This window comes from Petromyzon marinus, unplaced genomic scaffold (genome assembly GCF_048934315.1).
Source record: "Petromyzon marinus isolate PM22_M1 ecotype Great Lakes invasive population unplaced genomic scaffold, UKy_Petmar_22M1.pri1.0 PM_Scaffold_17, whole genome shotgun sequence".
NCBI lineage: Eukaryota > Metazoa > Chordata > Hyperoartia > Petromyzontiformes > Petromyzontidae > Petromyzon > Petromyzon marinus.
Genome location: NW_027423135.1, coordinates 1,675,417 through 1,922,052, shown reverse-complemented (window position 1 = coordinate 1,922,052; position 246,636 = coordinate 1,675,417). Strand labels below are relative to the sequence as shown.

General features: G+C 50.8%; 2 protein-coding genes across 6 annotated transcripts; one reads left to right on the top strand and one right to left on the bottom strand.

The window, feature by feature from the left end:
- The first annotated feature begins 5,203 nt into the window (after positions 1-5,203).
- On the top strand, positions 5,204-105,362 carry LOC116956727 (phospholipase D1-like). 4 transcript variants are annotated; one of them, XM_076063660.1, is made up of 29 exons: positions 5,212-5,282; positions 12,544-12,622; positions 22,382-22,444; positions 24,204-24,361; positions 31,309-31,442; positions 32,370-32,515; positions 33,632-33,767; positions 34,774-34,839; positions 35,094-35,152; positions 37,695-37,778; positions 38,440-38,604; positions 51,929-52,078; positions 56,457-56,540; positions 60,063-60,144; positions 62,033-62,143; positions 63,254-63,436; positions 64,043-64,430; positions 67,493-67,558; positions 68,289-68,396; positions 73,257-73,375; positions 77,779-77,892; positions 78,346-78,456; positions 80,699-80,787; positions 82,971-83,084; positions 85,150-85,199; positions 88,853-88,987; positions 90,036-90,189; positions 103,195-103,312; positions 103,856-105,362. In XM_076063660.1, the coding sequence occupies exons 3-29, from the start codon at positions 22,422-22,424 to the stop codon at positions 104,078-104,080; spliced, it is 3,372 nt and encodes a 1,123-aa protein (XP_075919775.1). In that variant the 5' UTR covers positions 5,212-5,282; positions 12,544-12,622; positions 22,382-22,421; the 3' UTR covers positions 104,081-105,362. The 4 variants fall into 4 exon arrangements, with proteins under 4 accessions (XP_075919778.1, XP_075919775.1, XP_075919776.1 ...); XM_076063661.1 differs by lacking the exons at positions 5,212-5,282; positions 12,544-12,622 and adding an exon at positions 17,992-18,070; XM_076063662.1 differs by lacking the exons at positions 5,212-5,282; positions 12,544-12,622 and adding an exon at positions 18,045-18,081.
- Positions 105,363-112,096: 6,734 nt separating this feature from the next.
- LOC116956824 (myelin-associated neurite-outgrowth inhibitor-like) lies at positions 112,097-169,083 on the bottom strand. 2 transcript variants are annotated; one of them, XM_032978671.2, is made up of 7 exons: positions 168,754-169,083; positions 153,352-153,515; positions 152,035-152,118; positions 147,221-147,366; positions 124,133-124,204; positions 118,212-118,449; positions 112,097-117,033 (listed from the first exon to the last, which is right to left on the bottom strand). In XM_032978671.2, the coding sequence occupies exons 2-7, from the start codon at positions 153,425-153,427 to the stop codon at positions 116,921-116,923; spliced, it is 729 nt and encodes a 242-aa protein (XP_032834562.2). In that variant the 5' UTR covers positions 153,428-153,515; positions 168,754-169,083; the 3' UTR covers positions 112,097-116,920. The 2 variants fall into 2 exon arrangements, with proteins under 2 accessions (XP_032834562.2, XP_032834563.2); XM_032978672.2 differs by lacking the exon at positions 124,133-124,204 and having other exon boundaries at positions 168,754-169,082.
- Positions 169,084-246,636: the final 77,553 nt, after the last annotated feature.

Sequence of the window (246,636 nt, the reverse complement as noted above, 5' to 3'; positions counted from 1 at the left end):
GCGAGTGGGTGGGTGGGTGGGTGAGTGGCGAGTGGGTGGGTGGGTGAGTGGCGAGTGGGTGGGTGGGTGAGTGGCGAGTGGGTGGGTGGGTGAGTGGCGAGTGGGTGGGTGGGTGAGTGGCGAGTGGGTGGGTGGGTGGGTGAGTGGCGAGTGGGTGGGTGAGTGGCGAGTGGGTGGGTGAGTGTGTGAGTGAGTGAGTGGGCGAGTTTGGGAGTGAGTGAGTGAGTGTGTGAGTGAGTGTGTGTGAGTGTGTGAGTGAGTGTGTGTGTGAGTGTGCACGAAGCTTCAGGTCTTCTCGGCCACGGTCATTCCCTCCCTTCTTTACGCTTGCGAAACGTGGACCCCCCTAATGGAACATCTTCGCCGGTTAGAAATATTTAGGCTAGCCTGCCTACGATCCATCCTGGGTTTAACCAGACTGGATTGTGTGAGGAGCTCACAAATCCTTGAAAGATCTGGGCAAGGACCCATCGGTGAGCTCCTCCGGCGGGCAAGGCTGCGATGGCTGGGTCATGTAGCCCGCATGCCCAATCACCGCATGCCGAAACAGCTTTTGTTCGGTCGGATCGAGGGGGCTAAACGGGCGCGGCACGGGCTAGAGAAGAGATGGAGTGATGTGGTACAGGAGAACGTGGAGCTGAGTGGACTTGCCGATGACTGGTACCAGCGGTGTCAAGATCGGCCTCTGTGAAGGAGGCTCGTGAAGGACGCTACTGGGCAGTTGGAGGCAGTCGCCCTCCAACAACAACGGAGGGCGGAGGAGCGACGCTCACAACAACGAGCGGAGCGCCGGGTGGCTAAAGCACAGCAGGTTGGCACAGTAGGGGGCACAGGTGGTGCACCAGCCAGTCGTCTCAGTCAGTCGACCCGTGGCACCTGGGTCTGCCCTGTGACCTCCTGCCAGCGGGCGTTCGACACTTCACGTGGCCTCAGGGTGCACATAGCCTGGCACAAGCGTCGTGGTGACGTCACCGCCACTTAGTGGCGAATGGCGGTTGTTGTTGTTGTTGAGTGGGTGAGTGAGTGGGCGTGTGAGTGTGTGAGTGAGTGTGTGGGTGAGTGGGTGAGTGAGTGAGTGTGCGAGTGTGTGAGTGTGTGAGTGAGTGTGTGTGTTTGTGTGTGTGGGTGAGTGTGTGTGTGAGTGTGTGTGAGTGAGTGAGCGAGTGGGTGAGTGAGTGTGTGAGTGAGTGAGTGTGTGAGTGAGTGTGTGAGTGAGTGTGCGAGCGGGTGAGTGTGTGAGCGTGTAAGTGTGTGAGTGTGTGTGAGTGAGTGAGCGAGTGGGTGAGTGAGTGGGCGTGTGTGTGAGTGAGTGTGTGATCGATGCCTGGGTGCGGTCAAGGGATGGCTCCCTATTGCTCAACCACGTTATGTATGCTGATGATTTGGTAATAGCTGCTCACTCAGAGGAGGAGTTGGAGACGCTGCTGCTGAGACTGGAGCGTGCCACTAAGAGGTGGGGCCTTACCATCAGCCCCACCAAAACTAAGCACCTGCCTGGGTATTTTGTAACATCGGACACTCCACCCCCACAACTCCCGATCGGTGATGGGGCAGTTGTGGAGAGAGTGGAGAGTTTCCCATACCTGGGCAGTGTGCTTATGACTGGCTCCAGTTTAACAGCAAAGGTCTCACTCCGAATCAGTCGAGCGGCAATATCTTTTCATCGGTTGCGTAACGCTGTGTGGAAGCTACCTGGTCTGTCGCTCCGCACTAAGCTTCAGATCTTCTCGGCCACGGTCCTTCCCTCCCTTCTCTACGCTTGCGAAACGTAGAACCCCCTAATGGAACATCTTCGCCGGTTAGAAACATTTAGGCTGGCCTGCCTACGATCCATCTTGGGTTTAACCAGACTGGATTGTGTGAGGAGCTCACAAATCCTTGAAAGATCTGGGCAAGGTCCCATCGGTGAGCTCCTCCGGCGGGCAAGGCTGCGATGGCTGGGTCATGTAGCCCGCATGCCCAGCCACCGCATGCCGAAACAGCTTTTGTTCGGCCGGATCGAGGGGGCTAAACGGGCGCGGCACGGGCTAGAGAAGAGATGGAGTGATGTGGTACAGGAGGACGTGGAGCTGAGTGGACTTGCCGATGACTGGTACCAGCGGTGTCAAGATCGGCCTCTGTGGAGGAGGCTCGTGAAGGACGCTAATGGGCAGTTGGAGGCAGTCGCCCTCCAACAACAACGGAGGGCGGAGGAGCGACGCTCACAACAACGAGCAGAGCGCCGGGTGGCTAAAGCACAGCAGGTTGGCACAGTAGGGGGCACAGGTGGTGCATCAGCCAGTCATCTTAGTCAGTCGACCCGTGGCACCTGGGTCTGCCCCGTGACCTCCTGCCAGCGGGCGTTCGACACTTCACGTGGCCTCAAGGTGCACATAGCCTGGCACAAGCGTCGTGGTGACGTCACCGCCACTTAGTGGCGAATAGCGGTTGTTGTTGAGTGAGTGTGTGAGCGTGTAAGTGTGTGAGTGAGAGAGTGTGTGAGCGTGTGAGTGTGTAAGTGTGTGAGTGAGTGTGTGTGTGAATGAGCGAGTGGATGAGTGAGCGAGTGAGTGAGTGTATGAGTGTGTGAGTGAGAGAGTGTGTGAGTGAGAGAGTGTGTAAGTGTGTGAGTGTGTAAGTGTGTGAGTGAGTGAGCGTGTGAGTGTGTGTGTGAGTGTGTGAGTGAGTGTGTGAGTGAGCGAGTGAGTGTGTGAGTGAGTGTGTGAGCGTGTAAGTGTGTGAGTGAGTGTGTAAGTGTGTGTGTGAGTGTGTGAGCGAGTGAGTGAGTGTGTAAGTGTGTGAGTGAGAGAGTGTGTGAGCGTGTAAGTGTGTGTGAGTGAGTGAGCGAGTGTGTGAGTGTGTAAGTGAGTGTGTGTGTAAGTGAGTGTGTGTGTGAGTGTGTGTGTGAGTGAGTGTGTGAGTGAGCGTGTGAGTGAGTGAGCGAGTGAGAGAGTGTGTGAGCGTGTAAGTGTGTAAGTGTGTGAGTGAGTGTGTGTGTGAGTGTGTGAGTGAGCGAGTGTGAGTGAGTGTGTGTGTAAGTGTGTGTGTGAGATCATGCTGATGAACGCTTACTGCTCACTAATTGCCGTTTATCTCACGCAACGCCCCGTCGCCTCTCACAGCCGCTGGCACCGGGAGGGCGGGAGGGCGGGTGGGTGGGTGGGGGTCGCGATATGGCGACTCAACTGCGTCACACACGTAGCAGGCGCGACGTACAGGTGTGTAGGTGTAGGTGTGTGTGTGTAGGTGTGTGTAGGTGTGTGTGTAGGTGTGTGTAGGAGTGTGTGTGTGTAGGTGTGTGTGTGTAGGTGTGTGTAGGTGTGTGTAGGTGTGTGTGTGTAGGTGTGTGTGTGTAGGTGTGTGTAGGTGTGTGTGTAGGTGTGTGTGTGTAGGTGTATGTAGGTGTGTGTAGGTGTGTGTAGGTGTGTGTGTAGGTGTGTGTGTGTAGGTGTGTGTAGGTGTGTGTAGGTGTGTGTGTAGGTGTGTGTAGGTGTGTGTGTAGGTGTGTGTGTGTAGGTGTGTGTAGGTGTGTGTGTAGGTGTGTGTGTGTAGGTGTGTGTGTGTAGGTGTGTGTAGGTGTGTGTGTAGGTGTGTGTGTAGGTGTGTGTAGGTGTGTGTGTAGGTGTGTGTGTGTAGGTGTGTGTGTAGGTGTGTGTGTGTAGGTGTGTGTGTAGGTGTGTGTGTGTAGGTGTGTGTGTGTGTAGGTGTGTGTAGTTGTGTGTAGGTGTGTGTGTAGGTGTGTGTGCGTAGGTGTGTGTGTAGGTGTGTGTGTGTAGGTGTGTGTAGGTGTGTGTGTAGGTGTGTGTGTAGGTGTAGGTGTGTAGGTGTGTGTAGGTGTGTGTGTGTGTAGGTGTTTGTAGGTGTGTAGGTGTGTGTGTAGGTGTGTGTGTAGGTGTGTGTATGTGTGTGTGTAGGTGTGTGTATGTGTGTGTAGGTGTGTGTAGGTGTGTGTGTGTAGGTGTGTGTAGGTGTGTGTGTAGGTGTGTGTGTAGGTGTGTGTATGGTGTGTAGGTGTAGGTGTGTGTAGGTGTGTGTAGGTGTGTGTGTGTAGGTGTGTGTAGGTGTGTGTGTGTAGGTGTGTGTGTGTGTAGGTGTGTGTAGATGTGTGTGTGTGTAGGTGTGTGTAGGTGTGTGTGTGTAGGTGTGTGTGTGTATAGGTGTGTGTGTAGGTGTGTGTAGGTGTAGGTGTGTGTAGGTGTGTGTGTGTAGGTGTGTGTGTGTGTAGGTGTGTGTAGGTGTGTGTGTAGGTGTGTGTGTAGGTGTGTGTGTAGGTGTGTGTAGGTGTGTGTGTGTAGGTGTGTGTGTGTAGGTGTGTGTAGGTGTGTGTGTAGGTGTGTGTGTAGGTGTGTGTAGGTGTGTAGGTGTGTGTGTGTGTAGGTGTGTGTGTAGTTGTAGGTGTGTGTAGGTGTGTGTGTGTAGGTGTGTGTGTGTAGGTGTGTGTAGGTGTGTGTGTAGGTGTGTGTGTGCAGGTGTGTGTGTGTAGGTGTGTAGGTGTGTGTGTGTAGGTGTAGGTGTGTGTAGGTGTGTGTGTGTGTAGGTGTAGGTGTGTGTAGGTGTGTGTAGGTGTATGTGTGTGTAGGTGTGTGTGTGTAGGTGTGTGTGTGTAGGTGTGTGTGTGTAGGTGTGTAGGTGTGTGTGTGTAGGTGTTTAGGTGTGTGTAGGTGTGTGTGTAGGTGTAGGTGTGTGTAGGTGTGTAGGTGTATGTGTGTGTAGGTGTGTGTGTGTAGGTGTGTGTGTGTAGGTGTGTGTGTGTAGGTGTGTGTAGGTGTGTGTGTAGGTGTGTGTAGGAGTGTGTGTGTAGGTGTGTGTAAGTGTGTGTGTGTGTATGTGTGTGTGTAAGGTAGGTGTGTGTAGGTGTGTGTGTGTAGGTGTGTGTGTGTAGGTGTGTGTAGGTGTGTGTGTCTAGGTGTGTGTGTAGGTGTATGTGTGTGTAGGTGTATGTGTAGGTGTGTGTGTGTAGGTGTATAGGTGTGTATGTAGGTGTGTGTGTGTAGGTGTATGTGTGTGTAGGTGTATGTGTGTGTAGGTGTGTGTGTAGGTGTATGTGTGTGTAGGTGTGTGTGTGTAGGTGTGTGTGTGTAGGTGTGTGTGTGTAGGTGTATGTGTGTGTAAGTGTGTGTGTGTAGGTATGTGTGTGTAGGTGTGTGTGTGTATGTGTATGTGTGTGTAGGTGTATGTGTTTGTAGGTGTATGTGTGTAGGTGTGTGTGTGCGTGTTCACGTGGGTAAGTGTCCCCGCATTTGTGAGTAGGGTTAGAGTCCACGCCTGACCATAGCAGTCCAGGCGAGCGTACGGTTATACAGGTGAGTGTAGCAGGTGAGTGTATGTGTGTAGCAGGTGTGTGTAGCAGGTGTGTGTAGCAGGTGTGTGTATAGCAGGTGTGTGTGGCAGGTGTGTGTGTAGCAGGTGTGTGTAGCAGGTGAGTGTATGGTGCTACAGGTGTGTGTGTGTGTGTGTGTTTGTACGTGAGTGTATGGTTGTACAGGTGCGTGTGTGTTTGTAGGTGAGTGTATGGTTGTACAGGTGTGTGTGTGTGTGGGTAGGTGAGTGTATGGTTGTACAGGTGTGTGTGTGTAGGTGAGTGTATGGTTGTACAGGTGTGTGTGTAGGTGAGTGTATGGTTGTACAGGTGTGTGTGTGTAGGTGAGTGTATGGTTGTACAGGTGTGTGTGTGTGGGTAGGTGAGTGTAATGTTGTACAGGTGTGTGTGTGTGGGTAGGTGAGTGTATGGTTGTACAGGTGTGTGTGTGTGGGTTGGTGAGTGTATGGTTGTACAGGTGTGTGTGTAGGTGAGTATATGGTTGTACAGGTGTGTGTGTGTAGGCGAGTGTATGGTTGTACAGGTGTGTGTGTAGGTGAGTGTATGGTTGTACAGGTGTGTGTGTGTAGGTAAGTGTATGGTTGTACAGGTGTGTGTAGCAGGTCTGTGTGTGTGTAGCAGGTGAGTGTATGGTTGTACAGGTGTGTGTATGTAGCAGGTGAGTGTATGGTTGTACATGTGTGTGTGTGTAGGTGAGTGTATGGTTGTACAGGTGTGTGTGTGTAGGTGAGTGTATGGTTGTATAGGTCTGTGTAGCAGGTCTGTGTGTGTGTAGCAGGTGTGTGTAGCAGGTGAGTGTATTGTGCTACAGGTGTGTGTGTGTAGGTGAGTGTATGGTTGTACAGGTGTGTGTGTGTAGCAGGTGAGTGTATGGTTGTACAGGTGTGTGTGTGTGTAGGTGAGTGTATGGTTGTACAGGTGTGTGCGTGTGTGTGTGTAGGTGAGTGTATGGATCTACAGGTGTGTGTGTAGCAGGTGAGTGTATGGTTGTACAGGTGTGTGTGTACAGGTGAGTGTGTGTGTACAGGTGAGTGTGTGTGTGTACAGGTGAGTGTGTGTGTACACGTGAGTGTGTGTACAGGTGAGTGTGTGTGTGTGTGTACAGGTGAGTGTGTGAGTGTGTGTACAGGTGAATATGTGTGTGTACGGGTGAGTGTGTACAGGTGAGTGTGTGTGTGTACAGGTGAGTGTGGGTGTGTACAGGTGAGTGTGTGCGTGTGTACAGGTGAGTGTGTGTGTGTGTACAGGTGAGTGAGTGAGTATACAGGTGTGTATGTGTGTGTACAGGTGAGTGTGTGTGTACAGGTGAGTGTGTGTAGAGGTATGTGTGTACAGGTGAGTGTATATGTGTGTGTGTACAGGTGAGTGTGTGTGAGTGTGTGTACAGGTGTGTGTGTGTGTACAGGTGAGTGTGTGTACAGGTGAGTGTGTGTGTGTACAGGTGTGTGTATGTGTGTGTACAGGTGAGTGTGTGTGAGTGTGTGTACAGGTGTGTGTGTGTACAGGTGAGTGTGTGTGTGTACAGGTGAGTGTGTGTGTGTGTGTACAGGTGTGTGTGTCTGTACAGGTGAGTGTGTGTACAGGTGAGTGTGTACAGGTGAGTGTGTGTCTGTACAGGTGAGTGTGTGCGTGTGTACAGGTGAGTGTATGTGTGTGTACAGGTGAGTGTGTGTGTACAGGTGAGTGTGTGTACATGTGAGTGTGTGTGAGTGTGTGTACAGGTGGCTGGTAACCCCTCCACCTTTAATGAATTACCACTAAACCGCGAATTAAGTATATAATTAATAACCTTGTGCCGGAGGCCCCGGGGGGCCAGGCGTCTATGACGTCTCCTGGCCAAACCCCAATTGGCGGAGCCAGGAGATTGAATATCTACCCTCGGGGCTCCTCCAGAAACAACGAAAAACCACTACGGGTGGCCACGTGGAATGTTCGAACGCTCACTGCGGAGGAGAGGCTGCCACTCCTCTGTCGGGAGCTGGACCGGTGCCACCTGGATCTATGTGGCATTCACGAGGTCCGGTGGACCGGGTCTGGCTCCTGCCACCATGAGGGGTGGACAGTCCTCTACTCGGGGCAGCAGACTGCCAACCAACAGGGCGTGGCTCTTCTTTTGAACAAAAGAATGAAGGGGGCGTGGGAGCGTGGCGGTGAGGTGTGGGAAGCTGTAAGCCCCAGGCTACGTTGGGCTCGCCTTCCCATCAACCGGAGGCAAGGAATGGTGGTCGTGGTTACTTATGCCCCCACCGAAGATGAACATCCGTGGAGGGATGCAGGCAAAGCCGATGAGTCAGATGCCTTCTATGACCTCTTGTCACAGGTGCTGGCTAAAGTGGCCTCTCGGGATAGAGTCATCATGTTGGGTGACTTCAATGCCCGAGTTGGTCATGATACTGGCACCTGGTCTGGAGTGATTGGACGGCATGGGCCAGATAAGCTCAATAACAACGGTAGGAGGCTGCTAGATTTTTGTGCAGCCCATGGGCTTGTAATTACCAACACGCTGTTCCGGCCTCGGCGCGTCCACGCAACGTCATGGATGCATGCCGGGTCCAGGCGAAAACATCTGCTGGACTACATAGTGACGGACCAGCGGATGCGAGCCCATGTCCTTGACACCAGGACCTACCGTGGAGCTGATCTGCCCTCTGACCATCGACTAGTCATCTGTAAGATGCGCCTGCCATTCTTCCACTCCGGTGGTGGGTGTACACCCAGGACCCCATTCCAACATAAAGTGGCCTGGTCTCAGTTATCTGATGAAAGTTGCAAGCGAGAATTTCATCATCGCTTGCGGCTGGGATTGGCATCATCCCCGACTCATCCTGATGTCGAGGGTAAATGGGCGAGGTTTAGGACTGTGACTCATGCAGCTGCAATGGCTGCTTTGGCTACGGGGTCCAGACCTCCCCAGAGACCCTGGCTGATAGAGGAGGTGTTCAGGATGGTTGAGAAAAAGCGACAGGCCCACTGTCATGGGCTACAGAATCCCACGTCAGAGAATGAGGAGGCTTACCGCAGCCTTCGCTCGGAGGTTCGGAGAGCCGTGAGGCGCTGCAGGGATGGGTGGTGGTCGCGGGTTGCTGAAGAGATGGAGTCTGCCTCGGTGGCCCGTGATCACGGGTCTCTATTTAACTCCATCAAAAAAGTAACCTGCAGCGCCAGACCTATTACCATCATTAGGGGAAAAAACGGAGACCCAATCTCCGACCCCCAGGAACAGGTTTGCAGATTTGCTGAGCATTTCTATGAGGTCCTGGGGGAGGGAAAATCCCTCAGCCAGGAAAACATCGTGGCACAAAGTGAGGATGACCCTGCTGAGGATGCGGGGCCTCAAATATTGGAAGAAGTCACCCCCTGTGAGTGGCTGGCTGAGGTGCCATCTGTTGAGGAAGTACTGAAGGCGATCCGGAGTCTGAGACCAGGAAAGGCAGCGGGCAGAGATGATCTCCCAAGCGAAATGCTGAGGGAGGGTGGCGTTTGTGCACAGACTGCCCTATATGACATCATAACAACATTCTGGACCACTGGACGGGTTCCGCAGGATTGGAAGTATGCCTTGGTGGCCCCCCTTTTTAAGAAGGGCGACCGCACAGACTGTAACAACTACAGGGGCATCTCACTCCTCAGTGTGCCGGAAAGGTCCTGGCAAGGATTATTCAACATCGCCATGCCAGGCACGCTGAGGAGAGGCTTGCGGAGCCCTAATACGGGTTCAGGAAAGGGCGGTCCTGCACAGATGGCATATTTTCTGTCCGTCTGCTACAGCAGAGGTGTAGGGAATTCCAACAAGACCTACATCTCTGCTTTATTGACCTGGTCAAGGCCTATGATACCATCAGTAGGCCTGGGCTCTGGGTTGTTCTTCGTGCTTTTGGAGTACCTGACCCTCTGCTCAAGATCATTAAGGACCTTCATGACGGTGAGCGGGCCCGGGTAAAACTACGTGGCCGGGAGTCAGAGCCATTCCCTGTACACCTTGGGGTGCGACAGGGATGTCCTCTGGCTCTCACATTATTTAACATCTATTTGACCACGTAGTTCGTGAAGCCTTCAATAGCTCTACCGGGGGAATCTCCATATGGCAGAGATATAATGGGAGGCTGATCGATGCCCGGGTGCGGTCAAGGGATGGCTCCCTATTGCCCAACCACGTTATGTATGCTGATGATTTGGTAATAGCTGCTCATTCAGAGGAGGAGTTGGAGACGCTGCTGCTGAGACTGGAGCGTGCCACTAAGAGGTGGGGCCTTACCATCAGCCCCACCAAAACTAAGCACCTGCCTGGGTATTTTGTACCATCGGACACTCCACCTCCACAACTCCCAATCGGTGATGGGGCAGTTGTGGAGAGGGTGGAGAGTTTCCCATACCTGGGCATCGTGCTTATGACTGGCTCCAGTTTAACAGCAGAGGTCTCACTCCGAATCAGTCGAGCGGCAATATCTTTTCATTGGTTGCGTAACGCTGTGTGGAAGCTACCTGGTCTGTCGCTCCGCACTAAGCTTCAGGTCGTCTCGGCCACGGCCATTCCCTCCCTTCTCTACGCTTGCGAAACATGGACCCCCCTGGTGGAGCATCTTCGCCGGTTAGAAACATTTGGGCTGGCCTGCCTGCGATCCATCCTGGGTTTGACCAGACTGGATTGTGTGGGGGGCTCGCAGGTCCTTGGAAGATCTGGGCAAGGTCCCGTCGGTGGGCTCCTCCTGCAGGCAAGGCTGCGGTGGCTGGGTCATGTGGCCCGCATGCCCAGCCACCGCATGCCGGGGCAGCTTTTGTTCGACCGGGTTGAGGGGCTAAACGGGCGCGGCACGGGCTAGAGAAGAGATGGAGTGATGTGGTACAGGAGGACGTGGAGCTGAGTGGACTTGCCGATGACTGGTACCAGCGGTGTCAAGATCGGCCTCTGTGGAGGAGGCTCGTGAAGGACGCTACTGGGCAGTTGGAGGCAGTCGCCCTCCAACAACAACGGAGGGCGGAGGAGCGACGCTCACAACAACGAGCAGAGCGCCGGGTGGCTAAAGCACAGCAGGTTGGCACAGTAGGGGGCACAGGTGGTGCATCAGCCAGTCATCTCAGTCAGTCGACCCGTGGCACCTGGGTCTGCCCCGTGACCTCCTGCCAGCGGGCGTTCGACACTTCACGTGGCCTCAGGGTGCACATAGCCTGGCACAAGCGTCGTGGTGACGTCACCGCCACTTAGTGGCGAATGGCGGTTGTTGTTGTTGTATGGTTGTACAGGTGTGTGTAGGTGAGTGTATGGTTGTACAGGTGTGTGTGTAGCAGGTGAGTGTATCGGTGTACAGGTGTGTGTGTAGGTGAGTGTATGGTTGTACAGGTGTGTGTGTGTAGGTGAGTGTATGTGTGTACAGGTGAGTGTGTGAGTTTGTGTACAGGTGAGTGTGTGTGTGTGTACAGGTGAGTGTGTACAGGTGAGTGTATGTGTACAAGTGAGTGTGTGCGTGTGTACAGGTGAGTGTGTGTGTGTAGAGGTGAGTGAGTGTGTGTACAGGTGTGTGTATGTGTGTGTACAGGTGAGTGTGTGTATGTGTGTACAGGTGTGTGTGTGTGTACACGTGAGTGTGTGTGTGTGTGTGTACAGGCGAATGTGTGTGTGTACAGGTGAGTGTGTTTGTGTGTGTACAGGTGAGTGAGTGTGTGTGTACAGGTGAATGTGTGTGTGTACAGGTGAGTGTGTGTGTGTGTGTACAGGTGAGTGTGTGTGTACAGGTGAATGTGTGTGTGTGTGTACAGGTGAATGTGTGTGTGTACAGGTGAGTGTGTGTGTGTGTGTACAGGTGAGGGTGTGTGTGTGTGTACAGGTTAGTGTGTGTGTGTGTACAGGTGAGTGAGTGTGTGTGTACAGGTGAGTGTGTGTGTACAGGTGAATGTGTGTGTGTGTACAGGTGAGTGAGTGTGTGTGTACAGGTGAGTGAGTGTGTGTGTGTGTACAGGTGAGTGTGTGTGTGTACAGGTGAGTGTGTGTGTGTGTGTACAGGTGAGTGAGTGTGTGTGTACAGGTGAGTGAGTGTGTGTGTACAGGTGAGTGTGTGTGTGTGTACAGGTGAGTGAGTGTGTGTGTACAGGTGAGTGAGTGTGTGTGTGTACAGGTGAGTGTGTGTGTGTGTGTACAGGTGAGTGTGTGTGTGTGTACAGGTGAGTGTGTGTGTGTACAGGTGAGTGTGTGTGTACAGGTGAGTGTGTGTGTGTACAGGTGAGTGAGTGTGTGTGTACAGGTGAGTGTGTGTGTGTACAGGTGAGTGTGTGTGTGTACAGGTGAGTGTGTGTGTACAGGTGAGTGTGTGTGTACAGGTGAGTGAGTGTGTGTGTACAGGTGAGTGTGTGTGTGTGTGTGTACAGTTGAGTGTGTGTGTACAGGTGAGTGTGTGTGTGTACAGGTGAGTGTGTGTGTACAGGTGAGTGTGTGTGTGTACAGGTGAGTGTGTGTGTACAGGTGAGTGTGTGTGTGTGTGTACAGGTGAGGGTGTGTGTGCGTGTACAGATGAGTGAGTGTGTGTGTACAGGTGAGTGAGTGTGTGTGTGTACAGGTGAGTGTGTGTGTGTGTACAGGTGAGTGTGTGTGTGTGTGTACAGATGAGTGTGTTTGTGTGTGTACAGGTGAGTGAGTGTGTGTGTACAGGTGAGTGAGTGTGTGTGTACAGGTGAGTGTGTGTGTGTGTGTACAGGTGAGTGAGTGTGTGTGTACAGGTGAGTGTGTGTGTACAGGTGAGTGAGTGTGTGTGTACAGGTGAGTGTGTGTGTGTACAGGTGAGTGTGTGTGTGTACAGGTGAGTGTGTGTGTACAGGTGAGTGAGTGTGTGTGTACAGGTGAGTGTGTGTGTGTGTGTGTACAGGTGAGTGTGTGTGTACAGGTGAGTCTGTGTGTGTACAGGTGAGTGTGTGTGTACAGGTGAGTGTGTGTGTGTACAGGTGAGTGTGTGTGTACAGGTGAGTGTGTGTGTGTGTGTGTAAAGGTGAGGGTGTGTGTGTGTGTACAGGTGAGTGTGTGTGTGTACAGGTGAGTGTGTGTGTGTGTGTACAGGTGAGTGTGTGTGTGTACAGCTGAGTGAGTGTGTGTGTGTACAGGTGAGTGTGTGTGTGTGTACAGGTGAGTGTGTGTGTGTGTACAGGTGAATGTATGTGTGTGTGTGTACAGGTGAGTGTGTGTGTGTGTACAGGTGAATGTGTGTGTGTGTACAGGTGAGTGTGTGTGTGTACAGGTGAGTGTGTGTGTGTGTGTACAGGTGCGGGGTTGGCCCGGGCAGTGCTCGGCGTGGTTCACGATGAGCGGCGATCCCCGAGTGGAACCCAGCACTGACTGAGGTCTGTACACACACACACATACACACACACACATACACACATTCACCTGTAGACACATACATACACACACACGTACACATTCACCTGTACACACATACACACACACATTCACCTGTACACACACACATACACACACACATTCACCTGTACACACATACATACACACACACACGTACACACACAGACACACACATACACACACGTACACACACACACGTACACACACACACGTACACACACACACAGATACACACACGTTCACAGACACACACAGACACACACGTACACACACACGTACACACACACACGTACACACACACACGTACACACACACATACACACACACGTACACACACACACACGTACACACACACACACGTACACACACACGTACACACACACAGATACACACACGTTCACAGACACACACAGACACACACACACGTACACACACACACGTACACACACACGTACACACACACACGTACACACACACACGTACACACACACACGTACACACACACGTACACACACACGTACACACACACACACGTACACACACACACGTACACACACACACGTACACACACACACATACACACACACGTACACACACAGACACACACACACACAGACACACACGTACACACACACGTACACACACACACGTACAGACACACAGCGAGGGCCGGCAGGTAGGGGCTGTGGTGGCTCACAATAGCCGTGTCACCACAGACGCCACCTCCCCTGCGTGAGTCGCAGGGTGCAAGGTCCCACCGACATCGCGCTGGGTCGGGCCTCGCCCCGTGTCCACAGCAGCACGGGAGGAGGGGCGCTTAGCGGGGTCACTGCCAGCCCCGTGACGGGGTCACTGTTGACTCACGCTCACCACCCTCACGGCCTTTGAATTGATAACTTTTTTTTACACTTCACGAACTAACTAACTAACCAACGATGTTGCTGGAGTGGGGGAGGGGGGGGTTAACCAGGCTAAGGTCCCCCACGACTCAGTTGTTTTTCAGCCGCGGGTCAAAATTATAGCGAGGTCAACGGCGTGGACATTTATAGCGGGAGTCAAATCACCGTGGACACGTAGTGACCACCAAGGAGAGGTAGTCAACATCTCACAGACACACACAAATATATAATACAGCAGGCGTCAGGGTCGGGGTCGAACCCACGACTTCCTGTGTACCAGGCGAGGTAGTCAACATCTCACAGACACACACAAATATATAATACAGCAGGCGTCAGTGTCGGGGTCGAACCCACGACTTCCTGTGTACCAGGCGAGGTAGCCAACATCTCACAGACACACACAAATATATAATACAGCAGGCGTCAGGGTCGGGATCGAACCCACGGCTTCCTGTGTACCAGGCGAGGTAGCCAACATCTCACAGACACACACGAATATATAATACAGCAGGCGTCAGGGTCGGGATCGAACCCACGATTTCCTGTGTACCAGGCGAGGTAGTCAACGTCTCACAGACACACACAAATATATAATACTGCAGGCGTCAGGGTCGGGGTCGAACCCACGACTTCCTGTGTACCAGGCGAGGTAGCCAACATCTCACAGACACACACAAATATATAATACAGCAGGCGTCAGGGTCGGGATCGAACCCACGACTTCCTGTGTACCAGGCGAGGTAGTCAACATCTCACAGACACACACAAATATATAATATAGCAGGCGTCAGGGTCGGGGTCGAACCCACGACTTCCTGTGTACCAGGCGAGGTAGCCAACATCTCACAGACACACACAAATATATAATACAGCAGGCGTCAGGGTCGGGATCGAACCCACGATTTCCTGTGTACCAGGCGAGGTAGTCAACATCTCACAGACACACACAAATATATAATACAGCAGGCGTCAGGGTCGGGGTCGAACCCACGACTTCCTGTGTACCAGGCGAGGTAGTCAACATCTCACAGACACACACAAATATATAATATAGCAGGCGTCAGGGTCGGGATCGAACCCACGACTTCCTGTGCACCTGGCGAGGTAGTCAACATCTCACAGACACACACAAATATATACAGCAGGCGTCAGGGTCGGGATCAAACCCAAGACTTCCTGTGTACCAGGCGAGGTAGTCAACATCTCACAGACACACACACATATATACAGCAGGGAGACAAAGGCGGCCGGGCGTGGTGTTGGCCACCAACCCCCTCGTGTGCCGTGCCGGCCTTCATAGGTGCTCGCTAACAGCACTTGCCCCTACAGTCTGAGAGAGAGAGACACCCAGACCCAGTGCTCTAACCCAGACTCTCAGTGTCTCTGACACGGCCATTGTGAACCCCCTGAGAGAGACACCCAGACCAAGGGCTCGAACCCAGACTCTCAGTGTCTCTGACCCGGCCATTGTGAACCCCCAGAGAGAGAGAGAGAGACACCCAGACCCAGGGCTCGAACCCAGACTCTCAGTGTCTCTGACCCGGCCATTGTGAACCCCCAGAGAGAGAGAGAGACACCCAGACCCAGGGCTTAAACCCAGACTCTCAGTGTCTCTGACACGGCCATTGTGAACCCCCAGAGAGAGAGAGACACCTAGACCCAGGGCTCGAACCCAGACTCTCAGTGTCTCTGACTCGGCCATCGTGAACCCCCAGAGAGAGACACCCAGACCCAGGGCTCGAACCCAGACTCTCAGTGTCTCTGACACGGCCATCGTGAACCCCCTGAGAGGGAGACACCCAGACCCAGGGCTCGAACCCAGACTCTCAGTGTCCTCGACCCGGCCATTGTGAACACCCTCATCTCTTCTAGATTTAAAGCTTTCGTGACTGCTAGGATCCATACTCTTTGGTTCTATTGGGTAAAGTCACGTAGGTAAAAAATAAAATAATAAAAATCATGACGTTTCGGCCACAACACAAGAGACCCAGGGCTTGAACCCAGACTCTCAGTGTCTCTGACACGGCCATTGCGATCCACTCCACAACCGCCCGACCCATTCCGGGGTCACTGCGATTCTGGGCGACCGCCCTGGGCCCCTATGGACAGCCCCGGGGCCCTGGGCCCCAAATCGCCACCGAGACCAGAATGTTGTGCTGATGCCACAGGAGGAATCCGATGAGCCATGAAGCGCTTTTCTGTCTGTTTCACTCGCAGACGTCCACTCGTTTCACAACGTGAATTAGATCCTTGGGGGACCCCATCCCCCCCTCCCCCCATCCCCCAACACCCCTCCCCCCTCCCCCTACGCCGTCCAAGCCGCGCTGTGGGCACCAAGGGCTGGGGATTGAACTCTGAACTTGGCGGAAGGAGGGCAAAAGGCAAAGACAAAGACCACCCCTGTAGCCTCCATCAGGCTGCTGGGGCAAGTGCAGTGAGCGGCGAGTAGCAGCAGCGCCACGCGAGGTGCGCTGGCTGGGTGGGTGGCAGGCGCCACGCCCGGCCGCCTTTGTCTCCCCGGTGGCGATTATTAACTGCACGCGGCGCCGTCTTAGCGGGGACTCGTTTGAGGCTGAGTGGACCTAGGGGCCGCCCAGGGCTGTAGACAAACACGGGGATGGAGCCAGCCCGTACCAACTGGGCGAGCAGGTTAATCATTGACTCGTCCATTGTTAGCGAGCCGTGCCTTGTGCCAACCACCCCCACCCACCCACCTACACCCCCACCCACCCACCCACCTACACCCCCACCCACCCACCGAGACCCCCACCCACCCACCCAGACTCCCACCCACCCAGACTCCCACCCACCCAGACCCCCACTCACCCACCCAGACCCCCACTCACCCACCCAGACCCCCACTCACCCACCCAGACCCCCACTCACCCCACACCCACCCAGACCCCACTCACCCACCCAGACTCCCACCCACCCAGACCCCCACTCACCCACCCACCCAGACCCCCACCCACGCACCCAGACCCACACTCACCCACCCAGACCCCCACCCACCCACCCAGACCCCCACTCACCCACCCAGACCCCCACTCACCCACCCAGACCCCCACTCACCCACCTAGACCCCCACTCACCCCCACCCACCCAGACCCCACTCACCCACCCACCCAGACTCCCACCCACCCACCCAGACCCCCACTCACCCACCCCCCACCCACCCAGACCCCCACTCACCAACCCACCCACCCACCCAGACCCCCACCCACCCACCCAGACCCCCACTCACCCACCCAGACCCCCACTCACCCACCCACCCACCCAGACCCCCACTCACCCACCCACCCACCCAGACCCCCACTCACCCACCCACCCACCCAGACCCCCACTCACCCACCCACCCACCCAGACCCCCACTCACCCACCCACCCACCCACCCAGACCCCCACTCACCCACCCACCCACCCAGACCCCCACTCACCCACCCACCCACCCAGACCCCCACTCACCCACCCACCCACCCAGACCCCCACTCACCCACCCACCCACCCAGACCCCCACTCACCCACCCACCCACCCAGACCCCCACTCACCCACCCACCCACCCAGACCCCCACTCACCCACCCACCCACCCAGACCCCCACTCACCCACCCACCCACCCTGACCCCCACTCACCCACCCACCCAGACCCCCACTCACCCACCCACCCACCCAGACCCCCACTCACCCACCCACCCACCCAGACCCCCACTCACCCACCCACCCAGACCCCCACTCACCCACCCACCCAGACCCCCACTCACCCACCCACCCACCCAGACCCCCACTCACCCACCCAGACCCCCACTCACCCACCCACCCACCCAGACCCCCACTCACCCACCCACCCACCCAGACCCCCACTCACCCACCCACCCACCCAGACCCCCACTCACCCACCCACCCACCCAGACCCCCACTCACCCACCCAGACCCCCACTCACCCACCCACCCACCCAGACCCCCACTCACCCACCCACCCAGACCCCCACTCACCCACCCAGACCCCCACTCACCCACCCAGACCCCCACTCACCCACCCAGACCCCCACTCACCTACCCCCCACCCACCCAGACCCCCACTCACCCACCCACCCAGACCCACACTCACCCACCCACCCAGACCCCCACTCACCCACCCACCCAGACCCCCACTCACCCACCCACCCAGACCCACACTCACCCACCCACCCAGACCCCCACTCACCCACCCAGACCCCCACTCACCTACCCCCCACCCACCCAGACCCCCACTCACCCACCCACCCAGACCCCCACTCACCCACCCACCCAGACCCCCACTCACCCACCCACCCAGACCCCCACTCACCCACCCACCCAGACCCCCACTCACCCACCCACCCAGACCCACACTCACCCACCCACCCAGACCCAGTACCCTACCCACCCACCCACCCCCCACAGTCCCCCACCCACCCCTCACCCTCCCCCACCCGCCCAGTCCCCCAGAGCCCCTTCCCCACGTGACGCTGCGCGCCGTGCGGAAAAAACACGCGGGGACAGATCGCTGATGGTGACCGCGCCGTGAGACACAGGGAGAGACACGAGGGAGACACGGGGAGACACGGGGGAGACACGGGAGAGACACGGGGAGACACGAGGGAGACACGGGGAGACACGAGGGAGACACGGGGAGACACGGGGAGACACGGGGGAGAGACACGGGGAGACACGGGGGAGACACGAGGGAGACACGGGGAGACACGAGTGAGACACGGGGAGACACGAGGGAGACACGGGGAGACACGGGGGGAGACACGGGGAGAGACACGAGGGGACACGGGGGAGACACGGGGAGAGACACGGGGGAGACACGGGGGAGACACGAGGGAGACACGGGGAGAGACACGGGGGGAGACACGGGGAGACACGGGGAGACACGAGGGAGACACGAGGGAGACACGGGGAGACACGAGGGAGACACGGGGAGACACGGGGGGAGACACGGGGAGAGACACGAGGGGAAACACGGGGGAGACACGGGGAGAGACACGGGGAGACACGAGGGAGACACGGGGAGACACGGGGAGACACGGGGAGAGACACGGGGAGACACGAGGGAGACACGGGGGAGACACGGGGAGACACGGGGGAGACACGAGGGAGACACGAGGGAGACACGGGGAGACACGGGGAGACACGAGGGAGACACGGGGAGACACGGGGGGAGACACGGGGAGAGACACGAGGGGAAACACGGGGGAGACACGGGGAGAGACACGGGGAGACACGAGGGAGACACGGGGAGACACGGGGAGACACGAGGGAGACACGGGGAGAGACACGGGGAGACACGAGGGAGACACGGGGAGACACGGGGAGACACGGGGAGACACGAGGGAGACACGGGGAGACACGGGGGAGACACGGGGAGACACGGGGGAGACACGAGGGAGACACGGGGAGACACGAGGGAGACACGGGGAGACACGGGGAGACACGGGGGGAGACACGGGGGGAGACACGGGGAGAGACACGAGGGGAAACACGGGGGAGACACGGGGAGACACGGGGGAGACACGGGGAGACACGGGGGAGACACGGGGGAGAGACACGGGGGAGACACGGGGAGAGACACGGGGGGAGACACGGGGAGACACGGGGAGACACGGGGGGAGACACGGGGAGAGACACGGGGAGAGACACGGGGGAGACACGGGGAGACACGGGGGAGACACGGGGAGAGACACGAGGGAGACACGGGGGAGACACGGGGGAGACACGAGGGAGACACGGGGGAGACACGAGGGAGACACGGGGGAGACACGGGGAGACACGGGGGGAGACACGAGGGGAGACACGGGGGAGACACGGGAGAGACACGGGAGAGACACGAGGGGAGACACGGGGGAGACACGGGGAGACACGGGGGAGACACGGGGGGAGACACGGGGGGAGACACGGGGAGACACGGGGGAGACACGGGGGGAGACACGGGGGGAGACACGGGGGGAGACACGGGGGGAGACACGGGGGAGACACGGGGAGAGACACGGGGGGAGACACGGGGAGACACGGGGAGAGACACGAGGGAGACACGGGGGGAGACACGAGGGGAAACACGGGGGAGACACGGGAGAGACACGGGGGGAGACACGGGGAGAGACACGGGGAGACACGAGGGAGACACGGGGAGACACGGGGAGACACGAGGGAGACACGGGGAGACACGGGGGAGACACGAGGGAGACACGGGGAGACACGGGGGAGACACGAGGGAGACACGAGGGAGACACGGGGAGACACGAGGGAGACACGGGGAGACACGGGGAGACACGGGGGGAGACACGGGGGGAGACACGGGGAGAGACACGAGGGGAAACACGGGGGAGACACGGGGAGACACGGGGGAGACACGGGGAGACACGGGGGAGACACGGGGGAGAGACACGGGGGAGACACGGGGAGAGACACGGGGGGAGACACGGGGAGAGACACGGGGGAGACACGGGGAGACACGGGGAGACACGGGGAGACACGGGGGGAGACACGGGGAGAGACACGGGGAGAGACACGGGGGAGACACGGGGAGACACGGGGGAGACACGGGGAGAGACACGAGGGAGACACGGGGGAGACACGGGGGAGACACGAGGGAGACACGGGGGAGACACGAGGGAGACACGGGGGAGACACGGGGAGACACGGGGGGAGACACGAGGGGAGACACGGGGGAGACACGGGAGAGACACGGGAGAGACACAAGGGGAGACACGGGGGAGACACGGGGAGACACGGGGGAGACACGGGGGGAGACACGGGGGGAGACACGGGGAGACACGGGGGAGACACGGGGAGAGACACGGGGGGAGACACGGGGAGACACGGGGGGAGACACGGGGGGAGACACGGGGGGAGACACGGGGAGACACGGGGGAGACACGGGGAGAGACACGGGGGGAGACACGGGGAGACACGGGGAGAGACACGAGGGAGACACGGGGGGAGACACGAGGGGAAACACGGGGGAGACACGGGAGAGACACGGGGGGAGACACGGGGAGAGTCACGGGGAGAGACACGGGGGGAGACACGGGGGGAGACACGGGGAGACACGGGGGAGACACGGGGAGAGACACGAGGGAGACACGGGAGAGACACGGGGAGACACGGGGAGACACGGGGAAACACGGGGGAGACACGGGAGAGACACGGGAGAGACACGGGGAGACACGGGGGGAGGCACGAGGGAGACACGAGGAAGACACGGGGGAGACACGGGGAGAGACACGAGGGGAGACACGAGGGGAGACACACGGAGACACGAGGGAGACACGGGGAGACACAGGGGGAGACACGGGGAGAGACACGAGGGGAGACACGAGGGGAGACACACGGAGACACGAGGGGAGACACGAGGGGAGACACACGGAGACACGGGGAGACACGGGGGGAGACACGGGGAGACACGGGGGGAGACACGGGGGGAGACACGAGGGAGACGCGGGGGGAGACGCGGGGGGAGACACGTGGGGAGACACACGGAGACACGGGGAGACACGGGGGGAGACACGGGGAGACACGGGGGGAGACACGGGGGGAGACACGAGGGAGACGCGGGGGGAGACGCGGGGGGAGACACGTGGGGAGACACGGGGGAGACACGGGGGAGAGACGTGGGGGGAGACACGAGGGAGACACGAGGGAGACACGGGGAGACACGAGGGAGACAGCTGCTGTGTAGTAAGACTCTGGTGTGGTGTGTAGTGAGTGGTGTGTAGTGATACTGTGTGTAGTGAGACTCTGGTGTGTAGTGAGACTCTGGTGTGTAGTGAGTGGTGTGTAGTGAGACTCTGGTGTGTAGTGTCTCTGGTGTGTAGTGAGTGGTGTGTAGTGAGACTCTGGTGTGTAGTGAGACTCTGGTGTGTAGTGAGTCTCTGGTGTGTAGTGAGACTCTGGTGTGTAGTGAGACTCTGGTGTGTAGTGAGACTCTGGTGTGTAGTGAGACTCTGGTGTGTAGTGAGACTCTGGTGTGTAGTGAGACTCTGGTGTGTAGTGAGACTCTGGTGTGTAGTGAGACTCTGGTGTGTAGTGAGACTCTGGTGTGTAGTGAGACTCTGGTGTGTAGTGAGTGGTGTGTAGTGAGACTGTGTGTAGTGTGTAGTGAGACTCTGGTGTGTAGTGAGACTCTGGTGTGTAGTGAGTGGTGTGTAGTCAGACTGTGTGTAGTGTGTAGTGAGACTCTGGTCTGGTGTGTAGTGAGACTCTGGTGTGTAGTGAGACTCTGGTGTGTAGTGAGTGGTGTGTAGTCAGACTGTGTGTAGTGTGTAGTGAGACTCTGGTGTGTAGTGAGACTCTGGTCTGGTGTGTAGTGAGACTGTGTGTAGTGAGACTCTGGTGTGTAGTGATACTGTGTGTAGTGAGTGGTGTGTAGTGAGTGGTGTGTAGTGAGTGGTGTGTAGTGATACTGTGTGTAGTGAGTGGTGTGTAGTGAGTGGTGTGTAGTGAGTGGTGTGTAGTGAGTGGTGTGTAGTGATACTGTGTAGTGAGTGGTGTGTAGTGAGACTGTGTGTAGTGAGTGGTGTGTAGTGAGACTGTGTGTAGTGAGTGGTGTGTAGTGAGTCTGTAGTGAGTAGTGTGTAGTGTGACTGTGTGTAGTGAGACTGTGTGTAGTGAGTGGTGTGTAGTGAGACTGTGTGTAGTGAGACTGTGTGTAGTGAGTGGTGTGTAGTGTGACTGTGTGTAGTGAGACTGTGTGTAGTGTGTAGTGTGACTGTGTGTAGTGTGTAGTGTGACTGTGTGTAGTGTGTAGTGAGACTGTGTGACTGTGTGTAGTGTGACTGTGTATAGTGAGACTGTAGTGAGTCTCTCGTCTGCTTTGTAGGATTCTCTGCTGCCTGGAGGTGGTTCAGCACTGACTGAGGATGCCTTCAAATCGAGAGCACAGGTAAGCATTGATGACGAGGTGGATGAAGTGTGATCTAGTTAATGATGACGAGGTGGACGAGGTGTGGTCTAGTTAATGATGAGGTGGATGAGGTGTGATCTAGTCAATGATAACGAGGTGGATGAGGTGTGGTCTAGTTAATGATGACGAGGTGGATGAGGTGGATGAGGTGTGATCTAGTTAATAATGATGAGGTGGACGAGGTGTGATCTAGTTAATAATAACGAGGTGGATGAGGTGTGATCTAGTTAATAATGACGAGGTGGACGAGGTGTGATCTAGTTAATGATGAGGTGGATGAGGTGTGATCTAGTTAATAATGACGAGGTGGACGAGGTGTGATCTAGTTAATGATGAGGTGGATGAGGTGTGATCTAGGTAATAATGAGGTGGATGAGGTGTGATCTAGTTAATAAGGACGAGGTGGACGAGGTGTGATCTAGTTAATGATGAGGTGGATGAGGTGTGATCTAGTTAATGATGATGAGGTGGATGAGGTGTGGTCTAGTTAATGATGAGGTGGATGAGGTGTGACCTAGTTAATGATGAGGTGGATGAGGTGTGACCTAGTTAATGATGATGAGGTGGATGAGGTGTGGTCTAGTTAATGATGAGGTGGATGAGGTGTGACCTAGTTAATGATGATGAGGTGGATGAGGTGTGACTTAGTTAATGATGACGAGGTGGATGAGGTGGATGAGGTGTGATCTAGTTAATGATGAGGTGGATGAGGTGTGATCTAGTTAGTGATGACGAGGTGGATGAGGTGTGATCTAGTTAATGATGATGAGGTGGATGAGGTGGATGAGGTGTGATCTAGTTAATGATGAGGTGGATGAGGTGTGATCTAGTTAATAATAACGAGGTGGATGAGGTGTGATCTAGTCAATGATGATGAGGTGGATGAGGTGTGATCTAGTCAATGATGATGAGGTGGATGAGGTGTGATCTAGTCAATGATGAGGTGGATGAGGTGTGGTCTAGTTAATGACGAGGTGGATGAGGTGTGGTCTAGTTAATGATGAGGTGGATGAGGTGTGATCTAGTTAATAACGAGGTGGATGAGGTGTGATCTAGTTAATGACGAGGTGGATGAGGTGTGATCTAGTTAATAATGAGGTGGATGAGGTGTGATCTAGTTTATAATGACGAGGTGGATGAGATGTGATCTACTTAATAAGGACGAGGTGGACGAGGTGTGATCTAGTTAATGATGAGGTGGATGAGGTGTGGTCTAGGTAATGATGAGGTGGATGAGGTGTGATCTAGTTAGTGATGACGAGGTGGACGAGGTGTGATCTAGTTAATAATGAGGTGGATGAGGTGTGGTCTAGGTAATGATGAGGTGGATGAGGTGTGATCTAGTTAATAATGAGGTGGATGAGGTGTGATCTAGTTAGTGATGACGAGGTTGACGAGGTGTGATCTAGTTAATGATGACGAGGTGGATGAGGTGTGATCTAGTTAATGATGAGGTGGATGAGGTGTGATCTAGTTAATGATGAGGTGGATGAGATGTGATCTACTTAATAAGGACGAGGTGGACGAGGTGTGATCTTGTCAATGATGACGAGGTGGATGAGGTGGATGAGGTGTGATCTAGTTAATGATGAGGTGGATGAGGTGTGATCTAGTTAATGACGAGGTGGATGAGGTGTGGTCTAGTTAATGATGAGGTGGATGAGGTGTGGTCTAGTTAATGATGAGGTGGATGAGATGTGGTCTCGTTAATAATGACGAGGTGGATGTCCCGTGCCAGGTTGGCACAGGTCCGCGTGTCTCGGACTCGGCCTGCCGGAGGAGGTGGAGGAGGTGGAGGAGGTGGAGGAGGTGGGGACGACTCAAGTCTCACGCTCAGCTGTGAGCAACTAGTCTCGGATCACGTGGTCCGGACTGACGATGAGAGCAGCCAGATCGGTACCCAGACTCACCCACACACTCACTCACTTACACACTCACACTCTTACACACTCACTTACACACTCACTTACACACTCACCCACACACTCACTCACTTACACACTCACTTACACACTCACTTACACACTCACTTACACACTCACTTACACACTCACTCACACTCACACAAACTCACCCACACACTCACTCACTTACACACTCACTTACACACTCACACACTCACTTACACACTCACTTACACACTCACTCACACAAACTCACCCAGACACTCACTCACTTACACACTCACTCACCCACACTCACCCACACTCACTCACTCACTTACACACTCACCCACTCACTCACCCACACTCACCCACACACTCACACTCACCCACACTCACCCACACTCACCCACACTCACTCACACTCACCCAAACTCACCCACACTCACTCACACTCACCCAAACTCACCCACACACTCACCCACACTCAACCACTCACTCAAACTCACTCACACTCACCCACACTCACCCAAACTCACCCACTCACTCACTCACCCACTGACTCACTCACTCACTCACCCACTCACCCAAACTCACTCACACTCACCCACACTCACCCACTCACTCACCCAATCACTCACTCACCCACTCACTCACTCACACTCACCCACTCACTCACTCACTCACCCACTCACCCAAACTCACCCACACACTCACTCACTTACACACTCACACACTCACACACTCACCCACTCACCCAAACTCACCCACACACTCACTCACTCACCCACTCACCCAAACTCACACTCACCCACACTCACCCACTCACTCACCCACACTCACCCACTCACTCACTCACTCACATTCACCCACACTCACCCAAACTCACTCACACTCACTCACCCACACTCACCCAGACTCACCCACACACTCACTCACTTACATACTCACCCACACACTCACCCACACTAACCCACTCACTCACCCACACTCATCCACTCACTCACTCACTCACACTCACCCACACTCACTCAAACTCACTCACACTCACTCACCCACACTCACCCACACTCACCCACACTCACCCACTCACTCACTCACTCACCCACTCACTCACCCACACTCACTCACACTCACTCACTCACACTCACTCACACTCACTCACCCACTCACTCACTCACTCACCCACTCACCCAAACTCACCCACACACTCACCCACACTCACCCACTCACCCAAACTCACTCACACTCACCCACACTCACCCACTCACTCACCCACACTCACCCACTCACTGACTCACATTCACCCACACTCACCCAAACTCACTCACACTCACTCACCCACACTCACCCAGACTCACCCCAACATTCACTCACTTACACACTCACCCACACACTCACGCATACTCACCCACTCACTCACCCACACTCACCCACTCACTCACTCACACTCACCCACACTCACCCAAACTCACTCACACTCACTCACCCACACTCACCCACACTCACCCACACACTCACTCACACTCACCCACTCACTCACTCACCCACTCACTCACCCACACTCACTCACACTCACTCACACTCACTCACCCACTCACCCAAACTCACCCACACACTCACCCACACTCACCCACTCACCCAAACTCACTCACCCACACTCACCCACTCACTCACCCACACTCACCTACTCACGCACCCACACTCACCCACTCACTCACCCACTCACTCACACTCACTCACCCACTCACTCACTCACCCACTCACTCACCCACACACTCACCCACACTCACCCACTCACCCAAACTCACTCACACTCACCCACACTCACCCACTCACTCACCCACACTCACCTACTCACACTCACTCACTCACCCACTCACTCACTCACTCACCCACTCACTCACCCACACTCACTCACACTCACTCACTCTCACTCACACTCACTCACTCACTCACCCACTCACTCATTCACTCACCCACTCACCCAAACTCACTCACACTCACCCACACTCACCCACTCACCCACACTCACCCACTCACTCACTCACACTCACTCACACTCACTCACACTCACCCAAACTCACCCACACACTCACTCACCCACTCACTCACTCACCCACTCACCCAAACTCACTCACACTCACCCACACTCACCCACACTCATCCAAATTCACCCACACTCACCCACCCACTCACCCACACTCACCCACACTCAGCCACACTCACCCACTCACTCAACCACACACTCACCCACACTCACCCACACTCACCCACACTCACACTCACCCACACTCACCCACACTCACCCACACTCACACTCACCCACACTCACCCACACTCACTCACACTCACCCACTCATTCATCCACACTCACCCACTCACTCACCCACTCATCACCCACACTCACCCACACTCACACACACTCACTCACACTCACCCACACTGACACTCACACTCACCCACACTCACCCACTCACACTCACCCACAGTCACCCACTCACTCAGCCACTCACTCACCCACACTCACCCACACTCACCCACACTCACCCACACTCACCCACTCACTCACCCACACTCACTCACCCACACTCACTCACTCACTCACACTCACCCACACTCACCCACACTCACCCACCCACACTCACCCACACTCACCCACTCACTCACCCACACTCACCCACACTCACCCACACTCACTCACTCACCCACTCACCCACTCACTCACCCACTCACCCACACTCACTCACTCTCACTCTCACTCACCCACACTCACCCACACTCACCCACCCACACTCACCCACACTCACCCACACTCACCCACTCCCCCACACTCACCCACACTCACCCACACTCACTCACTCACCCACTCACCCACTCACCCACTCACTCACCCACACTCACTCACACTCACCCACACTCACCCACTCACTCACTCACTCACCCACACTCACTCAAACTCACTCACACTCACTCACACTCACTCACACTCACCCAAACTCACCCACACACTCACTCACTCACCCACTCACTCACTCACTCACCCACTCACCCCAAACTCACTCACACTCACCCACACTCACCCACTCACTCATCCACACTTACCCACTCACTCACTCACACTCACCCACACTCACCCACACTCACTCACTCACCCACACTCACCCACACTCACCCACACTCACACTCACCCACACTTACTCACACTCACCCACTCATTCATCCACACTCACCCACTCACTCACCCACTCATCACCCACACTCACCAACACTCACACACACTCACTCACACTCACCCACACTCACACTCACCCACACTCACCCACTCACACTCACCCACAGTCACCCACTCACTCAGCCACTCACTCACCCACACTCACCCACACTCACCCACACTCAACCACTCACTCACCCACACTCACTCACCCACACTCACTCACTCACTCACACTCACCCACACTCACCCACACTCACCCACCCACACTCACCCACACTCACCCACTCACTCACCCACACTCACCCACACTCAACCACACTCACTCACTCACTCACCCACTCACCCACTCACTCACCCACACTCACCCACACTCACTCACTCACCCACTCACCCACTCACTCACCCACACTCACTCACACTCACTCACACTCACCCACACTCACCCACACTCACCCACTCACTCACTCACTCACTCAAACTCACTCACACTCACTCACACTCACTCACACTCACCCAAACTCACCCACACACTCACTCACTCACTCACCCACTCACCCAAACTCACTCACACTCACCCACACTCACCCACTCACTCATCCACACTTACCCACTCACTCACTCACTCACACTCACCCACACTCACCCACACTCACTCACTCACTCACCCACACTCACCCACACTCACCCACACTCACACTCACCCACTCACTCACTCACTTACACTCACTCACACTCAACCATTCATTCACCCACTCACTCAGCCACTCACTCACCCACCCATTCACTCACCCACTCACTCACCCACTCACTCACCCACTCACCCACACTCACCCAAACTCACCCACCCACTCACCCACACTCACCCGCACTCACCCACTCACTCACCCACTCACTCACTCACACTCATCCACACTCACCCATTCAGTCACTCACCCACAATCACCCACACTCACACACACTCACTCACACTCACCCACCCACTCACTCACCCACTCACTCACACTCACCCACTTACTCACCCACTCACCCACCCACACTCACCTTCACACTCACTCACACTCACCCACACTCACTCACTCACCCACCCACACTCACCCTCAGTCACCCACTCACTCACTCACACACTCACTCACCCACACTCACCCACACTCATCCACTCACTCACCCACTCACTCACCCACTCACTCACCCACTCACTCACCCACTCAATCATTCACTCACCCACTCACTCACCCACACTCACCCATTCACTCACCCACTCACTCACCCACACTCACCCACTCACTCACCCACTCACCCACACTCACCCACTCACTCACCCACACTCACCCACTCACTCACCCACTCACTCACACTCACCCACCCACTCACTTACCCACACACTCACCCACACTCACTCACCCACTCACTCACCCACTCACTCACACTCACCTACCCACTCACCAACTCACCCACTCACTCACCCACCCACTCACTCACACTCACCCACTCACTCACCCACTCACTCACCCACACTCACTCACACTCACTCACCCACACTCACCCATTCACTCACCCACTCACTCACCCACACTCACCCACTCACACACCCAGTCACTCACCAAGACCTCTTGTCCTGCCACACTCACCAAGAGCTCTTGCCCTGCCACACTCACCAAGAGCCCTTGCCCTGCCACACTCACCAAGACCTCTTGCCCTGCCACACTCACCAAGACCTCTTGCCCTGCCACACTCACCAAGAGCCCTTGTCCTGCCACACTCACCAAGACCTCTTGCCCTGCCACACTCACCAAGAGCTCTTGCCCTGCCACACTCACCAAGAGCCCTTGCCCTGCCACACTCACCAAGAGCTCTTGCCCTGCCACACTCACCAAGACCTCTTGCCCTGCCACACTCACCAAGACCTCTTGCCCTGCCACACTCACCAAGAGCCCTTGCCCTGCCACACTCACCAAAAGCCCTTGCCCTGCCACACTCACCAAGAGCCCTTGCCCTGCCACACTCACCAAGAGCCCTTGCCCTGCCACACTCACCAAGAGCCCTTGCCCTGCCACACTCACCAAGAGCCCTTGCCCTGCCACACTCACCAAGACCTCTTGCCCTGCCACACTCACCAAGAGCCCTTGTCCTGCCACACTCACCAAGACCTCTTGCCCTGCCACACTCACCAAGAGCTCTTGCCCTGCCACACTCACCAAGACCTCTTGCCCTGCCATACTCACCAAGAGCTCTTGCCCTGTCACACTCACCAAGACCTCTTGCCCTGCCACACTCACCAAGACCTCTTGCCCTGCCACACTCACCAAGAGCTCTTGCCCTGCCACACTCACCAAGAGCCCTTGCCCTGCCACACTCACCAAGAGCTCTTGTCCTACCACACTCACCAAGAGCCCTTGCCCTGCCACACTCACCAAGAGCTCTTGCCCTGCCACACTCACCAAGAGCCCTTGTCCTGCCACACTCACCAAGAGCTCTTGTCCTGCCACACTCACCAAGAGCCCTTGTCCTGCCACACTCACCAAGACCTCTTGCCCTGCCACACTCACCAAGAGCTCTTGCCCTGCCACACTCACCAAGAGCCCTTGCCCTGCCACACGCACCAAGAGCTCTTGCCCTGCCACACTCACCAAGACCTCTTGCCCTGCCACACTCACCAAGACCTCTTGCCCTGCCACACTCACCAAGAGCCCTTGCCCTGCCACACTCACCAAGAGCCCTTGCCCTGCCACACTCACCAAGAGCCCTTGCCCTGCCACACTCACCAAGAGCCCTTGCCCTGCCACACTCACCAAGACCTCTTGCCCTGCCACACTCACCAAGACCTCTTGCCCTGCCACACTCACCAAGAGCTCTTGCCCTGCCACACTCACCAAGACCTCTTGCCCTGCCACACTCACCAAGAGCTCTTGCCCTGCCACACTCACCAAGACCTCTTGCCCTGCCACACTCACCAAGACCTCTTGCCCTGCCACACTCACCAAGAGCTCTTGCCCTGCCACACTCACCAAGAGCCCTTGCCCTGCCACACTCACCAAGAGCTCTTGCCCTGCCACACTCACCAAGAGCCCTTGCCCTGCCACACTCACCAAGATCTCTTGCCCTGCCACACTCACCAAGACCTCTTGCCCTGCCACACTCACCAAGAGCCCTTGCCCTGCCACACTCACCAAGAGCTCTTGCCCTGCCACACTCACCAAGACCTCTTGTCCTGCCACACTCACCAAGAGCTCTTGCCCTGCCACACTCACCAAGAGCCCTTGCTCTGCCACACTCACCAAGAGCTATTGCCCTGCCACACTCACCAAGACCTCTTGCCCTGCCACACTCACCAAGAGCCCTTGCCCTGCCACACTCACCAAGACCTCTTGCCCTGCCACACTCACCAAGAGCTCTTGCCCTGCCACACTCACCAAGAGCCCATGCCCTGCCACACTCACCAAGAGCTCTTGCCCTGCCACACTCACCAAGACCTCTTGTCCTGCCACACTCACCAAGAGCTCTTGCCCTGCCACACTCACCAAGAGCCCTTGCTCTGCCACACTCACCAAGAGCTATTGCCCTGCCACACTCACCAAGACCTCTTGCCCTGCCACACTCACCAAGAGCCCTTGCCCTGCCACACTCACCAAGACCTCTTGCCCTGCCACACTCACCAAGAGCTCTTGCCCTGCCACACTCACCAAGAGCCCTTGCCCCACCACGCGGGGGACCTTTGCCTCTGGCCGCGTGTTTCGCGTGAGCAGGGGAGGCGGCCACGGGGGCGGCCATCGCCTTCGCGAGCATCCAGCGGCCGAGCGCGGAGCGCTCCGTCTTCCTGCCGGGACGCGGCTTCAGGGTGCGCGTCACTCACGTGGAGCGCCTCGGATCGTCGCGCGCGGTGAGCGGCCTGTGACGTCACGCGCGGGGGGGCGGGGTCTGTGACGTCGCGCGCGGGGGGGGGAGGGCCCAGTGGCGTCACGCGCGGGGGGGCGGGACCTGGGGCGTCACGCGTGGGGGGGGTGGGGCCTGTGGCGTCACGCACGGGGGGGCGGGGTCTGTGACGTCACGCGCGGGGGGGGGCTGTGGCGTCACGCGGGGGGCGGAGTCTGTGACGTCACGTGCGGGGGGGGGGCGTGATGCACGTGGGGGGTGAACAAGTCTGGGGTGCGTGAATTTGATGTATTGGTAATCGAGTATTGATCGCCGAGTAATGATGATTGCGTATTGATATTCGAGAATTTGATCTCTGAGTAATGATCTCCGAGTATTTATACTCGAGCGAGCGTTGATCTCAGATCATTGATATCCGAGTATTGATCATTTGAAGCAATTGGCGGGACCCCGGGTTCCCACCACGGCCCCGTGGTGTGAACCCCCGCGTAGCGACAGGAGTCTCGTTGCCTTACCGACGACAAAACCAGCGTCGACCGATTGGCCTCGTCGGGAGCTACTCGGGGCACGAAGCCTCGTCAAAAGTAGAAACTTCACACGAACTCGGCAAATTCACCGCCTGGTGGGGGGCCGGGCGGCTCGCCTCGCCAAAGAAGCCGAGGATCGCCGGGGCTCGCGTTTGTCCGGCGGGGTGGCGCCCGTCGTGCCGATCGCCGCTGCCGGCGCTTGTTGGCGTGAGTCTGGGCGGGCGGCGCGTTGCTGGCGGGGTCGCGAGTGGGCGGACTGAACAACAACAACAACAATAATAATTATTATTATTATTGACCCCGGGGTCCCGCCAAATGATTAATTTCGCGAATAGACATCACCAAATGGCGATGTATTGATCCTCGTGTATTGATCACGGAGGATCTATCGGTCGCTGTGGGTGCAGGAGAAGAGTTCGTGCATGTTCACGGTGGAGCTGTCGCACGGAGAGTTCGCCTGGACCATCCGCCGGCGCTACAAACACTTCCAGGCGCTGCACCAGGAGCTGCAGCGCTACCGCACCCTCCTGCACATCCCAATCCCGACACGCGGGTAGCGCCACCCCGCCTGCACCACCTGCACCACCTGCACCACCTGTACCACCTGTACCACCTGCACCACCTGTACCACCTGTACCACCTGTACCACCTGCACCACATGTACCACCTATACCACCTGTACCACCTGCACCACGTACACCACCTATACCACCTGTACCACCTGTACCACCTGCACCACCTGTACCACCTGCACCACCTGTACCACCTGTACCACCTGCACCACCTGTACCACCTGTACCACCTGTACCACCTGCACCACGTACACCACTTGTACCACCTGTACCACCTGCACCACCTGTACCACCTGTACCACGTACACCACCTGTACCACCTGTACCACCTGCACCACCTACACCACCTGTACCACGTACACCACCTGTACCACCTACACCACCTGTACCACCTGCACCACCTGTACCACCTACACCACCTACACCACCTGCACCACCTGTACCACCTGTACCACGTACACCACCTGTAATTACCTACACCACCTGTACCACCTGTACCACCTACACAACCTACACCACCTACACCACCTGTACCACCTGTACCACCTGTACCACGTACACCACCTGTACCACGTACACCACCTGCACCACCTGTAGCACCTGTACCACCTGCACCACCTGTACCACCTACACCACCTGTACCACCTGTACCACCTGTACCACGTACACCACCTGTACCACCTGTACCACCTGCACCACCTACACCACCTGTACCATGTACACCACCTGTACCACCTACACCACCTGTACCACCTGCACCACCTGTACCACCTACACCACCTACACCACCTGCACCACCTGTACCACCTGTACCACGTACACCACCTGTAATTACCTACACCACCTGTACCACCTGTACCACCTACACAACCTACACCACCTACACCACCTGTACCACCTGTACCACCTGTACCACCTACACCACCTGCACCACCTGTACCACCTACACCACCTGTGCCGCCCCCCCATGCCCCCCCCCCCGTGCCCCCCCCGTGCCCCCCCCCGTGCCCCCCCGTGCCCCCCCCCCGTGCCCCCCCCGTGCCCTCCCCCCGTGCCCTCCCCCCGTGCCCCCCCCGTGCCCCCCCCCGTGCCCCCAGGCTGCGGTCTCGCCGTGGAGGCCGCGACGGCGACGACCGGAAGATTCCGGCGCTGCCGCACCGAATTGTCGATGGGAAGCGTCATGACGACCTCGATGGCGGTGGTCGTGACGAGCACACTACGTCCATCCGCAGGGTGACCACAACCACCACCACAACCACCACCACCACAACCACCACCACAACCACCACCACAACCACAACCACCACAACCACCACAACCACCACCACAACCACAACCACCACAACCACCACCACGGTCACCACCACCACAGTTACTACCACCACCACGTCCATCCGCAGGGTGACCACCACCACAACCACCACAACCACAACCACCACCACCACAACCACCACCACAACCACAACCACCACCACAACCACCACCACAACCACCACCACAACCACCACCACAATCACCACCACAACCACCACGGTCACCACGTCCATCCGCAGGGTGACCACAACAACCACAACAACCACAACCACCACCACGTCCATCCGCAGGGTGACTACCACCACAACCACCACAACCACAACTGGTGACGACCGCCTTCATCGGTGACGAACACCTTCACCGGTGACGAACACCTTCACCGGTGACGAGACGCCTTCACCGGTGACGAGATGCCTTCACCGGTGACGATCACCTTCACCGGTGACGAACACCTTCACCGGTGACGAACGCCTTCACCGGTGACGAACGCCTTCACCGGTGACGAGACGCCTTCACCGGTGACGATCGCCTTCACCGGTGACGAACACCTTCACCGGTGACGGACGCCTTCACCGGTAACGAGACGCCTTCACCGGTGACGAACGCCTTCACCGGTGACGAGACGCCTTCACCGGTGACGGACGCCTTCACCGGTAACGACCGCCTTCACCGGTGACGACCGCCTTCACCGGTGACGACCGCCTTCACCGGTGACGAACGCCTTCACCGGTGATGAGACGTCTTCACCGGTGACAAACACCTTCACCGGTGACGGACGCCTTCACCGGTGACGAACGCCTTCACCGGTGACGGACGCCTTCACCGGTGCTGGCCGTCCCCTAGGTTGACTCGGCCTCAAACAAGCGGCTCGCGAAGGCTGACGGCGTGGGGGAACTTTGCCTTTGTGTCTCGCTTTGCGGTGCAGAAGCAGATCGAGCAGTACCTGAGCACGCTGCTGGAGACGCCGATCTACAGGGACTACGCAGCCATGGTGGGTGGCACGCCTCTCGCGTGTCGTGCGTCACGCGTGTGACGTGTCGCACGTGTGTCGTGTGTCACGTGTGTCACGTGTCGCGTGTGTCACGTGTGTCACGTGTGTAGCGTGTGTCACGTGTCGCGTCCCGCTTGTGTGTTGAATGCGTCACGTGTTGTGTCCCGCGTGTGTCGCGCGTGTCACGTGTCACGTGTCACATGTCAGATGCCGTGCATGACGTGTCACGTGTTACCTGTCACGCGTGTGTACAGTGGGAGTTCCTGGAAGTGAGTTTCCTCTCATTCATCCGAGACCTGGGACCTAAGGGCATGTGAGTGACACACCCACACACTCACACACATACACACACACTCACACACATACACACACACTCACACACATACACACACACTCATACACACACACTCACACACACACACTCACACACATACACACATACACACACACTCATACACACACACTCACACACACACACTCACACACATACACACACACTCACACATACACACATTCACACACATACACACACACTCACACACATACACACACACTCACACCCACACACTCACACACTCACACACACTCACACATACACACACACTCACACATACACACACACTCACACACATACTCACACACATACACACACACTCACACACACACTCACACACATACACACACACTCACACATACACACACACTCACACACATACACACACACACACGCCTGCACACCCACAACACCAACAACAACAACCGCCATTCGCCACTAAGTGGCGGTGACGTCACCATGACGCTTGTGCCAGGCCATATGCACCTTGAGGCCACGTGGAGTGTCGAACGCCCGCTGGCAGGAGGTCACGGGGCAGACCCAGGTGCCACGGGTCGACTGACTGAGATGACTGGCTGATGCACCACCTGTGCCCCCTACTGTGCCAACCCGCTGTGCTTTAGCCATCCGGCGCTCCGCTCGTTGTTCTGAGCGTCGCTCCTCCGCCCTCCGTTGTTGTTGGAGGGCGACTGCCTCCAACTGCCCAGTAGCGTCCTTCACGAGCCTCCTCCACAGAGGCCGATCTTGACACCGCTACTACCAGTCAACGGCAAGTCCACTCAGCTCCACGTCCTCCTGTACCACATCACTCCATCTCTTCTCTAGCCCGTGCCGCACCCGTTTAGCCCCCTCTATCCGGCTGAACAAAAGCTGTTTAGGTATGCGGTGGCTGGGCATGCAGGCTACATGACCCAGCCATCGCAGCCTTGCCCGCCGGAGGAGCTCACCGATGGGACCTTGTCCAGATCTTTCAAGGATTTGTGAGCTCCTCACACAATCCAGTCTGGTTAAACCCAGGATGGATCGTAGGCAGGCCAGCCTAAATGTTTCTAACCGGCGGAGATGTTCCATTTGGGGGGGTCCATGTTTCGCAAGCGTAGAGAAGGGAGGGAATGACCGTGGCCGAGAAGACCTGAAGCTTAGTGCGGAGCAACAGACCAGGTAGCTTCCACACAGCGTTACGCAACCGATGAAAAGATATTGCCGCTCGACTGATTCGGAGTGAGACCTCTGCTGTTAAACTGGAGCCGGTCATAAGCACACTTCCCAGGTATGGGAAACTCTCCACTCTCTCCACAACTGCCCCATCACCGATTGTGAGTTGTGGGGGTGGAGTGTCCGATGGTACAAAATACCCAGGCAGGTGCTTAGTTTTGGTGGGGCTGATGGTAAGGCCCCATTTCTTAGTGGCACGCTCCAGTCTCAGCAGCAGCATCTCCAACTCCTCCTCTGAATGAGCAGCTATTACCAAATCATCAGCATACATAACGTGGTTGAGCAATAGGGAGCCATCCCTTGACCGCACCCGGGCATCGATCAGCCTCCCATTATATCTGTACCATATGGAGATTCCCGCGGTACAGCTATTGAAGGCTTCACGAACTACGTGGCCAAAGTAGATGTTAAATAACGTGGTGTACAGGGAATGGCTCTGACTCCCGGCCACGTAGTTTTACCCGGGCCTGCTCACCATCATGAAGGTCCTTAATGATCTTGAGCAGAGGGTCAGGGACTCCGAAAGCACGAAGAACAACCCAGAGCCCAGGCCTACTGATGATATCATAGGCCTTGACCAGGTGAATAAAGCAGAGATTTAGGTCTTGTTGGAATTCCCTACACCTCTGCTGTAGCAGACGGACAGAAAATATGGCATCTGTGCAGGACCGCCCTTTCCTGAAACCGCATTGGGGCTCCGCAAGCCTCTCCTCAGTGTGCCTAGCGAGGCGATGTTGAATAATCCTTGCCAAGACCTTTCCCGGCACACTGAGGATAGAGATACCCCTGTAGTTGTTACAGTCTGTGCGGTCCCTCTTCTTAAAGAGGGGGACCACCAGGGCATCCTTCCAATGCTGCGGAACCCGTCCAGTGGTCCAGACTGTTGTTATGATGTCACGTAGGGCAGTCTGTGCACAAACGCCACCCTCCCTCAGCATTTCGCTTGGGAGATCACGTCTGCCCGCTGCCTTTCCTGGTCTCAGACTCCGGATCGCCCTCAGAACTTCCTCAACAGATGGCACCTCAGCCAGCCACTCGTGCTACTCCACACACACACTCACACAGGCACACACTCATAGACGCACACACTCACACACACTCACACACACTCATACACACACACATCCACTGACACTCTTCTCTCTGTACTTTTTCCCCTGTGTCCCCCCCTCCCAATGACCACCCCCCGTCCCCCCCACCCCATATCCCCCCTCCAATGTCCCCCACCTCGTGGCCCCCACCCCCCGTCCCCCCCCCGTGTCCCCCCCCCTCCCCCCATGTCCACCTCCCCCATGCCCCGTGCCAGTGAGGGCTATCTGATGAAGCGCTCCGGTGGGTACAAGATGGGCCACTGTGGGGGTGGTGAGGCGTGCTCACGCTGGTCCAAGCGGTACGGGCACCCACACGCCAACACGTGCCACCCACGCACAACCTGCCTGTGCACACACACACACACCGATACGTGCCACTCTACGCACCCACACGTGCCACCCCACACGCTCACACGTGCCACCCCACACGCCCGCACGTGACGCCCCCGCACACCTACACGTGCCACTCCACACGCTCACACGTGTCACCCCACACGCTCACACGTGCCACCCCACACGCTCACACGTTTCACCCCACACGCTCCGCACGCGCCACCCGACACGCCCGTCACGTGCCACCCACACAACCGCACGTGCCGCCCCGCACAGCTGCACGTGCCACCCCACACGCTCACACGTGTCACCCCACACGCTCCGCACGCGCCACCCAACACGCTCACACGTGTCACCCCACACGCTCACACGTGCCACCCCACACGCTCACACGTGTCACCCCACACGCTCCGCACGCGCCACCCGACACGCCCGTCACGTGCCACCCACACAACCGCACGTGCCGCCCCGCACAGCTGCACGTGCCACTCCACACTAACGCACTCTCCCCAATACAATTGTACTGATGAGTTTCACGGACGACGACTCGTGTTGCCCCCTCCCCCCCACGCACCCCCCGTGCCCCCACCACCATGCCCCCCCCGCCCCCCCCCCCCGTGGACCCAGGTGGTTCGTGCTCAAGGACTCGTTCCTGCTGTACACGGACGCCGACGGTGGCCACGTCTCCGGCGTGCTGCTCTTCGACCGCGACTTTGACGCGCAGACCAACAACAGCAACGACAGCAGCCACGCAGACAAGACGGCGCGCGTCAACATCGAGAACATGAGCAGGTGGCGGGGGGGGGGGCGGGGGGGAGGGGGGCACGGGGGGACTCACCGTGTCCCTGTGTCTCTATAGGACTCACCGTTTCCCTGCGTCTCTATAGGAATCACTGTGTCCCTGCGTCTCTATAGGACTCACCATGTCCCTGCATCTCTATAGGACTCACCGTGTCCCTGCGTCTCTATAGGACTCACCATGTCCCTGCGTCTCTATAGGACTCACCGTGTCCCTGCGTCTCTATAGGACTCACCATGTCCCTGTGTCTCTATAGGACTCACCGTGTCCCTGCGTCTCTATAGGACTCGCCGTGTCCCTGCGTCTCTATAGGACTCACCGTGTCCCTGTGTCTCTATAGGACTCACCGTGTCTCTGCGTCTCTATAGGACTCACCGTGTCCCTGCGTCTCTATAGGACTCACTGTGTCCCTGCGTCTCTATAGGACTCACCGTGTCCCTGTGTCTCTATAGGACTCACCGTGTCCCTGCGTCTCTATAGGACTCACCGTGTCCCTGTGTCTCTATAGGACTCACCGTGTCTCTGCGTCTCTATAGGACTCACCGTGTCCATGCGTCTCTATAGGACTCACCGTGTCCCTGCGTCTCTATAGGACTCACCGTGTCCCTGCATCGCTATAGGACTCACCGTGTCCCTGCGTCTCTATAGGACTCACCATGTCCCTGCGTCTCTATAGGACTCACCGTGTCCCTGTGTCTCTATAGGACTCGCCGTGTCCCTGCGTCTCTATAGGACTCGCCGTGTCCCTGCGTCTCTATAGGACTCACCGTGTCCCTGTGTCGCTATAGGACTCACCGTTTCCCTGTGTCTCTATAGGACTTACCGTGTCCCTGTGTCTCTATAGGACTCACTGTGTTCCTGTGTCTCTATAGGACTCACCGCGTCTCTGTGTCTCTATAGGACTTGCCGTGTCCCTGCATCTCTATAGGACTCGCCGCGTCCCTGTGTCTCTATAGGACTCACCGTGTCCCTGCGTCTCTATAGGACTAGCCGTGTCCCTGCATCTCTAAAGGACTCACTGTGTCCCTGCGTCTCTATAGGACTCAGGACTCACCGTGTCCCTGTGTCGCTATAGGACTCACCGTTTCCCTGTGTCTCTATAGGACTCGCCGCGTCCCTGTGTCTCTATAGGACTCACCGTGTCCCTGCGTCTCTATAGGACTAGCCGTGTCCCTGCATCTCTATAGGACTCAGTGTGTCCCTGTGTCTCTATAGGACTAGCCGTGTCCCTGCATCTCTAAAGGACTCACTGTGTCCCTGCGTCTCTATAGGACTCACCGTGTCCCTGCGTCTCAATAGGACTCACCGTGTTCCTGTGTCTCCATAGGACTCACCGTGTCCCTGCGCCTCTATAGGACTCACCGTGTCCCTGTGTCTCTATAGGACTCACCGTGTTCCTGTGTCTCTATAGGACTCACCACGTCCTGCGTCTCTATAGGAATCACTGTGTCCCTGCGTCTCTATAGGACTCACCGTGTCCTGCGTCTCTATAGGACTCACCGTGTCCCTGTGTCTCTATAGGACTCAACGTGTCCCTGTGTCTCTATAGGACTCACCGTGTCCCTGCGTCTCTATAGGACTCACCGTGTCCCTGCGTCTCTATAGGACTCACCGTGTCCCTGCGTCTCTATAGGACTCACCGTGTCCCTGCGTCTCTATAGGACTCACCGTGTCCCTGCGTCTCTATAGGACTCACCGTGTCCCTGTGTCTCTATAGGAATCACCGTGTCCCTGCGTCTCTATAGGATTCACCGTGTCCCTGCGTCTCTATAGGACTCACCGTGTCTCTGCGTCTCTATAGGACTCACCGTGTCCCTGCGTCTCTATAGGACTCACCGTGTCCCTGCGTCTCTATAGGACTCACCGTGTCCCTGCGTCTCTATAGGATTCACCGTGTCCCTGCGTCTCTATAGGACTCACCGTGTATCTGCGTCTCTATAGAACTCACCGTATCTCTGCGTCTCTATAGGACTCACCGTGTCTCTGTGTCTCTATAGGACTCACCGTGTCTCTGCGTCTCTATAGGACTCACTGTGTTCTTGTGTCTCTATAGGACTCACCGCGTCTCTGTGTCTCTATAGGACTTGCCGCGTCCCTGTGTCTCTATAGGACTCACCGTGTCCCTGCATCTCTATAGGACTAGCCGTGTCCCTGCATCTCTATAGGACTCACTGTGTCCCTGTGTCTCTATAGGACTAGCCGTGTCCCTGCATCTCTAAAGGACTCACTGTGTCCCTGCGTCTCTATAGGACTCACCGTGTCCCTGCGTCTCAATAGGACTCACCGTGTTCCTGTGTCTCTATAGGACTCACCGTGTCCCTGCGCCTCTATAGGACTCACCGTGTCCCTGTGTCTCTATAGGACTCACCGTGTTCCTGTGTCTCTATAGGACTCACCACGTCCTGCGTCTCTATAGGAATCACTGTGTCCCTGCGTCTCTATAGGACTCACCATGTCCCTGCGTCTCTATAGGACTCACCGTGTCCCTGCGTCTCTATAGGACTCACCGTGTCCCTGTGTCTCTATAGGAATCACCGTGTCCCTGCGTCTCTATAGGATTCACCGTGTCCCTGCATCTCTATAGGACTCACCGTGTCTCTGCGTCTCTATAGGACTCACCGTGTCCCTGCGTCTCTATAGGACTCACCGTGTCCCTGCGTCTCTATAGGACTCACCGTGTCCTTGCGTCTCTATAGGACTCACTGTGTCCCTGCGTCTCTATAGGACTCACCGTGTCCCTGTGTCTCTATAGGAATCACCGTGTCCCTGCGTCTCTATAGGACTCACTGTGTCCCTGCGTCTCTATAGGATTCACCGTGTCCCTGCGTCTCTATAGGACTAGCCGTGTCCCTGCATCTCTATAGGACTCACTGTGTCCCTGTGTCTCTATAGGACTAGCCGTGTCCCTGTATCTCTAAAGGACTCACTGTGTCCCTGCGTCTCTATAGGACTCACCGTGTCCCTGTGTCTCAATGGGACTCACCGTGTTCCTGTGTCTCTATAGGACTCACCGTGTCCCTGCGCCTCTATAGGACTCACCGTGTCCCTGTGTCTTTATAGGACTCACCGTGTTCCTGTGTCTCTATAGGACTCACCACGTCCTGCGTCTCTATAGGAATCACTGTGTCCCTGCGTCTCTATAGGACTCACCGTGTCCTGCATCTCTATAGGACTCGCCGCGTCCCTGTGTCTCTATAGGACTCACCGTGTCCCTGTGTCTCTATAGGACTCACCATGTCCCTGCGTCTCTATAGGACTTACCGTGTCCCTGTGTCTCTATAGGAATCACCGTGTCCCTGCGTCCATATAGGATTCACCGTGTCCCTGCGTCTCTATAGGACTCACCGTGTCTCTGCGTCTCTATAGGACTCACCGTGTCCCTGCGTCTCTATAGGACTCACCGTGTCCCTGCGTCTCTATAGGACTCACCGTGTCCCTGCGTCTCTATAGGACTCACTGTGTCCCTGCGTCTCTATAGGACTCACCGTGTCCCTGTGTCTCTATAGGACTCACCGTGTCCCTGTGTCTCTATAGGACTCACCGTGTCCCTGCGTCTCTATAGGACTCACCGTGTCTCTGCGTCTCTCTAGGACTCACTGTGTCCCTGCGTCTCTATAGGATTCACCGTGTCCCTGCGTCTCTATAGGACTCACCGTGTCTCTGCGTCTCTATAGGACTCACCGTGTCCCTGCGTCTCTATAGGACTCACCGTGTCCCTGTGTCTCTATAGGACTCACCGTGTCCCTGCATCTCTATAGGACTCACCGTGTCCCTGCGTCTCTATAGGACTCACCGTGTCCCTGCGTCTCTATAGGATTCACCGTGTCCCTGCGTCTCTATAGGACTCACCATGTCTCTGCGTCTCTATAGGACTCACCGTGTCTCTGCGTCTCTATAGGACTCACCGTGTCTCTGTGTCTCTATAGGACTCACCGTGTCTCTGCGTCTCTATAGGACTCACCGTGTCTCTGCGTCTCTATAGGACTCACCGTGTCTCTGTGTCTCTATAGGACTCACCGTGTCTCTGCGTCTCTATAGGACTCACTGTGTTCCTGTGTCTCTATAGGACTCACCGCGTCTCTGTGTCTCTATAGGACTTGCCGTGTCCCTGCATCTCTATAGGACTCGCCGCGTCCCTGTGTCTCTATAGGACTCACCGTGTCCCTGCGTCTCTATGGGACTAGCCTTGTCCCTGCATCTCTATAGGACTCACTGTGTCCCTGTGTCTCTATAGGACTTGCCGTGTCCCTGCATCTCTAAAGGACTCACTGTGTCCCTGCGTCTCTATAGGACTCACCGTGTCCCTGCGTCTCAATAGGACTCACCGTGTTCCTGTGTCTCTATAGGACTCACCGTGTCCCTGTGTCTCTATAGGACTCACCGTGTTCCTGTGTCTCTATAGGACTCACCACGTCCTGCATCTCTATAGGAATCACTGTGTCCCTGCGTCTCTATAGGACTCACCGTGTCCTGCGTCTCTATAGGACTCACCGTGTCCCTGCGTCTCTATAGGACTCACCGTGTCCCTGCGTCTCTATAGGACTCACCGTGTCCCTGCGTCTCTATAGGACTCACCGTGTCCCTGCGTCTCTATAGGACTCACCGTGTCCCTGCGTCTCTATAGGACTCACCGTGTCCCTGTGTCTCTATAGGAATCACCGTGTCCCTGCGTCTCTATAGGATTCACCGTGTCCCTGCGTCTCTATAGGACTCACCGTGTCTCTGCGTCTCTATAGGACTCACCGTGTCCCTGCGTCTCTATAGGACTCACCGTGTCCCTGCGTCTCTATAGGACTCACCGTGTCCCTGCGTCTCTATAGGATTCACCGTGTCCCTGCGTCTCTATAGGACTCACCGTGTCTCTGCGTCTCTATAGAACTCACCGTGTCTCTGCGTCTCTATAGGACTCACCGTGTCTCTGTGTCTCTATAGGACTCACCGTGTCTCTGCGTCTCTATAGGACTCACTGTGTTCCTGTGTCTCTATAGGACTCACCGCGTCTCTGTGTCTCTATAGGACTTGCCGTGTCCCTGCATCTCTATAGGACTCGCCGCGTCCCTGTGTCTCTATAGGACTCACCGTGTCCCTGCATCTCTATAGGACTAGCCGTGTCCCTGCATCTCTATAGGACTCACTGTGTCCCTGTGTCTCTATAGGACTAGCCGTGTCCCTGCATCTCTAAAGGACTCACTGTGTCCCTGCGTCTCTATAGGACTCACCGTGTCCCTGCGTCTCAATAGGACTCACCGTGTTCCTGTGTCTCTATAGGACTCACCGTGTCCCTGCGCCTCTATAGGACTCACCGTGTCCCTGTGTCTCTATAGGACTCACCGTGTTCCTGTGTCTCTATAGGACTCACCACGTCCTGCGTCTCTATAGGAATCACTGTGTCCCTGCGTCTCTATAGGACTCACCGTGTCCCTGCGTCTCTATAGGACTCACCGTGTCCCTGCGTCTCTATAGGACTCACCGTGTCCCTGTGTCTCTATAGGAATCACCGTGTCCCTGCGTCTATATAGGATTCACCGTGTCCCTGCGTCTCTATAGGACTCACCGTGTCTCTGCGTCTCTATAGGACTCACCGTGTCCCTGCGTCTCTATAGGACTCACCGTGTCCCTGCGTCACTATAGGACTCACCGTGTCCCTGCGTCTCTATATGACTCACTGTGTCCCTGCGTCTCTATAGGACTCACCGTGTCCCTGTGTCTCTATAGGACTCACTGTGTCCCTGCGTCTCTATAGGACTCACCGTGTCTCTGCGTCTCTATAGGACTCACTGTGTCCCTGCGTCTCTATAGGATTCACCGTGTCCCTGCGTCTCTATAGGACTCACCGTGTCTCTGCGTCTCTATAGGACTCACCGTGTCCCTGCGTCTCTATAGGACTCACCGTGTCCCTGTGTCTCTATAGGACTCACCGTGTCCCTGCGTCTCTATAGGACTCACCGTGTCCCTGCGTCTCTATAGGACTCACCGTGTCCCTGCGCCTCTATAGGACTCACCGTGTCCCTGTGTCTCTATAGGACTCACCGTGTTCCTGTGTCTCTATAGGACTCACCACGTCCTGCGTCTCTATAGGAATCACTGTGTCCCTGCGTCTCTATAGGACTCACCGTGTCCCTGCGTCTCTATAGGACTCACCGTGTCCCTGCGTCTCTATAGGACTCACCGTGTCCCTGTGTCTCTATAGGAATCACCGTGTCCCTGCGTCTATATAGGATTCACCGTGTCCCTGCGTCTCTATAGGACTCACCGTGTCTCTGCGTCTCTATAGGACTCACCGTGTCCCTGCGTCTCTATAGGACTCACCGTGTCCCTGCGTCACTATAGGACTCACCGTGTCCCTGCGTCTCTATATGACTCACTGTGTCCCTGCGTCTCTATAGGACTCACCGTGTCCCTGTGTCTCTATAGGACTCACTGTGTCCCTGCGTCTCTATAGGACTCACCGTGTCTCTGCGTCTCTATAGGACTCACTGTGTCCCTGCGTCTCTATAGGATTCACCGTGTCCCTGCGTCTCTATAGGACTCACCGTGTCTCTGCGTCTCTATAGGACTCACCGTGTCCCTGCGTCTCTATAGGACTCACCGTGTCCCTGTGTCTCTATAGGACTCACCGTGTCCCTGCGTCTCTATAGGACTCACCGTGTCCCTGCGTCTCTATAGGACTCACCGTGTCCCTGCGTCTCTATAGGATTCACCGTGTCCCTGCGTCTCTATAGGACTCACCGTGTCTCTGCGTCTCTATAGGACTCACCGTGTCTCTGCGTCTCTATAGGACTCACCGTGTCTCTGTGTCTCTATAGGACTCACCGTGTCTCTGCGTCTCTATAGGACTCACTGTGTCCCTGCGTCTCTATAGGACTCACCGTGTCCCTGTGTCTCTATAGGACTCACTGTGTTCCTGTGTCTCATATGGACTCACCGCGTCTCTGTGTCTCTATAGGACTTGCCGTGTCCCTGCATCTCTATAGGACTTGCTGCATCCTTGTGTCTCTATAGGACTCACCGTGTCCCTGCGTCTCTATAGGACTAGCCGTGTCCCTGCATCTCTATAGGACTCACTGTGTCCCTGCGTCTCTATAGGACTAACCGTGTCCCTGCATCTCTAAAGGACTCACTGTGTCCCTGCGTCTCTATAGGACTCACCGTGTCCCTGCGTCTCAATAGGACTCACCGTGTTCCTGTGTCTCTATAGGACTCACCGTGTCCCTGCGCCTCTATAGGACTCACCGTGTCCCTGTGTCTCTATAGGACTCACCGTGTTCCTGTGTCTCTATAGGACTCACCACGTCCTGCGTCTCTATAGGAATCACTGTGTCCCTGCGTCTCTATAGGACTCACCGTGTCCTGCGTCTCTATAGGACTCACCGTGTCCCTGTGTCTCTATAGGACTCACCGTGTCCCTGTGTCTCTATAGGACTCACCGTGTCCCTGCGTCTCTATAGGACTCACCGTGTCCCTGCGTCTCTATAGGACTCACCGTTTCCCTGCGTCTCTATAGGACTCACCGTGTCCCTGCGTCTCTATAGGACTCACCGTGTCCCTGCGTTTCTATAGGACTCACCGTGTCCCTGCGTCTCTATAGGACTCACCGTGTCCCTGCGTCTCTATAGGACTCACCGTGTCCCTGTGTCTCTATAGGAATCACCGTGTCCCTGCGTCTCTATAGGATTCACCGTGTCCCTGCGTCTCTATAGGACTCACCGTGTCTCTGCGTCTCTATAGGACTCACCGTGTCCCTGCGTCTCTATAGGACTCACCGTGTCCCTGCGTCTCTATAGGACTCACCGTGTCCCTTCGTCTCTATAGGACTCACTGTGTCCCTGCGTCTCTATAGGACTCACCGTGTCCCTGTGTCTCTATAGGACTCACCGTGTCCCTGCGTCTCTATAGGACTCACTGTGTCCCTGCGTCTCTATAGGATTCACCGTGTCCCTGCGTCTCTATAGGACTCACCGTGTCTCTGCGTCTCTATAGGACTCACCGTGTCCCTGCGTCTCTATAGGACTCACCGTGTCCCTGTGTCTCTATAGGACTCACCGTGTCCCTGCGTCTCTATAGGACTCACCGTGTCCCTGCGTCTCTATAGGACTCACCGTGTCCCTGCGTCTCTATAGGATTCACCGTGTCCCTGCGTCTCTATAGGACTCACCGTGTCTCTGCGTCTCTATAGGACTCACCGTGTCCCTGCGTCTCTATAGGACTCACCGTGTCCCTGTGTCTCTATAGGACTCACCGTGTCCCTGCGTCTCTATAGGACTCACCGTGTCCCTGCGTCTCTATAGGACTCACCGTGTCCCTGCGTCTCTATAGGATTCACCGTGTCCCTGCGTCTCTATAGGACTCACCGTGTCTCTGCGTCTCTATAGGACTCACCGTGTCTCTGCGTCTCTATAGGACTCACCGTGTCTCTGTGTCTCTATAGGACTCACCGTGTCTCTGCGTCTCTATAGGACTCACTGTGTCCCTGCGTCTCTATAGGACTCACCGTGTCCCTGTGTCTCTATAGGACTCACCGTGTCCCTGTGTCTCTATAGGACTCACTGTGTTCCTGTGTCCCATATGGACTCACCGCGTCTCTGTGTCTCTATAGGACTTGCCGTGTCCCTGCATCTCTATAGGACTTGCTGCATCCTTGTGTCTCTATAGGACTCACCGTGTCCCTGCGTCTCTATAGGACTAGCCGTGTCCCTGCATCTCTATAGGACTCACTGTGTCCCTGCGTCTCTATAGGACTAACCGTGTCCCTGCATCTCTAAAGGACTCACTGTGTCCCTGCGTCTCTATAGGACTCACCGTGTCCCTGCGTCTCAATAGGACTCACCGTGTTCCTGTGTCTCTATAGGACTCACCGTGTCCCTGCGCCTCTATAGGACTCACCGTGTCCCTGTGTCTCTATAGGACTCACCGTGTTCCTGTGTCTCTATAGGACTCACCACGTCCTGCGTCTCTATAGGAATCACTGTGTCCCTGCGTCTCTATAGGACTCACCGTGTCCTGCGTCTCTATAGGACTCACCGTGTCCCTGTGTCTCTATAGGACTCACCGTGTCCCTGTGTCTCTATAGGACTCACCGTGTCCCTGCGTCTCTATAGGACTCACCGTGTCCCTGCGTCTCTATAGGACTCACCGTTTCCCTGCGTCTCTATAGGACTCACCGTGTCCCTGCGTCTCTATAGGACTCACCGTGTCCCTGCGTTTCTATAGGACTCACCGTGTCCCTGCGTCTCTATAGGACTCACCGTGTCCCTGCGTCTCTATAGGACTCACCGTGTCCCTGTGTCTCTATAGGAATCACCGTGTCCCTGCGTCTCTATAGGATTCACCGTGTCCCTGCGTCTCTATAGGACTCACCGTGTCTCTGCGTCTCTATAGGACTCACCGTGTCCCTGCGTCTCTATAGGACTCACCGTGTCCCTGCGTCTCTATAGGACTCACCGTGTCCCTGCGTCTCTATAGGACTCACTGTGTCCCTGCGTCTCTATAGGACTCACCGTGTCCCTGTGTCTCTATAGGACTCACCGTGTCCCTGCGTCTCTATAGGACTCACTGTGTCCCTGCGTCTCTATAGGATTCACCGTGTCCCTGCGTCTCTATAGGACTCACCGTGTCTCTGCGTCTCTATAGGACTCACCGTGTCCCTGCGTCTCTATAGGACTCACCGTGTCCCTGTGTCTCTATAGGACTCACCGTGTCCCTGCGTCTCTATAGGACTCACCGTGTCCCTGCGTCTCTATAGGACTCACCGTGTCCCTGCGTCTCTATAGGATTCACCGTGTCCCTGCGTCTCTATAGGACTCACCGTGTCTCTGCGTCTCTATAGGACTCACCGTGTCTCTGCGTCTCTATAGGACTCACCGTGTCTCTGTGTCTCTATAGGACTCACCGTGTCTCTGCATCTCTATAGGATTCACCGTGTCCCTGCGTCTCTATAGGACTCACCGTGTCTCTGCGTCTCTATAGGACTCACCGTGTCCCTGCGTCTCTATAGGACTCACCGTGTCCCTGTGTCTCTATAGGACTCACCGTGTCCCTGCGTCTCTATAGGACTCACCGTGTCCCTGCGTCTCTATAGGACTCACCGTGTCCCTGCGTCTCTATAGGATTCACCGTGTCCCTGCGTCTCTATAGGACTCACCGTGTCTCTGCGTCTCTATAGGACTCACCGTTTCTCTGCGTCTCTATAGGACTCACCGTGTCTCTGTGTCTCTATAGGACTCACCGTGTCTCTGCGTCTCTATAGGACTCACTGTGTCCCTGCGTCTCTATAGGACTCACCGTGTCCCTGCGTCTCTATAGGACTAGCCGTGTCCCTGCATCTCTATAGGACTCACTGTGTCCCTGTGTCTCTATAAGACTAGCCGTGTCCCTGCATCTCTAAAGGACTCACTGTGTCCCTGCATCTCTATAGGACTCACCGTGTCCCTGCGTCTCAATAGGACTCACCGTGTTCCTGTGTCTCTATAGGACTCACCGTGTCCCTGCGCCTCTATAGGACTCACCGTGTCCCTGTGTCTTTATAGGACTCACCGTGTTCCTGTGTCTCTATAGGACTCACCACGTCCTGCGTCTCTATAGGAATCACTGTGTCCCTGCGTCTCTATAGGACTCACCGTGTCCTGCGTCTCTATAGGACTCACCGTGTCCCTGTGTCTCTATAGGACTCACCGTGTCCCTGTGTCTCTATAGGACTCACCATGTCCCTGCGTCTCTATAGGACTCACCGTGTCCCTGTGTCTCTATAGGAATCACCGTGTCCCTGCGTCTATATAGGATTCACCGTGTCCCTGCGTCTCTATAGGACTCACCGTGTCTCTGCGTCTCTATAGGACTCACCGTGTCCCTGCGTCTCTATAGGACTCACCGTGTCCCTGCGTCTCTATAGGACTCACCGTGTCCCTGCGTCTCTATAGGACTCACTGTGTCCCTGCGTCTCTATAGGACTCACCGTGTCCCTGTGTCTCTATAGGACTCACCGTGTCCCTGCGTCTCTATAGGACTCACCGTGTCTCTGCGTCTCTATAGGACTCACTGTGTCCCTGCGTCTCTATAGGATTCACCGTGTCCCTGCGTCTCTATAGGACTCACCGTGTCTCTGCGTCTCTATAGGACTCACCGTGTCCCTGCGTCTCTATAGGACTCACCGTGTCCCTGTGTCTCTATAGGACTCACCGTGTCCCTGCGTCTCTATAGGACTCACCGTGTCCCTGCGTCTCTATAGGACTCACCGTGTCCCTGCGTCTCTATAGGATTCACCGTGTCCCTGCGTCTCTATAGGACTCACCGTGTCTCTGCGTCTCTATAGGACTCACCGTGTCTCTGCGTCTCTATAGGACTCACCGTGTCTCTGTGTCTCTATAGGACTCACCGTGTCTCTGCGTCTCTATAGGACTCACTGTGTCCCTGCGTCTCTATAGGACTCACCGTGTCCCTGTGTCTCTATAGGACTCACCGTGTCCCTGTGTCTCTATAGGACTCACTGTGTTCCTGTGTCTCTATAGGACTCACCGCGTCTCTGTGTCTCTATAGGACTTGCCGTGTCCCTGCATCTCTATAGGACTCGCCGCGTCCCTGTGTCTCTATAGGACTCACCGTGTCTCTGCGTCTCTATAGGACTCACTGTGTCCCTGCGTCTCTATAGGACTCACCGTGTCCCTGTATCTCTATAGGACTCACCGTATCCCTGTGTCTCTATAGGACTCACTGTGTTCCTGTGTCTCTATAGGACTCACCGCGTCTCTGTGTCTCTATAGGACTTGCCGTGTCCCTGCATCTCTATAGGACTCGCCGCGTCCCTGTGTCTCTATAGGACTCACCGTGTCCCTGCGTCTCTATAGGACTAGCCGTGTCCCTGCATCTCTATAGGACTCACTGTGTCCCTGTGTCTCTATAGGACTAGCCGTGTCCCTGCATCTCTAAAGGACTCACTGTGTCCCTGCGTCTCTATAGGACTCACCGTGTCCCTGCGTCTCAATAGGACTCACCGTGTTCCTGTGTCTCTATAGGACTCACCGTGTCCCTGCGCCTCTATAGGACTCACCGTGTCCCTGTGTCTCTATAGGACTCACCGTGTTCCTGTGTCTCTATAGGACTCACCACGTCCTGCGTCTCTATAGGAATCACTGTGTCCCTGCGTCTCTATAGGACTCACCGTGTCCTGCGTCTCTATAGGACTCACCGTGTCCCTGCGTCTCTATAGGACTCACCGTGTCCCTGTGTCTCTATAGGACTCACCGTGTCCCTGCGTCTCTATAGGACTCACCGTGTCCCTGCGTCTCTATAGGACTCACCGTGTCCCTGCGTCTCTATAGGACTCACTGTGTCCCTGCGTCTCTATAGGACTCACCGTGTCCCTGCGTCTCTATAGGACTCACCGTGTCCCTGCGTCTCTATAGGACTCACTGTGTCCCTGCGTCTCTATAGGACTCACCGTGTCCCTGTGTCTCTATAGGACTCACCGTGTCCCTGCGTCTCTATAGGACTCACTGTGTCCCTGCGTCTCTATAGGATTCACCGTGTCCCTGCGTCTCTATAGGACTCACCGTGTCTCTGCGTCTCTATAGGACTCACCGTGTCCCTGCGTCTCTATAGGACTCACCGTTTCCCTGTGTCTCTATAGGACTCACCGTGTCCCTGCGTCTCTATAGGACTCACCATGTCCCTGCGTCTCTATAGGACTCACCGTGTCCCTGCGTCTCTATAGGATTCACCGTGTCCCTGCGTCTCTATAGGACTCACCGTGTCTCTGCGTCTCTATAGGACTCACCGTGTCTCTGCGTCTCTATAGGACTCACCGTGTCTCTGCGTCTCTATAGGACTCACCGTGTCTCTGCTTCTCTATAGGATTCACCGTGTCCCTGCGTCTCTATAGGACTCACCGTGTCTCTGCGTCTCTATAGGACTCACCGTGTCCCTGCGTCTCTATAGGACTCACCGTGTCCCTGTGTCTCTATAGGACTCACCGTGTCCCTGCGTCTCTATAGGACTCACCGTGTCCCTGCGCCTCTATAGGACTCACCGTGTCCCTGCGTCTCTATAGGATTCACCGTGTCCCTGCGTCTCTATAGGACTCACCGTGTCTCTGCGTCTCTATAGGACTCACCGTGTCTCTGCGTCTCTATAGGACTCACCGTGTCTCTGTGTCTCTATAGGACTCACCGTGTCTCTGCGTCTCTATAGGACTCACTGTGTCCCTGCGTCTCTATAGGACTCACCGTGTCCCTGCGTCTCTATAGGACTCACCGTGTCCCTGCGTCTCTATAGGACTCACCGTGTTTCCCCTCCTGCACCCTCCCCCCTGCCTCTCGCGTGCAGGACACTGACGGTGCGCTGCCCATCGTTCCGCCACAGCCTGTGGTGGAGCAAATCGCTGCGGGAGTTCGCGGAGACCCACGGCAGTGACTACAAACACAGCAACCGCTTCGACGGCTTCGCCCCGCCACGGCCACTGACGCACGCACGCTGGTACACACACACACACACACGCTGGTACACACACACACACGCTGGTACACACACACACGCACGCTGGTACACACACACACACACGCTGGTACGCACGCACACACACGCACGCTGGTACGCACACACACACACGCTGGTACGCACGCAAACACACGCACGCTGGTGCGCACACACACACACGCTGGTACACACACACACACGCTGGTACGCACACACACACACACACACGCTGGTACACACACACACACACGCTGGTACGCACACACACACACACACGCTGGTACGCACACACACACACGCTGGTACGCACGCACACACACGCACGCTGGTACGCACACACACACGCTGGTACACACACACACACGCTGGTACACACACACACACACGCTGGTACGCACACACACACACGCTGGTACGCACACACACACACACACGCTGGTACGCACACACACACACACGCTGGTACACACACACACACGCTGGTACGCACACACACACACACGCTGGTACGCACACACACACACACACGCTGGTACGCACACACACACACACAAACGCTGGTACACACACACACGCTGGTACGCACACACACACACACGCTGGTACGCACGCACACACACACACGCTGGTATGCACACACACACACACACACGCTGGTACGCACACACACACACGCTGGTACGCACGCACACACACGCTGGTACGCACACACACACACGCTGGTACGCACACACACACACACGCTGGTACACACACACACACACACGCTGGTACGCACACACACACACACACTGGTACGCACACACACATGCACGCTGGTACGCACGCACACACACACACGCTGGTACGCACACACACACACGCTGGTACGCACACACACACACACACACACGCATGCAAAGATCCCCCGTATAGCCTTAACAGCCTGTTGGGGCAAGTGCTGTTAGCGAACACCTATGACTGTGGCACACGAGGGGGTGGGTCTCCAGCACCACGCCCGACCGACTTTGTCTCCCTACGGGAGGCCCAGCACCGGTACAGGTAATCGTGGCTAGTGTTGGCCGTGAGCTGGAATTGAACTCGGGTCGCAGGATTCGTGATGCAGCACACTAACCATGACACTGGAGCACACACACACACTGATACACACACAACAACAACAACCGCCATTCGCCACTAAGTGGCGGTGACGTCACCACGACGCTTGTGCCAGGCTATGTGCACCGTGAGGCCACGTGAAGTGTCGAACGCCCGCTGGCAGGAGGTCACTGGGCAGACCCAGGTGCCACGGGTCGACTGACTGAGATGACTGGCTGATGCACCACCTGTGCCCCCTACTGTGCCAACCTGCTGTGCTTTAGCCACCCGGCGCTCCGCTCGTTGTTGTGAGCGTCGCTCCTCCGCCCTCCGTTGTTGTTGGAGGGCGACTGCCTCCAACTGCCCAGTAGCGTCCTTCACGAGCCTCCTCCACAGAGGCCGATCTTGACACCGCTGATACCAGTCATCGGCAAGTCCACTCAGCTCCACGTCCTCCTGTACCACATCACTCCATCTCTTCTCTAGCCCGTGCCGCGCCCGCTTAGCCCCCTCAATCCGGCCAAACAAAAGCTGTTTCGGCATGCGGTGGCTGGGCATGCGGGCTACATGACCCAGCCATCGCAGCCTTGCCCGCCGGAGGAGCTCACCGATGGGACCCTGCCCAGATCTTTCAAGGATTTGTGAGCTCCTCACACAATCCAGTCTGGTCAAACCCAGGATGGATCGTAGGCAGGCCAGCCTAAATGATTCTAACCGGCGAAGATGTTCCATTAGGGGGGTCCACGTTTCGCAAGCGTAGAGAAGGGAGGGAATGACCGTGGCCGAGAAGACCTGAAGCTTAGTGCGGAGCGACAGACCAGGTAGCTGCCACACAGCGTTACGCAACCGATGAAAAGATATTGGCGCTCGACTGATTCGGAGTGAGACCTCTGCTGTTAAACTGGAGCCAGTCATAAGCACACTGCTCAGGTATGGGAAACTCTCCACTCTCTCCACAACTGCCCCATCACCGATTGGGAGTTGTGGGGGTGGAGTGTCCGATGGTACAAAATACCCAGGCAGGTGCTTAGTTTTGGTGGGGCTGATGGTAAGGCCCCACCTCTTAGTGGCACGCTCCAGTCTCAGCAGCAGCGTCTCCAACTCCTCCTCTGACTGAGCAGCTATTACCAAATCATCAGCATACATAACGTGGTTGAGCAATAGGGAGCCATCCCTTGACCGCACCCGGGCATCGATCAGCCTCCCATTATATCTGTACCATATGGAGATTCCCCCGGTACAGCTATTGAAGGCTTCACGAACTAGGTGGTCAAAATAGATGTTAAATAATGTGGGAGCCAGAGAACATCCCTGTCGCACCCCAAGGTGTACAGGGAATGGCTCTGACTCCCGGCCACGTAGTTTTACCCGGGCCCGCTCACCATCATGAAGGTCCTTAATGATCGTGAGCAGAGGGTCAGGTACTCCAAAAGCACGAAGAACGACCCTGAGACCAGGCTTACTGATGGTATCATAGGCCTTGACCAGGTCAATAAAGCAGAGATGTAGGTCTTGTTGGAATTCCCTACACCTCTGCTGTAGCAGATGGACAGAAAATATGGCATCTGTGCAGGACCGCCCTTTCCTGAAACCGCATTGGGGCTCCGCAAGCCTCTCCTCAGCGTGCCTGGCAAGGCAAGGCGATGCCTGGCAAGGCAAGGCGATGCTGAATAATCCTTGCCAGGACCTTTCCCGGCACACTGAGGAGTGAGATGCCCCTGTAGTTGTTACAGTCTGTGCGGTCCCCCTTCTTAAAGAGGGGGACCACCAGGGCATCCTTCCAATCCTGCGGAACCCGTCCAGTGGTCCAGACCGTTGTTATGATGTCACGTAGGGCAGTCTGTGCACAAACGCCACCCTCCCTTAGCATTTCGCTTGGGAGATCATCTCTGCCCGGTGCCTTTCCTGGTCTCAGACTCCGGATCGCCCTCAGTACTTCCTCAACAGATGGCACCTCAGCCAGCCACTCACAGGGGGTGACACACACACTGATACACACTGATAAACACACACACACACTGGTACACACACACTGATACACACACACTGATACACACACACACTGGTACACACACTGATAAACACACACACTGGTACACACACACACTGATACACACACACTGGTACACACACACACTGATACACACACACACTGGTACACACACACACTGGTACACACACTGATACACACACACACACACTGATACACACACACTGATACACACACTGATAAACACACACTGGTACACACACACACACTGGTATACACACACTGATACACACACACACTGGTACACACACACTGATACACACACTGATACACACACACACTGATACACACACACTGATAAACACACACTGATAAACACACTGATAAACACACACACACTGGTACACACACACTGGTACACACACACTGATACACACACTGATAAACACACACACACAGGTACACACACAATGATACATACACACACTGCTACACATACACACACTGGTACACAAAGATAAAGACAAAGATCCCCCGTATAGCCTTAACAGACTGTAGGGGCAAGTGCTGTTAGCGAGCACCTATGAAGGCCGGAACGGTACACGAGGGGGTGGGTGGCCAGCACCACGCCCGACCGCCTTTGTCTCCCTAGTGACGATGTTTACACACCGCACCAGGTACTCATTTGAGGCTGAGTCGACTTAGGGGAGGCCCGGGACCGGTTCAGATAATCGTCACTGGTGTTGGCCGTGAGCGGGAATCGAACCCGGGTCGCCAGGTTCATAGCGCAGCGCGCTAACCGCTACACTATCGCTCCCCACTGGTACACACACACTGGTACACACACACTGATACACACACTGATAAACACACACACTGATAAACACACACACACACTGCTACACATACACACACTGGTGCACACACACTGGTACACACACACTAGTACACACACACACACTGGTACACACACTGATAAACACACACACACACTAGTACACACACACTGATACACACACATACACACTGCTACACACACACTGGTACACACACACTGGTACACACACACACTGATACACACACACTAGTACACACACACTGGTACACACACACACTGATACACACACACTAGTACACACACTGGTAAACACACACTAGTACACACACACTAGTACACACACACTGATACACACACAATGCCGGCCGGGCGTGGCACCGCCCTTCATAGTCGCAGCTGTTCGCTACGAGCAGCACTTGCCCCTCCAGTCTGTGAAGGCTACACGGGGGATCTTTGTCTGTCGGTGGGGCCAGGTTCGTGAACGCCGCTGAGTACTTTGTGCAGGTGGCTGACGCCCTGCAGGAGGCCAAGGAGGAGATCTTCATCACGGACTGGTGGTGCGTAGCATCACTACCAGCACCACCATCACCACCACCAGCACCATCACCACCAGCACCATCACCAGCACCATCACCATCACCACCAGCACCATCACCAGCACCATCACCACCAGCACCATCACCAGCACCATCACCATCACCACCACCATCACCACCATCACCACCACCACCATAACCACCACCCCCGTTACCATCATCACCGAGACCATCACCACCATCATGACCACTACCGTCACGATCACCCCCTGTGAGCGTGTAGTTAAGTGACTGACTGAGTGAACAAGTAGCTGAGTGACTGACTGAGTGAGCGAGTAGTTAAGTGACTGACTGAGTGAGCGAGTAGCTGAGTGACTGACTGAGTGAGCGAGTAGCTGAGTGACTGACTGAGTGAGCGAGTAGCCGAGTGACTGAGTGAGTGAGCGAGTAGCTGAGTGACTGACTGAGTGAGCGAGTAGTTAAGTGACTGACTGAGTGAGCGAGTAGCTGAGTGACTGACTGAGTGAACGAGTAGTTAAGTGACTGACTGAGTGAGCGAGTAGCTGAGTGACTGACTGAGTGAACGAGTAGTTAAGTGACTGACTGAGTGAGCGAGTAGCCGAGTGACTGAGTGAGTGAGCGAGTAGCTGAGTGACTGACTGAGTGAGCGAGTAGTTAAGTGACTGACTGAGTGAGCGAGTAGCTGAGTGACTGACTGAGTGAGCGAGTAGCCGAGTGACTGAGTGAGTGAGCGAGTAGCTGAGTGACTGACTGAGTGAGCGAGTAGTTAAGTGACTGACTGAGTGAGCGAGTAGCTGAGTGACTGAGTGAGCGAGTAGCCGAGTGACTGAGTGAGTGAGCGAGTAGCTGAGTGACTGACTGAGTGAGCGAGTAGCTGAGTGACTGACTGAGTGAGCGAGTAGCTGAGTGACTGACTGAGTGAGCGAGTAGTTAAGTGACTGACTGAGTGAGCGAGTAGCTGAGTGACTGACTGAGTGAGCGAGTAGCTGAGTGACTGACTGAGTGAGCGAGTAGTTGAGTGACTGACTGAGTGAGCGAGTAGCTGAGTGACTGACTGAGTGAGCGAGTAGCCGAGTGACTGACTGAGTGAGCGAGTAGTTGAGTGACTGACTGAGTGAGCGAGTAGCTGAGTGACTGACTGAGTGAGCGAGTAGTTGGGTGACTGAGTGAGCGAGTAGCTGAGTGACTGACTGAGTGAGCGAGTAGTTAAGTGACTGACTGAGTGAGCGAGTAGCTGAGTGACTGACTGAGTGAGCGAGTAGCCGAGTGACTGACTGAGTGAGCGAGTAGCTGAGTGACTGACTGAGTGAGCGAGTAGTTGAGTGACTGACTGAGTGAGCGAGTAGCTGAGTGACTGACTGAGTGAGCGAGTAGCTGAGTGACTGACTGAGTGACTGAGTGAGCGAGTAGCTGAGTGACTGACTGAGTGAGCGAGTAGTTGAGTGACTGACTGAGTGAGCGAGTAGCTGAGTGACTGACTGAGTGAGCGAGTAGCTGAGTGACTGACTGAGTGAGCGAGTAGCCGAGTGACTGGCTGAGTGAGCGAGTAGCTGAGTGACTGACTGAGTGAGCGAGTAGTTGAGTGACTGACTGAGTGAGCGAGTAGCTGAGTGACTGACTGAGTGAGCGAGTAGCTGAGTGACTGACTGAGTGAGCGAGTAGCCGAGTGACTGAATGAGTGAGCGAGTAGCTGGGTGACTGACTGAGTGAGCGAGTAGCCGAGTGACTGACTGAGTGAGCGAGTAGCTGAGTGACTGACTGAGTGAGCGAGTAGTTGAGTGACTGACTGAGTGAGCGAGTAGCTGAGTGACTGACTGAGTGAGCGAGTAGTTGGGTGACTGAGTGAGCGAGTAGCTGAGTGACTGACTGAGTGAGCGAGTAGTTAAGTGACTGACTGAGTGAGCGTGTAGCTGAGTGACTGACTGAGTGAGCGAGTAGCCGAGTGACTGACTGAGTGACTGACTGAGCGAGTAGTTGAGTGACTGACTGAGTGAGCGAGTAGCTGAGTGACTGACTGAGTGAGCGAGTAGCTGAGTGACTGAGTGAGTGAGCGAGTAGCTGAGTGACTGACTGAGTGACTGAGTGAGCGAGTAGCTGAGTGACTGACTGAGTGACTGAGTGAGCGAGTAGCTGAGTGACTGACTGAGTGAGCGAGTAGTTGAGTGACTGATTGAGTGAGCGAGTAGCTGAGTGACTGACTGAGTGAGCGAGTAGCTGAGTGACTGACTGAGTGAGCGAGTAGCCGAGTGACTGACTGAGTGAGCGAGTAGCTGAGTGACTGACTGAGTGAGCGAGTAGTTGAGTGACTGACTGAGTGAGCGAGTAGCTGAGTGACTGACTGAGTGAGCGAGTAGTTGAGTGACTGACTGAGTGAGCGAGTAGCTGAGTGACTGACTGAGTGAGCGAGTAGCTGAGTGACTGAATGAGCGAGTAGCTGAGTGACTGACTGAGTGACTGACTGAGTGAGCGAGTAGCTGAGTGACTGACTGAGTGATCGAATAGCTGAGTGACTGACTGAGTGAACGAGTAGCTGAGTGACTGACTGAGTGAGCGAGTAGCTGAGTGAGTGAGCGAGTAGCTGGGTGACTGAGTGAGCGAGTAGCTGAGTGACTGACTGAACGAGTAGCTGAGTGACTGAGTGAACGACTAGCTGAGTGACTGCCTGAGTGACTGAGTGAACGAGTAGCTGAGTGACTGACTGAGTGAGCGAGTAGCTGGGTGACTGACTGAGTGAGCGAGTCACTGAGTGACTGACTGAGTGAACGACTAGCTGAGTGACTGAGTGAGCGACTAGCTGAGTGACTGACTGAGTGACTGACTGAGCGAGTTGCTGAGTGACTGACTAAGTGAGCGAGTAGCTGGGTGACTGACTGAGTGAGCGAGTCACTGAGTGACTGAATGAGTGAATGACTAGCTGAGTGACTGAGTGAGCGACTAGCTGAGTGACTGACTGAGTGACTGACTGAGCGAGTTGCTGAGTGACTGAGTGAGCCAGTAGTTGAGTGACTGACTGAGTGAGCGAGTAGCTGAGTGACTGAGTGAGCGAGTAGCTGAGTGACTGACTGAGCGAGTCCCTGAGTGACTCAGTGAGCGACTAGCTGAGTGACTGACTGAGTGACTGAACGAGTAGCTGACTGAGTGACTGACTGAGCAAGTAGCTGAGTGACTGACTGAGTGAACGAGTAGCTGAGTGACTGACTGAGTGAGCGAGTAGCTGAGTGACTGACTGAGTGACTGACTGAGTAGCTGAGTGACTGAGTGAGCGACTAGCTGAGTGACTGACTGAGTGACTGACTGAACGAGTAGCTGAGTGACTGACTGAGTGACTGAGTGAGCGAGTAGCTGAGTGACTGACTGACTGAGTGAACGAGTAGCTGAGTGACTGAGTGAGCGAGTAGCTGAGTGACTGACTGAGTGACTGACTGAGTGAACGAGTAGCTGAGTGACTGACTGAGTGAGCGAGTAGCTGAGTGACTGAGTGAGCGAGTAGCTGAGTGAGGCTCCCCCTGCTTTGCATCCCAGGCTGAGCCCAGAGATCTTCCTCAAGAGGCCTCCGATGGAGGGGAACTACTGGCGCCTCGACTGGGTGCTTAAACGCAAGGCCGTGAGTCACTCGCTGGCACCGCGTGTGTACGTGGGTGTGTGTACGTGTGTGTGTGTGTGTGCAGGAGAGTGGCGTGCGTGTGTACATGTGTAAAGACGATTTGACACACTTCTCTTGAGATGGCACTTTTATTGAAGAGGCGTTCACTTGACACAGGCGGAGGAGACCCCCACCACAATAGCCCCGAGTCTCCCGCGCATCTCCCCCTTATATACCAACAGGAGGCCACGCCCCCCTTCTCGATCGTTCTCGCCGACTCTGGACGCTCGCTCCACCGGCAGACTCCACCGTCCTCGTCCGTCGCCTGACCACGCTCCTTGCTCGAACATTCCCGTGGCCACCAGTCTCTTCACACTCACAGCTTCATCCCCCTGTCATTACCTCCCGTGGCCACCAGTCCATTCGCACTCACAGCTGACTCCCCTGTCACTACCTTCCGTGGCCACCAGTCCACTCACACTCACAGCTGACTCCCCTGGCATTACCGCCCATGGCCACCAGTCCCCTCACACTCACAGCTGACTCCCCTGTCATTACCTCCCGTGGCCACCAGTCCCTTCGCACTCACAGCTGACTCCCCTGTCATAACCTCCCGTGGCCACCAGTCCCTTCACAGTCACAGCTGACTCCCCTGTCATTACCTCCCGTGGCCACCAGTCCCTTCACACTCACAGCTGACTCCCCTGTCACTACCTCCCGTGGCCACCAGTCCCTTCACACTCACACCTGACTCCCCTGTCATTACCTCCCGTGGCCACCAGTCCCTTCGCACTCACAGCTGACTCCCCTGTCACTACCTCCCGTGGCCACCAGTCCCTTCACACTCACAGCTGACTCCCCTGTCATTACCTGCCGTGGCCACCAGTCCCTTCACACTCACAGCTGACTCCCCTGTCATTACCTCCCGTGGCCACCAGTCCCTTCACACTCACAGCTGACTCCCCTGTCATTACCTCCCGTGGCCACCAGTCCCTTCACACTCACAGCTGACTCCGCTGTCACTACCTCCCGTGGCCACCAGTCCCTTCACACTCACAGCTGACTCCGCTGTCACTACCTCCCGTGGCCACCAGTCCCTTCACACTCACAGCTGACTCCGCTGTCACTACCTCCCGTGGCCACTAGTCGCTTCACACCGCAGGTCTACTCTCCTGCCATTACACACGTGTGTGTGCGTGTGTGCAGGAGAGTGGTGTGTACGTGTGTACGTGTGTGTGTGTGTGCAGGAGAGTGGTGTGCGTGTGTACGTGTGTACGTGTGTGTGTGTGTGCAGGAGAGTGGTGTGCGTGTGTACGTGTGTGTGTGTGCAGGAGAGTGGTGTGCGTGTGTACGTGTGTGTGTGTGCAGGAGAGTGGTGTGCGTGTGTACGTGTGTATGTGTGTGTGTGTGCAGGAGAGTGGTGTGCGTGTGTACGTGTGTACGTGTGTGTGTGTGTGTGCAGAAGAGTGGTGTGCGTGTGTACGTGTGTACGTGTGTGTGTGCAGGAGAGTGGTGTGCGTGTGTACGTGTGTGTGTGTGTGTGCAGGAGAGTGGTGTGCGTGTGTACGTGTGTGTACGTGTGTGTGTGTGTACGTGTGTGTGTGTGTACGTGTGTGTGTGTGCAGGAGAGTGGTGTGTATGTGTACGTGTGTGTGTGTGTGTGTAGGAGAGTGGCGTACATGTGTACGTGTGTGTGTGTAGGAGAGTGGTGTACGTGCGTACGTGTGTGTGTGCGTGCAGGAGAGTGGTGTACGTGTGTATGTGTGTACGTGTGTGTGTAGGAGAGTGGTGTACGTGTGTGTGTGTGTGTACATGTATGTGTGTGTGTGTAGGAGAGTGGTGTACGTGTGTACGTGTGTACGTGTGTGTGTGTACGTGTGTGTGTGTGTGTACGTGTGTGTGTGTGTAGGAGAGTGGTGTACGTGTGTACGTGCTGCTGTACAAGGAGGTGGAGCTGGCGCTGGGGATCAACAGCGGCTACAGCAAGCGCAGCCTCATGGGCATGCACCCCAACATCCGGGTACCACCAGCAGCACTACCACCCTACAACACCCCACTCTACACCCCAACATCCGGGTACCACCAGCAGCACTACCACCCTACAACACCCCACTCTACACCCCAACATCCGGGTACCACCAGCAGCACTACCACCCTACAACACCCCACTCTACACCCCAACATCCGGGTACCACCAGCAGCACTACCACCCTACAACACCCCACTCTACACCCCAACATCCGGGTACCACCAGCAGCACTACCACCCTACACCACTCTACACCACATCACTCTACACCACCCTACACCACCCTACACCACCCTACACCACTCTACACCACCCTACACCACTCTACATCACCCTACACCACCCTACACCACTCTACATCACCCTACACCACTCTACACCACCCTACACCACCCTACACCACCCTACACCACATCACTCTACACCACCCTACACCACCCTACACCACTCTACACCACCCTACACCACTCTACACCACCCTACACCACCCTACACCACCCTACACCACCCTACACCACTCTACACCACTCTACACCACTCTACACCACCCTACACCACTCTACACCACCCTACACCACCCTACACCACCCTACATCACCCTACACCACTCTACACCACCCTACACCACCCTACACCACTCTACACCACCCTACATCACCCTACACCACCCTACACCACTCTACACCACTCTACACCACCCTACACGACTCTACACCACCCTACACGACTCTACACCACCCTACACCACTCTACACCACCCTACACCACTCTATACCACTCTACACCACCCTACACCACTCTTCACCACCCTACACCACTCTATACCACTCTACACCACCCTACACCACTCTACACCACTCTACACCACCCTACACCACTCTACACCACTCTACACCACCCTACACCACTCTACACCACCCTACACCACTCTACACCACCCTACACCACCCTACACCACTCTACACCACCCTACACCACTCTACACCACCCTACACCACCCTACACCACTCTACACCACACCACTCTACACCAGCCTACATCACCCTACACCACCCTACACCACCCTACACCACTCTACCCCCCCCCCCACACTGTGCCCCAGGTGCTGCGTCACCCAGACAAGGTGCCGTCCAGCGTGCTGCTGTGGGCTCACCACGAGAAGCTGGTGGTGGTGGACCAGGCCGTCGCCTTCCTGGGGGGCCTCGACCTCGCCTACGGACGCTGGGACGACCACCAACACCGGCTCACTGACATTGGCAGCGTGCAGCGAACCGTCGACACCTCGGTCAGGATCCCACCCACCCCCCGTGTCTCCCCCCACGTGTCTCCCCCCCGTATCTCCCCCCCGTGTCTCCCCCCCGTGTCTCCCCCCCCGTGTCTCCCCCCCCCGTGTCTCCCCCCCCCGTGTCTCCCCCCCGTGTCTCCCTCCACGTGTCTCCCTCCACGTGTCTCCCCCCCCGTGTCTCCCCCCCGTGTCTCCCCCCCCGTGTCTCCCCCCCGTGTCTCCGCCCACGTGTCTCCCCCCCCGTGTCTCCCCCCCGTGTCTCCCTCCACGTGTCTCCCCCCCCCCGTGTCTCCTCCACGTGTCTCCCTCCACGTGTCTCCCCCACGTGTCTCCCCCATATCTCTACCCTGTCTCCCCCATGTCTCCCCGTGTCTCCCCGTGTCTCCCTCCACGTGTCTCCCCCCACGTGTCTCCTCCACGTGTCTCCCTCCACGTGTCTCCCCCCCGTGTCTCCCCCCCCCGTGTCCCCCCCCCCCCGTGTCTCCCCCATATCTCTACCCTGTCTCCCCGTGTCTCCCCGTGTCTCCCCGTGTCTCCCCGTGTCCCCCCCATATCTCTACCCTGTCTCCCCCGTGTCTCCCCCCCGTGTCTCTCCGTGTCTCCCAGCTGACCCACACGAGTGAGCGCGCTCCGATGTCTCCCATCTCCACCGACTCCCTCACCGATCTCTCCGTCAAACGCGGCCGCGGCGGCGGCGAGGAGGTGGAGGAGGAGGTGGAGGAGGAGGAGGTGGAGGAGGCTTCCGATGGTGGCACCGGCTCCGTGTCCCCGCGCCAGCGAGTGGCCAGCTGGGGCACGGCCATCCGCGCCGTGCTGCGGCCCTCCGGGCCCGACGGAGCAGGGGGGGGGGGAGCCATCGCCGACGGGGCGGCGGCCAGGGGCGGCGCCAGGGGCGGCGCCGGCACCACCGCGGCGGGGGGGGTCGAGGGGTCGGAGGAGCCCGACGGCGCCGGAGCCTCCGGCAACCGCGACCTCATGGACAACATCGTGCAGCGTGCGTGGGGGCGGAGGTGGTGGTGGGGTTGGGGGTGGTGAGATGGGGGTGGTGGTGGGGTTGGTGGTGGTGGTGGGGTTGGTGGTGGTGGTGGGGTTGGTGGTGGTGGTGGGGTTGGTGGTCATGGGGTTGGGGATGGTGAGATGGTGGTGGTGGGGTTGGGGGTGGTGAGATGGTGGTGGTGAGGTTGGTGGTGGTGGTGGTGGGGTTCATGGGGTTGGTGGTGGCGGTGATTGCGATAGTTGTTTTGGTTGTGGGGGCTGGAGTGATCTGAAGGCATGGGCCAAATCAGCTCAATAACAACGGCAGGAGGCTGCCAGACTTCTGTGCAGCCCATGGGCTTGTCATTACCAATATGCTGTTCCAGCAATGGCGCATCCACACAATGTCGTGGATGAACGCCGGGTCCAAGCAAGAACATATGCTGGACTACGTAGTGGCGGAACAGCGGATACGGGCCCATGTCCTTGACACCCAGAACCTACCGTGGAGCTGATCTGCCCACTGACCATCGACTCGTTGTCTGTAAGATGCGCCTGCCATTCCTCCGCTCCGGTGGTGGGTGCACACCCAGGACCCCATTTAAACCCACAGTGCCCTGGTCTCAGCTAGCTGATAAAAGTTGCAAGCGAGAATTTCATCATCGCTTGCGGCCGGGGTTGGCATCGTTCCTCATTCTTCCTGATGCTGAGGGAAAATGGGCGAGGTTTAGGACTGTGGAGTATTCAGCTGCATTAGCTGCTTTGGGTACACGGTCCAGACCTCCCCAGAGACCCTGGCTGACAGAGGAGGTGTTCTGGCTGGCTGAGACAAAGCGACAGGCCCACTCTCATCGGCTACAGCATGCCACATCAGAGAATGAGGAGGCTTACTGCAGCCTGCGCTCGGAGGCTCGGAGAGCCATGAGGCGCTGCAAGGATGGGTGGTGGTCGCGGGTTGCTGATGAAATGGCATCTGCCTCAGTAGACCGTGATTACAAATAATTCTTCAACTCCAAAAAGGAACCTGCAGTGCCACACCTATCACCATCCTTGAAGGAAAGAACGGTGATCTGATTTCTGACCTCCAGGAACAGGTTTACTGAGAATATCTGTGAGATCCTGCGGGAGAGGAAATCCCTCAGCCTGGAAAACATCAGGGGACAAAGTGGGGATGACCCTGCTGAGGCTGCGGTGCCTCAAATATTGGAAGAAGTCACCCCCTGTGAGCGCCAGGCTGAGGTGCCATCTCTTGAGGAAGTACTGAAGGCGATCCAGAGTCTGAGACCAGGAAAGGCAGCGGGCAGAGATGATCTCCCAAGCAAAATGCTGAGGGAGGGTGGCGTTTGTGCACAGACTGCCCTACGTGACATCATAATAACAGTCTGGACCACTGGACGGGTTCCGCAGGATTGGAAGGATGCCCTGGTGATCCTCCTCTTTAAGAAGGGGGATCGCACAGACTGTAACAACTACAGGGGCATCTCACTCCTCAGTTTGCAGGGAAAGGTCCTGGCAAGGCTTAATCAACATCGCCTTGCCACGCACGCTGAGGAGAGGCTTGCAGACCCCCAACGTGGTTTCATCCTGCACAGATGCCATTTTTTCTGTCCGTCTGCTACAACAGAGGTGTAGGGAATTCCAACAAGACCTACATCTCTGCATTATTTACCTGGTCAAGGCCTATGATACCATCAGTAGGCCTGGGCTCTGGGTTGTTCTTCGTGCTTTTGGAGTCCCTGACCCTCTGCTCACGATCATTAAGAACCTTCATGATGGTGAGCGGGCCCGGGTAAAACTATGTCGCCAGGAGTCGGAGCCATTCCCTGTTCACCTTGGAGTGCGACAGGGATGTCCTCTGGCTCTCACATTATTTAACATCTATTTCGACCACGTAGTTCGTGAAACTGTACCGGAGGAATTTTCCTCTGGTGCAGATACAATGGGAGGCTGATCGATGCCCGGGTGCGGTCAAGGGATGGCTCTATTGGTCAACCACGTTATGTATGCCGATGATCTGATGATTGCTGCTCACTCCGAGGAGGAGTTGGAGGTGATGCTGCTGAACCTGGAGCATGCCACTAAGAGGTGAGGCCTTACCATCAGCCCCACCAAACTAAATCCCTGACTGGGTGTTTTGTGCCAACAGACACTCCAGCCCCACAAATCCCAATTGGTGATGGGGCAGTTGTGGAGAGAGTGGAGAGTTTCCCATACCTGGGCAGTGTGCTTAAGACCAGAATCCGTTGAGCGGCATTATATTTTCATCGGTTGCGTAACGCTGTGTGGAAGCTACCTGGTCTGCCGCTCCACACGAAGCTTCGCGTCTTCTCGGCCACGGTCATTCCCTCCCTTCTCTACACTTGCGAAACGTGGACCCCCCTAATGGAACATCTTCGCCGGTTAGAAACATTTAGGTTGGCCCGCCTACGATCCATCCAGGGTTTAACCAGGCTGGATTGTATGAGGAGCTCACAAATCCTTGAAAGATCTGGGCAAGGTCCCATCGGTGAGCTCCTTCGGCAGGCAAGGCTGCGTTGGCTGGGTCATGTCGCCCGCATGCCCAGCCACCGCATGCCTAAACAGTTTTTTTCGGCCTGATAGAGGGGGCTAAATTGGGACAGTGCCAGCTAGAGAAGAGATGGAGTGATGTGGTACAGGAGGATGTGGAGCTGAGTGGACTTTCCGATGACTGGTACCAGCGGTGTCAAGATCGGCCTCTGTGGAGGAGGCTCGTGAAGGATGCTACTGGGCAGTTGGAGGCTGTCGCCCTCCAAGGCACAGGTGGTGCATCAGCCACTCGTCTCAGTCATCTCAGTCAGTCGACCAGTGGCACCTGGGTCTGTTTCGTGACCTCATGCCAGCGGGCGTTCGACACTTCACGTGGCCTCGACGTGCACATAGCCTGGCACAAGCGTCGTGGTGACATCACCACCACTTAGTAGCGAATGGCGGTTGTGGTGATTGTGGTGGTGGTGATGGTGGTGGTTGTGGGTTGGTGGCGGTGGTGGTGGTGATGTCTCTGTGTGGCGATGGTGGTGGCGATGTTGCGGTATTGATGTTGATGTCCCGGTGGTGGTGTAGGTTGGAGAGGCGTCCTGAGGAATCGACTCACCAGGGAATCGAGGTCGACCTGGAAGAAACCTGACGGTGAGATTCGCTGCACCGTGAGGCCACGTGACAGACCCAGCACGTGCCGTGGGTTGACTGCTGTGCCAGGCTAGGTGCAGGAGGAGGTCACTGGACAGACCCAGCAGGTGCGATGGGTTGACTGCTGTGCCAGGCTAGGTGCAGGAGGAGCTCACGGGACAGACCCAGCAGGTGCCATGATGGTGGTGTTGGTGTTGATGATGATGGTGGTCATGGTGGTGGTGATGGTGGTGTTTGACAGAGGACACCACCAAACACCACACCACCACTGGCACCTGGGTCTGTCCCGACACCTCCTGCCAGCAGGGAGCCTTCGACACTTCACGTCTTCATAGTGCACCTAGCCTGGCACAGGCCCCGTGTTGACATCACCGTCACTTGGTGGTGAATGGCGGGTGTTGGTATTGGTGATGGCGGTGGTGTTGGTGATGGTGTTGGTAATGGTGTTGGTAATGGTGTTGGTAATGGTGTTGGTGATGGTGTTGGTGATGGTGTTGGTGATGGTGTTGGTAATGGTGTTGGTAATGGTGTTGGTAATGGTGTTGGTAATGGTGTTGGTAATGGTGTTGGCGGTGGTGTTGGCGGTGGTGTTGGTATTGGTGATGGCGGTGGTGTTGGTGATGGTGTTGATGATGGTGTTGGTGATGGTGTTGGTGATGTTGTTGGTGTTGGTAATGGTGATGGTGTTGGTGATGGTGTTGGTGATGGTGTTGGTGATGTTGCTGGGTAGACAAGGAGCGAACGGCCACGCTCCAGGGCCAGGCGAGGTTCTGGCACGGCAAGGACTACTGCAACTTCGTCCTCAAGGACTGGGTACGCCTGGACAAACCTTTTGACGGTAACTCCCCCGCTACCACCACCACCATCAACACCACCAGAACCACTACCACCATCAACACCACCATCACCGCCACCAGAACCACTACCACCATCAACACCACCATCACCGCCACCAGAACCACTACCACCATCAACACCACCATCACCGCCAGAACCACTACCACCATCAACACCACCATCACTGCCACCAGAACCACTACCACCATCAACACCACCATCACCACCACCAGAACCACTACCACCATCAACACCACCATCACCGCCAGAACCACTACCACCATCAACACCACCATCACCGCCACCAGAACCACCATCAACACCACCATCAACACCACCATCACCACTACCACCATCAACACCACCATCACCGCCACCAGAACCACTTCCACCATCAACACCACCATCACCGCCAGAACCACTACCACCATCAACACCACCATCACCACCAGAATCACTACCACCATCAACACCACCATCATCGCCACCAGAACCACTACCACCATCAACACCACCATCACCGCCACCAGAACCACTACCACCATCAACATCACCATCACCACCAGAATCACTACCACCATCAACACCACCATCACCACCACCACCAGAACCACTACCACCATCAACACCACCATCAACGCCACCAGAACCACTACCACCATCAACACCACCATCAACACCACCATCACTACCAGAACCACTACCACCATCAACACCACCATCACCGCCAGAACCACTACCACCATCAACACCACCATCAACACCACCATCATTACCAGAACCACTACCACCATCAACACCACCAGAACCACTACCACCATCAACACCACCATCACCGCCAGAACCACTACCACCATCAACACCACCATCACCACCAGAACCACTACCACCATCAACACCACCATCACCACCATCACCACCAGAACCACTACCACCATCAACACCACCATCACCGCCACCAGAACCACTACCACCATCAACACCACCATCACCACCAGAACCACTACCACCATCAAGTCCACCATCACCGCCACCAGAACCACTACCACCATCTACACCACCATTACCACCAAAACCACTACCACCATCAACACCACCATCACCACCAGAACCACTACCACCATCACCACCACCGCCACCAGAACCACTACCACCATCAACACCACCATCACCACCAGAACCACTACCACCATCAACACCACCATCACCACCAGAACCACTACCACCATCAACACCACCATCATCACCACCAGAACCACTACCACCATCAACACCACCATCATCACCACCAGAACCACTACCACCATCAATACCACCATCACCACCAGAACCACGACCACCATCAAAACCATCATCACCACCAGAACTACCGCCACCAGAACTACCACCACCAGAATTACCACCACCATAGTTTCATAGTTCATTTATTTGGTATAGCCCTGTGAGCCATTCGGCTCTTGAATCGGGTGCAACCGCAACAAACAAAAAACATGAACAAGAAAACATCTTAAAGTGATTATTATGTGACTGTGCAAACAGAAAATACAGGAACAAAAATATCAAAATATTCCTGAAATAGCACCGTACACCAACGCTGTGTGCAAAAATCCCAGTGGGATGCAAGTCAAATAACAACAACAACAACCACAAGACAACTAAGATTAAGGCCATCAGTCTAACTCCGTACTACAATAAACAAAAACATGGCCAAAACAAAAAAACTTTTCGAAATCACCAAAAATAAAAGCCATAAATCTAATGTAACAGTGATCATAGGGACTGTGACCGAATTTTTTACAATAAACTACATAAATAAATTATAACACCAAAATCTAGAGCCATATTTTAAGCCACTGAATAGCAGTGGCAGCTAGGGTTGTACAACTCCTCTAGAGCAGTTTTGAGTGAAGATCTCATAGGTAGTGATTCAAGTTGCAGTTTATTGGCAATAGCATTCCAGACCCGGGGGCATCAATAGCAAAGGCCCTTCCTCCAGTTTTTGTACGGCATTAGGGAATGTGAAGCTGTAAATGAGCGAAGACCTGAGGTCAAATTTGTTCTTTGAAACAGAGAGGAGATCCAGTAGGTAGTCTGCGGAATTTTTTGTAAGTACATCGTGAATAAATAAGATCTGGTGCACAAGCCGTCGAACATTAAGAGATGTTAAGTTTGACCCAATGTATAGATCACAGTGGTGAGTCCTATATGGGCAGTTCAATGCAAATCTTAAGGCCGAGTGATAGATGGAATCAAGCTTCTTCAGTACAGTACTTGGAGCTGATTTATACATGATGTCACAGTAGTCAAGTAGAGGCAGTAAGGTAGCTTTTATCAATTCCAAATGGAACATTGGGGGGAAGCAGTGCTTGTGTCGATACAGAAAACCAATTTTTATTTTTGTCTTTTTACCAATATAATCAATGTGATCTTCAAAACTAAGTTTTGAATCCAGGATGACCCCAAGATATTTATAGATCTTGACTTGCTCCATTTGATAATTATTCAAGGAATGTAATTGGGGAAAAATAACTTCCTGCTTTAGTCCCGGAGAGAAGCATAGCACCTTGGTTTTGGAGGTATTCAGGACTAGTTTAAGAGAAACAAGCTGATGTTGTAGTTTGTTGAAATCACCCTGGAGCTTAGCAATCACGTCATCCAGAGAGCGGCCAGCAGTAATCAGTATCGTGTCATCTGCAAAAAGATTTACCCTGGAATGATCCAGTTCAGTGCCCAAGTCATTGACATAAAGAGAGAACAAGAGGGGGCCGAGGATGGAACCCTGTGGAACCCCTTTTGTTATCTTAACACTGTTTGACCTCCAACCATCTGTGAATACAGTTTGGGTGCGAGAAACGAGGTAATTTTTTAACCATTGTACTGTGTTCTCGGAAAAACCGAGGCAACTTAGTTTACTAAGTAGGGTGTTGTGGTCAACTGTATCAAAAACTTTGGACAGGTCAAGAAAAAGACAGGCACAGTACTGCTTATTATCAAGGCTATTGTAAATTTGATTCAAAGAGTCTAATGCAGCAGATGTGGTGCTGTATTTTTTCCGGAACCCAGATTGTTTTAGATGTAGTAGATTGTTGGTGGACAGGAAACTGCTAATTTGGTAGTTCAATAATTTTTCAAAAATTTTCATCAATGGGGACAAAATTGAGATAGGTCGGTAGTTATTGGGATCATCTTTAGGGCCCCCTTTGTGAAGTGGACGGACATAGGAATGTTTCCATTCTAGAGGAACTGATGCTTCTTTGATGGACAAGTTTAAAATATGGGCTATAGGTTTGTATATTAGGTGACCAACAGTTAGTAGAGCAAAGACAGGAAAACTATCTGCTCCGGTAGAGGAGGACCCTTTGAGGTAGGACAGTTGTTTCAGAACATTACTTTCGTGGATTGGTTGAAACTAAATTCGTTTAATGTTTGGACAGGGGTGTAGGAATTTGCAGGAGCAGGGGTGACTCCCAATACATTATCAAAAAGTTTACCAGCTTCAGAAAAATGAAGGTTAAAATTGTCAACTATTTTTTTGGGATCTGAAAAATATTCCCCATTTCGGTGAAGCTCAACGGGCAGATTTTCTGTTTTGGATGCCTTTTCGATAGATTTGATTGTTTTCCAAAAAATCCTGGCATTTCCATGTGATTCCAGGAGAGTGGAGGAAAAATAGGCATTTTTTGCATGCCGTATTTTTTTACGCATCTATTCCTTAAAATCCTGTATTCTAGCCAGTCATTTACCAAATTACTTTTCTGAGCACATGCCCAAGTCTTGTCCCTAGTTTTAATGAGCTTTGTAATCAAAGGATCATACCATGGTGGTAGGTTGCCTTTAGTTTTAAATCTAACCAACGGAGCATGTTTGTTAAGAATTTGGCGAAACGTGTACCTTAAAGTCTCCCAAGCCGTAGTCAGGTTGGGGATATCACAGACCTTATCAATATCCGAGTGAAGCACATCATTTGTAAATGCCTGAGTGCTGAAGTGCCTCAAAGAGTGCTTCTCAACAATTTTAGGGGGGGCTTTGGGTCTGGCTGATGATCTCACACCAAAAATGAAGGAGTGATCACTAAGGTTATTACCCAGAACACCAGTCAGTGCGAAATTGTGAGGGGCATTTGTCAATAGGACGTCAAGCAGAGTTGACTGTCCCGGATTGTTTAGGTTGGGTCTTGTGGGGACATTTATTAATTGAAACAAGTTAAATTCATCTGTAAAATTTGTGGCCACGGCCGGCGGGTTTAGCCAGAATTACCACCACCAGAATTACCACCACCAGAATTACCACCACCAGAACTACCACCACCAGAATTACCACCACCAGAACTACCACCACCAGAATTACCACCACCAGAATTACCACCACCAGAACTACCACAACACCACCAGAACTACCACCACCAGAACTACCACAACACCACCAGAATTACCACCGTCAGAACTACCACCACCGCACCATCGCCACCACGATCAGAATTATCACCACCACCACAACCATCACCTGCACAACAACCACCACGACCACTATCACCACCACCTGTACCACAACCACCACGACCACCACGACCACCACGACCACCACCACGACCACCACGACCACCACCACGACCACCACGACCACCACCATCACCGTGACACGGTGCGCTGAGTCCCCGGCGTTCAGCCTCTCCACCGCAGACTTCATCGACCGGCACGAGACTCCGTGCATGCAAACATCAGAACCACCACGACCACCACCACCACCACCATCACCGCTACCATCACCAACACAACCAGAACCACCGGAACGATGACCACCACCGCCACCACCGCCGTGGCACCGCCACGTGACTCGCCGGCGTGCCGCGTCTGCGCCGCAGACTTCATCAACCGGCACGAGACGCCGCGGATGCCGTGGCACGACGTGGCGGCCGTGGTGCACGGAGCGGCGGCGCGAGACGTCGCTCGCCACTTCATCCAGCGGTGGAACTACACCCGGGTGAGACTCCTGCCGCACCCCGACACAAACACGCGGTGACAAGCAGAGAGGCGAGCGGATGGACGAACGTGTGCGCGTGTGTGTGTGTGTGTATGTGCAACTCTGTCGTGGACAGTGCTGTGGGGGGAGGGCCAATTCCGATTGGCCCCTCCCCTCATGGCGTCTGTGTCCACCACAGTGGCTAAACGGGGGCTCTGGACGGGTGCGAGGGGCTGGTAACCCCTCCACCTTCAATTAATTACCACTAAACCACGAGTTAAACTGAAATATGTAACCAATAAGCTTGTGCCGGAGGCCCCGGGGGGACAGGCGTCTATGACGTCTCCTGGCCAAACCCCAATTGGCGGAGCCAGGAGATTGAATCTCTAACCTTGGGGCTCCTCCAGAAACAACGAAAAGCCACTACGGATGGCCACGTGGAATGTTTGAACGCTCACTGCGTAGGAGAGGCTGCCACTCCTCTGTCGGGAGCTGGACCGGTACCGCCTGAATACTAGATTTAAAGCTTTCGTGACTGCAAGGATCAATACTCTTTGGTTCTGTTGGGTAAAGTTACGTAGGTAAAAAAAAACAAAATACCAAAAATCACGACGTTTTGGTATTTTGTTTTTTACCTACGTGACTTTACCCAATAGAACCAAAGAGTACCGCCTGAATCTCTGTGGCATTCAGGAGGTCCGGTGGACCGGTTCTGGCTCCTGCCACCATGAGGGGTGGACAGTCCTCTACTCGGGGCAGGAGACTGCCAAACAACAGGGTGTGGCTCTTCTTTTTAACAAAACAATGAAAGGGGTGTGGGAGCGTGGCGGTGAGGTGTGGGAAGCTGTAAGCCCCAGGCTACTTTGGGCTCGCCTTCCCATCAACCGGAGGTGAGGAGTGGTGGTCGTGGTTACTTATGCCCCCACCGAAGACGAACATCCGTGGAGGGATGCAGGCAAAGCCGATGAATCAGATGCCTTCTATGACCTCCTGTCACAGGTGCTAGCTAAAGTGGCACCTCGGGATAGAGTCATCTTGTTGGGTGACTTCGATGCCCGAGTTGGTCATGATGCTGGCACCTGGTCTGGAGTGATTGGAGGGCATGGGCCAGATCAGCTCAATAACAACGGTAGGAGGCTGCTAGATTTTTGTGCAGCCCATGGGCTTGTAATTACCAACACGCTGTTCCGGCATCGGCGCATCCACACAACATCATGGATGCATGCCGGGTCCAAGCAAGAACATCTGCTGGACTACATAGTGACGGACCAGCGGATGCGAGCCCATGTCCTTGACACCAGGACCTATCGTGGAGCTGATCTGCCCTCTGACCATCGACTAGTCATCTGTAAGATGCGCCTGCCATTCTTCCACTCCGGTGGTGGGTGTACACCCAGGACCCCATTCCAACCTAAAGTGGCCTGGTCTCAGTTATCTGATGAAAGTTGCAAGCGAGAATTTCATCATCGCTTGCGGCTGGGATTGGCATCGTCCCCGACTCCTCCCGATGTCGAGGGTAAATGGGCAAGGTTTAGGACTGTGACTCATACAGCTGCATTGTCTGCTTTGGGTACGCGGTCCAGACCTCCCCAGAGACCCTGGCTGACAGAGGTGTTCAGGATGGTTGAGAAAAAGCGACAGGCCCAATGTCATCGGCTACAGAATCCCACGTCAGAGAATGAGGAGGCTTACCGCAGCCTTCGCTCGGAGGTTCGGAGAGCCGTGAGGCGCTGCAAGGATGGGTGGTGGTCGCAGGTTGCTGAGGAGATGTAATCTGCCTCAGTGGCCCGTGATCACAAATCTCTATGTAACTCCATCAAAAAAGTAACCTGCAGCGCCACACCTATTACCCTCAGGGGAAAAAAACGGTGATCCAATCTCCGACCCCCAGGAAAAGGTTTGCAGATTTGCTGAGCATTTCTGTGAGGTCCTGGGGGAGGGGAAATCCCTCAGCCAAGAAAACATCGTGGCACAAAGTGAGGATGACCCTGCTGAGGCTGCGGTGCCTCAAATATTGGAAGAAGTCACCCCCTGTGAGTGGCTGGCTGAGGTGCCATCTGTTGAGGAAGTACTGAAGGCGATCCGGAGGAAAGGCACCAGGTAGAGACGATCTCCCAAGCGAAATGCTGAGGAAGGGTGGCGTTTGTGCACAGACTGCCCTATATGACATCATAACAACAATCTTGACCACTGGACGGGTTCCGCAGGATTGGAAGGATGCCCTGGTGGTCCCCCTCTTTAAGAAGGGGGACCGCACAGACTGTAACAACTACAGGGGCATCTCACTCATCAGTGTGCCGGGAAAGGTACTGGCAAGGATTATTCAACATCGCCTTGCCAGGCACGCTGAGGAGAGGCTTGCGGAGCCCCAATGCGGTTTCAGGAAAGGGCGGTCCTGCCATATTTTCTGTCCGTCTGCTACAGCAGAAGTGTAGGGAATTCCAACAAGACCTACATCTCTGCTTTATTGACCTGGTCAAGGCCTATGATACCATCAGTAGGCTTGGGCTCTGGGTTGTTCTTCGTGCTTTTGGAGTCCCTGACCCTCTGCTCACGATCATTAAGGACCTTCATGATGGTGAGCGGGCCCGGGTAAAACTACATGGCCGGGAGTCAGAGCCATTCCCTGTACATCTTGGGGTGCGACAGGGATGTCCTCTGGCTCCCACATTATTTAACATCTATTTCGACCACGTAGTTTGTGAAGCCTTCAATAGCTGTACCGGGGGAATCTCCATATGATACAGATATAATGGGAGGCTGATCGATGCACGGGTGCGGTCAAGGGATGGCTCCCTATTGCTCAACCACGTTATGTATGCTGATGATTTGGTAATAGCTGCTCAGTCAGAGGAGAAGTTGGAGACATTGCTGCTGAGACTGGAGCGTGCCACTAAGAGATGGGGCCTTACCATCAGCCCCACCAAAACTAAGCACCTGCCTGGGTATTTTGTACCATCGGACACTCCACCCCCACAACTCCCAATCGGTGATGGGGCAGTTGTGGAGAGAGTGGAGAGTTTCCCATACCTGGGCAGTGTGCTTATGACCGGCTCCAGTTTAACAGCAGAGGTCTCACTCCGAATCAGTCGAGCGGCAATATCTTTTCATCGGTTGCGTAACGCTGTGTGGAAGCTACCTGGTCTGTCGCTCCGCACTAAGCTTCAGGTCTTCTCGGCCACGGTCATTCCCTCCCTTCTCTACGCTTGCGAAACGTGACCCCCCTAATGGAACATCTTCGCCGGTTAGAAACATTTAGGCTGGCCTGCCTACGATCCATCCTGGGTTTAACCAGACTGGATTGTGAGGAGCTCACAAATCCTTGAAAGATCTGGGCAAGGTCCCATCGGTGAGCTCCTCCGGCAGGCAAGGCTGCGATGGCTGGGTCATGTAGCTCGCATGCCCAGCCACCGCATGCCGAAACAGCTTTTGTTTGGCCGGATTGAGGGGGCAAAGCGGGCGCGGCACGGGCTAGAGAAGAGATGGAGTGATGTGGTACAGGAGGACGTGGAGCTGAGTGGACTTGCCGATGACTGGTACCAGCGGTGTCAAGATCGGCCTCTGTGGAGGAGGCTCGTGAAGGATGCTACTGGGCAGTTGGAGGTAGTCGCCCTCCACAACAACGGAGGGCGGAGGAGCGACGCTCACAAAGCACAGCAGGTTGGCACAGTAGGGGGCACAGGTGGTGCATCAGCCAGTCATCTCAGTCAGTCGACCCGTGGCACCTGGGTCTGCCCCGTGACCTCCTGCCAGCGGGCGTTCGACACTTCACTTGGCCTCAGGGTGCACATGGCCTGGCACAAGCGTCGTGGTGACGTCACCGCCACTTAGTGGCGAATGGCGGTTGTTGTGTTGTATGTGTGTGTATATGTATGTGAATGTGTGTGTATGTGTGTATGTGTATGTATGTGTGTGTATGTATGTGTGTGTATGTATGTGTGTGTATGTGTGAATGTGTGTATGTGTATGTATGTGAATGTGTGTGTGTATGTGTGTATGTATGTATGTGTATGTATGTGAATGTGTGTGTATGTGTGTATGTATGTGAATGTGTGTGTGTATGTGTGTGTGTGTGTATGTGTTTGTATGTGTGTATGTGAATGTGTGTGTGTATGTGAATGTGTGTGTGTATGTGAATGTGTGTGTATGTGTGTATGTGAATGTGTATGTATGTGTGTGTATATGTATGTGAATGTGTATGTGTGTGTATGTGTGTGTGTGTATGTGAATGTATGTGTGTGTGTATGTATGTGTGTGTGTATATGTATGTGAATGTGTATGTATGTGTGTGTATGTGTGTGTGTATGTATGTGTGTGTATGTGTATGTGAATGTATGTATGTGTGTATGTGTGTGTGTGTATATATATGTGTGTGCCGTGTGCCGTGTCGTCGTGGTCTCCGCCTCCGCCGTCGCCGCCGCCAGACGATGAAGAAGAAGAAGTCAACGGCGACGTTCCCCATGTTGGTGCCCAAGTCTCTGAGCACGGCGGACGAAGCAGCCCGCCGCGTGCCGGGGTCACAGCCCCTCACCGTGCAGGTGGGGGTGGGGCAGCACCACGTGGGGGAGACACGGGGGGGGGGGACACGGGGGGGGCACGGGGGGGGTACACACGGGGGGAGACACGGGGGGGGAGAAACGGGGGGAGACACGGGGGGGAGACACGGGGGGGGGTACACGTGGGGGAGACACGGGGGGGGGACACGGGGGGGGAGACACGGGGGGGGCACGGGGGGGTACACGGGGGGGGAGACACGGGGGGGGCACGGGGGGGGTACACGGGGGGGGGAGACACGGGGGGGGGACACGGTGGAGACACGGGGGGGGGGGACACGGGGGGGGGGGGAGACACGGGGGAGACACGGGGGGGGGGAGACACGGGGGGGAGACACGGGGGGGAGACACGGGGGGACACTGTGGGGTGGGGACACGCGGTGGGTCACGGGGACACAAAGGCAGCTCACCCCCCCCCCCCCCCCCCCACGTGAGTAGATCCTCCGCTCAGCGTGCGACTGGTCGGTGGGGATCAGACGCGTGGAGGACTCCATCCTGCAGGCCTACGTGAGCGCCATCCAGCGCAGCCGCCACTACATCTACATCGAGGTAGCCCACCACAACCACCACCAACACCACCAACACCACCAACACCACCACCACTACCAGCACCACCACCACAACCACCCACAACCACCACCAACATCACCACCACTACCAACACCACCAGTACCAACACCACCACCACCACCACCACAACCACCCACAACCACCACCAACACCACAACCACCCACAACCACTACCACCACTACCAACACCATCACCACAACCACCCACAACCACCACCAAGACCACAACCACCCACATCCACCACCAACACCACCACCACTACCAACACCACCACTACCAACACTACCAACACCACCACCACAACCACCCACAACCACCACCAACACCACCACCAACACTACCAACACCACCACTACCACCACTACCAACACCACTACCAACACCACCACCACAACCACCCATAACCACCACCAACACCACCACCACTACCAACACCACCAACACAACCACCCACAACCGCCACCAACACCACCACCACCACCAACACTACCAACACCACCACCACTACCACCACCACAACCACCAACACTACCAACACCACCACCAACACTACCAACACCACCACTACCACCACTACCAACACCACTACCAATACCACTACCAACACCACCACCCATAACCACCACCACTACCAACACCACTACCAACACCACCACCACAACCACCCACAACCACCACCAACACCACCACTACCAACACCACCACCACAACCACCCACAACCACCACCAACACCAACACTACCAACACCACCACTACCACCACTACCAACACTACCACAACCACCCACAACCACCACCAACATCACCACCACTACCACCACTACCAACACCACCACCAACACCACCAGTACCAACACCACCACAACCACCCACAACCACCACCAACACCACAACCACCCACAACCACTACCACCACTAACAACACCACCACTACAACCACCCACAACCAACACCACAACCACCCACAACCACCACCAACACCACCACCACTACCACCACTACCAACACCACCACCACAACCACCCACAACCACCACCACCAACACCAACACTACCAACACCACCAACACAACCACCCACAACCGCCACCAACACCACCACCACCACCAACACTACCAACACCACCACCACTACCACCACCACCACCACAACCACCAACACCAACACTACCAACACCACCACTACCACCACTACCAACACCACCACCACAACCACCCATAACCACGACCACTACCAACACCACTACCAACACCACCACAACAACCACCCACAACCACCACCAACACCACCACTACCAACACCACCACCACAACCACCCACAACCACCACCAACACCACCACCAACACCAACACTACCAACACCACCACTACCACCACTACCAACACCACTACCACAACCACCCACAACCACCACCAACACCACCACTACCACCACTACCACCACCACCACCACTACCAACACAACCACCACCACCACTACCAACATCACCAACACGACCACCACTACTACCACTACCATCACTACCACCACCACCACTACTAACACCACCACCACTACCACCACTACCACCACCAACACTACTACCAACACCACCAACACCACGAACACTACCACTCCACCACTACCACCAACACCACCACTTCCACCACTACCACTACCAACACCACCACCACTACTACCACTAACACAACCACCAACACCACCCCCACTACCACCACCAACACCACCACTGCCACCACCAAGACCACCACTACCACCACCACTACCACCACTACCACCACCACTACCACCACAACCACCACTACCACCACTACCACTACCACCACCACCACTACCACCACCAACACCACCACCATCACTACCACCACTACCACCACCAACACCACCACCACTACCACCACCACTACCACCACCACCACCACTACCACCACCACTACCACCACCACTACTACCACCACTACCACCACTACCGCCACCAACACCACCACTACCACCACTACCAACACAATCACTACTACCACTAACACCACTTCCAACACAACCACTACCACCACCAACACCACTACCACCACTTCCACCACTACCAACATAACCACTACCACCACCAACACCACCAACACCACCACCACCACTACTACCACCACCAACACCACCAACACCACCACTACCACCACTACCACCACCACCGCTGATCGTTCGACCCCCCCACGACCCCCCCAGAACCAGTTCTTCATCAGCTGCTGCGACGACAAGACGGTGCTCAACGGCATTGGAGACGCGCTGGTGCAGGCCATCCTCAGCGCACACCGGTAACAAAGATCCCCCGTGTAGCCTCAACACACTGTAGGGGCAAGTGCTGTTAGTAGCGAGTAGCACCTATGAAGGTAGACAGACACAGATCCCCCGTGTAGCCTCTAACACAATGTAGGGGCAAGTGCTGTTAGTAGCGAGTAGCAGCAGCACCTGTGAAGGTAGACACAGATAAAGATCCCCCGTGTAGCCTCTAACAGACTGTAGGGGCAAGTGCTGTCAGCGAGTAGTAGCAGCACCTGTGAAGGTAGACACAGACAAAGATCCCCGTGTAGCCTCAACAGACTGTAGGGGCAAGTGCTGTTAGTAGCGAGTAGCAGCAGCACCTGTGAAGGTAGACACAGACAAAGATCCCCCGTGTAGCCTCTAACAGACTGCAGGGGCAAGTGCTGTTAGTAGCGAGTAGCAGCAGCACCTGTGAAGGTACAGACAAAGATCCCCCGTGTAGCCTTAACAGACTACAGGGGCAAGTGCTGTTAGCGAGTAGCACCTATGAAGGCCGGAACGGTACACGAGGGGGTGGGTGGCCAGCACCACGCCCGACCGCCTTTGTCTCCCCAGTGGCACCAGGTACTCATGTGACGCTGAGTCGACCTAGGGTAGGCCCAGGACCGGTTCAGATAATCGTCGCCAGGTTCATAGCGCAGCGCGCTAACCGCTACACTACCGCTCCCCACACGTGTACACACACACACGTGTACACACACATACACGTGTACACACACGTGTACACACACGTGTACACACACACACACCAGTGTACACGCACACACTGTGTACACACACACAGTGTATACACACACACAGTGTACACACACACCAGTGTACACACACACCAGTGTACATACGTGTACACACACACACGTGTACACACACACGTGTACGCACACACGTGTACACAACTACGACCGCCATTCGCCACTAAGTGGCGGTGACGTCACCACGACGCTTGTGCCAGGCCATGTGCACCTTGAGGCCACGTGAAGTGTCGAATGCCCGCTGGCAGGAGGTCATGGGGCAGACCCAGGTGCCACGGGTCGACTGACTGAGATGACTGGCTGATGCACCACCTATGCCCCCTACTGTGCCAACCTGCTGTGCTTTAGCCACCCAGCGCTCCGCTCGTTGTTGTAAGCGTCGCTCCTCCGCCCTCCGTTGTTGTTGGAGGGCGACTGCCTCCAACTGTCCAGTAGCATCCTTCACGAGCCTCCTCCACAGAGGCCTATCTTGACACTGCTGGTACCAGTCATCGGCAAGTCCACTCAGCTCCACGTGTACACACACACGTGTACACACACACACACGTGTGTATATGCACATGTGTGTGCATGTACACACACGCGCGCGTGAAATTCTCGCATGCGATGGCCGGATTGAGGGGGCTAAACGGGCGTGGCACGGGCTAGAGAAGAGATGGAGTGATGTAGTACAGGAGGACGTGGAGCTGAGTGGACTTGCCGATGACCGGTACCAGCGGTGTCAAGATCGGCCTCTGTGGAGGAGGCTCGTGAAGGATGCTACTGGGCAGTTGGAGGCAGTCGCCCTCCAACAACAACGGAGGGCAGAAGAGCGACGCTCACAACAACGAGCGGAGCGCCGGGTGGCTAAAACACAGCGGGGTGGCACAGTAGGGGGCACAGGTGGTGCACCAGCCAGTCGTCTCAGTCAGTCAACCCGTGGCACCTGGGTCTGCCCTGTGACCTCCTGCCAGCGGGCGTTCGACACTTCACGTGGCCTCAAGGTGCACATGGCCTGGCACAAGCGTCGTGGTGACGTCACCGCCACTTAGTGGCGAATGGCGGTTGGTGTTGCATTGTGGGTAGAGCTGTGCAGCGTGAGGAACCCGTCGAGCCGAGTTGGCTTCCCGCTCAGAGCCACCACCACCATCACCACCACCACTACCACCACCACCATCACCACCACTACCACCACCACCACCAGGAGTGACAGCGATTAGCTGAGCCGGTCCTGGGCCTCCCCTAGGTCGGCTCGGCCTCAAAGTGAGTGCCCGTGTGCGATGTGTTGTAAACATCGCCAGCACTGGGGGGAGACAAAGGCGGCCGGGCGTGTGTTGGTTCCTGGCCAAACCCCTCCGTGTAGCCACGGTGCCCGGCCTTCGCCAACAGCACTTGCCCCAACAGTCAGTTGAGGCTACACGGGGGACCTTTGCCTTTGCGTGCAGGGAGGGTCGCCGGTTCCGCGTGTTCGTGGTGCTGCCCCTGCTGCCCGGGTTCGAGGGGGACATCTCCAGCGGCGGTGCCAGCGCCATCCACACCATCATGCACTTCAACTACCGGTGAGGCCCACAGACTCACCACCACCACCACACAGAGACCCACAGACTCACCACCACCACACAGAGACCCACAGACTCACCACCACCACCACCACACAGAGACCCACAGACTCACCACCACCACACAGAGACCCACAGACTCACCACCACCACCACACAGACCCACAGACTCACCACCACACCATCATGCACTTCAACTACCGGTAAGACCCACAGACGCACCACCACCACCACACAGAGACCCCGAGACTCACCACCACCACCACCACACAGAGACCCACAGACTCACCATCACACAGAGACCCACAGACTCACCACCACCACCACACAGAGACCCACAGACTCACCACCACACCATCATGCACTTCAACTACCGGTGAGACCCACAGACTCACCACCACCACCACACAGAGACCCCGAGACTCACCACCACCACCACACAGAGACCCACAGACTCACCACCACCACACAGAGACCCACAGACTCACCACCACCACCACCACACAGAGACCCACAGACTCACCACCACACCATCATGCACTTCAACTACCGGTGAGACCCACAGACTCACCACCACCACCACACAGAGACCCACAGACTCACCATCACCACCACACAGAGACCCACAGGCTCACCACCACCACACAGAGACCCACAGACTCACCACCACCACCACCACCCAGAGACCCACAGACTCACCACCACCACCACACAGACCCACAGACTCACCACCACTACCACACAGAGACCCATAGACTCACCACCACCACCACCACACAGAGACCCATAGACTCACCATCACCACCACACAGAGACCCATAGACTCACCACCACCACCACACAGAGACCCACAGACTCACGACCACACCATCATGCACTTCAACTACCGGTGAGACCCACAGACTCACCATCACCACCACCACCACCACCCAGAGACCCATAGACTCACCACCACCACCACCACACAGAGACCCACAGATTCACCACCACACCATCATGCACTTCAACTACCGGTGAGACCCGTAGACTCACCATCACCACCACACAGAGACCCCGAGACTCACCACCACCACCACCACACAGAGACCCATAGACTCACCACCACCACCACCACCACACAGAGACCCACAGACTCACCACCACCACACAGAGACCCACAGACTCACCACCACCACCACCACACAGAGACCCACAGCCTCACCACCACACCATCATGCACTTCAACTACCGGTGAGACCCACAGACTCACCACCACCACCACACAGAGACCCACAGACTCACCATCACCACCACACAGAGACCCACAGGCTCACCACCACCACACAGAGACCCACAGACTCACCACCACCACCACCACCCAGAGACCCACAGACTCACCACCACCACCACCACCACACAGACCCACAGACTCACCACCACTACCACACAGAGACCCATAGACTCACCACCACCACCACCACACAGAGACCCATAGACTCACCACCACCACCACACAGAGACCCATAGACTCACCACCACCACACAGAGACCCACAGACTCACCACCACACCATCATGCACTTCAACTACCGGTGAGACCCGTAGACTCACCATCACCACCACCACAAAGAGACCCACAGACTCACCACCACCACACAGAGAACCACAGACTCACCACCACACTATCATGCACGAACGCCCGCGGGCGTTCGTGGGGAGCGATAGTGTAGCGGTTAGCGCTACGCTGCACTATGAACCTGGCGACCCGGGTTCGATTCCCGCTCACTGTGTGTGTGTGTGTCACTGTGTGTGTGTGACTGTGTGTGTCACTGTGTGTGTGTGTGACTGTCTGTGTGTGTGACTGTCTGTGTGTGTCACTCTGTGTGTGTCACTGTGTGTGTGTCACTGTGTGTGTGACTGTGTGTGTGTGTGTGTGACTGTGTGTGTCACTGTGTGTGTGTCACTGTGTGTGTGTGACTGTGTGTGTGTGTGACTGTGTGTGTCACTGTGTGTGTGTGTCACTGTGTGTGTGTGTGACTGTGTGTGTGTGACTGTGTGTGTCACTGTGTGTGTGTGTGACTGTGCAGGACCATGTGCCGTGGTCGCTATTCCATCGTGGAGAGGTTGACTGCCGAGGGTGACCACCACCACCACCACTAACACCAACAACATCACCACCACCAACTCCAACACCACCATCACCACCACCACCACTAATACCAACACCACCATCATCACCACCAACACCACCATCATCACCACCAACACCACCAACACCACCAACACCACCATCACCACCACTACCACTAACACCAACAACATCACCACCACCAACTCCAACACCACCATCACCACCACCACTAACACCAACAACATCACCACCACCAACTCCAACACCACCACCACTAACACCACCACCACCACCAACTCACCACCACCACTACCACCACCACCAACTCACCACCACCACCAACTCACCACCATCACCAACTCACCACCACCACTACCACCATCAACTCACCACCACCACCAACTCACCACCACCTCACCACCAACACCACTAACACCACCATCACCACCACCACTAACACCAACACCACCATCATCACCACCAACACCACCACTACCACCACCAACTCACCACCACCACCACCAACTCACCACCACCAACTCACCACCACCAATTCACCACCACCACCACTACTACCACGACCACCAACTCACCACCACCACTAACTCACCACCACCACTACCACCACCAACTCACCACTACCACTACCACCACCAACTCACCACCACCACCACCAACTCACCACCACCACTACCACCACCAACTCACCACCACCAACTCACCACCACCACTACCACCACCAACTCACCACCACCACCAACTCACCACCACCACTAACCAACACCACTAACACCAACACCACCACCACCAACACCACCAACACCACCACTACCACCACCACAAACTCACCACCATCACCATCACCACCACCAACTCACCACCAACTCACCACCACCAACTCACCACAACCACCACGACCACCAACTCACCACCAACACCACCACCACCACCAACTCACCACCACCACCAACTCACTACCACCACCAACTCACCACGACCACCAACACCAACACCATCACCACCATCGTCACCAACTCACCACCACCAACTCACCACCACCACCACCATCACCATCGCCACCACCATCACCACCAACCCACCACCACCAACTCACCACCACCAACTCACCACCACCACTACCACAACCACCACGACCACCAACTCACCACCACCACCATCATCACCATCACCACCACCATCACCATCACCACCACTACCATCACCACCACTACCATCATCATCATTACCATCATCACCATCATCATCATCACCACCATCATCATCACCACCACACTCCAACCGCCACTGCGACCACTGTGTACTCACTGTGTGTACTCACTGTGTGTACTCACTGTGTGTGTGTACTCACTGTGTGTGTGTACTCACTGTGTGTGTGTACTCACTGTGTACTCACTGTGTGTGTGTACTCACTGTGTGTACTCACTGTGTGTGTACTCACTGTGTACTCACTGTGTGTGTACACTGTGTACTCACTGTGTGTACTCACTGTGTGTGTACTCACTGTGTGTGTGTGTACTCACTGTGTACTCACTGTGTGTGTACTCACTGTGTACTCACTGTGTGTGTACACTGTGTACTCACTGTGTGTACTCACTGTGTGTACTCACTGTGTGTGTACTCACTGTGTGTGTACTCACTGTGTGTGTACTCACTGTGTACTCACTGTGCGTGTGTACTCACTGTGCGTGTGTACTCACTATGTGTGTACTCACTGTGTGTACTGTGTGTGTACTCACTGTGTGTGTACTCACTGTGTGTGTGTACTCACTGTGTGTACTCACTGTGTGTGTGTGTACTCACTGTGTGTACTGTGTGTGTACTCACTGTGTGTACTGTGTGTGTGTGTGTTAGTGGGGTCTGCGTGGGTGAACCACGTGTACTCACTGTGTGTGTACTCACTGTGTGTACTCACTGTGTACTATGTGTGTGTGTACTATGTGTGTGTGTGCTAGTGGGGTCTTCGTGGGTGAACCACTGTGTACTCACTGTGTGTACTCACTGTGTGTGTTTACTGTGTGTGTACTCACTGTGTGTGTGTACTGTGTGTGTACTCACTGTGTGCTAGTGGGGTCTGCGTGGGTGAACCACGTGTACTCACTGTGTGTGTACTGTGTGTGTACTGTGTGTGTGTACTGTGTGTGTACTATGTGTGTGTACTATTAGGGTCTGCGTGGGTGAACCACGTGTACTCACTGTGTGTACTCACTGTGTGTGTGTACTGTGTGTGTGTACTCACTGTGTGTGTATACTGTGTGTGTACTATGTGTGTGTGTACTCACTGTGTGTATACTGTGTGTGTGTACTCACTGTGTGTGTATACTGTGTGTGTGTACTATGTGTGTGTGTGTACTCACTGTGTGTACTAGTGGGGTCTGCGTGGGTGAACCACGTGTACTCACTGTGTGTATGTACTCACTGTGTGTGTACTCACTGTGTGTGTGTGTACTAGTGGGGTCTGTGTGGGTGAACCACGTGTACTCACCGTGTGTGTGTGTGTGTACTATGTGTGTGTGTGTGTGCTAGTGGGGTCTGCGTGGGTGAACCACGTGTACTCACTGTGTGTGTGTACTCACTGTGTGTACTCACTGTGCGTGTACTCACTGTGTGTGTACTACTGGGATCTGCGTGGGTGAACCACGTGTACTCACTGTGTGTGTACTGTGTGTGTACTAGTGGGGTCTGCGTGGGTGAACCACGTGTACTCACTGTGTGTGTACTGTGTGTGTGTACTGTGTGTGTGTGTACTGTGTGTGTGTACTCACTGTGTGTGTGTGTGTTAGTGGGGTCTGCGTGGGTGAACCACGTGTACTCACTGTGTGTGTGTACTCACTGTGTGTACTCACTGTGTGTGTACTCACTGTGTACTCACTGTGTGTGTACTGTGTGTGTGTGTACTAGTGGGGTCTGCGTGGGTGAACCACGTGTACTCACTGTGTGTACTCACTGTGTGTGTGTGTACTCACTGTGTGTACTGTGTGTGTGTACTCACTGTGTGTGTGTACTCACTGTGTGTGTGTACTCACTGTGTGTGTGTACTCACTGTGTGTGTACTGTGTGTGTGTACTCACTGTGTGTGTATACTCACTGTGTGTGTACTGTGTGTGTGTACTCACTGTGTGTGTGTGTACTCACTCTGTGTGTGTGTACTATGTGTGTGTGTGTACTAGTGGGGTCTGTGTGGGTGAACCACTGTGTACTCACTGTGTGTGTGTGTACTCACTGTGTGTGTACTCACTGTTTGTGTGTACTGTGTGTGTGTACTCACTGTGTGTGTGTGTACTCACTGTGTGTGTGTGTTAGTGGGGTCTGCGTGGGTGAACCACGTGTACTCACTGTGTGTGTGTACTCACTGTGTGTGTGTACTCACTGTGTGTGTGTGTTAGTGGGGTCTGCGTGGGTGAACCACGTGTACTCACTGTGTGTGTGTACTCACTGTGTGTGTACTCACTGTGTGTGTGTACTCACTGTGTGTGTGTACTCACTGTGTGTGTGTGTACTAGTGGGGTCTGCGTGGGTGAACCACTGTGTACTCACTGTGTGTGTACTCACTGTGTGTGTACTCACTGTGTGTGTGTACTCACTGTGTGTGTGTACTCACTGTGTGTGTACTGTGTGTGTACTATGTGTGTGTGTGTTAGTGGGGTCTGCGTGGGTGAACCACGTGTCGTTCTGCGGCCTGCGCACGCACGCCGAGCTTGGCGGCCACCCCGTGACGGAGCTGGTTTACGTTCACAGCAAACTCATGGTGGTGGACGACACCACGGTGATCATCGGTGGGGAACACCGCACACACACACACACTCACCACAACAACAACAACAACCGCCATTCGCCACTAAGTGGCGGTGACGTCACCACGACGCTTGTGCCACACCTCACCACACACACCTCACCACAATCACCGCACCACACACTACACACACACACCGCATCACACCACACACACCACACACACACCTCACCATACCACACACACCGCATCACACTCACTACCACACCACACACACACCACACACACACTGCAACACACACACTCACTACCACACACACACACCACACACACCTCACTCACTACTACACCACACACCGCATCACACCGCACCACACTCACTACCACACACACTGCACCACACACACACACTACCACACCACACACACCATACCACACACACACCACACACCGCACCACACACACCACACACACACCTCACCATACCACACACACGCACCACACACACCACACACACACCACACCACACACACCAAACCACACACACCACACCAAACACACCACACCACACACACCACACCACACCACACACACCACAAACACCACACACACCACACACACCACACCACACACACCACACCGCACTTACCGCTCGCTGAACCCCACCGACCCCCAAAGACCTCACCATCACCATCACCGACCTCACCATCACCATCCTCACCATCACCGTCCTCACCATCACCATCCTCACCATCACCGTCACCGTCCTCACCATCACCATCACCATCCTCACCATCACCGTCACCGTCCTCACCATCACCGTCCTCACCATCACCGACCTCACCATCACCGTCCTCACCATCACCATCCTCACCATCACCGTCCTCACCATCACCGTCACCGTCCTCACCATCACCGTCCTCACCATCACCGACTTCACCATCACCGTCCTCACCATCACCGTCCTCACCATCACCATCACCGTCCTCACCATCACCGACCTGACCATCACCGACCTCACCATCACCGACCTCACCATCACCGACCTCACCATCCCTGACCCCACTGCTGACCCCACTGCTGACCCCCAGGCTCGGCCAACATCAATGACCGCAGCATGCTGGGGCGCAGAGACAGCGAGGTGGCGCTGGTCGCTGAGGACACGAACTTCGTGGCCTCCACCATGGACGGGAAGCCCTACCAGGCCGGAGCCTTCGCACACAGCCTGCGCACCTACTGCTTCAGGTACACACACACACACATACACACACACACACACATTCACCTGTACACACACACACGCACGTACACACACACACGCACACACAGCCTGCGCACCTACTGCTTCAGGTACACACACACACATACACACACACACATTCACCTGTACACAACAACAACAACAACCGCCATTTGCCACTAAGTGGCGGTGACGTCACCACGACGCTTGTGCCAGGCTATGTGCACCCTGAGGCCACGTGAAGTGTCGAACGCCCGCTGGCAGGAGGTCACGGGGCAGACCCAGGTGCCACGGGTCGACTGACTGAGATGACTGGCTGATGCACCACCTGTGCCCCCTACTGTGCCAACCTGCTGTGCTTTAGGCACCCGGCGCTCCGCCCGTTGTTCTGAGCGTCGCTCCTCTGCCCTCCATTGTTGTTGGAGGGCGACTGCCTCCAACTGACCAGTAGCATCCCTCACGAGCCTCCTCCACAGAGGCCGATCTTGACACCGCTGGTACCAGTCATCGGCAAGTCCACTCAGCTCCACGTCCTCCTGTACCACATCACTCCATCTCTTCTCTAGCCCATGCCGCGCCCGCTTAGCCCCCTCAATCCGGCCAAACAAAAGCTGTTTCGGCATGCGGTGGCTGGGCATGCGGGCTACATGACCCAGCCATCGCAGCCTTGCCTGCCGGAGGAGCTCACCGATGGGACCCTGCCCAGATCTTTCAAGGATTTGTGAGCTCCTCACACAATCCAGTCTGGTTAAACCCAGGATGGTTCGTAGGCAGGCCAGCCTAAATGTTTCTAACCGGCGAAGATGTTCCATTAGGGGGGTCCACGTTTCGCAAGCGTAGAGAAGGGAGGGAATGACTGTGGCCGAGAAGACCTGAAGCTTAGTGCGGAGCGACAGACCAGGTAGCTTCCACACAGCGTTACGCAACCGATGAAAAGATATTGCCGCTCGACTGATTCGGAGTGAGACCTCTGCTGTTAAACTGGAGCCAGTCATAAGCACACTGCCCAGGTATGGGAAACTCTCCACTCTCTCCACAACTGCCCCATCACCGATTGGGAGTTGTGGGGGTGGAGTGTCCGATGGTACAAAATACCCAGGCAGGTGCTTAGTTTTGGTGGGGCTGATGGTAAGGCCCCACCTCTTAGTGGCACGCTCCAGTCTCAGCAGCAGCGTCTCCAACTCCTCCTCTGAGCAGCTATTACCAAATCATCAGCATACATAACGTGGTTGAGCAATAGGGAGCCATCCCTTGACCGCACCCGGGCATCGATTAGCCTCCCATTATATCTGTACCATATGGAGATTCCCCCGGTACAGCTATTGAAGGCTTCACGAACTACGTGGTCAAAATATATGTTAAATAATGTGGGAGCCAGAGGACATCCCTGTCGCACCCCAAGGTGTACAGGGAATGGCTCTGACTCCCGGCCACGTAGTTTTACCCGGGCCCGCTCACCATCATGAAGGTCCTTAATGATCGTGAGCAGAGGGTCAGGTACTCCAAAAGCACGAAGAACGACCCAGAGCCCAGGCCTACTGATGGTATCATAGGCCTTGACCAGGTCAATAAAGCAGAGATGTAGGTCTTGTTGGAATTCCCTACACCTCTGCTGTAGCAGACGGACAGAAAATATGGCATCTGTGCAGGACCGCCCTTTCCTGAAACCGCATTGGGGCTCCGCAAGCGTCTCCTCAGCGTGCCTGGCAAGGCGATGCTGAATAATCCTTGCCAGGACCTTTCCCGGCACACTGAGGAGTGAGATGCCCCTGTAGTTGTTACAGTCTGTGCGGTCCCCCTTCTTAAAAATGGGGACCACCAGGGCATCCTTCCAATCCTGCGGAACCCGTCCAGTGGTCCAGACTGTTGTTATGATGTCATATAGGGCAGTCTGTGCACAAACGCCACCCTCCCTCAGCATTTCGCTTGGGAGATCATCTCTGCGCGCTGCCTTTCCTGGTCTCAGACTCCGGATCACCTTCAATACTTCCTCAGCAGATGGCACCTCAGCCAGCCACTCACAGGGGGTGACTTCTTCCAATATTTGAGGCACCGCAGCCTCAGCAGGGTCATCCTCACTTTGTGCCACGATGTTTTCCTGGCTGAGGGATTTTCCCTCCCCCAGGACCTCACAGAAATGCTCAGCAAATCTGCGAACCTGTTCCTGGGGGTCGGAGATTGGATCACCGTTTTTTCCCCTAATGATGGTAATAGGTGTGGCGCTGCAGGTTACTTTTTTGATGGAGTTAAATAGAGATTTGTGATCACGGGCCACTGAGGCAGACTCAATATCCTCAGCAACCCGCAACCACCACCCATCCTTGCAGCACCTCACGGCTCTCCTAACCTCCGAGCGAAGGCTGCGGTAAGCCTCCTCATTCTCTGACGTGGGATTCTGTAGCCGATGACAGTGGGCCTGTCGCTTTTTCTCAACCATCCTGAACACCTCCTCTGTCAGCCAGGGTCTCTGGGGAGGTCTGGACCGCGTACCCAAAGCAGCCATTGCAGCTGCATGAGTCACAGTCCTAAACCTCACCCATTTACCCTCGACATCAGGAGGAGTCGGGGACGATGCCAATCCCAGCCGCAAGCGCTGATGAAATTCTCGCTTGCAACTTTCATCAGATAACTGAGACCAGACCACTTTATGTTGGAATGGGGTCCTGGGTGTACACCCACCACCGGAGTGGAAGAATGGCAGGCACATCTTACAGATGACTAGTCGATGGTCAGAGGGCAGATCAGCTCCACGGTAGGTCCTGGTGTCAAGGACATGGGCTCGCATTCGCTGGTCCGTCACTATGTAATCCAGCAGATGTTCTTTCTTGGACCCGGCATGCATCCATGATGTTGTGTGGATGCGCCGATGCCGGAACAGCGTGTTGGTAATTACAAGCCCATGGGCTGCACAAAAATCTAGCAGCCTCCTACCGTTGTTATTGAGCTGATCTGGCCCATGCCCTCCAATCACTCCAGACCAGGTGCCAGTATCATGACCAACTCGGGCATTGAAGTCACCCACCATGATGACTCTATCCCGAGGGGCCACTTTAGCCAGCACCTGTGACAGGAGGTCATAGAAGGCATCTGACTCATCGGCTTTTCCTGCATCCCTCCACGGATGTTCATCTTCGGTGGGGGCATAAGTAACCACGACCACCATTCCTCGGCTCCGGTTGATGGGAAGGCGAGCCCAAAGTAGCCTGGGGCTTACAGCTTCCCACACCTCACCGCCACGCTCCCACGCCCCCTTCATTCTTTTGTTCAAAAGAAGACCCACACCCTGTTGTTTGGCAGTCTGCTGCCCCGAGTAGAGGACTGTCCACCCCTCATGGTGGCAGGAGCCAGAGCCGGTCCACCGGACCTCCTGAATGCCGCATAGATCCAGGCGGTACCGGTCCAGCTCCCGACAGAGGAGTGGCAGCCTCTCCTCCGCAGTGAGCGTTCGAACATTCCACGTGGCCACCCGTAGTGGCTTTTCGTTGTTTCTGGAGTAGCCCCGAGGGTAGGTATTCAATCTCCTGGCTCCGCCAATTGGGGTTTGGCCAGGAGACGTCATAGACGCCTGGCCCCCCGGGGCCTCCGGCACAAGCTTATTAGTTACATATTTCAGTTTAACTCGTGGTTTCGTGGTAATTAATTGAAGGTGTAGGGGTTACCAGCCCCTCGCACCCGTCCAGAGCCCCCGTTTAGCCCCTGTGGTGGACACATATGCCATGAGGGGAGGAGCCATTCAAAATTGCATCTCCCCCCACAGCACTGTCCACGACAGAGTTGCCCGTCCGGCATCGGACGGGCATCTGTACAACAACAACAACCGCCATTCGCCACTAAGTGGCGGTGACGTCACCACGACGCTTGTGCCAGGCTATGTGCACCGTGAGGCCACGTGAAGTGTCGAACGCCCGCTGGCAGGAGGTCACTGGGCAGACCCAGGTGCCACGGGTCGACTGACTGAGATGACTGGCTGATGCACCACCTGTGCCCCCTACTGTGCCAACCTGCTGTGCTTTAGCCACCCGGCGCTCCGCTCGTTGTTCTGAGCGTCGCTCCTCTGCCCTCCGTTGTTGTTGGAGGGCGACTGCCTCCAACTGCCCAGTAGCATCCTTCACGAGCCTCCTCCACAGAGGCCGATCTTGACACCGCTGGTACCAGTCATCGGCAAGTCCACTCAGCTACACGTCCTCCTGTACCACATCACTCCATCTCTTCTCTAGCCCGTGCCGCGCCCGCTTAGCCCCCTCAATCCGGCCAAACAAAAGCTGTTTCGGCATGCGGTGGCTGGGCATGCGGGCTACGTGACCCAGCCATCGCAGCCTTGCCTGCCGGAGGAGCTCACCGATGGGACCCTGCCCAGATCTTTCAAGGATTTGTGAGCTCCTCACACAATCCAGTCTGGTTAAACCCAGGATGGATCGTAGGCAGGCCAGCCTAAATGTTTCTAACCGGCGAAGATGTTCCATTAGGGGGGTCCACGTTTCGCAAGCGTAGAGAAGGGAGGGAATGACCGTGGCCGAGAAGACCTGAAGCTTAGTGCGGAGCGACAGACCAGGTAGCTTCCACACAGCGTTACGCAACCGATGAAAAGATATTGCCGCTCGACTGATTCGGAGTGAGACCTCTGCTGTTAAACTGGAGCCAGTCATAAGCACACTGCCCAGGTATGGGAAACTCTCCACTCTCTCCACAACTGCCCCATCACCGATTGGGAGTTGTGGGGGTGGAGTGTCCGATGGTACAAAATACCCAGGCAGGTGCTTAGTTTTGGTGGGGCTGATGGTAAGGCCCCACCTCTTAGTGGCACGCTCCAGTCTCAGCAGCAGCGTCTCCAACTCCTCCTCTGACTGAGCAGCTATTACCAAATCATCAGCATACATAACGTGGTTGACCAATAGGGAGCCATCCCTTGACCGCACCCGGGCATCGATCAGCCTCCCATTATATCTGTACCATATGGAGATTCCCCCGGTACAGCTATTGAAGGCTTCACGAACTACGTGGTCAAAATAGATGTTAAATAATGTGGGAGCCAGAGGACATCCCTGTCGCACCCCAAGGTGTACAGGGAATGGCTCTGACTCCCGGCCGCGTAGTTTTACCCGGGCCCGCTCACCATCATGAAGGTCCTTAATGATCGTGAGCAGAGGGTCAGGTACTCCAAAAGCACGAAGAACGACCCAGAGCCCAGGCCTACTGATGGTATCATAGGCCTTGACCAGGTCAATAAAGCAGAGATATAGGTCTTGTTGGAATTCCCTACACCTCTGCTGTAGCAGACGGACAGAAAATATGGCATCTGTGCAGGACCGCCCTTTCCTGAAACCGCATTGGGGCTCCGCAAGCGTCTCCTCAGCGTGCCTGGCAAGGCGATGCTGAATAATCCTTGCCAGGACCTTTCCCGGCACACTGAGGAGTGAGATGCCCCTGTAGTTGTTACAGTCTGTGCGGTCCCCCTTCTTAAAAATGGGGACCACCAGGGCATCCTTCCAATCCTGCGGAACCCGTCCAGTGGTCCAGACTGTTGTTATGATGTCATATAGGGCAGTCTGTGCACAAACGCCACCCTCCCTCAGCATTTCGCTTGGGAGATCATCTCTGCGCGCTGCCTTTCCTGGTCTCAGACTCCGGATCACCTTCAATACTTCCTCAGCAGATGGCACCTCAGCCAGCCACTCACAGGGGGTGACTTCTTCCAATATTTGAGGCACCGCAGCCTCAGCAGGGTCATCCTCACTTTGTGCCACGATGTTTTCCTGGCTGAGGGATTTTCCCTCCCCCAGGACCTCACAGAAATGCTCAGCAAATCTGCGAACCTGTTCCTGGGGGTCGGAGATTGGATCACCGTTTTTTCCCCTAATGATGGTAATAGGTGTGGCGCTGCAGGTTACTTTTTTGATGGAGTTAAATAGAGATTTGTGATCACGGGCCACTGAGGCAGACTCAATCTCCTCAGCAACCCGCAACCACCACCCATCCTTGCAGCGCCTCACGGCTCTCCGAACCTCCGAGCGAAGGCTGCGGTAAGCCTCCTCATTCTCTGACGTGGGATTCTGTAGCCGATGACAGTGGGCCTGTCGCTTTTTCTCAACCATCCTGAACACCTCCTCTGTCAGCCAGGGTCTCTGGGGAGGTCTGGACCGTGTACCCAAAGCAGCCATTGCAGCTGCATGAGTCACAGTCCTAAACCTCACCCATTTACCCTCGACATCAGGAGGAGTCGGGGACGATGCCAATCCCAGCTGCAAGCGCTGATGAAATTCTCGCTTGCAACTTTCATCAGATAACTGAGACCAGACCACTTTATGTTGGAATGGGGTCCTGGGTGTACACCCACCACCGGAGTGGAAGAATGGCAGGCGCATCTTACAGATGACTAGTCGATGGTCAGAGGGCAGATCAGCTCCACGGTAGGTCCTGGTGTCAAGGACATGGGCTCGCATTCGCTGGTCCGTCACTATGTAATCCAGCAGATGTTCTTGCTTGGACCCGGCATGCATCCATGATGTTGTGTGGATGCGCCGATGCCGGAACAGTGTGTTGGTAATTACAAGCCCATGGGCTGCACAAAAATCTAGCAGCCTCCTACCGTTGTTATTGAGCTGATCTGGCCCATGCCCTCCAATCACTCCAGACCAGGCGCCAGTATCATGACCAACTCGGGCATTGAAGTCACCCACCATGATGACTCTATCCCGAGGGGCCACTTTAGCCAGCACCTGTGACAGGAGGTCATAGAAGGCATCTGACTCATCGGCTTTTCCTGCATCCCTCCACGGATGTTCATCTTCGGTGGGGGCATAAGTAACCACGACCACCATTCCTCGGCTCCGGTTGATGGGAAGGCGAGCCCAAAGTAGCCTGGGGCTTACAGCTTCCCACACCTCACCGCCACGCTCCCACGCCCCCTTCATTCTTTTGTTCAAAAGAAGACCCACACCCTGTTGTTTGGCAGTCTGCTGCCCCGAGTAGAGGACTGTCCACCCCTCATGGTGGCAGGAGCCAGAGCCGGTCCACCGGACCTCCTGAATGCCGCATAGATCCAGGCGGTACCGGTCCAGCTCCCGACAGAGGAGTGGCAGCCTCTCCTCCGCAGTGAGCGTTCGAACATTCCACGTGGCCACCCGTAGTGGCTTTTCGTTGTTTCTGGAGTAGCCCCGAGGGTAGGTATTCAATCTCCTGGCTCCGCCAATTGGGGTTTGGCCAGGAGACGTCATAGACGCCTGGCCCCCCGGGGCCTCCGGCACAAGCTTATTAGTTACATATTTCAGTTTAACTCGTGGTTTCGTGGTAATTAATTGAAGGTGGAGGGGTTACCAGCCCCTCGCACCCGTCCAGAGCCCCCGTTTAGCCCCTGTGGTGGACACATATGCCATGAGGGGAGGAGCCAATCAAAATTGCATCTCCCCCCACAGCCCTGTCCACGACAGAGTTGCCCGTCCGGCATCGGACGGGCATCTGTACAACAACAACAACCGCCATTCGCCACTAAGTGGCGGTGACGTCACCACGACGCTTGTGCCAGGCTATGTGCACCGTGAGGCCACGTGAAGTGTCGAACGCCCGCTGGCAGGAGGTCACTGGGCAGACCCAGGTGCCACGGGTCGACTGACTGAGATGACTGGCTGATGCACCACCTGTGCCCCCTACTGTGCCAACCTGCTGTGCTTTAGCCACCCGGCGCTCCGCTCGTTGTTCTGAGCGTCGCTCCTCCGCCCTCCGTTGTTGTTGGAGGGCGACTGCCTCCAACTGCCCAGTAGCATCCTTCACGAGCCTCCTCCACAGAGGCCGATCTTGACACCGCTGGTACCAGTCATCGGCAAGTCCACTCAGCTACACGTCCTCCTGTACCACATCACTCCATCTCTTCTCTAGCCCGTGCCGCGCCCGCTTAGCCCCCTCAATCCGGCCAAACAAAAGCTGTTTCGGCATGCGGTGGCTGGGCATGCGGGCTACATGACCCAGCCATCGCAGCCTTGCCTGCCGGAGGAGCTCACCGATGGGACCCTGCCCAGATCTTTCAAGGATTTGTGAGCTCCTCACACAATCCAGTCTGGTTAAACCCAGGATGGATCGTAGGCAGGCCAGCCTAAATGTTTCTAACCGGCGAAGATGTTCCATTAGGGGGGTCACGTTTCGCAAGCGTAGAGAAGGGAGGGAATGACCGTGGCCGAGAAGACCTGAAGCTTAGTGCGGAGCGACAGACCAGGTAGCTTCCACACAGCGTTACGCAACCGATGAAAAGATATTGCCGCTCGACTGATTCGGAGTGAGACCTCTGCTGTTAAACTGGAGCCAGTCATAAGCACACTTCCCAGGTATGGGAAACTCTCCACTCTCTCCACAACTGCCCCATCACCGATTGGGAGTTGTGGGGGTGGAGTGTCCGATGGTACAAAATACCCAGGCAGGTGCTTAGTTTTGGTGGGGCTGATGGTAAGGCCCCACCTCTTAGTGGCACGCTCCAGTCTCAGCAGCAGCGTCTCCAACTCCTCCTCTGACTGAGCAGCTATTACCAAATCATCAGCATACATAACGTGGTTGAGCAATAGGGAGCCATCCCTTGACCGCACCCGGGCATCGATTAGCCTCCCATTATATCTGTACCATATGGAGATTCCCCAGGTACAGCTATTGAAGGCTTCACGAACTACGTGGTCAAAATAGATGTTAAATAATGTGGGAGCCAGAGGACATCCCTGTCGCACCCCAAGGTGTACAGGGAATGGCTCTGACTCCCGGCCACGTAGTTTTACCCGGGCCCGCTCACCATCATGAAGGTCCTTAATGATCGTGAGCAGCGGGTCAGGTACTCCGAAAGCACGAAGAACGACCCACAGCCCAGGCCTACTGATGGTATCATAGGCCTTGACCAGGTCAACACACACACACATACACGCACACACACAGCCTGCGCACCTACTGCTTCAGGTGCAACAACAACAACACACACAGCCTGCGCATCTACTGCTTCAGGTACACACACGCACACACACACATTCACCTGTACACACACACGTACACACACACACACACACATTCACCTGTACACACACACACACACATTCACCTGTACACACACACACACACGTACACACACGCACACACACAGCCTGCGCACCTACTGCTTCAGGTACGCACATACACACACACATTCACCTGTACACACACGCACATAACAACAACAACCGCCATTCGCCACTAAGTGATGGTGACGTCACCACGGCGCTTGTGCCCGGCTATGTGCACCCTGAGGCCACGTGAAGTGTCGAGCGCCCGTTGGCAGGAGGTCACGGGGCAGACCCAGGTGCCACGGGTCGACTGACTGAGATGACTGGCTGATGCACCACCTGTGCCCCCTACTGTGCCAACCTGCTGTGCTTTAGCCACCCGGCGCTCCGCTCGTTGTTCTGAGCGTCGCTCCTCTGCCCTCCGTTGTTGTTGGAGGGCGACTGCCTCCAACTGCCCAGTAGCATCCTTCACAAGCCTCCTCCACAGAGGCCGATCTTGACACCGCTGGTACCAGTCATCGGCAAGTCCACTCAGCTCCACGTCCTCCTGTACCACATCACTCCATCTCTTCTCTAGCCTGTGCCGCGCCCGCTTAGCCCCCTCAATCCGGCCGAACAAAAGCTGTTTTGGCATGCGGTGGCTGGGCATGCGGGCTACATGACCCAGCCATCGCAGCCTTGCCCGCTGGAGGAGCTCACCGATGGGACCTTGCCCAGATCTTTCAAGGATTTGTGAGCTCCTCACACAATCCAGTCTGGTTAAACCCAGGATGGATCGTAGGCAGGCCAGCCTAAATATTTCTAACCGGCGAAGATGTTCCATTAGGGGGGTCCACGTTTCGCAAGCGTAGAGAAGGGAGGGAATGACCGTGGCCGAGAAGACCTGAATCTTAGTGCGGAGCGACAGACCAGGTAGCTTCCACACAGCGTTACGCAACCGATGAAAAGATATTGCCGCTCGACTGATTCGGAGTGAGACCTCTGCTGTTAAACTGGAGCCAGTCATAAGCACACTTCCCAGGTATGAGAAACTCTCCACTCTCTCCACAACTGCCCCATCACCGATTGGGAGTTGTGGGGGTGGAGTGTCCGATGGTACAAAATACCCAGGCAGGTGCTTAGTTTTGGTGGGGCTGATGGTAAGGCCCCACCTCTTAGTGGCACGCTCCAGTCTCAGCAGCAGCGTCTCCAACTCCTCCTCTGACTGAGCAGCTATTACCAAATCATCAGCATACATAACGTGGTTGACCAATAGGGAGCCATCCCTTGACTGCACCCGGGCATCGATCAGCCTCCCATTATATCTGTACCATATGGAGATTCCCCCGGTACAGCTATTGAAGGCTTCACGAACTACGTGGTCAAAATAGATGTTAAATAATGTGGGAGCCAGAGGACATCCCTGTCGCACCCCAAGGTGTACAGGGAATGGCTCTGACTCCCGGCCACGTAGTTTTACCCGGGCCCGCTCACCATCATGAAGGTCCTTAATGATCGTGAGCAGCGGGTCAGGTACTCCGAAAGCACGAAGAACGACCCAGAGCCCAGGCCTACTGTTGGTATCATAGGCCTTGACCAGGTCAATAAAGCAGAGATGTAGGTCTTGTTGGAATTCCCTACACCTCTGCTGTAGCAGACGGACAGAAAATATGGCATCTGTGCAGGACCGCCCTTTCCTGAAACCGCATTGGGGCTCCGCAAGCCTCTCCTCAGCGTGCCTGGCAAGGTGATGCTGAATAATCCTTGCCAGGACCTTTCCCGGCACACTGAGGAGTGAGATGCCCCTGTAGTTGTTACAGTCTGTGCGGTCCCCCTTCTTAAAGAGGGGGACCACCAGAGCATCCTTCCAATCCTGCGGAACCCGTCCAGCGGCCCAGACCGTTGTTATGATGTCATATATGGCAGTCTGTGCACAAACGCCACCCTCCCTCAGCATTTCGCTTGGGAGATCATCTCTGCCCGCTGCCTTTCCTGGTCTCAGACTCCGGATCGCCTTCAGTACTTCCTCAACAGATGGCACCTCAGCCAGCCACTCACAGAGGGTGACTTCTTCCAATATTTGAGGCACCACAGCCTCAGCAGGGTCATCCTCACTTTGTGCCACGATGTTTTCCTAGCTGAGGGATTTTCCCTCCCCCAGGACCTCACAGAAATGCTCAGCAAATCTGCAAACCTGTTCCTGGGGGTCGGAGATTGGATCACCGTTTTTTCCCCTAATGATGGTAATAGGTGTGGTGCTGCAGGTTATATTTTTGATGGAGTTAGAGATTTGTGATCGCGGGCCACTGAGGCAGACTCCATCTCCTCAGCAACCCGCGACCACCACCCATCCTTGCAGCGCCTCACGGCTCTCCGAACCTCCGAGCGAAGGCTATGTTAAGCCTCCTCATTCTCTGACGTGGGATTCTGTAGCCGATGACAGTGGGCCTGTCGCTTTTTCTCAACCATCCTGAACACCTCCTCTGTCAGCCAGGGTCTCTGGGGAGGTCTGGACCGCGTACCCAAAGCAGCCATTGCAGCTGCATGAGTCACAGTCCTAAACCTCGCCCATTTACCCTCGACATCAGGAGGAGTCGGGGACGATGCCAATCCCAGCCGCAAGCGATGATGAAATTCTCGCTTGCAACTTTCATCAGATAACTGAGACCAGGCCACTTTAGGTTGGAAGGGGGTCCTGGGTGTACACCCACCACCGGAGTGGAAGAATGGCAGGCGCACGGGGGATCTTTGTCTGTGTCTACCTTCACAGGTGCTGCTGCTACTCGCTACTAACAGCACTTGCCCCTGCAGTCTGTTAGAGGCTACACGGGGGATCTTTGTCTGTGTCTACCTTCACAGGTGCTACTGCTACTCGCTACTAACAGCACTTGCTCCTGCAGTCTGTTAGAGGCTACACGGGGGATCTTTGTCTGTGTCTACCTTCACAGATGCTGCTGCTACTCGCTACTAACAGCACTTGCCCCTACATTGTGTTAGAGGCTACACGGGGGATCTTTGTCTGTGTCTACCTTCACAGGTGCTGCTGCTACTCGCTACTAACAGCACTTGCCCCTGCAGTCTGTTAGAGGCTACACGGGGGATCTTTGTCTGTGTCTACCTTCACAGGTGCTGCTGCTACTCGCTACTAACTGCACTTGCCCCTACAGTCTGTTAGAGGCTACACGGGGGATCTTTGTCTGTGTCTACCTTCACAGGTGCTGCTGCTACTCGCTACTAACAGCACTTGCCCCTGCAGTCTGTTAGAGGCTACACGGGGGATCTTTGTCTGTGTCTACCTTCACAGGTGCTGCTGCTACTCGCTACTAACTGCACTTGCCCCTACAGTCTGTTAGAGGCTACACGGGGGATCTTTGTCTGTGTCTACCTTCACAGGTGCTGCTGCTACTCGCTACTAACAGCACTTGCCCCATCAGTCTGTTAGAGGCTACACGGGGGATCTTTGTCTGTGTCTACCTTCATAGGTGCTGCTGCTACTCGCTACTAACAGCACTTGCCCCTGCAGTCTGTTAGAGGCTACACGGGGGATCTTTGTCTGTGTCTACCTTCACAGGTGCTGCTGCTACTCGCTACTAACTGCACTTGCCCCTACAGTCTGTTAGAGGCTACACGGGGGATCTTTGTCTGTGTCTACCTTCATAGGTGCTGCTGCTACTCGCTACTAACAGCACTTGCCCCTGCAGTCTGTTAGAGGCTACACGGGGGATCTTTGTCTGTGTCTACCTTCACAGGTGCTGCTGCTACTCGCTACTAACTGCACTTGCCCCTACAGTCTGTTAGAGGCTACACGGGGGATCTTTGTCTGTGTCTACCTTCACAGGTGCTGCTGCTACTCGCTAACAGCACTTGCCCCTACAGTCTGTTAGAGGCTACACGGGGGATCTTTGTCTGTGTCTACCTTCACAGGTGCTGCTGCTACTCGCTACTAACAGCACTTGCCCCAGCAGTCTGTTGGAGGCTACACGGGGGATCTTTGTCTGTGGGTGATGAATATCTCCCCCCCAGGTTGGTGCTGGGGCTGCTCGACTCTCCCGAGGTGGACATCTCTGACCCCGTGTGTGACCACTTCTTCAAGGAGGTGTGGATGGCGACGGCCGGACGCAACGCCACCGTCTACGAGAAGGTGACGGGGACACGCGGGGAGACACGGGGGAAGACGCGGGTGGAGACACGGGGGGAGACACGGGGGGAGACACGGGGAGACACGGGGAGAGACACGGGGGGAGACACGCGGGGAGACACGGGGGGAGACACGCGGGGAGACACACGGGGGAGACACGGGGGAGACACGGGGGGAGACACGGGGGAGACACGGGGGAGACACGGGGGGAGACACGCGGGGAGACACGGGGGGAGACACGGGGGGAGACACGCGGGGAGACACGGGGGAGACACGGGGGAGACACGGGGGAGACACGGGGGGAGACACGCGGGGAGACACGGGGGGAGACACGGGGAGACACGGGGGGAGACACGCGGGGAGACACGGGGGGAGACACGGGGGAGACACGGGGGGAGACACGCGGGGAGACACGCGGGGAGACACGCGGGGAGACACGCGGGGAAACGTGGGGGGAGACACGTGGGGAGACGTGGGGGGAGACACGGGGGGAGACACGGGGGGAGACGCCGAGGCGCTCACCCCCCCTCTCCCCCCCCCCCCCAGGTGTTCCGCTGTTTGCCGTCAGACTTTGTGCTGAACCGTCGTCAGCTGGCGGCCTTTGTGGAGGAGCCGGCGATGGCGCGAGCCGACCCGGCGGGGGCCCTCGCGCGGCTGGCCGACGTCCGTGGCTTCCTCGTCCACTTCCCCCTCTACTTCCTGCGCGACGAGAACCTCCTCCCGGCCCTCGGCACCAAGGAGGGCCTCATGCCCTCCGAGCTGTGGACCTGAGACTCGCCCCGCTCACTCGCTCACACACTCACACGCTCGCACACTCGCACACTCGCTCACTCACACGCTCGCTCGCACACTTACACACTCGCTCGCACACTCGCTCACACACTCACACGCACACTCACACGCACACTCACATGCACGCTCGCTCGCACACACACTCGCACACTCACTCACACACACACTCGCTCGCACACACACTTGCTCGCACACACACTCGCTCGCACACTCGCTCACACACTCACACGCACACTCGCTCACACACTCACACGCACACTCACTCACTCACTCGCTCGCACACACACTCGCACACACACTCGCACACTCACACACTCGCTCGCACACTCGCTCACACACTCACACGCACACTAGCTCACACACTCACACTCACACACTCGCTCGCACACACACTCGCACACTCGCTCACATACTCGCTCGCACACACACACACTCGCACACTCACACTCGCACACTCACACTCGCACGCTCACACACTCGCTCGCACGCTCACATGCTCACACTCACTCACTCGCACACTCACACGCTCGCTCGCATGCTCGCACGCTCACTCGCACGCTCGTTCGCACGCGGCGGTGTTGACGGTCACTGTGGTGACTGTGGAGTTGACGGATGTGTGTAGTTGTTTACGACAATGATGGTGATGATGATGGTGATGATGATGGTGGTGATGATGATGGCTGTGGTTCACGCTGCAGCAGTCCGTGGCGCTAATTGGGGATTCATTCCGACCGACGTTTAGTCCACGGTGTGCTGGTGGCTCCGTCTCTCTCTCTCCCCTCGAGCGTAATTTTACCGGATCTACTTAAGGATTTTTACTTTTTAAACAAAAAAATTATTTAATTCTTAACTCTTTGTTAAATCGCTAAGGGAGAACTCTCTCGTGCAATGTGTGCACGTCTGTAGCGCGTGAGTGTCGTGTGTGTGTGTCGTTGTTTGTCGTGTGTGTCGTGTGTGCGTGTTGCGTGCGTTTCGGGAGCGGTGGTGCAGCGGTTAGCGCTGTGCTCCGCTACGAACCCCGGGCTCGATTTCTCGCTCGCCTGAAGCGGTTCGGTGGGCCTCCCCTAGGTCGACTCGGCCTCAAATGAGTACCTGGTGTGCTACTCGCTTACAGCACTTGCCCCAACAGTCTGTGAAGGCTACACGGGTAGCGCGCGGGGTGGGGTGGGGCTTTATCTTTTGTTTCCGGACGCAACCGAATGCTGTAAACGCTGAGATCCGCAATCTCTTCCGTGCAGAGGAGTAAAACTCTTGACTGTGACTCGTCGACGTCATCCCTCGTACCGCGGTGGCCAGGAGATGTCAACTCCATCGCCTGCTACGCGGGAGGTCGTGGGCTCGATCCCGACGCCGCCTGCTGCTGCTGCTGTATTTGTGTGTCGTGAGATGTCAACTCCCTCGCCTGCTACGCGGGAGGTTGTGGGTTCGATCCTGACGCCTGCTGCTGTATATTTGGAGTTTGCGTGCCTCTCTCCCCGTGGTGGTGGCGTGGATTTGTTTCTCCGGGGTCCTTCCCTCCCCACGTCCCGAGTGGACGCCGCCGCCGCCGCCGCCACCGCCACCGTCACCACCTCGCGTTTCAGAGCACCTGGACCACCGCCCTGGGCAACACCGGTCGCCAAAGCCGAAAAAACCCCAGCAGCTTCCACGCGGTAAAAGCCGCGTCGTTTGGGGCTCTCGTTTGTGCCGGCCGGGGTCGTTTACGACAGGAGGGAGCGCGGGCGGCCAGGAGTCCACGCGTCATCGCGTCATCACGAGTCATCACGAGTCATCGCGAGTCATCGCGAGTCATCGCGTCATCACGAGTCATCGCGTCATCACGTCATCACGAGTCATCGCATCATCACGTCATCACGAGTCATCGCGTCCACGCGTCATCACGTCATCACGAGTCATCACGCGTCATCGCGTCATCGCGTCCACGCGTCATCGCGTCCACGCGTCATCACGAGTCATCACGAGTCATCACGAGTCATCGCGTCCACGCGTCCACGTGCTCGGTGGGGGCGTTCCCGACCGCCGGCGGAATGAAAAGCAGTCCCAGGTTGTCGCCCGCCGTGACACGTGACACGCGTGACACGTGTCACGTGACACGCGTGTCACGTGTCACGTGTCGCGGGCTTTCGCGACCAATGTCATCCATAAGGGGGGGGGGGGGGGGTTTATTTGGGTTAAGATCGCGTAAATATATAAATATTGTGTCGTTAAAACCCGCCACCACCCGACACAGCCAGCTAGTAAAGGTTGTGTCACGTCAACAGAACGTGGCCAATTAGTCACTAGTACATCAACACTGGTGTTGATGTACTAGTGGCCAATTAGTCACTAGTACATCAACACTGGTGTTGATGTACTAGTGGCCAATTCGTGACTAGTATAGCACACCGGTGTTGCTGTACTAGTGGTCAATTCGTCCTCTAGTACAGCACACCGGTGTTGATGTACTAGTGGCCAATTCGTCACTAGTACATCAACACCGGTGTTGATGTACTAGTGGCCAATTCGTCACTAGTACATCAACACCGGTATTGATGTACTAGTGGCCAATTCGTCATTAGTACAGCACACCGGTGTTGCTGTACTAGTGGCCAATTCGTGACTAGTACAGCAACACCGGTGTTGCTGTACTAGTGGTCAATTCGTCTCTAGTACAGCACACCGGTGTTGATGTACTAGTGGCCAGTTCTGTTGACGTGACAACCCTTGCTGGTTGGCTGTGTCGGGTGGTGGCGGGTTTTAACGACGCAACATTTATGTATTTCCGCGATGTAACCGTCCGCCCGGCGAGGCGCAGGCCGACCTCTCGCGACCCATTCTCAGGGGGCCTTGCCGCCAGCGATCTCCGGCTCGAATCTTGGCCAGACGTCGCAACTCGGAAACCTTTTTGTTAACAATATTTTTCGCATTCCACCGCTCGACGAGGCCTCGGTGAGCCGCTCCACGTCGCTGTCAACCGAGTGGCCGGCATCACCACGGCGAGGGCCTCCGTGCCATCTCCTCCCGCCGTCGTTTGCCTCGCCAGGCGACGGAGGCCCGCCGAGCCGTAGCGGCTCCCGACGCCAACGCGGCACCGGCCGGCGCAAGCGACGGCCTCGACGGGGCGGCCGGTCGTCAGCGGCGTCATCGATTTGACAATCACAGCGGTAGCCCAAATAGTTCACAAACTATACTCTTTAAACTGTACTCAAATATACAAACTACAATCTACTATACTTTAACTGTATAAACTACACTTTACACTATACTCCATACTATACTCTGAACTATACCAGACTCTACCTCTACTAACTCTACTCTAACTCTACTCTAACAACTCTACTCTAACTCTACTCTACGCTAACTCTACTCTAACTCTACTAACTCTACTAACTATATTAACTCTACTAACTCTACTAACTCTACTACCTCTACTACCTCTACTCTAACTCTACTCTACTAACTCTACCCTACCTCTACTAACGCTACTCTACTCTAACTCTACTAACTCTACTAAATCTACTCTAACTCTACTAACTCTACTACCTCTACTACCTCTACTAACTCTACACTAACTCTACTCTAACTCTACTCTAACTCGACTAACTCTACTCTACTAACTCTACACTAACTCTACTAACTCTACTCTAACTCTACTTTAACTCTACTACCTCTACTACCTCTACTAACTCTACACTAACTCTACTCTAACTCTACTCTAACTCGACTAACTCTACTCTACCTTTACTAACTCTACTCTAACTCTAACTCTACTCTAACTCTACTCTACCTCTACACTATCTCTACTCGAACTCGACTAACTCTACCCTACCTCTACTCTAACTCTACTAACTCTACTACCTCTACTAACTATATTAACCCTACTCTAACTCAACTCTAACTCTACTAACTCTACTCTATCTCTACTAACTCTACTACCTCTACAAACTCTACACTACCTCTACTCTAACTCTACTAACTCTACTCTAACTCTACTCTTACTCTAGACTAACTCTACTAAATCTACTTGAACTCGACTAACTCTACCCTACCTCTACTAACTCTACTCTAACTCTATTAACTCTACTACCTCTACTAACTCTACTCTAACTCAACTAACTCTACTAACTATATTAACTCTACTCTAACTCTACTAACTCTACTAACTCTACTACCTCTACTAACTCTACTCTAACTCTACTAACTCTACTACCTCTACTAACTCTACTCTAACTCTACTAACTCTACTCTAACTCTACACTAACTCTACCCTACCTCTACTAACTCTACTCTAACTCTACTAACGCTACTCTACTAACTCTACTCTAACTCTAACTCTACTCTAACTCTACTAACTCTACTAACGCTACTCTACTAACTCTACACTAACTCTACACTAACTCTACTAACTCTACTCTAACTTTACTAACTCTACTCTAACTCTACCCTACCTCTACTCTAACTCTACTCTACTAACTCTACTAACTATATTAACTCTACTCTAACTCTACTCTAACTCTACTAACTCTACTCTAACTCAACTCTAACTCTACACTAACTCAACTCTAACTCTACACTAACTCTAACTCTACTAACTCTACTAACTATATTAACTCTACTCTAACTCAACTCTAACTCTACTAACTTTACTAACTCTACTAACTCTACTCTAACTCTACTAACTCTACTCTAACTCTACTAACTCTACTAACTCAACTCTAACTCTACACTAACTCTACTCTAACTCAACTCTAACTCTACTCTAACTCTACTCTAACTCTACTAACTCTACTAACTCAACTCTAACTCTACACTAACTCTACTCTAACTCGACTAACTCTACTCTAACTCTACTAACGCTACTCTACTAACTCTACACTAACTCTACTCTAACTACTAACTCTACCCTACCTTTACTAACTCTACTCTAACTCTAACTCTACCCTACCTCTACTCTAACTCTACTCTACTAACTCTACTAACTCTACTCTAACTCTACTAACTCTACTACCTCTACTAACTATATTAACTCTACTCTAACTCAACTCTAACTCTACTAACTCTACTACCTCTACTAACTCTACTGTAACTCTACTAACTCTACTCTAACTCAACTCTACTAACTCTACTCACTCTACTCTAACTCTACTAACTCTACACTAACTCTACTCTACTACCTCTACTCTAACTCTACTTTAACTCTACTACCTCTAACTCAACTCTAACTCTACTTTAACTCTACTAACTCTACACTAACTCAACTCTAACTCTACACTAACTCAACTCTAACTCTACACTAACTCTACTCTAACTCTACCCTACCTTTACTAACTCTACTCTACCTCTACACTATCTCTACTCGAACTCGACTAACTCTACCCTACCTCTACTCTAACTCTACTAACTCAACTCTAACTCTACTAACTCTACTAACTATACTACCTCTACTAACTCTACTCTAACTCTACTCTAACTCTACTAACTCTACACTAACTCTACACTAACTCTACTAACTCTACTTTACTAACTCTACTCTAACTCTACTAAATCTACTCTAACTCTACTAACTCTACTACCTCTACTAACTCTACTCTAACTCTACTCTAACTCTACTAACGCTACTCTACTAACTCTACTCTAACTCTACTCTAACTCTACTCTAACTCTACTCTAACTCTACTCTACTCTAACTCTACACTAACTACTAACTCTACCCTACCTTTACTAACTCTACTCTAACTCTACTAACTCTACCCTACCTCTACTCTACTAACTCTACTCTACTAACTCTACTACCTCTACTACCTCTACTCTAACTCTACTCTACTAACTCTACCCTACCTTTACTCTAACTCTACTAACTCTACTTTACTAACTCTACTAACTCTACTCTAACTCTACTAACTCTACACTAACTCTACTCTAACTACTAACTCTACTCTAACTCTACTCTAACTCTATTAACTCTACTCTAACTCTACTAACTCTACTACCTCTACTAAAACTCAACTCTAACTCTACTAACTTTACTAACTCTACTAACTCTACTCTAACTCTACTAACTCTACTCTAACTCTACTAACTCTACTCTAACTCTACTTTAACTCTACTAACTCTACTACCTCTACTAACTCTACTCTAACTCTACTAACTCTACTTTACTAACTCTACTCTAACTCTACTAACTCTAACTCTACTCTAACTCTACTAACTCTACTACCTCTACTACCTCTACTAACTCAACTCTAACTCTACTCTAACTCTACTCCCTCTACTAACTCTACCCTACCTCTACTGTAACTCTACTCTAACTCTACTAACTCTACACTAACTCTACTCACTCTACTCACTCTACTCTAACTCTACACTAACTCTACTACCTCTACTCTAACTCTACACTAACTCTACTAACTCTACTCACTCTACTCACTCTACTCACTCTACTCTAACTCTATTAACTGTACTGTAACTCTACACTAACTCTACTAACTCTACACTAACTCTACACTAACTCTACTCTAACTACTACCTCTACTACCTCTACTAACTCTACTAACTATACTAACTCTAACCTAACTCTACTAAACGACTCCACAAATGCTCGACGTCGATTCGCAATGTGGGCTGGACAAAGCGGAGGTCCTGGAGAAAACTCCACGGGGGAAGGGGGGGGGGAGAGAAAGATGCAAATTCCAAATATCCACGGCCTTGTGTGTGGTTCAGGTTGTCATTCTTCCACCCCCCGCACCACTGTCGTTGACCGGCGAGGAAGAAGTCGAGCAAACGTGTAGACGTCGTGGTCGTGATCGAACCCACGACCTCCTGCGTGTCGGGCGAGGTCGCTGACATCTCACAGCGGGGGGCGGTGGTGGTGTGTCAATGGTTGCGTAACGCTGTGTGGAAGCTACCTGGTCTGTCACTCCGCACTAAGCTTCAGGTCTTCTCGGCCACGGTCATTCCCTCCCTTCTCTACGCTTGCGAAACTTGGACCCCCCCTAATGGAACATCTTCGCCGGTTAGAAACATTTAGGCTGGCCTGCCTACGATTCCATCCTGGGTTTAACCAGGATGGATTGTGTGAGGAGCTCACAAATCCTTGAAAGATCTCGGCAAGGTCCCATCGGTGAGCTCCTCCGGTAGGCAAGGCTGCGTTGGCTGGGTCATGTAGCCCGCATGCCCAGCCACCGCATGCCTAAACAGCTTTTGTTCGGCCGGATCGAGGGGGCTAAACGGGCGCGGCACGGGCTAGAGAAGAGATGGAGTGATGTGGTACAGGAGGACGTGGAGCTGAGCTGAGTGGACTTGCCGATGACCGGTTCCAGCGGTGTCAAGATCGGCCTCTGTGGAGGAGGCTCGTGAAGGACGCTACTGGGCAGTTGGAGGCAGTCGCCCTCCAACGGAGGACGGAGAAGCGACGCTCACAACAACGAGCGGAGCGCCGGGTGGCTAAAGCACAGCAGGTTGGCACAGTAGGGGGCACAGGTGGTGCATCAGCCAGTCATCTCAGTCAGTCGCCCCGTGGCACCTGGGTCTGCCCCGTGACCTCCTGCCAGCGGGCGTTCGACACTTCACGTGGCCTCAACGTGCACATGGCCTGGCACAAGCGTCGTGGTGATGTCACCACCACTTAGTGGCGAATGGCGGTTGGTGTTGTTGTTGTTGTGTGGTGGGGAGTGCTACGAACCGGGGCTTGATTCCCGCTCACGGCCAACACCGGTGACGATCATCTGAACAGGTCCCGGGCCTCCCCTAGGTCGACTCGGCCTCAAACGGGTACCTGGTGTAGTGAACATCGCCTCCGGGGAGACAAAGGCGGCCGGGCGCGGTGCTGGCCACAGCACAACCGCCCCTCGTGTGCCGTTCCGGCCTTCGTCGGTGCAACTCGTGAACGGCACTCGCCCCAACAGTCTGTTGGCGGCTGTAGGGGGAGACCTTTGTCCTGTGACCCCCAGGAGGGGGTCTCTGTCGTGCCTCTCGGAGAGACAGAGGGGGGGGGCAAAAGACATCGGCCTACAAAAATAAACGTCGCCCGGTTTTTTTTATTTGAATATTCAGCAAAAAATCACGTCGCACGGTAATGTTACAAACACGCTTACTACTCTGCCTGTCCAGGGTTAAAACACGAGACGAGCTTGCTAGAACGTCCACAACAACAACAACAGAGACGACTGACGATATCCAGAAGAGTGATAATAATTATAACAATAACAGCAGCGACGGCGGCGGCGGTAGTGTTGGGTGGCCTGGTGAAGGGCGTGGGGGGAGCAGTGGACATGGGGCCCCCCCCTCTACCCACCGTGCCCCCCCTTTTACCCACCCTGCCCCCCCCTACCCACCCTGCCCCCCCCCCCTCTACCCACCCTGGCCCCCTCAATCGTGCTGCGCTGTTTTCCTCCCAGAAGTCCCCCCCCCCCCACCCAGACCTCCCCCCGTGTTTGCGAGCGCCTATTACCACACACAGCGCTGTGTGTGTAGTGTAGTGTGGTATACATGCTACACACACACACCGCTCTCAGTGTGTGTGTGTAGTGTGGTATACATGCTACACACACACCGCTGTGTGTGTAGTGTAGTATACATGCTACACACACCGCTCTCAGTGTGTGTGTGTAGTGTGGTATACATGACACACACTGTGTAGTGTGGTATACATGCCACACACACCGCTCTCCGTGTGTAGTGTGGTATACATGCCACACACACCGCTCTCTGTGTGTGTAGTGTAGTATACATGCCACACACACCGCTCTCAGTGTGTGGGTGTAGTGTGGTATACATGCCACACACACCGCTGTGTGTGTAGTGTGTAGTGTGGTATACATGCTACACACACACCGCTCTCAGTGTGTGTGTGTAGTGTGGTATACATGCCACACACACCGCTGTGTGTGTAGTGTGGTATACATGCCACACACACACTGCTCTCCGTGTGTAGTGTGGTATACATGCCACACACACACACACCGCTCTCCGTGTGTGTGTGTAGTGTGGTATACATGCCACACACACCGCTCTCCGTGTGTACCCTCTTCCCCACTCTCTCCTCCACTCTCCCCTCCACTCCTCCACTCTCCACCCTCTACCTCCACTCTCCACCCTCTACCTCCACTCTCCCCACTCTCTCCTCCACTCCCCACTCTCCACTCTCCACTCCCCACTCTCTGCCTCCACTCTCCACCCTCTGCCTCCACTCTCCACCCTCTACCTCCACTCTCCACCCTCTACCTCCACTCTCCCCACTCTCTCCTCCACTCTCCACCCTCCCATCGACACCATCTCCTCCCCTCCCACTCTCCCTCCTCCACTCTCTCCCCAATGTGGTAATCGACACTACCACCACCATCACCACCGTCACGACCACTACCACCATCACCACCACCATCACCACCACCACCATCATCATCGCGATCACTACCACCACTATAATCATCACCACTACCACCACCCCCAACATCAAAGGCCTGCGGCACTCGAAATGTCTCTCGGACACAACCCAAACCCTAACAACAACCACGACCCACAACAACAACAACATCAATATGGGGTGGAGTGGCGGGGTGCAGAGACTCGACTGGTGATGGCGGGCGCTGGTCATCTCCCATCCGCACACCACAACAACCACAACAACCACAACAACCACAACAACACCAACCCAGGGTGGCTAAACCGGGAACAGGGAGTTGGCCAGCGCGCTGCGTGGGGCGAGGCTCCTGCCGGGAGTTGGTGGTGGTGATGATGGTGGTGTTGGTTGATGATGATGGTGGTGATGGTGGGGGTGATGGTGGTGATGATGGTGTTGGTTGATGATGATGGTGGTGATGGTGGTGATGATGATGATGGGGGTGGTGATGGTAGTGTTGATTGGTGATGATGGTGTTGGTGGTGGTGGGGATGATGGTGTTGGTTGGTGATGATGGTGGTGGTGGTGGTGGTGATGATGATGGTGGTGATGGTGATGTTGGTTGGTGATGATGGTGTTAGTGGTGATGGTGATGATGGGGGTGGTGATGGTGGTGTTGGTTGGTGATGATGGTGGTGGTGATGATGATGATGGTGGTGTTGGTTGGTGATGATGGTGGTAGTGGCGACGTTACCGCTGCTGCTGCTGCTGCCAGATTCCAGGTGGAGGGATTTTGCTGCGGGGGATGTCTCAGCACTGATTGGTGGGGAGGGGGTCACGTGGGGGTGTTACAGGGCGATAGCAGTTCCACTGTTGGTGTGGGGTCTAGCTACGTGGCAGGAGGAGGAGGAGGAAACACATGCAGGGCAACGGGAGATGAGAGAGGGTGAGAGAACATGCAGTGTCCACACACACACACACAGACACACACACAGACACACACAGAGACACACACAGAGACAGACACACAGAGACACACACAGAGACACAGACACACACACAGACACACACACAGACACACACACACAGAGGCACCGCAGGCAGGAGTCGAACCCAGCATCCCCTCCCCCGCTTCCAGCTGCGAGGCCACCGGCATCACCACTGCCCCACCACCAAATACAAAGACCCCCGTGTAGCCTCCAACAGGCTGCGGGGGCAAGTGCTGATGGCAGCGAGCGGCAGCGGCGCTGCCCACCACAGGCTACTGGCACCGCGGGCACACCAAGTGGGGGGTGGTCAGCACCACGCCCGGCCGCCTTTGTCTCCCCCGGTGTGGCGACGTTTACCACCGCCGCTACGGGCTAACTCATTTGAGGCCGAGTCGACCTAGGGGAGGCCCAGGACCGGAATCGGAGAGTAATTGTCGTCACCGGTGGCGGTGGCGGGGGCACCACCCGACCAGCGACACCGCGTCAACCCGCGTCCACTTGAGAACCGCGTCTTATACACTCGGCAAACCCGGAGCCGAAACCCCGGCGGTGGTGGTGGTGGGCTGCCACCGCTCGCTGAAACCACCACAACCACCACCACCACAACAACACCACCACCACCAGCACCACCACCACAACAACAACACCACCACCAGCACCACCACCACAACAACAACACACCCCACTGCGGGGGGGAGGGGGGGTGGCGGCAGCGGGAGGAGTGGTGGCGCAGCGGTTTGGCACACGCCAAGCCAAGCGAAGCCCATCAACCCCTGTGACTCCAAATTCGATCGCGGGGGGAAAAAGCGAAATGTCCCCCACGAGCTCCCCCTCCTCTCCCCCTCCTCTCCCCCTCCTCTCCCCCTCCTCCTCCTCCACCAGCCCCCCTCCCTCTGCACTGCGGCCGGCACGGTGAAGTATGGCCGAACGATTCGCTGGCCCCCAGGGCCCACGGGTCGCTGAGGGTGGCTAGGAGACGTTGACTACCTCGCCTGGTCCGCAGGAGGTCGTGGGTACGCTCCCGACCCTGACGACGCCCGTCGTCATTTCTGAAGCGTGCGTCTCAATCTCTGGGCTCTCCGGTGGTGGAGGTGGTGGTGGTGGCGTGGAGTTTTCTGGCTATCCCCCCCCGCCTCTCCGCACTCAGAACCGGCGGCGTCGATTTCGGAGCGTTTGGGCGACGGCTGTGACTCTACAAGCGGAGCCGTCGCCTGCCATAGCCGGGGGCCGCCACAGCCTGACGCAGTGGACGAGAGCGGGGAGGTGGGACGGACGCCCTCGCCACCGCGGCCAGGGAGGGAGAGCGAGAGGAAGAGAGCGAGAGCGGGAGACGGACAGAGACAGACAGAGAGAGAGCGGGAGACGGAGAGAGACAGAGAGATGGACAGACAGGGAGAGACAGAGACAGACAGAGAGAGAGAGAGACAGAGACAGACAGAGAGACAGAGAGAGAGCGAGAGAGAGAGACACAGACAGAGAGAGAGCGGGAGACGGAGAGAGACAGAGAGACAGACAGAGCGGGAGCTGCACACAGCTGTGAGGACGACTCACGGCTACACAGCGAGAGGAGGAGGAGGAGGCCGCACGTCATGGGCGCAGTCCCCGCCGTACACACCGCCGTAGTGGGGGGGTGGGTGGAGTGGGGGGGCGTAGTGGGGGGGGGGGCGTAGTGGGTGGGTGTAGTGGGGGGGGGGGGCGTAGTAGGGGAGTGCCTAAGGGAAGGGGCGGTGGAGATGCCGACCCCCCCTCTCAGAGCGCCGCCTCTGAAGCTTCGTTCATGCTAGGGGAGAAAAAAATAGTCTAAAGTTGCGGTGTCTGTGTCTGTGTACGTGTCTGTGTACGTGTCTGTGTACGTGTCTGTGTACGTGTCTGTGTACGTGTCTGTGTACGTGTCTGTGTACGTGTCTGTGTACGTGTCTGTGTACGTGTCTGTGTACGTGTCTGTGTCTGTGTACGTGTCTGTGTACGTGTCTGTGTACGTGTCTGTGTCTGTGTACGTGTCTGTGTCTGTGTGTGTGTACTGCGTGACTGCGTGTCTGTGCGTGTCTGCGTGTGTGTGTACGTGCGTGTGTGTGTACGTGTCTGAGTCTGTGTACATGCATGTCTGTGTACGCGTCTGTGTATGTGCGTGTGTGTACGTGCGTGTGTGTACGTGCGTGTACGTGCGTGTGTCTGTGCATGTGTCTGTGCATGACTGCGTGTGTGCGTGTCTGTGTCCGTGCGTGTCTGTGTCTATGCGTGTCTGTACGTGCGTGTGCATGACTGCGTGTCTGTGTCTGTGCGTGCCTGTGCGTGTCTGTGTGTCTATGCGTGTCTGTGTCTGTGCGTGTCTGTGTGTCTATGCGTGTCTGTGCATGCGTCTTGATCTAAGTGGGTAGCTACGCCACACGAACGGCTTGACCTTTGACCTGTGCGGCCCGTACGGCACACGGCTTTGGGGGGGGGGCCTGTGTACCTTCGGTGTTGCCGTGGAGACGGGGTGGGGGGGAAAGGGGGTACGGGGGGGGGGGGGCATCACCAGTGGGGGGCTGCGTACCCGTAGGTGGGGGGCCCGGGTGGGCGGTACGTTGGCATGGCAACGCCCGGGCCCCCCACGGTGCCGGGGGGAGGGGCGGCCAGCAGTGTACCTGCAGGAGAGAGGGGGGGGGGGGGTAAAGTGAGGTGAGACGCATTGACGCGCACACACACAGGCACACACACACAGGCACACACACACACACAGGCACGCACACACAGGCACACACAGGCACACACACACACGCACCGGCACACACACAGGCACACACACACAGGCACACACACACAGGCACACACACACAGGCACACACACACAGGCACACACACACCAACCATAGGCCCATCCCAATCTCCTAACTCCCTAGCAATACCCCCCCTAGCAATACCCCACCTAGCACTACCCCACCTAGCACTACCCCCCCAGCACTACCCCCCCTAGCACTACCCCCCCCCTAGCACTACCCCCCCTAGCACTACCCCCCCAAGCACTACCCCACCTAGCACTACCCCCCCTAGCACTACCCCCCCAAGCACTACCCCACCTAGCACTACCCCCCCCTAGCACTACCCCCCCCTAGCACTACCCCCCCTAGCACTACCCCCCCTAGCACTACCCCCCCTAGCACTACCCCCCCCTAGCACTACCCCCCCTAGCACTACCCCCCCTAGCACTACCCCCCCTAGCACTACCCCCCCTAGCACTACCCCCCCTAGCACTACCCCCCCTAGCACTACCCCCCCTAGCACTACCCCCCCTAGCACTACCCCCCCTAGCAATACCCCCCCTAGCAATACCCCCCCTAGCAATACCCCCCCTAGCACTACCCCCCCTAGCACTACCCCCCCTAGCACTACCCCCCCCTAGCACTACCCCCCCCTAGCACTACCCCCCCCTAGCACTACCCCCCCTAGCACTACCCCCCCTAGCACTACCCCCCCCTAGCACTACCCCCCCCTAGCACTACCCCCCCCTAGCACTACCCCCCCTAGCACTACCCCCCCTAGCACTACCCCCCCTAGCACTACCCCCCCCTAGTACTACCCCCCCCCTAGCACTACCCCCCCTAGCACTACCCCCCCTAGCACTACCCCCCCCCTAGCACTACCCCCCCCCTAGCACTACCCCCCCTAGCACTACCCCCCCTACCACCACTACCCCCCTAGCACTACCCCCCTAGCCCTACCCCCCCCACCCCCCTACCACTACCCCCACTACCCCCACTACCCCCCTAGCCCTACCCCCCCCCACCCCCCTACCACTAAGCCGCCCCCTTTCCCTGCGGCTGACCGGTCATGGCCATGGCGGCCCCGGTGAGCACGGGCAGCGGCCGCGGCGCGGGCAGAGCGGGCGGGTAGAGCGCCGCCGCCGCCGCCGCCGCCGCCGCCGCCGCGCTGCTGGTGGTGTGGTGGTGGTGGTGCAGGCTGCTGGGCTGCACCACCGTTGTGTGGTGGATCACGTGCGGCTGGGACGCCGCCGCCGCAGCCGCCGCAGCCGCGGCGTACACGGGCTGGGCAAAGTAGGCGCCCTGACGCACGCACAGAGACACGGGGAGGGGGGGGGGGGTAGAGACACGGGGGAGGGTGGGTAGAGACACGGGGGGGGTAGAGAGACGGGGGGGGGGGTAGAGACACGGGGAGGGGGTAGAGACACGGGGAGGGGGGGTAGAGACACGGGGGGTAGAGACACGGGGGGGATAGAGACACGGGGGGGGGTAGAGACACGGGGGGTAGAGACACGGGGGGGATAGAGACACGGGGGGGGGGTAGAGACACGGGGGGGTAGAGACACGGGGGGGGTAGAGACACGGGGGGGGTAGAGACACGGGGGGGGTAGAGACACGGGGGGGGTAGAGACACGGGGGGGTAGAGACACGGGGGGGTAGAGACACGGGGGGGTAGAGACACGGGGGGGGGTAGAGACACGGGGGGGTAGAGACGCGGGGGGGGGGGTAGAGACACGGGGGGGTAGAGGCACGGGGGGGGGGTAGAGACACGGGGGGGGGTAGAGACACGGGGGGGGGTAGAGACACGGGGGGTTAGAGACACGGGGGGGGGGTAGAGACACGGGGGGGGGGTAGAGACACGGGGGGGGGGTAGAGACACGGGGGGGATAGAGACACGGGGGGGGGTAGAGACACGGGGGGGGGGTAGAGACACGGGGGGGGGTAGAGACACGGGGGGGGTAGAGACACGGGGGGGGGGTAGAGACACGGGGGGGGTAGAGACACGGGGGGGGTAGAGACACGGGGGGGGTAGAGACACGGGGGGGGGATAGAGACACGGGGGGGGTAGAGACACGGGGGGGTAGAGACACAGGGTCACAGAGACACGGGGTCACAGAGACACGGGGTCACAGAGACACGGGGTCACAGAGAAAGCCAATTAACCTTGGTAAACGCAGGGGTGATGTTGCCCAAGTGAAGTGATGGCTGTCAATGGGCTCTCTGGTGGTTAAATAAAGGGTGTGGATGGTGAGGTGGATGGCGATGAGTGTGGCAGTGACCGTGATGAGAATGCAGAGTTTGTTACGCAAAGGAAAAGCTGACTGGGCGAAAAGCAGAGTGGATGCGTGCGTGCGTGCGTGCGTGCAACAAGACAATAACACCAACACACACGCCACCACGTACCAGCACACACGCACACACTACCACGCACCAGCACACACCACAACGCACCAGCACACACGCAGACACCACCACGCACCAGCACACACACATGCCAACACGTACCAGCACACACACGCCATCACGTACCAGCACACATGCACACACCATCACGTACCAACACACACACGCCACCACGTACCAGCACACACGCACACACACGCCACCACGTACCAACACACACGCACACACACCATCACGTACCAACACACACGCACACACACCATCACGTACCAACACACACGCACACACACGCCACCACGTACCAGCACACACACGCCATCACGTACCAGCACACACGAGCACACACACCATCACGTACCAACACACATGCACACACACGCCACCATGCACCAGCACGCACGCACGCCATCACGTACCAACACACACACCATCACGTACCAACACACACACACCATCACGTACCAACACACACGCACACACACACCATCACGTACCAACACACACACACACCATCACGTACCAACACACACGCCATCACGTACCAACACACACGCATACACACACCATCACGTACCAATACACACGCACACACACCACCACGTACCAGCACACACGAACACACCATCACGTACCAACACACACACACACGCCATCATGTACCAACACACACCACCACGTACCACCACACACACACACGCCACCACGTACCAGCACACACACACGCCATCACGTACCAACACACACGCACACACACGGCACCACGTACCAGCACACACACGCCATCATGTACCAACACACACCAACACGTACCAGCACACACACGCACACACACGCCACCACGCACCAGCACACACGCACGCCATCATGTACCATCACACACACACCATCACGTACCAACACACACGCACACACACACCATCACGTACCAACACACACACACACCATCATGTACCAACACACACGCACACACACACCATCACATACCAACACACATGCACACACCATCACGTACCAACACACACGCACACACACACACCATCACGTACCAACACACACGCACACACACGCCACCACGTACCAGCACACACACACGCCATCACGTACCAACACACACGCATACACACGCCACCACGTACCAGCACACACACACACACCACCACGCACCAGCACACACGCACACACCATCACGTACCAGCACACACGCACACACCATCACGTACCAACACACACATACCATCACGTACCAACACACACCCACACACACACCATCACGTACCAACAGACACGCACACACACACCATCACGTACCAACACACAAGCACACACACACCATCACGTACCAACACACACGCACACACACACCATCACGTACCAACACACACGCACACACACGCCACAACGTACCAACAGACACGCACACACACACCACCACGTACCAGCACACACACACACACACGCCACCACGTACCAGCACACACACGCCATCACGTACCAACACACATGCACACACACGCCACCACGTACCAGCACACACACACACACACCACCACGCACCAGCACACACGCACACACCATCACGTACCAACACACACACACCATCACGTACCAACACACACGCACACACACACCATAACGTACCAACACACACGCACACACACACCACAACGTACCAACACACACACACGCTACCACGTACCAGCACACACACGCCATCACGTACCAACACACACACACACACCACCACGCACCAGCACACACGCACACACCATCACGTACCAACACACACACACCATCACGTACCAACACACACGCACACACACACCATCACGTACCAACACACACGCACACACACACCACAACGTACCAACACACACACACGCCACAACGTACCAACACACACACGCCATCACGTACCAACACACACACACACGCCATCACGTACCAGCACACACGCACACACCATCACGTACCAACACACACGCACACACACCACAACGTACCAGCACACACACGCCATCACGTACCAACACACGCCACCACGTACCAGCACACAAACACACCACCACGGACCAGCACACACGCACACACCATCACGTACCAACACACACACACCATCACGTACCAACACACACGCACACACACACCATCACGTACCAACACACACACACACCATCACGTACCAACACACACACCATCACGTACCAACACACACGCACACACACACCATCACGTACCAACACACACGCACACACACACCATCACGTACCAACACACACGCACACACACACCATCACGTACCAACACACACGCACACACCCGCCACAACGTACCAGCACACACACGCCATCATGTACCAACACACACCACCATGTACCAGCACACACACGCACACACACATGCCACCACGCACCAGCACACACACGCCATCATGTACCAACACACACACACACCATCACGTACCAACACACACGCACACACACAACGTACCAACACACACACACGCCACCACGTACCAGCACACACACGCCATCACGTACCAGAACACACGCACACACCATCACGTACCAACACACACGCACACACACACCACAACGTACCAGCACACACACGCCATCACGTACCAACACACACCACCACGTACCAGCACACACACGCCATCACATACCAACACACATGCACACACACGCCACCACGTACCAGCACACACGCATACACACGCCACCACGTACCAGCACACACACACACCACCACGCACCAGCACACACGCACACACCATCACGTACCAGCACACACGCACACACCATCACGTACCCACACACACCATCACGTACCAACACACACCCACACACATACCATCATGTTCCAACACACACGCACGCACACACACACAACGTACCAACACACACACACGCCACCACGTACCAGCACACACACGCCATCACGTACCAGAACACACGCACACACCATCACGTACCAACACACACGCACACACACACCACAACGTACCAGCACACACACGCCATCACGTACCAACACACACCACCACGTACCAGCACACACACACACACACGCCACCACGTACCAACACACACACACCATCACGTTCCAACACACACGCACACACACACCATCACGTACCAACACACACACACACGCCACCACGTACCAGCACACACACACGCCATCACGTACCAACACACACACACCATCACGTTCCAACACACGCACACACACACCATCACGTACCAACACACACGCACACACACACACACCATCACGTTCCAACACACACGCACACACACACCATCACGTACCAACACACACGCACACACACACCACAACGTACCAACACACACACACACGCCACCACGTACCAGCACACACACGCCATCACGTACCAGCACACACGCACACACCATCACGTACCAACACACACGCACACACACACCACAACGTACCAACACACACCCACACACACACCATCACGTACCAACACACACGCACACACACGCCATTACGTACCAACACACAATCTTGTCCCTGACATCCTTGGAGAGCTCTTTGGTCTTGGCCATGGTGGAGAGTTTGGAATCTGATTGATTGCTTCTGTGGACAGGTGTCTTTTATACAGGTAACAAGCTGAGATTAGGAGCACTCCCTTTAAGAGTGTGCTCCTAATCTCAGCTCGTTACCTGTATAAAGGACACCTGGGAGCCAGAAAACCTTCTGATTGAGAGGGGGTCAAATACTTATTTCCCTCATTAAAATGCAAATCAATTTATAACATTTTTGACATGCGTTTTTCTGGATTTTGTTGTTGTTATTCTGTTTAACACTGTTCAAATAAACCTACCATTAAAATTATAGACTGATCATTTCTTTGTCAGTGGGCAAACGTACAAAATCAGCAGGGGATCAAATATTTTTTCCCTCACTGTACGCACACAGACACATACCCGCACAGACACACGTACACACACTCGCCCGTGCGCGCACACGTACGCACGCACGCACACAGACACACACCCGCACAGACACACGCACACACACGTACGCACGCACACACAAGTACGTACGCACACAGACACACACTCGCACAGACACACGCACACACACGTACGCAAGCACAGACACACGTACACACACGCACACAGATACACCTACACACACACGTACGCACGCACACAGACACACGTACACACACACATACGCACACACACACGTGCGCACAGACACACGTGCGCACACACACACGCACGCACACACGCACGCACACACGCACGCACACACGTACACACACACGTGCGCACAGACACACGCACACACACACGCACGTACGCACACATGTACACACACTCACAGACACTCACAGACACAAGTACACACACACACGTACACACACACATACGCACACACACACGTGCGCACAGACACACGTGCGCACACACACACGCACGCACACAAGCACGCACACACGCACGCACACACGTACACACACACGTGCGCACAGACACACGCACACACACACGCACGCACACACGCACGCACACACGTACACACACTCGCCCGTGCGCGCACGTACGCACGACAGGGTGGTTTGTTGGATCACATGGGGTGGAGGCGTTCCGAGCATGGGCTGACCCAAGTATGAACCCTACACACGCACACACACGACAAAGACAAAGATCCCCCGTGTAGCCTTTCACAGACCGTCAGGGGCAAGTGCTGTTACAGAGGCGGGTTGGGTTGGTGCCTGGGTGGGTGGTGGGTGGCCAGCACCACGCCCGCCCGCCCGCCCGACATCGACAACTCCGCACACCGCACCGGGTACTCATTTGGGGCCGAGTCGACCTAGGGGAAGGCCCAGGATCGATTCGGATATAATCAATTGCCCGAGTTATGCGGTCCTCTACACAGCAAGATGCCTTCAGCCGACGAGCCAAGTGCTTTGTGCACGTGGGGAGGAGGAAACGGGCTGTGAGATGTTAACTACCTCGCCTGGTCTGCAGGAGGCCGTGGGTTCGATCCCGACCCCTGACAACGCCTGCTGCTGCTGCTGCTGTACATTTGTAGTTTGTGTCTCTCTCTCGTCATCATCACGGTGGCTGTGAGATGTTAACTACCTCGCCTGGTCTACAGGAGGCCGTGAGTTCGATCACAACCCCTGACAACGCCTGCTGCTGTATATTTGGAGTTTGCGCGTCTCTCTCTCTCTCCCCGTGGCCGCGTGGATTTTTCCTCCGGGACGTGCGTCGGCTCCTCCCGCCACATTAAGAATCGACGTGGCAGCGCGCAATCACCAGGGCACGGCGTTCCCCGCGCGTTTAGCGGCGCCCATCGATGACCGATATCTCCATGAACCGAATCCGCCTCCCGACGGCGGGGGCGGTGGGGGACCCTGCGGTTTCTATTCCCAACATTCGCTTTCCATTAACGGACAAGGCTCGCGATTACCCCGCTCGGAAGCCAGTTTCGGCCAATCGGAGCGCTCCTAAGTTGGACTCGGCAGCGGGCGACGGCTGATCGGCGGCCGCCCCTTTTCCGAGCGGTTCGTTCTCGCTCCCTCCCAACACCCCCCCCAAAATTCTCCGACAACCCCTGGCCATCTTCTTAGGCCTAAGGTGAGAATGTTTTGTTTAACGCTCTGTCTTGTGCACCTTTTCATGCTCCACCCGTGCATCATATACCCGCGTTTCTCACAGCGTCGATGCTTCAGAACGTTCCCGTCACTCTCACTCGTTAAATCTGCGTGTTTAAATACGGCAAAAAAACGCGTTCCTTTAGCGGGTGGCAAAGGTCGCCATCGTCCCAGGGCAAACGGAAACAAAAAGTGTTAAATAGACAAACCTTGTCACCAAAGCCTACGTGTTAAACAGACAAACCTTGTCGCCAAAGCCTACGTGTTAAACAGACAAACCTTGTCGCCAAAGCCTACATGTTACACAGACAAACCTTGTCGCCAAAGCCTACGTGTTAAACAGACAAACCTTGTCGCCAAAGCCTACGTGTTAAACAGACAAACCTTGTCGCCAAAGCCTACGTGTTAAACAGACAAACCTTGTCGCCAAAGCCTACGTGTTAAACAGACAAACCTTGTCACCAAAGCCTATGTGTTAAACAGACAAAGTTGTCACCAAAGCCTACGTGTTAAACAGATAAACCTTGTCGCGAAAGCCTACATGTTAAACAGACAAACCTTGTCGCCAAAGCCTACGTGTTAAACAGACAAACCTTGTCGCCAAAGCCTACGTGTTAAACAGACAAACCTGTCACCAAAGCCTACGTGTTAAACAGACAAACCTTGTCAGCAAAGCCTACGTGTTAAACAGACAAACCTTGTCGTCAAAGCCTACGTGTTAAACAGACAAACCTTGTCACCAAAGCCTACGTGTTAAACAGACAAACCTTGTCGCCAAAGCCTACGTGTTAAACAGACAAACCTTGTCACCAAAGCCTACGTGTTAAACAGACAAACCTTGTCGCCAAAGCCTACATGTTAAACAGACAAACCTTGTCGCCAAAGCCTACGTGTTAAACAGACAAACCTTGTCACCAAAGCCTACGTGTTAAACAGACAAACCTTGTCACCAAAGCCTACGTGTTAAACAGACAAACCTTCTCACCAAAGCCTACGTGTTAAACAGACAAACCTTGTCGCCAAAGCCTATGTGTTAAACAGACAAACCTTGTCGCCAAAGCCTACGTGTTAAACAGACAAACCTTGTCGCCAAAGCCTACGTGTTAAACAGACAAACCTTGTCGCCAAAGCCTATGTGTTAAACAGACAAACCTTGTCTCGAAAGCCTACGTGTTAAACAGACAAACCTTGTCACCAAAGCCTACGTGTTAAACAGACAAACCTTGTCGCCAAAGCCTACGTGTTAAACAGACAAACCTTGTCGCCAAAGCCTACGTGATAGACAGGCAAACCTTGTCGCCAAAGCCTATGTGTTAAACAGACAAACCTTGTCGCCAAAGCCTACGTGTTAAACAGACAACGTTGTCGCGAAAGCCTACGTGTTAAACAGACAAACCTTGTCGCCAAAGCCTACGTGTTAAACAGACAAACCTTGTCGCCAAAGCCTACGTGTTAAACAGACAAACCTTGTCACCAAAGCCTATGTGTTAAACAGACAAAGTTGTCACCAAAGCCTACGTGTTAAACAGATAAACCTTGTCGCGAAAGCCTACATGTTAAACAGACAAACCTTGTCGCCAAAGCCTACGTGTTAAACAGACAAACCTTGTCGCCAAAGCCTACGTGTTAAACAGACAAACCTGTCACCAAAGCCTACGTGTTAAACAGACAAACCTTGTCAGCAAAGCCTACGTGTTAAACAGACAAACCTTGTCGTCAAAGCCTACGTGTTAAACAGACAAACCTTGTCACCAAAGCCTACGTGTTAAACAGACAAACCTTGTCGCCAAAGCCTACGTGTTAAACAGACAAACCTTGTCACCAAAGCCTACGTGTTAAACAGACAAACCTTGTCGCCAAAGCCTACATGTTAAACAGACAAACCTTGTCGCCAAAGCCTACGTGTTAAACAGACAAACCTTGTCACCAAAGCCTACGTGTTAAACAGACAAACCTTGTCACCAAAGCCTACGTGTTAAACAGACAAACCTTCTCACCAAAGCCTACGTTTTAAACAGACAAACCTTGTCAACAAAGCCTACGTGTTAAACAGACAGACCTTGTCACCAAAGCCTACGTGTTAAACAGACAAACCTTGTCGCCAAAGCCTACGAGTTAAACAGACAAACCTTGTCTCGAAAGCCTACGTGTTAAACAGACAAACCTTGTCGCCAAAGCCTACGTGTTAAACAGACAAACCTTGTCGCCAAAGCCTACGTGTTAAACAGACAAACCTTGTCGCCAAAGCCTACGTGTTAGACAGGCAAACCTTGTCGCCAAAGCCTATGTGTTAAACAGACAAACCTTGTCGCCAAAGCCTACGTGTTAAACAGACAACGTTGTCGCGAAAGCCTACGTGTTAAACAGACAAACCTTGTCGCCAAAGCCTACGTGTTAAACAGACAAACCTTGTCGCCAAAGCCTACGTGTTAAACAGACAAACCTTGTCACCAAAGCCTATGTGTTAAACAGACAAAGTTGTCACCAAAGCCTACGTGTTAAACAGATAAACCTTGTCGCGAAAGCCTACATGTTAAACAGACAAACCTTGTCGCCAAAGCCTACGTGTTAAACAGACAAACCTTGTCGCCAAAGCCTACGTGTTAAACAGACAAACCTGTCACCAAAGCCTACGTGTTAAACAGACAAACCTTGTCAGCAAAGCCTACGTGTTAAACAGACAAACCTTGTCGTCAAAGCCTACGTGTTAAACAGACAAACCTTGTCACCAAAGCCTACGTGTTAAACAGACAAACCTTGTCGCCAAAGCCTACGTATTAAACAGACAAACCTTGTCACCAAAGCCTACGTGTTAAACAGACAAACCTTGTCGCCAAAGCCTACATGTTAAACAGACAAACCTTGTCGCCAAAGCCTACGTGTTAAACAGACAAACCTTGTCACCAAAGCCTACGTGTTAAACAGACAAACCTTGTCACCAAAGCCTACGTGTTAAACAGACAAACCTTCTCACCAAAGCCTACGTTTTAAACAGACAAACCTTGTCAACAAAGCCTACGTGTTAAACAGACAGACCTTGTCACCAAAGCCTACGTGTTAAACAGACAAACCTTGTCGCCAAAGCCTACGAGTTAAACAGACAAACCTTGTCACCAAAGCCTACGTGTTAAACAGACAAACCTTGTCGCCAAAGCCTACATGTTAAACAGACAAACCTTGTCGCCAAAGCCTATGTGTTAAACAGACAAACCTTGTCACCAAAGCCTACGTGTTAAACAGACAAACCTTGTCACCAAAGCCTACGTGTTAAACAGACAAACCTTCTCACCAAAGCCTACGTGTTAAACAGACAAACCTTGTCAACAAAGCCTACGTGTTAAACAGACAGACCTTGTCACCAAAGCCTACGTGTTAAACAGACAAACCTTGTCACCAAAGCCTACGTGTTAAACAGACAAACCTTGTCACCAAAGCCTACGTGTTAAACAGACAAACCTTGTCACCAAAGCCTACGTGTTCAACAGACAAACCTTGTCAACAAAGCCTACGTGTTAAACAGACAAACCTTGTCAACAAAGCCTACGTGTTAAACAGACAGACCTTGTCACCAAAGCCTACGTGTTAAACAGACAAACCTTGTCACCAAAGCCTACGTGTTAAACAGACAAACCTTGTCACCAAAGCCTACGTGTTAGACAGACAAACCTTGTCACCAAAGCCTACGTGTTAAACAGACAAACCTTGTCGCCAAAGCCTACATGTTACACAGACAAACCTTGTCGCCAAAGCCTACGTGTTAAACAGACAAACCTTGTCGCCAAAGCCTACGTGTTAAATAGACAAACCTTGTCACCAAAGCCTACGTGTTAAACAGACAAACCTTGTCGCCAAAGCCTACGTGTCAAACCGACAAACCTTGTCGCCAAAGCCTACGTGTTAAACAGACAAACCTTGTCACCAAGGCCTACGTGTTAAACAGACAAACCTTGTCGCCAAAGCCTACGTGTTAAACAGACAAACCTTGTCACCAAAGCCTACGTGTTAAACAGACAAACCTTGTCGCCAAAGCCTACGTGTTAAACAGACAAACCTTGTCGCCAAAGCCTACGTGTTAAACAGACAAACCTGTCACCAAAGCCTACGTGTTAAACAGACAAACCCTGTCACCAAAGCCTACGTGTTAAACAGACAATCCTTGTCGCCAAAGCCTACGTGTTAAACAGACAAAGTTGTCACCAAAGCCTACGTGTTAAACAGACAAACCTTGTCGCGAAAGCCTACGTGTTAAACAGACAAACCTTGTCGCCAAAGCCTACGTGTTAAACAGACAAACCTTGTCGCCAAAGCCTACGTGTTAAACAGACAAACCTTGTCACCAAAGCCTACGTGTTAAACAGACAAACCTTGTCGCCAAAGCCTACGTGTTAAACAGACAAACCTTGTCGCCAAAGCCTACGTGTTAAACAGACAAACATTGTCACCAAAGCCAACGTGTTAAACAGACAAACCTTGTCACCAAAGCCTACGTGTTAAACAGACAAACCTTGTCGCGAAAGCCTACGTGTTAAACAGACAAACCTTGTCGCCAAAGCCTACGTGTTAAACAGACAAACCTTGTCAACAAAGCCTACGTGTTAAACAGACTAACCTTGTCGCCAAAGCCTACGTGTTAAACAGACAAACCTTGTCGCCAAAGCCTACGTGTTAAACAGACAAACCTTGTCGCCAAAGCCTACGTGTTAAACAGACAAACCTTGTCGCCAAAGCCTACGTGTTAAACAGACAAACCTTGTCACCAAAGCCTACGTGTTAAACAGACAAACCTTGTCGCCAAAGCCTACGTGTTAAACAGACAAACCTTGTCACCAAAGCCTACGTGTTAAACAGACAAACCTTGTCGCCAAAGCCTACATGTTAAACAGACAAACCTTGTCGCCAAAGCCTACGTGTTAAACAGACAAACCTTGTCGCCAAAGCCTACGTGTTAAACAGACAAACCTTGTCGCCAAAGCCTACGTGTTAAACAGACAAACCTTGTCACCAAAGCCTACGTGTTAAACAGACAAACCTTGTCACCAAAGCCTACGTGTTAAACAGACAAACCTTGTCGCCAAAGCCTACGTGTTAAACAGACAAACCTTGTCACCAAAGCCTACGTGTTAAACAGACAAACCTTGTCACCAAAGCCTACGTGTTAAACAGACAAACCTTGTCGCCAAAGCCTACGTGTTAAACCGACAAACCTTGTCGCCAAAGCCTACGTGTTAAACAGACAAACCTTGTCGCCAAAGCCTACGTGTTAAACAGACAAACCTTGTCGCCAAAGCCTACGTGTTAAACAGACAAACCTTGTCGCCAAAGCCTACGTGTTAAACAGACAAACCTTGTCACCAAAGCCTACGTGTTTAACAGACAAACCTTGTCACCAAAGCCTACGTGTTAAACACACAAACCTTGTTGCCAAAGCCTACGTGTTAAACAGACAAACCTTGTCACGAAAGCCTACGTGTTAAACAGACAAACCTTGTCGCCAAAGCCTACGTGTTAAACAGACAAACCTTGTCGCCAAAGCCTACATGTTAAACAGACAAACATTGTCACCAAAGCCTACGTGTTAAACAGACAAACCTTGTCACGAAAGCCTACGTGTTAAACAGACAAACGTTGTCGCCAAAGCCTACTTGTTAAACAGACAAACGTTGTCGCCAAAGCCTACGTGTTAAACAGACAAACCTTGTCGCCAAAGCCTACGTGTTAAACAGACAAACCTTGTTGCCAAAGCCTACGTGTTAAACAGACAAACCTTGTCGCCAAAGCCTACGTGTTAAACAGACAAACCTTGTCGCCAAAGCCTACGTGTTAAACAGACAAACCTTGTCACCAAAGCCTACGTGTTAAACAGACAAACCTTGTCGCCAAAGCCTACGTGTTAAACAGACAAACCTTGTCGCCAAAGCCTACGTGTTAAACAGACAAACCTTCTCGCCAAAGCCTATGTGTTAAACAGACAAACCTTGTCGCCAAAGCCTACGTGTTAAACAGACAAACCTTGTCGCCAAAGCCTACGTGTTAAACAGACAAACCTTGTCGCCAAAGCCTATGTGTTAAACAGACAAACCTTGTCTCGAAAGCCTACGTGTTAAACAGACAAACCTTGTCGCCAAAGCCTACGTGTTAAACAGACAAACCTTGTCGCCAAAGCCTACGTGTTAAACAGACAAACCTTGTCGCCAAAGCCTACGTGTTAAACAGGCAAACCTTGTCGCCAAAGCCTATGTGTTAAACAGACAAATCTTGTCGCCAAAGCCTACGTGTTAAACAGACAACGTTGTCGCGAAAGCCTACGTGTTAAACAGACAAACCTTGTCGCCAAAGCCTACGTGTTAAACAGACAAACCTTGTCGCCAAAGCCTACGTGTTAAACAGACAAACCTTGTCACCAAAGCCTATGTGTTAAACAGACAAAGTTGTCACCAAAGCCTACGTGTTAAACAGATAAACCTTGTCGCGAAAGTCTACATGTTAAACAGACAAACCTTGTCGCCAAAGCCTACGTGTTAAACAGACAAACCTTGTCGCCAAAGCCTACGTGTTAAACAGACAAACCTTGTCACCAAAGCCTACGTGTTAAACAGACAAACCTTGTCAGCAAAGCCTACATGTTAAACAGACAAACCTTGTCGTCAAAGCCTACATGTTAAACAGACAAACCTTGTCACCAAAGCCTACGTGTTAAACAGACAAACCTTGTCGCCAAAGCCTACGTGTTAAACAGACAAACCTTGTCACCAAAGCCTACGTGTTAAACAGACAAACCTTGTCGCCAAAGCCTACATGTTAAACAGACAAACCTTGTCGCCAAAGCCTACGTGTTAAACAGACAAACCTTGTCACCAAAGCCTACGTGTTAAACAGACAAACCTTGTCACCAAAGCCTACGTGTTAAACAGACAAACCTTCTCACCAAAGCCTACGTGTTAAACAGACAAACCTTGTCAACAAAGCCTACGTGTTAAACAGACAGACCTTGTCACCAAAGCCTACGTGTTAAACAGACAAACCTTGTCACCAAAGCCTACGTGTTAAACAGACAAACCTTGTCGCCAAAGCCTACGTGTTAAACAGACAAACCTTGTCACCAAAGCCTACGTGTTAAACAGACAAACCTTGTCGCCAAAGCCTACATGTTAAACAGACAAACCTTGTCGCCAAAGCCTACGTGTTAAACAGACAAACCTTGTCACCAAAGCCTACGTGTTAAACAGACAAACCTTGTCACCAAAGCCTACGTGTTAAACAGACAAACCTTGTCACGAAAGCCTACGTGTTAAACAGACAAACCTTGTCGCCAAAGCCTACGTGTTAAACAGACAAACCTTGTCGCCAAAGCCTACATGTTAAACAGACAAACATTGTCACCAAAGCCTACGTGTTAAACAGACAAACGTTGTCACGAAAGCCTACGTGTTAAACAGACAAACGTTGTCGCCAAAGCCTACGTGTTAAACAGACAAACGTTGTCGCCAAAGCCTACGTGTTAAACAGACAAACCTTGTCCTCAAAGCCTACGTGTTAAACAGACAAACCTTGTCGCCAAAGCCTACGTGTTAAACAGACAAACGTTGTCACGAAAGCCTACGTGTTAAACAGACAAACGTTGTCGCCAAAGCCTACTTGTTAAACAGACAAACGTTGTCGCCAAAGCCTACGTGTTAAACAGACAAACCTTGTCGCCAAAGCCTACGTGTTAAACAGACAAACCTTGTTGCCAAAGCCTACGTGTTAAACAGACAAACCTTGTCGCCAAAGCCTACGTGTTAAACAGACAAACCTTGTCGCCAAAGCCTACGTGTTAAACAGACAAACCTTGTCACCAAAGCCTACGTGTTAAACAGACAAACCTTGTCGCCAAAGCCTACGTGTTAAACAGACAAACCTTGTCGCCAAAGCCTACGTGTTAAACAGACAAACCTTCTCGCCAAAGCCTATGTGTTAAACAGACAAACCTTGTCGCCAAAGCCTACGTGTTAAACAGACAAACCTTGTCGCCAAAGCCTACGTGTTAAACAGACAAATCTTGTCGCCAAAGCCTATGTGTTAAACAGACAAACCTTGTCTCGAAAGCCTACGTGTTAAACAGACAAACCTTGTCGCCAAAGCCTACGTGTTAAACAGACAAACCTTGTCGCCAAAGCCTACGTGTTAAACAGACAAACCTTGTCGCCAAAGCCTACGTGTTAAACAGGCAAACCTTGTCGCCAAAGCCTATGTGTTAAACAGACAAATCTTGTCGCCAAAGCCTACGTGTTAAACAGACAACGTTGTCGCGAAAGCCTACGTGTTAAACAGACAAACCTTGTCGCCAAAGCCTACGTGTTAAACAGACAAACCTTGTCGCCAAAGCCTACGTGTTAAACAGACAAACCTTGTCACCAAAGCCTATGTGTTATACAGACAAAGTTGTCACCAAAGCCTACGTGTTAAACAGATAAACCTTGTCGCGAAAGTCTACATGTTAAACAGACAAACCTTGTCGCCAAAGCCTACGTGTTAAACAGACAAACCTTGTCGCCAAAGCCTACGTGTTAAACAGACAAACCTGTCACCAAAGCCTACGTGTTAAACAGACAAACCTTGTCAGCAAAGCCTACATGTTAAACAGACAAACCTTGTCGTCAAAGCCTACGTGTTAAACAGACAAACCTTGTCACCAAAGCCTACGTGTTAAACAGACAAACCTTGTCGCCAAAGCCTACGTGTTAAACAGACAAACCTTGTCACCAAAGCCTACGTGTTAAACAAACAAACCTTGTCGCCAAAGCCTACATGTTAAACAGACAAACCTTGTCGCCAAAGCCTACGTGTTAAACAGACAAACCTTGTCACCAAAGCCTACGCGTTAAACAGACAAACCTTCTCACCAAAGCCTACGTGTTAAACAGACAAACCTTGTCAACAAAGCCTACGTGTTAAACAGACAGACCTTGTCACCAAAGCCTACGTGTTAAACAGACAAACCTTGTCACCAAAGCCTACGTGTTAAACAGACAAACCTTGTCGCCAAAGCCTACGTGTTAAACAGACAAACCTTGTCGCCAAAGCCTACGTGTTAAACAGACAAACCTTGTCACCAAAGCCTACGTGTTAAACAGACAAACCTTGTCACCAAAGCCTACGTGTTAAACAGACAAACCTTCTCACCAAAGCCTACGTGTTAAACAGACAAACCTTGTCAACAAAGCCTACGTGTTAAACAGACAGACCTTGTCACCAAAGCCTACGTGTTAAACAGACAAACCTTGTCACCAAAGCCTACGTGTTAAACAGACAAACCTTGTCACCAAAGCCTACGTGTTAAACAGACAAACCTTGTCACCAAAGCCTACGTGTTAAACAGACAAACCTTGTCGCCAAAGCCTACATGTTACACAGACAAACCTTGTCGCCAAAGCCTACGTGTTAAACAGACAAACCTTGTCGCCAAAGCCTACGTGTTAAATAGACAAACCTTGTCACCAAAGCCTACGTGTTAAACAGACAAACCTTGTCGCCAAAGCCTACGTGTCAAACCGACAAACCTTGTCGCCAAAGCCTACGTGTTAAACAGACAAACCTTGTCACCAAGGCCTACGTGTTAAACAGACAAACCTTGTCGCCAAAGCCTACGTGTTAAACAGACAAACCTTGTCACCAAAGCCTACGTGTTAAACAGACAAACCTTGTCGCCAAAGCCTACGTGTTAAACAGACAAACCTTGTCGCCAAAGCCTACGTGTTAAACAGACAAACCTTGTCACCAAAGCCTACGTGTTAAACAGACAAACCTTGTCGCCAAAGCCTACATGTTAAACAGACAAACCTTGTCGCCAAAGCCTACGTGTTAAACAGACAAACCTTGTCACCAAAGCCTACGTGTTAAACAGACAAACCTTGTCACCAAAGCCTACGTGTTAAACAGACAAACCTTCTCACCAAAGCCTACGTGTTAAACAGACAAACCTTGTCAACAAAGCCTACGTGTTAAACAGACAGACCTTGTCACCAAAGCCTACGTGTTAAACAGACAAACCTTGTCACCAAAGCCTACGTGTTAAACAGACAAACCTTGTCGCCAAAGCCTACGTGTTAAACAGACAAACCTTGTCACCAAAGCCTACGTGTTAAACAGACAAACCTTGTCGCCAAAGCCTACATGTTAAACAGACAAACCTTGTCGCCAAAGCCTACGTGTTAAACAGACAAACCTTGTCACCAAAGCCTACGTGTTAAACAGACAAACCTTGTCACCAAAGCCTACGTGTTAAACAGACAAACCTTCTCACCAAAGCCTACGTGTTAAACAGACAAACCTTGTCAACAAAGCCTACGTGTTAAACAGACAGACCTTGTCACCAAAGCCTACGTGTTAAACAGACAAACCTTGTCACCAAAGCCTACGTGTTAAACAGACAAACCTTGTCACCAAAGCCTACGTGTTAAACAGACAAACCTTGTCACCAAAGCCTACGTGTTAAACAGACAAACCTTGTCGCCAAAGCCTACATGTTACACAGACAAACCTTGTCGCCAAAGCCTACGTGTTAAACAGACAAACCTTGTCGCCAAAGCCTACGTGTTAAATAGACAAACCTTGTCACCAAAGCCTACGTGTTAAACAGACAAACCTTGTCGCCAAAGCCTACGTGTCAAACCGACAAACCTTGTTGCCAAAGCCTACGTGTTAAACAGACAAACCTTGTCACGAAAGCCTACGTGTTAAACAGACAAACCTTGTCGCCAAAGCCTACGTGTTAAACAGACAAACCTTGTCGCCAAAGCCTACATGTTAAACAGACAAACATTGTCACCAAAGCCTACGTGTTAAACAGACAAACGTTGTCACGAAAGCCTACGTGTTAAACAGACAAACGTTGTCGCCAAAGCCTACGTGTTAAACAGACAAACGTTGTCGCCAAAGCCTACGTGTTAAACAGACAAACCTTGTCCTCAAAGCCTACGTGTTAAACAGACAAACCTTGTCGCCAAAGCCTACGTGTTAAACAGACAAACGTTGTCACGAAAGCCTACGTGTTAAACAGACAAACGTTGTCGCCAAAGCCTACTTGTTAAACAGACAAACGTTGTCGCCAAAGCCTACGTGTTAAACAGACAAACCTTGTCGCCAAAGCCTACGTGTTAAACAGACAAACCTTGTTGCCAAAGCCTACGTGTTAAACAGACAAACCTTGTCGCCAAAGCCTACGTGTTAAACAGACAAACCTTGTCGCCAAAGCCTACGTGTTAAACAGACAAACCTTGTCACCAAAGCCTACGTGTTAAACAGACAAACCTTGTCGCCAAAGCCTACGTGTTAAACAGACAAACCTTGTCGCCAAAGCCTACGTGTTAAACAGACAAACCTTCTCGCCAAAGCCTATGTGTTAAACAGACAAACCTTGTCGCCAAAGCCTACGTGTTAAACAGACAAACCTTGTCGCCAAAGCCTACGTGTTAAACAGACAAACCTTGTCGCCAAAGCCTATGTGTTAAACAGACAAACCTTGTCTCGAAAGCCTACGTGTTAAACAGACAAACCTTGTCGCCAAAGCCTACGTGTTAAACAGACAAACCTTGTCGCCAAAGCCTACGTGTTAAACAGACAAACCTTGTCGCCAAAGCCTACGTGTTAAACAGGCAAACCTTGTCGCCAAAGCCTATGTGTTAAACAGACAAATCTTGTCGCCAAAGCCTACGTGTTAAACAGACAACGTTGTCGCGAAAGCCTACGTGTTAAACAGACAAACCTTGTCGCCAAAGCCTACGTGTTAAACAGACAAACCTTGTCGCCAAAGCCTACGTGTTAAACAGACAAACCTTGTCACCAAAGCCTATGTGTTAAACAGACAAAGTTGTCACCAAAGCCTACGTGTTAAACAGATAAACCTTGTCGCGAAAGTCTACATGTTAAACAGACAAACCTTGTCGCCAAAGCCTACGTGTTAAACAGACAAACCTTGTCGCCAAAGCCTACGTGTTAAACAGACAAACCTGTCACCAAAGCCTACGTGTTAAACAGACAAACCTTGTCAGCAAAGCCTACATGTTAAACAGACAAACCTTGTCGTCAAAGCCTACGTGTTAAACAGACAAACCTTGTCACCAAAGCCTACGTGTTAAACAGACAAACCTTGTCGCCAAAGCCTACGTGTTAAACAGACAAACCTTGTCACCAAAGCCTACGTGTTAAACAAACAAACCTTGTCGCCAAAGCCTACATGTTAAACAGACAAACCTTGTCGCCAAAGCCTACGTGTTAAACAGACAAACCTTGTCACCAAAGCCTACGCGTTAAACAGACAAACCTTCTCACCAAAGCCAACGTGTTAAACAGACAAACCTTGTCAACAAAGCATACGTGTTAAACAGACAGACCTTGTCACCAAAGCCTACGTGTTAAACAGACAAACCTTGTCACCAAAGCCTACGTGTTAAACAGACAAACCTTGTCGCCAAAGCCTACGTGTTAAACAGACAAACCTTGTCACCAAAGCCTACGTGTTAAACAGACAAACCTTGTCGCCAAAGCCTACATGTTAAACAGACAAACCTTGTCGCCAAAGCCTACGTGTTAAACAGACAAACCTTGTCACCAAAGCCTACGTGTTAAACAGACAAACCTTGTCACCAAAGCCTACGTGTTAAACAGACAAACCTTCTCATCAAAGCCTACGTGTTAAACAGACAAACCTTGTCAACAAAGCCTACGTGTTAAACAGACAGACCTTGTCACCAAAGCCTACGTGTTAAACAGACAAACCTTGTCACCAAAGCCTACGTGTTAAACAGACAAACCTTGTCACCAAAGCCTACGTGTTAAACAGACAAACCTTGTCACCAAAGCCTACGTGTTAAACAGACAAACCTTGTCGCCAAAGCCTACATGTTACACAGACAAACCTTGTCGCCAAAGCCTACGTGTTAAACAGACAAACCTTGTCGCCAAAGCCTACGTGTTAAATAGACAAACCTTGTCACCAAAGCCTACGTGTTAAACAGACAAACCTTGTCGCCAAAGCCTACGTGTCAAACCGACAAACCTTGTCGCCAAAGCCTACGTGTTAAACAGACAAACCTTGTCACCAAGGCCTACGTGTTAAACAGACAAACCTTGTCGCCAAAGCCTACGTGTTAAACAGACAAACCTTGTCACCAAAGCCTACGTGTTAAACAGACAAACCTTGTCGCCAAAGCCTACGTGTTAAACAGACAAACCTTGTCGCCAAAGCCTACGTGTTAAACAGACAAACCTGTCACCAAAGCCTACGTGTTAAACAGACAAACCCTGTCACCAAAGCCTACGTGTTAAACAGACAATCCTTGTCGCCAAAGCCTACGTGTTAAACAGACAAAGTTGTCACCAAAGCCTACGTGTTAAACAGACAAACCTTGTCACCAAAGCCTACGTGTTAAACAGACAAACCTTGTCGCGAAAGCCTACGTGTTAAACAGACAAACCTTGTCGCCAAAGCCTACGTGTTAAACAGACATACCTTGTCGCCAAAGCCTACGTGTTAAACAGACAAACCTTGTCACCAAAGCCTACGTGTTAAACAGACAAACCTTGTCGCCAAAGCCTACGTGTTAAACAGACAAACCTTGTCGCCAAAGCCTACGTGTTAAACAGACAAACATTGTCACCAAAGCCAACGTGTTAAACAGACAAACCTTGTCACCAAAGCCTACGTGTTAAACAGACAAACCTTGTCGCGAAAGCCTACGTGTTAAACAGACAAACCTTGTCGCCAAAGCCTACGTGTTAAACAGACAAACCTTGTCACCAAAGCCTACGTGTTAAACAGACTAACCTTGTCGCCAAAGCCTACGTGTTAAACAGACAAACCTTGTCGCCAAAGCCTACGTGTTAAACAGACAAACCTTGTCGCCAAAGCCTACGTGTTAAACAGACAAACCTTGTCGCCAAAGCCTACGTGTTAAACAGACAAACATTGTCACCAAAGCCTACGTGTTAAACAGACAAACCTTGTCGCCAAAGCCTACGTGTTAAACAGACAAACCTTGTCACCAAAGCCTACGTGTTAAACAGACAAACCTTGTCGCCAAAGCCTACATGTTAAACAGACAAACCTTGTCGCCAAAGCCTACGTGTTAAACAGACAAACCTTGTCGCCAAAGCCTACGTGTTAAACAGACAAACCTTGTCGCCAAAGCCTACGTGTTAAACAGACAAACCTTGTCACCAAAGCCTACGTGTTAAACAGACAAACCTTGTCACCAAAGCCTACGTGTTAAACAGACAAACCTTGTCGCCAAAGCCTACGTGTTAAACAGACAAACCTTGTCACCAAAGCCTACGTGTTAAACAGACAAACCTTGTCACCAAAGCCTACGTGTTAAACAGACAAACCTTGTCGCCAAAGCCTACGTGTTAAACCGACAAACCTTGTCGCCAAAGCCTACGTGTTAAACAGACAAACCTTGTCGCCAAAGCCTACGTGTTAAACAGACAAACCTTGTCGCCAAAGCCTACGTGTTAAACAGACAAACCTTGTCGCCAAAGCCTACGTGTTAAACAGACAAACCTTGTCACCAAAGCCTACGTGTTTAACAGACAAACCTTGTCACCAAAGCCTACGTGTTAAACAGACAAACCTTGTTGCCAAAGCCTACGTGTTAAACAGACAAACCTTGTCACGAAAGCCTACGTGTTAAACAGACAAACCTTGTCACCAAAGCCTACGTGTTAAACAGATAAACCTTGTCGCCAAAGCCTACGTGTTAAACAGACAAACCTTGTCACCAAAGCCTACGTTTTAAACAGACAAACGTTGTCGCCAAAGCCTACATGTTAAACAGACAAACCTTGTCGCCAAAGCCTACGTGTTAAACAGACAAACCTTGTCGCCAAAGCCTACGTGTTAAACAGACAAACCTTGTCACCAAAGCCTACGTGTTAAACAGACAAACCTTGTCGCCAAAGCCTACGTGTTAAACAGACAAACCTTGTCGCCAAAGCCTACGTGTTAAACAGACAAACCTTGTCGCTAAAGCCTACGTATTAAACAGACAAACCTTGTCGCCAAAGCCTACATGTTAAACAGACAAACATTGTCACCAAAGCCTACGTGTTAAACAGACAAACCTTGTCACCAAAGCCTACGTGTTAAACAGACAAACCTTGTCGCGAAAGCCTACGTGTTAAACAGACAAACCTTGTCGCCAAAGCCTACGTGTTAAACAGACAAACCTTGTCACCAAAGCCTACGTGTTAAACAGACTAACCTTGTCGCCAAAGCCTACGTGTTAAACAGACAAACCTCGTCGCGAAAGCCTACGTGTTAAACAGACAAACCTTGTCGCCAAAGCCTACGTGTTAAACAGACAAACCTTGTCGCCAAAGCCTACGTGTTAAACAGACAAACCTTGTCACCAAAGCCTACGTGTTAAACAGACAAACCTTGTCGCCAAAGCCTACGTGTTAAACAGACAAACCTTGTCACCAAAGCCTACGTGTTAAACAGACAAACCTTGTCGCCAAAGTCTACATGTTAAACAGACAAACCTTGTCGCCAAAGCCTACGTGTTAAACAGACAAACCTTGTCGCCAAAGCCTACGTGTTAAACAGACAAACCTTGTCGCCAAAGCCTACATGTTAAACAGACAAACCTTGTCACCAAAGCCTACGTGTTAAACAGACAAACCTTGTCGCCAAAGCCTACGTGTTAAACAGACAAACCTTGTCGCCAATGCCTACGTGTTAAACAGACAAACCTTGTCGCCAAAGCCTACGTGTTAAACAGACAAACCTTGTCACCAAAGCCTACGTGTTAAACAGACAAACCTTGTCACTAAAGCATACGTGTTAAACACAAACCTTGTCACCAAAGCCTACGTGTTAAACAGACAAACCTTGTCGCCAAAGCCTACGTGTTAAACAGACAAACCTTGTCACCAAAGCCTACGTGTTAAACAGACAAACCTTGTCACCAAAGCCTACGTGTTAAACAGACAAACCTTGTCACCAAAGCCTACGTGTTAAACAGACAAACCTTGTCGCCAAAGCCTACGTGTTAAACAGACAAACCTTGTCGCGAAAGCCTACGTGTTAAACAGACAAACCTTGTCGCCAAAGCCTACGTGTTAAACCGACAAACCTTGTCGCCAAAGCCTACGTGTTAAACAGACAAACCTTGTCACCAAAGCCTACGTGTTAAACAGACAAACCTTGTCGCCAATGCCTACGTGTTAAACAGACAAACCTTGTCACCAAAGCCTACGTGTTAAACAGACAAACCTTGTCACCAAAGCCTACGTGTTTAACAGACAAACCTTGTCACCAAAGCCTACGTGTTAAACAGACAAACCTTGTTGCCAAAGCCTACGTGTTAAACAGACAAACCTTGTCACGAAAGCCTACGTGTTAAACAGACAAACCTTGTCACCAAAGCCTACGTGTTAAACAGATAAACCTTGTCGCCAAAGCCTACGTGTTAAACAGACAAACCTTGTCACCAAAGCCTACGTTTTAAACAGACAAACGTTGTCGCCAAAGCCTACATGTTAAACAGACAAACCTTGTCGCCAAAGCCTACGTGTTAAACAGACAAACCTTGTCGCCAAAGCCTACGTGTTAAACAGACAAACCTTGTCACCAAAGCCTACGTGTTAAACAGACAAACCTTGTCGCCAAAGCCTACGTGTTAAACAGACAAACCTTGTCGCCAAAGCCTACGTGTTAAACAGACAAACCTTGTCGCTAAAGCCTACGTATTAAACAGACAAACCTTGTCGCCAAAGCCTACATGTTAAACAGACAAACATTGTCACCAAAGCCTACGTGTTAAACAGACAAACCTTGTCACCAAAGCCTACGTGTTAAACAGACAAACCTTGTCGCGAAAGCCTACGTGTTAAACAGACAAACCTTGTCGCCAAAGCCTACGTGTTAAACAGACAAACCTTGTCACCAAAGCCTACGTGTTAAACAGACTAACCTTGTCGCCAAAGCCTACGTGTTAAACAGACAAACCTCGTCGCGAAAGCCTACGTGTTAAACAGACAAACCTTGTCGCCAAAGCCTACGTGTTAAACAGACAAACCTTGTCGCCAAAGCCTACGTGTTAAACAGACAAACCTTGTCACCAAAGCCTACGTGTTAAACAGACAAACCTTGTCACGAAAGCCTACGTGTTAAACAGACAAACCTTGTCACCAAAGCCTACGTGTTAAACAGATAAACCTTGTCGCCAAAGCCTACGTGTTAAACAGACAAACCTTGTCGCCAAAGCCTACGTGTTAAACAGACAAACCTTGTCACCAAAGCCTACGTGTTAAACAGACAAACCTTGTCACCAAAGCCTACGTGTTAAACAGACAAACCTTGTCGCCAAAGCCTACGTGTTAAACAGACAAACCTTGTCACCAAAGCCTACGTGTTAAACAGACAAACCTTGTCACCAAAGCCTACGTGTTAAACAGACAAACCTTGTCGCCAAAGCCTACGTGTTAAACCGACAAACCTTGTCGCCAAAGCCTACGTGTTAAACAGACAAACCTTGTCGCCAAAGCCTACGTGTTAAACAGACAAACCTTGTCGCCAAAGCCTACGTGTTAAACAGACAAACCTTGTCGCCAAAGCCTACGTGTTAAACAGACAAACCTTGTCACCAAAGCCTACGTGTTTAACAGACAAACCTTGTCGCCAATGCCTACGTGTTAAACAGACAAACCTTGTCACCAAAGCCTACGTGTTAAACAGACAAACCTTGTCGCCAAAGCCTACGTGTTAAACAGACAAACCTTGTCGCCAATGCCTACGTGTTAAACAGACAAACCTTGTCGCCAAAGCCTACGTGTTAAACAGACAAACCTTGTCACCAAAGCCTACGTGTTAAACAGACAAACCTTGTCACCAAAGCATACGTGTTAAACACAAACCTTGTCACCAAAGCCTACGTGTTAAACAGACAAACCTTGTCGCCAAAGCCTACGTGTTAAACAGACAAACCTTGTCGCCAAAGCCTACGTGTTAAACAGACAAACCTTGTCACCAAAGCCTACGTGTTAAACAGACAAACCTTGTCACCAAAGCCTACGTGTTAAACAGACAAACCTTGTCGCCAAAGCCTACGTGTTAAACAGACAAACCTTGTCGCGAAAGCCTACGTGTTAAACAGACAAACCTTGTCCCAAAGCCTACGTGTTAAACCGACAAACCTTGTCGCCAAAGCCTACGTGTTAAACAGACAAACCTTGTCACCAAAGCCTACGTGTTAAACAGACAAACCTTGTCGCCAAAGCCTACGTGTTAAACAGACAAACCTTGTCACCAAAGCCTACGTGTTAAACAGACAAACCTTGTCACCAAAGCCTACGTGTTTAACAGACAAACCTTGTCACCAAAGCCTACGTGTTAAACAGACAAACCTTGTTGCCAAAGCCTACGTGTTAAACAGACAAACCTTGTCACGAAAGCCTACGTGTTAAACAGACAAACCTTGTCACCAAAGCCTACGTGTTAAACAGATAAACCTTGTCGCCAAAGCCTACGTGTTAAACAGACAAACCTTGTCACCAAAGCCTACGTTTTAAACAGACAAACGTTGTCGCCAAAGCCTACATGTTAAACAGACAAACCTTGTCGCCAAAGCCTACGTGTTAAACAGACAAACCTTGTCGCCAAAGCCTACGTGTTAAACAGACAAACCTTGTCACCAAAGCCTACGTGTTAAACAGACAAACCTTGTCGCCAAAGCCTACGTGTTAAACAGACAAACCTTGTCGCCAAAGCCTACGTGTTAAACAGACAAACCTTGTCGCTAAAGCCTACGTATTAAACAGACAAACCTTGTCGCCAAAGCCTACATGTTAAACAGACAAACATTGTCACCAAAGCCTACGTGTTAAACAGACAAACCTTGTCACCAAAGCCTACGTGTTAAACAGACAAACCTTGTCGCGAAAGCCTACGTGTTAAACAGACAAACCTTGTCGCCAAAGCCTACGTGTTAAACAGACAAACCTTGTCACCAAAGCCTACGTGTTAAACAGACTAACCTTGTCGCCAAAGCCTACGTGTTAAACAGACAAACCTCGTCGCGAAAGCCTACGTGTTAAACAGACAAACCTTGTCGCCAAAGCCTACGTGTTAAACAGACAAACCTTGTCGCCAAAGCCTACGTGTTAAACAGACAAACCTTGTCACCAAAGCCTACGTGTTAAACAGACAAACCTTGTCGCCAAAGCCTACGTGTTAAACAGACAAACCTTGTCACCAAAGCCTACGTGTTAAACAGACAAACCTTGTCGCCAAAGTCTACATGTTAAACAGACAAACCTTGTCGCCAAAGCCTACGTGTTAAACAGACAAACCTTGTCGCCAAAGCCTACGTGTTAAACAGACAAACCTTGTCGCCAAAGCCTACATGTTAAACAGACAAACCTTGTCACCAAAGCCTACGTGTTAAACAGACAAACCTTGTCGCCAAAGCCTACGTGTTAAACAGACAAACCTTGTCGCCAATGCCTACGTGTTAAACAGACAAACCTTGTCGCCAAAGCCTACGTGTTAAACAGACAAACCTTGTCACCAAAGCCTACGTGTTAAACAGACAAACCTTGTCACCAAAGCATACGTGTTAAACACAAACCTTGTCACCAAAGCCTACGTGTTAAACAGACAAACCTTGTCGCCAAAGCCTACGTGTTAAACAGACAAACCTTGTCACCAAAGCCTACGTGTTAAACAGACAAACCTTGTCACCAAAGCCTACGTGTTAAACAGACAAACCTTGTCGCCAAAGCCTACGTGTTAAACAGACAAACCTTGTCGCGAAAGCCTACGTGTTAAACAGACAAACCTTGTCGCCAAAACCTACGTGTTAAACCGACAAACCTTGTCGCCAAAGCCTACGTGTTAAACAGACAAACCTTGTCACCAAAGCCTACGTGTTAAACAGACAAACCTTGTCGCCAAAGCCTACGTGTTAAACAGACAAACCTTGTCACCAAAGCCTACGTGTTAAACAGACAAACCTTGTCGCCAAAGCCTACGTGTTAAACAGACAAACCTTGTCACCAAAGCCTACGTGTTAAACAGACAAACCTTGTCGCCAAAGCCTACGTGTTAAACAGACAAACCTTGTCGCTCACCCCGCCAGGGTACCACTGTCTTTGCCTGCTGCTACAAACACGTTCAATGGGGGGACGACGAGGACGACGATGATGACGACGATGATGACGACGATGAGCAGGACGATGATGACGATGATGACGACGGTGACAATAATGACGATGATGATGGTGACGAAGATTTATGACGATGATGGTGACGACGATGATGACGAGATGATGACGATAATGACGAGATGATGACGACGACGATGATGACGATGACGACGATGATGACGACAACGATGATGATGAGATGATGATGATGACAAGGATGATGACGATGATGACGATGATGACGACGATGACGATAATGACGACAATGATGGTGCCGAAGATTGATGACGATGATAGTGACGATAATGACGAGATGATGATGACGACGATGATGACGAGATGATGATGACGACGATGATGACGACGATGATGACGACGACGATGACGAGATGATGATGACGACGAGATGATGATGACGACAACGATGATGATAATGATGATGACGAAGACGACGACGATGACGAGATGATGATGACAATGATGATGACAAATATGACGATGATGACGAATATGACGATGATGACGAGATGATGATGACGATGATGATGAGATGATGATGATGACAAGATGACGATGATAATGACGAGATGATGACGACGACAACGATGATGATAATGACGACGATGATGACGAGATGATGATGACGACGATGATGACGAGATGATGATGACGACGAGATGATGACGACGATGATGACGAGATGATGATGACGACGAGATGATGACGACGAGATGATGATGACGACAACGATGATGATAATGATGATGACGAAGACGACGACGATGACAATGATGATGACGAAGACGACGATGATGACGAGATGATGATGACGATGATGATGAGATGATGATGATGATGACAAGATGACGATGATAATGACGAGATGATGATGACGACAATGATGACGATATGATGATGACGACGACAACGATGATGATAATGACGACGATGATGACGAGATGATGATGACAAGATGATGATGACGACGACAACGATGATGATAATGACGACGATGATGACGACGATGATGACGACGATGATGACGAGATGATGATGACAAAGACGACGACGATGACGAGATGACGATGACAATGATGATGACGAAGACGACGACGATGACGAGATGACGATGATGACGATGACGACGACGAGGACAACGAACCACTCATGCCGAGCCGGTGGGCACTGAGTGTCTCTCGTCATTGCGTGGCCTCTGAGAAATCCGCTGAGCCCTGCCTGCTGAGAAATAAACCCCAGGGGGGTAGAGCTCACCAACAGCAACGCGTGCACACTGCTGGCCAGCCAGCTTACAGGGCTCCTACTCCTGCGTACGACCAACCCGTGTCGAACGGGTACGTGGCGTACCTGTGCGTATCGTGTGTGTCCAATGGGTACGTGCGTACCTGTGTGTATCGTGCGTGTCGAATGGGTACGTGCGTACCTGTGTGTATCGCGCGTGCGTGTCGAACGGGTACGTGTGTACCTGTGTGTATCGTGCGTGCGTGTCCAATAGGTACGTGCGTACCTGTGTGTATCGTGCGTACGTGTCGAATGGGTACGTGTGTACCTGTGGGTATCGTGTGTGTCGAATGGGTACGTGTGTACCTGTGTGTATTGTGCGTGTGTGTCGAATGGGTAGGTGCGTACCTGTGTGTATCGTGCGTGTCGAATGGGTACGTGCGTACCTGTGGGTATCGTGTGTGTCGAATGGGTACGTGTGTACCTGTGTGTATCGTGCGTGCGTGTCCAATGGGTACGTGCGTACCTGTGGGTATCGTGCATGTCGAATGGGTACGTGCGTACCTGTGTGTATCGCACGCGCGTGTCGAACGGGCAGCAGGTGCGTACCTGTGCGTAGAGTCCCTGCGGGGGGTACGTGCCCCCCCTCACGGGGTACATGCCGGGGTGCTGGTAGTGGCTGGGGGTCGGGGTGTACGGAGGGGGGGCCCCGCTAGCCGGCGGGGGCATCTTGTACGGGGTCCCGGGGCTGAAGCCTGCCGGCACAACAAAGGCAAAGGTCCCCCGTGTAGCCTCTAACAGACTGTAGGGGCAAGTGCAGTTAGTAGCGAGTAGCAGCAGCACCTGTGAAGGTAGACACAGACAAAGGTCCCCCGTGTAGCCTCAACAGACCGTCGGGGGCAAGTTGTCGAGCGGCAATATCTTTTCATCGGTTGCGTAACGCTGTGTGGAAGCTACCTGGTCTGTCGCTCCGCACTAAGCTTCAGGTCTTCTCGGCCACGGTCATTCCCTCCCTTCTCTACGCTTGCGAAACGTGGACCCCCCTAATGGAACATCTTCGCCGGTTAGAAACATTTAGGCTGGCCTGCCTACGATCCATCCTGGGTTTAACCAGGCTGGATTGTGTGAGGAGCTCACAAATCCTTGAAATATCTGGGCAAGGTCCCATCGGTGAGCTCCTCCGGCAGGCAAGGCTGCGATGGCTGGGTCATGTAGCCCGCATGCCCAGCCACCGCATGGCCTAAACAGCTTTTGTTTGGCCGGACCGAGGGGGCTAAACGGGCGCGGCACGGGCTAGAGAGGAGATGGAGCTGATGTGGTACAGGAGGACGTGGAGCTGAGTGGACTTGCCGATGACCGGTACCAGCGATGTCAAGATCGTGAAGGACGCTACTGGGCAGTTGGAGGTAGTCGCCCTCCAACAACAACGGAGGGCGGAGGGGCGACGCTCACAACAACGAGCGGAGCGCCGGGTGGCTAAAGCACAGCAGGTTGGCACAGTAGGGGGCACAGGTGGTGCATCAGCCAGTCATCTCAGTCAGTCGACCCGTGGCACCTGGGTCTGCCCCGTGACCTCCTGCCAGCGGGCGTTCGACACTTCACGTGGCCTCAGGGTGCACATAGCCTGGCACAAGCGTCGTGGTGACGTCACCTAGTGGCGAATGGCGGTTGTTGTTGTGTGTACACTGTGTGTGTGTGTACACGGCAAAACAACCCCCTACCTCCTCGCGGTGCCGGACGGGCAACTCTGTCGTGGACAGCGCTGTGGGGGGAGATCCAATTTTGATTGGCTCCTCCCCTCATGGCATATGTGTCCACCACAGGGGCTAAACGGGGGCTCTGGACGGGTGCGAGGGGCTGGTAACCCCTCCACCTTCAATTAATTACCACGAAACTACGAATTAAACTGAAATATGTAACAACTAAGCTTGTGCCGGAGGCCCCGGGGGGCCAGGCGTCTATGACGTCTCCTGGCCAAACCCCAATTGGCGGAGCCAGGAGATTGAATACCTACCCTCGGGGCTACTCCAGAAACAACGAAAAGCCACTACGGTTGGCCACGTGGAATGTTCGAACGCTCACTGCAGAGGAGAGGCTGCCATTCCTCTGTCGGGAGCTGGACCGGTACCGCCTGGATCTATGCGGCATTCAGGAGGTCCGGTGGACCGGCTCTGGCTCCTGCCACCATGAGGGGTGGACAGTCCTCTACTCGGGGCAGCAGACTGCCAAACAACAGGGTGTGGGTCTTCTTTTGAACAAAAGAATGAAGGGGGCGTGGGAGCGTGGCGGTGAGGTGTGGGAAGCTGTAAGCCCCAGGCTACATTGGGCTCGCCTTCCCATCAACCGGAGGCGAGGAATGGTGGTCGTGGTTACTTATGCCCCCACCGAAGATGAACATCCGTGGAGGGATGCAGGCAAAGCCGATGAGTCAGATGCCTTCTATGACCTCCTGTCACAGGTGCTGGCTAAAGTGGCCCCTCGGGATAGAGTCATCATGTTGGGTGACTTCAATGCCCGAGTTGGTCATGATACTGGCACCTGGTCTGGAGTGATTGGAGGGCATGGGCCAGATCAGCTCAATAACAACGGTAGGAGGCTGCTAGATTTTTGTGCAGACCATGGGCTTGTAATTACCAACACGCTGTTCCGGCATCGGCGCATCCACACAACATCATGGATGCATGCCGGGTCCAAGCAAGAACATCTGCTGGACTACATAGTGACGGACCAGCGAATGCGAGCCCATGTCCTTGACACCAGGACCTACCGTGGAGCTGATCTGCCCTCTGACCATCGACTAGTCATCTGTAAGATGCGCCTGCCATTCTTCCACTCCGGTGGTGGGTGTACACCCAGGACCCCATTCCAACCTAAAGTGGCCTGGTCTCAGGTATCTGATGAAAGTTGCAAGCGAGAATTTCATCATCGCTTGCGGCTGGGATTGGCATCGTCCCCGACTCCTGATGTCGAGGGTAAATGGGCGAGGTTTAGGACTGTGACTCATGCAGCTGCAATGGCTGCTTTGGGTACGCGGTCCAGACCTCCCCAGACACCCTGGATGACAGAGGAGTTGTTCACGATGGTTGAGAAAAAGTGACAGGCCCACTGTCATCGGCTACAGAATCCCACGTCAGAGAATGAGGAGGCTTACCGCAGCCTTCGCTCGGAGGTTCGGAGAGCCGTGAGGCGCTGCAAGGATGGGTGGTGGTCGCGGGTTGCTGAGGAGATGGAGTCTGCCTCAGTGGCCCGTGATCACAAATCTCTATTTAACTCCATCAAAAAAGTAACCTGCAGCGCCACACCTATTACCATCATTAGGGGAAAAAACGGTGATCCAATTTCCGACCCCCAGGAACAGGTTCGCAGATTTGCTGAGCATTTCTGTGAGGTCCTGGGGGAGGGAAAATCCCTCAGCCAGGAAAACATCGTGGCACAAAGTGAGGATGACCCTGCTGAGGCTGCGGTGCCTCAAATATTGGATGAAGTCACCCCCTGTGAGTGGCTGGCTGAGGTGCCATCTGCTGAGGAAGTATTGAAGGCGATCCGGAGTCTGAGACCAGGAAAGGCAGCGGGCAGAGATGATCTCCCAAGCGAAATGCTGAGGGAGGGTGGCGTTTGTGCACAGACTGCCCTATATGACATCATAACAACAGTCTGGACCACTGGACGGGTTCCGCAGGATTGGAAGGATGCCCTGGTGGTCCCCCTTTTTAAGAAGGGGGACCGCACAGACTGTAACAACTACAGGGGCATCTCACTCCTCAGTGTGCCGGGAAAGGTCCTGGCAAGGATTATTCAGCATCGCCTTGCCAGGCACGCTGAGGAGAGGCTTGCGGAGCCCCAATGCGGTTTCAGGAAAGGGCGGTCCTGCACAGATGCCATATTTTCTGTCTGTCTGCTACAGCAGAGGTGTAGGGAATTCCAACAAGACCTACATCTCTGCTTTATTGACCTGGTCAAGGCCTATGATACCATCAGTAGGCCTGGGCTCTGGGTCGTTCTTCGTGCTTTTGGAGTACCTGACCCTCTGCTCACGATCATTAAGGACCTTCATGATGGTGAGCGGGCCCGGGTAAAACTACGTGGCCGGGAGTCAGAGCCATTCCCTGTACACCTTGGGGTGCGACAGGGTTGTCCTCTGGCTCCCACATTATTTAACATCTATTTTGACCACGTAGTTCGTGAAGCCTTCAATAGCTGTACCGGGGGAATCTCCATATGGTACAGATATAATGGGAGGCTAATCGATGCCCGGGTGCGGTCAAGGGATGGCTCCCTATTGCTCAACCACGTTATGTATGCTGATGACTTGGTAATAGCTGCTCAGTCAGAGGAGGAGTTGGAGACGCTGCTGCTGAGACTGGAGCGTGCCACTAAGAGGTGGGGCCTTACCATCAGCCCCACCAAAACTAAGCACCTGCCTGGGTATTTTGTACCATCGGACACTCCACCCCCACAACTCCCAATTGGTGATGGGGCAGTTGTGGAGAGAGTGGAGAGTTTCCCATACCTGGGCAGTGTGCTTATGACTGGCTCAAGTTTAAGAGCAGAGGTCTCACTCCGAATCAGTCGAGCGGCAATATCTTTTCATCGGTTGCGTAACGCTGTGTGGAAGCTACCTGGTCTGTCGCTCCGCACTAAGCTTCAGGTCTTCTCGGCCACGGTCATTCCCTCCCTTCTCTACGCTTGCGAAACGTGGACCCCCCTAATGGAACATCTTCGCCGGTTAGAAACATTTAGGCTGGCCTGCCTACGATCCATCCTGGGTTTAACCAGACTGGATTGTGTGAGGAGCTCACAAATCCTTGAAAGATCTGGGCAGGGTCCCATCGGTGAGCTCCTCCGGCAGGCAAGGCTGCGATGGCTGGGTCATGTAGCCCGCATGCCCAGCCACCGCATGCCGAAACAGCTTTTGTTTGGCCGGATTGAGGGGGCTAAGCGGGCGCGGCACGGGCTAGAGAAGAGATGGAGTGATGTGGTACAGGAGGACGTGGAGCTGAGTGGACTTGCCGATGACTGGTACCAGCGGTGTCAAGATCGGCCTCTGTGGAGGAGGCTCGTGAAGGATGCTACTGGGCAGTTGGAGGCAGTCGCCCTCCAACAACAACGGAGGGCGGAGGAGCGACGCTCACAACAGCGAGCGGAGCGCCGGGTGGCTAAAGCACAGCAGGTTGGCACAGTAGGGGGCACAGGTGGTGCATCAGCCAGTCATCTCAGTCAGTCGACCCGTGGCACCTGGGTCTGCCCCGTGACCTCCTGCCAGCGGGCGTTCGACACTTCACGTGGCCTCAGGGTGCACATAGCCTGGCACAAGCGTCGTGGTGACGTCACCGCCACTTAGTGGCGAATGGCGGTTGTTGTTGTTGTTGTTGTTGTGTGTGTGTACACTGTGTGTGTGTGTGTACACGTGTGTGTGTGTGTACCTGTGGGGTAGGTGGCTCCGCTGCTTGCGTACACGGCCTGGGGGTAGGAGGGAGCTCCAGGAGGGAATGCAGCAGAGTAGCTCGCTGTACACACACACACACGTGTACACACACACACACAGTGTACACACACACAGTGTACACACACACACACAGTGTACACACACACAGTGTACACACACACACACAGTGTACACACACGTGTACACACACACAAAAAAAAGACAAAGACAAAGATCCCCCATATAGCCTTAACAGACTGTAGGGGCAAGTGCTGTTAGCGAGCACCTATGAAGGTCGGAACGGTACACGAGGGGGTGGGTGGCCAGCACCACGCCCGACCGCCTTTGTCTCCCTAGTGGCAATGTTTACACACCGCACCAGGTACTCATTTGAGGCTGAGTCGACCTAGGGGAGGCCCGGGACCGGTTCAGATAATCGTCACTTGTGTTGGCCGTGAGCGGGAATCGAACCCGGGTTGCCAGGTTCATAGCGCAGCGCGCTAACCGCTACATTACCGCTCCCCACCACTGTGTGTATCTATGTGTACCACTGTGTGTATCTGTCTGTGTACCACTGTGTGCATCTGTGTGTGTACCACTGTGTGTGTACCACTGTGTGTATCTGTGTGTGTACCACTGTGTGTATCTGTGTGTACCACTGTGTGTATCTGTGTGTGTACCACTGTGTGTATCTGTGTGTGTACCACTGTGTGTATCTGTGTGTGTACCACTGTGTGTACCACTGTGTGTGTACCACTGTGTGTATCTGTGTGTGTACCACTGTGTGTATCTGTGTGTGTACCACTGTATCTGTGTGTGTACCACTGTGTGTATCTGTGTGTACCACTGTGTGTATCTGTGTGTGTACCACTGTGTGTATCTGTGTGTGTACCACTGTGTGTATCTGTGTGTACCACTGTGTGTATCTGTGTGTACCACTGTGTGTACCACTGTGTGTACCACTGTGTGCATCTGTGTGTGTACCACTGTATCTGTGTGTGTACCACTGTGTGTATCTGTGTGTACCACTGTGTGTATCTGTGTGTGTACCACTGTGTGTATCTGTGTGTGTACCACTGTGTGTATCTGTGTGTGTACCACTGTGTGTATCTGTGTGTGTACCACTGTGTGTATCTGTGTGTGTACCACTGTGTGTATCTGTGTGTGTACCACTGTGTGTATCTGTGTGTACCACTGTGTGTACCACTGTGTGTATCTGTGTGTGTACCACTGTGTGTATCTGTGTGTACCACTGAGTGTATCTGTGTGTGTACCACTGTGTGTATCTGTGTATCTGCGTGCGTCTCACGCTGACCGTGGTATGAGCCGATGCCCAGCTTGGGCCCCATATAGCCGGAGCCTGGGGGCATAGGGCCATACATGGGGTTCATGGTGGTGTCGCTGAAGCTGCTGCTGCTGTTGCTGCTGCTCGTGGTGGTGGCGGCTTCGGGCGGGCAGTCAACCGGCTCTGCTCGAGGTCTGCTCACCGCACCGAAGGCAAAGATCCCCCGTGTAGCCTTTAACAGAGTGCCGCGTGGGGGCAAGTGCTGCTCGCTCGGAAGGCCGGCACTGGACACGAGCGGCCACAACAACCACGCCCGGCCGCCTTTGTCTTCCTAGTTCGTAGTGATCACCACACACCGCACCGCGCCGCGTATTCATTTGAGGCCAAGTCGACCTAGGGGATTCCCAGTACCGGTCCCAGATAGGTGCTGGTGGCCGTGAGCGGGAATCGAACTCAGGTGGGCCGGGTTCGTAGCGCAGCGTAGCACCAACTGTTGGCACTACCGCTCCCCACACCACACAGACAGCCGTCATACCAACAACCACACACAGACAGCCGTCATACCAACAACCACACACAGACAGCCGTCATAGCAACAACAACCACACACAGACAGCCGTCATACCAACAACCACACACAAACAGCCGTCATAGCAACAACAACCACACACAGACAGCCGTCATACCAACAACCACACACAGACAGCCGTCATAGCAACAACAACACACAGACAGCCGTCATACCAACAACCACACACAGACAGCCATCATACCAACAACCACACACAGACAGCTGTCATACCAACAACCACACACAGACAGCCGTCATACGAACAACAACACAGACAGCCGTCATACCAACAACAACAACACACAGACAGCCGTTATACCAACAACAACAACACACAGACAGCCGTCATACCAACAACAACACACAGACAGCTGTCATACCAACAACAACACAGACAGCCGTCATACCAACAACAACACAGACAGCCGTCATACCAACAACAACCACACACAGACAGCTGTCATACTAACAACAACACAGACAGCCGTCATACCAACAACCACAAACAGACAGCCGTCATACCAACAACCACACACAAACAGCCGTCATAGCAACAACAACCACACACAGACAGCCGTCATAGCAACAACCACACACAGACAGCCGTCATACCAACAACCACACACAAACAGCCGTCATAGCAACAACAACCACACACAGACAGCCGTCATACCAACAACCACACACAGACAGCCGTCATAGCAACAACAACACACAGACAGCCGTCATACCAACAACCACACACAGACAGCCATCATACCAACAACCACACACAGACAGCTGTCATACCAACAACCACACACAGACAGCCGTCATACGAACAACAACACAGACAGCCGTCATACCAACAACAACAACACACAGACAGCCGTTATACCAACAACAACAACACACAGACAGCCGTCATACCAACAACAACACACAGACAGCTGTCATACCAACAACAACACAGACAGCCGTCATACCAACAACACAGACAGCCGTCATACCAACAACAACCACACACAGACAGCTGTCATACTAACAACAACACAGACAGCCGTCATACCAACAACCACACACAGACAGCTGTCATACCAACAACCACACACAGACAGCCGTCATACGAACAACAACACAGACAGCCGTCATACCAACAACAACAACACACAGACAGCCGTTATACCAACAACAACAACACACAGACAGCCGTCATACCAACAACAACACACAGACAGCTGTCATACCAACAACAACACAGACAGCCGTCATACCAACAACAACACAGACAGCCGTCATACCAACAACAACCACACACAGACAGCTGTCATACTAACAACAACACAGACAGCCGTCATACCAACAACAACACACAGACAGCCGTCATACCAACAACAACACACAGACAGCCGTCATACCAACAACAACCACATACACACAGCCGTCATATCAACAACAACACACAGACAGCCGTCATACCAACAACAACACAGACAGCCGTCATACCAACAACAACAACACACAGACAACTGCCATACCAACAACAACACACAGACAGCCGTCATACCAACAACAACCACACACAGACAGCCGTCATACCAACAACAACACAAAGACAGCTGTCATATCAACAACAACACAGACAGCCGTCATACCAACAACAACACAGACAGCCGTCATACCAACAACAACACAGACAGCCGTCATACCAACAACAACAACACACAGACAACTGCCATACCAACAACAACACACAGACAGCCGTCATACCAACAACAACCACACACAGACAGCCGTCATACCAACAACAACACACAGACAGCTGTCATATCAACAACAACACAGACAGCCGTCATACCAACAACAACAACACACAGACAGCTGCCATACCAACAACAACACACAGACAGCCGTCATACCAACAACAACAACACACAGACAGCCGTCATACCAACAACACACAGACAGCCGTCATACCAACAACACACAGACAGCTGTCACACCCCACCACCCACACACCACCCACACACCACCCACGCACCGCACCACCCAGGTACCACCCACACACCACCCACCCACACACAACCCACACACAAGCCAGGTACCACCCACACACCACCCACACACCACCCACACACCACCCACCCACACACAACCCACACACAACCCAGGTACCACCCACACACCACCCACCCACACATAACCCACACACAACCCAGGTACCACCCACACACCACCCACACCACACCCACACACCACCCACCCACACACAACCCAGGTACCACCCACACACCACCCACACACCACCCACACACAACCCACACACAACCCAGGTACCACCCACACACCACCCACCCACACACAACCCACACACAACCCAGGTACCACCCACACCACACTCACACACCACCCACACAACACCCACACACCAGCCACCCACACACAACCCACACACAACCCAGGAACCACCCACACACCACCCACACACCACCCACCCACCACCCACCCACACACCACCCACACACCACCCACACCACCCACACACCACCCACACACCACCCACCCACCACCCACCCACACACAACCCACACACCACCCACACACCACCCACGCACCGCACCACCCACCTACCGCACAACCCACACACCACCCACACCACCCACACACCACCCACACACCACCCACACACCACCCACCCACACCACCCACACACCACCCACACACCACCCACACACCACCCACACACACACAACCCACACACAACTCACAGGCCTGGTTTAGAAATCGAACTCAGGCCTGGTGGGTCACTACTAACCACCCGCTCACTACTCCCCTGAGCAATACAAATACGTTATCATGCCGGGGGTGGTGATGATGTGGGTGGTGATGGTGTGGGTGGTGATGGTGTGGGTGGTGATGGTGTGGGTGGTGTGGGTGGTGATGGTGTGGGTGGTGATGGTGTGGGTGGTGACGGTGTGGGTGGTGATGGTGTGGGTGGTGACGATGTGGGTGGTGATGGTGTGGGTGGTGATGTGGGTGGTGGTGATGGTGTGGGTGGTGATGGTGTGGGTGGTGATGATGTGGGTGGTGATGGTGTGGGTGGTGATGTGGGTGGTGGTGATGATGTGGGTGGTGATGGTGTGGGTGGTGATGGTGTGGGTGGTGATGGTGTGGGTGGTGATGGTGTGGGTGGTGATGGTGTGGGTGGTGATGTGGGTGGTGGTGATGATGTGGGTGGTGATGGTGTGGGTGGTGATGGTGTGGGTGGTGATGGTGTGGGTGGTGATGGTGTGGGTGGTTATGGTGTGGGTGGTGGTGATGTGGGTGGTGATGATGTGGGTGGCGATGGTGTGGGTGGTGGTGGTGTGGGTGGTGATGGTGTGGGTGGTGATGTGGGTGGCGATGGTGTGGGTGGTGATGGTGTCGGTGGTGGTGAGGTGGGTGGTGATGTGGGTGGTGATGGTGTGGGTGGTGGTGATGTGGGTGGTGATGGTGTGGGTGGTGATGGTGTGGGTGGTGATGGTGTGGGTGGTGATGATGTGGGTGGTGATGGTGTGGGTGGTGATGGTGTGAGTGGTGATGGTGTGGGTGGTGATGGTGTGGGTGGTGGTGATGTGGGTGGTGGTGGTGGTGGTGTGGGTGGTGATGATGTGGGTGGTGATGGTGTGTGTGGTGGTGGTGTGGGTGGTGATGGTGTGGGTGGTGGTGAGGTGGGTGGTGGTGTGGGTGGTGATGGTGTGGGTGGTGATGGTGTGGGTGGTGATGTGGGTGGCGATGGTGTGGGTGGTGATGGTGTGGGTGGTGAAGGTGTGGGTGGTTATGGTGTGTGTGGTGGTGATGTGGGTGGTGATGTGGATGGTGATGGTGTGGGTGGTGGTGATGTGGGTGGTGGTGATGTGGGTGGTGATGGTGTGGGTGGTGGTGATGTGAGGTGGGTGGTGATGTGGGTGGTGATGGTGTTGGTGGTGGTAAGGTGGGTGGTGACGATGTGGGTGGTGATGACGTGGGTGGTGATGGTGGAGGTGAGGGTGGTGGTGATAATGATGATGGTAGTAATGATGGTGATGGTGGTAATGATGGTAGTAATGATGGTGATCGTAGATTGGTAGTGGTGATAATGATGATGGTAGTGGTGATAATGATGGTAGTGGTGGTGATGATGATGGTAGTGATGGTGGTGATGATGGTGATGATGGTAGTGATGATGGTAGCGATGATGATAGTGATGATGATGGTGGTGATGGTAGTGATGGTAGTGGTGATGGTAGTAGTGATGGTAGTGGTGATGGTAGTGATGGTAGTGGTGATGGTAGTGTTGATGGTAGTGATGGTGGTGATGATGATGTTAGTGATGGTAATGGTTATGATAGTGATGATGGTAGCGATGCTGATGATGGTAGTGATGGTAGCGATGATGGTAGTGATGGTGGTGATGATAGTGATGGTGGTGATGATAGTGATGGTGGTGATGGAAGTAATGGTAGCGATGATGGTAGTGATGGTGGTGATGGTAGTGATGATGATGGTGGTGGTGAAGGTAATGATGATCGTGATAATGGTAATGATGATGGTAGCGATGATGGTGATGATGGTAGTGATGATGATGGTAGTGATGGTGGTGATGGTGATAGTGATGGTGGTGATGATGATGGAAGTGATGGTGGTAGTGATGATGATGGTGATGATGGTAGTGATGATAGTGATGATGGTGGTGATGGTAGTGATGATGGTGGTAGTGATGGTGGTGATGGTAGTGATGATGGCAGTGATGATGGTAGCGATGATGGTAGCGATGATGGTGATGATTATGATGGTAGTGATGATGATGGTAGTGATGGTGATAGTGATGGTGGTGATGGTGATGATGATGGTAGTGATGGTGGTGGTGATGGTGGTGAAGGTGGTGATGGTGATGGTGGTGATGATGACGGTGATGATGGTAGTGATGGTGATGATGATGGTAGTGATGGTGATGATGGTAGTGATGGTGATCATGATGGTAGTGATGGTGATGATGGTAGTGATGGTGATGATGGTGGTGATGATGATGATGGTAGTGATGGTGATGATGGTAGTGATGGTGATGATAATGGTAGTGATGGTGATGGTAGTGATGATGGTAGTGATGGTGATGGTAGTGATGGTGATGATGATGTAGTGATGGTGATGATGATGGTAGTGATGGTGATGATGATGGTAGTGATGGTGATGATGATGGTAGTGATGGTGATGATGATGGTAGTGATGGTGATGATGATGGTAGTGATGGTGATGATGATGGTAGTGATGGTGATGGTAGTGATCGTGATGGTAATGATGGTGATGGTAGTGATGGTGATGATGATGGTAGTGATGGTGATGATGGTAGTGATAGTGCTGATGATGGTAGTGATGATGGTAGTGATGGTGATGATGATGGTGATGATGATGGTGGTGATGATGATGGTAGTGATGGTGATGATGATGGTAGTGATGATGGTAGTGATGGTAATGATGGTGGTAGTGATGGTGATGATGATGGTAGTGATGGTGATGATGATGGTAGTGATGGTGATGATGGTGATGATAGTGATGATGATGGTGGTGATGATGATGATGGTAGTGATGGTGATGATAGTGATGGTAGTGATGACGGTACTGATGGTGATGATGGTAGTGATGGTGATGATGGTAGTGATGGTGATGATGGTAGTGATGGTGATGATGGTAGTGATGGTGATGATGATGGTAGTGATGGTGATGATGGTAGTGATGGTGATGATGGTAGTGATGGTGATGATGGTAGTGATGGTGATGATGATGGTAGTGATGGTGATGATGGTAGTGATAGTGATGATGATGGTAGTGATGGTGATGATGGTAGTGATGGTGATGGTGGTGATGATGGTGGTGGTGATGGTGATGATGATGGTAGTGATGATGGTAGTGATGGTAATGATGGTGGTAGTAATGGTGATGATGATGGTAGTGATGGTGATGATGATGGTGATGATAGTGATGATGATGGTGGTGATGATGATGATGATGGTAGTGATGATGGTAGTGATGGTGATGATGATGGTAGTGATGGTGATGGTGGTGATGATGGTAGTGATGGTGATGGTAGTGATGATGGTGATGATGGTAGTGATGATGGAAGTGATGGTGATGATGATGGTAGTGATGGTGATGATGGTACTGATGGTGATGGTGGTGATGATGGTAGTGATGGTGATGATAGTGATGATGATGGTAGTGATGGTGATGATGATGGTGATGATAGTGATGATGATGGTGGTGATGATGATGATGGTAGTGATGGTGATGATAGTGATGGTGATGGTAGTGATGATGGTACTGATGGTGATGATGGTAGTGATGGTAATGATGGTAGTGATGGTGATGATGGTAGTGATGGTGATGATGGTAGTGATGGTGATGATGGTAGTGATGGTGATGATGGTAGTGATGGTGATGGTAGTGATGGTGGTGATGGTAGTGATGGTGATGATGATGGTAGTGATGGTGATGATGATGGTAGTGATGGTGATGATGGTAGTGCTAGTGCTGATGATGGTAGTGATGATGGTGATGATGATGGTGGTGATGATGGTAGTGATGGTGATGATGATGGTAGTGATGATGGTAGTGATGGTAATGATGGTGGTAGTGATGGTGATGATGATGGTAGTGATGGTGATGATGATGGTGATGATAGTGATGATGATGGTGGTGATGATGATGGTAGTGATGGTGATGATAGTGATGGTAGTGATGATGGTAGTGATGGTGATGATGGTAGTGATGGTGATGATGGTAGTGATGGTGATGATGGTAGTGATGGTGATGATGGTAGTGATGGTGATGATGATGGTAGTGATGGTGATGATGATGGTAGTGATGGTGATGATGGTAGTGATAGTGATGATGATGGTAGTGATGGTGGTGATGGTAGTCATGGTGATGGTGGTGATGATGGTGGTGGTGATGGTGATGATGATGGTAGTGATGATGGTAGTGATGGTAATGATGGTGGTAGGAATGGTGATGATGATGGTAGTGATGGTTATGATGATGGTGATGATAGTGATGATGATGGTGGTGATGATGATGATGATGGTAGTGATGATGGTAGTGATGGTGATGATGATGGTAGTGATGGTGATGGTGGTGATGATGGTGGTGATGATGGTAGTGATGATGGTAGTGATGATGATGGTAGTGATGGTGATGGTAGTGATGATGGTAGTGATGGTGATGATGATGGTAGTGATGGTGATGATGGTACTGATGGTGATGGTGGTGATGATGGTAGTGATGATGGTAGTGATGGTGATGATAGTGATGATGGTAGTGATGGTGATGGTAGTGATGATGGTGATGATGGTAGTGATGGTGATGATGGTAGTGATGGTGATGATGATGGTAGTGATGGTGATGGTGGTGATGATGGTAGTGATGGTGATGGTAGTGATGATGGTGATGATGGTAGTGATGATGGAAGTGATGGTGATGATGATGGTAGTGATGGTGATGATGGTACTGATGGTGATGGTGGTGATGATGGTAGTGATGGTGATGATAGTGATGATGATGGTAGTGATGGTGATGATGATGGTGATGATAGTGATGATGATGGTGGTGATGATGATGATGGTAGTGATGGTGATGATAGTGATGGTGATGGTAGTGATGATGGTACTGATGGTGATGATGGTAGTGATGGTGATGATGGTAGTGATGGTGATGATGGTAGTGATGGTGATGATGGTTAGTGATGGTGATGGTAGTGATGGTGGTGATGGTAGTGATGGTGATGATGATGGTAGTGATGGTGATGATGATGGTAGTGATGGTGATGATGGTAGTGCTAGTGCTGATGATGGTAGTGATGATGGTGATGATGATGGTGGTGATGATGGTAGTGATGGTGATGATGATGGTAGTGATGATGGTAGTGATGGTAATGATGGTGGTAGTGATGGTGATGATGATGGTAGTGATGGTGATGATGATGGTGATGATAGTGATGATGATGGTGGTGATGATGATGATGGTAGTGATGATGGTAGTGATGGTGATGATAGTGATGATGGTAGTGATGGTGATGGTAGTGATGATGGTGATGATGGTAGTGATGGTGATGATGGTAGTGATGGTGATGATGATGGTAGTGATGGTGATGGTGGTGATGATGGTAGTGATGGTGATGGTAGTGATGATGGTGATGATGGTAGTGATGATGGAAGTGATGGTGATGATGATGGTAGTGATGGTGATGATGGTACTGATGGTGATGGTGGTGATGATGGTAGTGATGGTGATGATAGTGATGATGATGGTAGTGATGGTGATGATGATGGTGATGATAGTGATGATGATGGTGGTGATGATGATGATGGTAGTGATGGTGATGATAGTGATGGTGATGGTAGTGATGATGGTACTGATGGTGATGATGGTAGTGATGGTAATGATGGTAGTGATGGTGATGATGGTAGTGATGGTGATGATGGTAGTGATGGTGATGATGGTAGTGATGGTGATGATGGTAGTGATGGTGATGGTAGTGATGGTGGTGATGGTAGTGATGGTGATGATGATGGTAGTGATGGTGATGATGATGGTAGTGATGGTGATGATGGTAGTGCTAGTGCTGATGATGGTAGTGATGATGGTGATGATGATGGTGGTGATGATGGTAGTGATGGTGATGATGATGGTAGTGATGATGGTAGTGATGGTAATGATGGTGGTAGTGATGGTGATGATGATGGTAGTGATGGTGATGATGATGGTGATGATAGTGATGATGATGGTGGTGATGATGATGATGGTAGTGATGGTGATGATAGTGATGGTAGTGATGATGGTAGTGATGGTGATGATGGTAGTGATGGTGATGATGGTAGTGATGGTGATGATGGTAGTGATGGTGATGATGGTAGTGATGGTGATGATGATGGTAGTGATGGTGATGATGATGGTAGTGATGGTGATGATGGTAGTGATAGTGATGATGATGGTAGTGATGGTGATGATGGTAGTCATGGTGATGGTGGTGATGATGGTGGTGGTGATGGTGATGATGATGGTAGTGATGATGGTAGTGATGGTAATGATGGTGGTAGGAATGGTGATGATGATGGTAGTGATGGTTATGATGATGGTGATGATAGTGATGATGATGGTGGTGATGATGATGATGATGGTAGTGATGATGGTAGTGATGGTGATGATGATGGTAGTGATGGTGATGGTGGTGATGATGGTAGTGATGATGGTAGTGATGATGATGGTAGTGATGGTGATGGTAGTGATGATGGTAGTGATGGTGATGATGATGGTAGTGATGGTGATGATGGTACTGATGGTGATGGTGGTGATGATGGTAGTGATGATGGTAGTGATGGTGATGATAGTGATGATGGTAGTGATGGTGATGGTAGTGATGATGGTAGTGATGGTGATGATGGTAGTGATGGTGATGATGATGGTAGTGATGGTGATGGTGGTGATGATGGTAGTGATGGTGATGGTAGTGATGATGGTGATGATGGTAGTGATGATGGAAGTGATGGTGATGATGATGGTAGTGATGGTGATGATGGTACTGATGGTGATGGTGGTGATGATGGTAGTGATGGTGATGATAGTGATGATGATGGTAGTGATGGTGATGATGATGGTGATGATAGTGATGATGATGGTGGTGATGATGATGATGGTAGTGATGGTGATGATAGTGATGGTGATGGTAGTGATGATGGTACTGATGGTGATGATGGTAGTGATGGTAATGATGGTAGTGATGGTGATGATGGTAGTGATGGTGATGATGGTAGTGATGGTGATGATGGTAGTGATGGTGATGATGGTAGTGATGGTGATGGTAGTGATGGTGGTGATGGTAGTGATGGTGATGATGATGGTAGTGATGGTGATGATGATGGTAGTGATGGTGATGATGGTAGTGCTAGTGCTGATGATGGTAGTGATGATGGTGATGATGATGGTGGTGATGATGGTAGTGATGGTGATGATGATGGTAGTGATGATGGTAGTGATGGTAATGATGGTGGTAGTGATGGTGATGATGATGGTAGTGATGGTGATGATGATGGTGATGATAGTGATGATGATGGTGGTGATGATGATGATGGTAGTGATGGTGATGATAGTGATGGTAGTGATGATGGTAGTGATGGTGATGATGGTAGTGATGGTGATGATGGTAGTGATGGTGATGATGGTAGTGATGGTGATGATGGTAGTGATGGTGATGATGATGGTAGTGATGGTGATGATGATGGTAGTGATGGTGATGATGGTAGTGATAGTGATGATGGTGGTAGTGATGGTGATGATGGTAGTCATGGTGATGGTGGTGATGATGGTGGTGGTGATGGTGATGATGATGGTAGTGATGATGGTAGTGATGGTAATGATGGTGGTAGGAATGGTGATGATGATGGTAGTGATGGTTATGATGATGGTGATGATAGTGATGATGGTGGTGATGATGATGATGATGGTAGTGATGATGGTAGTGATGGTGATGATGATGGTAGTGATGGTGATGGTGGTGATGATGGTAGTGATGATGGTAGTGATGATGATGGTAGTGATGGTGATGGTAGTGATGATGGTAGTGATGGTGATGATGATGGTAGTGATGGTGATGATGGTACTGATGGTGATGGTGGTGATGATGGTAGTGATGATGGTAGTGATGGTGATGATAGTGATGATGGTAGTGATGGTGATGGTAGTGATGATGGTGATGATGGTAGTGATGGTGATGATGGTAGTGATGGTGATGATGATGATGGTAGTGATGGTGATGATGGTGGTAGTGATGGTGATGATGATAGTGATGATGGTAGTGATGGTGATGATGGTACTGATTGATGGTGATGGTAGTGATGATGATAGTAGTGATAATGGTGATGATGATGGTAGTGGTGATGATGATGGTAGTGATGGTGATGATGGTAGTGATGGTGATGATGGTACTGATGGTGATGATGATGGTACTGATGGTGATGGTAGTGATGATGATGGTAGTGATGGTAGTGATGATGGTAGTGATGGTGATGATGATGGTACCGATGGTGATGATGATGGTAGTGATGGTGATGGTGGTGATAGTAGGTATGGTGATGATGGTAGAGGTGGTACTGATGATGATGGTACTGATGGTCATGATGATGGTGGTGATGGTGATAGTGATGGTAGTGATGGTAGTGATGATGATGGTAGTGAGGATGATGGTAGTGATGGTGATGATGGTACTGATGGTGATGATGGTGATGGTACTGATGGTGATGATGGTAGTGATGATGATGGTAGTGATGGTGATGATGGTAGTGATGGTGATGATGATGGTACTGATGGTGATGGTAGTGATGATGATGGTGATGATGGTACTGATGGTGATGATGGTACTGATGGTGAGGGTAGTGATGGTGATGATGGTAGTGATGGTGATGATGATGGTACTGATGATGGTAATGATGGTGATGATGATGGTACTGATGGTGATGGCACTGATGGTGATGATGATGGTGATGGTACTGATGATGATGATGATGGTAGGGATGGTAGTGATGGTGATGATGGTACTGATGGTGATGGTACTGATGGTAGTGATGGTGATGATGGTAGTGATGGTGATGATGATGGTACTGATGGTGATGATGGTACTGATGGTGATGATGGTACTGATGGTGATGGTACTGATGGTAGTGATGGTACTGATGGTGATGATGGTAGTGATGGTGATGATGGTAGTGATGGTGATGATGATGGTACTGATGGTGATGATGGTACTGATGGTGATGATGGTACTGATGGTGATGGTACTGATGGTAGTGATGGTGATGATGGTAGTGATGGTGATGATGATGGTACTGATGGTAGTGATGGTGGTGATGGTACTGATGGTGATGATGATGGTATTGATAGTGATGATGATGATGATACTGATGGTGATGATGATAGTGATGGTGATGATGGTAGTGATGATGATGGTAGTGATGATGGTAGTGATGGTAATCATGATGGTACTGATGGTGATGATGGTAGTGATGATGATGGTACTGATGGTGATGGTACTGATGGTGGTGATGGTGATGATGATGGTACTGATGGTGATGCTAATGATGGTAGTGATGGTGATGATAGTGATGGTAGTGATGGTGATGGTACTGATGGTGATGATGATGGTAGTGATGGTAGTGATGATGATGGTACTGATGGTGATGGTAGTGATGATGATGGTAGTGATGGTGATGATGGTACTGATGATGATGATACTGATGGTGATGGTAGTGATGATGATGGTAGTGATGGTGATGATGGTAGTGATGGTACTGATGATGGTACTGATGGTGATGGTACTGATGGTGATGGTAGTGATGGTGATGATGGTAGTGACGGTGATGGTAGTGATGGTGATGATGGTACTGATGATGATGCTAGTGATGGTGATGATGGTAGTGATGATGATGGTGATGATGGTGATGATGATGATGGTGATGATGATGGTGATGATACTGATGGTGATGGTAGTGATGATGGTGATACTGATGGTGATGATGATGGTAGTGATGGTGATGATGGTAGTGATGGCAATGATGATGGTAATGATGGTGATGATGATGGTACTGATGGTGATGGTAGTGATGGTGATGATGGTACTGATGATGATGGTAGTGATGATGGTAGTGATGGTGATGATGATGGTAGTGATGGTGATGATGATGGTAGTGATGGTGATGATGATGGTACTGATGGTGATGGTACTGATGATGATAATGGTACTGATGGTGATGATGGTACTGATGGTGATGATGATGGTACTGATGGTGATGATGATGGTACTGATGGTGATGATGGTACTGATGGTGATACTGATGGTAGTGATGGTGATGATACTGATGGTGATGATGATGGTACTGATGGTGATGATGATGGTGAGGATGATGGTAGTGATGATGGTAGTGATGATGGTGATACTGATGGTGATGATGATGGTACTGATGATGATGGTAGTGATGGTGATGATGGTACTGATGGTGATGATGATGGTAGTGATGGTGATGATGGTACTGATGGTGATGATGGTAGTGATGGTACTGATGATGATGGTAGTGATGGTGATGGTAATGATGGTGGTGATGGTGATGATGATGGTAGTGATGGTGAGGATGATGGTAGTGATGGTGAGGATGATGGTAGTGATGGTGATGGTAGTGATGGTGATGGTAGTGATGGTGATGATGATGGTAGTGATGATGGTGATGATGATACTGATGGTGAGGATGATGGTAGTGATGATGGTAGTGATGATGATGATGGTGATGATGATGGTAGTGATGATGGTAGTGATGATGGTACTGATGGTGATCATTATGGTACTGATGGTGATGATGGTACTGATGATGATGGTAGTGATGGTGAGGATGATGGTAGTGATGGTGATGGTAGTGATGGTGATGATGATGATGGTAGTGATGATGGTAGTGATGGTGATGATGGTAGTGATGATGATGGTAGTGATGGTAGTGATGATGATGGTAGTGATACTGATGGTGAGGATGATGGTAGTGATGATGGTAGTGATGGTGATGATGGTAGTGATGATGATGGTAGTGATGATGATGGTACTGATGATGATGATGATGGTACTGATGGTGATGATGATGGTAGTGATGGTGATGATGGTAGTGATGATGATGGTAGTGATGATGGTAGTGATGGTAGTGATGATGGTAGTGATAGTGATACTGATGGTGATGATATTGATGGTGAGGATATTCCAGTGAGCGGCTGCAATGGGGTGTGCTTTGCACTGTCGCAGCCATCTGAGGCTCAGCGAGGAGCTGGGGACCATCCAACAACAATCACAACCACCAACAACCACAATCACAGCCACCACCATCCAACAACATCACAGCCACCACCATCCAACAACAACCACAACCACCAACAATCACAGCCACCACCATCCAACAACAATCACAGCCACCACCATCCAACAACAACCACAACCACCACCATCCAACAACAACCACAACCACCAACAACAACCACAACCACCAACAACCACAATCACAGCCACCACCATCCAACAACAACCACAGCCACCACCAACCAACAACAACCACAACCACCACCAACCAACCACAATCACAGCCACCACCAACTCACCACAATCACAGCCACCACCATCCAACAACAACCACAATCACCACCAACCACAATCACAGCCACCACCATCCAACAACAACCACAGCCACCACCATCCAACAACAATCACAGCCACCACCATCCAACAACAATCACAGCCACCACCAACCATAGCCACCACCAACCACAGCCACCACCATCCAACAACAACCACAGCCACCACCAACCACAGCCACCACCAACCACAGCCACCACCATCCAACAACAACCACAGCCACCACCAACCACAGCCACCACCAACCACAGCCACCACCAACAGGCACCACAGACACCACCAATCACAGCCACCACCATCCACAGCCACCACCAATCACAGCCACCACCATCCACAGCCACCACCAATCACACCCAACACCAACCACAGCCACCACCAATCACAGCCACCACCAACCACAGCCACCACCAACCACCACCAACCACAGGCACCACAGCCACCACCAACCACAGGCACCACATCCAACACCAACCACAGCCACCACCAACCACAGCCACCACCAACCACAGCCACCACCACCCACAGCCACCACCAACCACAGCCAACCACAGCCACCACCAACCACAGCCACCACCAACCACAGCCAACCACAGCCACCACCAACCACAACCACAGCCACCACCAACACGCCACAACCAACCACCACGTCTCTTGCCTTCGAAGGCGCGGTCGCGATGAGCTCGCCGCCTCCTCCTCCTCGTCGTCGTCTCTCTCGCTCGCTCGCTCCCTCGCTATTGTTGGGGGTCGTTGCTGGCTTTCTTTCACCCCCTCTCTCTGTGTCTCTCTCTCTTCTCTCCTCCGCTCGCTCTCTGCCTCTCTCCCTCTGCCTCTCTCTCTGTCTCCCTGTGTCTATGTCTCGCTGTGTCTCTGTCTCGCTGTGTCTCTGTCTCGCTGTGTCTCTCCTATCCGCCTGCTGTTGCTGCTGCTGCAGAAGCAATGGACGGCGACGTGACGTCACCGCGTGTGCGTGACGTCACCGCGCGGCGCCGCGGCGACGTCATCGCGCGAGCGTCCTGCGGTCGTCGCGGTGACGTAGGCGCGACGACCCCCCGCCGATATTGACGTGTGACGTCACCGCGCGAACGGCGTCGGCGCTTGACGTCACTGCGCTCTCGGTCGAGTTCGCCGCGGTGACGTCAACGGGGCATGACGACGTCACACGCGGTCGTTAACCTCGGCCGAAGACGATTGCTTGTGGTGTTGCGGTCGAAACGTCGTGCTATTTTGTATTATTTTACTGTTTTTATTTCTTATACCTGCGTCACTTTACCGAAACACCCAAACAATGTGAACTCCTGCAGTCACGAAAGCTTTAAGTCAACATTTTACGTCACGACTTTCACTGGGAACCGGTTCCCTATTTGTTATCATGGCGCCAGACATTCTATGGGAGCCGGTTCCCTATTTTTTAACATGGAACCATAGACTTTCTATGGGAACCGGTTCCCTATCTCTTAACATGGAGCCATAGACTTTCTATGGGAACCGGTTCCCTATCTCTTAACAATGAGCCAAAGACTTTCTATGGGAACCGGTTCCCTATCTCTTAACATGGAGCCATAGACTTTCTATGGGAACCGGTTCCCTATCTCTTAATATGGAGCCATAGACTTTCGATGGGAACCGGTTCCCTATCTCTTAACATGGGGCCATAGATTTTCTGCGGGAACCGGTTCCCAATCTCTTAACATGGAGCCATAGACTTTCTATGGGAACCGGTTCCCTATCTCTTAACATGGAGCCATAGACTTTCTACGGGAACCGGTTCCCTATCTCTTAACATGGAGCCATAGACTTTCTATGGGAACCGGTTCCCTATCTCTTAACATGGAGCCATAGACTTTCTATGGGAACCGGTTCCCTATCTCTTAACATGGAGCCATAGACTTTCTACGGGAACCGGTTCCCTATCTCTTAACATGGAGCCATAGACTTTCTATGGGAACCGGTTCCCTTTCTCTTAACATGGAGCCATAGACTTTCTAGGGGAACCGGTTCCCTATCTCTTCATATGGAGCCATAGACTTTCTATGGGAACCGGTTCCCTATCTCTTAACATGGAGCCATAGACTTTCTATGGGAACCGGTTCCCTATCTCTTAACATAGAGCCATAGACTTTCTACGGGAACCGGTTCCCTATCTCTTAACATGGAGCCATAGACTTTCTATGGGAACCGGTTCCCTATCTCTTAACATGGAGCCATAGACTTTCTATGGGAACCGGTTCCCTATCTCTTAATATGGAGCCATAGACTTTCTATGGGAACCGGTTCCCTATCTCTTAACATGGAGCCATAGACTTTCTACAGGAACCGGTTCCCTATCTCTTAACATTGAGCTAGACTTTCTATGGGAACCGGTTTCCTATCTCTTAACATGGAGCCATAGACCTTCTACGGGAACCGGTTCCCTATCTCTTAATATGGAGCCATAGACTTTCTATGGGAACCGGTTCCCTATCTCTTAACATGGAGCCATAGACTTTCTATGGGAACCGGTTCCCTATCTCTTAATATGGAGCCATAGACTTTCTACGGGAACCGGTTCCCTATCTCTTAACATGGAGCCATAGACTTTCTATGGGAACCGGTTCCCTATATTTTAACATGGAGCTAGACTTTCTATGGAAACCGGTTCCCTATCTCTTAACATGGAGCCATAGACTTTCTATGGGAACCGGTTCCCTATCTCTTAACATGGAGCCATAGACTTTCTAAGGGAACCGGTTCCCTATATCTTAACATTGAGCTATAGACTTTCTATGGGAACCGGTTCCCTATCTCTTAACATGGAGCCATAGACTTTATACGGGAACCGGTTTCCTATCTCTTAACATGGGGCCATAGACTTTCTATGGGAACCGGTTCCCTAACTCTTAACATGGGGCCATATACTTTCTACGGGAACCGGTTCCCTATTTCTTAACATGGAGCCATAGACTTTCTATGGGAACCGGTTCCCTATCTCTTAACATGGAGCCATAGACTTTCTATGGGAACCGGTTCCGTATCTCTTTACATGCAGCCATAGACTTTCTATGGGAACCGGTTCCCTATCTCTTAATATGGAGCCATAGACTTTCTATGGGAACCGGTTCCCGATCTCTTAACATTGAGCTATAGACTTTCTATGGGAACCGGTTCCCTATCTCTTAACATGGAGCCATAGACTTTCTATGGGAACCGGTTCCCTATCTCTTAACATGGGGCCATAGACTTTCTACGGGAACCGGTTCCCTATCTCTTAACATGGGGCCATAGACTTTCTACGGGAACCGGTTCCCTATCTCTTAACATGGAGCCATAGACTTTAAATGGGAACCGGTTCCCTATCTCTTAACATGGAGCTAGACTTTCAATGGGAACCGGTTCCCTATCTCTTAACATGGGGCCATAGACTTTCTATGGGAACCGGTTCCCTATCTCTTAATATGGAGCCATTGACTTTCTATGGGAACCGGTTCCCGATCTCTTAACATGGAGCCATAGACTTTCTATGGGAACCGGTTCCTTATCTCTTAATATGGAGCCATAGACTTTCTATGGGAACCGGTTCCCTATCTCTTAACATGGAGCCATAGACTTTCTATGGGAACCGGTTCCCTATCTCTTAATATGGAGCCATAGACTTTCTATGGGAACCGGTTCCCGATCTCTTAACATTGAGCTATAGACTTTCTATGGGAACCGGTTCCCTATCTCTTAACATGGAGCCATAGACTTTCTATGGGAACCGGTTCCCTATCTCTTAACATGGGGCCATAGACTTTCTACGGGAACCGGTTCCCTATCTCTTAACATGGGGCCATAGACTTTCTACGGGAACCGGTTCCCTATCTCTTAACATGGAGCCATAGACTTTATATGGGAACCGGTTCCCTATCTCTTAACATGGAGCTAGACTTTCTATGGGAACCGGTTCCCTATCTCTTAACATGGAGCCATAGACTTTCTATGGAAACCGGTTCCCTATATCTTAATATGGAGCCATAGACTTTCTATGGGAACCGGTTCCCGATCTCTTAACATGGTGCCATAGACTTACTATGGGAACCGGTTCCCTATCTCTTAATATGGAGCCATAGACTTTCTATGGGAAGCGGTTCCCTATCTCTTAACATGGAGGCATAGACTTTCTATGGGAACCGGTTCCCTATCTCTTAATATGGAGCCATAGACTTTCTATGGGAACCGGTTCCCGATCTCTTAACATGGAGCCATAGACTTTCTATGGGAACCGGTTCCCTATCTCTTAACATGGAGCCATAGACTTTCTACGGGAACCGGTTCCCGATCTCTTAACATGGAGCCATAGACTTTATTTGGGAACCGGTTCCCTATCTCTTAACATTGAGCTAGACTTTCTATGGGAACCGGTTCCCTATCTCTTAACATGGAGCCATAGACTTTCTATGGGAACCGGTTCCCTATCTCTTAACATTGAGCTAGACTTTCTATGGGAACCGGTTCCCTATCTCTTAGCATGGAGCCATAGACTTTCTATGGGAACCGGTTCCCTATCTCTTAATATGGAGCCATAGACTTTCTATGGGAACCGGTTCCCTATCTCTTAACATGGAGCCATAGACTTTCTATGGGAACCGGTTCCCGATCTCTTAATATGGAGCCATAGACTTTCTATGGGAACCGGTTCCCTATCTCTTAATATGGAGCCATAGACTTTCTATGGGAACCGGTTCCCGATCTCTTAATATGGAGCCATAGACTTTCTATGGGAACCGGTTCCCTATCTCTTAATATGGAGCCATAGACTTTCTATGGGAACCGGTTCCCTATCTCTTAACATGGAGCCATAGACTTTCTACGGGAACCGGTTCCCTATCTCTTAACATTGAGCTAGACTTTCTATGGGAACCGGTTTCCTATCTCTTAACATGGAGCCATAGACTTTCTATGGGAACCGGTTCCCTATCTCTTAATATGGAGTCATAGACTTTCTATGGGAACCGGTTCCCTATCTCTTAACATGGAGCCATAGACTTTCTATGGGAACCGGTTCCCTATCTCTTAATATGGAGCCATAAAGTTTCTATGGGAACCGGTTCCCTATCTCTTAACATGGAGGCATAGACTTTCTATGGGAACCGGTTCCCTATCTCTTAATATGGAGCCATAGACTTTCTATGGGAACCGGTTCCCGATCTCTTAACATGGAGCCATAGACTTTCTATGGGAACCGGTTCCCTATCTCTTAACATGGAGCCATAGACTTTCTACGGGAACCGGTTCCCGATCTCTTAACATGGAGCCATAGACTTTATTTGGGAACCGGTTCCCTATCTCTTAACATTGAGCTAGACTTTCTATGGGAACCGGTTCCCTATCTCTTAACATGGAGCCATAGACTTTCTATGGGAACCGGTTCCCTATCTCTTAACATTGAGCTAGACTTTCTATGGGAACCGGTTCCCTATCTCTTAGCATGGAGCCATAGACTTTCTATGGGAACCGGTTCCCTATCTCTTAATATGGAGCCATAGACTTTCTATGGGAACCGGTTCCCTATCTCTTAACATGGAGCCATAGACTTTCTATGGGAACCGGTTCCCGATCTCTTAATATGGAGCCATAGACTTTCTATGGGAACCGGTTCCCTATCTCTTAATATGGAGCCATAGACTTTCTATGGGAACCGGTTCCCGATCTCTTAATATGGAGCCATAGACTTTCTATGGGAACCGGTTCCCTATCTCTTAATATGGAGCCATAGACTTTCTATGGGAACCGGTTCCCTATCTCTTAACATGGAGCCATAGACTTTCTACGGGAACCGGTTCCCTATCTCTTAACATTGAGCTAGACTTTCTATGGGAACCGGTTTACTATCTCTTAACATGGAGCCATAGACTTTCTATGGGAACCGGTTCCCTATCTCTTAATATGGAGTCATAGACTTTCTATGGGAACCGGTTCCCTATCTCTTAACATGGAGCCATAGACTTTCTATGGGAACCGGTTCCCTATCTCTTAATATGGAGCCATAAAGTTTCTATGGGAACCGGTTCCCTATCTCTTAACATGGATCCATAGACTTTCTATGGGAACCGGTTCCCTATCTCTTAACATGGAGCCATAGACTTTCTACGGGAACCGGTTCCCTATCTCTTAACATGGAGCCAAAGACTTTCTATGGGAACCGGTTCCCTATCTCTTAACATGGAGCCATAGACTTTCTATGGGAACCGGTTCCCTATCTCTTAATATGGAGCCAAAGACTTTCTATGGGAACCGGTTCCCTATCTCTTAACATGGAGCCATAGACTTTCTATGGGAACCGGTTCCCTATCTCTTAATATGGAGCCATAAAGTTTCTATGGGAACCGGTTCCCTATCTCTTAACATGGATCCATAGACTTTCTATGGGAACCGGTTCCCTATCTCTTAACATGGAGCCATAGACTTTCTACGGGAACCGGTTCCCTATCTCTTAACATGGAGCCAAAGACTTTCTATGGGAACCGGTTCCCTATCTCTTAACATGGAGCCATAGACTTTCTATGGGAACCGGTTCCCTATCTCTTAATATGGAGCCAAAGACTTTCTATGGGAACCGGTTCCCTATCTCTTAACATGGAGCCATAGACTTTCTATGGGAACCGATTCCCTATCTCTTAATATGGAGCCATAGACTTTCGATGGGAACCGATTCCCTATCTCTTAACATGGGGCCATAGATTTTCTGCGGGAACCGGTTCCCGATCTCTTAACATGGAGCCATAGACTTTCTATCGGAACCGGTTCCCTATCTCTTAACATGGAGCCATAGACTTTCTATGGGAACCGGTTCCCTATCTCTTCACATGGAGCCATAGACTTTCTATGGGAACCGGTTCCCTATCTCTTAACATGGAGCCATAGACTTTCTATGGGAACCGGTTCCCTATCTCTTAACATGGAGCCATAGACTTTCTACGGGAACCGGTTCCCTATCTCTTAACATGGAGCCATAGACTTTCTATGGGAACCGGTTCCCTATCTCTTAACATGGAGCCATAGACTTTCTACGGGAACCGGTTCCCTATCTCTTCATATGGAGCCATAGACTTTCTATGGGAACCGGTTCCCTATCTCTTAACATGGAGCCATAGACTTTCTATGGGAACCGGTTCCCTATCTCTTAACATGGAGCCATAGACTTTCTACGGGAACCGGTTCCCTATCTCTTAACATGGAGCCATAGACTTTCTATGGGAACCGGTTCCCTATCTCTTAACATGGAGCCATAGACTTTCTATGGGAACCGGTTCCCTATCTCTTAATATGGAGCCATAGACTTTCTATGGGAACCGGTTCCCTATCTCTTAACATGGAGCCATAGACTTTCTACAGGAACCGGTTCCCTATCTCTTAACATTGAGCTAGACTTTCTATGGGAACCGGTTTCCTATCTCTTAACATGGAGCCATTGACCTTCTATGGGAACCGGTTCCCTATCTCTTAATATGGAGCCAAAGACTTTCTATGGGAACCGGTTCCCTATCTCTTAACATGGAGCCATAGACTATCTATGGGAACCGGTTCCCTATCTCTTAATATGGAGCCATAGACTTTCTTTGGGAACCGGTTCCCTATCTCTTAACATGGAGCCATAGACTTTCTATGGGAACCGGTTCCCTATATTTTAACATGGAGCTAGACTTTCTATGGAAACCGGTTCCCTATCTCTTAACATGGAGCCATAGACTTTCTATGGGAACCGGTTCCCTATCTCTTAACATGGAGCCATAGACTTTCTAAGGGAACCGGTTCCCTATATCTTAACATTGAGCTATAGACTTTCTATGGGAACCGGTTCCCTATCTCTTAACATGGAGCCATAGACTTTATACGGGAACCGGTTTCCTATCTCTTAACATGGGGCCATAGACTTTCTATGGGAACCGGTTCCCTAACTCTTAACATGGGGCCATATACTTTCTACGGGAACCGGTTCCCTATTTCTTAACATGGAGCCATAGACTTTCTATGGGAACCGGTTCCCTATCTCTTAACATGGAGCCATAGACTTTCTATGGAAACCGGTTCCGTATCTCTTTACATGCAGCCATAGACTTTCTATGGGAACCGGTTCCCTATCTCTTAATATGGAGCCATAGACTTTCTATGGGAACCGGTTCCCTATCTCTTAACATGGAGCCATAGACTTTCTATGGGAACCGGTTCCCTATCTCTTAATATGGAGCCATAGACTTTCTATGGGAACCGGTTCCCGATCTCTTAATATGGAGCCATAGACTTTCTATGGGAACCGGTTCCCTATCTCTTAATATGGAGCCATAGACTTTCTATGGGAACCGGTTCCCTATCTCTTAACATGGAGCCATAGACTTTCTACGGGAACCGGTTCCCTATCTCTTAACATTGAGCTAGACTTTCTATGGGAACCGGTTTCCTATCTCTTAACATGGAGCCATAGACTTTCTATGGGAACCGGTTCCCTATCTCTTAATATGGAGTCATAGACTTTCTATGGGAACCGGTTCCCTATCTCTTAACATGGAGCCATAGACTTTCTATGGGAACCGGTTCCCTATCTCTTAATATGGAGCCATAAAGTTTCTATGGGAACCGGTTCCCTATCTCTTAACATGGATCCATAGACTTTCTATGGGAACCGGTTCCATATCTCTTAACATGGAGCCATAGACTTTCTACGGGAACCGGTTCCCTATCTCTTAACATGGAGCCAAAGACTTTCTATGGGAACCGGTTCCCTATCTCTTAACATGGAGCCATAGACTTTCTATGGGAACCGGTTCCCTATCTCTTAATATGGAGCCAAATACTTTCTATGGGAACCGGTTCCCTATCTCTTAACATGGAGCCATAGACTTTCTATGGGAACCGGTTCCCTATCTCTTAATATGGAGCCATAGACTTTCGATGGGAACCGATTCCCTATCTCTTAACATGGGGCCATAGATTTTCTGCGGGAACCGGTTCCCGATCTCTTAACATGGAGCCATAGACTTTCTATCGGAACCGGTTCCCTATCTCTTAACATGGAGCCAGAGACTTTCTACGGGAACCGGTTCCCTATCTCTTAACATGGAGCCATAGACTTTCTATGGGAACCGGTTCCCTATCTCTTAACATGGAGCCATAGACTTTCTATGGGAACCGGTTCCCTATCTCTTAACATGGAGCCATAGACTTTCTACGGGAACCGGTTCCCTATCTCTTAACATGGAGCCATAGACTTTCTATGGGAACCGGTTCCCTTTCTCTTAACATGGAGCCATAGACTTTCTACGGGAACCGGTTCCCTATCTCTTCATATGGAGCCATAGACTTTCTATGGGAACCGGTTCCCTATCTCTTAACATGGAGCCATAGACTTTCTATGGGAACCGGTTCCCTATCTCTTAACATGGAGCCATAGACTTTCTACGGGAACCGGTTCCCTATCTCTTAACATGGAGCCATAGACTTTCTATGGGAACCGGTTCCCTATCTCTTAACATGGAGCCATAGACTTTCTATGGGAACCGGTTCCCTATCTCTTAATATGGAGCCATAGACTTTCTATGGGAACCGGTTCCCTATCTCTTAACATGGAGCCATAGACTTTCTACAGGAACCGTTTCCCTATCTCTTAACATTGAGCTAGACTTTCTATGGGAACCGGTTTCCTATCTCTTAACATGGAGCCATTGACCTTCTATGGGAACCGGTTCCCTATCTCTTAATATGGAGCCATAGACTTTCTATGGGAACCGGTTCCCTATCTCTTAACATGGAGCCATAGACTATCTATGGGAACCGGTTCCCTATCTCTTAATTTGGAGCCATAGACTTTCTTTGGGAACCGGTTCCCTATCTCTTAACATGGAGCCATAGACTTTCTATGGGAACCGGTTCCCTATATTTTAACATGAAGCTAGACTTTCTATGGAAACCGGTTCCCTATCTCTTAACATGGAGCCATAGACTTTCTATGGGAACCGGTTCCCTATCTCTTAACATGGAGCCATAGACTTTCTAAGGGAACCGGTTCCCTATATCTTAACATTGAGCTATAGACTTTCTATGGGAACCGGTTCCCTATCTCTTAACATGGAGCCATAGACTTTATACGGGAACCGGTTTCCTATCTCTTAACATGGGGCCATAGACTTTCTATGGGAACCGGTTCCCTAACTCTTAACATGGGGCCATATTCTTTCTACGGGAACCGGTTCCCTATTTCTTAACATGGAGCCATAGACTTTCTATGGGAACCGGTTCCCTATCTCTTAACATAGAGCCATAGACTTTCTATGGGAACCGGTTCCGTATCTCTTTACATGCAGCCATAGACTTTCTATGGGAACCGGTTCCCTATCTCTTAATATTGAGCCATAGACTTTCTATGGGAACCGGTTCCCGATCTCTTAACATTGAGCTATAGACTTTCTATGGGAACCGGTTCCCTATCTCTTAACATGGAGCCATAGACTTTCTATGGGAACCGGTTCCCTATCTCTTAACATGGGGCCATAGACTTTCTACGGGAACCGGTTCCCTATCTCTTAACATGGGGCCATAGACTTTCTACGGGAACCGGTTCCCTATCTCTTAACATGGAGCCATAGACTTTATATGGGAACCGGTTCCCTATCTCTTAACATGGAGCTAGACTTTCTATGGGAACCGGTTCCCTATCTCTTAACATGGAGCCATAGACTTTCTATGGAAACCGGTTCCCTATATCTTAATATGGAGCCATAGACTTTCTATGGGAACCGGTTCCCAATCTCTTAACATGGTGCCATAGACTTACTATGGGAACCGGTTCCCTATCTCTTAATATGGAGCCATAGACTTTCTATGGGAAGCGGTTCCCTATCTCTTAACATGGAGCCATAGACTTTCTATGGGAACCGGTTCCCTATCTCTTAATATGGAGCCATAGACTTTCTATGGGAACCGGTTCCCGATCTCTTAACATGGAGCCATAGACTTTCTATGGGAACCGGTTCCCTATCTCTTAACATGGAGCCATAGACTTTCTACGGGAACCGGTTCCCGATCTCTTAACATGGAGCCATAGACTTTATTTGGGAACCGGTTCCCTATCTCTTAACATTGAGCTAGACTTTCTAAGGGAACCGGTTCCCTATCTCTTAACATGGAGCCATAGACTTTCTATGGGAACCGGTTCCCTATCTCTTAACATTGAGCTAGACTTTCTATGGGAACCGGTTCCCTATCTCTTAGCATGGAGCCATAGACTTTCTATGGGAACCGGTTCCCTATCTCTTAATATGGAGCCATAGACTTTCTATGGGAACCGGTTCCCTATCTCTTAACATGGAGCCATAGACTTTCTACGGGAACCGGTTCCCTATCTCTTAACATTGAGCTAGACTTTCTATGGGAACCGGTTTCCTATCTCTTAACATGGAGCCATAGACTTTCTATGGGAACCGGTTCCCTATCTCTTAATATGGAGTCATAGACTTTCTATGGGAACCGGTTCCCTATCTCTTAACATGGAGCCAAAGACTTTCTATGGGAACCGGTTCCCTATCTCTTAACATGGAGCCATAGACTTTCTATGGGAACCGGTTCCCTATCTCTTAATATGGAGCCAAATACTTTCTATGGGAACCGGTTCCCTATCTCTTAACATGGAGCCATAGACTTTCTATGGGAACCGGTTCCCTATCTCTTAATATGGAGCCATAGACTTTCGATGGGAACCGATTCCCTATCTCTTAACATGGGGCCATAGATTTTCTGCGGGAACCGGTTCCCGATCTCTTAACATGGAGCCATAGACTTTCTATCGGAACCGGTTCCCTATCTCTTAACATGGAGCCAGAGACTTTCTACGGGAACCGGTTCCCTATCTCTTAACATGGAGCCATAGACTTTCTATGGGAACCGGTTCCCTATCTCTTAACATGGAGCCATAGACTTTCTATGGGAACCGGTTCCCTATCTCTTAACATGGAGCCATAGACTTTCTACGGGAACCGGTTCCCTATCTCTTAACATGGAGCCATAGACTTTCTATGGGAACCGGTTCCCTATCTCTTAACATGGAGCCATAGACTTTTTATGGGAACCGGTTCCCTATCTCTTAATATGGAGCCATAGACTTTCTATGGGAACCGGTTCCCTATCTCTTAACATGGAGCCATAGACTTTCTACAGGAACCGTTTCCCTATCTCTTAACATTGAGCTAGACTTTCTATGGGAACCGGTTTCCTATCTCTTAACATGGAGCCATTGACCTTCTATGGGAACCGGTTCCCTATCTCTTAATATGGAGCCATAGACTTTCTATGGGAACCGGTTCCCTATCTCTTAACATGGAGCCATAGACTATCTATGGGAACCGGTTCCCTATCTCTTAATTTGGAGCCATAGACTTTCTTTGGGAACCGGTTCCCTATCTCTTAACATGGAGCCATAGACTTTCTATGGGAACCGGTTCCCTATATTTTAACATGGAGCTAGACTTTCTATGGAAACCGGTTCCCTATCTCTTAACATGGAGCCATAGACTTTCTATGGGAACCGGTTCCCTATCTCTTAACATGGAGCCATAGACTTTCTAAGGGAACCGGTTCCCTATATCTTAACATTGAGCTATAGACTTTCTATGGGAACCGGTTCCCTATCTCTTAACATGGAGCCATAGACTTTATACGGGAACCGGTTTCCTATCTCTTAACATGGGGCCATAGACTTTCTATGGGAACCGGTTCCCTAACTCTTAACATGGGGCCATATTCTTTCTACGGGAACCGGTTCCCTATTTCTTAACATGGAGCCATAGACTTTCTATGGGAACCGGTTCCCTATCTCTTAACATGGAGCCATAGACTTTCTATGGGAACCGGTTCCGTATCTCTTTACATGCAGCCATAGACTTTCTATGGGAACCGGTTCCCTATCTCTTAATATTGAGCCATAGACTTTCTATGGGAACCGGTTCCCGATCTCTTAACATTGAGCTATAGACTTTCTATGGGAACCGGTTCCCTATCTCTTAACATGGAGGCATAGACTTTCTATGGGAACCGGTTCCCTATCTCTTAACATGGGGCCATAGACTTTCTACGGGAACCGGTTCCCTATCTCTTAACATGGGGCCATAGACTTTCTACGGGAACCGGTTCCCTATCTCTTAACATGGAGCCATAGACTTTATATGGGAACCGGTTCCCTATCTCTTAACATGGAGCTAGACTTTCTATGGGAACCGGTTCCCTATCTCTTAACATGGAGCCATAGACTTTCTATGGAAACCGGTTCCCTATATCTTAATATGGAGCCATAGACTTTCTATGGGAACCGGTTCCCGATCTCTTAACATGGTGCCATAGACTTACTATGGGAACCGGTTCCCTATCTCTTAATATGGAGCCATAGACTTTCTATGGGAAGCGGTTCCCTATCTCTTAACATGGAGCCATAGACTTTCTATGGGAACCGGTTCCCTATCTCTTAATATGGAGCCATAGACTTTCTATGGGAACCGGTTCCCGATCTCTTAACATGGAGCCATAGACTTTCTATGGGAACCGGTTCCCTATCTCTTAACATGGAGCCATAGACTTTCTACGGGAACCGGTTCCCGATCTCTTAACATGGAGCCATAGACTTTATTTGGGAACCGGTTCCCTATCTCTTAACATTGAGCTAGACTTTCTATGGGAACCGGTTCCCTATCTCTTAACATGGAGCCATAGACTTTCTATGGGAACCGGTTCCCTATCTCTTAACATTGAGCTAGACTTTCTATGGGAACCGGTTCCCTATCTCTTAGCATGGAGCCATAGACTTTCTATGGGAACCGGTTCCCTATCTCTCAATATGGAGCCATAGACTTTCTATGGGAACCGGTTCCCTATCTCTTAACATGGAGCCATAGACTTTCTACGGGAACCGGTTCCCTATCTCTTAACATTGAGCTAGACTTTCTATGGGAACCGGTTTCCTATCTCTTAACATGGAGCCATAGACTTTCTATGGGAACCGGTTCCCTATCTCTTAATATGGAGTCATAGACTTTCTATGGGAACCGGTTCCCTATCTCTTAATATGGAGCCATAGACTTTCTATGGGAACCAGTTCCCTATCTCTTAATATGGAGCCATAAACTTTCTATGGGAACCGGTTCCCTATCTCTTAACATGGATCCATAGACTTTCTATGGGAACCGGTTCCCTATCTCTTAACATGGAGCCATAGACTTTCTACGGGAACCGGTTCCCTATCTCTTAACATGGAGCCAAAGACTTTCTATGGGAACCGGTTCCCTATCTCTTAACATGGAGCCATAGACTTTCTATGGGAACCGGTTCCCTATCTCTTAATATGGAGCCAAAGACTTTCTATGGGAACCGGTTCCCTATCTCTTAACATGGAGCCATAGACTTTCTATGGGAACCGGTTCCCTATCTCTTAATATGGAGCCATAGACTTTCGATGGGAACCGGTTCCCTATCTCTTAACATGGGGCCATAGATTTTCTGCGGGAACCGGTTCCCGATCTCTTAACATGGAGCCATAGACTTTCTATGGGAACCGGTTCCCTATCTCTTAACATGGAGCCATAGACTTTCTACGGGAACCGGTTCCCTATCTCTTAAGATGGAGCCATAGACTTTCTATGGGAACCGGTTCCCTATCTCTTAACATGGAGCCATAGACTTTCTATGGGAACCGGTTCCCTATCTCTTAACATGGAGCCATAGACTTTCTACGGGAACCGGTTCCCTATCTCTTAACATGGAGCCATAGACTTTCTATGGGAACCGGTTCCCTTTCTCTTAACATGGAGCCATAGACTTTCTACGGGAACCGGTTCCCTATCTCTTCATATGGAGCCATAGACTTTCTATGGGAACCGGTTCCCTATCTCTTAATATGGAGCCATAGACTTTCTATGGGAACCGGTTCCCGATCTCTTAACATGGAGCCATAGACTTTCTATGGGAACCGGTTCCCTATCTCTTAACATGGAGCCATAGACTTTCTACGGGAACCGGTTCCCGATCTCTTAACATGGAGCCATAGACTTTATTTGGGAACCGGTTCCCTATCTCTTAACATTGAGCTAGACTTTCTATGGGAACCGGTTCCCTATCTCTTAACATGGAGCCATAGACTTTCGATGGGAACCGGTTCCCTATCTCTTAACATTGAGCTAGACTTTCTATGGGAACCGGTTCCCTATCTCTTAGCATGGAGCCATAGACTTTCTATGGGAACCGGTTCCCTATCTCTTAATATGGAGCCATAGACTTTCTATGGGAACCGGTTCCCTATCTCTTAACATGGAGCCATAGACTTTCTATGGGAACCGGTTCCCTATCTCTTAATATGGAGCCATAGACTTTCTATGGGAACCGGTTCCCTATCTCTTAATATGGAGCCATAGACTTTCTATGGGAACCGGTTCCCTATCTCTTAACATGGAGCCATAGACTTTCTACGGGAACCGGTTCCCTATCTCTTAACATTGAGCTAGACTTTCTATGGGAACCGGTTTCCTATCTCTTAACATGGAGCCATAGACTTTCTATGGGAACCGGTTCCCTATCTCTTAATATGGATTCATAGACTTTCTATGGGAACCGGTTCCCTATCTCTTAACATGGAGCCATAGACTTTCTATGGGAACCGGTTCCCTATCTCTTAATATGGAGCCATAAACTTTCTATGGGAACCGGTTCCCTATCTCTTAACATGGATCCATAGACTTTCTATGGGAACCGGTTCCCTATCTCTTAACATGGAGCCATAGACTTTCTACGGGAACCGGTTCCCTATCTCTTAACATGGAGCCAAAGACTTTCTATGGGAACCGGTTCCCTATCTCTTAACATGGAGCCATAGACTTTCTATGGGAACCGGTTCCCTATCTCTTAATATGGAGCCAAAGACTTTCTATGGGAACCGGTTCCCTATCTCTTAACATGGAGCCATAGACTTTCTATGGGAACCGGTTCCCTATCTCTTAATATGGAGCCATAGACTTTCGATGGGAACCGGTTCCCTATCTCTTAACATGGGGCCATAGATTTTCTGCGGGAACCGGTTCCCGATCTCTTGACATGGAGCCATAGACTTTCTATGGGAACCGGTTCCCTATCTCTTAACATGGAGCCATAGACTTTCTACGGGAACCGGTTCCCTATCTCTTTACATGGAGCCATAGACTTTCTATGGGAACCGGTTCCCTATCTCTTAACATGGAGCCATAGACTTTCTACGGGAACCGGTTCCCTATCTCTTAACATGGAGCCATAGACTTTCTATGGGAACCGGTTCCCTTTCTCTTAACATGGAGCCATAGACTTTCTACGGGAACCGGTTCCCTATCTCTTCATATGGAGCCATAGACTTTCTATGGGAACCGGTTCCCTATCTCTTAACATGGAGCCAAAGACTTTCTATGGGAACCGGTTCCCTATCTCTTAACATGGAGCCATAGACTTTCTATGGGAACCGGTTCCCTATCTCTTAATATGGAGTCAAAGACTTTCTATGGGAACCGGTTCCCTATCTCTTAACATGGAGCCATAGACTTTCTATGGGAACCGGTTCCCTATCTCTTAATATGGAGCCATAGACTTTCTATGGGAACCGGTTCCCTATCTCTTAACATGGGGCCATAGATTTTCTGCGGGAACCGGTTCCCGATCTCTTAACATGGAGCCATAGACTTTCTATGGGAACCGGTTCCCTATCTCTTAACATGGAGCCATAGACTTTCTATGGGAAACCGGTTCACTATCTCTTAACATGGAGCCATAGACTTTCTATGGGAACCGGTTCCCTATCTCTTAACATGGAGCCATAGACTTTCTACGGGAACCGGTTCCCTATCTCTTAACATGGAGCCATAGACTTTCTATGGGAACCGGTTCCCTTTCTCTTAACATGGAGCCATAGACTTTCTACGGGAACCGGTTCCCTATCTCTTCATATGGAGCCATAGACTTTCTATGGGAACCGGTTCCCTATCTCTTAACATGGAGCCATAGACTTTCTATGGGAACCGGTTCCCTATCTCTTAACATGGAGCCAGAGACTTTCTACGGGAACCGGTTCCCTATCTCTTAACATGGAGCCATAGACTTTCTATGGGAACCGGTTCCCTATCTCTTAACATGGAGCCATAGACTTTCTATGGGAACCGGTTCCCTATCTCTTAATATGGAGCCATAGACTTTCTATGGGAACCGGTTCCCTATCTCTTAACATGGAGCCATAGACTTTCTACAGGAACCGGTTCCCTATCTCTTAACATTGAGCTAGACTTTCTATGGGAACCGGTTTCCTTTCTCTTAACATGGAGCCATTGACCTTCTATGGGAACCGGTTCCCTATCTCTTAATATGGAGCCATAGACTTTCTATGGGAACCGGTTCCCTATCTCTTAACATGGAGCCATAGACTATCTATGGGAACCGGTTCCCTATCTCTTAATATGGGGCCATAGACTTTCTTTGGGAACCGGTTCCCTTTCTCTTAACATGGAGCCATAGACTTTCTATGGGAACCGGTTCCCTATATTTTAACATGGAGCTAGACTTTCTATGGAAACCGGTTCCCTATCTCTTAACATGAAGCCATAGACTTTCTATGGGAACCGGTTCCCTATCTCTTAACATGGAGCCATAGACTTTCTAAGGGAACCGGTTCCCTATATCTTAACATTGAGCTATAGACTTTCTATGGGAACCGGTTCCCTATCTCTTAACATGGAGCCATAGACTTTATACGGGAACTGGTTTCCTATCTCTTAACATGGGGCCATAGACTTTCTATGGGAACCGGTTCCCTAACTCTTAACATGGGGCCATATACTTTCTACGGGAACCGGTTCCCTATCTCTTAACATGGAGCCATAGACTTTATACGGGAACTGGTTTCCTATCTCTTTACATGCAGCTATAGACTTTCTATGGGAACCGGTTCCCTATCTCTTAATATGGAGCCATAGACTTTCTATGGGAACCGGTTCCCGATCTCTTAACATTGAGCTATAGACTTTCTATGGGAACCGGTTCCCTATCTCTTAACATGGAGCCATAGACTTTCTATGGGAACCGGTTCCCTATCTCTTAACATGGGGCCATAGACTTTCTACGGGAACCGGTTCCCTATCTCTTAACATGGGGCCATAGACTTTCTATGGGAACCGATTCCCGATCTCTTAACATTGAGCTATAGACTTTCTATGGGAACCGGTTCCCTATCTCTTAACATGGAGCCATAGACTTTCTATGGGAACCGGTTCCCTATCTCTTAACATGGGGCCATAGACTTTCTACGGGAACCGGTTCCCTATCTCTTAACATAGGGCCATAGACTTTCTACGGGAACCGGTTCCCTATCTCTTAACATGGAGCCATGGACTTTATATAGGAACCGGTTCCCTATCTCTTAACATGGAGCTAGACTTTCTATGGGAACCGGTTCCCTATCTCTTAACATGGGGCCATAGACTTTCTATGGGAACCGGTTCCCTATCTCTTAATATGGAGCCATAGACTTTCTATGGGAACCGGTTCCCGATCTCTTAACATGGAGCCATAGACTTTCTATGGGAACCGGTTCCTTATCTCTTAATATGGAGCCATAGACTTTCTATGGGAACCGGTTCCCCATCTCTTTACATGCAGCCATAGACTTTCTATGGGAACCGGTTCCCTATCTCTTAATATGGAGCCATAGACTTTCTATGGGAACCGGTTCCCTATCTCTTAACATGGGGCCATAGACTTTCTACGGGAACCGGTTCCCTATCTCTTAACATGGGGCCATAGACTTTCTACGCGAACCGGTTCCCTATCTCTTAACATGGAGCCATAGACTTTATATGGGAACCGGTTCCCTATCTCTTAACATGGAGCTAGACTTTCTATGGGAACCGGTTCCCTATCTCTTAACATGGAGCCATAGACTTTCTATGGAAACCGGTTCCCTATATCTTAATATGGAGCCATAGACTTTCTATGGGAACCGGTTCCCGATCTCTTAACATGGAGCCATAGACTTACTATGGGAACCGGTTCCCTATCTCTTAATATGGAGCCATAGACTTTCTATGGGAACCGGTTCCCTATCTCTTAACATGGAGCCATAGACTTTCTATGGGAACCGGTTCCCTATCTCTTAATATGGAGCCATAGACTTTCTATGGGAACCGGTTCCCGATCTCTTAACATGGAGCCATAGACTTTCTATGGGAACCGGTTCCCTATCTCTTAACATGGGGCCATAGACTTTCTACGGTAACCGGTTCCCTATCTCTTAACATGGGGCCATAGACTTTCTACGGGAACCGGTTCCCTATCTCTTAACATGGAGCCATAGACTTTATATGGGAACCGGTTCCCTATCTCTTAACATGGAGCTAGACTTTCTATGGGAACCGGTTCCCTATCTCTTAACATGGAGCCATAGACTTTCTATGGAAACCGGTTCCCTATATCTTAATATGGAGCCATAGACTTTCTATGGGAACCGGTTCCCGATCTCTTAACATGGTGCCATAGACTTACTATGGGAACCGGTTCCCTATCTCTTAATATGGAGCCATAGACTTTCTATGGGAAGCGGTTCCCTATCTCTTAACATGGAGCCATAGACTTTCTATGGGAACCGGTTCCCTATCTCTTAATATGGAGCCATAGACTTTCTATGGGAACCGGTTCCCGATCTCTTAACATGGAGCCATAGACTTTCTATGGGAACCGGTTCCCTATCTCTTAACATGGAGCCATAGACTTTCTACGGGAACCGGTTCCCGATCTCTTAACATGGAGCCATAGACTTTATTTGGGAACCGGTTCCCTATCTCTTAACATTGAGCTAGACTTTCTATGGGAACCGGTTCCCTATCTCTTAACATGGAGCCATAGACTTTCTATGGGAACCGGTTCCCTATCTCTTAACATTGTGCTAGACTTTCTATGGGAACCGGTTCCCTATCTCTTAGCATGGAGCCATAGACTTTCTATGGGAACCGGTTCCCTATCTCTTAATATGGAGCCATAGACTTTCTATGGGAACCGGTTCCCTATCTCTTAACATGGAGCCATAGACTTTCTACGGGAACCGGTTCCCTATCTCTTAACATTGAGCTAGACTTTCTATGGGAACCGGTTTCCTATCTCTTAACATGGAGCCATAGACTTTCTATGGGAACCGGTTCCCTATCTCTTAATATGGAGTCATAGACTTTCTATGGGAACCGGTTCCCTATCTCTTAACATGGAGCCATAGACTTTCTATGGGAACCGGTTCCCTATCTCTTAATATGGAGCCATAAACTTTCTATGGGAACCTGTTCCCTATCTCTTAACATGGATCCATAGACTTTCTATGGGAACCGGTTCCCTATCTCTTAACATGGAGCCATAGACTTTCTACGGGAACCGGTTCCCTATCTCTTAACATGGAGCCAAAGACTTTCTATGGGAACCGGTTCCCTATCTCTTAACATGGAGCCATAGACTTTCTATGGGAACCGGTTCCCTATCTCTTAATATGGAGCCAAAGACTTTCTATGGGAACCGGTTCCCTATCTCTTAACATGGAGCCATAGACTTTCTATGGGAACCGGTTCCCTATCTCTTAATATGGAGCCATAGACTTTCGATGGGAACCGGTTCCCTATCTCTTAACATGGGGCCATAGATTTTCTGCGGGAACCGGTTCCCGATCTCTTAACATGGAGCCATAGACTTTCTATGGGAACCGGTTCCCTATCTCTTAACATGGAGCCATAGACTTTCTACGGGAACCGGTTCCCTATCTCTTAACATGGAGCCATAGACTTTCTATGGGAACCGGTTCCCTATCTCTTAACATGGAGCCATAGACTTTCTATGGGAACCGGTTCCCTATCTCTTAACATGGAGCCATAGACTTTCTACGGGAACCGGTTCCCTATCTCTTAACATGGAGCCATAGACTTTCTATGGGAACCGGTTCCCTTTCTCTTAACATGGAGCCATAGACTTTCTACGGGAACCGGTTCCCTATCTCTTCATATGGAGCCATAGACTTTCTATGGGAACCGGTTCCCTATCTCTTAATATGGAGCCATAGACTTTCTATGGGAACCGGTTCCCGATCTCTTAACATGGAGCCATAGACTTTCTATGGGAACCGGTTCCCTATCTCTTAACATGGAGCCATAGACTTTCTACGGGAACCGGTTCCCGATCTCTTAACATGGAGCCATAGACTTTATTTGGGAACCGGTTCCCTATCTCTTAACATTGAGCTAGACTTTCTATGGGAACCGGTTCCCTATCTCTTAACATGGAGCCATAGACTTTCTATGGGAACCGGTTCCCTATCTCTTAACATTGAGCTAGACTTTCTATGGGAACCGGTTCCCTATCTCTTAGCATGGAGCCATAGACTTTCTATGGGAACCGGTTCCCTATCTCTTAATATGGAGCCATAGACTTTCTATGGGAACCGGTTCCCTATCTCTTAACATGGAGCCATAGACTTTCTATGGGAACTGGTTCCCTATCTCTTAATATGGAGCCATAGACTTTCTATGGGAACCGGTTCCCGATCTCTTAATATGGAGCCATAGACTTTCTATGGGAACCGGTTCCCTATCTCTTAATATGGAGCCATAGACTTTCTATGGGAACCGGTTCCCTATCTCTTAACATGGAGCCATAGACTTTCTACGGGAACCGGTTCCCTATCTCTTAACATTGAGCTAGACTTTCTATGGGAACCGGTTTCCTATCTCTTAACATGGAGCCATAGACTTTCTATGGGAACCGGTTCCCTATCTCTTAATATGGATTCATAGACTTTCTATGGGAACCGGTTCCCTATCTCTTAACATGGAGCCATAGACTTTCTATGGGAACCGGTTCCCTATCTCTTAATATGGAGCCATAAACTTTCTATGGGAACCGGTTCCCTATCTCTTAACATGGATCCATAGACTTTCTATGGGAACCGGTTCCCTATCTCTTAACATGGAGCCATAGACTTTCTACGGGAACCGGTTCCCTATCTCTTAACATGGAGCCAAAGACTTTCTATGGGAACCGGTTCCCTATCTCTTAACATGGAGCCATAGACTTTCTATGGGAACCGGTTCCCTATCTCTTAATATGGAGCCAAAGACTTTCTATGGGAACCGGTTCCCTATCTCTTAACATGGAGCCATAGACTTTCTATGGGAACCGGTTCCCTATCTCTTAATATGGAGCCATAGACTTTCGATGGGAACCGGTTCCCTATCTCTTAACATGGGGCCATAGATTTTCTGCGGGAACCGGTTCCCGATCTCTTAACATGGAGCCATAGACTTTCTATGGGAACCGGTTCCCTATCTCTTAACATGGAGCCATAGACTTTCTACGGGAACCGGTTCCCTATCTCTTAACATGGAGCCATAGACTTTCTATGGGAACCGGTTCCCTATCTCTTAACATGGAGCCATAGACTTTCTACGGGAACCGGTTCCCTATCTCTTAACATGGAGCCATAGACTTTCTATGGGAACCGGTTCCCTTTCTCTTAACATGGAGCCATAGACTTTCTACGGGAACCGGTTCCCTATCTCTTCATATGGAGCCATAGACTTTCTATGGGAACCGGTTCCCTATCTCTTAACATGGAGCCATAGACTTTCTATGGGAACCGGTTCCCTATCTCTTAACATGGAGCCATAGACTTTCTACGGGAACCGGTTCCCTATCTCTTAACATGGAGCCATAGACTTTCTATGGGAACCGGTTCCCTATCTCTTAACATGGAGCCATAGACTTTCTATGGGAACCGGTTCCCTATCTCTTAATATGGAGCCATAGACTTTCTATGGGAACCGGTTCCCTATCTCTTAACATGGAGCCATAGACTTTCTACAGGAACCGGTTCCCTATCTCTTAACATTGAGCTAGACTTTCTATGGGAACCGGTTTCCTTTCTCTTAACATGGAGCCATTGACCTTCTATGGGAACCGGTTCCCTATCTCTTAATATGGAGCCATAGACTTTCTATGGGAACCGGTTCCCTATCTCTTAACATGGAGCCATAGACTTTCGATGGGAACCGGTTCCCTATCTCTTAATATGGGGCCATAGACTTTCTTTGGGAACCGGTTCCCTTTCTCTTAACATGGAGCCATAGACTTTCTATGGGAACCGGTTCCCTATATTTTAACATGGAGCTAGACTTTCTATGGAAACCGGTTCCCTATCTCTTAACATGGAGCCATAGACTTTCTTTGGGAACCGGTTCCCTATCTCTTAACATGGAGCCATAGACTTTCTAAGGGAACCGGTTCCCTATATCTTAACATTGAGCTATAGACTTTCTATGGGAACCGGTTTCCTATCTCTTAACATGGAGCCATAGACTTTATACGGGAACCGGTTTCCTATCTCTTAACATGGGGCCATAGACTTTCTATGGGAACCGGTTCCCTAACTCTTAACATGGGGCCATATACTTTCTACGGGAACCGGTTCCCTATTTCTTAACATGGAGCCATAGACTTTCTATGGGAACCGGTTCCCTATCTCTTAACATGGAGCCATAGACTTTCTATGGGAACCGGTTCCGTATCTCTTTACATGCAGCTATAGACTTTCTATGGGAACCGGTTCCCTATCTCTTAATATGGAGCCATAGACTTTCTATGGGAACCGGTTCCCGATCTCTTAACATTGAGCTATAGACTTTCTATGGGAACCGGTTCCCTATCTCTTAACATGGAGCCATAGACTTTCTATGGGAACCGGTTCCCTATCTCTTAACATGGGGCCATAGACTTTCTACGGGAACCGGTTCCCTATCTCTTAACATGGGGCCATAGACTTTCTATGGGAACCGATTCCCGATCTCTTAACATTGAGCTATAGACTTTCTATGGGAACCGGTTCCCTATCTCTTAACATGGAGCCATAGACTTTCTATGGGAACCGGTTCCCTATCTCTTAACATGGGGCCATAGACTTTCTACGGGAACCGGTTCCCTATCTCTTAACATAGGGCCATAGACTTTCTACGGGAACCGGTTCCCTATCTCTTAACATGGAGCCATAGACTTTATATGGGAACCGGTTCCCTATCTCTTAACATGGAGCTAGACTTTCTATGGGAACCGGTTCCCTATCTCTTAACATGGGGCCATAGACTTTCTATGGGAACCGGTTCCCTATCTCTTAATATGGAGCCATAGACTTTCTATGGGAACCGGTTCCCGATCTCTTAACATGGAGCCATAGACTTTCTATGGGAACCGGTTCCTTATCTCTTAATATGGAGCCATAGACTTTCTATGGGAACCGGTTCCCTATCTCTTTACATGCAGCCATAGACTTTCTATGGGAACCGGTTCCCTATCTCTTAATATGGAGCCATAGACTTTCTATGGGAACCGGTTCCCGATCTCTTAACATTGAGCTATAGACTTTCTATGGGAACCGGTTCCCTATCTCTTAACATGGAGCCATAGACTTTCTATGGGAACCGGTTCCCTATCTCTTAACATGGGGCCATAGACTTTCTACGGGAACCGGTTCCCTATCTCTTAACATGGGGCCATAGACTTTCTACGCGAACCGGTTCCCTATCTCTTAACATGGAGCCATAGACTTTATATGGGAACCGGTTCCCTATCTCTTAACATGGAGCTAGACTTTCTTTTGGAACCGGTTCCCTATCTCTTAACATGGAGCCATAGACTTTCTATGGAAACCGGTTCCCTATATCTTAATATGGAGCCATAGACTTTCTATGGGAACCGGTTCCCGATCTCTTAACATGGAGCCATAGACTTACTATGGGAACCGGTTCCCTATCTCTTAATATGGAGCCATAGACTTTCTATGGGAACCGGTTCCCTATCTCTTAACATGGAGCCATAGACTTTCTATGGGAACCGGTTCCCTATCTCTTAACATGGAGCCATAGACTTTCTACGGGAACCGGTTCCCTATCTCTTAACATGGAGCCATAGACTTTCTATGGGAACCGGTTCCCTATCTCTTAACATGGAGCCATAGACTTTCTATGGGAACCGGTTCCCTATCTCTTAATATGGAGCCATAGACTTTCTATGGGAACCGGTTCCCTATCTCTTAACATGGAGCCATAGACTTTCTACAGGAACCGGTTCCCTATCTCTTAACATTGAGCTAGACTTTCTATGGGAACCGGTTTCCTTTCTCTTAACATGGAGCCATTGACCTTCTATGGGAACCGGTTCCCTATCTCTTAATATGGAGCCATAGACTTTCTATGGGAACCGGTTCCCTATCTCTTAACATGGAGCCATAGACTTTCGATGGGAACCGGTTCCCTATCTCTTAATATGGGGCCATAGACTTTCTTTGGGAACCGGTTCCCTTTCTCTTAACATGGAGCCATAGACTTTCTATGGGAACCGGTTCCCTATATTTTAACATGGAGCTAGACTTTCTATGGAAACCGGTTCCCTATCTCTTAACATGGAGCCATAGACTTTCTATGGGAACCGGTTCCCTATCTCTTAACATGGAGCCATAGACTTTCTAAGGGAACCGGTTCCCTATATCTTAACATTGAGCTATAGACTTTCTATGGGAACCGGTTCCCTATCTCTTAACATGGAGCCATAGACTTTATACGGGAACCGGTTTCCTATCTCTTAACATGGGGCCATAGACTTTCTATGGGAACCGGTTCCCTAACTCTTAACATGGGGCCATATACTTTCTACGGGAACCGGTTCCCTATTTCTTAACATGGAGCCATAGACTTTCTATGGGAACCGGTTCCCTATCTCTTAACATGGAGCCATAGACTTTCTATGGGAACCGGTTCCATATCTCTTTACATGCAGCTATAGACTTTCTATGGGAACCGGTTCCCTATCTCTTAATATGGAGCCATAGACTTTCTATGGGAACCGGTTCCCGATCTCTTAACATTGAGCTATAGACTTTCTATGGGAACCGGTTCCCTATCTCTTAACATGGAGCCATAGACTTTCTATGGGAACCGGTTCCCTATCTCTTAACATGGGGCCATAGACTTTCTACGGGAACCGGTTCCCTATCTCTTAACATGGGGCCATAGACTTTCTATGGGAACCGATTCCCGATCTCTTAACATTGAGCTATAGACTTTCTATGGGAACCGGTTCCCTATCTCTTAACATGGAGCCATAAACTTTCTATGGGAACCGGTTCCCTATCTCTTAACATGGGGCCATAGACTTTCTACGGGAACCGGTTCCCTATCTCTTAACATAGGGCCATAGACTTTCTACGGGAACCGGTTCCCTATCTCTTAACATGGAGCCATAGACTTTATATGGGAACCGGTTCCCTATCTCTGAACATGGAGCTAGACTTTCTATGGGAACCGGTTCCCTATCTCTTAACATGGGGCCATAGACTTTCTATGGGAACCGGTTCCCTATCTCTTAATATGGAGCCATAGACTTTCTATGGGAACCGGTTCCCGATCTCTTAACATGGAGCCATAGACTTTCTATGGGAACCGGTTCCTTATCTCTTAATATGGAGCCATAGACTTTCTATGGGAACCGGTTCCCTATCTCTTTACATGCAGCCATAGACTTTCTATGGGAACCGGTTCCCTATCTCTTAATATGGAGCCATAGACTTTCTATGGGAACCGGTTCCCGATCTCTTAACATTGAGCTATAGACTTTCTATGGGAACAGGTTCCCTATCTCTTAACATGGAGCCATAGACTTTCTATGGGAACCGGTTCCCTATCTCTTAACATGGGGCCATAGACTTTCTACGGGAACCGGTTCCCTATCTCTTAACATGGGGCCATAGACTTTCTACGCGAACCGGTTCCCTATCTCTTAACATGGAGCCATAGACTTTATATGGGAACCGGTTCCCTATCTCTTAACATGGAGCTAGACTTTCTATGGGAACCGGTTCCCTATCTCTTAACATGGAGCCATAGACTTTCTATGGAAACCGGTTCCCTATATCTTAATATGGAGCCATAGACTTTCTATGGGAACCGGTTCCCGATCTCTTAACATGGAGCCATAGACTTACTATGGGAACCGGTTCCCTATCTCTTAATATGGAGCCATAGACTTTCTATGGGAACCGGTTCCCTATCTCTTAACATGGAGCCATAGACTTTCTATGGGAACCGGTTCCCTATCTCTTAATATGGAGCCATAGACTTTCTATGGGAACCGGTTCCCGATCTCTTAACATGGAGCCATAGACTTTCTATGGGAACCGGTTCCCTATCTCTTAACATGGAGCCATAGACTTTCAACGGGAACCGGTTACCGATCTCTTAACATGGAGCCATAGACTTTCAACGGGAACCGGTTCCCTATCTCTTAACATTGAGCTAGACTTTCTATGGGAACCGGTTCCCTATCTCTTAACATGGAGCCATAGACTTTCTATGGGAACCGGTTCCGTATCTCTTAACATTGAGCTAGACTTTCTATGGGAACCGGTTCCCTATCTCTTAACATGGAGCCATACACTTTCTATGGGAACCGGTTCCTTATCTCTTAATATGGAGCCATAGACTTTCTATGGGAACCGGTTCCCTATCTCTTAACATGGAGCCATAGACTTTCTATGGGAACCGGTTCCCTATCTCTTAATATGGAGCCAAAGACTTTCTATGGGAACCGGTTCCCTATCTCTTAACATGGAGCCATAGACTTTCTATGGGAACCGGTTCCCTATCTCTTAATATGGAGCCATAGACTTTCTACGGGAACCGGTTCCCTATCTCTTCATATGGAGCCATAGACTTTCTATGGGAACCGGTTCCCTATCTCTTAACATGGAGCCATAGACTTTCTATGGGAACCGGTTCCCTATCTCTTAACATGGAGCCATAGACTTTCTACGGGAACCGGTTCCCTATCTCTTAACATGGAGCCATAGACTTTCTATGGGAACCGGTTCCCTATCTCTTAACATGGAGCCATAGACTTTCTATGGGAACCGGTTCCCTATCTCTTAATATGGAGCCATAGACTTTCTATGGGAACCGGTTCCCTATCTCTTAACATGGAGCCATAGACTTTCTACAGGAACCGGTTCCCTATCTCTTAACATTGAGCTAGACTTTCTATGGGAACCGGTTTCCTTTCTCTTAACATGGAGCCATTGACCTTCTATGGGAACCGGTTCCCTATCTCTTAATATGGAGCCATAGACTTTCTATGGGAACCGGTTCCCTATCTCTTAACATGGAGCCATAGACTATCTATGGGAACCGGTTCCCTATCTCTTAATATGGGGCCATAGACTTTCTTTGGGAACCGGTTCCCTTTCTCTTAACATGGAGCCATAGACTTTCTATGGGAACCGGTTCCCTATATTTTAACATGGAGCTAGACTTTCTATGGAAACCGGTTCCCTATCTCTTAACATGGAGCCATAGACTTTCTATGGGAACCGGTTCCCTATCTCTTAACATGGAGCCATAGACTTTCTAAGGGAACCGGTTCCCTATATCTTAACATTGAGCTATAGACTTTCTATGGGAACCGGTTCCCTATCTCTTAACATGGAGCCATAGACTTTATACGGAAACCGGTTTCCTATCTCTTAACATGGGGCCATAGACTTTCTATGGGAACCGGTTCCCTAACTCTTAACATGGGGCCATATACTTTCTACGGGAACCGGTTCCCTATTTCTTAACATGGAGCCATAGACTTTCTATGGGAACCGGTTCCCTATCTCTTAACATGGAGCCATAGACTTTCTATGGGAACCGGTTCCGTATCTCTTTACATGCAGCTATAGACTTTCTATGGGAACCGGTTCCCTATCTCTTAATATGGAGCCATAGACTTTCTATGGGAACCGGTTCCCGATCTCTTAACATTGAGCTATAGACTTTCTATGGGAACCGGTTCCCTATCTCTTAACATGGAGCCATAGACTTTCTATGGGAACCGGTTCCCTATCTCTTAACATGGGGCCATAGACTTTCTACGGGAACCGGTTCCCTATCTCTTAACATGGGGCCATAGACTTTCTATGGGAACCGATTCCCGATCTCTTAACATTGAGCTATAGACTTTCTATGGGAACCGGTTCCCTATCTCTTAACATGGAGCCATAGACTTTCTATGGGAACCGGTTCCCTATCTCTTAACATGGGGCCATAGACTTTCTACGGGAACCGGTTCCCTATCTCTTAACATAGGGCCATAGACTTTCTACGGGAACCGGTTCCCTATCTCTTAACATGGAGCCATAGACTTTATATGGGAACCGGTTCCCTATCTCTTAACATGGAGCTAGACTTTCTATGGGAACCGGTTCCCTATCTCTTAACATGGGGCCATAGACTTTCTATGGGAACCGGTTCCCTATCTCTTAATATGGAGCCATAGACTTTCTATGGGAACCGGTTCCCGATCTCTTAACATGGAGCCATAGACTTTCTATGGGAACCGGTTCCTTATCTCTTAATATGAAGCCATAGACTTTCTATGGGAACCGGTTCCCTATCTCTTTACATGCAGCCATAGACTTTCTATGGGAACCGGTTCCCTATCTCTTAATATGGAGCCATAGACTTTCTATGGGAACCGGTTCCCGATCTCTTAACATTGAGCTATAGACTTTCTATGGGAACCGGTTCCCTATCTCTTAACATGGAGCCATAGACTTTCTATGGGAACCGGTTCCCTATCTCTTAACATGGGGCCATAGACTTTCTACGGGAACCGGTTCCCTATCTCTTAACATGGGGCCATAGACTTTCTACGCGAACCGGTTCCCTATCTCTTAACATGGAGCCATAGACTTTATATGGGAACCGGTTCCCTATCTCTTAACATGGAGCTAGACTTTCTATGGGAACCGGTTCCCTATCTCTTAACATGGAGCCATAGACTTTCTATGGAAACCGGTTCCCTATATCTTAATATGGAGCCATAGACTTTCTATGGGAACCGGTTCCCGATCTCTTAACATGGAGCCATAGACTTACTATGGGAACCGGTTCCCTATCTCTTAATATGGAGCCATAGACTTTCTATGGGAACCGGTTCCCTATCTCTTAACATGGAGCCATAGACTTTCTATGGGAACCGGTTCCCTATCTCTTAATATGGAGCCATAGACTTTCTATGGGAACCGGTTCCCGATCTCTTAACATGGAGCCATAGACTTTCTATGGGAACCGGTTCCCTATCTCTTAACATGGAGCCATAGACTTTCAACGGGAACCGGTTACCAATCTCTTAACATGGAGCCATAGACTTTATTTGGGAACCGGTTCCCTATCTCTTAACATTGAGCTAGACTTTCTATGGGAACCGGTTCCCTATCTCTTAACATGGAGCCATAGACTTTCTATGGGAACCGGTTCCGTATCTCTTAACATTGAGCTAGACTTTCTATGGGAACCGGTTCCCTATCTCTTAACATGGAGCCATAGACTTTCTATGGGAACCGGTTCCCTATCTCTTAATATGGAGCCATAGACTTTCTATGGGAACCGGTTCCCTATCTCTTAACATGGAGCCATAGACTTTCTATGGGAACCGGTTCCCTATCTCTTAATATGGAGCCATAGACTTTCTATGGGAACCGGTTCCCGATCTCTTAATATGGAGCCATAGACTTTCTATGGGAACCGGTTCCCTATCTCTTAATATGGAGCCATAGACTTTCTATGGGAACCGGTTCCCTATCTCTTAACATGGAGCCATAGACTTTCTACGGGAACCGGTTCCCTATCTCTTAACATTGAGCTAGACTTTCTATGGGAACCGGTTTCCTATCTCTTAACATGGAGCCATAGACTTTCTATGGGAACCGGTTCCCTATCTCTTAATATGGAGTCATAGACTTTCTATGGGAACCGGTTCCCTATCTCTTAACATGGAGCCATAGACTTTCTATGGGAACCGGTTCCCTATCTCTTAATATGGAGCCATAAACTTTCTATGGGAACCGGTTCCCTATCTCTTAACATGGATCCATAGACTTTCTATGGGAACCGGTTCCCTATCTCTTAACATGGAGCCATAGACTTTCTACGAGAACCGGTTCCCTATCTCTTAACATGGAGCCATAGACTTTCTATGGGAACCGGTTCCCTATCTCTTAACATGGAGCTAGACTTTCTATGGGAACCGGTTCCCTATCTCTTAACATGGAACCATAGACTTTCTATGGGAACCGGTTCCCTATCTCTTAACATGGAGCCATAGACTTTCTATGGGAACCGGTTCCCTATATCTTAACATTGAGCTATAGACTTTCTATGGGAACCGGTTCCCTATCTCTTAACATGGAGCCATAGACTTTCTATGGGAACCGGTTCCCTATCTCTTAACATGGAGCCATAGACTTTCTATGGGAACCGGTTCCCTATCTCTTAATATGGAGCCATAGACTTTCTATGGGAACCGGTTCCCGATCTCTTAATATGGAGCCATAGACTTTCTATGGGAGCCGGTTCCCTATCTCTTAAGATGGAGCCATAGACTTTCTATGGGAACTTGTTCCCTATCTCTTAACATGGAGCCATAGACTTTCTACGGGAACCGGTTCCCTATCTCTTAACATTGAGCTAGACTTTCTATGGGAACCGGTTTCCTATCTCTTAACATGGAGCCATAGACTTTCTATGGGAACCGGTTCCCTATCTCTTAATATGGAGTCATAGACTTTCTATGGGAACCGGTTCCCTATCTCTTAACATGGAGCCATAGACTTTCTATGGGAACCGGTTCCCTATCTCTTAATATGGAGCCATAAACTTTCTATGGGAACCGGTTCCCTATCTCTTAACATGGATCCATAGACTTTCTATGGGAACCGGTTCCCTATCTCTTAACATGGAGCCATAGACTTTCTACGGGAACCGTTTCCCTATCTCTTAACATGGAGCCATAGACTTTCTATGGGAACCGGTTCCCTATCTCTTAACATGGAGCTAGACTTTCTATGGGAACCGGTTCCCTATCTCTTAACATGGAACCATAGACTTTCTATGTGAACCGGTTCCCTATCTCTTAACACGGAGCCATAGACTTTCTATGGGAACCGGTTCCCTATATCTTAACATTGAGCTATAGACTTTCTATGGGAACCGGTTCCCTATCTCTTAACATGGAGCCATAGACTTTATACGGGAACCGGTTCTCTATCTCTTAACATGGAGCCATAGACTTTCTATGGGAACCGGTTCCCTATCTCTTAACATGGAGCCATAGACTTTCTTTGGGAACCGGTTTACTATCTCTTAACAGGGAGCCATAGACTTTCTACGGGAACCGGTTCCCTATCTCTTCATATGGAGCCATAGACTTTCTATGGGAACCGGTTCCCTATCTCTTAACATGGAGCCATAGACTTTCTACAGGAACCGGTTCCCTATCTCTTAACATTGAGCTAGACTTTCTATGGGAACCGGTTTCCTATCTCTTAACATGGAGCCATTGACCTTCTATGGGAACCGGTTCCCTATCTCTTAATATGGAGCCATAGACTTTCTATTGGAACCGGTTCCCTATCTCTTAACATGGAGCCATAGACTATCTATGGGAACCGGTTCCCTATCTCTTAATATGGGGCCATAGACTTTCTTTGGGAACCGGTTCCCTTTCTCTTAACATGGAGCCATAGACTTTCTATGGGAACCGGTTCCCTATATTTTAACATGGAGCTAGACTTTCTATGGAAACCGGTTCCCTATCTCTTAACATGGAGCCATAGACTTTCTATGGGAACCGGTTCCCTATCTCTTAACATGGAGCCATAGACTTTCTAAGGGAACCGGTTCCCTATATCTTAACATTGAGCTATAGACTTTCTATGGGAACCGGTTCCCTATCTCTTAACATGGAGCCATAGACTTTATACGGGAACCGGTTTCCTATCTCTTAACATGGGGCCATAGACTTTCTATGGGAACCGGTTCCCTAACTCTTAACATGGGGTCATATACTTTCTACGGGAACCGGTTCCCTATTTCTTAACATGGAGCCATAGACTTTCTATGGGAACCGGTTCCCTATCTCTTAACATGGAGCCATAGACTTTCTATGGGAACCGGTTCCGTATCTCTTTACATGCAGCTATAGACTTTCTATGGGAACCGGTTCCCTATCTATTAATATGGAGCCATAGACTTTCTATGGGAACCGGTTCCCGATCTCTTAACATTGAGCTAAAGACTTTCTATGGGAACCGGTTCCCTATCTCTTAACATGGAGCCATAGACTTTCTATGGGAACCGGTTCCCTATCTCTTAACATGGGGCCATAGACTTTCTACGGGAACCGGTTCCCTATCTCTTAACATGGGGCCATAGACTTTCTATGGGAACCGATTCCCGATCTCTTAACATTGAGCTATAGACTTTCTATGGGAACCGGTTCCCTATCTCTTAACATGGAGCCATAGACTTTCTATGGGAACCGGTTCCCTATCTCTTAACATGGGGCCATAGACTTTCTACGGGAACCGGTTCCCTATCTCTTAACATAGGGCCATAGACTTTCTACGGGAACCGGTTCCCTATCTCTTAACATGGAGCCATAGACTTTATATGGGAACCGGTTCCCTATCTCTTAACATGGAGCTAGACTTTCTATGGTAACCGGTTCCCTATCTCTTAACATGGGGCCATAGACTTTCTATGGGAACCGGTTCCCTATCTCTTAATATGGAGCCATAGACTTTCTATGGGAACCGGTTCCCGATCTCTTAACATGGAGCCATAGACTTTCTATGGGAACCGGTTCCTTATCTCTTAATATTGAGCCATAGACTTTCTATGGGAACCGGTTCCCTATCTCTTTACATGCAGCCATAGACTTTCTATGGGAACCGGTTCCCTATCTCTTAATATGGAGCCATAGACTTTCTATGGGAACCGGTTCCCGATCTCTTAACATTGAGCTATAGACTTTCTATGGGAACCGGTTCCCTATCTCTTAACATGGAGCCATAGACTTTCTATGGGAACCGGTTCCCTATCTCTTAACATGGGGCCATAGACTTTCTACGGGAACCGGTTCCCTATCTCTTAACATGGGGCCATAGACTTTCTACGCGAACCGGTTCCCTATCTCTTAACATGGAGCCATAGACTTTATATGGGAACCGGTTCCCTATCTCTTAACATGGAGCTAGACTTTCTATGGGAACCGGTTCCCTATCTCTTAACATGGAGCCATAGACTTTCTATGGAAACCGGTTCCCTATATCTTAATATGGAGCCATAGACTTTCTATGGGAACCGGTTCCCGATCTCTTAACATGGAGCCATAGACTTACTATGGGAACCGGTTCCCTATCTCTTAATATGGAGCCATAGACTTTCTATGGGAACCGGTTCCCTATCTCTTAACATGGAGCCATAGACTTTCTATGGGAACCGGTTCCCTATCTCTTAATATGGAGCCATAGACTTTCTATGGGAACCGGTTCCCGATCTCTTAACATGGAGCCATAGACTTTCTATGGGAACCGGTTCCCTATCTCTTAACATGGAGCCATAGACTTTCAACGGGAACCGGTTACCGATCTCTTAACATGGAGCCATAGACTTTATTTGGGAACCGGTTCCCTATCTCTTAACATTGAGCTAGACTTTCTATGGGAACCGGTTCCCTATCTCTTAACATGGAGCCATAGACTTTATATGGGAACCGGTTCCCTATCTCTTAACATTGAGCTAGACTTTCTATGGGAACCGGTTCCCTATCTCTTAGCATGGAGCCATAGACTTTCTATGGGAACCGGTTCCCTATCTCTTAATATGGAGCCATAGACTTTCTATGGGAACCGGTTCCCTATCTCTTAACATGGAGCCATAGACTTTCTATGGGAACCGGTTCCCTATCTCTTAATATGGAGCCATAGACTTTCTATGGGAACCGGTTCCCGATCTCTTAATATGGAGCCATAGACTTTCTATGGGAACCGGTTCCCTATCTCTTAATATGGAGCCATAGACTTTCTATGGGAACCGGTTCCCTATCTCTTAACATGGAGCCATAGACTTTCTACGGGAACCGGTTCCCTATCTCTTAACATTGAGCTAGAATTTCTATGGGAACCGGTTTCCTATCTCTTAACATGGAGCCATAGACTTTCTATGGGAACCGGTTCCCTATCTCTTAATATGGAGTCATAGACTTTCTATGGGAACCGGTTCCCTATCTCTTAACATGGAGCCATAGACTTTCTATGGGAACCGGTTCCCTATCTCTTAATATGGAGCCATAAACTTTCTATGGGAACCGGTTCCCTATCTCTTAACATGGATCCATAGACTTTCTATGGGAACCGGTTCCCTATCTCTTAACATGGAGCCATAGACTTTCTACGAGAACCGGTTCCCTATCTCTTAACATGGAGCCATAGACTTTCTATGGGAACCGGTTCCCTATCTCTTAACATGGAGCTAGACTTTCTATGGGAACCGGTTCCCTATCTCTTAACATGGAACCATAGACTTTCTATGGGAACCGGTTCCCTATCTCTTAACATGGAGCCATAGACTTTCTATGGGAACCGGTTCCCTATATCTTAACATTGAGCTATAGACTTTCTATGGGAACCGGTTCCCTATCTCTTAACATGGAGCCATAGACTTTCTATGGGAACCGGTTCCCTATCTCTTAACATGGAGCCATAGACTTTCTATGGGAACCGGTTCCCTATCTCTTAATATGGAGCCATAGACTTTCTATGGGAACCGGTTCCCGATCTCTTAATATGGAGCCATAGACTTTCTATGGGAACCGGTTCCCTATCTCTTAATATGGAGCCATAGACTTTCTATGGGAACCGGTTCCCTATCTCTTAACATGGAGCCATAGACTTTCTACGAGAACCGGTTCCCTATCTCTTAACATTGAGCTAGACTTTCTATGGGAACCGGTTTCCTATCTCTTAACATGGAGCCATAGACTTTCTATGGGAACCGGTTCCCTATCTCTTAATATGGAGTCATAGACTTTCTATGGGAACCGGTTCCCTATCTCTTAACATGGAGCCATAGACTTTCTATGGGAACCGGTTCCCTATCTCTTAACATGGATCCATAGACTTTCTATGGGAACCGGTTCCCTATCTCTTAACATGGAGCCATAGACTTTCTACGGGAACCGGTTCCCTATCTCTTAACATGGAGCCATAGACTTTCTATGGGAACCGGTTCCCTATCTCTTAACATGGAGCTAGACTTTCTATGGGAACCGGTTCCCTATCTCTTAACATGGAACCATAGACTTTCTATGTGAACCGGTTCCCTATCTCTTACCATGGAGCCATAGACTTTCTATGGGAACCGGTTCCCTATATCTTAACATTGAGCTATAGACTTTCTATGGGAACCGGTTCCCTATCTCTTAACATGGAGCCATAGACTTTATACGGGAACCGGTTCTCTATCTCTTAACATGGAGCCATAGACTTTCTATGGGAACCGGTTCCCTATCTCTTACTATGGAGCCATAGACTTTCTAAGGGAACCGGTTCCCTATCTCTTAATATGGAGCCATAGACTTTCTATGGGAACCGGTTCCCTATCTCTTAACATGGAGCCATAGACTTTCTACAGGGACCGGTTCCCTATCTCTTAACATTGAGCTAGACTTTCTATGGGAACCGGTTTCCTATCTCTTAACATGGAGCCATAGACTTTGTATGGGATCCGGTTTCCTATCTCTTAACATGGAGCCATAGACTTTCTATGGGAACCGGTTGCCTATCTCTTAACATGGAGCCATAGACTTTCTACAGGGACCAGTTCCCTATCTCTTAACATTGAGCTAGACTTTCTATGGGAACCGGTTTCCTATCTCTTAACATGGAGCCATAGACTTTCTTTGGGAATCGGTTTCCTATCTCTTAACATGGAGCCATAGACTTTCTATGGGAACCGGTTCCCTATCTCTTAATATGGAGCCATAGACTTTCTATGGGAACCGGTTCCCTATCTCTTAACATGGAGCCATAGACTATCTATGGGAACCGGTTCCCTATCTCTTAATATGGAGCCATAGACTTTCTATGGGACCCGGTTCCCTATCTCTTAACATGGAGCCATAGACTTACTATGGGAACCGGTTCCCTATATCTTAACATGGAGCTAGACTTTCTATGGGAACCGGTTCCCTATCTCTTTACATGGAGCCATAGACTTTCTATGGGAACCGGTTCCCTATCTCTTAACATGGAGCCATAGACTTTCTATGGGAACCGGTTCCCTATCTCTTAACATGGAGCCATAGACTTTATACGGGAACCGGTTTCCTATCTCTTAACATGGGGCCATAGACTTTCTACGGGAACCGGTTCCCTAACTCTTAACATGGGGCCATATACTTTCTACGGGAACCGGTTCCCTATTTCTTAACATGGAGCCATAGACTTTCTATGGGAACCGGTTCCCTATCTCTTAATATGGAGTCATAGACTTTCTATGGGAACCGGTTCCCTATCTCTTAACATGGAGCCATAGACTTTCTATGGGAACCGGTTCCCTATCTCTTAATATGGAGCCATAAACTTTCTATGGGAACCGGTTCCCTATCTCTTAACATGGATCCATAGACTTTCTATGGGAACTGGTTCCCTATCTCTTAACATGGAGCCATAGACTTTCTACGGGAACCGGTTCCCTATCTCTTAACATGGAGCCATAGACTTTCTATGGGAACCGGTTCCCTATCTCTTAACATGGAGCTAGACTTTCTATGGGAACCGGTTCCCTATCTCTTAACATGGAGCCATAGACTTTCTATGGGAACCGGTTCCCTATCTCTTAACATGGAGCCATAGACTTTCTATGGGAACCGGTTCCCTATATCTTAACATTGAGCTATAGACTTTCTATGGGAACCGGTTCCCTATCTCTTAACATGGAGCCATAGACTTTATACGGGAACCGGTTCTCTATCTCTTAACATGGAGCCATAGACTTTCTATGGGAACCGGTTCCCTATCTCTTACTATGGAGCCATAGACTTTCTAAGGGAACCGGTTCCCTATCTCTTAATATGGAGCCATAGACTTTCTATGGGAACCGGTTCCCTATCTCTTAACATGGAGCCATAGACTTTCTACAGGGACCGGTTCCCTATCTCTTAACATTGAGCTAGACTTTCTATGGGAACCGGTTTCCTATCTCTTAACATGGAGCCATAGACTTTGTATGGGAACCGGTTTCCTATCTCTTAACATGGAGCCATAGACTTTCTATGGGAACCGGTTGCCTATCTCTTAACTTGGAGCCATAGACTTTCTACAGGGACCAGTTCCCTATCTCTTAACATTGAGCTAGACTTTCTATGGGAACCGGTTTCCTATCTCTTAACATGGAGCCATAGACTTTCTATGGGAACCGGTTTCCTATCTCTTAACATGGAGCCATAGACTTTCTATGGGAACCGGTTCCCTATCTCTTAATATGGAGCCATAGACTTTCTATGGGAACCGGTTCCCTATCTCTTAACATGGAGCCATAGACTATCTATGGGAACCGGTTCCCTATCTCTTAATATGGAGCCATAGACTTTCTATGGGACCCGGTTCCCTATCTCTTAACATGGAGCCATAGACTTTCTATGGGAACCGGTTCCCTATATCTTAACATGGAGCTAGACTTTCTATGGGAACCGGTTCCCTATCTCTTTACATGGAGCCATAGACTTTCTATGGTAACCGGTTCCCTATCTCTTAACATGGAGCCATAGACTTTCTATGGGAACCGGTTCCCTATCTCTTAACATGGAGCCATGGACTTTATACGGGAACCGGTTTCCTATCTCTTAACATGGGGCCATAGACTTTCTACGAGAACCGGTTCCCTAACTCTTAACATGGGGCCATATACTTTCTACGGGAACCAGTTCCCTATTTCTTAACATGGAGCCATAGACTTTCTATGGGAACCGGTTCCCTATCTCTTAACATGGAGCCATAGACTTTCTATGGGAATCGGTTCCCTATCTCTTTACATGCAGCCATAGACTTTCTATGGGAACCGGTTCCCTATCTCTTAATATGGAGCCATAGACTTTCTACGGGAACCGGTTCCCGATCTCTTAACATTGAGCTATAGAATTTCTATGGGAACCGGTTCCCTATCTCTTAACATGGAGCCATAGACTTTCTATGGGAACCGGTTCCCTATCTCTTAACATGGGGCCATAGACTTTCTACGGGAACCGGTTCCCTATCTCTTAACATGGGGCCATAGACTTTCTACGGGAACCGGTTCCCTATCTCTTAACATGGAGCCATAGACTTTATATGGGAACCGGCTCCCTATCTCTTAACATGGAGCTAGACTTTCTATGGGAACCGGTTCCCTATCTCTTAACATGGAGCCATAGACTTTCTATGGGAACCGGTTCCCTATCTCTTAATATGGAGCCATAGACTTTCTATGGGAACCGGTTCCCGATCTCTTAATATGGAGCCAGAGACTTTCTATGGGAACCGGTTCCCTATCTCTTAATATGGAGCCATAGACTTTCTATGGGAACCGGTTCCCTATCTCTTAACATGGAGCCATAGACTTTCTACGGGAACCGGTTCCCTATCTCTTAACATTGAGCTAGACTTTCTATGGGAACCGGTTTCCTATCTCTTAACATGGAGCCATAGACTTTCTATGGGAACCGGTTCCCTATCTCTTAATATGGAGTCATAGACTTTCTATGGGAACCGGTTCCCTATCTCTTAACATGGAGCCATAGACTTTCTATGGGAACCGGTTCCCTATCTCTTAATATGGAGCCATAGACTTTCTATGGGAACCGGTTCCCGATCTCTTAATATGGAGCCATAGACTTTCTATGGGAACCGGTTCCCTATCTCTTAATATGGAGCCATAGACTTTCTATGGGAACCGGTTCCCTATCTCTTAACATGGAGCCATAGACTTTCTACGGGAACCGGTTCCCTATCTCTTAACATTGAGCTAGACTTTCTATGGGAACCGGTTTCCTATCTCTTAACATGGAGCCATAGACTTTCTATGGGAACCGGTTCCCTATCTCTTAATATGGAGTCATAGACTTTCTATGGGAACCGGTTCCCTATCTCTTAATATGGAGTCATAGACTTTCTATGGGAACCGGTTCCCTATCTCTTAATATGGAGCCATAAACTTTCTATGGGAACCGGTTCCCTTTCTCTTAACATGGATCCATAGACTTTCTATGGGAACCGGTTCCCTATCTCTTAACATGGAGCCATAGACTTTCTACTGGAACCGGTTCCCTATCTCTTAACATGGAGCCATAGACTTTCTATGCGAACCGGTTCCCTATCTCTTAACATGGAGCTAGGCTTTCTATGGGAACCGGTTCCCTATCTCTTAACATGGAGCCATAGACTTTCTATGGGAAACGGTTCCCTATCTCTTAACATGGAGCCATAGACTTTCTATGGGAACCGGTTCCCTATATCTTAACATTGAGCTATAGACTTTCTATGGGAACCGGTTCCCTATCTCTTAACATGGAGCCATAGACTTTATACGGGAACCGGTTCTCTATCTCTTAACATGGAGCCATAGACTTTCTATGGGAACCGGTTCCCTATCTCTTACTATGGAGCCATTGTCTTTATAAGGGAACCGGTTCCCTATCTCTTAATATGGAGCCATAGACTTTCTATGGGAACCGGTTCCCTATCTCTTAACATGGAGCCATAGACTTTCTACAGGGACCGGTTACCTATCTCTTAACATTGAGCTAGACTTTCTATGGGAACCGGTTTCCTATCTCTTAACATGGAGCCATAGACTTTCTATGGGAACCGGTTTCCTATCTCTTAACATGGAGCCATAGACTTTCTATGGGAACCGGTTGCCTATCTCTTAACATGGAGCCATAGACTTTCTACAGGGACCAGTTCCCTATCTCTTAACATTGAGCTAGACTTTCTATGGGAACCGGTTTCCTATCTCTTAACATGGAGCCATAGACTTTCTATGGGAACCGGTTTCCTATCTCTTAACATGGAGCCATAGACTTTCTATGGGAACCGGTTCCCTATCTCTTAATATGGAGCCATAGACTTTCTATGGGAACCGGTTCCCTATCTCTTAACATGGAGCCATAGACTCTCAATGGGAACCGGTTCCCTATCTCTTAATATGGAGCCATAGACTTTCTATGGGACCCGGTTCCCTATCTCTTAACATGGAGCCATAGACTTTCTATGGGAACCGGTTCCCTATATCTTAACATGGAGCTAAACTTTCTATGGGAACCGGTTCCCTATCTCTTTACATGGAGCCATAGACTTTCTATGGGAACCGGTTCCCTATCTCTTAACATGGAGCCATAGACTTTCTATGGGAACCGGTTCCCTATCTCTTAACATGGAGCCATAGACTTTATACGGGAACCGGTTTCCTATCTCTTAACATGGGGCCATAGACTTTCTACGGGAACCGGTTCCCTATCTCTTAACATGGAGCCATAGACTTTCTATGGGAACCGGTTCCCTATCTCTTAACATGGGGCCATAGACTTTCTACGGGAACCGGTTCCTTATCTCTTAACATGGGGCCATAGACTTTCTACGGGAACCGGTTCCCTATCTCTTAACATGGAGCCATAGACTTTATATGGGAACCGGCTCCATATCTCTTAACATGGAGCTGGACTTTCTATGGGAACCGGTTCCCTATCTCTTAACATGGAGCCATAGACTTTCTATGGGAACCGGTTCCCTATCTCTTAATATGGAGCCATAGACTTTCTATGGGAACCTGTTCCCAATCTCTTAACATGGAGCCATAGACTTTCTATGGGAACCGGTTCCCTATCTCTTAATATGGAGCCATAGACTTTCTATGGGAACCGGTTCCCTATCTCTTAACATGGGGCCATAGACTTTCTACGGGAACCGGTTCCCTATCTCTTTACATGGAGCCATAGACTTTCTATGGGAACCGGTTCCCTATCTCTTAACATGGAGCCATAGACTTTCTATGGGAACCGGTTCCCTATCTCTTAACATGGAGCCATAGACTTTATACGGGAACCGGTTTCCTATCTCTTAACATGGGGCCATAGACTTTCTACGGGAACCGGTTCCCTATCTCTTAACATGGAGCCATAGACTTTCTATGGGAACCGGTTCCCTATCTCTTAACATGGGGCCATAGACTTTCTACGGGAACCGGTTCCCTATCTCTTAACATGGGGCCATAGACTTTCTACGGGAACCGGTTCCCTATCTCTTAACATGGAGCCATAGACTTTATATGGGAACCGGCTCCATATCTCTTAACATGGAGCTAGACTTTCTATGGGAACCGGTTCCCTATCTCTTAACATGGAGCCATAGACTTTCTATGGGAACCGGTTCCCTATCTCTTAATATGGAGCCATAGACTTTCTATGGGAACCTGTTCCCAATCTCTTAACATGGAGCCATAGACTTTCTATGGGAACCGGTTCCCTATCTCTTAATATGGAGCCATAGACTTTCTATGGGAACCGGTTCCCTATCTCTTAACATGGAGCCATAGACTTTCTATGGGAACCGGTTCCCTATCTCTTAATATGGAGCCATAGACTTTCTATGGGAACCGGTTCCCGATCTCTTAACATGGAGCCATAGACTTTCTATGGGAACCTGTTCCCAATCTCTTAACATGGAGCCATAGACTTTCTATGGGAACCTGTTCCCAATCTCTTAACATGGAGCCATAGACTTTCTATGGGAACCGGTTCCCTATCTCTTAATATGGAGCCATAGACTTTCTATGGGAACAGGTTCCCTATCTCTTAACATGGAGCCATAGACTTTCTACGGGAACCGGTTCCCGATCTCTTTATATGGATCCATATACTTTCTATGGGAACCGGTTCCCTATCTCTTAACATGGCGCCATAGATTTTCTATGGGAACCGGTTCCCTATTTCTCAACATTGAGATAGACTTTCTATGGGAACCGGTTCCCTATCTCTTAATATGGAGACATAGACTTTCTATGGGAACCGGTTCCCTATCTCTTAACATGGAGCCATAGACTTTCTACGGGAACTGGTTCCCTATCTCTTAACATGGAGCCATAGACTTTCTATGGGAACTGGTTCCCTATCTCTTAATATGGAGCCATAGACTTTCTATGGGAACCGGTTCCCGATCTCTTAATATGGAGCCATAGACTTTCTATGGGAACCGGTTCCCTATCTCTTAATATGGAGCCATAGACTTTCTATGGGAACCGGTTCCCTATCTCTTAACATGGAGCCATAGACTTTCTACGGGAACCGGTTCCCTATCTCTTAACATTGAGCTAGACTTTCTATGGGAACCGGTTTCCTATCTCTTAACATGGAGCCATAGACTTTCTATGGGAACCGGTTCCCTATCTCTTAATATGGAGTCATAGACTTTCTATGGGAACCGGTTCCCTATCTCTTAATATGGAGTCATAGACTTTCTATGGGAACCGGTTCCCTATCTCTTAATATGGAGCCATAAACTTTCTATGGGAACCGGTTCCCTATCTCTTAACATGGATCCATAGACTTTCTATGGGAACCGGTTCCCTATCTCTTAACATGGAGCCATAGACTTTCTACTGGAACCGGTTCCCTATCTCTTAACATGGAGCCATAGACTTTCTATGCGAACCGGTTCCCTATCTCTTAACATGGAGCTAGGCTTTCTATGGGAACCGGTTCCCTATCTCTTAACATGGAGCCATAGACTTTCTATGGGAAACGGTTCCCTATCTCTTAACATGGAGCCATAGACTTTCTATGGGAACCGGTTCCCTATATCTTAACATTGAGCTATAGACTTTCTATGGGAACCGGTTCCCTATCTCTTAACATGGAGCCATAGACTTTATACGGGAACCGGTTCTCTATCTCTTAACATGGAGCCATAGACTTTCTATGGGAACCGGTTCCCTATCTCTTACTATGGAGCCATTGTCTTTATAAGGGAACCGGTTCCCTATCTCTTAATATGGAGCCATAGACTTTCTATGGGAACCGGTTCCCTATCTCATAACATGGAGCCATAGACTTTCTACAGGGACCGGTTACCTATCTCTTAACATTGAGCTAGACTTTCTATGGGAACCGGTTTCCTATCTCTTAACATGGAGCCATAGACTTTCTATGGGAACCGGTTTCCTATCTCTTAACATGGAGCCATAGACTTTCTATGGGAACCGGTTGCCTATCTCTTAACATGGAGCCATAGACTTTCTACAGGGACCAGTTCCCTATCTCTTAACATTGAGCTAGACTTTCTATGGGAACCGGTTTCCTATCTCTTAACATGGAGCCATAGACTTTCTATGGGAACCGGTTTCCTATCTCTTAACATGGAGCCATAGACTTTCTATGGGAACCGGTTCCCTATCTCTTAATATGGAGCCATAGACTTTCTATGGGAACCGGTTCCCTATCTCTTAACATGGAGCCATAGACTCTCAATGGGAACCGGTTCCCTATCTCTTAATATGGAGCCATAGACTTTCTATGGGACCCGGTTCCCTATCTCTTAACATGGAGCCATAGACTTTCTATGGGAACCGGTTCCCTATATCTTAACATGGAGCTAAACTTTCTATGGGAACCGGTTCCCTATCTCTTTACATGGAGCCATAGACTTTCTATGGGAACCGGTTCCCTATCTCTTAACATGGAGCCATAGACTTTCTATGGGAACCGGTTCCCTATCTCTTAACATGGAGCCATAGACTTTATACGGGAACCGGTTTCCTATCTCTTAACATGGGGCCATAGACTTTCTACGGGAACCGGTTCCCTATCTCTTAACATGGAGCCATAGACTTTCTATGGGAACCGGTTCCCTATCTCTTAACATGGGGCCATAGACTTTCTACGGGAACCGGTTCCCTATCTCTTAACATGGGGCCATAGACTTTCTACGGGAACCGGTTCCCTATCTCTTAACATGGAGCCATAGACTTTATATGGGAACCGGCTCCATATCTCTTAACATGGAGCTAGACTTTCTATGGGAACCGGTTCCCTATCTCTTAACATGGAGCCATAGACTTTCTATGGGAACCGGTTCCCTATCTCTTAATATGGAGCCATAGACTTTCTATGGGAACCTGTTCCCAATCTCTTAACATGGAGCCATAGACTTTCTATGGGAACCGGTTCCCTATCTCTTAATATGGAGCCATAGACTTTCTATGGGAACCGGTTCCCTATCTCTTAACATGGGGCCATAGACTTTCTACGGGAACCGGTTCCCTATCTCTTTACATGGAGCCATAGACTTTCTATGGGAACCGGTTCCCTATCTCTTAACATGGAGCCATAGACTTTCTATGGGAACCGGTTCCCTATCTCTTAACATGGAGCCATAGACTTTATACGGGAACCGGTTTCCTATCTCTTAACATGGGGCCATAGACTTTCTACGGGAACCGGTTCCCTATCTCTTAACATGGAGCCATAGACTTTCTATGGGAACCGGTTCCCTATCTCTTAACATGGGGCCATAGACTTTCTACGGGAACCGGTTCCCTATCTCTTAACATGGGGCCATAGACTTTCTACGGGAACCGGTTCCCTATCTCTTAACATGGAGCCATAGACTTTATATGGGAACCGGCTCCATATCTCTTAACATGGAGCTAGACTTTCTATGGGAACCGGTTCCCTATCTCTTAACATGGAGCCATAGACTTTCTATGGGAACCGGTTCCCTATCTCTTAATATGGAGCCATAGACTTTCTATGGGAACCTGTTCCCAATCTCTTAACATGGAGCCATAGACTTTCTATGGGAACCGGTTCCCTATCTCTTAATATGGAGCCATAGACTTTCTATGGGAACCGGTTCCCTATCTCTTAACATGGAGCCATAGACTTTCTATGGGAACCGGTTCCCTATCTCTTAATATGGAGCCATAGACTTTCTATGGGAACCGGTTCCCGATCTCTTAACATGGAGCCATAGACTTTCTATGGGAACCTGTTCCCAATCTCTTAACATGGAGCCATAGACTTTCTATGGGAACCTGTTCCCAATCTCTTAACATGGAGCCATAGACTTTCTATGGGAACCGGTTCCCTATCTCTTAATATGGAGCCATAGACTTTCTATGGGAACAGGTTCCCTATCTCTTAACATGGAGCCATAGACTTTCTACGGGAACCGGTTCCCGATCTCTTTATATGGATCCATATACTTTCTATGGGAACCGGTTCCCTATCTCTTAACATGGCGCCATAGATTTTCTATGGGAACCGGTTCCCTATTTCTCAACATTGAGATAGACTTTCTATGGGAACCGGTTCCCTATCTCTTAATATGGAGACATAGACTTTCTATGGGAACCGGTTCCCTATCTCTTAACATGGAGCCATAGACTTTCTACGGGAACTGGTTCCCTATCTCTTAACATGGAGCCATAGACTTTCTATGGGAACCGATTCCCTATATCTTAACATTGAGGTATAGACTTTCTATGGGAACCGGTTCCCTATCTCTTAACATGGAGCCATAGACTTTCTATGGGAACCGGTTCCCTATCTCTTAACATGGGGCCATAGACTTTCTACGCGAACCGGTTCCCTATCTCTTAACATGGGGCCATAGACTTTCTACGGGAACCGGTTCCCTATCTCTTAACATGGAGCCATAGACTTTCTATGGGAACCGGTTCCCTATCTCTTAACATTGAGCTATAGACTTTCTATGGGAACCGGTTCCCTATCTCTTAACATGGAGCCATAGACTTTCTACGGGAACCGGTTCCCTATCTCTTAACATTGAGCTAGACTTTCTATGGGAACCGGTTTCCTATCTCTTAACATGGAGCCATAGACTTTCTATGGGAACCGGTTCCCTATCTCTTAATATGGAGTCATAGACTTTCTATGGGAACCGGTTCCCTATCTCTTAACATGGAGCCATAGACTTTCTATGGGAACCGGTTCCCTATCTCTTAATATGGAGCCATAAACTTTCTATGCGAACCGGTTCCCTATCTCTTAACATGGATCCATAGACTTTCTATGGGAACCGGTTCCCTATCTCTTAACATGGAGCCATAGACTTTCTATGGGAACCGGTTCCCTATCTCTTAATATGGAGCCATAAACTTTCTATGGGAACCGGTTCCCTATCTCTTAACATGGATCCATAGACTTTCTATGGGAACCGGTTCCCTATCTCTTAACATGGAGCCATAGACTTTCTACGGGAACCGGTTCCCTATCTCTTAACATGGAGCCATAGACTTTCTATGGGAACCGGTTCCCTATCTCTTAAGATGGAGCTAGGCTTTCTATGGGAACCGGTTCCCTATCTCTTAACATGGAGCCATAGACTTTCTATGGGAACCGGTTCCCTATCTCTTAACATGGAGCCATAGACTTTCTATGGGAACCGGTTCCCTATATCTTAACATTGAGCTATAGACTTTCTATGGGAACCGGTTCCTTATCTCTTAACATGGAGCCATAGACTTTCTATGAGAACCGGTTCCCTATCTCTTACTATGGAGCCATAGTCTTTCTAAGGGAACCGGTTCCCTATCTCTTAATATGGAGCCATAGACTTTCTATGGGAACCGGTTCCCTATTTCTTAACATGGAGCCATAGACTTTCTACAGGGACCGGTTCCCTATCTCTTAACATTGAGCTAGACTTTCTATGGGAACCGGTTTCCTATCTCTTAACATGGAGCCATAGACTTTCTATGGGAACCGGTTTCCTATCCTTTAACATGGAGCCATAGACTTTCTATGGGAACGGGTTGCCTATCTCTTAACATGGAGCCATAGACTTTCTACAGGGACCAGTTCCCTATCTCTTAACATTGAGCTAGACTTTCTATGGGAACCGGTTTCCTATCTCTTAACATGGAGCCATAGACTTTCTATGGGAACCGGTTTCCTATCTCTTAACATGGAGCCATAGACTTTCTATGGGAACCGGTTCCCTATCTCTTAACATGGAGCCATAGACTTTCTATGGGAACCGGTTCCCTATCTCTTAATATGGAGTCATAGACTTTCTATGGGAACCGGTTCCCTATCTCTTAACATGGAGCCATAGACTTTCTATGGGAACCGGTTCCCTATCTCTTAATATGGAGCCATAAACTTTCTATGGGAACCGGTTCCCTATCTCTTAACATGGATCCATAGACTTTCTATGGGAACCGGTTCCCTATCTCTTAACATGGAGCCATAGACTTTCTACGGGAACCGGTTCCCTATCTCTTAACATGGAGCCATAGACTTTCTATGGGAACCGGTTCCCTATCTCTTAACATGGAGCTAGGCTTTCTATGGGAACCGGTTCCCTATCTCTTAACATGGAGCCATAGACTTTCTATGGGAACCGGTTCCCTATCTCTTAACATGGAGCCATAGACTTTCTATGGGAACCGGTTCCCTATATCTTAACATTGAGCTATAGACTTTCTATGGGAACCGGTTCCTTATCTCTTAACATGGAGCCATAGACTTTCTATGAGAACCGGTTCCCTATCTCTTACTATGGAGCCATAGTCTTTCTAAGGGAACCGGTTCCCTATCTCTTAATATGGAGCCATAGACTTTCTATGGGAACCGGTTCCCTATTTCTTAACATGGAGCCATAGACTTTCTACAGGGACCGGTTCCCTATCTCTTAACATTGAGCTAGACTTTCTATGGGAACCGGTTTCCTATCTCTTAACATGGAGCCATAGACTTTCTATGGGAACCGGTTTCCTATCCCTTAACATGGAGCCATAGACTTTCTATGGGAACGGGTTGCCTATCTCTTAACATGGAGCCATAGACTTTCTACAGGGACCAGTTCCCTATCTCTTAACATTGAGCTAGACTTTCTATGGGAACCGGTTTCCTATCTCTTAACATGGAGCCATAGACTTTCTATGGGAACCGGTTTCCTATCTCTTAACATGGAGCCATAGACTTTCTATGGGAACCGGTTCCCTATCTCTTAATATGGAGCCATAGACTTTCTATGGGAACCGGTTCCCTATCTCTTAACATGGAGCCATAGACTATCTACGGGAACTGGTTCCCTATCTCTTAATATGGAGCCATAGACTTTCTATGGGACCTGGTTCCCTATCTCTTAACATGGAGCCATAGACTTTCTATGGGAACCGGTTCCCTATATCTTAACATGGAGCTAGACTTTCTTTGGGAACCGGTTCCCTATCTCTTTACATGGAGCCATAGACTTTCTATGGGAACCGGTTCCCTATCTCTTAACATGGAGCCATAGACTTTCTATGGGAACCGGTTCCCTATCTCTTAACATGGAGCCATAGACTTTATACGGGAACCGGTTTCCTATCTCTTAACATGGGGCCATAGACTTTCTACGGGAACCGGTTCCCTAACTCTTAACATGGGGCCATATATATTCTTAGTTTTTTCGGTAAAGTCACGTTGAAGAGAAACAACAAAATAACAAAATATATATAAAACAATGAAAAATTCTCACGACGTTTCGACCATAACTTTCTACGGGAACCGGTTCCCTATTTCTTAACATGGAGCCATAGACTTTCTATGGGAACCGGTTCCCTATCTCTTAACATGGAGCCATAGACTTTCTATGGGAATCGGTTCCCTATCTCTTTACATGCAGCCATAGACTTTCTATGGGAACCGGTTCCCTATCTCTTAATATGGAGCCATAGACTTTCTATGGGAACCGGTTCCCGATCTCTTAACATGGAGCCGTAGACTTTCTATGGGAACCGGTTCCCTATCTCTTAACATGGAGCCATAGACTATTTATGGGAACCGGTTCCCTATCTCTTAATATGGAGCCATAGACTTTCTATGGGAACCGGTTCCCTATCTCATAACATGGGGCCATAGACTTTCTACGGGAACCGGTTCCCTATCTCTTAACATGGAGCCATAGACTTTATATGGGAACCGGCTCCCTATCTCTTAACATGGAGCTAGACTTTCTATGGGAACCGGTTCCCTATCTCTTAACATGGAGCCATAGACTTTCTATGGGAACCGGTTCCCTATCTCTTAATATGGAGCCATAGACTTTCTATGGGAACCTGTTCCCAATCTCTTAACATGGAGACATAGACTTTCTATGGGAACCGGTTCCCTATCTCTTAATATGGAGCCATAGACTTTCTATGGGAACCGGTTCCCTATCTCTTAACATGGAGCCATAGACTTTCTACGGGAACCGGTTCCCTATCTCTTAATATGGAGCCATAGACTTTCTATGGGAACCGGTTCCCGATCTTTTAACATTGAGCCATAGACTTTCTATGGGAACCGGTTCCCTATCTCTTAACATGGAGCAATAGACTTTCTACGGGAACCGGTTCCCGATCTCTTAATATGGATCCATATACTTTCTATGGGAACCGGTTCCCTATCTCTTAACATGGCGCCATAGATTTTCTATGGGAACCGGTTCCCTATTTCTCAACATTGAGATAGACTTTCTATGGGAACCGGTTCCCTATCTCTTAATATGGAGACATAGACTTTCTATGGGAACCGGTTCCCTATCTCTTAACATGGAGCCATAGACTTTCTACGGGAACCGGTTCCCTATCTCTTAACATGGAGCCATAGACTTTCTATGGGAACTGATTCCCTATATCTTAACATTGAGGTTTAGACTTTCTATGGGAACCGGTTCCCTATCTCTTAACATGGAGCCATAGACTTTCTATGGGAACCGGTTCCCTATCTCTTAACATGGGGCCATAGACTTTCTACGCGAACCGGTTCCCTATCTCTTAACATGGGGCCATAGACTTTCTAGGGGAACCGGTTCCCTATCTCTTAACATGGAGCCATAGACTTTCTATGGGAACCGGTTCCCTATCTCTTAACATTGAGCTATAGACTTTCTATGGGAACCGGTTCCCTATCTCTTAACATTGAGCTATAGACTTTCTATGGGAACCGGTTCCCTATCTCTTAACATGGAGCCATAGACTTTCTATGGGAACCGGTTCCCTATCTCTTAACATGGGGCCATAGACTTTCTACGGGAACCGGTTCCCTATCTCTTAACATGGGGCCATAGACTTTCTACGGGAACCGGTTCCCTATCTCTTAACATGGAGCCATAGACTTTATATGGGAACCGGTTCCCTATCTCTTAACATGGAGCTAGACTTTCTATGGGAACCGGTTCCCTATCTCTTAACATGGAGCCATAGACTTTCTATGGGAACCGGTTCCCTATCTCTTAATATGGAGCCATAGACTTTCTATGGGAACCGGTTCCCTATCTCTTAACATGGAGCCATAGACTTTCTACAGGAACCGGTTCCCTATCTCTTAACATTGAGCTAGACTTTCTATGGGAACCGGTTTCCTATCTCGTAACATGGAGCCATAGACTTTTTATGGAAACCGGTTCTCTATCTCTTAACATGGAGCCGTAGACTTTCTATGGGAACCGGTTCCCTATCTCTTAACATGGAGCCATAGACTATTTATGGGAACCGGTTCCCTATCTCTTAATATGGAGCCATAGACTTTCTATGGGAACCGGTTCCCTATCTCTTAACATGGAGCCATAGACTTTCTATGGGAACCGGTTCCCTATATCTTAACATGGAGCTAGACTTTCTATGGGAACCGGTTCCCTATCTCTTAACATGGAGCCATAGACTATTTATGGGAACCGGTTCCCTATCTCTTAATATGGAGCCATAGACTTTCTATGGGAACCGGTTCCCTATCTCTTAACATGGAGCCATAGACTTTCTATGGGAACCGGTTCCCTATATCTTAACATGGAGCTAGACTTTCTATGGGAACCGGTTCCCTATCTCTTAACATGGAGCCATAGACTTTCTATGGGAACCGGTTCCCTATCTCTTAACATGGAGCCATAGACTTTCTATGGGAACCGGTTCCCTATCTCTTAACATGGAGCCATAGACTTTCTATGGGAACCGGTTCCCTATATCTTAACATGGAGCTAGACTTTCTATGGGAACCGGTTCCCTATCTCTTAACATGGAGCCATAGACTTTCTATGGGAACCGGTTCCCTATCTCTTAACATGGAGCCATAGACTTTCTATGGGAACCGGTTCCCTATCTCTTAACATGGAGCCATAGACTTTCTATGGGAACCGGTTCCCTATCTATTAACATGGAGCCATAGACTTTCTACGGGAACCGGTTCCCTATCTCTTAATATGGAGCCATAGACTTTCTATGGGAACCGGTTCCCGATCTCTTAACATGGAGCCATAGACTTTCTATGGGAACCGGTTCCCTATCTCTTAACATGGAGCCATAGACTTTCTACGGGAACCGGTTCCCGATCTCTTAACATGGAGCCATAGACTTTCTATGGGAACCGGTTCCCTATCTCTTAACATGGAGCCATAGACTTTCTATGGGAACCGGTTCCCTATATCTTAACATTGAGCTATAGACTTTCTATGGGAACCGGTTCCCTATCTCTTAACATGGAGCCATAGACTTTATATGGGAACCGGTTCCCTATCTCTTAACATGGGGCCATAGATTTTCTACGGGAACCGGTTCCCTATCTCTTAACATGGGGCCATAGACTTTCTACGGGAACCGGTTCCCTATCTCTTAACATGGAGCCAGAGACTTTCTATGGGAACCGGTTCCCTATCTCTTAACATGGAGCCATAGACTTTATACGGGAACCGGTTCTCTATCTCTTAACATGGTGCCATAGACTTTCTATGGGAACCGGTTCCCTATCTCTTAACATGGAGCCATAGACTTTCTATGGGAACCGGTTCCCTATCTCTTAACATGGAGCCATAGACTTTCTATGGGAACCGGTTCCCTATATCTTAACATGGAGCTAGACTTTCTATGGGAACCGGTTCCCTATCTCTTAACATGGAGCCATAGACTTTCTATGGGAACCGGTTCCCTATCTCTTAACATGGAGCCATAGACTTTCTATGGGAACCGGTTCCCTATCTCTTAACATGGAGCCATAGACTTTCTATGGGAACCGGTTCCCTATCTATTAACATGGAGCCATAGACTTTCTACGGGAACCGGTTCCCTATCTCTTAATATGGAGCCATAGACTTTCTATGGGAACCGGTTCCCGATCTCTTAACATGGAGCCATAGACTTTCTATGGGAACCGGTTCCCTATCTCTTAACATGGAGCCATAGACTTTCTACGGGAACCGGTTCCCGATCTCTTAACATGGAGCCATAGACTTTCTATGGGAACCGGTTCCCTATCTCTTAACATGGAGCCATAGACTTTCTATGGGAACCGGTTCCCTATATCTTAACATTGAGCTATAGACTTTCTATGGGAACCGGTTCCCTATCTCTTAACATGGAGCCATAGACTTTATATGGGAACCGGTTCCCTATCTCTTAACATGGGGCCATAGATTTTCTACGGGAACCGGTTCCCTATCTCTTAACATGGGGCCATAGACTTTCTACGGGAACCGGTTCCCTATCTCTTAACATGGAGCCAGAGACTTTCTATGGGAACCGGTTCCCTATCTCTTAACATGGAGCTAGACTTTCTATGGGAACCGGTTCCCTATCTCTTAATATGGAGCCATAGACTTTCTATGGGAACCGGTTCCCTATCTCTTAACATGGAGCCATAGACTTTATACGGGAACCGGTTCTCTATCTCTTAACATGGAGCCATAGACTTTCTATGGGAACCGGTTCCCTATCTCTTACTATGGAGCCATAGACTTTCTAAGGGAACCGGTTCCCTATCTCTTAATATGGAGCCAGAGACTTTCTATGGGAACCGGTTCCCTATCTCTTAACATGGAGCCATAGACTTTCTACAGGGACCGGTTCCCTATCTCTTAACATTGAGCTAGACTTTCAATGGGAGCCGGTTTCCTATCTCTTAACATGGAGCCATAGACTTTCTATGGGAACCGGTTTCCTATCTCTTAACATGGAGCCATAGACTTTCTATGGGAACCGGTTGCCTATCTCTTAACATGGAGCCATAGACTTTCTACAGGGACCAGTTCCCTATCTCTTAATATGGAGCCATAGACTTTCTATGGGAACCGGTTCCCTATCTCTTAACATGGAGACATAGACTTTCTATGGGAACCGGTTCCCTATATCTTAACATGGAGCTAGACTTTCTATGGGAACCGGTTCCCTATCTCTTAACATGGAGCCATAGACTATTTATGGGAACCGGTTCCCTATCTCTTAATATAGAGCCATAGACTTTCTATGGGAACCGGTTCCCTATCTCTTAACATGGAGCCATAGACTTTCTATGGGAACCGGTTCCCTATATCTTAACATGGAGCTAGACTTTCTATGGGAACCGGTTCCCTATCTCTTAACATGGAGCCATAGACTTTCTATGGGAACCGGTTCCCTATCTCTTAACATGGAGCCATAGACTTTCTATGGGAACCGGTTCCCTATCTCTTAACATGGAGCCATAGACTTTCTATGGGAACCGGTTCCCTATATCTTAACATGGAGCTAGACTTTCTATGGGAACCGGTTCCCTATCTCTTAACATGGAGCCATAGACTTTCTATGGGAACCGGTTCCCTATCTCTTAACATGGAGCCATAGACTTTCTATGGGAACCGGTTCCCTATATCTTAACATTGAGCTATAGACTTTCTATGGGAACCGGTTCCCTATCTCTTAACATGGAGCCATAGACTTTCTATGGGAACCGGTTCCCTATCTCTTAACATGGAGCCATAGACTTTCTACGGGAACCGGTTCCCTATCTCTTAATATGGAGCCATAGACTTTCTATGGGAACCGGTTCCCGATCTCTTAACATGGAGCCATAGACTTTCTATGGGAACCGGTTCCCTATCTCTTAACATGGAGCCATAGACTTTCTATGGGAACCGGTTCCCTATATCTTAACATTGAGCTATAGACTTTCTATGGGAACCGGTTCCCTATCTCTTAACATGGAGCCATAGACTTTATATGGGAACCGGTTCCCTATCTCTTAACATGGGGCCATAGATTTTCTACGGGAACCGGTTCCCTATCTCTTAACATGGGGCCATAGACTTTCTACGGGAACCGGTTCCCTATCTCTTAACATGGAGCCATAGACTTTCTATGGGAACCGGTTCCCTATCTCTTAACATGGAGCTAGACTTTCTATGGGAACCGGTTCCCTATCTCTTAATATGGAGCCATAGACTTTCTATGGGAACCGGTTCCCTATCTCTTAACATGGAGCCATAGACTTTATACGGGAACCGGTTCTCTATCTCTTAACATGGAGCCATAGACTTTCCATGGGAACCGGTTCCCTATCTCTTACTATGGAGCCATAGACTTTCTAAGGGAACCGGTTCCCTATCTCTTAATATGGAGCCATAGACTTTCTATGGGAACCGGTTCCCTATCTCTTAACATGGAGCCATAGACTTTCTACAGGGACCGGTTCCCTATCTCTTAACATTGAGCTAGACTTTCAATGAGAGCCGGTTTCCTATCTCTTAACATGGAGCCATAGACTTTCTATGGGAACCGGTTTCCTATCTCTTAACATGGAGCCATAGACTTTCTATGGGAACCGGTTGCCTATCTCTTAACATGGAGCCATAGACTTTCTACAGGGACCAGTTCCCTATCTCTTAATATGGAGCCATAGACTTTCTATGGGAACCGGTTCCCTATCTCTTAACATGGAGCCATAGACTTTCTATGGGAACCGGTTCCCTATATCTTAACATGGAGCTAGACTTTCTATGGGAACCGGTTCCCTATCTCTTAACATGGAGCCATAGACTATTTATGGGAACCGGTTCCCTATCTCTTAATATGGAGCCATAGACTTTCTATGGGAACCGGTTCCCTATCTCTTAACATGGAGCCATAGACTTTCTATGGGAACCGGTTCCCTATATCTTAACATGGAGCTAGACTTTCTATGGGAACCGGTTCCCTATCTCTTAACATGGAGCCATAGACTTTCTATGGGAACCGGTTCCCTATCTCTTAACATGGAGCCATAGACTTTCTATGGGAACCGGTTCCCTATCTCTTAACATGGAGCCATAGACTTTCTATGGGAACCGGTTCCCTATATCTTAACATGGAGCTAGACTTTCTATGGAACCGGTTCCCTATCTCTTAACATGGAGCCATAGACTTTCTATGGGAACCGGTTCCCTATCTCTTAACATGGAGCCATAGACTTTCTATGGGAACCGGTTCCCTATCTCTTAACATTGAGCTATAGACTTTCTATGGGAACCGGTTCCCTATCTCTTAACATGGAGCCATAGACTTTCTATGGGAACCGGTTCCCTATCTCTTAACATGGAGCCATAGACTTTCTACGGGAACCGGTTCCCTATCTCTTAATATGGAGCCATAGACTTTCTATGGGAACCGGTTCCCGATCTCTTAACATGGAGCCATAGACTTTCTATGGGAACCGGTTCCCTATCTCTTAACATGGAGCCATAGACTTTCTACGGGAACCGGTTCCCGATCTCTTAATATGGATCCATAGACTTTCTATGGGAACCGGTTCCCTATCTCTTAACATGGAGCCATAGACTTTCTATGGGAACCGGTTCCATATCTCTCAACATTGAGATAGACTTTCTATGGGAATCGGTTCCCTATCTCTTAATATGGAGCCATAGACTTTCTATGGGAACCGGTTCCCTATCTCTTAACATGGAGCCATAGACTTTCTACGGGAACCGGTTCCCTATCTCTTAACATGGAGCCATAGACTTTCTATGGGAACCGGTTCCCTATATCTTAACATTGAGCTATAGACTTTCTATGGGAACCGGTTCCCTATCTCTTAACATGGAGCCATAGACTTTCTATGGGAACCGGTTCCCTATCTCTTAACATGGGGCCATAGATTTTCTACGGGAACCGGTTCCCTATCTCTTAACATGGGGCCATAGACTTTCTACGGGAACCGGTTCCCTATCTCTTAACATGGAGCCATAGACTTTCTATGGGAACCGGTTCCCTATCTCTTAACATGGAGCTAGACTTTCTATGGGAACCGGTTCCCTATCTCTTAATATGGAGCCATAGACTTTCTATGGGAACCGGTTCCCTATCTCTTAACATGGAGCCATAGACTTTATACGGGAACCGGTTCTCTATCTCTTAACATGGAGCCATAGACTTTCTATGGGAACCGGTTCCCTATCTCTTACTATGGAGCCATAGACTTTCTAAGGGAACCGGTTCCCTATCTCTTAATATGGAGCCATAGACTTTCTATGGGAACCGGTTCCCTATCTCTTAACATGGAGCCATAGACTTTCTACAGGGACCGGTTCCCTATCTCTTAACATTGAGCTAGACTTTCAATGGGAGCCGGTTTCCTATCTCTTAACATGGAGCCATAGACTTTCTATGGGAACCGGTTCCCTATCTCTTAACATGGAGCCATAGACTTTCTATGGGAACCGGTTCCCTATCTCTTAACATGGAGCTAGACTTTCTATGGGAACCGGTTCCCTATCTCTTAATATGGAGCCATAGACTTTCTATGGGAACCGGTTCCCTATCTCTTAACATGGAGCCATAGACTTTATACGGGAACCGGTTCTCTATCTCTTAACATGGAGCCATAGACTTTCCATGGGAACCGGTTCCCTATCTCTTACTATGGAGCCATAGACTTTCTAAGGGAACCGGTTCCCTATCTCTTAATATGGAGCCATAGACTTTCTATGGGAACCGGTTCCCTATCTCTTAACATGGAGCCATAGACTTTCTACAGGGACCGGTTCCCTATCTCTTAACATTGAGCTAGACTTTCAATGGGAGCCGGTTTCCTATCTCTTAACATGGAGCCATAGACTTTCTATGGGAACCGGTTTCCTATCTCTTAACATGGAGCCATAGACTTTCTATGGGAACCGGTTGCCTATCTCTTAACATGGAGCCATAGACTTTCTACAGGGACCAGTTCCCTATCTCTTAATATGGAGCCATAGACTTTCTATGGGAGCCGGTTCCCTATCTCTTAACATGGAGCCATAGACTTTCTATGGGAACCGGTTCCCTATATCTTAACATGGAGCTAGACTTTCTATGGGAACCGGTTCCCTATCTCTTAACATGGAGCCATAGACTATTTATGGGAACCGGTTCCCTATCTCTTAATATGGAGCCATAGACTTTCTATGGGAACCGGTTCCCTATCTCTTAACATGGAGCCATAGACTTTCTATGGGAACCGGTTCCCTATATCTTAACATGGAGCTAGACTTTCTATGGGAACCGGTTCCCTATCTCTTAACATGGAGCCATAGACTTTCTATGGGAACCGGTTCCCTATCTCTTAACATGGAGCCATAGACTTTCTATGGGAACCGGTTCCCTATCTCTTAACATGGAGCCATAGACTTTCTATGGGAACCGGTTCCCTATATCTTAACATGGAGCTAGACTTTCTATGGGAACCGGTTCCCTATCTCTTAACATGGAGCCATAGACTTTCTATGGGAACCGGTTCCCTATCTCTTAACATGGAGCCATAGACTTTCTATGGGAACCGGTTCCCTATATCTTAACATTGAGCTATAGACTTTCTATGGGAACCGGTTCCCTATCTCTTAACATGGAGCCATAGACTTTCTATGGGAACCGGTTCCCTATCTCTTAACATGGAGCCATAGACTTTCTACGGGAACCGGTTCCCTATCTCTTAATATGGAGCCATAGACTTTCTATGGGAACCGGTTCCCGATCTCTTAACATGGAGCCATAGACTTTCTATGGGAACCGGTTCCCTATCTCTTAACATGGAGCCATAGACTTTCTACGGGAACCGGTTCCCGATCTCTTAATATGGATCCATAGACTTTCTATGGGAACCGGTTCCCTATCTCTTAACATGGAGCCATAGACTTTCTATGGGAACCGGTTCCATATCTCTCAACATTGAGATAGACTTTCTATGGGAATCGGTTCCCTATCTCTTAATATGGAGCCATAGACTTTCTATGGGAACCGGTTCCCTATCTCTTAACATGGAGCCATAGACTTTCTACGGGAACCGGTTCCCTATCTCTTAACATGGAGCCATAGACTTTCTATGGGAACCGGTTCCCTATATCTTAACATTGAGCTATAGACTTTCTATGGGAACCGGTTCCCTATCTCTTAACATGGAGCCATAGACTTTATATGGGAACCGGTTCCCTATCTCTTAACATGGGGCCATAGATTTTCTACGGGAACCGGTTCCCTATCTCTTAACATGGGGCCATAGACTTTCTACGGGAACCGGTTCCCTATCTCTTAACATGGAGCCATAGACTTTCTATGGGAACCGGTTCCCTATCTCTTAACATGGAGCTAGACTTTCTATGGGAACCGGTTCCCTATCTCTTAATATGGAGCCATAGACTTTCTATGGGAACCGGTTCCCTATCTCTTAACATGGAGCCATAGACTTTATACGGGAACCGGTTCTCTATCTCTTAACATGGAGCCATAGACTTTCTATGGGAACCGGTTCCCTATCTCTTACTATGGAGCCATAGACTTTCTAAGGGAACCGGTTCCCTATCTCTTAATATGGAGCCATAGACTTTCTATGGGAACCGGTTCCCTATCTCTTAACATGGAGCCATAGACTTTCTACAGGGACCGGTTCCCTATCTCTTAACATTGAGCTAGACTTTCAATGGGAGCCGGTTTCCTATCTCTTAACATGGAGCCATAGACTTTCTATGGGAACCGGTTTCCTATCTCTTAACATGGAGCCATAGACTTTCTATGGGAACCGTTTGCCTATCTCTTAACATGGAGCCATAGACTTTCTACAGGGACCAGTTCCCTATCTCTTAACATTGAGCTAGACTTTCTATGGGAACCGGTTTCCTATCTCTTAACATGGAGCCATAGACTTTCTATGGGAACCGGTTTCCTATCTCTTAACATGGAGCCATAGACTTTCTATGGGAACCGGTTCCCTATCTCTTAACATGGAGCCATAGACTATCTATGGGAACCGGTTCCCTATCTCTTAATATGGAGCCATAGACTTTCTATGGGAACCGGTTCCCTATATCTTAACATGGAGCTAGACTTTCTATGGGAACCGGTTCCCTATCTCTTTACATGGAGCCATAGACTTTCTATGGGAACCGGTTCCCTATCTCTTAACATGGAGCCATAGACTTTCTATGGGAACCGGTTCCCTATCTCTTAACATGGAGCCATAGACTTTATACGGGAACCGGTTTCCTAACTCTTAACATGGGGCCATAGACTTTCTACGGGAACCGGTTCCCTAACTCTTAACATGGGGCCATATACTTTCTACGGGAACCGGTTCCCTATTTCTTAACATGGAGCCATAGACTTTCTATGGGAATCGTTTCTCTATCTCTTTACATGCAGCCATATACTTTCTATGGGAACCGGTTCCCTATCTCTTAATATGGAGCCATAGACTTTCTATGGGAACCGGTTCCCGATCTCTTAACATTGAGCTATAGATTTCTATGGGAACCGGTTCCCTATCTCTTAACATGGAGCCATAGACTTTCTATGGGAACCGGTTCCCTATCTCTTAACATGGGGCCATAGACTTTCTACGGGAACCGGTTCCCTATCTCTTAACATGGGGCCATAGACTTTCTACGGGAACCGGTTCCCTATCTCTTAACATGGAGCCATAGACTTTATATGGGAACCGGTTCCCTATCTCTTAACATGGAGCTAGACTTTCTATGGGAACCGGTTCCCTATCTCTTAACATGGAGCCATAGACTTTCTATGGGAACCGGTTCCCTATCTCTTAATATGGAGCCATAGACTTTCTATGGGAACCGGTTCCCAATCTCTTAACATGGAACCATAGACTTTCTATGGGAACCGGTTCCCTATCTCTTAATATGGAGCCATAGACTTTCTATGGGAACCGGTTCCCTATCTCTTAACATGGAGCCATAGACTTTCTATGGGAACCGGTTCCCTATCTCTTAATATGGAGACATAGACTTTCTATGGGAACCGGTTCCCGATCTCTTAACATGGAGCCATAGACTTTCTATGGGAACCGGCTCCCTATCTCTTAACATGGAGCCATAGACTTTCTACGGGAACCGGTTCCCGATCTCTTAATATGGATCCATAGACTTTCTATGGGAACCGGTTCCCTATCTCTTAACATGGCGCCATAGACTTTCTATGGGAACCGGTTCCCTATCTCTCAACATTGAGATAGACTTTCTATGGGAACCGGTTCCCTATCTCTTAATATGGAGCCATAGACTTTCTATGGGAACCGGTTCCCTTTCTCTTAACATGGAGCCATAGACTTTCTACGGGAACCGGTTCCCTATCTCTTAACATGGAGCCATAGACTTTCTATGGGAACCGGTTCCCTATATCTTAACATTGAGGTATAGACTTTCTATGGGAACCGGTTCCCTATCTCTTAACATGGAGCCATAGACTTTCTATGGGAACCGGTTCCCTATCTCTTAACATGGGGCCATAGACTTTCTACGGGAACCGGTTCCCTATCTCTTAACATGGGGCCATAGACTTTCTACGGGAACCGGTTCCCTATCTCTTAACATGGGGCCATAGACTTTCTATGGGAACCGGTTCCCTATCTCTTAATATGGAGCCATAGACTTTCTATGGGAACCGGTTCCCTATCTCTTAACATTGAGCTATAGACTTTCTATGGGAACGGGTTCCCTATCTCTTAACATGGAGCCATAGACTTTCTATGGGAACCGGTTCCCTATCTCTTAACATGGGGCCATAGGCTTTCTATGGGAACCGGTTCCCTATCTCTTAACATGGAGCCATAGACTTTATATGGGAACCGGTTCCCTATCTCTTAACATGGAGCTAGACTTTCTATGGGAACCGGTTCCCTATCTCTTAACATGGAGCCATAGACTTTCTACAGGGACCAGTTCCCTATCTCTTAACATTGAGCTAGACTTTCTATGGGAACCGGTTTCCTATCTCTTAACATGGAGCCATAGACTTTCTATGGGAACCGGTTTCCTATCTCTTAACATGGAGCCATAGACTTTCTATGGGAACCGGTTCCCTATCTCTTAACATGGAGCCATAGACTATCTATGGGAACCGGTTCCCTATCTCTTAATATGGAGCCATAGACTTTCTATGGGAACCGGTTCCCTATATCTTAACATGGAGCTAGACTTTCTATGGGAACCGGTTCCCTATCTCTTTACATGGAGCCATAGACTTTCTATGGGAACCGGTTCCCTATCTCTTAACATGGAGCCATAGACTTTCTATGGGAACCGGTTCCCTATCTCTTAACATGGAGCCATAGACTTTATACGGGAACCGGTTTCCTAACTCTTAACATGGGGCCATAGACTTTCTACGGGAACCGGTTCCCTAACTCTTAACATGGGGCCATATACTTTCTACGGGAACCGGTTCCCTATTTCTTAACATGGAGCCATAGACTTTCTATGGGAACCGGTTCCCTATCTCTTAACATGGAGCCATAGACTTTCTATGGGAATCGTTTCCCTATCTCTTTACATGCAGCCATATACTTTCTATGGGAACCGGTTCCCTATCTCTTAATATGGAGCCATAGACTTTCTATGGGAACCGGTTCCCGATCTCTTAACATTGAGCTATAGACTTTCTATGGGAACCGGTTCCCTATCTCTTAACATGGAGCCATAGACTTTCTATGGGAACCGGTTCCCTATCTCTTAACATGGGGCCATAGACTTTCTACGGGAACCGGTTCCCTATCTCTTAACATGGGGCCATAGACTTTCTACGGGAACCGGTTCCCTATCTCTTAACATGGAGCCATAGACTTTATATGGGAACCGGTTCCCTATCTCTTAACATGGAGCTAGACTTTCTATGGGAACCGGTTCCCTATCTCTTAACATGGAGCCATAGACTTTCTATGGGAACCGGTTCCCTATCTCTTAATATGGAGCCATAGACTTTCTATGGGAACCGGTTCCCAATCTCTTAATATGGAGCCATAGACTTTCTATGGGAACCGGTTCCCTATCTCTTAACATGGAGCCATAGACTTTCTATGGGAACCGGTTCCCTATCTCTTAATATGGAGACATAGACTTTCTATGGGAACCGGTTCCCGATCTCTTAACATGGAGCCATAGACTTTCTATGGGAACCGGCTCCCTATCTCTTAACATGGAGCCATAGACTTTCTACGGGAACCGGTTCCCGATCTCTTAATATGGATCCATAGACTTTCTATGGGAACCGGTTCCCTATCTCTTAACATGGTGCCATAGACTTTCTATGGGAACCGGTTCCCTATCTCTCAACATTGAGATAGACTTTCTATGGGAACCGGTTTCCTATCTCTTAATATGGAGCCATAGACTTTCTATGGGAACCGGTTCCCTTTCTCTTAACATGGAGCCATAGACTTTCTACGGGAACCGGTTCCCTATCTCTTAACATGGAGCCATAGACTTTCTATGGGAACCGGTTCCCTATATCTTAACATTGAGGTATAGACTTTCTATGGGAACCGGTTCCCTATTTCTTAACATGGAGCCATAGACTTTCTATGGGAACCGGTTCCCTATCTCTTAACATGGGGCCATAGACTTTCTACGGGAACCGGTTCCCTATCTCTTAACATGGGGCCATAGACTTTCTACGGGAACCGGTTCCCTATCTCTTAACATGGGGCCATAGACTTTCTATGGGAACCGGTTCCCTATCTCTTAATATGGAGCCATAGACTTTCTATGGGAACCGGTTCCCTATCTCTTAACATTGAGCTATAGACTTTCTATGGGAACCGGTTCCCTATCTCTTAACATGGAGCCATAGACTTTCTATGGGAACCGGTTCCCTATCTCTTAACATGGGGCCATAGACTTTCTACGGGAACCGGTTCCCTATCTCTTAACATGGGGCCATAGGCTTTCTATGGGAACCGGTTCCCTATCTCTTAACATGGAGCCATAGACTTTATATGGGAACCGGTTCCCTATCTCTTAACATGGAGCTAGACTTTCTATGGGAACCGGTTCCCTATCTCTTAACATGGAGCCATAGACTTTCTATGGGAACCGGTTCCCTATCTCTTAATATGGAGCCATAGACTTTCTATGGGAACCGGTTCCCTATCTCTTAACATGGAGCCATAGACTTTCTACAGGAACCGGTTCCCTCTCTCTTAACATTGAGCTAGACTTTCTATGGGAACCGGTTTCCTATCTCTTAACATGGAGCATTAGACTTTCTATGGGAACCGGTTCCCTATCTCTTAATATTGAGCCGTAGACTTTCTATGGGAACCGGTTCCCTATCTCTTAACATGGAGCCATAGACTATTTATGGGAACCGGTTCCCTATCTCTTAATATGGAGCCATAGACTTTCTATGGGAACCGGTTCCCTATCTCTTAACATGGAGCCATAGACTTTCTATGGGAACCGGTTCCCTATCTCTTAATATGGAGCCATAGACTTTCTATGGGAACCGGTTCCCTATCTCTTAACATGGATCCATAGACTTTCTATGGGAACCGGTTCCCTATCTCTAAACATGGAGCCATAGACTTTCTATGGGAATCGTTTCCCTATCTCTTTACATGCAGCCATATACTTTCTATGGGAACCGGTTCCCTATCTCTTAATATGGAGCCATAGACTTTCTATGGGAACCGGTTCCCGATCTCTTAACATTGAGCTATAGACTTTCTATGGGAACCGGTTCCCTATCTCTTAACATGGAGCCATAGACTTTCTATGGGAACCGGTTCCCTATCTCTTAACATGGGGCCATAGACTTTCTACGGGAACCGGTTCCCTATCTCTTAACATGGGGCCATAGACTTTCTACGGGAACCGGTTCCCTATCTCTTAACATGGAGCCATAGACTTTATATGGGAACCGGTTCCCTATCTCTTAACATGGAGCTAGACTTTCTATGGGAACCGGTTCCCTATCTCTTAACATGGAGCCATAGACTTTCTATGGGAACCGGTTCCCTATCTCTTAATATGGAGCCATAGACTTTCTATGGGAACCGGTTCCCAATCTCTTAACATGGAACCATAGACTTTCTATGGGAACCGGTTCCCTATCTCTTAATATGGAGCCATAGACTTTCTATGGGAACCGGTTCCCTATCTCTTAACATGGAGCCATAGACTTTCTATGGGAACCGGTTCCCTATCTCTTAATATGGAGACATAGACTTTCTATGGGAACCGGTTCCCGATCTCTTAACATGGAGCCATAGACTTTCTATGGGAACCGGCTCCCTATCTCTTAACATGGAGCCATAGACTTTCTACGGGAACCGGTTCCCGATCTCTTAATATGGATCCATAGACTTTCTATGGGAACCGGTTCCCTATCTCTTAACATGGCGCCATAGACTTTCTATGGGAACCGGTTCCCTATCTCTCAACATTGAGATAGACTTTCTATGGGAACCGGTTCCCTATCTCTTAATATGGAGCCATAGACTTTCTATGGGAACCGGTTCCCTTTCTCTTAACATGGAGCCATAGACTTTCTACGGGAACCGGTTCCCTATCTCTTAACATGGAGCCATAGACTTTCTATGGGAACCGGTGCCCTATCTCTTAACATGGGGCCATAGGCTTTCTATGGGAACCGGTTCCCTATCTCTTAACATGGAGCCATAGACTTTATATGGGAACCGGTTCCCTATCTCTTAACATGGAGCTAGACTTTCTATGGGAACCGGTTCCCTATCTCTTAACATGGAGCCATAGACTTTCTACAGGGACCAGTTCCCTATCTCTTAACATTGAGCTAGAATTTCTATGGGAACCGGTTTCCTATCTCTTAACATGGAGCCATAGACTTTCTATGGGAACCGGTTTCCTATCTCTTAACATGGAGCCATAGACTTTCTATGGGAACCGGTTCCCTATCTCTTAACATGGAGCCATAGACTATCTATGGGAACCGGTTCCCTATCTCTTAATATGGAGCCATAGACTTTCTATGGGAACCGGTTCCCTATATCTTAACATGGAGCTAGACTTTCTATGGGAACCGGTTCCCTATCTCTTTACATGGAGCCATAGACTTTCTATGGGAACCGGTTCCCTATCTCTTAACATGGAGCCATAGACTTTCTATGGGAACCGGTTCCCTATCTCTTAACATGGAGCCATAGACTTTATACGGGAACCGGTTTCCTAACTCTTAACATGGGGCCATAGACTTTCTACGGGAACCGGTTCCCTAACTCTTAACATGGGGCCATATACTTTCTACGGGAACCGGTTCCCTATTTCTTAACATGGAGCCATAGACTTTCTATGGGAACCGGTTCCCTATCTCTTAACATGGAGCCATAGACTTTCTATGGGAATCGTTTCCCTATCTCTTTACATGCAGCCATATACTTTCTATGGGAACCGGTTCCCTATCTCTTAATATGGAGCCATAGACTTTCTATGGGAACCGGTTCCCGATCTCTTAACATTGAGCTATAGACTTTCTATGGGAACCGGTTCCCTATCTCTTAACATGGAGCCATAGACTTTCTATGGGAACCGGTTCCCTATCTCTTAACATGGGGCCATAGACTTTCTACGGGAACCGGTTCCCTATCTCTTAACATGGGGCCATAGACTTTCTACGGGAACCGGTTCCCTATCTCTTAACATGGAGCCATAGACTTTATATGGGAACCGGTTCCCTATCTCTTAACATGGAGCTAGACTTTCTATGGGAACCGGTTCCCTATCTCTTAACATGGAGCCATAGACTTTCTATGGGAACCGGTTCCCTATCTCTTAATATGGAGCCATAGACTTTCTATGGGAACCGGTTCCCAATCTCTTAACATGGAACCATAGACTTTCTATGGGAACCGGTTCCCTATCTCTTAATATGGAGCCATAGACTTTCTATGGGAACCGGTTCCCTATCTCTTAACATGGAGCCATAGACTCTCTATGGGAACCGGTTCCCTATCTCTTAATATGGAGACATAGACTTTCTATGGGAACCGGTTCCCGATCTCTTAACATGGAGCCATAGACTTTCTATGGGAACCGGCTCCCTATCTCTTAACATGGAGCCATAGACTTTCTACGGGAACCGGTTCCCGATCTCTTAATATGGATCCATAGACTTTCTATGGGAACCGGTTCCCTATCTCTTAACATGGCGCCATAGACTTTCTATGGGAACCGGTTCCCTATCTCTCAACATTGAGATAGACTTTCTATGGGAACCGGTTTCCTATCTCTTAATATGGAGCCATAGACTTTCTATGGGAACCGGTTCCCTTTCTCTTAACATGGAGCCATAGACTTTCTACGGGAACCGGTTCCCTATCTCTTAACATGGAGCCATAGACTTTCTATGGGAACCGGTTCCCTATATCTTAACATTGAGGTATAGACTTTCTATGGGAACCGGTTCCCTATTTCTTAACATGGAGCCATAGACTTTCTATGGGAACCGGTTCCCTATCTCTTAACATGGGGCCATAGACTTTCTACGGGAACCGGTTCCCTATCTCTTAACATGGGGCCATAGACTTTCTACGGGAACCGGTTCCCTATCTCTTAACATGGGGCCATAGACTTTCTATGGGAACCGGTTCCCTATCTCTTAATATGGAGCCATAGACTTTCTATGGGAACCGGTTCCCTATCTCTTAACATTGAGCTATAGACTTTCTATGGGAACCGGTTCCCTATCTCTTAACATGGAGCCATAGACTTTCTATGGGAACCGGTTCCCTATCTCTTAACATGGGGCCATAGACTTTCTACGGGAACCGGTTCCCTATCTCTTAACATGGGGCCATAGGCTTTCTATGGGAACCGGTTCCCTATCTCTTAACATGGAGCCATAGACTTTATATGGGAACCGGTTCCCTATCTCTTAACATGGAGCTAGACTTTCTATGGGAACCGGTTCCCTATCTCTTAACATGGAGCCATAGACTTTCTATGGGAACCGGTTCCCTATCTCTTAATATGGAGCCATAGACTTTCTATGGGAACCGGTTCCCTATCTCTTAACATGGAGCCATAGACTTTCTACAGGAACCGGTTCCCTCTCTCTTAACATTGAGCTAGACTTTCTATGGGAACCGGTTTCCTATCTCTTAACATGGAGCATTAGACTTTCTATGGGAACCGGTTCCCTATCTCTTAATATTGAGCCGTAGACTTTCTATGGGAACCGGTTCCCTATCTCTTAACATGGAGCCATAGACTATTTATGGGAACCGGTTCCCTATCTCTTAATATGGAGCCATAGACTTTCTATGGGAACCGGTTCCCTATCTCTTAACATGGAGCCATAGACTTTCTATGGGAACCGGTTCCCTATCTCTTAATATGGAGCCATAGACTTTCTATGGGAACCGGTTCCCTATCTCTTAACATGGATCCATAGACTTTCTATGGGAACCGGTTCCCTATCTCTAAACATGGAGCCATAGACTTTCTACGGGAACCGGTTCCCTATCTCTTAACATGGAGCCATAGACTTTCTATGGGAACCGGTTCCCTATATCTTAACATTGAGCTAGACTTTCTATGGGAACCGGTTCCCTATCTCTTGACATGGAGCCATAGACTTTCTATGGGAACCGGTTCCCTATCTCTTAACATGGAGCCATAGACTTTCTATGGGAACCGGTTCCCTATATCTTAACATTGAGCTATAGACTTTCTATGGGAACCGGTTCCCTATCTCTTAATATGGAGCCATAGACTTTCTATGGGAACCGGTTCCCAATCTCTTAACATGGAGCCATAGACTTTCTATGGGAACCGGTTCCCTATCTCTTAATATGGAGCCATAGACTTTCTATGGGAACCGGTTCCCTATCTCTTAACATGGAGCCATAGACTTTCTATGGGAACCGGTTCCCTATCTCTTAATATGGAGCCATAGACTTTCTATGGGAACCGGTTCCCGATCTCTTAACATGGAGCCATAGACTTTCTATGGGAACCGGTTCCCTATCTCTTAACATGGAGCCATAGACTTTCTACGGGAACTGGTTCCCGATCTCTTAATATGGATCCGTAGACTTTCTATGGGAACCGGTTCCCTATCTCTTAACATGGAGCCATAGACTTTCTATGGGAACCGGTTCCCTATCTCTCAACATTGAGATAGACTTTCTATGGGAATCGGTTCCCTATCTCTTAATATGGAGCCATAGACTTTCTATGGGAACCGGTTCCTTATCTCTTAACATGGAGCCATAGACTTTCTACGGGAACCGGTTCCCTATCTCTTAACATGGAGCCATAGACTTGCTATGGGAACCGGTTCCCTATATCTTAACATTGAGCTATAGACTTTCTATGGGAACCGGTTCCCTATCTCTTAACATGGAGCCATAGACTTTATATGGGAACCGGTTCCCTATCTCTTAACATGGGGCCATAGACTTTCTACGGGAACCGGTTCCCTATCTCTTAACATGGGGCCATAGACTTTCTACGGGAACCGGTTCCCTATCTCTTAACATGGAGCCATAGAATTTCTATGGGAACCGGTTCCCTATCTCTTAACATGGAGCTAGACTTTCTATGGGAACCGGTTCCCTATCTCTTAATATGGAGCCATAGACTTTCTATGGGAACCGGTTCCCTATCTCTTAACATGGAGCCATAGACTTTATACGGGAACCGGTTCTCTATCTCTTAACATGGAGCCATAGACTTTCTATGGGAACCGGTTCCCTATCTCTTACTATGGAGCCATAGACTTTCTAAGGGAACCGGTTCCCTATCTCTTAATATGGAGCCATAGACTTTCTATGGGAACCGGTTCCCTATCTGTTAACATGGAGCCATAGACTTTCTACAGGGACCGGTTCCCTATCTCTTAACATTGAGCTAGACTTTCTAGGGGAACCGGTTTCCTATCTCTTAACATGGAGCCATAGACTTTCTATGGGAACCGGTTTCCTATCTCTTAACATGGAGCCATAGACTTTCTATGGGAACCGGTTGCCTATCTCTTAACATGGAGCCATAGACTTTCTACAGGGACCAGTTCCCTATCTCTTAACATTGAGCTAGACTTTCTATGGGAACCGGTTTCCTATCTCTTAACATGGAGCCATAGACTTTCTATGGGAACCGGTTTCCTATCTCTTAACATGGAGCCATAGACTTTCTATGGGAACCGGTTCCCTATCTCTTAACATGGAGCCATAGACTATCTATGGGAACCGGTTCCCTATCTCTTAATATGGAGCCATAGACTTTCTATGGGAACCGGTTCCCTATCTCTTAACATGAAGCCATAGACTTTCTATGAGAACCGGTTCCCTATCTCTTAACATGGAGCTAGACTTTCTATGGGAACCGGTTCCCTATCTCTTAACATGGGGCCATAGACTTTCTACGGGAACTGGTTCCCTATCTCTTAACATGGAGCCATAGACTTTATATGGGAACCGGTTCCCTATCTCTTAACATGGAGCCATAGACTTTATACGGGAACCGGTTTCCTATCTCTTAACATGGGGCCATAGACTTTCTACGGGAACCGGTTCCCTAACTCTTAACATGGGGCCATATACTTTCTACGGGAACCGGTTCCCTATTTCTTAACATGGAGCCATAGACTTTCTATGGGAACCGGTTCCCTATCTCTTAACATGGAGCCATAAACTTTCTATGGGAATCGGTTCCCTATCTCTTTACATGCAGCCATATACTTTCTATGGGAACCGGTTCCCTATCTCTTAATATGGAGCCATAGACTTTCTATGGGAACCGGTTCCCGATCTCTTAACATTGAGCTATAGTCTTTCTATGGGAACCGGTTCCCTATCTCTTAACATGGAGCCATAGACTTTCTATGGGAACCGGTTCCCTATCTCTTAACATGGGGCCATAGACTTTCTACGGGAACCGGTTCCCTATCTCTTAACATGGGGCCATAGACTTTCTACGGGAACCGGTTCCCTATCTCTTAACATGGAGCCATAGACTTTATATGGGAACCGGTTCCCTATCTCTTAACATGGAGCTAGACTTTCTATGGGAACCGGTTCCCTATCTCTTAACATGGAGCCATAGACTTTCTATGGGAACCGGTTCCCTATCTCTTAATATGGAGCCATAGACTTTCTATGGGAACCGGTTCCCAATCTCTTAACATGGAACCATAGACTTTCTATGGGAACCGGTTCCCTATCTCTTAATATGGAGCCATAGACTTTCTATGGGAACCGGTTCCCTATCTCTTAACATGGAGCCATAGACTTTCTATGGGAACCGGTTCCCTATCTCTTAATATGGAGCCATAGACTTTCTATGGGAACCGGTTCCCGATCTCTTAACGTGGAGCCATAGACTTTCTATGGGAACCGGTTCCCTATCTCTTAACATGGAGCCATAGACTTTCTACGGGAACCGGTTCCCTATCTCTTAACATGGAGCCATAGACTTTCTATGGGAATCAGTTCCCTATCTCTTAACATTGAGCTAGACTTTCTATGGGAACCGGTTTCCTATCTCTTAACATGGAGCAATAGACTTTCTATGGGAACCGGTTCCCTATCTCTTAACATGGAGCCATAGACTTTCTATGGGAACCAGTTCCCTATCTCTTAACATTGAGCTAGACTTTCTACGGGAACCGGTTCCCTATCTCTTAACATGGAGCCATAGACTTTCTATGGGAACCGGTTCCCTATCTCTTAACATTGAGCTAGACTTTCTATGGAAACCGGTTCCCTATCTCTTAACATGGAGCCATAGACTTTCTATGGGAACCGGTTCCCTATCTCTTAATATGGAGCCATAGACTTTCTATGGGAACCGGTTCCCTATCTCTTAATATGGAGCCATAGACTTTCTATGGGAACCGGTTCCCGATCTCTTAACATGGAGCCATAGACTTTCTATGGGAACCGGTTCCCTATCTCTTAACAAAGAGCCATAGACTTTCTACGGGAACCGGTTCCCGATCTCTTAATATGGATCCATAGACTTTCTATGGGAACCGGTTCCCTATCTCTTAACATGGAGCCATAGACTTTCTATGGGAACCGGTTCCCTATCTCTCAACATTGAGATAGACTTTCTATGGGAATCGGTTCCCTATCTCTTAATATGGAGCCATAGACTTTCTATGGGAACCGGTTCCCTATCTCTTAACATGGAGCCATAGACTTTCTACGGGAACCGGTTCCCTATCTCTTAACATGGAGCCATAGACTTGCTATGGGAACCGGTTCCCTATATCTTAACATTGAGCTATAGACTTTCTATGGGAACCGGTTCCCTATCTCTTAACATGGAGCCATAGACTTTATATGGGAACCGGTTCCCTATCTCTTAACATGGGGCCATAGACTTTCTACGGGAACCGGTTCCCTATCTCTTAACATGGGGCCATAGACTTTCTACGGGAACCGGTTCCCTATCTCTTAACATGGAGCCATAGAATTTCTATGGGAACCGGTTCCCTATCTCTTAACATGGAGCTAGACTTTCTATGGGAACCGGTTCCCTATCTCTTAATATGGAGCCATAGACTTTCTATGGGAACCGGTTCCCTATCTCTTAACATGGAGCCATAGACTTTATACGGGAACCGGTTCTCTATCTCTTAACATGGAGCCATAGACTTTCTATGGGAACCGGTTCCCTATCTCTTACTATGGAGCCATAGACTTTCTAAGGGAACCGGTTCCCTATCTCTTAATATGGAGCCATAGACTTTCTATGGGAACCGGTTCCCTATCTCTTAACATGGAGCCATAGACTTTCTACAGGGACCGGTTCCCTATCTCTTAACATTGAGCTAGACTTTCTAGGGGAACCGGTTTCCTATCTCTTAACATGGAGCCATAGACTTTCTATGGGAACCGGTTTCCTATCTCTTAACATGGAGCCATAGACTTTCTATGGGAACCGGTTGCCTATCTCTTAACATGGAGCCATAGACTTTCTACAGGGACCAGTTCCCTATCTCTTAACATTGAGCTAGACTTTCTATGGGAACCGGTTTCCTATCTCTTAACATGGAGCCATAGACTTTCTATGGGAACCGGTTTCCTATCTCTTAACATGGAGCCATAGACTTTCTATGGGAACCGGTTCCCTATCTCTTAACATGGAGCCATAGACTATCTATGGGAACCGGTTCCCTATCTCTTAATATGGAGCCATAGACTTTCTATGGGAACCGGTTCCCTATCTCTTAACATGGAGCCATAGACTTTCTATGGGAACCGGTTCCCTATCTCTTAACATGGAGCTAGACTTTCTATGGGAACCGGTTCCCTATCTCTTAACATGGAGCCATAGACTTTCTACAGGGACCAGTTCCCTATCTCTTAACATTGAGCTAGAATTTCTATGGGAACCGGTTTCCTATCTCTTAACATGGAGCCATAGACTTTCTATGGGAACCGGTTTCCTATCTCTTAACATGGAGCCATAGACTTTCTATGGGAACCGGTTCCCTATCTCTTAACATGGAGCCATAGACTATCTATGGGAACCGGTTCCCTATCTCTTAATATGGAGCCATAGACTTTCTATGGGAACCGGTTCCCTATATCTTAACATGGAGCTAGACTTTCTATGGGAACCGGTTCCCTATCTCTTTACATGGAGCCATAGACTTTCTATGGGAACCGGTTCCCTATCTCTTAACATGGAGCCATAGACTTTCTATGGGAACCGGTTCCCTATCTCTTAACATGGAGCCATAGACTTTATACGGGAACCGGTTTCCTAACTCTTAACATGGGGGCCATAGACTTTCTACGGGAACCGGTTCCCTAACTCTTAACATGGGGCCATATACTTTCTACGGGAACCGGTTCCCTATTTCTTAACATGGAGCCATAGACTTTCTATGGGAACCGGTTCCCTATCTCTTAACATGGAGCCATAGACTTTCTATGGGAATCGTTTCCCTATCTCTTTACATGCAGCCATATACTTTCTATGGGAACCGGTTCCCTATCTCTTAATATGGAGCCATAGACTTTCTATGGGAACCGGTTCCCGATCTCTTAACATTGAGCTATAGACTTTCTATGGGAACCGGTTCCCTATCTCTTAACATGGAGCCATAGACTTTCTATGGGAACCGGTTCCCTATCTCTTAACATGGGGCCATAGACTTTCTACGGGAACCGGTTCCCTATCTCTTAACATGGGGCCATAGACTTTCTACGGGAACCGGTTCCCTATCTCTTAACATGGAGCCATAGACTTTATATGGGAACCGGTTCCCTATCTCTTAACATGGAGCTAGACTTTCTATGGGAACCGGTTCCCTATCTCTTAACATGGAGCCATAGACTTTCTATGGGAACCGGTTCCCTATCTCTTAATATGGAGCCATAGACTTTCTATGGGAACCGGTTCCCAATCTCTTAACATGGAACCATAGACTTTCTATGGGAACCGGTTCCCTATCTCTTAATATGGAGCCATAGACTTTCTATGGGAACCGGTTCCCTATCTCTTAACATGGAGCCATAGACTTTCTATGGGAACCGGTTCCCTATCTCTTAATATGGAGACATAGACTTTCTATGGGAACCGGTTCCCGATCTCTTAACATGGAGCCATAGACTTTCTATGGGAACCGGCTCCCTATCTCTTAACATGGAGCCATAGACTTTCTACGGGAACCGGTTCCCGATCTCTTAATATGGATCCATAGACTTTCTATGGGAACCGGTTCCCTATCTCTTAACATGGCGCCATAGACTTTCTATGGGAACCGGTTCCCTATCTCTCAACATTGAGATAGACTTTCTATGGGAACCGGTTCCCTATCTCTTAATATGGAGCCATAGACTTTCTATGGGAACCGGTTCCCTATCTCTTAACATGGAGCCATAGACTTTCTATGGGAACCGGTTCCCTATCTCTTAATATGGAGACATAGACTTTCTATGGGAACCGGTTCCCTATATCTTAACATTGAGCTATAGACTTTCTATGGGAACCGGTTCCCTATCTCTTAACATGGAGCCATAGACTTTATATGGGAACCGGTTCCCTATCTCTTAACATGGGGCCATAGACTTTCTACGGGAACCGGTTCCCTATCTCTTAACATGGGGCCATAGACTTTCTACGGGAACCGGTTCCCTATCTCTTAACATGGAGCCATAGAATTTCTATGGGAACCGGTTCCCTATCTCTTAACATGGAGCTAGACTTTCTATGGGAACCGGTTCCCTATCTCTTAATATGGAGCCATAGACTTTCTATGGGAACCGGTTCCCTATCTCTTAACATGGAGCCATAGACTTTATACGGGAACCGGTTCTCTATCTCTTAACATGGAGCCATAGACTTTCTATGGGAACCGGTTCCCTATCTCTTACTATGGAGCCATAGACTTTCTAAGGGAACCGGTTCCCTATCTCTTAATATGGAGCCATAGACTTTCTATGGGAACCGGTTCCCTATCTCTTAACATGGAGCCATAGACTTTCTACAGGGACCGGTTCCCTATCTCTTAACATTGAGCTAGACTTTCTAGGGGAACCGGTTTCCTATCTCTTAACATGGAGCCATAGACTTTCTATGGGAACCGGTTTCCTATCTCTTAACATGGAGCCATAGACTTTCTATGGGAACCGGTTGCCTATCTCTTAACATGGAGCCATAGACTTTCTACAGGGACCAGTTCCCTATCTCTTAACATTGAGCTAGACTTTCTATGGGAACCGGTTTCCTATCTCTTAACATGGAGCCATAGACTTTCTATGGGAACCGGTTTCCTATCTCTTAACATGGAGCCATAGACTTTCTATGGGAACCGGTTCCCTATCTCTTAACATGGAGCCATAGACTATCTATGGGAACCGGTTCCCTATCTCTTAATATGGAGCCATAGACTTTCTATGGGAACCGGTTCCCTATCTCTTAACATGGAGCCATAGACTTTCTATGGGAACCGGTTCCCTATCTCTTAACATGGAGCTAGACTTTCTATGGGAACCGGTTCCCTATCTCTTAACATGGGGCCATAGACTTTCTACAGGGACCAGTTCCCTATCTCTTAACATTGAGCTAGAATTTCTATGGGAACCGGTTTCCTATCTCTTAACATGGAGCCATAGACTTTCTATGGGAACCGGTTTCCTATCTCTTAACATGGAGCCATAGACTTTCTATGGGAACCGGTTCCCTATCTCTTAACATGGAGCCATAGACTATCTATGGGAACCGGTTCCCTATCTCTTAATATGGAGCCATAGACTTTCTATGGGAACCGGTTCCCTATATCTTAACATGGAGCTAGACTTTCTATGGGAACCGGTTCCCTATCTCTTTACATGGAGCCATAGACTTTCTATGGGAACCGGTTCCCTATCTCTTAACATGGAGCCATAGACTTTCTATGGGAACCGGTTCCCTATCTCTTAACATGGAGCCATAGACTTTATACGGGAACCGGTTTCCTAACTCTTAACATGGGGGCCATAGACTTTCTACGGGAACCGGTTCCCTAACTCTTAACATGGGGCCATATACTTTCTACGGGAACCGGTTCCCTATTTCTTAACATGGAGCCATAGACTTTCTATGGGAACCGGTTCCCTATCTCTTAACATGGAGCCATAGACTTTCTATGGGAATCGTTTCCCTATCTCTTTACATGCAGCCATATACTTTCTATGGGAACCGGTTCCCTATCTCTTAATATGGAGCCATAGACTTTCTATGGGAACCGGTTCCCGATCTCTTAACATTGAGCTATAGACTTTCTATGGGAACCGGTTCCCTATCTCTTAACATGGAGCCATAGACTTTCTATGGGAACCGGTTCCCTATCTCTTAACATGGGGCCATAGACTTTCTACGGGAACCGGTTCCCTATCTCTTAACATGGGGCCATAGACTTTCTACGGGAACCGGTTCCCTATCTCTTAACATGGAGCCATAGACTTTATATGGGAACCGGTTCCCTATCTCTTAACATGGAGCTAGACTTTCTATGGGAACCGGTTCCCTATCTCTTAACATGGAGCCATAGACTTTCTATGGGAACCGGTTCCCTATCTCTTAATATGGAGCCATAGACTTTCTATGGGAACCGGTTCCCAATCTCTTAACATGGAACCATAGACTTTCTATGGGAACCGGTTCCCTATCTCTTAATATGGAGCCATAGACTTTCTATGGGAACCGGTTCCCTATCTCTTAACATGGAGCCATAGACTTTCTATGGGAACCGGTTCCCTATCTCTTAATATGGAGACATAGACTTTCTATGGGAACCGGTTCCCGATCTCTTAACATGGAGCCATAGACTTTCTATGGGAACCGGCTCCCTATCTCTTAACATGGAGCCATAGACTTTCTACGGGAACCGGTTCCCGATCTCTTAATATGGATCCATAGACTTTCTATGGGAACCGGTTCCCTATCTCTTAACATGGCGCCATAGACTTTCTATGGGAACCGGTTCCCTATCTCTCAACATTGAGATAGACTTTCTATGGGAACCGGTTTCCTATCTCTTAATATGGAGCCATAGACTTTCTATGGGAACCGGTTCCCTTTCTCTTAACATGGAGCCATAGACTTTCTACGGGAACCGGTTCCCTATCTCTTAACATGGAGCCATAGACTTTCTATGGGAACCGGTTCCCTATATCTTAACATTGAGGTATAGACTTTCTATGGGAACCGGTTCCCTATTTCTTAACATGGAGCCATAGACTTTCTATGGGAACCGGTTCCCTATCTCTTAACATGGGGCCATAGACTTTCTACGGGAACCGGTTCCCTATCTCTTAACATGGGGCCATAGACTTTCTACGGGAACCGGTTCCCTATCTCTTAACATGGGGCCATAGACTTTCTATGGGAACCGGTTCCCTATCTCTTAATATGGAGCCATAGACTTTCTATGGGAACCGGTTCCCTATCTCTTAACATTGAGCTATAGACTTTCTATGGGAACCGGTTCCCTATCTCTTAACATGGAGCCATAGACTTTCTATGGGAACCGGTTCCCTATCTCTTAACATGGGGCCATAGACTTTCTACGGGAACCGGTTCCCTATCTCTTAACATGGGGCCATAGGCTTTCTATGGGAACCGGTTCCCTATCTCTTAACATGGAGCCATAGACTTTATATGGGAACCGGTTCCCTATCTCTTAACATGGAGCTAGACTTTCTATGGGAACCGGTTCCCTATCTCTTAACATGGAGCCATAGACTTTCTATGGGAACCGGTTCCCTATCTCTTAATATGGAGCCATAGACTTTCTATGGGAACCGGTTCCCTATCTCTTAACATGGAGCCATAGACTTTCTACAGGAACCGGTTCCCTCTCTCTTAACATTGAGCTAGACTTTCTATGGGAACCGGTTTCCTATCTCTTAACATGGAGCATTAGACTTTCTATGGGAACCGGTTCCCTATCTCTTAATATTGAGCCGTAGACTTTCTATGGGAACCGGTTCCCTATCTCTTAACATGGAGCCATAGACTATTTATGGGAACCGGTTCCCTATCTCTTAATATGGAGCCATAGACTTTCTATGGGAACCGGTTCCCTATCTCTTAACATGGAGCCATAGA

Excerpts from the sequence above, each read along its gene's own strand:
- LOC116956727 (XM_076063660.1), top strand. The coding sequence starts at position 22,422 with ATGCCTTCAAATCGAGAGCACAG. Across the intron at positions 33,768-34,773 it reads ACACTACGTCCATCCGCAGG|AAGCAGATCGAGCAGTACCT; the intron begins GTGACCACAACC and ends TTTGCGGTGCAG. Across the intron at positions 62,144-63,253 it reads GCATGCACCCCAACATCCGG|GTGCTGCGTCACCCAGACAA; the intron begins GTACCACCAGCA and ends ACTGTGCCCCAG.
- LOC116956824 (XM_032978671.2), bottom strand. The coding sequence starts at position 153,427 with ATGAACCCCATGTATGGCCCTATGCCCCCAGGCTCCGGCTATATGGGG. Across the intron at positions 147,367-152,034 it reads CGGAGCCACCTACCCCACAG|GCTTCAGCCCCGGGACCCCG; the intron begins GTACACACACAC and ends TTGTGCCGGCAG. Across the intron at positions 118,450-124,132 it reads AACAAACCACCCTGTCGTGC|GGCGCCTACTTTGCCCAGCC; the intron begins GTACGTGCGCGC and ends TGCGTGCGTCAG.